This window comes from Perissodus microlepis, chromosome 12 (genome assembly GCF_051167445.1).
Source record: "Perissodus microlepis isolate ML-2025 ecotype Zambia chromosome 12, ASM5116744v1, whole genome shotgun sequence".
Classification (NCBI taxonomy): Eukaryota; Metazoa; Chordata; class Actinopteri; order Cichliformes; family Cichlidae; genus Perissodus; species Perissodus microlepis.
Genome location: NC_140472.1, coordinates 1,192,826 through 1,408,920, shown reverse-complemented (window position 1 = coordinate 1,408,920; position 216,095 = coordinate 1,192,826). Strand labels below are relative to the sequence as shown.

Below are 216,095 nucleotides of genomic sequence, written 5' to 3'. Positions count from 1 at the left end.
TATGTGAAAAACTATCAAAGCTAAAGGCTTCAGATATTCACGGGTCCTTCTCACCAACAAAAGAAATCAGGACATGTAATTTAGAACAGGTACATCTGAAATGTTGCAGTAACGACTTACTGAAATTTAAGAAAAAATCAAGCAGTCCTGTTAGGTCCCATATTTGAGCACATACTAGTACAAAATACTTTACACTGCAAAAGACAGCAAGTAACTTTGTCTTAGTTATTTCAGCTTTAAATATTATATTTATCAATAATGCAAAAATAAAACACGAACATGAAATTTTGCCACACTTTTAAAGAAAATGCTATTTACATTTAACTGTTTGTCTTTTTGTGTCGAATTGTAACACACCAAAAAAATGTGAAGATGCTTCTCTAATTATATCTCAGCTAGTTTACAGGTTCACTCACTTACTCACACTGTGCTACTGAACTGCAGAAAGAAGATCCCCTGGCCAGCCGTACTATCCTCTACCAGATGGTGGCCCTTTATGATTATGATGCTCAGGGGCCAGAAGACCTGGAGTTCAGTGAAGGTGACACTATTGACATCCTCGGTGAAGGTGAGGCTCCACGGCTCAAAGTGAAACTTCTAATTATTGTTTTTGTCTGCAATTTTGTATTAATTTCCTCTTTGTTTTTCTCTGTTACACTCGTTTGTAGTTAACCAGGAGTGGCTGGAGGGACACTGTGCAGGAAGTATTGGGATTTTCCCCAGCTGCTTCGCCTACAGGGAGAATAGCAATATCACTCTGAGCTCAGAGATTTTGTAATCAAAAGTTCATTGTTGCATTAATTTTTTAAAGCACCTATTATTCTATGAATTGTAACAGTGTACAGGCTTGGAACAAGCAAGCAGCTTACGAGGCTGTTAAGTGCACCAAGTGCTATCTTCACTATGCTTTGATATTTTTTTAATAAAAACTTTTGTTTAAGAACATTATACATGAAAACAATCATATTGGTGTATCCATCATTACCATATAATCTTTATTGCATGTTTGATAAATAATCCTTTGCATAATATTATTAATGTATATACTCTCAAGTGTGATATCAGACACTTCCTGGTTCATGAGCTTCTGTTCCCTCTGTTCCCGAGTCAGTCACGTCTCAGTGTGAAGCCTGTGTCTCCGAGTCTGTCTTTGCATATGTGTTGTGTTTCCTGTCCTATGTCCGTGTGTCCTGCTTTGCTTCCTTTGTCTCGTTATGTCGGACTAGCCCCCGCTGTGCTTCCTTCCTGTTTTCCATTACCTTCGCCCTTTGTGTTTGTCTCTGTTAGTTGTCGTGTCGTACCCTCGCAATGCTGTGGTTCGTCCTCTATGTTCCAAGTAACTTTAATTCTCAGGTCCTGGTTTTTTTTCTACTGTTTTAGTAAGTTTTCTGTTTCTAGTTTTGTTTTATACTGATAATAGTGAATCCAGCAATAAAGCTGCTGCTTTCAGTTAAATTTCCTGTGTTGGGGTCCTGCATCCTGCCCGCCATACAGCAAAGCATCACATGATTATTCACATATATACAGTATATATATGCATGCATACACATGTTCACAGACATATATGTAGATTTATATAAACAAGCCTGTGATGACATCATATTACCCCCTCTCCCCCCCCCCCCATTTTTTTTTCTACCAAACTTGGCAAAACCCAAAAGCTCTGTTATCTGTCTCTACAACAAACAGTTTATTAAAAAGAACTTCCCCTCCTGCATCTAACACTGATTTTAGAGGAAGATACACATTTACGATATTTGCAAACAATAACATGATACAAAAGCTGTGGATCACCCAGATGACCCCAAACTTACGATTTTTAACCCCAACTCTACATGGCACCGAGCATCAGTCCCTTTCAGATAGTGAATCTCAATGTTGACATTTTCCAGCGGTATAGACCAGCCCACAACATGCTGACTGTCGGTTTACAGCAGAGGCAGGAACACAAGGTGTAGTCAGTGTCTGCAACAGCTGGGGTGGAGCTGAAACCAACACACGCCTCAAAATGTTGCTGTGACAAACGTAACACAGGGTTTATTGTGGTTCATGTGGTGTTTTTTGGATTTCTGTGAAAAATAGCACACGGCCTTATCAAAGACACCTGCAAAACTACTGTGCTTGTACCATGAGCTTTGCTATCAGTCTCAAGCAAAATCAGGGGCGATCAGAGCCTCGGCTGATCTGAGTGAGTCCTGACACTCAGAAATACGCTCAAAAGATTAACATGATCTGACAAATCAGTCAGAGGAGTAATCACATTTCAAGAGTTCTTGTAGAACTCAACGTAATAACCATATATACCAAAAGCAGGCCTTGATCCAAATGTACACATACTGTATTTTGCCCTTATGCAGCTTTAGAAGATGCAGCATATATTTTCATTGCTATGTATATCAGTGAAGCCAGAGGAGATAAACCAGTTAAAGTTAAAGTACAGGAAAGTCTTAAAAATGCAAAAGCCTGAATAATCTCTAATTCCCTGTTTCTAAATTCAGATAAAACTTTGGTTATTGTATTCACCCCTATAAATATTAGAAACACGCTGTCTAACCATGTCTTTGTGTTAAAAGAGTGTTTTTCCTTCCCACTGTCACCAAGTGCTTGCTCATAGGAGGTCATCTGATTGTTCGGGTTGTCTCTATATTAGTGTAGGATCTTTACCTTACAGTGTAAATCACCTCGAGGCCACTGATGCTGTGATTTGGTGCAAATAAAATTTCATTGAATTGAAAATCTTCAGCTCTGCCAACTGCAGGTCGGTGTCTTTTTGTCAGTGCCATGTCTCAATCATACATCATAGCACGTCTCACACACACATACACACACACACACACACACACACACACACACACACACACACACACTCTCTCTCTCTCTCTCTTCATTGTGAATATGGTGAATGTGCTGGTTCTAATATGGGGCTTATCTGCTCTACGTGAACACTCACAGTGATTTATCCAACATGCCTCATTCACCCATTCACACCCATCCATACAGGTACTATGTTCTTTTCCCCACACCATGACAACACCCACTTATTCTTTAACTCACTTTTATACTTATTTAAGATAGTAAAAGCTACAAAAGCACATAAGCATTTCATTAGACTAAAATATATATGTCATGTTCTGCTTTGTTAATAAAAATGCACTGAGGTGCCTTTCATTTTTTCCCAGTTGTGTCTTAATGATAGATTAACGATAGTGATATTAGCTGGGTGGGAGACGTAGACTCAGAACCATGAAAAGTTCACTACTTTGTGCATTAATTGCGAGGAAAGGAAATGTCAGGTGCTTTTAGCCGTCATCACAAATGGTAGATGTAAAATACTGTCTGTGATGTGTGAGCAGACAGCTGTTGATGCAGCCATTCAGATGGCTTATCAAACAGAGACCTCTAATTACTGCAGTACTCTCTGAATGCACAGAATCAGCGCCCACATTCCCGTCACAGCAGAAAGGATGGGAATCGTATCAGCTTTACATAAGAGAGTGAAAGCAGTCAACAAATGACTGTTCTGTGTGTAGTGAGGAAACAGCCAGACTACCTTCTTAAGCAGGATAATGTAATAATTTTAGATTTCATTACACCCTAACCATCTGTATTAGTTAATTAGGAAGGGAACGAGTTACAACTCAGAGTACATCTTCAACAGTAATTGCAAACAACACAACTTATTGTAGGCAACACAGATGAAGGAGATAAACAACAATCTAGTGACCAGAGCTGGAGAACACAGCTTTGAGGATAATGCAACAACGAACAAGGGAAGACTGAGGGAGGAAATAAAGGGAGACATAACTTGTGGACACACACCTGGAGAGAAATAGTTTAATGAGACTGGAAGCAAGTTAAAGTGAACACAAGACACAACTACTAAAAATAAAACAGGAAGTACGACACAACTAAACAGAAGAGCTGATACAGGGGAAGACAGACGGACAACACTGGGGAGCACAGCAAAACAAAGACACAGAAGGAGGAACAGAATGGAAACACAATGGGAATAAACAGAAGGAAAACCCGACAGTAACACAACTAAGAACAGAAGACAAGATAAAACATAAAGGACCTAAATCATGAGGTAAAGCAGAAGATAAACGACATTTATAAACACATGACAATAACAGCAGAAATTCAATCATTTTATTGAAGAGTATATGTACCGTGGTATGAAAAAGTGTTTGCCCCTTTCCTATTTCCTTTTTTTTTGTATGTTTGTCACACTTTTGACACTTTAGACACTTTCAAAATTCAATTGAAAACCCACTTTTATTCCTTGGCTTCCAAACCTACATGGCCCTGTATGAACAAGTGACCCCGAATGATAACAAAATTAATTGTGGTGTGTCACATCTCTGAAAAACATAATTCAATTTCTCTTGCCACACCCAGGCCTGATTTCTGCCACAATCAAAAAAAACAAAACACTTAAATAGGACCTTTCGGTCTACACAAAGTGGAGCAGTAGAATTTCAGGAACAAATGAGAAACTAAGTAATTGAGATCTGTCTGTCTGGAAAAGGTTATTAAGCTGCTTCTAAAGCTGTGGGACTCCAGTGAACCACAGTCAGAGCCGTTATCCACAAATGGTGAAAATAGGAAACAGCGGTGAACCTCCCCCGGCTGGCTGACCACAATGACTCCAAGAGTGCAGGGACGATTTCTCACAAAAGACCCCAGAACAACATCTGAAGAACCGCAGGTGAGGGTCAGTGTTCATGACTCCACCATAAGTGCATGACAAGGATCCAAGACAAAGGCTTGTCTCAGTTTTGCCAGAAAACATATTGATGATCCCCCAAGACATTTGGGAAAATATTCTGACGAGACTGATGAGACAAAAGTTGAACTTTTTGGTAGGTGTGTGCCCTATGACATCTGGCGTAAAAGTACCACAACATTTCCGAAGAGCGACATCATTTGCTGCCTCAGGACCTGAAGTCTTGCCGTAGTAAAAGGAACCATGAATTATTCCATCTACCAAAGCTTGTGAAGGAGAATCTGTTTGTGGCCTCGGGCTTAAGCTCACTTGGGTTCTGCAGCAGGACAATGATCCAAACACAGCAGCAAGTCCACCTCTGAATGGCTTAAGAAACACAAAATGAAGACTTGGTTTTAATAAACCAAATTGGTTTATTCCCTCAGAATTCCCAATCCATAATTTTCCTCCCTTTTCTAGCATTATGATAATTGGGATGATACCTATGCCCTGTTCACTGTTCTTCCTTTTTGTCTCTCCTTCTCACCCTCTGTCGTCTCTCGGGTTCTCCCCTGGGAGGAGGCGGGTCTGGCTGGAGGCTCAGCGGGGTGGATATTTTTGGGGTCAGATGAGGTCGCCGCCCCTTTGTACTCAGCCATACTATGGCTCACAGACCTTGCTATCATCATGCTGTTGTCACTTCCCACCACCTTTTTCTACATGAGCTCCTTTCACCCTTTGGATTTGAGTCCATTCCCCGACCTCCCCCAGGGGGCGCCCCTGCAGTCATCCAGAGCTCTGACTACAGGAGGAGGACTCTGGTTGGTGTTCTTGGACCCCGTCACTGCAGGTTGATATTTTGGTGGTTTCCTAAAAAAGCCGACACATTAGAGTGAATGCCTTTAATTTGATTTAATGAATGCCTTTTGGTCCCGGTTCATTGCTTCTTTTGTGTATTATTGGACAAAATCCATATGGGAGGTTAGAGGCATAGCTTTCACCCTCCCAAGTCTCTCCCCCTCCCCCTGTCTTTGCTCTGGCGCAGGAAGGGAGGTTGAAGGGGGAAGAAGAGAAGTGAGAGGATGGGATGACGGTAAAGAAGGACTTAGAAGGACTTATGTGTAGCAGTTGTGGAGCCGGAGGGATCCGGAAGGAGTCCAGGTCTCCTGTAGCTGTCTGTTTACTATTTACAGGAACAATAGGAGAAATCGTACGGAGAGGGGGAATATCTCTCACCTCACTGAATTGCAGTGTCGGTAAGGGATGGTCTTCCAGAGGAGTGGATTGTGAGTTCCGGCTGGGGGGAAGAAGAGAGGTGGAAGGAGGTCCGCCTACTCCCAAACCCAGTTCCCTCCCTTCACTCAGGTCCATGCCTCTGGCTTCACTTTTCCTGGTACTTTGTATTTCGGGATACAATGTTGCACAGTTTGTTCTATTTGGTTTTACTAAAGATGGAAATTCCTCCCCCCTTTCTAGATTTCTCCTCCGTCGTCCCTTCCCCAAGAGACTCTGCAGAAGACAGCGGCGAGGGATCAGAAATACGTGAGGATTCGACATTTTCTGTAATCAAAGATCTGGCTGCTTCCAGCGTAGATTGAGCTAATCTAGCTTTATAGCGCTTTGTCATCCAACTTTCTGCCACTCAAAAAGCTGCATCATCCAACATCAGCTTTTAGTTACTGCCTCTGTAAGTTCCTCCATGGGGGATAATATGATGTAATGTATACTTTATTAATCCCCATAGGGAAACTAGTCCTCCGCATTTAACCCATTCACTCAGTGAAGCAGTGGGCAGCCACCAATCCAGCACCCGGGGAGCAGTGTGTTGGGACGGTGCCTTGCTCTGGGGTACCTTAGGGTAGCCATTCAGTGGATTCAAACACCCGACCTTCCGATCATGAGGCAACCACTCTACCTACTGAGCAATCCCTTCCGAGTCCTCTGTGGGGGAAGAGGGTTTAATGAACGCCGTGAGTTTTATTATTTGTTTCACCATCCCCCTGGCAGGATTCAGAGTCAAAACAGCTTTGTCCATGATGTTCTTGTGGTGTATTGCCTGCATCATTTTGAAATATCCCTTCGCTATGTGTCTGATGTTATCATTCAGTGGTTGATGTAATTAACTTGTGGGCCTGTCTGTCTCCCCCCTCCTCCTCCCCTCTCTCTAAAAGTATTCCTATTATACTTTCTGGCAGATGGATTTGCTCCACGTCCCACCAGGAGATTGAATTGTGCTGCCTTGGACCTGTAAGAAAAAGCTACGGTCAGTATTCTTGCCTACCTTTATTCAGACCTTGAGTCCGCCTCACCATGTTCATACATGTTAATAAAATGGGTTCAGTGACAATTACTGTTTGTTTCAATCAATTTATTGAGAACATAAGACTTTTAACTTACAACACAAATATCACAATGGAACAAAAAGATTCTAATAAAAGCATCTGCCATTTAGGCAGACTTCTCTCCCCGGCCTCCCTTTGATGCCACATATCCTCTTTGATGAGGTCGAGCAGCTCATCATCCCGATCCCTTCTCCACTTCCTCCCTGTTGTGATTGGCTGACTCCCTTCCTCCTCAGTGTCCGATTCCCTTTCATTTTGGTCACCCACTGCTGCACTCGGCCCTGGAGTGTCCTCGGGGAGAGAAGAAATTAAGACAGGAGGCCTAATGGAAGGCATCTGTCCTATCACCTCATCCATGAGGGCTTCCCACTGACTCCCTCTCCTGACGCTGGATACTTGGATCCTAAAGGCAGAGGAAATCAAAAATGACAGTAGACAAATAAAAACAACACAACAACTCTTAGTAAAAGTACATTTAATAACTTGTGTTTATAAGAAGTATCTTCTTCATAACAGCATACTTTGTATTTTGTCTTTACGTTATCCCATTTTTTCTGGCCTGCAAGGGGGCGACTTTCCCCTGCAGCCCATCTTCTCCAGAGTTGTCCTGATCACACCAGAAAAATAAGAGAAGACAGAAACCATGGCAACTATGTTAATCCCTAAATCCAAATGTTTTCAGAGCAGAACACCAGAGGAACACCGTCTGGACTTCACAGGTTCTGTACAGCATGAGGGTTACTAAACCATACTCATTTGAATATGATGTGTAAATTGATTTTGTCACGTCTGCAGTGGCAGACGAGTGAAGGTTGAAAGTAGGACACAAGATGCAAGCAGCGTCAGATGCAGGTAAACTTTAGTAAACCAGTAAGTGAAAGAAACAAAAATGTAGCAGGCGAGAAACAGAAGCTAAGGAACCTAAACTGGGAGAAACTAACAAAACACAGAACAGTGAAACTTCCCTTTCTCTCAATGTTAAATATTTAACTGTTACTCTACATCAGGAGTCTCCAACTCCAGGCCTCGAGGTCCTGCAGGTTTCAGATATAACCCTGGGTCAACACACCTGAGTCACATGATTAGTTTGTTACCAGGCCTCTGGAGAACTTCAGGACATGTTGAGGAGGTCATTTAGCCATTTGAATCAGCTGTGTTGGACCAAGGACACATCCAAAACCTGCAGGACACCAGCCCTCGAGGCCTGGAGTTGGAGACCCCTGCTACATGATAAAGAAAAAGCTGCTGTGACAAAGAAAGAAATCTGTTAGCACGACTCTTTGAACTTAAATTGCAAGAAATAAATGTGTAAAGTTACAGAAAAACTTCTGGTAGCTCATTGCCCAGACTGTCCACTTTTGTTGTTGTTTGTTTGCTTTTTACTGCAGCTGTAAAAAACCAGAAATGTCTATAGTAGAAACTGAAAAACAGAAATCTTATTATGTAAACCTTAATATTCACTTTAGTGGCTGTCCTGTTGTCACAAATCAAACCTGAGACATGTCTATACTGTCTCCGCTCCTTCTTTGCATGAAGCCATGCTGCTGCTCACACGTCACACTTTCACATTCTCCACAAACTCTTCACATGTCAGTACATTTACATCTCCGTCTTCCATCACACTAACCTGTCAATCATCCTTTCCAACTCAGTCTGTCTTTCTAGGCAACTGAGTGTAGGCTAGAATTGCATGTAGTGTCCATAGTGTCCTTTCATGGAAAATAACTGGATGCTAGGCAAGGTTAAGTCACCCCATAATAGGGCCCACATCCCGAAAAGTACAGAAAGTACAGTACAGTGAAATATTGGTTGTTTCTCCTGAAATTGCCATGAGATTATCCAGTACTTAAAATTGCTTACAACGTACTTAAAATGAGTAATTACTAAATCTTTTAGTACTATATACTTAGTATAATGTGCGTCTCCTTTCCTGTAAGATACCTGTTATTTTAAATAAAACACCTTGAAATGGCATTTAATTACAAGCTAATTACACTATTGTTGGCAGGTTGCATTATAAAGTGCTATAAATTGTTTCCTATCACTTGCACATGTATCACTTGTGATGCCTTTGTTGTCACTGGCTGTTAGGTACATGTTGTTGAGATGTTTTTTCATAGACTACATACAGATATACATGGATGCTCATGAGTTTAGAATGAATCCATTGACAAATAAAACGCAGACGCTGGTGTGTGGATGCCACCTTGTTGTCCTGCAATTTTAAATACAGTGGCCTCTGTTCCAGCTAATTGTGCTTTTAGGTATGTGGCTGGATAGTACAGAGCAGTATGGTCACAGTTAGTTATTATCAGCAGATTAGACCCTGCAGCCTCCATCACGTTGGTCAGCTAAGAAATGAGTCAGCTAAAGAAGTGCAAGGAATTTAGGAATCATTATTTTTACTGGTCAATTAAATATTTCACTGTAGTTTATTTCAGGAGGGAGGTGTTGATGTTTGTTAGAAATACAGAGAGAAACAGACACCAAGGAAGTTTCAGATTCAAGAGAGACATGGGACACTTTGTCACTGAGAGAACACCTCGCCTATTCATCTTGTTGACATAAAATGAAAAGAGTGTAATGGCCTAGTATTTACTTAAAAAATATTTCTGCTGACTTTGTCATTCTTCTCTCATACAAAAGTAAATGTAGTATGTAAATATGTTTTAACCAAGCACTGAGCCATTAACCTACGACCTCAGGTCGGAAAGAAAAGTATCAAATACTGTTGCAAGGATTATTAAAATGCAGAAGATTTATATACACAACTGCACTGGCCACTTCATTAGATATGAAAACAATACAATCTAATCACTGTATAGGAATTTCTTTTACTTATGTATTAATCACATTTTATTGTATGATGCTTTGGTGCCACTGGATTTTAACATGTGTGACACTCATGCAGTAGGACAAATGGTGGGGGTGTAGTAGGGAGGTTGGGGGAGGCAGACCACTCCGGACTCTGGGAGGTAGCAAGGGAGTGTGAACCTTAAGGTGTGAAACAGCTGTGTACTGCCTTTTGTTCCTGGAGAAGGTTTTTAACAGAGAGCCATGCTCGACTCAGGGAGACTCTGCTGACCGTCTGCCCCGCGGTCATGCAGGCTCTCCACAAGCTTGGTTTTCTGTTCTTTGTGTGTTTGGATTAAAGAATGTTAGCTACCGCTCACCGCTCGTCTGCAGGCTTTAAATGGAAAACTTCCACAACATCATGGCAACAACTCAGTGTGTTTGCATGCATGTAGACAAGGTCAAAACAGCCTATTGATATTCAAACCAAGAGTAAGAATGGGAAAGAAAAGTCACTTCAAGGACTCTGAGTATTGCATGATTGTTCAGATATACTGGCATTTCCCCCATAACCACCCTGAGGATGTGTGAAAATATTCTCTGTGTGAAAATATCTTGTTGGTGTGGATGTTTCTAGCAGGAGATGGTGATCACAAATCTTAAATGATCTCAAACTTGTTCTTTGAACATTTAGTATTCAAATGGCATCTCATGTCTTGTCTGAGGAATGTTTCCAGCTCCTTGTTGAATCTGACCTTCAAAGAATTAAGACAGCTCTGAAGAAAAAAGGGGTCCAGGCCCGTTTTCTTACTTGCTTGGTCACAGAAGGATCCTGTGCCAAACTCTAATTTCATGTTGTTATCTGTTGTCAGTTGTCCTTTGAGAAGGAGAAAGCTTCAGTGTGCTATCCTCGCTCACAAAGTTCAGTTTTTCAGTTTGATGTTTTTGTTTTTAATTAAAAAGGTTAATGAAACTCACCTTGTCTGTATTATTATATGCTCAGGTGAGTCCTGCAAAGGTTGATTGCATGTATCAATGTATAAAATCAAATAAGAGGGGGAGAAAAGTTCATCACAGTGTTATTTTGTATTTCATATAAAAAGACAGTTGATTAGTAGAATATTCATTATACACAAACGACTTCAGCAGTGTAAAATATCTGGATAACAAGATGAAGTTACTCCATAATATGGCCTGTGTCCTGAAAAGTGCAGCTTACTTACACTGTAAGATTTGAAAATATTGTTTGGTTTTCCTTAAGGCTGCAGACCCTGAATTGGGATACAGCCAAGGAGTGCAAACAAGGCAGAAGCACAGTGACAAAACTAAACTATAACTAAACTGGGAAAGTGATACCAGGATAAACTATGAAGACACAGGAAACCATAACTATGAATACAAAGGACTGGCTGTGACAACATGGAGGGTGGGAACACAGACGACATGAAACACAGAGACTAAATACACATGAGGGATGATCAGGGGAAGTGGCCACACATGGGAGCACAGCTGACACACATGAACCTAACGACAGGACAGGAGAGGTGAAACTAAATACACTGACATTGAATACAGACTTTCAAAGTAAAACAGGAAACATGGAGATCAGACATGACATGAACTAAACACAACCACGCAGACGTGACGCATGAACCAGGGAGACTTAGTACAGGGGGAGATGACATAAACAACTAAGGAACAAGACTAAACAGCAATCTAGAAATTAACTAGGTGAACTACGCTAGGCACAAATGAATACAAAAGATACATAAAACTCAAACACTGGGTCGCTCGACCCAGGACCATGACACCATCCTGCTACACATGAAACACATCAGAGTCATAATTGTTATTTTAGTCACGTGTTTGTTTATTATCCTTATTGTTTTATCTGGGACTGTTTGCAGACATCTCAGAGAGAGGAGACACCAGCATCTGAACAGAGACTCAAACCAGCAACCTGCAGCTCCCTGCTTGGCTGCTCCAGTTTTCTCCTCACTCATGTTGCCCACCAGTGATTTCTAGCTGCCCACCCACACAGCAGGCTAGAATATGCACTGAGCCTCAGCACCCAATACTTGGACATGTTTTCTTTATTAAACAATGAACCAGACCCCAAAAAGTAAACAGCTGTTATTGCTAGGCAACGGGAGCAGCATTTGGCGATGCAGCACCTGACATTCCTGACCATGTGGGCGGAGCATGCATGAAATGAAATGTTTAGTAGAACTGTGCAACACAAGCACTTAGTTACAGCATGTTTCATTGTATCCAGACACAGCTAGAGACACATCTACAGCAGCATCTCTGTGCAGGACAAACGACAGTTGACGAAGAAACATCGAAAACTTCACTTCACTCCTCTACAAAACGTTGGTTCCTTTGTTTAAAAGGCCAAAGTGAATCAAGGGAGAACGAGAAGAGGATCGGCGAGTGCTTCACCTCACAATTCAGTACAGCTGATTCATTTTAAATTTCAAATGATACAGGCTGAAAATGTCAAATTAAAAGAAGAGGCAGAAAAATCAACAGGAGAAGCTAAAAGTTTGAAACTGAAGTAGTATTGCAGGAATTACTGGATGTGGGTCTCAAACTTAAAGGAGAGAAGATGAGAAAACAACAGGCAGAAAACGAGAATGAAAACATGAAGAAAGAACTGTTGGAAGCTCAAAAAGCATTGGAGGAAGAGAAAAGCACAGCACAAGAAGCCAAAAATAAATATCAAACTGCAAAGAAGGAGGCAGGAAATGTGATGCAGGAATTACAGGAGGTGCAGGAAGCTCTTGAAGAGGAAAGAAGGAAAATGCAGTTGGCAACACAAGAAGCTGCAAATGTAACGGCTGAAGCTGAAACACTAAGGAAGGAATTACTGCACGTGAAGCAACAACTTGAAGAGGAGAAAAAACGTAAACACGAGGCAGAAAATGAGATTGAGAATATGAAGAAAGAATTGTTGGAAGCTCAAAAAGTGTTGGAGGAAGAGAAAATTAAAAAACAGGAAGCAAAGAAAGAAATGGAAGATACAAAGAGTTACACTCAAAACATGAAGAAGGAACTGATGAAAGTGCAAGAGGAACTTGCAGAAGAGAAAATTGAGGTGAAGGTATTCAGTGTGTGTGTGTGTGTGTGTGTGTGTGTGTGTGTGTGTGTGTGTGTGGGTGTGTGTGTGTGTGTGTGTGTGTGTGTGGGTGTGTGTGTGTGTGTGTGTGTACCTCCCCCACGCACGGCTGTGTATTCCCCCTGCTCTCGTACGCACCCCAGCAGACCCCTCAGTCTCAGTGGGAAATGGGGAGATCAGGTCCATAGTGAGCAGACAGAAGAGTACAGGAACAGTGAGACAGCAGGGGGTAGGGTCTCAGTAAACAACCAAGCATTCAAAGGGTAATGCGTTTTAAAATGAAAGCAGCAGATATCGTAGGAAACCCAGGTGCTGTCTGTGTATTTCCCTGTGGCTGTGTGGCTTCACTGACAGTAAATCTCTTTGCAAAAGACAAGTCTGCAAACACTTCACGAATTGAGTCCTTTCTTTCAGTAGAACCCTGTATTTTCACTCTGTGCTGACTTTCTAAGTACCTCCGTCCTTTGATTTGTGCCTGTTCTTTTTTCCATCATTTTCTAAGCTGTAATCACAGGGACACATCTGGCACATATGAGGTTACATCAAAGAGGAAGCACAGGGAGGGAGCTGAGAAAAGTTTGAGGTTGAAAGTTGAAGGAGGCTGCATGTATATTATGTCTGGAGGGTTCGACTGACTGAGCCCAGATCTGAATGGTTTCCAGCCTGACTCGCTCTAATGCCACAGGACTGCCAGGAATAGCAGCATTCCCTGTTTAACTGCTGATATACAAAGAGCAGGACGAGTGGCCTCTCATTATCCGCGTCCACAGCGTTTCATGGCCACTACGCTTTTCCACTATTTGAGGAGTTGTGTGTGTTTGGGGGGGGGTCACCTGCCCCAGGTGCAGTACTCTCTCACGCAAGGCGTGTTTCAACTCGCAGCCATAAAAACTGTGTGGTGTGCCCCATGCAGCGCTGCACTGCGTAAACACTTTGCTGTATTCCTGACTGCTGCTCCTTTTTCTTGCTCGTAGCAGCGGCACGCTGCCACGCAGCTCCATCCGTAAATCAGGAATCATTTATCCCAGTTTGAGCGATGCAGCAGATCCACTCTGTACTTGAGTTTTCGCTCTTGTCAGAGCAGATAGCAGCAGATTGGAGACACTGAACAGCTGAGAAGCACGGTCTCGTGCATTCCTGGCATTCCTCCAGACCCCCTTCCCCTCCAGATCAGCAGTGAGAGAGGGTCTTTGTGCTCAGTGGGCTGGCCTGGCTCAGGACTCTTCATATGATGGAGCCAACAGCTACTGGAAGTGCTTCCTCCTCCTTAGTATCTCTGTCTGCCGCTCCGCCAGGCTGTCTGCCTGCGGCTTGACCTCGGCTCCAGCTGCTCGTCTTAAAGGAGGGACTAGAGTTCATAACCAGGATTTATGACCTGACTTGACGTGTTTTGTCACAAGGAAGTCTTTGCTGAGGTGTCACAGTTACTGATCGATTCGTTTTGATCTGCCTCTGTCGCACTTCAGACTTTCAGGGTTTTCAGACACGAGTTATGATAGAATAACTGCATGACTAACCTCCCCTTCTGTTTTTGCCTCCTTCTGCAGGAACCCAGCAACAAGCGCGTCCGTTCTCTCAGGAGGGTGACGTCGCTAGCCAACCCCATTTCTCCGGTAAAGAATGGGGTCGTCCGGCGCTTCTTCCAAACCATCAAGGTAAGCGCTCACGGCATCCAATGGAAACACAGCGCATTGGGGGGACAGGGACATCCCTTTCAACATGTCTGACATGTGCTGTTCTTTCTTTCTGAAGGCCTCTTTCCGGGGCGATGGCAAGTTGCCGGGCGTGCCCCAGAAGCCTTGCAGCAAGGCAGCGGCCTCCACACCACCTAAAAGGAGGAACAGCACCTTATGGTCCGAGACGTTAGACATCCACCAGAAAGGAACTTTCTCCACCAAAGAGATCAAGCGGCAAGAGGTGAGTCCAGGAGTCCAGACAGGGATGAATTCTACATGCTTGCTAGACTAGTTCACATGTCTTTGTGTCAAATGGTTTAAATTGGACTAGAAGCCATTCAGCCATCTTGGCTAAGCTCACTATGGTTTAGGCTACGATGTAATGACAACCTGATTTACATGTTTACTAAAAAAGCATCTGTCTGTGCCTCCTCCCATTCCTCAGGCCATATTTGAGCTGTTTCGTGGAGAACAGCATCTGATTGAGGACCTGCAGCTTGCGCGCAAGGTTTGTACTTTTAAAAGCTCCGAGGCAGCGGGAGTACATATAAAGCAAACAGATTAAATCAGTCTGGCAGGCTTTGAATGCAGCGCAGCCAGGAGCTATAAAAAGACAGGGATTGTTCCTCTGTCTTTTTTTTTTGTACCCCTAAAGCTGTTGACCAAGATATTTTTAGTAGCCGCTCCCAAAGCTCTGCCCAGATATTACTGATCACTTTGCTCCATCCACAGGCGTACCACGACCCGATGCTGAAGCTGTCCATCATGTCGGAGGAGGAGCTTACTCGCATTTTCGGCAACTTGGATGCCTACATCCCACTGCACGAGGGCCTTCTGGCGCAGCTCTCCAAAGCCACGGGGCCAGACGGGACCGTGGGCCAGATTGGGCAAATTCTTATTAGCTGGGTAAGTGTCTTTGACTTTTTGAGCCATCAAAAGCTTTTACGCTAGTAAAACCGTATTTTGAATTAGCAGTTAGATAAAGAGTCCCTCCTTCCTTTGCAGCTGCCCAGGCTCAATGCCTACAAAGACTACTGCAGTAACCAGCTGGCAGCCAAGGCGCTGCTGGACTATAAGAAGAAGCAAGACCCACGTGTGCAGGACTTCCTGCAGCGGTGCCTCGAGTCACCTTTTAGTCGGAAACTGGACCTGTGGAGCTTCCTGGACATTCCCATATCCCGCCTGGTCAAGTACCCTCTACTGCTCAAGGAAATCCTGAGACACACTCCAGCAGAACACCCCGATGCTGCCAGCCTGCAGGAAGCTGTAAGTCCAGGAGACAAACTGGTTCAACACACTGATTCATCATAGTGCCTCTCCCATGTAATAATTAGGCTGCTTGTGTGTTCAGATCACTGTCATCCAGGGAGTTTTGTCTGACATCAACAAGAAGAAGGGGGAGTCCGAGTGCCAGTACTACATCGACAAGCTGGAGTATCTGGACGACAGGCAGAGGGACGCTCGCATCGAACGGTGCAAGAGTCTTCTGTGTCACGGGGAGCTGCGCAACAAGAGCGGCACGGTGAGCACAGCGCACACTTCCAAGTCGTCCTTCGGTGCTTCTCTTTGCATGTTAACACGAGGCTGCCGTCCCACATGAGGCGGGCTATGTGCTCAGACGATGCTCTGGTTTGAAAGTTTCTGTTTTTCCTGGAAATTCTTTCAGAAGCTGCACGTGTTCCTGTTCACCGACCTGCTGATCCTGACCCGCCCCGTCACCAGGAATGAGCGCCAGTGCTTCCAGGTGTACCGGCAGCCAATCGCAGTGCAGGATCTGGTGCTGGAGGATCTGCAAGATGGCGATGTCAGAATGGGCGGCTCTTTCAGACGAGCCTTCAGCAATGCAGACAAAGGTAAGGCTCGTCCCAGAAAGTGTCCGCTAGTAGCCTGAGCAGCACTTTGCCCCCGTTCCTAATGACGCTCTCAGCTTTCTCTGCAGCCAAGAACATTTTCCGGGTACGTTCCCAAGACCCGAGCCAGGCACAGTCACACACTCTGCAGGTCAACGACGTCTTCCACAAGCAGCAGTGGCTCAACTGCCTCCGTAGTGCCATTGCCGTCCACCGGCCTCTGAGCGAGCCCTCCAGCCCCAGCCCGCCTACAGGCAGCGTCCGTTCCAAGCGCCGCCCTTCCTCTGTTTCTGCCATCATCCACATGGAGGAAGCAGACGAGAACTACCCGCAGCCAGGCTCTCAGTCGGCCCCCGCCTCACTGAGCAACAGCCCCACCACGGCGTCTCCTTCGCCTCGCTCCCCGTCGTCGTCCACGACGTCCGTGTCATCGACGTCTTCCTCACCCACGACACATAAAACCAAAAAGGACAAGAAGGCTCTGTGTTCTTTAGGGAAGAGAAAAGAGACGATGGTGTGAGGTGGAGCGTTGGTAGAGAACGTGGATGGACCTCTTTGTTTTTCCTGTACATAAAACAGCACAGCACATTTATGAGTGTCTGCGTGTTATTACAGCAGTGTTCTGTTACTGTCCTCCTTGGCAGCTATTTACCTTACTCCTCCATCCAAGTGCATCCCATAGAGACACAGTATTCTGGAGGGGGGGTGCACGTGGTTCAGCTCTAAAAGGGAAGCATGACAAGAAGTAAACCCACGGTTCACACTCGGTGTGGCCAGTTTGCTGAGTTCTTGAAGAAAGAGTTGGTGCATCAGATCCTGTTTACTATAAAGTTCATATTTAAACATTCTTTTAGACCTTTCTTTGGGGGATAATACACTTTATATTTTCAAATCTATCCTAGTATTGTTTTAGGTACTGTAAAGCAGCAGAGTTTTAGCTGTTAGGGCAGGTTTTTGAACATTTGCCGATGTCAAGGTGAAAGACAAAAAGCCAACCCCCAAAAAGGTGAGGTGTACCACACAAACAGATTTCTGTCATAGTTGGGTTTTTAGACTGAGCAGAAGATGTCTTATTTTTATACATTCCTTAAATAACAGATGCTAGAAGCCAGACATTATTTTATTTTATTTACTACAGAGGCATTAATTTAATTCCAGAACAGATGAGATGTCAGCAAAAAACCGTGATGAAATCATATCGCAGACGAGATGATGAGTTTTGTTTAAGACAAAATTTTGAACTGAGCCACGTTGGTTTCTTAAAAAGCTGATGCCTGAGAATGAGGCGGATCACTTTTCAGTGTAGGATCTTGCATGGAGCTTTAGTTGTGGACGCCGCTTGCACCTGAAGAGGCGGCATGATGTATGCGTCTGTCCCGAGGGACGGGACTGAGCGACGATGAAAGTTGATGAAGGCAGAAGAGAACGAAGACGAGAACGTTTAGGAAGTGAAACGGTCAGTGTGACATGTGTAACTCCCATCAACAGTATTTCCTGCTTCCCATTTGAAACCTTCCTGAGTAAACTGAAAAAGATTGTGCGGAGGCCTCATAAACCTGTGGAACAAATTGTCAAGCGCGTCTATGAGACGCAAAGTATTCAGAAGAAAAGAAAAGAGAGGATGTCTGTTCCCTCTCCTCTTAAACAGCCTCATAACTCTGGACCAATAACAAGTGATCTTGGAACTTTTAAGCAGTACAGAAAATACACTGATGGACAGACATGTGTTTCTTGCTCCATGGGAGATAACTGTTTCAATGTAGGGGGAAAAATTCTTATTGTGGCAAACATTTTACAGGATTGCCAAGTTGTCAAAGCACTGTGTCAGGTCTTTGAAAACTGTAATGCCTTTTTCAGCTATCCATTGGACTCAACATGCCTTGGAATTTACTTTGTTTCAAATCTGTCTAAACAAATGAATCTTGTATTACTTGATGAATTAAAACAGAAAATGGTGCGTTTGCCACTGAAGTCTGGATATGTGGCATTGCCACTGCTGTACTAGTTGGCTTCTTTTTGCTTTCTCACCAGCATGCTACCATTTGCAGTTGTTGATTTTCTGGATGGTGGAAAATTTCCCTGTAATTTCACTAACAACATTTTGTTGATGTATGTCAAAAATTTACAGAAAACTATGAAAATGCCAGGGTGAAACTGTGGAGGTCTGAAGCAACCTCTGATCTGCAGACTGAGTCAGATTCTGGAAGCAGATTGGGAAAAGGGAAGCGGAAAAGGAGGTAATTATGTTTCTTAAAAACGCCTTAAAAGCAACAATTTACTGTGGTGATTATAAGAAAAACAAAAACAAGCTGACAGTATCTTTAGCAGACCATTGCTGCTCACCAGATTTAGATATGATCTTAAAATAGCACTTTGTAACTTTTTGACTTTTAAAAATCAGTTTTAGACTCCTTTTGATGCCGGACTATACATTAATGTTTTTAGTTTGTAGGACTAACCAGTAACTAAATTGTTTGTGGGGTTTTTTAATATTTTTTAAAATTCATTTTAAGGCCAGTGATCCAGTTAAGCTCGGATGAGGATTGGGACAACGCTGCGGAACAGCCAGAGACCTCATCACCATCAGCGATGGAGAATAGACATTCAAGTGAAACTCCCCACCAGAATGTCACTCATCCATTTGTTCAGCTACCACCACCCTCAACTCCTTCACCTGTGGTTTCACAACCAGTTCCAAGACAACTTGTACAAGCCACCAATACCAGCATGTTTGTACGTGTTCTAACCCTCCTGGAAGACATTAAGGAGACTCAGAGGATCCACAGTCGAATGCTACAGTCTCTCCTCAGTGCAATGAAGTAGTGGAAGGTGAGCTCCACAAAAGTTGCTGTTTTTGAAAATAAAATAGATAAAATAAAAGAAGTGACGTCATTTTTGCGGAAATGTCGTTTTTTTTTTTTTTTACCATCAGGGCCTCATGAGCCTATACTGGTGTTTTTAAAAGTTATCTTTGACTTTATGACTTTCTGTGTCGTTTCTGGGATGCTTAGGACTCATATTGCACTGCTGGAAATAGTTTATTTTGATGCATATGCTGCTTTTTTGCAAATTTGCAGTATAATATTTATTTTCGTTTTTCCTGCAGTATATAAAAATTGGTGTATTTCAAAAATAAAACTATGAAGACACTCAAAATAAATTTCCTGTGGTGGGAAACTATTTTGTGCAACTTTTTTGTATTTACAGTTTTGAGGGATAAGCCTCTTAAATTTCTCTAACTAAAAATATATGTTAAAAAAGCAAAAACGATTTTCAATTTTTTGGGAGTTTATTGCACTTTTTTGCAATTTATGTAATTACTATGCACTTAATGCAGACATATTATTAAAATCTGGGCTATAATGGTTGCATTGATGTATAGCAACTTGAAATGCTCCCAAAAATGGCTCTACAGCATGTAAAAATATAATATAAGCTCTGGCGGACTTGGTTCTATGGTAGGTCTTAAATACCTTCTCCAGGAACAAAAGGCAGTACACAGCTGTTTCACACCTTAACACTAGAATTACTGAGCCTTTTTTTTCCCTGGCGCGAGTCCCTACTACTAGATTTACTAGCCCTGCGCAAATTTGCGTAAATTCCACTGGCACTGCGTTGTCTTTACAGTCCCTGGCACAGCAGCTGCAGCAGCTTCAGCAGCCTGCGTCTGTGCTAATATTTCCTTGTGCTACATGAATCGGCATCCTCTCTGGTTACTCTGGTATGAATAACTCTGCATCACTTTATGGTAAATAACACACTATCTGCAAAAAACTGCAAAAAACTGTTTGTAGTTCAACATACAAGTGACGACCTTTGACCTTCATCAGGTTTTATTTAATTGTGTTAGAGAAACTCAAGCGTGCTCTTCATGCAGCTGAGTACATCAAGTGTTTAAAACGGAAGCTGTGCAGGTCTGAGATACAAACTGAGGTCCTGTTAATGCTGATATATAGTGACACAGTTACAGGGGTGATTAATCCTTTTGTTTTTTTGTCTTTAACTTTATCAATAAAACAGCTGCAGCTTTCACTACAGCACATGTGGTACTTTAACCTTTGTACTGCTTTCATCAGTTCATTTTGCAGTTAACATGTGAACATGTTGGATGATCTGTCTGCTGTCACTGGGTGGTGCTGAGGTCTGAATCTGAGGGCAGCTCCTGTAATCACAAAGACAACAGAACCATCAAACTCAAATATAAATTTTATCCCTCAAAATTGAAATAAAGCTGATTTTTCTGTCCTCACACACTCAGGATCTGAAGTTGTTCTCTTACATTTTTTTCAGTATTACAGTACACTACAGTACTTTAATCCATAGTTCCTGAGTAATGAGGAGCTACAAGGTACAAGCTTTTTTTTAAAAAGTTACTGTCTTTACAGATGTGGCAAGAGACTGAAAACATGCTGTTGTTTGCACATATTTAATATTCAGCTCTGCACAGGAGCTGAAGCAGGATGCAGCCTGTTGCTTTTACAGTATAATACTTGTAATAAAAGTACAGTAACAGTAACTAGAAAGTGCATTTTCTGAAGAAACTGCAGTGTGAATGCTTGAATCTGAATGTATGCACTGAAATGAATTAATTGCTGAATTTAAGTTAAAAATTTTGAATGAGATGAAAAAAACAGAATTTTTAATTTGAAAACAAAAGTGCTGAACTGCTAAAACCTGACGTTTACACAGAAGAAGTTGGAAAATAGCTGAAAATGTTTTAATTGTAAATTAGAAAAACCTAAGAAATGAGAAAAGAAAATTTAGAGTCAGAAAACATCTGAATGAATATTAAAAGTTGATATTCTTTGAATCACTGAATGACTAAAATGTGATCCCTCCACTTGGATCCACACAGTTTACCATGAAATTACTACTTAACATTATTTACACTATAGAATGACTTACACTGCAATTTGTGTCTCCTTCTCTGTAAAATGCCTGAATATTATACAAGGCTAACTGAACCCCCTCCTTTCCTATTAGTGGACGACCTTCTACTCCCTGAGCTACAGCCATCCTGCTGTTGTCCTTCTAGTCTCTCTGTTGTTCATTTCATTAACACAGAAGCAGCTGAAACCGATTTAACAACCCTTGCTGCTACTTAACGGACCAGATCAATATCCCAGAAGTTTAACTGACTTTTTCTTCTTTTTAAGTGTCAGCCAATGGAAGTTTCTATTCATGTCTTAAACGTTTATTGCTGTCTATTTTAATAAACAACTGTTCAACAAATAAATAAATTTACCGTGATCAGCCACTATGTGGAAAACAGTAGGCGGTACACATTTATTCTGTAGGATCACACAAGGAACCCGGGGCTGATTTCATGCCAAAGTGGCTTTTATGATCTGTTGTTTACCTGAACGGAGTCATGCTGTGCTGTCAGTGTCCCCTCAGCAGCACAATAGTGCAACACAAATGTTTTGTGAGACAGTCTTCCTCTCATGAGGAGGCTCCTATAAACTGCTGCTTAGAAAAAGCTTTAGTTATGCCTCTGAGAGATATTTGCTTTATCAGCTTAAAGACTGATAAGTCGACACCTACTATCATATGCATGTGGATGATCCAACCTACACGTTGTTTTTAAGTTGTCTAGATCAGTCTCGATTGGACAGAACAGGGATCTGTTTTTGTTCGTCAGATCGGCTCATCTACACTGTGGCCTAAAATATTAGGTAATGAATTGCCCAACATAATAATTTAAATAAGGGTGAATAGTGTTGTCAGTTTCTTAGCAACACACACACGCGCGCACCTGCGTCATTTCCTATATAAAGGGTCAGCGCGTTGAGTTCAGCGCTCCACTCTGCGCGCTGAGTTTGCTGGGAGGACTGATCGAGCTGCAGGGGAAATGAATCAAATGTTGGAATGAGGTGCAGTTAGGTTGTGTATATTGATAAGGAGAGCTTTCCGTGGACGGCGGTGGAGCTGGCGTTGTGCATGGAATAAAACACGCGGGGACATATTGCTTTGTTCAGAGCCAGATGAATACGGGCATCGGCTGTGGAAATGTTTTGTTTCGAGGTGACACATCGTGTGCGGGGCACTTGCTGAAACTGTCTGATGCGCGTTTCAAGTTTTACTTTTAAGGAGGAGTGCCGACTTGAGGTGAATTTGATCATATTCACGGTCAAACCTCGTATCTGTATGACGCTCTGTTATGTTGTAGGATGAGCGCTGACCTCGAGAGCGTTTCGCTCAACACGTCGTTGAACTCGATCGTCTTGGGCGGTCGTGCGCTCTCGACAAACGTCCGAAGGCTGCACAAAGCTCTCAATATTCTGCTCAATGACCGGGAGAGAGAGCAGTTCATCCACTGTCTCAATGTTTACCACGCCAAGCGCAACGTCTTCGACTTGGTTCAAACTCTTAAAGTGATTCTCAACACGCCAGACAAACGGCACCTCTTGCCCATGTTGCGCCTGGTCATCCCGAGGTCCGACCAGCTGCTGTTCGATCAGTACACGTCCGAGGGACTCTATCTGAAGTCGGACCTCATCCCCAGCAACGGCATCGCAGAGGACTTTGTGGGTGAGGTAGATTCAGCTGCCAGTTCCATCCCTGAGCAGGTCCTGTCGTCGTCGGGCTGCCCGGACGGTTTAAGCGCAGCTGCTGAACTCTCTGCGTGCGTGGTCCCACCGTTCTGCGTGGGCCCCTTCGGAGATACGCGCAAAGTGACCCTCACGCGCTCCAGGAGCCACGAGGGTCTGGGCTTCAGCGTTCGAGGTGGTTCAGAGCACGGCGTAGGCATCTATGTGTCCCTAGTGGAGCCAGGCTCATCGGCTGAGAGAGAAGGACTGAGAGTCGGGGACCAGATAGTGGCCGCTAATGACATCCTGTTTGACAATGTCACTCACATAGAGGCGGTGAAGGTAGGACTTCACGCAAACGCTGGCGTTTATGAGTGCGACTGTTTTGGTGTGTGCACTGCAGGTTTTGTGCAGATTCAAACCGTGTATGCTGTAGGCAGAGAAAGCACACATTACTAAGGAGGCACTGGGCCATGCACGGCTGTCCTAAAAACACACTCGTTGTTTCACTGCTGCTTTCTGTGCGAGCCCTCGGGTCCAATGCTAAACTACCTCTAGTTTAACTTTTTATTTTTATTTATTTTTTAATCTTCTACACCACTTGACATCTGGCTGCAGGCAGGGAACCAACATGAACTAAAATGTAAAGTAGACAGGCTGAAGTCCTTATTTCATGATCCATACAGCAGGAATCCTTGACGATGATTATTCTAAGGGAACAACATGGGAATACTACACTGCATGTGGAGATAATGTGCTTCACCACACAATTATCTAAAATTAGATACAGTACAAACAACACTTTGTGTGATCATTCACTGAAGCCTGATCAGGCAGGCTGACAAATTTAACCCCATTACCAAAGAATACAGCAAAAGATATTAGCTATAGATTTTGATTTCAATTTGCATAGATTTTTTTTATTAAACTAGTATGCAGTTTAGTGAAGCTTTTTAGTTTAGATTTTTTTTAAAATTCAAAACATTAAAAATATTTCTCACATCTAGTTTAGTTCAGTTTTAGGTCATTTTAACTTCAGATGGATATACCTCAGGCTTAGACCTACAAAACTGTTTGGGGTAAAAACCTTTTGGGTATGGTTGCTATTGTTCCCACGTAATGCAGTCAATAGTAAAAAAAAAATAAATAAATAAATAAATAAATATATATATATATATATATATGTGTGTGTGTGTGTGTGTGTGTGTATATATATATATATGTTATGAGCTTTTTTTTATCAATTTAAAAACACTTTAGCAGCCATTAGATTTTTTGCAATCAGCTGGTTTATAATAAACAAATCTCCATGGCAGTTTTGCATAAGCAAAGTGTTTCTATAATAAATGCAGACAAACAAGCACTGACCTTATTAGTTTTTTCTGTCTATGGCATTAGAACAAGTCAGGATGAAATAAGAGCAAAATGTAGCCAGCATAGAATGCGCTGGCTCATCTCTGACATCTCGAGTTGTTTCCATCTGTTTGACATTGGACTCTTTTAATTACGCCATCTCAGTTGCAGTCACTTATTCTGTAATGGGTTAACTGCTGGTCCAACTGACCCCAGTTTAACCAGCTCCTACTCCTATGGATGTGGATAGGGCTGCCACAAACGATTATTTTGATAGTCGACTAGTCACCGATTATTTTTGTGATTAGTCGACTAATCAGATCATCATCCATTGGACGTAACACGTACAGCTTATTGCACCAACTCTTATATAACTATCATTAGCTTACAGCTTTAAGTGTTTAAGGTATGTGCTAACTAAAAATAAAGACAAGATGATAGTTTATTAAATTTTAATGAAATTTGCAGATTGTTTCGGTGAAGTTTAATAAACTCCTTGCTATCTAAAATATAACAGGACACCGGAGTAAATTCTCGAGCATCTCATGCTTCTGATAATCAGCTGTCTGCTTGACGTTTATTCAGCTGTGTAAAAACTATAACTTTAATCTCAGCCAAACCGATTTACTCAGGAACAAATAAAATACTAAAAAAAGCCAAACAATAACATTTTTAAGTTATCTAAGTGACTCATATATCATGTTTAACCTGAGTAGCGAAAGACGGCAGTGGGTTTGAAAACGATTTGCCGGAAGTCCGGTGTTCTCACGGCTCTAGTGAGCCTTGCCCCCGGCTCGCTATCGAGCTAGTGGGTAACAGACGTCTCCGAAAACGTCGGAGCACTTTTGAAAGTATGTGGTGTCTTGATAAACTGAGCAGATATTTGAGGTTTACACAGCTACATTCTCGCCTGAAAATATGTTAAACGTTTATTTTGTGACCCAGAAAGAATAATAAGAGTAATATTAAAACTAACCAGCTGCCGCCATTGTTGGAAACTGAGCTGGGCCGCGCTATGAATTCTGGGACACAGCTTCTTCTTCTTCTTCTTCGGGGTTTAACGGCAGCTGGCATCCTTGTACATGCAGTGCTGCCATCTTCTGTTTCAGTCCGTTATTACACTCTTAAATCCTACTACTTATTCCTGCGTCTTTTGTGATCTTACAAAGCTTCAAATGACGCGTCGACTATTAAATCAGTCGTCGACGATTTTGATAGTCGACGTAATCGTGACTAGTCGACTAATCGTGGCAGCCCTAGATGTGGATGAAAATAATTTGTATATTATTGAAAACTAACTTAGTGGAAAGATGGACACAAATTACACCCAGACCCAAGTGCAAACTTTACAGCAAAAACATATTAAATAAATCTTTGCATCACTTAAAATACCATTGTACCTTTTAAAACTCTGTAGGTTGTAGTTGCCAGATTCTAAGATTTTGGTTCTTGCTTCACGCAGCAGAAACACATTGTGGAAGATGAAAAGATGTAGGAGGAAAGTTACTTAAGCTGAATGAACAAATATGGACTGTTAATGGACTGTTTAATTATTCTAGAAATACATGTTTTATGCGCTGATGATGATGAATGATTTTATGACCTTGCAAGTTTGAATTGCACTCTACTTTCAGATATCTCTTTTGTGTGGAGGTAAAATGGCTCAGGCCTTGGGTAACATGTTGTTTAACAGAAAAAAGGACACTTTTACCTGCCTGTGCAAGGATTAGTGAATCATTTCAGCAAGGCTGAACAGCTCAGACTTCCCAGAAGCAACGTGACAGTATACTGGTCCATTTAAAAACATGCCTCTTGCAAACTATTTGAAATATGAAGCTAAAATTTCACAAATCTGCATGTATGGCCAAATTAAGGACATATAATAATTTTATCTTGGAGTTTTCTGAATTGTTAACTAAGGCTACGTTCACACTGCAGGCGAAAGCTCATCAAATCCGACTTTTCTGACCCTCTGTGACCCATCTATCCGATCATGGTGGGACAGTGTGAACGGCACAAATCCGATATTTTCAAATCCGACCTGGGTCACTTTGGTATGTGGTCCTGAATCCGATACAAATCTGATGTTTTAGAAAGCGACTGCTGTTTGATGGTCATGTCGCATTAAATCCGTCTGTTACGTCACTGACACGAGACAGACGCCGATTATCAGCGCCGGAGAAGACATCGCGAACGCTTCCTGTCCATCCAGTGAAACTGTTGGGAAGACAGCGTTGGAGAACCGTGAACATTTTCTTTGTTCTGTATAATCTGCAGATTCTGACAGAAATCTGTAACTATCCTCTGAAGCACCGCTGCTCTAAAACAGCAATAAGGATCATTATTAGGCCAAATGTAGATAACACAATAACTTTATAACTTAAAGCAAAATTGGGAAACGTAAAGTCCGAAACAGTCAAACAACACTGTTGGTCTGGGTGTAAACAGAGCACGTTGTGTGTGACGTCTTCTTTTGCGCATGCGGCCGCTTTGAGCGTTCAAACTAGAGCGCGTTTGCTGTCACATTTTATTTGTAGTGTGAACAAGCAGACAGAAAAATCGGATTTGATCAAAAAATCTGAATTGAGCATTAAGACCTGCAGAGTGAACGTAGCCTAAAACTGCGACTAAATGTGACAGTATTTAATTCTTGATTATGTTAATATCACGGTTGCTGGATCCAATCACGAGCTGGGTCTTATGCTTGATCTAATCTTGTTGCTGTAGTGTTGAGGATGTGACTTCCTCTGACCAATGCCTGTCGTTTTTGAAGTTGATGTCACAGCCAGCACCCATGATCCATGCTCCAATCACATGTACAACTGCAGATCTGTTTGCTATAGCCAAGACTCTACACTGAACTGTCAAGATCCATTGTTTAATGGTACTTACACTGCAGTCCTGGACTCTGTTGTTCCATCGAGGTCATATTCCACTAAATTAAAACCACAAAGACAGGTTCAACTCTAGCGAAGGTTAAACCAGCCCAGAAGCACAGGAACAATTTGAAAACATTGTTGGTGCATTTGCTCCACTTTATTTTACCGACAGGTATTGTTGTCCTGGCAAAGACTCATGCAAGAAGCATGATTCATCACTGCAGACAACACATATCCACTGCTGTAGAGTCCAGTGGCTGCATGTTTTCCTTTGTGCTTGGTGATGTAAGGCTTTGATGCAGCCACTAGGCCATGGAAGCCCATTCCACGAAACTATTTATGCACTGTTCTTGAGCCAAGTTTGATATTTATATGAAGTTCGGAAGTCTGCAGCAATTGATTCTGCAGAAATGATAGTGTCTATTCCCTCGGCTCTATCGGTTAACGGCAGCTGTCCTCTAGATGCACTCGGTAACTAACTGGATTAAATTTAGTAGCTTGGTAGATGAGGCCCATCCTCTGACCGCCTGATGTACGATATCAAGACATGCAAAACAGTCTCTTGGAGCCACATGCTAAACCCAACAGGAAGTCAGACATTTTGATTTTAATGATAAATTGCGAAGGTTTTAAGGTTTTAAGGTTTTGTGAAACGGCATGTTCATGGCGGCACGTCAGCAGTTTTCATCATTCGCCAAGAAACTGCTGTAACTCAAAGACACAAAGGCCCAAACTTCAGTCCTAATGACAGTCCAGCACTGAACAGCTTGATATGCAGTTTGTCAGCAACAGTTTAGAATGACAGCTAGTGAGAACAGGTAGTTTATGAAAACTAACTCAATATTAAATAAAGTATGAAAATGAATGCTATGCCTTTCAAGTGTACTATATAGAAGTGTATATATACATGCTTCTCAAGGTATATTCTAAGCAAAATTGGTCCCAGCATCGAACCCTGTGCAATTCCTTATAATTAACCGTAGTGTATGAAGAGGACTCTCCATTTACATTAACAACTTTCAGTCTGTTAGATAGATATAATTCAAATCACTGCAGACCAGGGCCTTTAATACCTACTGCATCCTCTGATCTCTGTAATAAAATATTATGGTCAACAGTATTGAACGCTGCACTGAGGACAAGCACAGAGCGGAGTCCACTGTCAGAGGTCATAATAATATTATTTGAGTTCTGAAACCTGATGGAGAGTCAGTCATCAGTTAGCTGTTTACAACGACTCTTTCAAAAGTTTTTGAGTTTGTCCTACAAGTAGCTAAGACAGCTGGGCCAGCTGATGGTTGCTTACTGCCAGCTTGAAGGTCTGTGCTTTGTAGGCCATTAATAGAAACAGACTGATTATATTTAAGACTGAAACATTAATTAATGGTCGGTGTAGGTTTTTTTTATGAGAGAGAGAAGACAAATACACTCCAATTATAAGTTTTCTCAATTTATTATCAAAACAGAATTTGAAATTAATTTTACATAGCACCATGGACCTGCTGCTGCACCCAGGCAGTAAACACTTTTATTGCATGTCACAAACACATAATGTTAACATGATTGGTCGAGATAGTTTGTTCAGACGGCTGGACAGCAACGGGGCTCCAGGTAGATGATTGATCGCGCACAAAACAAAGGCCTGGAGTGTCTTTCTGACTAGCTTCTCAAGCGAGGACAGATGTTGGGTTTTTCTCTGTATGGATTATTGTAGGTCTACGTTACAATATAAAGCACCGTGAGGTTTGATTTGGCGCTATATAAATAAAATTGAATAGAATTGAAAGTTGAATTGTTTATGGCTACACAAACACCAGTGTTTCTGAACAGCATGCCTACTGCTGTTGTGGTAGCTTACAATTACTTTGCAGCCATGAAATTAATGAAGTTTTTTGTTGCCGAAAGTTTGGCAATTTATACATTTATGTTAATATTTGTCCAGGACATGCAGACAACGTAAGACATGTGGAGCATGTTCTGTGCTGCCTGTGTGTCCAAAGCAATTCAGGCAGAAAACCTAACACGCATGTAAACACAGTGTGCTTTTACAGGTGCACGAGAAGATTCTGGCTCACCCTCTCTGTCTTACACCACTACACATGCTTTCCTCCTCCCTGCCTCCCTTCCTTTACATAACTGCATCCTAGCCTGGAATTTCATCCTCATTAAATGACGTATGGAGGTCAGACTCTCCTGGATGCTGAGACATAAATGGCCTGTATTTGGTATGGCCTGTAAAGTGCTTTACCCAAAGCACTGTACTCACAAAACAGAAGTTGTCATATTTGGCACCTTCGTTAATAATCACATTGACAGCGCTCTTGGCCCTTTATCTTCCTATTGTAAGTCAAATGTTAAATCCTTGATGGTTCCTTTAAACTGTGTAAGCAGGTGAGCACAGTAGTTCAGTCAAGCTTTTTTCATTTAAAACAGCGAGCCAAGGTAAAGCCATAGCTTCCAGCTAACGTGTTTGAACATGTTATTCATGGTAAATGAATAGATTCTTATATAGCGCTTTTCTTCTCTCCCAGAGCACTCAAAGCGCTCTATACAACATGCCACATTCACACAAGCACTGCCTTCTATACTTTCTTTAAGTGCTTACTATCTATCATTCACACTCTGATGGCTGCATCAGAGTGTGAATGATAGTTAGTAAGTAACAACTTGGGGTTAATATCTTGCCCAAGGATATTTGGCATGCAGACTGGGGGGAGCCAGGGATCAAACCACCAACCATCTTAACATTAGATGACCTGCTCTATCTCCTGAGCTACACCCACCTACAGTATTCATCTGTTCATTAACTGCAGACTGGACTACTGCAATTCTCTGTGCTTTGGTTTGGACCAGGCCTCTATTTATCGTCTTTATCTGCTAACTGGCACTAAACAGAAGGAGCATATTACCCAGTTTTGGCTTCTCTACATTGGCTTCCTGTTCTGTACAGGGTCCAATTCAAAATGTTACTTTTTTTTAATCACTTAACGGCCGAGCCCTTTCTTACCTGTCTCAGCTCCTATTTATTTATGCTCCGGGTCAAAACTAACCTTAACTTTTCCACGGTCTAAACTGAAAGCTCGTGGTGACAGAGCCTTCTCTGTGGCAGGCCCTGGACTGTGGAATAGTCTTCCCCTTATTATTAGATCTGCACAACCACCTGACCATTTTAAATTGTTACGGAAGACACATTTTATGTTCTGGCTTTGGTAATAAAACATCTTGGTTTTAAAAGCCTTATTTGTTGTTGTTGTTTCAGTTGTTTATATTTATTTATTTTATTTATTTATCTATATTTTACTGCATCATTGTTGTGCATTTTATTTATTTTAGTGGCATTTTACATTGTTAAGCACTTTATGCAGCATAGACTGCTGGTAATGTGCTATATAAATAAACTCGACCTTGACCTATTAAGTGAGATTAATTTCAGAAAAGTATGTGACTAAGGCTTTGTTTTGTTTTTTATTATATAATTCAACATTTGCTTAGTGGTTTTAATGTGTGCAAACCCTTTATTTTATTTGACATTTATTACTGTTCTTCGCTGGTTTAAACATGCTGTGGTGATTTTGTATATCTCATAGTAAACATCAGAAGGAATCCATTTTTGTGGACTTTTAAGTTGAAAGTCTTCAAAACTATTATACGTTAACAGCAGATCAGATTTTGTGAAATCTGTGAAAAGCACTTTGAGTCTTTATTGCAGTATTTTCTGTGTGTTCAGCTTGTAGTGATCTTTGAGAGCAGCAGCATGTCTAACTTTGGCAAGTGTTTGAATTTATTTTTAAACAATGACTCTTTCATTCTACTTATATGTGGAGAAATAACATTACATAATCACAATCAGATGACTTCACAGGCACCGGCCTTCGATGAGCTCCCAAAATAGCAGCTTTTCAAATGGAGGAGGAGGAGGAGTAAGTTATCCTTCGCTGTCAGCTTGATAAGCCCAAAGTTATGTTACTGTCAAGGGCCCTTGAATGCAGCTCTCTATGCAAAGCACATATTCTAAGTAACAGACATCAGTGTGTGGGAGAAACCGAATTGATTCAGTTCCCTGAAGAGAGAGGCAGCAGTCTGACATCATGTTCTGCTGCTACAGGAGATCGGAGAGCAGGACTGTGGTCACAGTATTGCACGATTGTGTGATCAGCACAGGCGGAATGATCTCCAGGATCCAGTTGTTTTCTACAGAACATTTTTTGTAGGACTTATTCCAAATATTAGACATGGAAAAACTAAATATGTTTTTGTAGGTTTGAATTTTTATGGTCAAACTCATTACTTAAAAAACCAATCTATTGCAGATTTCTCTGTCACAGACCCACCATCTGACAACTTTATTGTAATATATATATATAGAAAAAATACTCCTCTCACTCCTGTAGTCTTTATCCCTCATGCTCGGATCCACTATCAGAGGCCTGGGAGCTTGAGGGTCCCGTGCAGTATCTTAGCTGTTCCAAGGACTGCGCTCTTCTGGACAGAGATCTCCGATGTTGTTCCCGGGGTCTGCTGGAGCCACTCGCCTACAGGGTGCTGAACTTGGGATGAAACCCTCCATGCATAGTCAGGAGTTTTCTGGTCTTGATGTCAGTAGCTTTGATCTCGTCCTCTGGCCTCCTTATTATCCCAGCAGGGTGCCTGATCACGGGCAGGGTGTAGGTGTTGATGGCCCGGATGTTGTTCTTATCATTCAGCGAACTCCTCAGGACTTGCCTGACCCTCTGCAGGTACTTGGTGGTTGCAGCTTTCCTAGCGGCCTCTTCATGGTTCCCATTTGCCTGTGGGATCTCCAGGTACTTGTAGCTGTCCTCTATGTCTGCAATGTTGCCTTCTGGTAGTTTGATCCCCTCAGTTCTGACTACCTTCCCTCTCTTTGTTACCATCCAACTACTCTTCTCCTAGTGCTGTTCGATATAACGATATATATCGTGTGACGATATAAAAACGTCTATCGTTTCATTTTACGCTGTCGTTTGTTTCGTGGTGTCGCAAAATAAACTGTTTACGGCGATATTTTTTCATGGTTCTGATGGTCACTGTAGTGGCTATATTAACTTCCTAAAGTTCTCTCTTTCTCTTATATTTAATATAACCACACTACAGACGGACAAGCGCCTGTTTTTATGCGTTGTCGTTAGCAACAACGACGGTAACAGCATCGTGTGTCCGCTTGTTTATGTTCCACATAAACCTTTCACAATAAAGCTCAAGATCCTGTTGAGACTTTTCAAAATAAACTGAATCACGTGACAGAGCAGATTATTTACGGATGAGAAGTAAAAAAGACGCCAGGTGCTAAAAAATAAACCTCAAACGTTAGAACAGGCTTTTCCCCGCAGCACGCCGTGTAATAAATACTCACAAAGAAAACGGCGGCCGTTACAACTTATGTCTAAAATGTATCGTTTCATGCATCGTTAAAACACTCGACTCCAGCTACATGACGCGCAGCTGGAAACACTTCACGCAAGTCGAGCTGCCCGAGATTCACAGAATTTACAGAAAATGTTACATTTTTGTGATTTATATCGTTATCGGACGATAGAATTCTGATATCGGGATATGAGATTTTGGTCATATCGCACAGCCCTATGTTCTCCAATCCAAACGACATTCCGATGTCATTGCTGTATATCCTGGTGGTGTGAATCAGTGAATCGATGCCTCGTTCACTCTTGGCATACAGCTTGATGTCATCCATGTACAGGAAGTGGCTGACAACTGCTCCATTACATAGTCAGTATCTGTAGCCAGGCTTGTCAAAGAGCTCACTTAGGGGATTCAAGCCTATGCAGAACAGCAGCAGGGACAAAGCATCTCCTTGGTAAATCCTGCACATAATTTCCTTAGGGATTAATACAGTATTCTGATTCTGATTGATGGTGATTTGTGCTATGGGCTTAAAGTTGGCCTCTAGTGTTGTATGCCACATCCCCCTTGGGTTCCTGATGAAGGGTCCGGTTGATCTTGTATAGTTCTACGCATTCCAGGAACCAGGTGTGGGGCATTGAGTCATAGGCCTTCTTGTAGTCAATCTAATCTGCATTCAACTAGGGCTGCCACAAACGATTATTTTGATAGTCGACTAGTCACCGATTATTTTTGCGATTAGTCGACTAATCAGATCATGCATCCTTACAGCTTATTGCACCAGCATGCATTTGCTCTTATATAACTATCATTAGCTTACAGCTTTAAGTGTTTAAGGTGCTAACTAAAAATAAAGACAAGATGATAGTTTATTAAATTTTAATGACATTTGCAGATTGTTTCGGTGAAGTTTAATAAACTCCTTGCTATCTAAAATATAACAGGACACCGGAGTAAATTCTCGAGCATCTCATGCGTCAGCTGTCTGCTTGACGTTTATTCAGCTGTGTAAAAACTATAACTTTAATCTCAACCAAACCGATTTACTCAGGAACAAATAAAATACTAAAAAAAGCCAAACAATAACATTTTCAAGTTATCTAAGTGACTTATATATCATATTTAACCTGAGTAGCGAAAGACGGTGGTGGTTTGAAAACGATTTGCCGGGAGTCCGGTGTTCTCACGGCTCTAGTGAGCCTTGCCCCCGGCTCGCTATCGAGCTAGTGGGTAACAGACGTCTCCGAAAACGTCGGAGCGCTTTTAAAAATATGTGGTGTCTTGATAAACTGAGCAGATATTTGAGGTTTACACAGCTACATTCTCGCCTGAAAATATGTTAAACGTTTATTTTGTGACCCAGAAAGAATAATAAGAGTAATATTAAAACTAACCAGCTGCCGCCATTGTTGGAAACTGAGCTGGGCTGCGCTATGAATTCTGGGACAGAGCTACTTCTTCTTCTTCGGGGTTTAACGGCAGCTGGCATCCTTGTACATGCAGTGCTGCCATCTTCTGTTTCAGTCCATTATTACACTCTTAAATCCTACTACTTATTCCTGCGTCTTTTGGGATCTTACAAAGCTTCAAACGACGCGTCGACTATTAAATTAGTCGTCGACGATTTTGATAGTCGACGTAATCGTGACTAGTCGACTAATCGTGGCAGCCCTACACTCAACCCACCTGGAGTGCAGAATAAACAAATTTTGGACAAACTGCTCAAAATGCGTTGAAAGAGACATTTCAGGGATTTTGACTCAGTCTGTGCTCTAGATGCGTTAATTGTAATTGCGTTAGTTGCGATGACGGTGCATTAACACTGACAGCACTAAAAGAAGTTGCCAATTTGGGATGAAAGACGTAAACCTAAGGATGTAACCAAAGCGGTGTGCCGCTTGTGCAGACATATAGTGCGAACAAAGTACTCAAACACGACTAACTTGATTGAGCATGTACATGTCCACCATCCGGCTGAGTATGCTAGGCTATCACCAGCTTCTGCAGCTCTATCAACAAGCATTTGGCGCACTTTCAGGAGGGTGCATTTGCTCGCAGATGAAAGAGGGTGCTGTTAAAACAGCGCTATTATTTTTTTTTCTGTTGACTGTTTCTATTAGCTCCATCATTATTAGCAAACTTACTCATGGGCAAATAAATAAATAAATCTCCCTTGTAAAAATGATTCTTTGGCATGCGAATGATGGTGGTGGCCTTGAGGCACATTGGGACGACAGCAGTGCTCAGGGAGAGGTTGAAGATGTTGGTGAGGGCGTCTGTCAGCTGGTCTGCACATTCTCTGAGCACTCTTCCAGGAATGTTATCTAGACCAGCAGCTTCCTGTGGGTTAACTTTACGAAGAGCTTTCCTCACATCAGGAGAGGTCAGACAGAACCTGGTCGTTGTGAGGGTGGGGTGGACGTCCTCACCAACAAGTCATTCTGAGCGTCAAATTGTGCATAGAAGTTGGTCAGTGCATCTGGTAGGGAGGCATAACCATCGCAGGCAGGCGTCATCTTCCTGTAGTTGGTGATGGCCTATATGCCCTGCCACATGCGCTCTCCTGGAAGTGGCTGTTAATTCTGCTGCCATGCACGCACTTCACTGTTCTGATGGCTCGAGACAGTTTGGGCCTCACTGTTCCCAGGGCCGCTTTGTCGCCTGCTCTGAAGACAAATTCTTGAGTCTTTAGCAGCACATGCACTTCTGCTGTCATCCACAGTTTCTGGTTGGAGCATATTATGATAGTCTTGGAGACAGTAACATCATCGATGCCGTGGTCTAGATCAGCTGATTAGTCTTGGTAATGGTCACAGTAGGTATTGTCCGTAGTGCTGCATTCACATCATCTAGTAGATCTTCAGAGGATACTTCTTGGTAACCGGTTATAGAGGGTCCATGTTTCAAGCTTTGCCATGATCCTACTCCTATACCTTGGAGTACACATTGACAATAAACTGGACTGGGCGAAAAACACCACAGCACTTTACAGGAAAGGCCAGAGTCGTCTCTATTTTTTGAGGCGACTGAGGTCCTTCCACATCTGCCGGACAATGCTCAGGATTTTCTACGAGTCTGTTGTGGCCAGTGCGATCCTCTATGCTGTTGCATGCTGGGGGAGCAGGTTGAGGGTCACTGATGCTAACAGACTCAATAAACTGATCCATAAGGCCAGTAATGTTGTGGGGATGGAGCTGGACTCCCTTAAGGTGGTGTCGGAGAGGCGGATGTTGTCCAAAATAAAGACAAAGTTGGATAACACCTCCCACCCACTCCATGACATGCTGGTCAGTCACAGGAGCTCGTTCAGTGACAGACTGAGATTATCGAAAAGCACCACTGAATGCCACAGGAAATCATTCCTGATGTGGCCTCTCCCTGTACAACTCATCCACTTAACACACTGTTTACTGCAATAGTTACAGCCTTTGCACACGCTCTCCTCTTATTCAGCTATTTATCAATAAGTGACTTATATGTATATAAGTCATGTATATATTGTATATATTGTGTCTATTTCTTACTTAGTGTATTGTCTGTCTTTGTTACTGTTTATACTGGAGCACTGTAACCAAAATAATTTCCCCTAATGATCAATAAATGTGGCGAATAAAGCTGATTGATAAGTATTCTGATTCTGATTCTGATTCAGGTCAGTTCCTCTCGCACTCAGCACTCCTTCTTCCGTTGCACTTGGGGCTTGGTACCCAAAGTCGGGTGGGGGTTATGATGATATCTCCCCCCTGACCTGTCGTCCTGGCCCCCCCTTGCCGTAACATTTGTGTTGTACCTCGTGAATCTCTCGCTGTGAAAGCAGTATTTTCTTCCAAATGTTGGAACACTGAGCTACTAGTTGTTTCGCCATCAATCTGGATGCCTCTTCTGCTGGGGTTACTTGCGAAGTAGCATTCCAACAGTGCCCTGTTCTCATCTCTTGCCCCCCTTGTACCTTTTTCTTCCATTAAGCCCACTTCTCATTAGTATGTCCTGGTTCCTCAATATCTGATGCAGCCAGTATGCCTTCACTTTTCTGTCTCTCACTCATATCTGAGGCAGGCTTGGTCAGCATGGGGGGTCTAGCCTAGGGACTCTTTCTGGATACAGATGTGCTGGATGGGAATTGAACCTCCGGCTCCCGTGCTCTCTAAGCTGCGCACTGCACAGAAAATCTGCGTTGCGCACAAAAAAAAATCTAACCTGAATTGAAATTAACATTAAAACTTTAACAATTCTGTTTTGCAGTGTTAGTGAGTGACCGGCTGCTCCCGTATGGGATCAGAACGATGTCACCTTATCCCACAGTCCAGCCAATGATGCGATTCACATTCGTATATACGCAGCTAATCAACGTGGTTGACAGTCTATGACAGCGTCCTTATGTGCCGACACCGGTGTTTTAGCAAAGCGGCTGATGTGGAGTGAAGCCACGTTAATGACGACGTGTACAACCATTGGAGGTGTGAGCAGGACAGACGGAACAACTGACAGGAAAAGTGTGGACTTTATACCAGTTTTTAAATTTTGTTGATCGGCCATGTAAAACCAGAGTGATGATAAAATATCTGCAATGTTTGGTTTTCTTCCTGAATACTGTCGTTGTTTATATTTACTGCGGGAAGAAACGGTAAAAACGGCGTTTATAAGGAAAACGCTCGAAAGCCTGTGAGCAAAACCAAACGCCCCAGCCTTTCCTATTGGTGGAAAAATGTACCATGTGGACCAATCAAAAAATGATATGGCAACATGGCATTTAGTTGTTAAGAAACGGGGGGAAGTTTTAGGAGTGACGGCGTGTTTGAGATGTGAGAGATTTGAGACGTTTAGTGCAAATCTTGTGTAGTTAGTGTGTAGTTAGTGTGTAGTTAGTGTGTAGTGTAGTCAATAGTTTTGTTGTGTGTGTCAGAACAATGAGGCGACTGCTGAATGTTACAGGTGTTACAGCAGTGATGCATCTGCTGCTGTCAGGCCTGCAGGTATCAGGCTGTTGTTCTCCTTCATCTCATAGTGGACAGAAATTATTTTTTGGAGCGGCACAAATAATTTGTGTGGCATCAGATTTGATGCAGAACAGCTGATTGTTCTGTAAATAGTTTGAAATGTTTGTTTAAAAAAAAAAAACGCCTTGGCTGCATTTTTAGGTAAACAGCTGCAAAAAACTTTGTTGTTTGCAAAACTCAGTAACTTTTTTGAAGAAGTAACTATATAATTAATTGCCCAACATTGGTCATTATATCCTGTATTTTGCAGACAGAGTTACAGACTCTCTCCCAGACCACAGACTCATAATACAAGTCAGAGCTTTATTAAAAAAAAAAGAGTAGTGTTTTCAAAATTGGAGTTCAAGTTATTTTTACTTCCAATAGTGTTAACATGCTACAGGTCAGGAACTAGATTTTTTACATTTTCATTGTAAGTGGGCTAAAGCAGTCAGCAATCCAGGAGACAGTAGAAGTGGTGACACCCATCCTGAGCACCTTGTGGTTGGATGGTATTAATGTCACTTTAATACTATATTTGGTATCAGTGCATCTTTACACTGGCTGCCTGTCCATTTTAGAATTCATTTTAAAATTGTAACATTTTATTGTTTGCTTTTAAAGTTTTAAATGGCTCCTTCTTACCTGTCAGACCTACACCGATACACTCCACAAGGTCTCTCAGATCAACTGACCAGTCACTCCTTGCTGTCCCCATGTTGAGACTGAAACACCGGGGGGACCAAGCTTTTGCTTTTGTGGCCCCCAAATTATGGAATAAACTGCCCCCCCATATTAGGCTGGCCCCAACACTTGAAATCACTTTTAAAAACACACCTTTTTTCAAAGGCTTTTTAGGAGTAGCACCAGAGTCAGCTTGTAGTCAGTTTTAGTCAGCTGTTGGTCCCCCCACCCCCCATGAAAAAAGCCTGTGAGCACCATAAAAGCACAGAAAAATTGACTTAGGTCCATAGTTTGTAAAAACCAACATTTAAAAAAAAAGTATCTACAACTATAAGAAACTATGTAGAAAAACACAAGAAACTGCAGGAGCTGCAGCAGCAAGCCGGCACTCTCACAGCAGACTAGGTGTGAATGCATATTTATTAGTTTATATATTATTTGTTATAGAAAACGTACCAAAGAAATATTTGTTTGGGAATGTCTGCATCTGCAGTCCAGGTAAACATACATGTCTGTGGGCTTCAGAGAGACTGAGGCAGCAAGAGAAAGAGAATTCAGATGCAGCAACTATGATAGATGAAGTGCAGGAAAACAGCTGGCATGGCAGATTTGAGATGACAGTCAACTACACACACACAGACACACAAACAGATAGTGCCACATAGCAGAAGAGAAAACCAAATCAAAGCAGCCGACTACAAATTTAGACTATTGAGAAAGATTTACATATGTGCGTGTATTGCTGTTGGTACACACAAACACACTACACAGGTTTTACTAATGTTCATTAAATTAAGCTTTAAATTTAACATGCAAGTAACAACTTGAGCTGAGCCAAAGAATAGATATAATTATGAATGAAATAATACTGGTATAGATTTTTTTTAAAATAATTAAATCCTGCAAGAATCAAGTTGTTTATTTGTTGTGTTTTGTTTTCTCCAGGCTAGCATGAAAAAACCATCAACCATGAAACCTGATGAAACTTGAAAGGATTTAAATGATTTGGACTTTTCTTGGACCGTTTCACATTTCTTATTCTGCAGAAAGAGTAGAAAACAAACCGACACTTAAGCATGAGCAATGCTTAGAGGCAGAAGTAGTGATTCAGTCACAATTAAGGGCCCTCACTGTGGCCCTTATAATCTGAGTGACCAGTGCTGACCTCTGCACTGTCATTTTGTCCTGTGAATCACCTCTCCTCCAGCATAAAAATAAATCCATTTTATCATAGCAACATTTCCCTTCTTTTTCTCTCTTTAACCACCTACCCATCCAGCCCCATGCAAGGGCTGCTAAGAGCTCCTCTTCCACCCACTCCCTCACAGTTGAAGCATTGTGGGGAAGCATATATAGCTCAAATTGCACTTGAGTGCCACTTGTCTCTGCTTGTTACAGCACCCATCTTTGATTCTTTCCTGCTCTGGATGGCTCTGAGCTTGCAGAAACACTGAGCTCAGAATAGAACAGCTACTTCTGCCTCAACACTGTTATGATGCAAGGCTGAACAAAGAAAAGTGACTTGCCCGCGGTGACATACTTTGTTATCCAGCATTTGCTGTCTGCCATTTGTTAGTGAAGCTCTAGTTGCAGACCACTATCAATCTCTGTAGCTTAACTGGGTCAGTTATTTTATTGTCTGTGGAGAAGTCTAATTGTCAGGGCTGGCTGTGTTGCTGGGAGAGTTGGACCCAGAAAGCAGGACTCGAGGAGTAACAAGAGGAGTAAAGTAAAAAGAGGTTTTATTATCGATGGGACATTGAGGCTCCTAAGCCTGTTTCACGCTTTTTAAGCTTTTTAAGCATCAAATTGTGATCATGTGACTGATAACGTTTGAGGCCTAATATGTCACAATGAAAAACTGGAAGTGAGGTGACTGATTCAAATCTTTACCACTGCTTCACTCATTACAAGGAGATGTGAGATGCTTCAAGCAGACTAATATAAATAGTAACAGGATAACACATTTAACACTAGCACTGCCAGAAGGTTTCATTCTGACCCGGACCTGTAACAAGTGCAGCAATGGCAAAGACACCATTTTTTGAAGAGGTTAAGTTTGTAATGATAAAACTAGTTTCACAGCTGGCTACAAAAACATAAGAAACACATTTTAAAGCCCTTTACTTCCTCCGCACTGCTTTTCAGGCCTTCACTTTTTATTTAATGTTTAGATGCGTTTTGAACCATCTGCCCAGTTCAGCTGCACAGTACAGCCAGTGATAACACACTCACCACTCCGATCTGCAATTTTGCCAAAAAGTTAATGTGTGCCAAAAATAATTTCAGATATTTCTATGTTTTTTTAATCTCTAATGTCTTTGCTTATGTTTCCTGTGCCTGTACTCAAACAGACGAAGGGCTTAGCTTATATAAAGGTTATGAAGAAAATGAAGCTATGAAGGGGTTCGCTTATAAAAAAATTACCTGTTTTGCAAATATTTTTATAACCCGTTAGTGCACCTACTTTTCTGTTCTGCATTATAGTCAATCCAGTAATTTTCGTCCATTTCAGATATTTGTATAGAACGGTTATCTTCTTCCCTCTTGCCCAGATCGCTCATGAAAAAGACATTTTTAATTTTTAAAAAGAACTCAACAGGGAAAACATACTGGGAGTGAGGACACAACCACACAGGAGAATGTGACAAAAAGCAAGGGAAGGCTGAGGCAATAGAGACACAAGATACAGGGAAGAACAGATACCAAAATAAAACGGGAAACTACTGACACTGAGATACAGACTAAGATACGACAGCAGAGAGTAATCACAGGAACAAGCTTTAAGCACAAGATTAATAGAGGCTGCACTACTACACCAGGCAAGACGCCAAGTTCAGGTTGTGCAGGTATGCCCCTGAGACAATCCAGCACATAAAAACAAGGTGCAAGATGCTAGCAGGGAGTTACATGGAACTAAGTGACTAGCATAGTACAGGAACATCTCTGCCAAATATGACCCGGAAGTCCCAAGGACCTCTAGGGTGTTTGAGAATGACCGAGCCAAAATCCTGAGGGACTTCCAGATACAGACAGAAAAACTGCTAATGGTTAAACAACAGGATGTAGTATTGGTGGACAAGCGGAGGACGAAGGCCGTAGCGACAGTTCTAGGTGATAGCAACATAAGGAAAAATGAACATAAGAAGAAACTGCAGGGGCTTAGAGAATACCCAGAGAAGATGTGGAATTTGAAGGCAACAGTGGTCCCTGTGGTACAAAGCCAACCTGAAGGGCATATTTACTGTCAACATTTAATATTATCCCTTCAATTTCCAGCTTCAAACTCATGAGCCTTTTGGACACTCTCGTCACCTCCACAATCCTGTTTATATACTCTTTCTTCTACCAACACCATGGTAGAACAGCTTGAATCTGCCTCCAGTGCTCCTGGCCTTACCTCCCGTTTATCTGGTTTTACACAGTATATTTAGTTTTCTTCTCTCCATCATGTAAGCCAACCCTTTCCCTTTATCATAGTCATAGTTCCTATCATCAGGGACTTTAAATGTCCTTTCCCACTTAACAAACCTTCCTCTTCCTTTGTCTTCAGCCAGTGGTGGCACAGTTTCCGCTGGCTGTTTTCCACTGGATCCTAATGGGAATATTAGCATGCCTGAAATAGTGTCCTTTCTCCTTTGGGCATTGATGTACTGTCCTGTTGACCTGGTCTCCTGTATGTCTATGAAAGTTTATAAAGAGAGAGGGTAAAAGGTCTTAGCGTTTGATCTTTTTAAGGGTCCACTGTGTTGCACAGCACACACTATATGGTTTAGGTTGTGCTTTGTCCTGGAGAGGAACGGGTTTCATCTGAGGGCTTTGCTGGTTCTGAACTTCACTGGGACGCTTGGAGAAAATTCTCGAGTTTATCTTATAAAGCTATCACATAAGGGAAAACAATGTTGTTCCTTTTGCCTCCCTGGTTAATTACTTTTTCTATCAGAAACTAAAGTTTCTGAAAACATATTCTTTTTTTGCTTTAAGAATACTTAATTACTCATCTAGTCAAGTTGAAAAACTGTTAAAGAAGTAGGCATATACTGTCAGTCTACAAGCAAGAGAACAGCTCCATGAACAGTTGATTGAAGGTAGTAGCATTTTTAGGACTAGCAGGACATTGCAAGGCATGAAACACCATATAACAGACAGACTGAAGCACCCATGGCTTACCTGTTATCGCACCTGAAAGAGACTAAAAGATCTTAACATCCAAGCTTGTTGTTGAAAGTGGTACAGAGTGCTAAAACAGAGTGCAGCATGTGCAAACACCAAGAAGCCACTAATCTAAAAGAATGTCTGACTTTAAAGTTATGATTTAATAAAATAAATTGCACTGAGTATATTCTGATCAGCAGACACGGAGTTCTGAAGAGAAAGGGTCAAAGAAAGCATTTCTGTGTAACTGGATTAAAACCGAATTATGTGGACATGGATGCTCATGTAAGAATGAAGTGAGGACAAATCTGAAGATAAACTGCATGAGCTGAATGAAACATTAAGTGTATTCATATGTGATAGATTCTGTTCATCTGGACGTCTGGAGTTTCATCACTTATCGAAGTGACTTCTTCTTCTTCTTGGTGCTCGCTCTGTGTTGTAGCGTCCTGATGACGCCCAGTTTGTGCTCCAGTGGATGATGAGAGTCAAACCTTAAATACTGATGCGTATGCGTAGGTTTACGGTACACATCAGCTTTGTGTCATGGGGGGCAGGGCTATGGTTCCCCCCACTGTTATTACCTTTTTTTGCTATGGTCTGCCCCGTTAGTATAACAGTTAGTATAACCTGTGTTGTGTTATTCAGTCATTTCTGTTAGTGTGTACATACTAATGCACAAGGAAAAAAGAAAAATAATTCTCTGTAACTTATTCAAAAAGGAAAGCTTTTATATAGCCCAGTCAGAGCAGATCAACAGTATAAATACCACATATCTCTCGCCTAGTTCAGTAAACACATCTGCAGTCACGGGGAAGTCTGCTAACTTGATAGCTATGCAGGTGACAAACATCAGCACCCTCCATCACCCACAGATGGTCACTGAATAGGCTGGCTGTTCACAGAGTGCTGTATCAAAACACATTAGTGGAAACTTGAATGAAGAGAAAAGGTGTGGTAAGAAAAGTTTCTGAGACAAAAAATTCACACGTTGGTTTGTTAAGAAGTCGCTGATTCAGGAGCAGGTGACAGGTGGTCCAGTTTGGTGGTATTATGGTGTTGGAAGCTGAGCTGTAGTCCACGAAGAGCATCCTCATGTAGATCTCCCTGTTCTCCAGATAGGTCAGCTCTCACTGAAGGATGATGGTCATGGCTAGGGCTGTTCGATATAACGATATATATCGGATGACGATATAAAAACGTCTATCGTTTCATTTTATGCTATCGTTTGTTTCGTGGTGTCACAAAATAAACTGTTTACGGCGATATTTTTTCATCGTTCTGATGGTCACTGTAGTGGCTGTATTAATTTCTTAAAGTTCTCTCTTTCTCTTATATTTAATATAGTCACACTACGTTGTCGTTGGCAACAACGATGGTAACAGCATTGCGTGTCCGCTTGTTTATGTTCCACATAAACCTTTCACAATAAAGCTCAAGATCCTGTTGAGACTTTTCAAAATAAACTGAATCACGTGAAAGATGCAGAGTGTTTACGGATGAGAATTAAAAAAGAGCCGCCAGGTGCTAAAAAATAAACCTTAGACTCAAACGTTAGAACAGGCTTTTCCCCGCAGCACGCCGTGTAATAAATACTCACAAAGACAACGCCGGCCGTTACAACTTATGTCTAAAAATGTATCGTTTCATGCATCGGTTAAAACACTCGACTCCAGCTACATGACGCCCAGCAGGAAACACTTCACGCAAGTCGAGCTGCCCGAGATTCACAGAATTTACAGAAAATGTTACATTTTTGTGATTTATATCATTGTCAGGACGATAGAATTCTTATATCGTTGTCGGGACGATAGAATTCTTATATCGGGATATGAGATTTTGGTCATATCGCACAGACCTAGTCATGGCATCCCCATTTGCTCTGTAAGCAAACTGATGTAAGCAAACAGTCTCTGATATGCTGAGACACTATCTGCTCAAAACAATTCCTGACTACAGACGTGAGGGCTATAGGTCTGTAGTTGAGGATGTCTATACCAGTCTGTATCAGCCTCAAACTGAGCAAAGAAGGTGTTGCACTCCTCTGTGAGTTTTAGGCTGCTGTCGGGGGTTGGGGGGCTCGGATGCCTCTCCACACCTGGTGGGGGTTGTTGTCTCTGAGGAAGCCCTCCTCAGGTTGGCTGTAGAGAGAACTGTCCCTCAGCCTGAAGGCTGAGTTCTGTGTTCTGATCAGAGCCAGGACTTTACTCGTCATCCAAGGTTTTCGTTTAAGAAAAACCTGGATGGTTTTAGTCACTGTCACATTCTCTACACAGCACTTAACGTAGAAGAGCACAGACTGAGTGAAAGTCTCCAGGTCAAGATGTTCAAAGATGGACCAGTCTGTCAGCTCAAACCAGTCCTGTAGCTGGAGCATCATCTGGTCATGTTTTAATTTGCTTGTAGGGGTTTGTTTCTTGAGGGGGTGGAGGCAGGGACGAGGAGTGGAGAGAGGTTGTAAGATTGTCCACGGTGGCAGAGGGATGTTGCACTGTAGGCATGGTTGATGCTACTGTACACACAGTCCAGTGTCCTGTCCCCACTGGTAGGACACTTAAACATGCTGGTGGAATTTGGTACAGATTTCAAACATGGCTTATTAAAGTTCCCAGCAACAACATGGACGCCCACAGGTCCCTCTCTGCTGTTCACTTATAATAAGTTGGAAGTGGTTGGGTGCTAACGTTAGCATTCGGACGAATGTAAACAATGGTAACTATGGTTAGTGTTAGCTCATGAGGTAGATAAAATCGCCTGCGCTGAATGGACATGGCCTGGTTTGGTTTCGCCGCTGGATTGGATAGACAGCTCTTCATCCTTGCTCTTGTTTCCTGTCCCTGCGCCGTTTGCATCACTTGCTGAAATAACAAATGGAGCGCCCGGTCGGTCCAATCTGAAGTAAAGTCTGGGTTCAGGCAAAGGACGATGCCTGTTAGTTCCTGATGACTGGAAGTGATCAGTGCGTTGCAGGAGGATGCAACGAAAAGGCAGAAGAAACATAAAAAGTGCACAGTAGTTTGGAGCTGCAGGGGACTTTGAATTCAGCTCAGTTTTATTTATATAAAGTTATATTGTTTATGTTTGTTTTGTAATGTTTATGTTTCCAAATCACAACAACAGTTGCTTCCCAGTGTTTCTCCTTCACTCACCCCTTCATGTTTATATATCACTTTGAATGGAATCATTGGCTATTATAAATCTCTGCTGTCTACGTCTCCTCACCTCCATCAGTCAGAGCAGATGGCTGCCTGGTTCTGCTAGAGCTTTCTTCCTGTTAAGAGAGTTCATTGGTAACATTAAGTTCATGTAGACATGTAGTCTCATGTATAGTTTTTAGTTGTGTAGGGGCCCCAGTAGCAAAAAGTAGCAAAAATATATTGAATAAAATAGTAATAATGCAAACTTTTGTCTGTATTTGTGTTGTTGGTGCTCAGCCACTGAAAATATATGACTCAGAAAATACAAAAGATTTCATTGTAGTGAAGATAAACAGAGTGTTAAAACAAGGAAAACTGGCCATAAAAGCCATTTTTTGTCATTCATGTACACGCATGTTTTGTTCTTTAATGTTTTTGCTTCCATATTTGGTCTTGTCCCGTTTCCTGTTCAAACATATACATAGTTTAACTGCCATCAGACCAAGCGCTGTTGAAATTTTGGACACAAAATATTCAAACAGCATCATGTTATTGTTTCTTTCACCTGCACACTGTGTATGAGAAGCTTGCCCTGTTCGCAAATGTGTTGTTCAGTTATACAAACTGTGTTCTTCCCCATGGAGTTTGAACTTCTTGTAGGTCTTATAAAAATGAACATTTAAATCCATTTTTTGGATCCATTTTTCTCCATCTCTGGTCTCAGCTCCTGTCAGTTGTCGGTGTTTTATAATGTCACCAAACAAAAGCTCATCTTGAACAGTCTGAACTTCTTCAACTGATGCTTCAAGGTCTCATTTGTCCTCTATCTGTCACTTTTTGCATAATCTACAGTAAAACAAACAAACAACAAAAAGCTAACAGTATGTCATTGTTTACATGCAAATCAAATAGCTGATTAGTCAATTATCAATTTTCTTTTGTCTTACTTGACTCCAAATGTTTTCAGAGATGTCAAATTCCTTAAAATGTATTTTTCCGGTGACTAGTGGAATTGGACGGGTGAAATAAGAGCATACGGAGCCCTGATTAATCGGAGGCCAAAATTCTCTGCAATAAAATATTACATTTAGGGTCGCTGTTTATTGAGCGTCAAAATAACATGAAATAACACATATGTGAGGGTATAAAGTCTGCTGTTGCACGTTAATGGAATCTGCAACGTCACTGTCCTTGGAATACAGGTGCTAAAAGGATGCAAGACGCTGAACATATCTGTGTGCTCCATGGGACCGACTCCTGGCGGCTACATCACCAACAATCTGTACAGCTGGGTGGACCCACAGGGCCGGAGTGTCTCCCCGCCACCTGATAGCCAGGAAGACAGCCAAAGGCACGGGCACAGGATGGAAGAGCGAATGGTAAGAACAAAGTGGAATTGTGTATTGGCGGTGAAATATGGAGGACCAGCAGATAGAAGTATACAAACACTTGAGACTGTTGTCACTGGAAACAAAGATGTTGCGAGAGTTCTTTTAAAGCAGCATCTGTCAGATTCAGAACTATTTATTATCAAGGATTTATTACCAGGTTTTTGCAATTGTCCTCCTCCCGCGTCTGACAGCAGTCAGCTTGGGACTGCAGTATATTCCTCTAAGGTCCTCATGACCTTTGCTACCGACATTTTGAAAGACAGACTCATCCTAAAATAAAATCACCCAGCACAGGCCTTTTATCCAGTGACTGCTGGCAAAGAAAAGGTTTGCTCAAAATGACTCACCAAAAAATCAATCCTGTTACTTTGCATTGTAACTCTACATTGTCATTTGCTGTTCCCATAGTAGACCAAATTTGAGAGGATGTCACTTTTATATGAGTGTAATTATGTGCACAGTCTGGAACACTTTATAAAACAGAAAGAAAACCAGTGAAATTACTGAAAGATGTTAAATGTTTGTCAAAGCTCTCACTTATAGAGAACACCATTGTTGAAGATGCTTTCTCGGGGAAAACACAGACATTCATGTTTGAAAGTCTTTAAACTGAATCTTTCAGAACTCTTGTCTGTGCCGTCACGCAGTGTCTTCAGGTCTACACACATGCAGGCAGCATGTGGGTGATGACAGGCATGTTTGCAGAAGTAGCACTGAAAATCAACTACATATAGACAAATTATAGTAAATGGCCTGTATTTGTATAGCACTTTACTTAGTCCCTTAGGACCCCAAAGCACGTTACACGTTCAGTCATCCACACATTCACACACACATTCACACACTGGTATACTTTATCCAAAAGTTCATCAATCAGTATAAATATAAGAAAATGTAATAAATGAAAGGAGAAATAAATTACCGTATTTCCCGGACTACAAAGCGCACCTGAATATTAGCCGCACAAGCTAAAATCAGGGGGAAATCCTGTTTTGTACATACATTAGCTGCACCTGACTAAAAGCCGCAAGTGTTTCAATGTTGACTTATCATATGTAAGAGAATATGCACAAAGGGAATTGTCAGGAAAGAGATGGCTGTTTGGAGACACGCCTCTTTTATTAATATTTTGAAAACAAGTTATGGGTACATATTTGCATAACTTTTTAGGTATATGTACAAGTAGCAGTAATTACAAGTACGAAACATGTACTGTGCTGTACTGACCGTTGGTGATCGTGGATGTTTTCACACTTTTCCACGCTGTCAGATTCCACCGGTGGAGTTGAGCATAACTTGCTTTTCGCAAGTTTATCGCCGCTCGTCATCCACGCCTCCCGCTGAACGCGTAGCGCTACTTTGAAGTTTGTTTTTTGCGCTACTTCGTACGGCACTACGTTGCCTGGCGGACGGACATGTGACCAACATACCACTCTTGAACCCCGATACCGTGTGTCTGATCACATGCCCTTCCGCCAGGCAACGTAGTGCCGTACAGCAGCGGAACAAACAAAACAAATCCTCTTACGATATGACAAAAATCATGGACAATCCATAGAAAAGCCGCACCTGACTAAAAGCCGCAGGGTTCAAAGCTTGTGCAAAAAGTAGCGGCTTATAGCCCGACAATTATGGTACTTTATGTTGTTTAAAGATGAGTAAAGATGTACATACTTGGACTAACCTTGGATTACATGATATTCAAAGTCTTACATTGGAGCCACAGAGTCACAAAGTTCAAATTTTGCTATTTTAAAGCATCCAGCCTGCAGCAGAGAGTGAAAGACGATCTCGTGTCTGAATTCAAAACAAATCTAAAGATGTATTGAGAGCACAAAGTAAACTCATCAGGTGAGTGTTTTCACAGTCAAGTTACTCATCCTAGGTATGAGTAAGTGTATATGTGTAAGAACAACCTGTACTGTCACCAGCTGTATTTATCCTGCAATATTACATTTATTACATTTAGAGGAGCAGGACTTGTGGGTGATGGGAGTCCTCTCAGGGCTGACGTGCCTGAAACGCTTCAGCAGAAGAACTGAAGTTGTGAGGATCAGTAGATATCCAAGGCTGGATTTTTCTCAGCTATAAGGTCTAGCTCTAAGACAGCTGGGATAGGCTCCAGTGCCCCCAGTGCCACCCTGAAAAGGATAACTGGAAGTGGATGGATGGATGGATAACGCCTGGCAAGAAAATTTGTCAAGAAAGTTGCTTTGACAGCAGGCTGTCTACAGTCCTACTGATCATCAGAGACCAGCTCAAAATGGACAGGTTTCAGATTATGGTCTGTTTCCTTTTGATGAAGACCCTAGAAAAGGCCTTCGGTTGGAGTCTGGAAGGATCCTGGACTATTACATTCTCCACAATGGGAATTATTCGTGAATACAAGAAATGCAGAGACCACAGAAAATTAAAATGCTGGATGGAGCTTTTAACACCATTATGGTGAAAGACAGTAGAAGAGCTGCTTGTGATAATTTTGCTCCGTCCTCATGAGTGAGTGCACGCAGTGTCCTCTGTGAAACTTTGTGAAAAGTGCAAGAGTGCACCTCCTACAGAAGCGAATCACGGCCCAAACACCAACTCATACCAGTGTGATGAAAAAACTGCACTGCATTGGACAAACACCGGAAATGGACTCTCAGTGATGTAAGAGGCATCTGTAGTATTCAAACCTTTCAGAGAGTATCTGTCATTCAGTTTTCTTTTGTTTAAATCAGTGAGGATGAATAGATATCACCTTCACATAGAGCTGTTCGATATAACGATATATATCGGATGACGATATAAAAACGTCTATCGTTTCATTTTACGCTGTCGTTTGTTTCGTGGTGTCGCAAAATAAACTGTTTACGGCGATATTTTTTCATGGTTCTGATGGTCACTGTAGTGGCTATATTAACTTCCTAAAGTTCTCTCTTTCTCTTATATTTAATATAACCACACTACGGACGGACAAGCGCCTGTTTTTATGCGTTGTGGTTAGCAACAGCGACGGTAACAGCATCGCGTGTCCGCTTGTTTATGTTCCACATAAACCTTTCACAATAAAGCTCAAGATCCTGTTGAGACTTTTCAAAATAGTCACTTGGATGAGTGACGAAACGTTTCTCCCACAAAACGCTACGTCCAGATGAACAGAATCAACTTTTGGAGATTTACTTTTCTGGGTGATTGCACATGCATCAAGACTTTTCAAAATAAACTGAATCACGTGAAAGATTATTTACGGATGAGAAGTAAAAAAGAGTAAAAAAGAGCCGCCAGGTGCTAATAAATCAACCTTAGACTCAAACGTTAGAACAGGCTTTTCCCCGCAGCACGCCGTGTAATAAATACTCACAAAGAAAACGGCGGCCGTTACAACTTATGTCTAAAAATGTATCGTTTCATGCATCGGTTAAAACACTCGACTCCAGCTACATGACGCCCAGCAGGAAACACTTCACGCAAGTCGAGCTGCCCGAGATTCACAGAATTTACAGAAAATGTTACATTTTTGTGATTTATATCGTTATCGGGACGATAGATGTCTTATATCGGGATATGAGATTTTGGTCATATCGCACAGCCCTACCTTCACAATTACTATGTAAGTAATTAAAATCAACACGTTGATATTCTTAAATAAAGTTGCTGGGGCAAAATATGAATCACAAATCTCAAAATGTATAGTTTCTCTTCCCATCTTCATTTTTCCTCCATGGATAGATGACTCAAATAGTTTTGGGTCAACACGGGTGCAAAAAAGAAAAAGCAACTCTTTTTGTCCTGTAGTACTACAGACTGTCCAGTATTGGCGTCTTTATGGAGTAATCTTTTGCCCTCCAGCAGTAGTATTAGTAGTAGCAGGAAGCACAGCGGTGCAGTGTGGCTGTGAGCTTTTTGTCACAAGTTTTGATGTTCAATTTGACCTGTTCAGCCTTTATACTCGAGATGGCACCATACCACTTTTTTATGGTAAATGGCCTGTATTTGTATAGCGCTTTACTAGTCCCCAAGGACCCCAAAGCGCTTTACACATTCAGTCATTCACCCAGTCACACACTGGTGATGGCAGCTACATTGTAGCCACAGCCACCCTGGGGCGCACTGACAGAGGCGAGGCTGCCGGACACTGGCACCACCGAGCCCCGGGCACCATACCACTTTTTTATGTTTGATACCGATACTGTATATCAGATTGGTCCACCTTTACTATAACCCCACTTTTTATCTTGTGTCAGCTTGCATGGTCTCCCTTCCTTAGTGGCAGACTGTTGAATTGGGTGGTCTTTATGGTCTCTAAAATTATATTGGTTTGCAGAATAAACTGATCACTTACTATATGCCCAACCATTGTAAACTGAACACCTAATGAAAACAAAATCTAATACATACACAAGACAGTTCACTCAGTGAATAGTTTGCTATTAGAGTAGACACAGATTAGTATGCAGACCAGGGGCTGGCTGCCAGCCAGTCTGTTTGTCCACCTCTAGTCACTGAGTTTCAGAGCTACTATTTCTGCTTCTCTGATGGATGGATATTCAGATCGGTGTCTTTCCAGAAATAATGTTTAAATTCACTTTGGTTAACTGACTGAAATGAGATCAAGACTAGTTAAAAAAAATATTCAAATAGAGACCCATTGCTGCATCATGTTGCACATATATGAATTTCAAATCTATAAATGATGTTTTGATTTAATGATTACTTGTTTAAACATTGTAACAAGTGTGAAAGATAAATGGACTGGCATTTAAATAAAGCTTTTCTACCTGAGCACTCAAACTATCCACTGCCAGTAAAACAGGTGTCTCACCAGCAGGGGGCAAAATGGAGGAAAGATAATGTCATCTGAATTATTTAATATAGTTTTAGCTTGTATTGAAGTGATGGGTGGGAAAGTTGTTGTTTCTAATATTGCAGAGTCTGTACAACATTAAGTTCTTGGAGGTGACTGCTATGAATTGGTGCTATATATATTTTGCTAAAATAAAAGAACACTTTTTAATCAAAGTAAAGCATAAAGTGAATTAAACTTCCAGGATAGTGACCCAGTCAGATAAGTAGCAGAGGGAACTGTTCACCAGTTTCAGCTGCTTTGGAGTTAATGAAATTAGCAACAGGTGCACTACAGAGGCAACAGTGATACAACCTCAAAACCTGAAATAGTTTTGCAGGTTGCAGCCACTGACATTTTACCCACCTTTCTATTTTCTGACTCTTTTTTTCATGCTTGGTTAGGGTCAGTGTCCCTACTCGTAGTATGAGGTGATACCTGAACCCTACAGAACCTAAACCGTCCTTGTGCAAGGAACAACAGGATGAGCATTGCCACAGCCCTGCAGAATGACCTCTCGCAGGCCACTGGTGTGAATAACTCAGAAACAGAATCCATGGTAAATGGACTGATTCTTATAGAGCGCTTTTCTACTCTCCCGGAGTACTCAAAGCGCTCTATACAACAGGTTCCCATCAGTCCAGTGAACAAATCCTTACTTTTTAGCCAAATAAAGATCTTAACACTGCGATTACTGTTTGGGTTTTGTCTGCCTTTGAGTCCTCCATCCAGCTTTGATGGCCACGGCTCATAAAGGCTGACCACAAACCAGCTGTTCATGTGTTGATTCCAAGGAAAGAACGTTTCTTTAAACTCAGTTTATTATTCTGACTATTCTTCCTCCAAACTTTTGTTCTGTAAATCTTTGTTTACTAACAAAACAGATTGATCTGAATATCCTGTCTTTCCTAAAGGTGAACCTGAACATGGAAGGAGGTCGATCTCTGGGTCTAATGATCAGGGGTGGTGCTGAGTATGGACTGGGCATATACATTACTGGAGTGGACCCTGGATCTGCTGCAGACATTGGTGGACTAAAGGTAGCCTGTCTCATCTGTCCTTCATAGCATTGCTGTATTACACAATACACAATACAAACCCACACTGCACTCCCACTACTGCAGGTATACAGGGAGTGCAGAATTATTAGGCAAGTTGTATTTTTGAGGAATAATTTTATTATTGAACAACAACCATGTTCTCAATGAACCCAAAAAACTCATTAATATCAAAGCTGAATGTTTCTGGAAGTAGTTTTCAGTTTGTTTTTAGTTTGAGCTATTTTAGGGGGATATCTGTGTGTGCAGGTGACTATTACTGTGCAGAATTATTAGGCAACTTAACAAAAAACAAATATATACCCATTTCAATTATTTATTTTTACCAGTGAAACCAATATAACATCTCCACATTCACAAATATACATTTCTGACATTCAAAAACAAAACAAAAACAAATCAGCGACCAATATAGCCACCTTTCTTTGCAAGGACACTCAAAAGCCTGCCATCCATGGATTCTGTCAGTGTTTTGATCTGTTCACCATCAACATTGCGTGCAGCAGCAACCACAGCCTCCCAGACACTGTTCAGAGAGGTGTACTGTTTTCCCTCCTTGTAAATCTCACATTTGATGATGGACCACAGGTTCTCAATGGGGTCCAGATCAGGTGAACAAGGAGGCCATGTCATTAGTTTTTCTTCTTTTATACCCTTTCTTGCCAGCCACGCTGTGGAGTACTTGGACGCGTGTGATGGAGCATTGTCCTGCATGAAAATCATGTTTTTCTTGAAGGATGCAGACTTCTTCCTGTACCACTGCTTGAAGAAGGTGTCTTCCAGAAACTGGCAGTAGGACTGGGAGTTGAGCTTGACTCCATCCTCAACCCGAAAAGGCCCCACAAGCTCATCTTTGATGATACCAGCCCAAACCAGTACTCCACCTCCACCTTGCTGGCGTCTGAGTCGGACTGGAGCTCTCTGCCCTTTACCAATCCAGCCACGGGCCCATCCATCTGGCCCATCAAGACTCACTCTCATTTCATCAGTCCATAAAACCTTAGAAAAATCAGTCTTGAGATATTTCTTGGCCCAGTCTTGACGTTTCAGCTTGTGTGTCTTGTTCAGTGGTGGTCGTCTTTCAGCCTTTCTTACCTTGGCCATGTCTCTGAGTATTGCACACCTTGTGCTTTTGGGCACTCCAGTGATGTTGCAGCTCTGAAATATGGCCAAACTGGTGGCAAGTGGCATCTTGGCAGCTGCACGCTTGACTTTTCTCAGTTCATGGGCAGTTATTTTGCGCCTTGGTTGTTCCACACGCTTCTTGCGACCCTGTTGACTATTTTGAATGAAACGCTTGATTGTTCGATGATCACGCTTCAGAAGCTTTGCAATTTTGAGACTGCTGCATCCCTCTGCAAGATATCTCACTATTTTTGACTTTTCTGAGCCTGTCAAGTCCTTCTTTTGACCCATTTTGCCAAAGGAAAGGACGTTGCCTAATAATTATGCACACCTGATATAGGGTGTTGATGTCATTAGACCACACCCCTTCTCATTACAGAGATGCACATCACCTAATATGCTTAATTGGTAGTAGGCTTTCGAGCCTATACAGCTTGGAGTAAGACAACATGCATGAAGAGGATGATGTGGACAAAATACTCATTTGCCTAATAATTCTGCACTCCCTGTATAAAAATCAAGCACCGAGCCTTTCAGTCTGCTTTACAAACATCTGTGAAAGAGTTTAGTGAATGTGATGCAGTAAGATGGTGTCTGTAAACTCCCTCTGTAAGCAGTGGGATCAGTATCATCTCTGGATGTTATGTTAGTGGTAACTGTTCATTCACTGCTGCCGCGTCCTCATTTGAGGAGCTTGTAGAACTGGGGGAACATGTATAGATGAGAACCAAAAGGAGCATGTTTGGAGGCGTGGTCCCGCTCCTGAGATTCAGGTACTTTATCTTCGAATATGTGCGCTACAGAAATGTGCCGTAATTTGTTGGTAGTTAAAGCAGAAAGCCGTCTGCCCCTTTCCTTACTTACTCTTTCTACTCCACTTTCTACTCCTTAGAAATTATACACTAAATATCATACACACACACACACACATACATATATGTATATATGGTTAGACTACACGCCTTTGGAGCAGAGGATCGTGTTCAATTCCCGCCTGGGGCGTCTGTATCCAGTAAGGGTCCTAAGGCTAGACCCCCTATGCTAAGCAAGCGAGACAGATAAATATGAAGGCATGCCGGCTTGGACGTCGCCCGGATCAACAAGGTCCGCGTCAGGTGTTGAGGAACCAGGGCACCCTGACGAGAAGTGGGCTACTGGAACAAGAAGGCATCGGTGGGCAAGAGACGAAAACAGGGCGTTGTTGCTACTACGCAAGTAACGCTGGCGGAAGGGGTTACATGAATAGGATGAGGGACCTATGGATTCTTCGATACCCAACATCCACAATGACGGCGAAACAACTAGTAGCTCAGTGTTCCAACATCCGAAAGAAGGGACTGCTCTCACAGCTAGAGATTGACGAGGTACAACATAAATGCTACGGTATGGGGGAGCCAAGAATACCAGAGGCGCAAAACACCAGCTACTGGCAGACCAAGCAGTCAGCCGAGACTGCAGGACCAGACTGGCAAAATGGGAGACGCCCCCAAGGGTGATGGAGAATGACCGAGCTAAGATCCTGTGGGACTTCCCGATACAGACGGACAAACTGGTGGTGGCTAACCAACCGGACATAGTGGTGGTAGACAAACATGAGAAGACGGCCGTAGTGATCGATGTAGCGGTTCCGAATGACAGCAACATCAGGAAGAAGGAACACGAGAAGCTGGAGAAATACCAAGGGCTCAGAGAAGAGCTCGAGAGGATGTGGAGGGTGAAGGTGACGGTGGTCCCCGTGGTAATCGGAGCACTAGGTGCGGTGACCCCCAAGCTAGGCGAGTGGCTCCAGCAGATCCCGGGAACAACAGCGGAGATCTCTGTCCAGAAGAGCGCAGTCCTGGGAACAGCTAAGATACTGCAGGACCCTCAAGCTCCCAGGCCTCTGGTAGAGGACCCGAGCTTGAAGCATAGACGCCCACAGGGGCGAGTGGGGAATTTTGCTTTATTTTTATATATATGTTCCAGGTCGCTGTGTGCTTTCAGGTCAGTCTTCTGACTCAGGCCTTTTCAACCTGCCTGAGGGGAGGAGAACAGAAACTGCTTCCTGCCTGTGAACAACATGGCTTTCTTGATGTTGTCACGCCACGTCTGACTTGGAGATAAAAATAAAGCAGCATTCTAGATTATGTGTTGAAATAATTGGGACAGCTAAAAACAAGAGAAAAAGCCAAATTTAAAACTAAGCTTTTCAAAGAAGCATGGTGGGAGATATTGCTGCACTACTTTAACAGAGAGAGACAAAGAGCTATTTTTGGGACTGGCATACTTTACACACTATGAAAAAAAAGTGTTAAAGCCACAACAACAGAGAAGATGTCGATAAAGGTATGAAGAAGCTCCGTCCTCACTGTCGAGATAAGGCTCATTCATTGATACTCTGCAGTGATTCATTGATTGTGTAATAAGCTGCTAGTGTGTGTGGATCTGTGTGTGTCTGCTGTGCTGGTCACGCAGCAGCCGACCGAGTGATCCTGCAGTTATAGTGGGATCAGCAGCTGGACCAAGAGGCTGGATTATGGCGCTGGCACAGCTGGCAGCCTTAACCCAATTTCCCTCAGGATGAATAAAGTATGATCAATCAATCAATCAATCGATAACCTTTCCTTCCTCCTCTTTGTGCATCCATCCTTCATCCCTGTCAGAAATTGTTTTTGCAGTTAATAAGATGGAGGCTTGGCTAGTGAACTGGATCACATGGCATATACAGCTAATCGCCAACAGAGGCAGCGTAGCCTCGGATACTGTTTAAACTTGTGGTTTTCAGACTAGCAGAGTCATCATCACAGCTCCATATGAAAGGACCTGGCTCACTTATATGTGTGGTGACCGACTGCGTCGCCTGTTCGTTATTTTACATATGCATTAGAAAGTGATAGAAATCTACTTAACCCTTGTATGGTGTTCGGGTCTGTGAGACCCATGCCATGTAGAGGCCGCTGCCCCTTTAGGCAGTATATACCATCAAAACCTGCAAAATATGGTATAAAGATATTTACACTTGATTATAACTGATTTTATTTTATTTTTTATAACATTTTATTTTAAAAAATGAGAAGCACATTAATTCATAAATGTGATCGAACAAAGGTGAAGGGAAAAAATTAACCATGTTTGCTGTTCACATGGCTCGTAATTGGGATGAAGTAAACATCTGTTGAGTAATTTAACATAAAATTGTTTGATAGTGTTAATTGGAAAGCCAAAACTTTAGCGCAGGGGTAGGCAACTCCAGGCCTCGAGTGCCGGTGTCCTGCAGGTTTTAGATGTGTCCTTGGTCCAACACAGCTGATTCAAATGGCCAAATGACCTCCTCAACATGTCTTGAAGTTCTCCAGAGGCCTGGTAATGAACTAATCATTTGATTCAGGTGTGTTGACCCAGGGTGAGATCTAAAACCTGCGGGACACCGGCACTCGAGGCCTGGCGTTGCCTACCCCTGCTCTGGCGGGTCCGCCAGACCCATGAACACTGGCTGAGTAACAAAAACACCACACAAGGGTTAAATTCATTCAGTTAGAGTCACTTTTCTAACCCTGGAAAAGAAATATTAAAAGACAATTCAAAATGTAAGTATTTGTATTGTTAAATAAATGAACAGCTTTTATAATTTCAAATTTGCATCAGAATAATGAAACATAACGTTTTCTAGTCTCTTTGCTCAAACATCTAATGCCATGACTTCATCTTCACCCTTTGTCTTGCAGGAGGTCTGATTGTGTTTGTGGACAGAATAACTGACTGTTGTACTCAAAACTACTAGCAGTGTATGGACAGAAGTACATGTTGCAAAGCTGTTGTTGGTATTTGTTTTGTTTCGCCTCCAGTACAGATACAGTGTAGATGTCACTGTGGGTGCCTAACATCACTCAGTGAATATTATGTGTAAATTCAAACCATTAGCAACTGTTGGACAGTCACAAAGTGCTTCTCTGTAACGTTTTGCCAACTCATTCAACAGTGATGGAAACTATTAGTGATTTGAATTCTGGCTCTTTTAATAAGAGAGCTGCTTCTTATGGCTCACCACAGTGAGTCGGCTCTGTTGGCTCCCAAGCAGCTCTTTAGATCAATTTATTACAAAAGATTTAAGTAAATGTTCGTATAAAATAAATGACTAATGTACAAACCACATATTATAACGAATGTTATTATTTATATGAGTTATGACACTAAACATGGAACAGAGTGCTGGGAAAAAGAAATAGTACAAAACAAATACCCATCTCAAAGTGACAAAAAGATTCAGTCTCTGATTGTATCTTTAATATTTATACGCTTTTAACTATTTACAGTAAAACAGAATCACATTAGAAAATATGCATTTAAATCTGTAAAACAAATAAAACAGCAGGTAACAGATTTAGCTTTTAGTGACGATTGGCATTAAGAAAAGCCGTGCGCCTCAGCTTTGAGGGGTTAATCGTGGTTCTTCTCTGTGTTTTAAAGAAGATAAAACAGAGGGGACTGATACCACGCACAGTCTTCATGTCAGTGTGGATAGATTGTAGCCTTGGGCTCAGCGGGTCAGTGGAATAGAAGCTCCTCACGTGTTGCATCAGCTGAGGGATTCCTTCTCTTAGTGTCTCCAGTTGAACCTCCAAACATTAGAAGCTTGTGACTCCTCTTGCTCCTCTGTTGCCTCCTCTCCTCCTCGGCCCTGGCAGTGGAGTTGGCTGGTTGTATTTGACTGTTGCTGCAGTTCTTCTCAGAAAACTTTCATCAGCTGCTCTGTTTTCATTAAAGGTCACATTTTTTCCCCTTTCTTGGGTCAAGCATGGTGGTTGTTGTTATATTCTCTTAAAAACTTATTTCCACTCATGTCTGCTCTGCCTTTCATACCAATGATGCAACAAAAACAAATAGAAGTTGTCTAATAATAACAATAATAAAACATTTGTACACCTGTCTGCACTGCTGTGTTCAAATGGCTCCAAACAGGGCATGGCTGCAGTGTCTCCCAAAGATCATCAGGTGCATTCATAACAGCCAGCGCAGAGATGAGTGGATCCATGTTTGAGAATATGAAACGTTGAGTTCCTGCTTGTAATACACTCCTGTTTGAGTGACTGAGGCATGCCCATGTGTTCCCCTGTGACTGTTGTGCTCCCACAGTGGGCTTCATCACCGTCAGAATGTCTCTTACAAAAAGATGAAGGATGTACAAGTAATGCATGGTGGGTCCATTTCAGGATGTTTGTTGCTTAAGGTATCCCACTCTGCCTCAGCCCACTCTGCCATTTGAGCAGCAGCTCTGCTAAGTTCTCAGAAATGTGTCTCTCACTGGACTCAAAACAGTCCACAGGACACGACACCATTTTGTAATTTTCAACAAAGTGGGATGTAACTGACATGAGTGTTGGTTCATGTCCAACACTCAGCTGCAGGGAAACTGATGTGGCTTTTCTAACTCTGTCATGCAGTGAAGTATGTTCCCAGTTATACAGGCTCGGGATCATTTTACTGTTCCATCCTGTGAGGCTGTGGGAGTGTGTGGGTGCTGCTCTCTCTCAGTCTCCTGGACCTGCTCAGCCCTCATGTGTTATGTAGGTTAGGGGAGAACTGTGTGGTGTGGGTTGTCTGTCTCTTTGTCCTTGCACTGCTGTCCAGGGAGGGGAGGTCCTGTGGTGTGACTCTGTGTGCTGCAGTTTGGAGTTCTGGGATCGGGGGGTTGTTGTTGCCTTAGTGTGGGCTTGTGGGCCTCATCAGCAGTGAGGGTGGCAGTAGTAGGCCGCAGGACTGTATTTGTTCTTGTTGTTTGTTCTTTCGTCTGCCTCACTGCAAAAACTCAAGTATATTTGTCTAATTTCTAGTCAAACGTATCTCATCACACTTAAAATACACAGTCAGCTACATAGTAACGTTTCAGTATATGAGCTTGTTTTTGGACGGTGCATCTTGGATCTGGAGAATTTTCACTTGTTCCATTGGCAGATTTTTTTCACTTAATACAAGATATTTTTGCTTGAAATGAGTAAAAAAAAATCTGCCATTACTTCTGTAATAGACTGTAATTCATTATTATCAGGATCTTGCTGACCTTATAGTAACATATCAGCCCATTAGAGCACTTCACTCTCACACTCCAGGCTGACTTGTTGTTCCTAAGATCAGGCTTCAAACTTCCCTTTTTGCTAAAGCATATAGTCAGTGCTGGACCAGGTGACCCTGAATCCTCCCTTAGTTATGCTGCAATAGGTGTAGGCTGCCGGGGGATTCCCATGATGCACTGGGTGTTTCTTCTTCACTCACTATGTGTTAATATTAATAATGATAATAATGGATTGGATTTATATAGCGCTTTTCAAGGCACCCAAAGCGCTTTACAATGCCACTATTCATTCACTCTCACAGTCACACACTGGTGGAGGCAGCTACAGTTGTAGCCACAGCTGCCCTGGGGCAGACTGACAGAGGCGAGGCTGCCATATCGCGCCATCGGCCCCTCTGGCCATCACCAGTAGGCGGTAGGGTAAAGTGTCTTGCCCAAGGACACAACGACCAGGACAGAGAGCCCGGGGATCGAACCGGCGACCTTCCGGTTACAGATGCGCTTCCCACCCCCCTGAAATTCGCCCATAGATAGAGTCCTCTCTGCGCTGAATCATTACTTATTATTAATCAGCACTGTGGCTCTCTTCCACAGCATGTCTTTGATCCTGTCTTCTTCCCCTCAGAGGGGGTCATATGATTGTTGGGTTTTCTCTGTATGTATTATTGTAGGGTCGACCTTACAATATAAAGCGCCGTGAGGCGACTGTTGTTGTGATTTGGTGCTGTATAAATAAAACTGAATTGAATTGAAAAAATAGAATCACACAGCGACGTCCACATGGTGGTACATACATGTGTTTTGTTTTTGCTGCTGTTACAACCAAATTTCCCCTTGTTTATTCTATTCTATAAAATATATTCATTGTGTCAGTTTGTACTAGCAAAGTACCCACTAGGCCTTTTCTATCGTGGGTCCTAAATGATGGAATAATTTGCCCGTGCACGTTAGAGAGCCCTCTCCACTTTTAAATCGCGTCTTAAAACCCATTTTTATTTGTGGGCTTTTAACCTCAGTGAGACTTAGTTTCTCTTGTAATGAAATTAGTTATTTAATTAATTATTTTACTTTTTCTTTTCTTTTGCTTTTATTTATATCTTATGTACTTTTATTATATAGTTCCTATGTACGGCACTTTGTGTCAGCTGTGGTTGTTTTAAAGTGCTTTATAAATAAAGGTGATGATGATGAAGAACAGAGAACCTTGTCTCAGATGCCTTTTTCCAAACCTTTTACTGACAGGTGGCCACCTCTATGAAGATTCCTGAGGGTCCCAACTTTGTTCCATTTATGGACGTCTGTGAATACTTTTCTACATGTTTTTTGTTTTTTGAAGAAATTTGCAAGAATTTCAGGCAAATTTCTTCACTTTGTAATTATGGCAAAAATGTTACACACATTATGTTGTGTGTAGAAAATTTGAGGTGAAAAATGAATTACATTTATTTTGGGTTGTAAAATGACAAAATGTGGAACAGGTGAAGCGCTGTGAATACTTCCCAGATGCAGGCGTGTAGGAACTATGTACAGAAGGTGTTATAAGACATAGATAAGCATGTAGTGCATAACCAAAGTTCTGTGTTGCAGGTGGGTGATCAGATATTGGAAGTCAACGGTCAGAGCTTTGTGACCATCTCCCACGATGAGGCGGTTCATATCCTAAAAACAGGGTACAACTTGCTGATGAATGTGAGGGATGTTGCCCGTCTACCTCACGCATGCACAGTGGTGGATGAGCCCAAATGTATCAGCAGTCGGGGAATAATCGAGTCCAGGGCGCCTGCTAACCCCAGTTCTGTCCCCAACACCACTATCAGCAGTGGCATCCATGGTAGTGGCAGTTCCAGTAACTGTTGTACAAGGTAAGTGTATGAGAGCGATTGAGAATGATTATTATAAATGTGAATACTTGTCCCTGTGTGGAATTAGAATCTTTTTAATTGATAACCAGTTTGTTCTTATTTCATCATCTGAATAGTTCCTCTTAATTGTACTGAGCGCTGGTTTGTGTTAGCGTGTTTGTTTATCCACCTCGAGGAACCAGCAGCCAAAACACTTCTTCTGTTGATACATTTATTTACAAGGCCTTGACTGATTATAAAGCATCATGTACAGAAAACCACATGCTGTAAAACAGCTGCAGTCAAGCGAGTACCCTGCTCAGCAGAATACAAAGTTTTATATGAGAATGTGCGTCTGTCTGATTTGTTCAAACTGATGAGGAGAGAGCGTAGTTTACACTTCGCTGGTCCCAACCCAGCCTAATGTTGTTGTCTTAGTGACCATGGAGGCAACAATGGCTGAGATACTGCATATTATTTTTGTCTCACATGGTCCTCATTACCCACCTTATCATAGGACTTAATGCCCCTCCACCTTGAAGCTTCTACACTATCGCCATTTCTAATTAAACTGACAACTAACTTCTTAAGCTGTTATTCACTGTAATGCCTAATATTAGTAACATCACAACCTGCTCCCAGCAGGTAACTACTGTAAAATCTATACAATGTTAAAAATCATGAATGAGCCTTGAGAAATGGAAAGGTTGATTTACCCTTGAAAGTATATATTCCAGCTATGGCGGTGCCACAAGCCATACTCCTAATGCCAGGCCCAGGTTTACACGACTGTGGCAAAGTCCTGTAACATACAACATTTGTATGTATCCAGTATAAAATCTTTGCCAAATCAGACATGCGATCATAGGTGAGATTTCCTAACAGATCAGTCAGATGGAAACTGTGCTGCTGATGGCTGAAGACACAGGAACAGGGTGCACGTGGAGGCAGCTAGAAAGAAGAAAAGGCAGAAGTGTGGAGGTGATTGTGGGGACTTTTTACCCAATTAACTTGATTAATTGGGCTTTTTTATACTAATGGCTAATACTTTTCATGCAATAGTAATACGTCACAGTTTGAACATTATGTGTAAAAACATTTAAAAACTTGTTTTACATGTTCTGATGGGGTTAGATTTGCACATCATTGCATATTTACATTTTCCACAGTGTTCCAATTTTTATGAATTTGGGGTGGTAATAGATGTGACGAGACATTTTTAGTTAATATGTGGTTAACATTATGGAAGTGCATGTAACCCAAACCACAAACCAACCTGAGCTCTCACTATAGTTCTTCATGGCAAACACATGAGGAAGTGCACAGTCACGACAGAGAAGAAGATTACGGAGACTCTCAGCTCGTCAGTTCATGATGATGTTGTGATGTTGTTGATGTTGTGGTTTTTAACAAGTTGACTGTGTTGGTCTCAGTCCAATTATAAGCATAACTAATCATTTGTGTGTTTACTTTTTAAATATGCTAAGCATTGTTTTTGTTTTCTTTCTTGCAGACCGTCTTCAGCCAGAGCTACACCTGTATTAGGAAAGGTAAGAATGGCAGCTATGCATTACTGCCTATTGTAAACACGGTCTACCTGAAATTGTACACTGCTTCATTGAAGCATTGCGTACGCATACATCCTATTTCTCCATCCAAACAAGAAAAATGGCACACTGGAAATGCTACCAACATTTCAAGATGTCCCAGCCAGAAGTAGAAAGATCACAACAATGTTTTTCATATTCTCTAAGGTCTTTTGTTTCACTCATTTATGAATTTTCTGTAAAATTATTTTACTGCAAAAGTGGTTAAATGAACATGTACTGTAGAAAAGCTGTCTTAAATTAAAAACAAACAAACTGCAGAATAAAGCCAAGCCAAATAGAACAAATACAACTGAGCTTGTATAATTTCATAACTGAAGCTCTGATTCATCCCGAGTTGAGTGTGACAGTCGAAGATTTTGCTGGAATTTCCTGGACACACCAACCAGGGTTTGTTGGAACAGTCTTACTGCTCTGTTCACTGGCCTCATCAGGAAGTTTGATCTCAGGCTCGTCTTTCCAGAACATGTTATTGATTATATTATCATCTCGCAGTTTAGTGGAGTGAAGCAGTGTGCTTCACTCACTGAAACAGTCCCTACTGTATTAACCGGAGCTGCTTTGCCATTGCCAATTAATATGGCTGCGTCTAACCGTCACTCGATTTCAAACAAGTCATTTCATCCATTCTTCAGGAACTCTTTAGAAATTCCTTCACTTCCTGACACCTGGCAGAGCCCCCATTGCACAATGAAGAGGTCCAAGTCAGCTAACCCACAGAGCCACCAAGTGCCCAAGTCCCATGGGAGGGGGGACAACAACTAGTCGGGAGCAGCATAGAGGGAGTCCCCCCATCCTCAATAACAGTGTCCTAGAGGGACCAAGGCTCAATGAGCTCCAGATGCAGAATCAGAATCAAATTTATTGGCTGGTTCTTGAGAGGTGCAGGTCCTGGATGGAGGGCAGGGGGGCGCCTATATTCTTTTCTGCTGCCCGTACAGTCCACTGCAGTCTGCTCCTGTCCTGTTCAGTGGCTGCTCCATACCAGACTGTGATGGAGGAGCACAGGACAGACTCAATGACTGCAGTGCAGAACTGGATCAGCAGCTCCTGTGGAAGACTGTACCTCCCCAGTTGTCTCAGGAAGTACATCCTCTGCTGGGTCTTTTTGAGCTGTTGGTCTCCCGCTTCAGGTCCTGGGAGATGGTGGTACCCAGGAACTTGAAGATCTCCACAGTCGACACAGGGCTGTCTGATATATTTTGAGAGGGAGCAGTGTTGAGGGATGTCTCCTGAAGTCCATTGTCATCTCTACAGTCTTAAGCATGTTCAGCTCCAGGTTGTGTTGACTCCACCAGAGTACCAGCACCACCACTTCCTGTCGATATGCAGACTCCTCACCATCCTCATGGAGTTGTTTTAGTTATGTGAGCCTAATGCTGATGTGGACCATTCCTTCATTAGTTTGTTTTATGTCCTAAGTAAGTGAAATAAAATGCTCCTAAGTTTCATTTTCATACCATAAAACAGTTATGCAGTGGGCCCATGTATTCAAAACCATTTACTGTTAGATCATCAGTATTACCAAAATGTTTGGAGGTTTCTGTGTTTCATGTTGCTAGTGCTGGTCCATTTGAACCTGGAGCTCCGGCGCATGTGTCAAAAAAACAGCACACTACTTCAGAAGCACTGTGGTCTGGTTCATCTAACCAGATTCACATGATCAGGGACAAAGCTTCATTCAGTACGTCACTGATTCAGTACCTGATTCAATGTTTATAAGGAAGTGAATCATTGGCAGGATTTGTGGTGTAGTGTGAGAAAGAGAGGAAGGCCTTGCATGGTTTGTTCTTGGGGAGGGGTTCAAGCTTTAAAAGCAGAGTTAATGCTGAGTTCAAGGTGGTGCTGTAAGACTAAAGGCTGGGTAGCATCCCAGTAGGCATGAGCCTAGCGTTTGGAACTGCTTTAAGTTTGGTTGTACAAGTTTTGTTTTTGTTGTTCGTACCCCCAGCTCGGCTTTTTTGTAAATAAATTGCACATCGGGTGAAGAGAAAAGATGAAGAGCCTCCAAGTGTGCTTCCCCTACAGCATCTGCGGCCCCCCTGGGGTCCCTCGTTATTTTCAGTGTACATTATCCAGTTAAGTCACATTATGAGTAGTTTAAAACCATTTCTTTCTTTCTTTCGATCAGTCCTTGACTTCAAGTCTCCAGCCAGCTTTTGATTTTTTCATTTAAGAAATATTGCTAAACTCAAGAGCATCATCTCAAAAAATGAACTTAGTGCATTACTTTAATCCAACTAGGAGGAAATCAGGGCATTATTTTCATATTGTCTGTCTGTAGGAGCTGCAAATCCCTCAATCTGTTCAAAATGCTGCTACAAGATTTTAATCCATTCATAAATTTTCTCATCTCATGTCATTGTTAAAGCACCTGCACTGCCTCCCAGTGAGGTTTAAGTTACAATTTGTAAGTTAAAAAAACACTTAAAATTAGTGTATTAAGACATGTTTGGAGTTTCTTTGTTTAAAATGGTTTATGTGGGTTCAATTTGATCTTGTATTAGCACATCACGAAGTGTACGGCACGGTCCAACTAAAATAAACAGCCATAGAAGGCCCTGACATTTAACTTTTACCCAAGAAAAATATTCTTTACTCTTAGGTTTGTATAGGTTGTCAATATTGGCACAACATATTTTACCAAGCTAGATATGATCAGTACTTCTTTTAGTTGCATCCTTTAGAGGTTGCCAAAGTGGATCATCTTCCTCCATCTCACCCTTTTCTGTCTTCCTTCACTAAAACCATGAACTTCCACTCTAACCTGCCACTTCACCTTTCTTGTGTATTGTCCATTGCTTTGAATACTCCTTCCATCCTCACCTTTCTGTCTCCCTCTATCCACACACGTGTAATCTGTCCACAGACTTTCATTCCTCTTATCTTCATTTTATACCTCCAATACTCCTCCCTACTCTCGTCACAGATCACAATGTCGTCTGGAAACATCACAGTGCATGGAGGCTCCAACCTGACCTTAACTGTCCGTCTGTCCATCACCATTGCAAACAAGACAGGGCTCAGAGCTGATGTCTGGTGTAATCCTACCCACACCTCAAACCCATCTGTCCCTCTTTCTGCACACTTCACCACTGTCTTCATATTCTCATGTTCCTAGATCCACACTTAACATAAACGTCTTGCACCATCCTCACGCGAACTGTATGTAGTGCTAAGTCGTGACTTATGGTAGATATTGGTCACTTGTATGACTTCATCTAATAGGAAATGACACTGATCATCACGCTAATTGTCTTTGTTTTCATCACCTATTAGATTTTTACCCCTCTGTTGGGGTGGACACCTAAATTGCGAACGCAGTAACTCAAGGAGATTCAAATTGATACCATAATTATATATATTTAAAAATCTTGGATAAGTTTGACTCTCATTTACCTCAATCTCAAAGTCAGAGGCCAAGTTTTCTGAAAATCTTGTGAATGCAGAGAGGAAGTCAATCAGGGTGCAGATACTGAAAAGTTCAAATCTCAGTGACTTCGACCTGAAGTCTGTCTGCATATAGATTAGATCTGTTAAAATTACAATTTCCCCAAAATCAATTTTTGAATTATAAGCAAATTACTGATATAATTTATATTTAGCCAAATCACAATTGTCACGATTAGAACATTACAATTACTAATACAAAGAAACATCTGATAGGGAACTTCCATATCATTTTTGAAAAATTTTTTGTTCTATCGCTGATGTATTTTTTATTATAGATCATGAAGTTATATTTTTGAAAACTGATAGTGGCCTAATTCAACTGAAACCATTTGAAAATCAATTACACAGCCTATGGAGTCGGCAGAAATGCCCCTTCCCTTGCCTTCTTGGGTGAGTCGGATTAAACTTGGGGTTTCCTAACTCAACTCCACCAGACCTACTATTAAAACTGAGCTCACCTGCCGCTCAACGAGCATAACAGAAGAATCATGGTAGGTGAGTGTTTGTATTGTCGAGAGATACAACACTTTATGGACACTTGTTATGGCAACCAAGCTTGCAAGTTGAAGTAGGAACCCTGATAGGCGAATTTACTAGTGAATCCTGACTTCCAAATTTGATGTCTTCCAAGAATTGTGGTGATTATAAATCAGTTTCTCTCGTAGCTGTAGTGGACTCTGGATCTAAAATAACTCAGCCCAAACACAAAAACAGCAGTTGAGGAGGCCAAGGTGACTGCGCCGAAACAGTTATGAGGGCCGACCACATGGGAAGCAGTGGCAGCACAGGAAAAACAGGGCTGGAGGTTGATCGCGTAGGAAGCAGCGGCGACGAATGAGCTCAGGAGGATCTTTGGCCAACAGATCTGGAGGGCGACAGTGGCGAAGAAGGGCTGTTGTTGGTGTGGTTTGGTGGATGTATGAGGGCATGCAGGCTGTGGACAGGCAGGCGGTGCAGGCTGTGGACAGGCAGGCGGTGCAGGCCGTGGACAGGCAGGACGTGCGGTTGTGACGACCTCTGGCATAGAGGACCAAATGGTGGTGTGGCAGCCGCAGGCGCTTGATCAGGTGGCTGAGCAGGTGGCAGCATGGCAGCCGCAGACAGTTGAGCTTGGAAATCCCAAAAAGAAAGTGAAGCACTGCAGCAGAGTAAGCCTGCAGAATTCAGCCACACAATCCTTATTCTCCTGCCACGCACCCCAGAGCTGGAGACCTCGGGACTTGTTGCCAGTGAAAGAGAAAACAAAGGAACGGCTGTAGCACTCCCAGTTTGGACGCGGCAAGGCCCTCACAGAGACAAACGAGACTCATAAAAGGGTTACTTGTGCTCCCATCACACCAAGTCTCTTGCCTCACCTCCACAGAGACGAAGTCTGAAACCGCACACTGCAGATTCCATGCAGAGTCTGCTGGCTCCATTCTGGTCAGTTTGTACTGTCATGATCTGCCATGGTAGACTGCGTGGAGGTTGTGTTGTGCGTACCCAAATGCAGACGAACGAGGTGGAGCTAAACTTTAAAGAAAAGTGAGCCTTTATTCCTTTATATGTTGCTGGTTGTTCAGGCTGTGCAGGCCTCTGCTTCTCCCTCGGCAACGCACTGATCAAGCGTCACACCTCAGCCCTGTGAGGTATGCTTAGACACTTAAACTTAGACACTTAGACTCCTTAAACCGAGGATCCAGAGCTGTCGCAACCCTGAGCCGTATGATGTTAGTTTTTTCCTTGCTCTTCTTCATTTCTGCTTTGAAGGTCTCCTCGAGTTTAACCATGTAAGCTGGGCTTACACTGTGCGATTTTTGGCCCATTTTGAGCCGACCGTCGTGAGGGTGTCACCGCAGCTTCTCACACTGCGCACGCGCAAACACATAAACGTCGGTGAAAAAGACGGAGCAGCACGGCAGTGCAGCGTGTGATCTGGACACAAGCGATGGAGGCACTTGTAGAACTTTGGAAAGCTCATCCGAGCCTTTTCGATGTGGCCTCACAAAATCATCACGACCACAACAACGTAAAAATAGTTGGATCTACACTGCTGCTCAATCACAGCTGCCTGATCATGTTTTTCATTAGCAATTTAGCAAAGTTGGTGGTGGTGGTGTGTCTGTGTGAGTGAAAGACAGAGAGGGAGAGTGAGCGACAGATTACCTTCATTTTTATGGACGCACAGTGTGATCACTCGGGTCGCATCAGAGCATCGGGCCGTATAGTGTGAGACCTGCATCGTGACCTACGAACTTCTAACCCCTGCGAGTCAATCGTACAGTTTGAGCAGAAGCTGAATAACGCGACTTAAAAAATTGCACAGTGTCTGCCCAGCTTATGCTGGGTCATCCTCAGAGACCTCCATCACTCGCGACAGGTGACACAAAGTTGGCAGCACCACTGAGCAGGAGACAAACTTCTCCCCTCCCAAAAGTTCAGTTATATACCTGCAGTTACAGAGAAATAGACTTCATAAAGAATTTGTTACATTCACTCACATAAGGTTAAAATACTTTATACACACACACATTAATAAATTACCTGTTCCAGCACAGAAAAATAATGCGCTGTTACCCCAAGGTAACTGTGATTATTTAGAGAAGTCCAATGGTCTCCAGTGAGTGCAACCGTGTTGGTCTGCCCCAAAGCCTCCTCGACTTTGGCTTTCTCATCTTCATACAAGTTATGTATCTTGGTTACAGTGGTAGCTATTGAAGGCAATTCATGCGTGGATTTGTTGGATGCTATGCGAGTAGCCCCTCATCCTCCACAATGTTAATCAGCCTACCAGCTGTAGCAACCCATTTTGCTATGGCTGTTGAAAGTTTGTTATTTGTAGAATTGTCCAGACGTCTCCTTTGAAAGCTATCCAGCGTGGTCTGCCTTTGGCGAGAGGGAGGAGGGCTCTCTGCGTTAGCTGTGTGCTTGGCTAGCAAGCGGTATTTGAGACTGGACGTACTGCGGTGATAACACAGTTCACATCAACAGTAAATACAAATGACTTTGGTCTTGTCAAGACAACCATATGGCATTGCTTTAAAATTGAACTTGCTGTTCAAAAGACCTTTTTCTTTATCCATTTCTGCTCACATCTACAACTGCTGCATGCGTCGCTTCCTGATTCCCAAAAAAAAAACTGGGCGGGCCAAAGGTCACAGGCCGCAAGTGTGTGAGTGCGTTAATTCCACGTCAAAAAAAAAAGGTGTTAACATTTTTTGCACTAACACATTGTTATCGCGTTAACTTTGACAGCCCATATTATATTATATTATATTATATTATATTATATTATATTATATTATATTATATTATATTATATTATATTATACTATATTATATTATATTATGCAAGGTTCAGTTAGCTTTACACAAAAATAAGTGGTAGAAATGGCCTTCAAAGAGTTACGTTTTAGGTGACTAATCTCAAGATCAAGAGTTCCAGTATTGACTATATTAGAAATGAGCATATCAGAGGGACAGCTCAGTTTCAGTGGTTTGGAGACAGTTAGAGAAGCATACTGACATGATTTGGACATGTCTAGAGGAGGAAAAGTGGATATGTTGGACAAAGGAATTTGAAAATAGAGTCGCCAGTCAATATTAAAAGAAAAAGACGTCAGAGGAGGTTCATGGATCTAGTAAAGGAGGATATGTAGAGGGTTGGTGTAACAGAAGAAGATGCTCTGGATAGGGTGAGATGGAAGCAGATCATCCTATCTGCTTCCTTTCATTTTCAGCTGGATTCTTATTCTTCTGTCAGCTAGGGTTGCTGACAGAAGAATAAGAAGAAAGTGGATAAAAAAAGAGTTAAATACCTTCTCCTATATTTTATTCCCTCTATAAAGGAATGCACTTTTACTCTTTTCACTAATATAGTGATGTTGTGTATTCTGCCATATTTGCCTTTTGAGAAACCACTTCCATGTCAGCAGCCCTTGGAGGACAATAATTGCAGGCAGAATCCAGCAATGATTGGGTGCTTCTTTAACCTCCTAGGACCTGGCGTCCACATATGTGGACATCACATTTTGGGTTGTCTAGACCAAAATACTAAATTTTGCTCTACAAGGGCCTGATATTATACCACTACTGTATTATTGAAATTTAAAACGAATGCCCTCATATGTGCATCTCATTTTTAAAAATAAGGTAATCTGGTAATTTCTTTTATTTATATTCTTCAGGTCCAGATCAGCCCAAATAGCAAAGAGAAATTAAAAATGCCATGAAAGAGTTCGGGTCTTAGGAGGTTAAGAAATCATTGTAATTATGACCTAATAATGACCTAATATCATCTAAAAGATATTAGGTCATGACAAGTACTGATGACTGGTCACAACAAATCCTTCAATCTATAGAGCCTTAGAAAATAACCCCTGTGAGGCATATGTTGGTATACTGTTGTGCTGTATAAATCAAATCAACTTGAATTGAGGTGAACTGAACTTATCAATCAATCAATTTATTTATAAGCACATTTGGTCAACCTGTGTTGTTTTTAAAGTAAAATAGTAAAAAAGTAAAAAGTAGATCAAACACACACACAAAGAACAAAACAAAAATCAGTCACAATTAAAAGCTAGAGAGTAAAAATGTGTTTTCAAACGGGTTTTAAAAATGTCAAGTGTTGGAGAGATCCTAATTTCAAGAGGCAGACTGTTTCAAAGTTTGGGTGCAGCAATCGCAAAGGCCCGATCTCCTCTGTGTTTTAGCCTGCTGCCAGGGACAGCTAGAAGCAACTTACCAGCTGACCTGAGAGTTCTGTTTGGAGTATTTTTAGTTACCAGATCAGAGAGGTATGATGGAGCTAATCCATTTAGAGATTTAAAAACAAGCAATAAAATCTTAAAATCAATTCTACAACGTACTGGAAGCCAGTGTCAACGAGGCAAGACCGGGGAAATGTGGTTGTGTTTACGAGCGCCTGTCAAGAGTCGGGCTGCAGCGTTCTGAACCAGCTGAAGACGAGAGCAGAGCCTGGCTGATACCAAAATAAAGACTATTCAGTCATCAAGCCTGGATGAAGTAAATGCATGGATCAGTTTCTCAAAGTCAGCAAATGACAAAATGTTCTACACAGGCTTTACTGTTTATAATGTCTTTTACAATATTTCATGGACATTTTGAGGTCTATATTTTACATAGGGTTCTTCTGGTTTATGTTTGCATGATTTCCAAGACAAGCTGCTTTTATAATTGCTGCAGTCTTACATTTTATAGGAGCTATTTATTTATTTGTTTGGTTTTGCTGGTAGATGCCAACTATCCTTGGGCAAGACACTAACCTCAAGTTGTTCTCCAATTCATCGATGAGAGTGTGAATGGGTGAATGAAGCATGTTGTATAAAATGCTCAAGCTATTCAAGCTACACTCCTGAAGTAGAGTAGAAATTGCCATATAAGGAACAGTCCGTTTACCATCCTTGTCTCAGCATTGGAATGCTTGTATACATCTGAAGAATTTCCATTGCATGTCACAGTCCTTGTAGTATTAGACACAATGACAACATGTTTCATCTCTCCTATATTTGATTCCATCATTTTTCACTTGTCAAACTATTGCTCCATCCAGCCAGCAGGATACAGAGGTGTGGGCCCACCCAGTGCTCAGGTGTCACTGGAACAGCAGGCCTACATGTTGCTGACAGATCCAGAGAGGCAAACCATGGCCTACTACCTGCAGGAGTACCAAGAAGGACATATAGGAGTAGAGTCTCTGACCATGGCTCTGTTTGAGCTTTTCAATACACATGCAAAGGTACATCGCTACACAGCACCTGACTCCATATCTGTATAATCCTTTCTTCACTGTACTATAATCATATCTTATTTTTTTTTGTTTTGTCTTCTTCTTTCTGCCAGTTGTCCATGTTGTCTGAGATGAGGAGACTGGTGGCGCCACAGGATCTGGACGTGTATGATAGACTGGTGTTGCAACATGGAAGGGAGTCTCACCAGTCCTGGTGTGGAGGCCTAGAAGTGTGGCAGTCTCAGGGCCATTGTAGCCATATAGCCCCTGTGATCCATGATGCAGAGCAAACCATCCCTGCTATGGTTGGTCCTTTATTTATTTAAGTACATTGTGTGGTGTAATGCCTTTAATCTTTTGACTTGTCTTGAAGTGAAGTGACGTAATCGCTACCTTATCATGGTGAAGGGGTTTGTGTGTCCCAGGAATCCCAGGGGCTATGTTGATAGGGGGCTTTTGCCCCTCGGTAGGGTCTCTCCCATGGCAAATTGGTCTTGGATGAGGAACCACACAAAGGGGGATTCACTAGACCCGTATGTGCACACAATCAAGGGAACAGTTCACCCGAGATAGGATTACCTGGGTACCCCCCTGGAGCCAGGCCTGGGGAGGGTGCCCAAGGAAGAGCACCTACTGGCTGGGCCTTAGTCAATGGGTCCTGGCCTGGTGTGGCCCAAATAAGGGACATGGGCCAACTTTCCAATAGGCCCACCACCCACAGGATGCGCCGTAGGGGTTGAGTGCAGTGTGGGCCGGGTGGCGGCCAAGGGCAGAGGCCCTGGTGGACAGATCCCTGGCTACCAAGGCTGGCAATTAGGACATGGAACATCACCTCTCTGGTGGGGAAGGAGCCTGAGCAGGTGCGTGAGGTTGAGAGGTGCCCCAGACAAAGGTGAAGAGTCTGGATATTGTAGGGCTGTCTTATTTGATATGCCTCTACAAAGTTGTGTGGACATCAGGGCCAGTACCTCTGAATTGGCAGACAGGGGTGGTGGTTCCCAAGAAGGACTGGAGGCAGGCTCCTACTAGCCTCCCCGGGAAAGTTTATGTCAGGGTGCTGAAAAGTCAGTCTGTTAGTTGAACCTTGGATGCAGGAGGAACAACAGTTTTTGTCCCGGTCCCAGAAGACTGGACCAGCTTTTTATCCTCTCAAGGATATTTGAGGTTGCATTGGAGTTCGTGCAGTCAGTTAGATGTGATCTATGGACCCAGAGAAGGCATTTGACTGTGTCGCTTGGAGTATACTGTGGGAAGCGCTTCAGGAGATCAACAAACGGATTGGTGCTGCAGTTGCAGTAATGCAGACGCTCTATCGCTCTATTGTGGTGAAAAGAGAGCTGAGTGTAAAAGCAAAGCTCTCAATTTACTGGTCACTCTACATCCCTACCCTCACTGATGGTCACTAGCTCTGGGTAGTGACTGAAAGAGCAAGACTGCATATATCGGCAATGGAAATTAGCTTTCTCCAAAGTGTGGCTGGCCTCTCCCTTAGGTGAGGAACTCATCCATCTGGCAGGTTCAGAGTTAGAACCACTACTCCTAGACATCGAAAGAATCCAGTTGAGATGGTTTGGCCAGTTGATTAGGATTGTCTCTTGGCATGTCCCACCAGGAAGAGCCCCTGGGGACCCAGGACATGCTGGAGAGCTTATATATCTTGGGTGGCCTAGGAACATCTTTGTTCCCCCAGTTACGATGGAGGTGCTGCTGCCCCCGCGACCCGACCCCGGATAATCGGAAGACAATGGATGGATGAATGAATTTCTTATTGGTTAACTCATGCTGGTGGACAGTTCTTTTTGTGTATGCCTGCATTTCAAATGCATCCTTTAATGTGAAGATTTCATCCATATATAAAGTGTAGTGTGATGGTCTGTGTCTGTTTTGATGCCCCAGGAAGACTTGCTGTGGTAAATGGAACCATGAATTCTGCTGTCTACCAAAATATCCTAAAGGAAAATGTCCAGCCATCTGTTTATGACCTTAAGCTGCAGCGCACTTGGGCTCTGCAGCAGGACTATAACCCAAAACACACCAGCAAGTCCACCTATGAATGGCTTAAGAAAAACAAAATAAATACTTTGGAGTGGCCAGTCAAAGTCCTGACCTGAATCTGATTGAGATGTTGTGTCATGACCTTAAAAATGCAGGTCAGGTTGAAAACCCTCCAGTGTGGCTGCATTACAACAATTCTGCAAAGATGAGTGTACCAAGATTCCTCCATAGGACTGATCCAATATCAGTTATTGCGAACGCTTGACTGCAGTCGTTGCCGCTAAGGTTGTTGCAGTTATTAGGTTTAGGGGGAAATCAGTTTTTCCTTTTTTTAGTTTCAATTTCACTACATAGGTTTGGATATTTTTCCCCTTTATAATAAACACCTTCATTTAGAAACTGCAATTTGTGTTTACTTGTGTTATGTTTGTCTACTGTTTAAATTTGTTTGATGATCTGGAGCATTTAAGTGTGACAAACATACAAAAAAAACCAGGAAATCAAGAAGGGGCCAAACACTTTTTCACATCGCTGCATTTGCTTGTACAAATATCTAACAATTTATCCATAGGGTAAATGCGCCTTTACATAATTAACAGTTCTTAAATACATGTTTTTCTGTCTTTATGTTAATCTAACCTTGTTCTGACTCTCTGTACTCTACATGCACCATGTGATGGCTACAGATGTTCTTGTTTTATTTTTCTGAAAAAGTCATTAGTCCGTGACAAGCTGTGTTTCTAAATATACAAGATCTAAAATCTTAAAGATAATGATTAAAGAGGCAACATTCACTATTGATGTTGGATTTTTGTATGTCACTGCCTTTTTCTGAATGACAGGATGAAATGCAGGCTTCAAGTGAACCTCTTCCACCCTTCAGAGCTGCTTCTGTCCAGGCCCAAAGAAGAAAATTCCCGGAGAAAGAGTTCAATTGCAAGCCTTCAGCCAAAGTGGTGCAGCCCATTTCTTGCCTGGTCGTCACTGGTCCCACCCATTTACTCCAGGACTGTCCCCACAAGCCTATCAAATCCCTTCCCACCAGCCAACACCAGCCAAAACCAGCCTCCCCCCACCATGCATGCCCTGGTCCCACCCACTACACTTCCCTTAATTCCCTTCAACACACCTGCCAGAATTCCTTCCAACTCTCTGATTCTGAACACCACAATAATCCCCATTTTGATTACCATGTCCACCATCATAGCCAGCCCATTTCAGGTCACCACACCTGCCCAGGTTTCCTGCATTACCGGGACTTGCCCAGCTCTGCTAAACCAGAGGCATCTATCAAGTTTTCTTCTAGATCCAGCTCCTACGAAAAGTCTTCCGTCTTGTCAATGTCTGCATCCTCTTCAAAAGCAGCAACTCCCATGCCATCCCCTCAACCATCTCATCATCCCTCACCATGTCCGTCCCCGTGCCCCTCTCTCATCACGCCTGCTGCTCCAACCTTTAGCACTGACCAACGCTGCTCACCTGCTCTCACACAGAAAGTCATTGTAACAGAAATGAACCGGCTATCAGCAGATGCCAGACCACAGCAAAGAGGTAAATGGTGTGTATGTAATACTTTTCTGCTGTATTTGAGCACACAAATGTTCTTAAAGCATGTCTCACTCACCCATTCAGACACACTTTTGTTTAAAAGCTTTTGTCTATGCCCAAGCACTTTCACCCAACATTCTCTGATGGATCCATTGGGGGTAACTTGGAGTTAAGTAGGTACACAGTCTGTGTCTCTGTGTGTTTGTGTTGTTTCTCAGTACAGAGAAACACTCAACTTGTAAGGTAAAATGTATTAGTAATAACCAGAACAACACATGTTTTGTGACTAGAAACATGTAGGCGGTTGCCCTGCTTATATCTTGATGCATGCTCAATCATCCAGGGGAGGAAATCCCCAAAAGTTGGTTCTGTTCATCTGGACATTTTCAGTGGGAGAAACATTTCATCATCATCCAAGTGACTTCTTCAGTCTCAGCTGACTGCAGGTTTACACAACCTTATAAACAGTGCATTTGCACAATGTACCTCTGATCAATGGCCATGAGTCCCATTCACAGAGAGTTGGGGAATGGCTGCAATCACAGCATTGTAAGATGGTGACAGATGTACCCTTAGGCCCCTCCTCGATTCAGAGATGGTCTTTCCCTTTTCACGTAAATGGCCTCCTTGACTCCGCCCTCAAACCAGCGTTCCTCCCTGTCCAGCATGTTACATCCTCATCCTTGAAAGAGTGTCCACTGGCCTGTAGGTGTAAATAGACTGCAGAGTCCTGGCCTGACGAGGTGGCTCTTCTGTGTTGTAGCCAGAGGTTGTTTGGTTTCCTCGATGTATAAATCCTGCCAATCCTCCTGCACTTATCAGCGTACACTATGTTACTCTGTTTGTGTCGGGGGACCCGATCCTTGGGGTGGACCAGTTTTTGGCGCAGCGTGTTTTGGGGTTTAAAAGCTACAGAGACCCATGGTTTAGAAAAAATGCGTCTCAGCTGCTCCGATACTCCTGACACGTACGGGATGACTACAGGTTTTCACTTGGGCAGCGGTTGTCCTTCTCTCCTGGATCGGCTGGAGCTTTATTTAGGAGCCTTTCCAGCTTTGACAAAAGTCCAGCTGGGATAACCACATTTACTCAGGGCCTTCCTGATGTTCTTCTGCTTCCCTGGCTGCAAGGTCTTAAATAATCAGGCCCCATCTTATCTTAATGACCTTGTAGTACCATATCACCCTATTAGAGCACTTTGCTCTCACACTGCAGGCCTACTTGTTGTTCCTAGAGTATTTAAAAGTAGAATGGGAGGCAGAGCAATGGTGAGGGAAATTCCACACACACTCCTCTTCTGCCACGCCACACTTGTAATTCACACACACTCACGCGCAGGTAGTCCAGGGATGGGAAACACAAACAAACCAGGGAATCTAGTCATGGAGACAGACGAGAGAATCAACACTGGCAAAGCCACGAAGGAAACACTGGAGATAATTTTACAGCCGGGCAACACTAGGATAGTTGCTTAACGTTCCAGTGACGAGAAACACCGAGCCACCGTCTTAAATGCTGGCCGGGAGAAGCAGGAATAATGAGCCACAAGTGAGCAATCGCTTGGAGGTGTGTTGGCCAAGAGTGGAGCCAAGAGTGGAGCCCACAGTGAGCTCCGCCCAGGCTAGAGAGAGCGAGGGAGAAAAACAACAACAAATACCTGTAGCCTGTTTGAGCCAGCCGGGAGACACAGGGACCATGACAATTAGGCTTAAGACATTCCTGTTTGATAAAGCACAGAGTTTAGGTTGGATCTGGTGATCCTCAATGCTCCATTAGTTCTGCTGGAATTGGTGTAGGTTACTGGGGGATTCCCATGATGCAGTGAGTGTTTCTTCTTCAGTCACCTTTTTCACTCACTGTGTGTTTAGAAACCTCTCTGCATATAAACATTAGTTACTATTAATGTCTGGCTGTCTTCCACGGTGTGTCCTTGTCCTGTCTTTGTCCTGACCCCAACAATTGTGGCAGATGGCCGCCCCTCCCCGAGCTTGGTTCTGCTGGAGGTTTCTTCCTGTGGAGTTTTTCTTTCCCACTGTCGCCAAAGCGCTTTTTTTCTATATAATTAAAGTTGAATTAAATTCAGTGTATGCTAGCTAACTCCTCCCCCCAGGGGCCACCCTGTCACAGTTGTCAGACAGCGGCCAGACTCTGAGTGAGGACAGCGGGGTGGATATAGCAGAGGCAGGAGGCTTCAGTAAGGATGGCAGCCCACGACCTAGCAAAAATCACCGGACGCATCTGGAACAGCCAGGATTTCATGCACTTTCTCCAAGGATTGGCAGACAAGTGAGGGTTTTCATTACTAAGCAATCTTTCAGTAGCATATCTTTTAGTGTGTTCAAAACAAGCAAATTAGTGCTGGTGTAAACCCAGTTTTAGTTTGTGATTTCAGAATTCACTGGATCACCTCTTTTGTTGCTTTAATTTCTATTTTAATCGGTCAAGTTTGCAAACTAAAACCACAAGTTCTTACCAACAAAATGACAGCAGATATAACGATGTGATTCATTGTGGAGTATCCCATGAGATGACATGTCATACTGATATATCACTGTGTGCAAGCCAGTGTTAATTTCATTGACCAAAACATTTTTATCATAGTTTTTGGCAAAAACCTTTTGTTGACAAAAAGAAGATGATAAAAACTATGAAGAGCCGCATTAGCAACAAATACAAATAAGATGAAAATATTCTGGAGAGATGAGATACAATCAGAGCTAATTTAGTTGTGTAGAAGAAAGGCTTCGGCAAAACTGAAATAGCAGAGGGAGATCGTTTATACAACGGTCTATGATTGTGATCTTAAGACCTGAAGTTACTTTGTGGGCACCTAAACAAAACTCTTAAAAGCTTTATTTAATTCAAAGGAAATCTTGTTATTAGCATTAGGCTAGAACACGCGAGGGAAAAAAGGGAACACAGTAACATTAGACTCAGGCTCATTGACATGTAAATAAGGCTCCATCACCTGAAGAAAATGAAATGTTTACTATATTGAGATTTTCAGGTGTTCACCTACAAGCTAGTGGCTAAATTGCATGCAGTAAGATGTTACTTCTTGCTCACAAATATATTTTTCTTAGCTCTCCTTGCTTTGTTTCCCAGCAGTCTCCCTCACCTGTACCAGTGCCTACTGCTGTGCTGGTACGAGTGTTGAAAAATTCAAACACCTTGGGCATCGCAATAGAGGGTGGAGGAAGTACACGCCAACCTTTGCCTCGCATAGTCTCCATTCAGGTAAGAAAGCATTAGAAGGTTTCAAGTAAGTCACTGTTTAAAGTCTTCCAAGCAACAAAATGTACTGAAACTGCAAAAAACAGTAAAACATTAAAGAAAATCCCCTCTCGCCCTTGTGGGTGATCCATCCTTCAAGCTTGAATTTCAGATGTTGTTCCTGGGATCTGCTGGAGCCCCTCACCTAGTGTCACTGCACTGAGTGCTCCGATTACCACTGGGACCACTGTTACCTCCACCCTCTTATCTTCTCTGAGCCCTTGATGCTTTTCAAGCTTCTTGTGTTCCTTCTTCCTGATGTTGCTGTCATTCGGTATTGCTATGTACCCTCAGAAGATCTAGTAGATGATGTGAATGCAGCACTATGGAAGATATCTACCATCACCATTACTGAGACTAACAAGCTGATCTACATCATGGCAGCAGCAATCAGTGAGAAGCTTAGCTACAAGTTGAACAAGGAGCAGTACCCTGCATGCAGAAGGAGACTAGAGGCCAAGATCAAGGTAGAACGGGGGGGGGGGGTTAGCCAACTATCGGAGCTGCCGAAAGGTGCAACAAAGGAGGTGCCCAAGAAGTACAGCAAGCTGTCCATAACTGAGGCCTTGGAAACTGCAAAGCAAAGTCTCACAGCCTTGGCCAGCCGCTTGAAGACATACACCAGAAAAATAGAAGGCAGCAGAATAAACCAGCTGTTCTTCACAGAAGCAGCCAAGGTGTCCTCTCAGTGGCAGGTAACAATATGAGAACAGCACCACCAAGGCTGGAGACCAGGGGTTGGCAACCCTGGGCACGTGTGCCACAGCTGACACGTAAAGGGTTAACTGATGGCACAACCATAGCTGGACTGGCAATCGGCCCACCGGGATGTGATTTTTTGTTTTTATGGGCCGATGATTGAAGGTAAAACGTGGTGGATTGGGCAGATGCTGGCCGGTGTGTAAAAATAAGTCCGTTGTTTGGTGGTGGCTGTGGCGGAGCTTCCACAGAGGCCAGCGGGTGGATGAGGGAAAGGGGAGGCAGGAGGAGCAGAGACCCGAGGCGGCTGCCGGTCCGAGTGTGAACTGAACTTCAGGTAAGAAGTTATGACCTGCAGTCTATCTGGGTCAGATATAAACCAAGTTTAGGGGGAGTTTATTTTCATTGTGCTAGTACTGCGTGCTAGCTAGCATGACGGAGTTTCTATACAGCTGGGTGGTGCTATGATGTTACTGATAGTGAACTTTATTTTATTCATAAGGTTAGTTAGTAGAGTTGCCAACCATCCCGTAAAAAGACGGAATCGTCTCGTATTCAGAGAAAATATTAAAGGAACAGTTTGTCCCGGACTTCAGCTCGAATGGAAAAAGACACAAAGCTGGATTTATTCTGTGTGTTTGCTGCAGCTGCCTCTTCTCCTCTCATTCTCTCCCCTCCCTCTCCTGTTGCTACTTCAATCATGAAACTGATCAATGATCAGCTGATCGGCTTTTCTCTCTTGTTTGTTTGTCACTTTGCGCCAGAAAGAGGAAACCAGCGGATGTCGCGCTAAACAACAGCAGCACATTTAAGCTTGATCAGCTGTTGTTAGAATTTATTTAATATTAATTTCTAGTATCAGCTGATGTTTGCTGGAGCCACAGCTGTAAAGCTGCTGGTCATGATGTCGGTTTGGATATGTGGTGAGAGGGAAACATGAAGATGAAACCAGGAGATGTCCTTACTGGATCATCAGAGCTGAGCAGGTGATGGAGGAACAGGTTTACCTTTTAGGTGACATGAATGAGTTGAAGTTATGAACTGTTTCTGAGAGACAAATAACACCAGGATCCTTTTCCAAGTAGCTGACAGCTGGTAACTGTGCAGGGGCGGGTCTAGGAAAGTGTTGCCAGGGGGCCAGGTAGGGCATTAACAGGGAGAGGGGGGCACAAAGAAATACTTTTCTTTCTTATTCTCATTTAAAATTTCTCACTTTTAACAAATAATTATCTGAATCTTACAACCCAAGTTTTTATCTGATGTAAAATGTATAGAAATCATACATATACCAACAAGACTGTACATCACTGTCACAACAGCGTTTGTTTTCATTCAAAGGCTTTATGGCTTTAATACCTGGGGGGCCGGTCTCTAGTCAAAATGCCCGGGCCAATGTTTTGTCCCAGTGCAGCCCTGGACACGACACGCAGTGAATTAATCTGAGAAGGTGCTTTAAAAAATAAATGGCCGGGCCAGCGGTGCACATCGCAAATTAGCTCGCATAGACACATTAGTTGTGCCGCTTCTTAATGACGGTATCTTAGCTAACAACCCCAACTACCAGATTCAACTTCTAATTGGCTAAAAATAACTTCGCCTACCAGTGAGAGGGACGTTGCTAGCTGGCGGTTTTTTCAAGCGATGTTGAAATTTCCACATTCCAACACTTCAAATGCTTCAGCAGCTGTCCGCTCACCAAGCCTGCAGGTTTCCCCAATCTTATAAACAAACTTTTCACTGGCAATTAATGTCCCGTCACAGCAGAATGGAATTCCAGCAGTGATAGGAATGAGCGCAGGAAACCCTGGAGTCTAGATGCAGGTGGTGGAGATCAAGATGGAGGCTTGAATGGAGCCTGAGACATCTTCAAGGTAGACTAACAGATGAACAGTGAGATTTAAAGTGCGCAGACTGGAGGCTGAAGAAGGCAAGCTGAAAGATGATTTGACTGGACCAGTGATGTCAGCAATGAGTTTGAAAGCATGGGAAAGTGGAAGCGTGACGCATGAATTAGTCACCAGACACGAGGGAAGCAGGCAGATGTGTGATTACACATCTGCCTTATTGAACTTATGCATAAACTTTTATTTATATTTTAAATTCAGTCCAAGTGTGTTTCCAGCTGTAGTTGCCTTGGACTGTACTGTAACTTCAAGAACAACAAACAGAAGTTCTGTCCATGAGCGCCTTAATCCTGCTAACATGATTGTCTTTCTATTCTTCTCTCATGTTCCCGCTGACAGAAAGGAGGCTCGGCTCATAACTGCGGCCAGCTGAAAACTGGCCAGGTCATTCTGGAGGTTGATGGCATCCCCTTGCAAGGCCGGGAACACAAAGATGCTGCCAGGATCATTGCTGAAGCCTTCAAGACAAAAGAAAAGGGACACATTGACTTCCTGGTAGTTGAGCCAGGGCTCTAGTATTGGAACTTTGCACTTTATGCAGCTTGGTTTAAGAAAACACTGTTTTACGTGAAAGATGCTAAACTCCATATGGTGTTGTCCTATAATCAAGGCTCATATTTTATTTTCAGGGAAAGGATTATTGGACTGATGTATCAGGTACTTGTTGATTGCACTCTACAGAAATTTGCACAATTTAAAGTAGGTAGTATGATAATAATTGTTATAAATACCTGTGCTATTTGCAGTTGTTTAGTTTTTTCATTTTATTTAATTGCGTTTCACTAGAAGAGCTATTAGCACTAATTGATGCTACAGCAAGTAATACAGCCAATCATGCCAAAGTGAGTGAACTTGGTCTTTAAGGATTTGTATGCTTTTCATTATTTAGAGAATCCAGAGAAACAGAACTGTTTACAGTCTCTTATGGCAAAGAGCAACAGTATTATTGCACTTGCCAACTTAGCAAGTAGAACTTCAATACAAGCATACAGTTAAGTCAGATTAATTGCTTAATTAGAAGATCCATTATATGGACTAAAATGTTGGGCCACCTACACACTTTATCTTCAGTAGCTTTTAATACAACTCATTCCACAGTTATAGGCATTGATATGGAGTTGGTCTGTCCTTTGAGCTTCCACAGCTTCCACTTTTCTGGGAAACCTCTCTGCAAGGTTTTTCAGCGTGTCTGTGTGAAGTTTTGCCCATTCGTCTAGAATAGCAATGCTGAGCTCAGCCACTGATGGTGGAAGAGAGGACCTGTGTCACAATCTCCATTCTAGTTCACCCCAACAGTGTTTGATGGGGTTGAGGTTGGGGTTCTGCACACTGTATGTCAACCAACCATGCATTTCTGTACTTTGCATTACGGTAAATGGTGAATGAACTGATTCCTATATAGCGAGCTGTTGTTTAGTGAGTGAAAGCTTACTGAGCTGTCAGTCAGACTGGAAAAATGCTTCAGTCCATTTTGGTCCGTTCTAAGATTGCCAGTAATAAACATAATGAGTACCATGTGATCACAACTGACAGGATTTAGTGATAAAAGCCAATTTACAATTAAAGCTGCAGGTGGGGAAAAGATGACCAAGCAACTCAAGCAGACTAATAAGTAATAAGTGTTTTTTCTTTTTTTAGTGACACTAGTTTTATAGTATTTAATAGCTCCACACAAATACAAATGGAATACTATCTTGTACATATTACATGAATAACTAAAAACAGTTTAATTCTAATAAATATTATAATAACAACACTTTATTATATTATTATAATGCTACTCCACCTTTAATGCAACTCTTTTTTTTTCACCCAGCTGTATATGTTTGTGCCATCCTCACCATGAAGCCATGTCCAAACACATATACTGTAGATATCAGTGAGAGTCTGACATGAATCGCCATATATGATTATGATATTCATGTTTATACAGAAAGCAGTTTGACCAAGTACTTACTGAATGGAGGAACTCACAGTTTGCCCATACAGCTGTTGCTGAAAAATACATCATATAAAAATGATATCAAATCACTGGACGTCATCATCAACAGTGAACTGCATCACTCCTAATTAGAGTTTACAAGGATTTATTGCAAAACTGTTAAAATAAAGTGCTTTGGCTTTACTGGGGATACTAACAAAGCTGATTAATATTTATAAAAGATAAAATCATTCCTGTTCTTATCATTGATAAATACTATTAAATATTGAATGATTGTATAATGAAATAGCTACAGAAAAGAGTGATGCTTCTGAAAAAGTAAAAATCATTTCAATGTCTTAGTCTTAAAATGGTTGTGAAAGGTTTTCAATCATTCATCAGTTGAAGGGACTGACTGACTTTTCATGTTTTGACATATATGGTGAAGCTTTCGATTGTTGCTGTGTCTTTTGCACAGTTGAGTCTGTGAGTTGCAGAGAAAACTGCAATATGAGTGATTTTTCTGCTATGAGAATTGTACCAAAATGATTGAGTCCATAAATGTCTGGGAACATAGGAAACTAGTTGCTGGACTTTTGGGAGAGAAAACCTGTTCAGGCAGCCAATACACAGACGTCTTTTATTATAAAGCCTTGCTGTTTTAATAGACACAGCGTGCCACTTAGCATTGTCTTGCTGAAACATGTACGCCCTTCCATAACAAAAGGTCAGTGGCAGCTTGTCTTGCACACTCATCTCCCATCAGTTTACCATCAAAGACCGGAGGTTTATCCACAATGTGCATGCACAAACAACCAGAAAAAGCCTTCTCAGCTTGACAGGTTCCAGTGTTTGTTAAGGAGACACTTACACACCTGTGAAATCAAGAAACACTTTATTTTAAAAATGGGATCCAAGGCAAGAGCAGCTTTCAGCAACAACAGCCAGTCTCAGCTAGAAAATGGTAGTAATGCGAACAATGGAAGCAAACAGACAAGAAGCAATTGTGAAACACGAAAGGTTTCGCTTTCACTTTGGTACATGGTTAATGGATGCCTTTTCTTCAGATCTGGTCTGGTCCTGATCGAAAGCCATTGTTTTAAAGATTGAAAAATATGGGTTTTTGAGATTTGCACATCTTTGCAAAATCATGACCTAATTTTCAAACTTGCCAGACACAAAATGACTTTATGTTATGTCCTGAGCTAATAAAAAATTAAATCGGAAAGAGTTAAGAAAAGGTAACTCGTAGATTCTTCAAACAAGCACCACATATCCCAGTTGCTTTGTTGGCTTGGTTTGGTTTTGCTGCCGTCACGGATGTCATGAATGTGTGTGTGTGTGTGTGTGTGTGTGTTGAAACCAAAATGAACTGAGAGCAAACTGTCTCAGTTCAAGTATATTGACTTTATACTGTTTTTAAAGACATTTTACACAGTGTTCAACCTTTTTAGAAAAAGGTGATTGTGGCTGATTTTCCTGTAAAAGATCTGCCATTTACTATTGTTACTTGACCTTAGGGGAGCAGGAGTGCTTGACATGAAAATGTCCATATCATTATTATTATTATTATTATTATTATTGCCAAAGGTGAGAAAAGAGGATAAATGGCCTATACAGTAGTGGCATTCAGACAGCATTCAAATAGGAAAGCTTTCATATTGGTTACATTCTTACCTTTTATAGTCTCTCAGTTACAAAAATGATTCAACCAATTGATTGATGATTCAACAGGAACTTCCAGTTTTTATAAATTTAGCTGACACTAACAATACACCGTAGTTGGTATAGTTTTGGTGCAGTGGTTGTAAACCCCGGTTGTAGAAAAAAGTAGAGGACTCAGTCAGATCTGGGATTTTGCTATGTTCTATTTAAAGTGTTTATTAATTCCATAAGACATGGTGGTCTTGGCCAGTGCTATTTATTATGGCTTTATTGTATTTTTGTAATCTTATAATCCCATCACAGTAGTATAGTGATAAGATCTGCTGCGAATGTAGGGTTTGAATGTCTGGATTTATCAATGAAGTGTTGATTAGAATACTGTGCAATTTGAATAACGTATAAAAATCGTGTTTTTGTTTGCTTGTTTTTAATCATGAGCGCAAACTATTCAGACAACATATATATATATATATATATATATATATATATATGTTGTCATAAAAGACTTCACATATATTTATAAAGGTGTATATGGAGTAAGTGATGAAAGGATAAAGGAGTTATATACACAATTATGTAATTACTTTGTGGCTGATGTAACTGCTAACATCCCTTCTAAGTTTCTTGCCCTTGTCCAATCACAGCTGTTACACCATCAATAACTATTTAAAACAATTCACTTGTTTTTGTCTATAAGGGATCTCGCAGTATTCTTTGTGAAAATGATTGAAATAATCTTAAATTATCTTGAAGACTTAATAAATAAGCACTGTAATAAAATATACACCCTATTTACTTAATAAAATTAAGGTAACAGATTAAAAGCTGTCATGGTCCTGGTTTATGTTCTACTTGGTGTCTCTTGACCTCAGTCTTCCATAGTCACATCTCTGCGTCTTTCAGCCTTCCCAGTCATGTACCCATGTCTGTCTGTGTTCTCCCCAGCTCCTGTGTCAAGCCCATGTATCTTGATCTTGGTCTCTGTGTTTGTACTTCCTGTTTTATTCTGATAGTCTTCTATTTCATGTGTATTATGTTCAGTTTTCTGATTAGTGTCAGCTACGTTTCCCTCTGCTCTGTCACGCTCTCCCTGATTGTAGGTGGTGTCTCTGTTTGTCTGTTTTCCTTCACATCAGTGAGTCACTTTACTTACTTACTTACTTTAAAACGAAATATGTTCTCTAAAACGGTGGACAGACCCACAGACCCATGACGCCCTTACCCAGTTAGCTAGCAGCTAATGACCAGCACACTTCAGTAGTGCCTAGTGGGTCTAAGAGCAGCCATCACATCACAATCATCACAACAGCAGACAGTTGGACAGCACCAGGCCCTAACATGGTTCACTCCTACTAGCTGAAGAAGCTGACTGCACTCCATGAACATCTGGCAGCACAAACTAACCAACTGCTAATCGACAGACACCCAGAATGGCTAGCTGAAGGCCAGACAGTCCTGATCCCCAAGAATCCCCAGAAGATACAGGTCCCATCCAGCTACCAGCCCATAACCTGCCTCAGTACCATATGCAAGCTCCTGTCAGGCATCATAGCACCTAAGATGAACAGGCACATGGCGAAATTCACGGAAAATGAATTGGCAAAAATACCAGATGAGCAAAATGCCAGCTACTGGTAGACAGAGCAGTCGCCTAAGACTCACCAACCTGCACACCACCTGGATTGAGTACAAGAAAGCCCCACATATGGATCCTGGAATGCCTAGAACTGTACAAGGAGAAGTATAGTCAGCTGGTACCAAAGAGAGGGAAGGGAGTCAGAACTCAGGGGATCACAGTACCAAAAGGCAACATTGCAGACACTGAGGACAGCTATAATTACCTGGGAATCCCACAGGCAAATAGGAACAACAAAAAGGCCACTAAGAAAGCTACAACCACCAAATACCTGCAGAGGGTCAGGTAAGTCCTTAGGAGTCAGCTTAATGGAGAGAACTAAATCTGGGCAATCAATACCTACGCCCTGCCCGCTGGATAATACGCTGGGTGAAGGAGGGGATAGAAGCCACTGACATCAAGACAAGAAAGCTCCTGACCATGGATGGAGGGTTTCACTCAAGCTTTAGCTCCCAGAGACTGTACATTAAACGGAAGGAAGGAGGCCGTGGACTAGTGAGTGTCAGAACCACAGTCCAGGATGAGACAACTAACCTCCAAGAGTACATCAGGAAGATGGCCACAACCAACCATGTGTTTAGTGAATACCGCAGGCAGCAGAAACCCAAGAAAGAGGAGGAATAGGAGGAACCATCATGGAAGGACAGGCCCCTACACGGTATGTACCACCGGCAGACCGGCAGACGGTGGTACATACAGCAGACGTTGGTAGGACTTCTGGATGTCAGCCAGAAGTCCTACCAGTGAAAGACAGCACAGAGGCACTAATCATGGCAGCACAGGAAAAAACTCTCAGCACAAGATCCAGGAGGATGGGGTCTATCACACCAGGCAAGATCCCAGGTGCAGGCTGTGTAAAGATTCCCCATGAGACAATCCAGCACATAACAGCAGGGTGCAAGATGCTACTAGGCAGTACATACATGAACGCCATAACCAAATAACCAGCATAGTATACAGGAACATCTGTGCCAAGGATGGCCTGGAAGTCCTGAGGTCAAAATGGGTGGTTGAGAATGACCGAGCCAAGATCCTGTGGGACTTCCAGATACAGACAGCCAAACTGATGATGGCTTACTAACTGGACATAGTAGTGGCAGAGAAGCAGAGGAAGATGACCATAGTGATAGATGTAACTGTGCTGAATGACAGCAACATCAGGAAGAAGGAACAAGAGAAGCTGGAGAAGTACCAAGGGCTGAGAGAGGAACTTGAGAAGATGTGGAGGGTGAAGGTAACAGTGGTCCCAGTGGTAACTGGAGCACTCGGTGCAGTGACTGCAAATTAGGAGAGTGGCTCCAGCAAATCCCAGGAACAACATTCGAGATCTATGTTCAGAAGAGCGCAGTCCTAGGAGGGAGCAGTGTAGAAATGCTGAATATTTACTGCTTGACTTCCTCATTAACAGGGTGAGGTGAAAGTTGTAAACAGAATAGAAAATGTAGTGTCTGTGTCCTTCAGTAAAACAGTACTAATTTAGCCTAATAACTTTCTACAAAACAAAATATCTTGACTGCATCTAATTATCAGCACTACATTCAACTTACATTCAGTATAAACAGCCAGACACAAACCAACAGCTATAAATTTCAAATTGACCACTTTTACCAAAATAACTTTTGATACATCTTTAATAGCATGTCTAGCACCTTATAATCAACTTACGGCATTATTTGATTCACCTTTGCTTTTGTTGTTTATTTTATTTCATTTTCACTTACTACACACGGGACAGACATGACTGGGCAAAAGAAAAGGGAGAAAGAAAGAGGGAAAGAAAAACAGCGGGGAAGAGGGACGGAGATAAAGGGCAAAAAACAAAAACCAACAAAACAAACAGACAAAAAATACAAATGTCAATCACCTGGATCACCTGTTGAGAAAGAAAAAAGAGAAAACAAGCAAAAAAAAAGAGCAATACAATAAACAACATCACGATGATCTATGGGAATATAACAGTAAATACTAAATATTAAATATTATTATTGTGCAGCACGTAAGATCGACAGCGCACAGTGTGCTTTGAGGTAGGAGCCAAAAAGGGTGTAGTTTGTGTGTGTGAGCACCCGTGTGTACACCTGTGAGCATGGACGCGCTTGTATTTAAAAGGTTCCTTCATGTAATGATCTGCTAGAGGGTGTGGGGGGCCCACAGCCCCGTCCTCCAGGGCATGAAGCAGGTATGGAGGAGATCAAGACTCCAGACATCCAGAGGCCCTCAGAGCAAAGGAGACCAAGGAAGACCAACAGAGGGGCAGCCGCACCACTGTCCCAGAAAGAGCTGAGGAGAGCCCCAGATGAGGGGTCACCCAGCAGCCACGGAGCAGAAGCCAGAGGGGGTTGCAGTGACGTGCCCGTGAGCTCCGCCGGCAGCGAGCTGCGCCAGAGTGACCGAGCCCCAGGCCGAGAGGCCGAGGGCACCCCACCCCCGAAGGGGCCCGAGCGAGCCCCAGGCTCCAGGACCGACAAGCAGCCACCAGGAGTGAGCCGGTGTGTACCTGGGCGCCCATCCCCGGACACAAAGAACCACCAACGCACCGATGTCTGAGGGCGTCCGCCACCGGCAGGGGAAGTGGTGGTGGGGGGAGATAGGCCTCCAAACCTTGGAGGGCCTGAGATGTCCCCAGAGAGGTGGCGTCTGATACCCAACCTGACATATAGACACAGACATACAGGCACACACAGATACAAACATCCATTCCCACCCTCATGCTCTCATATGCAATTACTCAACACTCAACCAACGTGGAGACAGACATAGAGAGACGCTGTACACACAATCACACTCCCCAAGCGTACTCTACGAACCGGGTCTAGGTACCCTTGCCCCTGGAGGGGAAACTGCACCCAGGTAGTGTTACCCTTTTCCCTGGGGTGGGGAGAAGCAGACCGCCCTGACTCGGCAGCAGCAGGGAGGCCCCACACTCCAGACCACAATCGGACGGCCAACTCCTCCTCCTCCTCCTCCTGTGTGTGATTACACACGAACACTTGATTGTTGAGAGCTCTGGCTGGAATGGGCGGTTTAAGTGGCACAAGAGGGAATGTGTAACTGTTCAGCTTTATGTCTAGAAGATTCTGTTCTGGACCTGAGTCCATGAGAGCCCGAACGAAATGAGCAATCTGATCGTTCTGAACTGACACAGGTAGCAAAAGATGGGGTTTGGTAAGGAATCCACCCACCCATAACCCCAGGGCCTTTTGGCCATTTGGGACAATTAGCCAGGAAATGGCCGGAGGACCCACAATAAAATCACTCAAATGCGTGAAAATGTTCAGGTGTCTCGCAAGTGAGCCAGGAGCAGCCAATCTGCATGGGTTCTGGTGTGACTGAGGACCAACTGAGTGGATAAATAAGCTTTGGCCCACGTCAATGCCCTCCCCCTCAACTTGCCCACCAGGTAAGATAATTTTGCGTCATTGCTGGGAAATGAGCGTGGAGAAAAAACCAAAAAAGAAAAACCCATAGCGACTCTGTAGAATTGGATAACTGAGGGGGATCAAGACAGGAGGGACAATGGTGCGGAAGGAATGGCATTAGGGACAGAAACGGGTTGAAGGCTTTGTTATGAAGTGAGAATTTTCTCTTGACCATCGCTAATAACTTTAACCTGAGTCATTAGAAACTGAATAGACTGTTCATGGGCGCCCAGAGCAGAGTCCTGTTTTGAGATGGCTGCTCGGGCTGGATGTAGATCTGGGTGCATTCTGCACTTCTTGGCAAGTTCGCACTGTCAATGGTAGGCCTGGAAGCCTGTTCTTAAATTCAACAAGACTTTATTACAGAACACAATAAGAGTCACGGGGGATACTCAAGTGTGGAACTACACACTTAGGGGAAGCGTGTGGTGCGTGAGGTTCAAGCGTGGTTTTCTGAAACAGAGGGAGAGGATTGTTAGTGGTGGCACTGGAAATAGGAGACGAAAGAGAGTCTTAACAATCTGATCTGGTATGGCTTAGTGTTGCTTCTGTTTTGAAATATAGATCCTTGGTCACTGAAGCTGTCCTCCAGAGAAAACTCTTTTGTAACTGACTGTCTATTCAACACAAAGTTGTGTAGACAGATGTTTGAATCAGCAAGTGAGTTCTTTGTTCACTGCAAGTGGTCAGCTGCATCATCTTTAGATGGTACAGACACTAAACCATCATCCACAACGTTAACTGTATCAACACCATGCCTCTGTGCTACTTCTCTGATGGCTCATCGTAGGCTGTATATAGCCACGGCAGGAGACAGACAAAAATGCCAAAATGTGAACCTTCATTCTGTACTCCACTACTTCTTTACTGACGTCACTATCCTTGTGCCAGAAGAAGTGGAGAAAGTTGACAGTGGGACCTGTGCGTGGCAACCATTTGTTTCTTGGTATCTCAGCAGCAAATTCTTCCGTGTTTTGGTGGGAGAAAACCAAACAGCTTAATCTGAGTAGACACAAGCTGCTCCTGATTGGTGAATTCAAATTCAGTAGATTCAGACCAATGACTGTATAAAACAGAGGTTCCCAAAGGGTGGGGCCCGCCCGCTAGGGGGAGGGCGCAGAGCCATTGCAGGGGGGGCGCGGTATGAAAAGAAAAAAAAAGAACTCTTGGACACTGCTAGCATAACGGACATGTTTTTGACGGGGCGCCCACAGAAATGCAAAGCAGGAGATGAAGCATCGCTGAATATGTTTCCAAACCAACTTCCTTCCACACCAAAGACTAGAAAATATGGTGAAGCAAATCTGCCCTTTGGCTTCACCTGCACAAGTGCCGAGGTAGGTCTCCCTGCAGGGTTGGTTTTCCCTTCGTCGGGAGCAGCGCTGGGCTGTTTAAATCACAGACAAACAGGATCCCACATTCTTGATTTTTAGTTCAAACACTTCTTGTAATGACTAACTACTCCTGACATGTTGGAGATGTTTGCTCTTTATACAGTAAAGTTACAGCGGGATACAAATAACATCAGGCTGATCCTGCCACGATTTGTTCCCTCGGTTCAAATCACGGACAAACAGGATCCCACAGCTGTTTATGTTTTTAAACCCATTTTGCACAGAGAGACATTTTTTGAAAAATGTATTGATGCAATGTTGAATATTATTACACAGGAACAAAACAACTACACGTAAAATAATCACACTGTGACGCCTCTGCCTTTGTAAATGGAGGGACAGTAACTGCGTGTAAAACCTGCAGATAGTCAGATTAACAGTATTTCGTCTCTATCTGCCATTCTGCAGTTCATCTCATGTAAACAATAACGTGGCGCACAGCGTGACGTGAAAAAAGGCACGTACCTTTGATGCTGCGTGATGAACTCTGTATTCCTCGTCCACACGTAAACGCAAAAAAAGGAGTTTTTGAAAATCTCAGTTTTCAGTGATTCGAAACGCCGTTTACGTGGAAGAAAGGTCCAAACGCATGGAAACAGCTGCGTTTTCAAAAATTTTGAGTCCTTTTTGCCGCCCTCCAGTGTTTTAGTGAAAATATCTACTCTGCTGCTCTGGCAGAAAGAAACAATCCAATTTGCTTCTTCTAAACAGCTTCTAAACAGCTGGAAGCCAAGGCCTTCCCTGTGCAGTTTGCTACTGGCCAAAACACACTGGATGAAAAAAGCCTGATTACCCAGTGGTTTTTCAAATCAAGACTTTTCTGTATTTGTAACTGTTGTGTGAAAGACACACATTTTCTATTCTTTGCACAGTTAGTGGTTGAAATACACTTGGCAACTTCAAGCATGACAGTTCATTTAAAGAAACCAAAACCCAGGAAAAACCTGACACATGTTAAACATGAGGCTGAGAAACTGGTATGAAGTCAAGATGCAGTGAGATCATGCAGCCATGATCAGATGGTTGTCAACTCCCATGTTTGTTTGCACATTTCCAGCTGCTGAAATGCTGAAAACAGAAGCATCTAAGATGCTGAGCAAAGTCCTGAGACAGGCACAGGAAGCTGACATATCAACCCCCACAGTGCTGTAAACTGCTTAACTGCAGCATTTAACATTCTCTTCTCAAGCTGCCTGGAAGCTTCAAACCTCCCATTCAGGGACTTGGCAATGAGCGGGATGAAGTCAGATCAGAACTTCTAAGTGCTGAAATAATCGTCACTGATAAAGTGTCCATGGTGTCAACACACCTCTTTGCCTTTGTAGATGCAAAACTCAAACAGTGCAAAGGGACTGACCTTCAGTTCTTAACGATTGACTGTCTCTTTATTTTGCTGATTGCTTCTTGCCATAATATGAGTTGTTAAATACGCTGTCAGCTGTGCACCAACATGACAGTTTTTTCTTTGCTATATAATTCCACATATCTTCAGTGTGTATATGCAAACTAGAAAGTGGTAAAAATAAAGAAAAAGCACTGAATGAGAAGGCGTGTCCACACTTTGTCTGGTAGTGTAAATAATATGATGTTTCTGTGTGGAAATAAAAAAAAGGAATAAATAAGAGTTTGCTATTGCAAAAAATACAAATTTGCATTTTCTCAAAATTTTCAAGGTAGATTTTCAAATATTAGTATCAAAGTGTCACATTGCCAAAGCATTTGGTCCTTATGGTCAACACCAAACTTGAAGACCATAATGTATGTGAGCATCAAAATACAGGTTCACTCCTTCTTCACACCTCTCGATTTGTCAAGTGACAGAATAAGTACAGTGCTTAACATATTTATTAGACCACCTCTTATAAAAACAAGAAAAAACAAGCATTTGAGGACTCAACAAAAAACAATGTTTCATACAATTTTTATTAGAAATTAACAAACTGAATTCACTAAAACTGAGTTTTCTGTTTAGCAGCATTTGGTATTTTGATGAAAAAAAACTATAACGTGCTTTACTATTGTTTTCTGAATTTTACAAAAGTACAATATAACAATCATAATTTCATTATCACATTAGGATTGTCTGTGCACATTGCTGGATCAACCATTACAGAAGCTTAAAAACTTTGGTGATTAGCAGTACTGTGGCAGCTGTGGCATACACCTCACACTGGGTGGGGGTCTAATAAATGTATTCAGCACTGTGTATTTACACTACTGTGCAAAGGTTTTATGCATGTGTGAAAAATTACTGTGAACAGAGAATGCTTTCAAAATAAAATTGTTGATCATTTATTTTCATCCATCAACAAAATGCAGCGAATGAACAAACAGAAATCTAAATCATATCAACGTTTGGTGTGACCACCCTTTGTCTTCTTCTAGGTGCACGTGCACAGTTTTTGAAGGAGCTCGGCTGGTTGTTCCAAACATCTCGGAGAACTAAGCACAGACCTTCCTCACATCCTTCTGGGTCTTCATGTAATCCCAGACACACTCCATGATGTTGAGATCAGGGCTCTGTAGGGGCTGGACCATCACTTCCAGTACTTCTTATTTTCACTGAAGATTGTTCTTAATGATTTTTGCTGTGTGTTTGGGGTCGTTGTCCTGCTGCACAATACATTTAGGGCCAATAAACAATCATTTATATTTCTGAAAGCGTTCTTTGTTTACAGGATGTTTCACACCTGCCTAAAACATTTGCACAGTACTGTATATGTGCAGTATATGTACATATACAGTATATGTGCAGTATATGTACATATACAGTATATGTACTGTATATGTACATATACAGTTCATGTTCTGTCTTTTAACCTCTGAAACTCACAGAGAGAGGAGAGATTAATGGAAGTCGCTTTATTAGTTGAACACACAACCTGTAGCAAGTACTGTTTATTGATGAGGACAAAAAAGTACAAATGTGTGATAACACTGCGATCGCTTTTCAAACAACAGTTGATAACTAGTCATACAGAACCACTATAAAATAAAAACTAAGCATTATGGTCAAATAAAAGGAAAAATGATACTCAGTGTACAACAAACAATCACTATCACATCTACTTATCTAGTAAATGATGGCGCTACAGCTACATTTATGTTGGCGGCTTCCAGGTCAGACATTATTATAAAGCTAATGATTTTTACAGTATGCCATGGTAACCACTACATGAAAAGCACTACTTTAGATGAGAAGTGCCAGATTTTGCTCCATTATGACTGTGAAGCAAATAAAAAATAATGCTGAATCTCATACAGCTGTTATTGTTTAGATGGATAAATATAATCCCACAATACAGAGTTAACAACAACAAAGACTCCAGCTTTCCCAGCAAGTCGTGATTAGCAGTTTCCATGTTTGGAGTTTTAACAACTGATTTGTATACAACACAAAGTTTGGCTCTGACACGTGAGTGGGTGGGGAACCTAGAGGAAGAGTTTATGGAGTACTACAGGCAGTGCTCTGTTCTTCTTTCTCCAAGTCTTTGAGGGTTTTTACAAGGTGAGAAGGGGTAAAGGTTTCAGTTGACCCTGAAAGACACAAGATGCTGTATGACCAGTCTGTTTGCTCAAGTCTTCACGGAAAAGAAAGAACTTTTTCTTTTTCTTCAGTGGCTCATTGTTAAATTCAGAATTTCATCTAAAATCTCCTCACAAACATGAAATTTCCCACTCGTGGGACTAATAAAGGTATCTTATCTTATCAAACAAAACTCTGATTGATCTATCAACCTCTAAAGCAGAGACATCCTCTCTGCTTTTAACAGTTAAAGGATGTCTTCTGGGTAGGCCAAGGCTAAAAAATGATGAATATGCAATTATGATGAACTGGAAATATTGATTTAGCATATCCGCCTGTTCAAAAGTAATAGCTGTGAATATAAATATGTTACAGAGCAAATAAAATAAAATGTTATTTTTACCTGCTGCACTTCACCATGGCAACAAATGTGTGAATTACTTTGTCAGTTTTTGCTTCAGCTTCTCTTTTTGTTTCAGTTTATTACATGTTGCAGGATAAATGGTGACACCAAGCTGATTAAATAGTTAAACACTGATTGCATTTGTTCTGTTAACCACCAGACGTCATCTCCCACCACCTCACATCATCATCTTCTCATTAGAGTTGTTGTCTATGTAATTACTTCCTCAGAGGATGTTAACTTTCTGTTTTGTTTTGTATAGGTGGTGCAATGTGCAGACAATTCTACTTGATGGTTTTTTATTTTCATATTTACAAGAGTCTAACATTGAAGGTTTTTTATCTAGCAAAGCATCTAACTGGCAAGGTGCACCTAATAACATGTCCAGTGAGTGTAACTACTTACACAGCCTGCTATGATTGAGGTACTTTTTGTATTTTTAGACTTTGCTATGTGGCTGCTGTAGCTTTCATCGAGCTTATATAATCCTGTATAATGGTGGATTCAGAGAACACGTGATACACAGTATAATCACCTGCCTTGGAAGGATATGCAGTGTGTATATATATAAATTTAAAAGTGTAAAATGTGTAGTGATAAAAGTACTCATGGAGGAAATGTAAATGTATTAACTTCATTTCTCACCTTAAAATAATGCCTCACCCCATAATAACAAAGTAAAAGAGGTTTGCTTGAAACTTTAAACAATTACAACCTAAAGTCTATGAGCTTGATGCTACAAACTTGGATCACCTATTTTCTTTTTTGCAGATTCTTTTCACTTTCATCGGATTGGAGGAGGTTCGTCCATTTTTAGATCAGACGTTCAATCAGATTCAAGTTTGTGCTCTGGGACATTCAAGACCATTCAAACACAAATGTTATTTGTCACTTCACCCCAATCTCTGCAGAAGGCTACCATCAGAATGTCTCTGTACATTCCTGCATTCATCTCTCCCTTGACCACGACCAGTCTCCCAGTTCCTGCTGCCAAAAAGATCTCCACAGCATAATGTGGGCCCCACCATGCTGCACTATAGTAATGGTATTGGCATTCAGGCCAGAGAGTTAAATCTTTGTTTCATCAGATCAGATAATTTTGTTTCCTGTGGTCTTAGTCTTTGGTTGCCTTTTTGCGAGCTCTATGAGCGCTGTCGGGCCATTTTCCTGAAGAGTGGCTTAAAACTGGACACTATCATAAAAGCCTGATTAATGGAGTGCTGCAGAAATGGTTGTCCTTCTGAAAGGTTCTCCTCTCTCCACAGGGCAATGCTGGAGCTCAGGCTGGGAGGTGACCAAGAACTGATGATCACTCTGACAAAGGCCCTTCTACCGACTGGCTGGGTGTCCAGCTCTACGAAGAGTCCAGGTGTTTCAAACTTCTTCCATTTATGGATTATTGAGGCTGTTGTGCTCACTGGGATCTCCAAAGCTGCAGAAACGTTTCCGTACGCTTCCCCAGATCTGCGCCTCGATACAATCCAGTCTTGGAGGTCTACAGACAACTCCTTGAACTTCATGGTGCGGTTTGTGCTCTGCACTCTCAACTGTGGGATCTTATACAGACCAGTGTTGGTGGTGTCCAGTCAACTGAGTTTACCACAGTTAGACTCCAAACAAGCTGTAGAAACATCTGACAGATGACTGGAGGAAACCAGATGCACCTGAGCCCAGTTCTGTGTGTCATGATAAAGGCTGTAAATACTTAATTAGATGTTATATTTTTGTTTATTTTTTAATACATTTGCAAACATTTCAAGCAAACCACTGTCCTTCGTCGTTATAGGATTGTGTGTAAAATTTTGAGGTGAAAATGAATTGAATCCATTTTAGAATAAGGTCGTAACATTATGAAATCTGGAACAAGTGAAGGATGCACCGTAAGTTGTTGTTACTCGATCAAGAGCGAAAGGATAATTCAGCATCGTGTCATACTGTAGTCTATGGTTTTTATAGAGGTGAGGATGCAAAATGATCAGAATAAAATAAAAAAAAGTCAAATGAAGAGAGCAGCCCTACATATTTGTCTAATATGCACACAACAGGATTCCTCACAGTGTCACTGGAGGTGTTGGGTCCTTGTATGTGTTATCTAGAAGATCACTTTGTTGTGCTATGAATTTAAAATGTATAAATGTTTTTCAACAATGTTACGTTATCGCTAGAACAAAATGCAGGTTTCAAAGATTACATGGTATGAAATGTTGCAGGTAACCTGTGCCATTTTACAACCAGAACACAGTCCTGCCTCAGACAGCTGTCAAACACAAGGGATGGTAGAAATCCAGCAGGAACAGGGAGGATTTCTGTTCACCTGCAGGACGATTTATTAAAACACTGACAAACACAGATTCTGACTGTTTGTGAAAACCACTGGCATCAAATGATGTGGGGGACAGGGCTACAGCAGCAAACACAGAGGTACACAAAGAACAAAATGACATTCAGTATTTACTTCCAGATGTTCTTTTATTGTACAGGAGGCTCCTCGGCGCCCTCTGGTGAGGCATTGGGGTCCAAGAAGTCTGGGTGCTGTAGTTCCTTTAAATATTTTGGCGGGGTGAGGATGTGGGTGGCGCCTACAGGAAACAAAATTCTCAAAGCTCAGCAAGTGCTGGGTGAAAGCTTGTTAATAACGTGAGACACAAACAAATACTCTGCAAAGGTTTTACTGAAAAGTTACAAATGCTCGACTGTCCACAGAGGTCAGTGTTTCTACACCAAACAACCAGGTGATTTTTCAGATTCAGAGGACACAGCAGAGCCTGGATCTGATCACAGCGCTTTTGATAAAAAGGAGTTGCAAGAGTTTCAAAAAAGTGTATTTTGTCCAGTGTTAGCTGTCAGCCTCATAGTATGGTACGGATTTCAAAATCCTAAATTACTTCTTAACATTCACAAGATTCTGAGAAAACTTGACCTCTGACCTTGAGGTGGAGATTAGTGCGATTCAAACTAATCTAAGATTTCTAGAAGATGCAGCTGTGGCATGAATTTCAAAATCACCTCGTTCTAAGTTCAGTTATAGGGATGCTAAAGTTGAGTAGTACTCTCTGTGTTGAGCAAACCAATTCGCCTGTGTAAAACATGTGCATTGCCCCTTAACAGATGACCCAATAAGTATTCTCAGTCAAATTAACTCACCAATCAAAGCCTCCCACTTGCCATTGGCCTGGGTGACCTCATACACGCAGCGCATCTCACTGTATGTCATGCCTCCAATGATGAAGACGATTATCCGGGGCCCTGTCTTCACCTCTGTGGGGCCCCTGTTCTTGTGCCAGTTACCATAGCGAGCACTGTATGATGAGCAACAGACAAACATTTATGCCAAAGTCCTGGGAGTTTTACACATGTGTACGTAGACCCTTTGAAACAACGATAGTGGCAATCATCTTCTTATTTTGTATCACCTGAAATCTGTATTTAGCTACACACCTTGATGGAGCACTGGCTTTGGCAGATGCTTGTCGCTGGGAAATATACGGGTATTGCTTGGGATCAAGTTTGTCTTCAATTGCATCCTGTGGGAAGACATGCAAGTAGCAACAATTTGTAACTGTACCGATTGTAACCCAAAATACTGCTTAACACATTTGTTTCCTAAATACTCCTACAAACTCTGAGTGCTCTCCTAGTCATGATCAATACTGTTATTTTTAATATAATAATTATTGTCTTTATTATCATTATTATTATGCTTTTATAAGATGAGTATATTTCTGATATTTAGAGATATGTGTCTAATAACACTAACCCACAATATTAGCTTGTAGTTATATGACACAAAGCAACAGCAGATGGAAAGTACCTCCATGAGATCCTTGACAAAAGGGGTCCACCTGGAGAGCTGGTAGGTTTGCTCACTGATCCGTTCCTTGCGATCAGGTTTCTTGGTTTTCTTGGTGGTGCCCTGTGAACAAATGCTCTTTTTAACTAAAGTGTTTTTACTGTTGACACATGAGCACCAAAAATGACTTTTGTTCAGCCCAAAAACATTACTATTCTTTAAAATGTTCATACTTTTTAAGGTACTCTTAATAAACGGCTATCAAAGTTTACCTATTTCTCCTTAATTAAAAAAAAAGTCATTCTGCAGACCGTCCTGTAGGCCCACCACCTGCAGGAGGTGTCATAGGGGTCGGGTGCAATGTGCGCCCTGGTGATCCAAACCTCAGCTACCTGAGTCGGCTATCGGGACATGGACCGTCACGCCTCTGGTGGGGAAGGAACCTGAGTGACTTTGTACAATAAATGTGGCCACAGACCTGATGTGATATGATTACACTCAGATAAAGAGAGTAGCTGAGGTGTCAATTGACCAGATGAATCAGGTGGCGGGGAAGGATGCTGAACAGACCCGACACACCCAAACATGATCTCTGGAACATCTGACCCTGTTCCCGAGATCTTCAACTTCCACCTCCAGCAGAACTTTGGCAGCTTTCCGAGGGAGGCTGGGAACCATGTTCTCCACCTTCATTGCCGAGGCAGCTGCAAGGAGCTTCATGCTTGTCCCTGAACCACATGGTGGATACTGGAGGTGAAGGAAGCACCAAGCTGAAGATCATAAGCTGATTGCGTCGCTCAGTGCACTAGGCCAGATGAGGAAAAATCAGTTTCTAACTCCAGCTTGTCGCTGCAGTGAACCACCTGTAAACGGAGTCAAACAGGCTCTTGTCCACACCGTCCTCATTCATAAAGTCCTTTACAAAACCGAACATTACAGCAAACAGCTGGATTTTCCCATTTGAGTGCAGCCGAACAAACAATGAAGGGCCAAAAAAGTGGACAGCATATCCTTGGTTTTAACACAAAGCTCATTGTTGCAGCCAGGGGCAGCACAAAAGTGATCCTTTTAAACATATTTTCAGTCCCCTTGATTTCCACTGAGTTAGCAGTTCTGTCACTAGTTAGCCAACATAAACTAATGCAAATCCAATCCGGTGACGTAACATTATGTACTGACATCATTCTGATGTAAATTAACCTTTATATGTGTAGTGTTTCATGTCCTCTTTAAACATCTCCTTGGTAGCCAGGCCTAAGGGGTGGACGAGGTTTACCCCGACTTCCTAAAAGCTCTGGATGTTGTAGGGCATTGTTGGTTCCCACACCTCTGACATGTCATGTGGAGATCTGAAGCAGTGCCACTGGATTGGCAGACTGAGATGGTGGTTTTCATTTTTAACAAGGGGGGACCAGTGGGTGAGCTTCAACTACCAGAGGATCACGATACTCAGACACTATGCCAGGGTGCCGGAGAGTTCATCCTGCGGGGGATGCTTTGGGAATGTAGGGTGTCTGGCTCATTGCTCTGGGCCATTCAGTCCCTGCATAACCATTCCTGGAGCTCGGTCCACATTGCCAGCAGTAAGTTGGACTCGTTCCTGGTGCGTGTTGGACTTTGCCAGCAGTTTTATTCATACTTTTTATGGATCGAATTTCTTTGCCAGGTGGTGGACGGTTGCACTTTGGTGGCCTCAGAAGCTCATCACTGTTTTGTGCAGATGATGTGGCTTTGTTGACTTCACTGGATAGTTCGCAGTCGAGTGTGAAGTGGTGGGAAGGAGAATCAGCACTTCCAAGTCTGAGGCCATGGTCCTTAGCTGCAAAAAAGTGGAGTGCCTTTTGCGAGTTGGGGTCCAAATGGGAACACAGCTGCAGTGATCTGGGCACCGCATTGGTCCATCGTGGTAAAGAGAGAGCTGAGCACAAAAGCAAAGCTCTTGATTTACCAGTCGAGTTACGTCCCTACCATCATGAGTTCTGGGTAGTGACCAAAAGAATGAGACTGTAGTTACAAATGTCAGAAACTGTTGGCCTCTTTGTTAGCGATAGGGTGAGGAATTCAGCCATCCGAGATTGGCAGTCAGAGTAGTTCAGGGATCTGGCAAGGATGCCTCCTTGGAGAGGTGTTTTAGGTATGTCCCACTAGAAGGGGGCCCCAAGGGCAGACCCAGGCCATGGGAAAAACCTCTGTGTTCCCCTGGATAGGCTGGAAGAATTGGCTAGGGAGATGGAGATTCAGATTCTTTTGACTAAATAAATTAATATTCAGTGGTGGTCTTATCTTAGCAGCATTGAGACATTTTTTGCAGGAAGCTGCAGTAGTAACATTTCCAAATGCTTTTATTTGTTTGTTATTTATTTGGGGGGGTTTTCATGTTGAATGAGCTGATGAGGTTGCTGGCAGATTTGCTCACCTCAGAGATAATGGGAACACCCATGTGGGCCATGTTGGAAATGATGTCACTGTCCTCTGGTGGGATGTTAGCATGCTGAAGGAGCTTACACAGGTTCTCCTCAGTCACACCTGACACACACAGTGAGACACACAAATGCATGCAGTACAAATGCCCAGTCCAAACATGCAATTCACACGCATGGGAACATGCATGTTTAGAAAAAAAGAATGAATTGACAAAAGAAAATAAATCAAAACCTGAGAATACACGTATGAAAAATTAAACTGTAGCAATAGGACACTGTCTAAGGATAAAACTGAAAGACTGGTAGTGGGCTGCCCGTCTTTCATTTGCAGGTGATCAGATAGATAAAAACGATGGTTTTCAGCTGACATGAAAAACAGGATGACGGTGGATATCTGACCATTCTTAAGGAAGATGTAGAGCAGGATGATGCGGATCTTGTCGGACACACTGACATTGGCATCCAGCAGAATGGGGACAATGAGCCTCATGGGATCCTTGATCTTCTCACCTTCTGCATCTGTTCCCATCGCGAGATCCTTCAAAATAATGGAGAACATTATTAGAGTCGTTTCTTGCTGCAATTAATGCCAGTCACTGGTTAACACAGTAACAGGAGACTAAGGTCACAATTCTAAGCTGTATTTCATTTGTAGTCTACTAAAAGTGATGTCACAGGAGATGTTAGAGAATTAAAATTTTTAAAAGTGATTCAATGATAAACAGGAGATGAGTCTAATGAGTTTAAACGGGCCTTATCTTTAATTATGCTAACATACCTGAAAATAGAGTGTTAAAAAAGTTACACTGAGTGGACAGGGCAGAAATGAATGAATAAACGGATGCAGCATAAACTAAGAACAATAATACTATGGAAAACAAAAATAAAAAATGTCACTATACAGGGTAGAAGAGACAGATAGACCCAGCATCTAGTAGCCATCCAGTAACCATTACAGTGCCGACATCCAAAAAAGAATCTCAAGCATAAAGAGTCGAACACCACCGGGCCCTGACGTGATTCATGTCTGGCTAAAGAAGCTAACTGCACTGCATGAGCATCTGGTAGCGCATCTGGCTTACCAAGGAGCTACAGTGCAGAAGCCACAGGGATCCTCGGCGACAAGGCAGCAGGCTGTGCTGGCAGCTGGCTGCACCAGAGCAGACTGAGCCCCGGGCCCAGAGACCCGAGATCCAAGGGGCCTCCACACCCTGGAAGGGGACTGACTGAGCCAAGGTCCCGCCAAGCAGCCGCCAAGAGTGAACCAGTACAGCACCCAACCCCGGACACCAAGAACCACCAACGCACCAGTGGGTGGGGGCATCAGACACTGGCAGGGAGTGTGGTGGGGGAAAATAGGCCCCCCACCTGGGAGGGCCTGAGATGTTCTCAGAGGTGGAGTCTAACCCCTGACCTGACACATAAACTTAGACAAACAGACACACACAGACACAAACATCCATTCCCACATGCACACATATAGAAATACTCAGCACTCACCCAACATGGAGACACAGACATGAACACTGTACACACACTCACACTCCTCCAAACATACTCTGTACTCCCAGATCCAGGCACCATCACCCCCAGAGGGGCGATCTGTGCCAGACCCAGGAGATGCTTCCCTGTCCTCTGGGGTGGAGATGAGCAGACCGCCCCCGGGCCTGCAGCAGCAGGGAAGCCCAGCAGCCCAGACCCGGGATATCTTAATAGATTATTTATCAGAGTTACTCTCAGAGAATAACAAAATAGTAACCAAGTTTTTTTAGTTTGGCGGCCCAACAGAAGTGTGTAACATCCGGTGTCTTCTGGAAGACATATAAGTCTTTTATACTCTGACAACATAGTTAGTAATTTGTAAATACCTAAAAAAAATGTGTTGATGGAGCAGAAAACATAACACAAAGCCAGAGTGTTAATGAAACTGGACCAGCTGCTGCAGAGGCCACACCTATGGTTCTGCTTCTGCATCCCTGCTGATTAATGAACTCACCTCATCAAAGACACAAGACAGAAAGAAACTACACTGAAGCAAGTCCAGGAGCATTTAGCAGTTAAACAGAGAGAAACTGACCAACTGGAACAACAGTTGGAAGACGAGGCGATCCAAAGAGTGAAAATGTGTCAAAGACTGGATCAATATTGCAAGAAAATGGAAAAATTGACAGAAGAAATGCTGGAACATCAGGTAGCAGAGAAGAACAGAGAAACCACCAAGACCAAGGTGAGGTCTGGACAAATATTGGTAAGATCTATGGATCTGGAGGCTGAGATACAGCAAGCAGTAGCAGAAGCAACAGCAGCCAAACCCCCCTGATCCAGCAACGTGGGGGAACGCCTCCAAACCAGCGCAATGTGCATCGACGACAAATATCATGGCGAGATATACGGACCCAAAAGAGATCAAGGGGCCCACCTGTTCTACAGAGCATGTATACTAACAGTAATACATGTGGAGAAAGAGGACATTAGCAGAGGGAGTGTCCAAAAACACGAAGAGGTGCCCAGTACTAGTGATGGTAAATTCGATTCTTTTTACTGAATCGAGTTTGAATGAGTCACCAAAGTGAATCGGCTTTTTTGAGTCACTGAGTCAGTCGACCAGAGAGTGCAACAAATGTACATTTTCACTCAAACTTAATTTGTTTCTCTTTTCATGTAAATCCTACTGTTAAGATGAGTGATTGGAAAAGAAAAACAACTATTTTATAGAGCAAAAAAGAGCAAAAAAAATTAAGATTTCTAAAGGGAACATTTCTTTTATTTTCCTATTTTCTCATCTAAATGTCCACTGAGCTGTGAGCCAGGGGGCGGTAATGCTCCTTAACACTGGTTGCCAACCAAGAAGAAGCTTCGAGCCAGGAGGGAGGGGGTGAGTAACTCAAATGTGCTGTTAGCATGTTAGCAGAGCGGTGCTACTGTGAACTGAGGAGCTATTGTCTTGATGTGAGCTTCTGCTCAGGGTTTTTTCTTCCAGTTCAGAGCAGAAATGTTTCTGTTACGAAACTGTCTGTTGTTTTTTTCCACAATTTTAATTATAAGCTAGATATATTTGTACTAATGAAATTAGTTTGCTAACAGCCACAGGGATGAGTCAGTGAGTCAGTTGGGCTTGTGAATCGTGATTCACGAGTCAGTAAAGTGATTCTCGAGCATTGAACGATTCGTTCATGATTCGCACATCACTACCCAGTACTGGATGGGACAACGTACAACATGGCAGCTGGAACAACCTTCAGAGAACATGTTTGTGCTGTTTTGTTGTTTTTGCATTGAACAGCGTGCAAATGTTGGAGAGTGACAGTGATAACCTTCACACTGAACATTAATTCTGGTTAACATTGTGCAGCTTTAGGAAATGCAGAAATCCTCTTTTTTAATTTGTTCCATTTCATTTGTTTTTCTCTTTTCCTTTTTTAAACCAAGTGATTGTGATTTTGTGTAAAAAGAAGTGGATTTCAATTCGTGGAGAATAAATGAATGAGAGTCATTTGTGTTAAATATCAGCCTATTTATTAGTTCTGATCTTGTCATAATGTTTTTACCTCAATCATTCATAACTTTAACTGATACTGATTTCCCAGGATTAATAAAGATGTATTGCATACTTCTCCCATATTACTCCAGCCTTGCTGTTCTGTTCTCATGTTGTTCCCCTGCCACCTTGGATGGTTAAGTGGAGAATATCTGGTTTAAACTCCTGGCTTACTTGACAATGCCCAGAGAGACGATGGGCGAAAGATCGCCTCCAAGTTTCAGAAGAAAGAATACTCGCGTGTCACAGAGCTGTTAAAGCTGAAAACCCTTTTTTTCAACCCTCATGTCCAATAATAGCGACAAACCACACTTTCTTTTTAGTTAACATTTTGGCTAACATTAGAATTTGTTTGATGATGTAATACATTTAAGTGTGAGAAATATACAAAGAAATGAGGAAGGGGACAAATATTTTGTCATGGCACTCTAAATGCTCCCAGCGGTCACACTGAAACAAGACCCTGAGGCCTGTTTCCTCAGTGTTGACAGATCCAACAGAGAAGTTTAAGTTTTGATGATTTACCTGTTCCACACGGCAAAGTTTGTCCACGGTGCCCTGGTAGCGGTTCATACAGTCCTCAGCCAGGTGGAGGTGGGTTGAATACTGAGCAGGGAGAGAGAGAGAGGCTGACAAAGTGACCACCATCAGATCTAAACTTTATTAAATTTTAATAATAATCTTAATATTTTCTACATTACGGAGCCCCGCAGGGGACATGGGAGAAAAAAAAATTAAGACGGACTTTTGCGAGATCTCGCAAAACAAAGTCGGGATCTCGCAAAAGTTTTAGCCGCATTCTTCGGAGGCCGCCAGCTCGAAGCCGACCGGGAGGTCGAGGCACGATGTGCCGGGAAAGCGGTGTTCCCGGCACGATGTGCCGGGAAAGCGGTGTTCCTCCCGGCTGTAGTAGGTCTCGACCTCCCGTTAGCTTCGAGATGGTGGGTGTCAGATCTCCGAAAACGTCGGAGCACTTTTGCAAATATGTGATGTCTTGTAAACCGAACAGGTATCTGACGTTTACACAACTACATTCACGCCTCAAAATATCTTAAAAGTGTATTTTGTGACCCAGAAAGAGTAATATTACAACTAAGTAGCTGCCGCCATTGTTGGAATTCAACTTTTGCGAGATCCCGAGTTTATTTTGCGAGATCTCGCAAAAGTCCGTCTTAATGTTTTTTTTTCTCCCATGTCCCCTGCGGGGCTCCGTACTACATAACGCTTCTAAATGTGCTTGTTTCCTCGTGCTGTTTGTCATGAAGTGTCAGAACCAAATGTGTTGTGGATTATCCACACATCTCTACATCTATATAGTTCACAGCTATAAACAAATTCAACACATTAAACAAAATATTCTCATATGGACTGAGAATAAAAAGACAAAAACTTTATAATAATTTATGCTTATGCTGAGGGAAAAGCAGCACTTTGTATGTACTTCATAGTAGCAGAAGAAGCTGCTGCTATGTTTTCTTTTGGCTTCTGTCATGTCTGCAGTATAATTCTACAACATCATGATTTCATATTAAATGTGACCACAATTTTGAATAATGAGGTAAACATATACGCAGATTCAGTATTCCATGAACGCTGTTGTGTGTTGTGACTTTAGCTCCTACCTTGCTGAGCTCTTTCTGATACTGAGGCATTTTCTTCAGCATCTGCGAGAGTTCCTTCATGGTGGTCTGAAAGACAATGAGACACCTGCAGTGAATAAAATGTCTTCATTCATTGGCTCATTTGGTATGAAAGATTCCTTCAACAACAACATCAGCTACAAATGATGCTACACAACTAAAACAATAAACCAACTGATTTTACTATTTTATTCTCCACTGACTGAACAATGTTTTGAATACATTTAGCTGCTTTTTACCTTCATAAGGATCAGGATCATGTTTTTATTCACTTATATGACTTATTATCTGCACCTTCATTTAAATGTCTTCCATAAAGGAGTACAAAGCCTTTCATATCCCAAATATCAATATTTAATTGATTGTAATATTAATATATAATTTTATCATATTTACTGTAATGTTATATTAATAGAATAATTTTGAAGAACTTCAGTTTGATGAGTTTTTGAGGTTTTGTATGTCCTGTAGGCTGAGCAGATGTTTAAAGGAGTCGTCTGTAGAATTCTGTATATTTAAAAAGAGAAAAAACATTTTTTTAAGGCAGCCAGTGATTGAAACACCAAAGATTTGTACAGTAGTATCAGCCAAAACAGGCAATATCCCACTACAGGCAAGACAGGCTATTCAATTTTATTTTTATAGGACCAAATCAAGCACCTCAAGGTGATTTATACTGTAAGATAAAGAACTTACAATAATGCAAAGCAAACAGAGAAAACCGCACCAATCACATGACCCCCTCTGAGCAAGCATTTGGGTAACAGTGAGGAAAAGCCTCCACCAGAACCAGGCCACGGGAGGGGAGGCCACCAGTGCATCATGTGAAGGTGACGCAGTGCTATAAGGTCACCAAGATAAGGTGGGGCGTGGTAGCTTTTATGTGATGAGAAGGATCTGAAGTTTGAGTCTGGATTTGACAGGGAGCCGATGAAGAGGAGCTAATATGGGAGAAACATACAGTCTCTTTCTAGTCCCTGTCACTATTCTTACTGGAATCAATGCAGACACTGGAAATCCCTCATTCCTTGCTACATAAGCACAACTGAGAGTGAACGATCATTTTGGCTGTTGGCAACAACAGGGCTGGACTGGTAACTGGGACACAGTGCAGAAGAGCTTGTGGGTCAATATTAGAGATGGCACGATACCACTTTTTTATGTCCGATACCGATATCATAAATTTGGATATCTGCCGATACCGATATGAATCCGATATAGTGTGTTTTAATCAATAAAACGTTTTTTTAATATCTTGCTGCTTTTTGTATAAGTTCAAACTCAAGTTTAAATAAACAACAACACTAAAGCTATTCTGTTACACCTGTATGTAAAAAATACACTGCGCCCAAAATATTTCATAGTTCAGCAACACTGATCAATCTAATAAACTTAAACCTGCTCCATCCTCCCTATTCTGGTATTTTAAAGAGTACTTAGCAGAAATATTAAGCAACCTAACTAATAGGGTTGCAAACTCCCAGCAAAAAAGAAAATAGGGAACCACCCTCCACCTCATGATGCTTAATCGATGTAATCAAATTTAATTTGATGCAGTGTGGAAAAGAAAATGCACAGAAATAAATTATTTTTCAAGAATAATTAAATAGATTCAACATCTTTCTTCAACAGAACTGCACAGATGGTATCTTCCCAAAGGAAAAAGTACTATAGCTTACTATATTAGACTTAACAGTTACTATATACAGTAATGGACTTCTATATATTTTACATCAGATTAAAACTTTGGGTGTAAGATTCAGATAATTATTTATTAAAAGCTCGACATTTTAAATGAGAATAAGAAAGAAAAGTATGTCTTTGTGCCCCCTTCTCCCTGTTCATGCCCTATCGGCCCCCCTGGCTAAACTTTGCTAGATCCGCCCCTGCACAGTTACCAGCCGTCAGCTGCGTAGAAAAAGATCCTGGTGTAGAAAGTAATATTAAATAAATTCTAACAACAGCTTATCAAGCTTAAACGTGCTGCTGTTGTTCAGCCGCTGGTTTCCACTTTCTGGTGCAAAGTGGACCAAAAACAAACAAGAGAGACGATCAGCTGATCATTGATCAGTTTCATGATTGAAGTAGCAGCAGGAGAGGGAGGGGGAGAGAGAGGCAGTCGCTCCATATATCGGTTGTTAAGCTTAACGTGGGAATGCTTTACAAACATTCAGAGATGAACTTACACACTTGCTTTACTTCTCTCTGGGAAAACTTCCTCGGAGATGAAATGCAGGTTTGGTAGCGAGGCTACAAACACACACAGCCACTCTATCACGTGACCACACTGCTCGAACGTGCTACGGTTATGAGCCGAGTTACGCCGTGTAGCAAGTTTTGTGAGGTGCTTTTTTGATATTTAATGGATCGATTACATTTTTTATTTCTCTCCGATATCCGATCCAGTAATTTGGGTCAGTATCGGACCGATACCGATACGTAATATCGGATCGGTCCATCTCTAGTCAATATCATTTTTGTTTTCTTTTTTGATATAGCCTACATGCCGGCTGGAAGAGCGCACTGGCACCATGGGTGCATGAAGCAAGAACGTACTGAGGAAGACTAGTTTTGCGTCATTTAAAGTGGAATGTCCTGATGTCCCTGAGTCCTGTGGTTGAGAGCGAGGGCTCAGCTGACTGCCCTCTTTTGCTGCTAACAATGAGCCAAACTGCAGAACACACTGATGTGACACTAATGTCACAGCACCATACTGATCAGTGTTATTTATGCTGGAGAGCTAGTTAGCTAACATTATTACTGATAGCCAAAATGCTTGTTCACCCTCATTTTTGCTACTGGACCTAATGAGGAATGACGGGATTCAGGTATCTGCACAAGAAGTGTTGCAAAAGCCAAAGCACGCAAATTCATGAATTTGTCAGTAGAGAGGTTGCAATCAAGCAGGTGTAAATCCACAATGGATTAGGAAAGAAGTGCATTGTTCATTTTGACAGTAATGTTGAAACAGTTTGAGGATAAAGCTGAACTTGTCATTTTAAGTCAACTCCCACTGCAGCTACACACTCTGCAAATGCCTCGTGTTGTTGGGTCAGAGAGACAGCTCCTGAGACAGACCTGTCTTATTGTGTCTTTTGATGTAACATGCATCTTAGCCATCGCCATGACTACACCCACTGCCTTCTGATTGAATGCATGTTTCTGCAACATCCTTGTACCACACAACCCTAACCTTTACACCACACTCGTGTTTAGTAGTAGTAGAAGTACAATTTCACCAACTAACTTACACAAGGCAGCCATTGGAGCTGAATTGCAATAACAACTCCTTTTATCTCCACATAGACTTAATATAAATATTATTTCACGTTTGATCTACAAAATTTTGAGTTTATTTGCAAAATAAACCATAACTTTTTTTTCTGAATGTGTCTAATACTCCTTAGTAGAGTAATAGTTGTGAGTAAAGTACAAGTTTACAGCTCAGTTTATTGCGTACACATCGATATATGTTTGTGAATATTTTTCCAGTAACTGAAAATCCTATTTGAAGCGGCAGGCAGGAGCTGCAGGACTGAGAGGAGGCAGAGTAAAGTGGCTTTAATGCTGATTTCAAAGAACAAAAGTTTCCAATTATGGATAAAAAATGAAGATTTTGTGCACATCGACAGTGGCTTCTTAGTGTGTCGTGCTTCTTACAGAGACACACAGAACAAATACCTTTCATCGACAAAGACAAGAGACTCACTAGTGTGAATGAAAGGTTATTAGTCAAATTAATAATGCTGACTTTTGATGACTAGCTCGATAACTCGACATATGAACTGTCTGAGAATCTTTGAGAATTCAGTGATTGGTGGTAGGAAGTGACTGAGATGAGTGAACAAATGTATGGTCATGTTGTTTTCACTGTAACTATGTGAAGGACAAACAGCGGATCCAGAAAGCCGAACACAGAGACACGCCGTGGCCTTTACCTTTTCTCCAGTGTTCATCTTTTTGCTGGCAGAGAATTCCTTGAGTGAGCGAGTCACAGCTCTGTGCGCAGTGAGACACAAAGAGGACACGTAAAAGAAAAAGTTCTCAGTATCCTGAGCAAGCACTGTAGTGACAGCAGGGACTGGTCCTTTGTTTGACTGCATTTGTGAGCAGGAGGTGAAAGCCACTTACGTCGACACCTCAGCGATGTGCTTATGTCTCAGACTCAGCCACAGATCGTCATCCTCGTCCAGCACTACCTCCTTCATCCTGGTTTCTCCCATCCCGCTGGTCTCAAACCTAACAGACACGTGTTAACAGACACGTGTTAACAGACTGCTTGATTTTCACATTGTCGCTATTATTTCTATTTGTGTGACCCAAACTTTCAGTCATAACATTAAAAAATACATGTGGCAGGTGTCAGACCTCCTTTAGTAGCATCTCTACCTGTAAACATCATCCTCGACACCCAGTAAGTCGTAGGCCATGGCTTGCAGTGTGAGCTCATGCAGGAGAGGTGACACGGGGTCAAAGCCTCGGTCCAGAATGAGCAGCTGAGTGCGAGACTTGTCGGGACCCTGGAGGCACCAGAGCATATACAAAACGCTGCTTTAACATGTAACACGCGTCTTTTTTCCAACAGCAATCAGTTTAACCTTTGGAAGAACTGAAGCAGCTTAGTTATCGCCCCAAGAACAATGACGTCTGTTTCATCCTCTGTGGATGGTTACCCACTCAACAGCGATGTAGTCGATGCTTGAGTCATGGGAGCAGTCCAGCTGATCTCCCCCAACACAGAAAACTAAAACTACACTGAGTGAAAATCTATTTACTATGTGAGTTTATTCTTTTCTTACTTAACTCTAATTAACACGTAATAGCTGTACAGTTCTTAATGCAGCTTGTAAAAGAACTAATGATCAATAAAAGCAACCTGGATGTTATGGCAGATTAGAGCTGGGTACGATTTATTAGAAATTCCATTGTGTGTAATTTCCTCTGTTTTTCGCTTGTTTCAGAAATGTCCACATATTTACCTTAATCTGGTTCTTCCATTCATTATCTAGTCATTTCACTTCATTACCTCTCCCAAGGTGGGGTCATCAGCTTTGTAGCCATCCAACTTCTCCTGAAGCATCTGAGCCAGAACTGCACAGTCTTTGTAGTCCCTAATCCAAACACACACAGGTATTCATTTATCCAGGTATTAGTTCATGCGCATTTTAAAAATCAAACAGCATGGAAGCGACAGCCAGGAAGAAAACATTTGGCTTATTTAGAAATAAGAGAAATCATCCAGAAATCAGATTCTAATAAAACAGTGTTGGCAAGAAGACGGTCATCCAAATTCAAGCTGTTAGAAAGCAAGATAGAGGAGGGGGCTGGGCATCTCAGACAGGAACCACAAGAAATACACAAAAACCCACAGTGTGATTCCTCCAGGAGGTAGGACAGCTCAGTGGGATGGAATAAGGATATCCTTGACAGGAATATCAACACATATCCCAGTCAGCAGATACTCAACTGAAATAATAGGCTGACAACAGGAGGATATTGATGTCACTTTCTCCACAATGCATGGAGGGTTCCACCCAAAATTACAGCATCACGTGGCTTTACAAGCAATGGAAAGACGCCAGCCTAAAGGACAACACAGAAGCTCTGATCAAGGCAGCACAAGAACAGATCCAGATAGAGACAGGAGTCTATCACAGGCACCAAGACCCAACCTGCAGGCTGCAGGCGTCCTGCAGACAGCCTGGTACATGATAGCAGGACGGGACGATGCAAGCTGAGTCAGCACTTGGATCAAGCAAGTGGACTACGAGAACATTTGTGCTGCATACATCCAAACTGGAAGAGTAGCTCCAGCATTTTCCAGGAACAAAAAGACCTATGTCCAGAAGAGTACAGTGTCAGTGCTCTTCTGCTAAACTGCTAAACCTCAGAACAACGCAAAGCCCTCAGGCCTCTTTGTCTTCTGGTAGAGTTTGCTTTGAGAAGGATGTGCACACCACCCTGTCCAGAAAGCAGAGGCAGCGACTGAAGTCCGATGGTTCACCTCCGATCATGTCTGAGGGGAAAAGGCCTTAACATCCAGCCTGTTATGTTAAAAGTCTAAATGTGCTTTTGCTAATAATGAAACATCTTCATTCTTGATCAGAGATGTAATCAAAGTACAAGTGTGATTAATGTGTTAGAATAGAAATGAGTGTGTGCGTAGACATGATCTAGACTTAAACGTGTGTGTGTGGAGGCAGGGAGTGAGTGAGAAAAACTGTATTGAGCATATTATGACTGACACACACACACACACACAGAAAAATCTTGTAAAGTGCATCATACAAAGACAGAAAATGAAATGAAGTGATATTAAAGTTTAGATTTTAAACTTTGTTTCAAATCATGTTTGTTGAAAAGTCAGAGAGAGGATGCTGAGGAGCTGCAGGACATCAGGATATCAGGTCATTATGTGTCAACAACAGTGAACGGATGTCACAGAGGGACTAAGGCCATCTCGAATGATGTAATGTTCAGAAGGACAAAAGTGCTGTGCAGAGGAGATAAGTCGTTCTTCCCATTCTTTTCTACAATATAAGTCAGGTCAGAAGATTGGAAATAAGAAGTTCACAGCTGGAATGTGAAGCACAGACCACACCAGAGGGATCAACCAGCTGCAAATTGGTTTTGATGGTTTTACTCTATTTTTCTCTGCTCATTTGTGCCGTGTTAGATTACAGATTCAAGAGACTTTGGATTTCCACTGTATTCCTGGGGGATTGAATTTCCGAGGAATGCTGCTAGATAAGGGAATCTTTAGATCTGGTTGTGCTCATGCTCTCCAAGCATTTTCCTCACAAAGATCAGAACAAAGTCAGCATCAGCTTGTAGCAGGCTGATAAGTATAATCCAAGTGCTTTGCTGCTGCTAAAGCCACAGTCTGCCACATTCTCCATTCTCCAGTTGTATTCCACCAGCACTGAGGGAACGGTCAGAACAGCACTGAGTCTGCTCAGGGCTCCTGATTTTTAATCAGAGGAGACAGGGTAGACACCCGGAGGAGAGAGGCAGTTAGTACTGGATGAATCCCCGTTGGCTCCATCCAAACTCTGCAGACCTACTGGGGCAGACCCACAGGATCAGAGATCACCACTTTTTAAATAGAGAGCCAGTTCAGTCTTTAAAAAAATCAAAAGGAGCTCACCCTCTGTATCGAACTCCTGGATACTCTTTCAGCGTGGCGCAGAGGGTGGCAATCTGTTCAGCACAACGCTCCAACATGTTATTCTTCACGTCAGCCTTGAAGGGGCTGTAGAAGTCCTGGAAAGCATCCACTTTATCCAGGGAGAAGACCTGACAACAGAAAACAGTACAAAGACGACACACAGTTGTAGAGTTTCCCATCTGCACCACAACACTGGATTTTAGACTCAGCAATACTCGATTGAAGTGCAGGGGTTCAGCTTTAATCGAACTGAATTTCAGCATTAAGCAATTAAAGCCATTTCTTTACATAGTGCCCAGTTTTCACAGGCTCAGAAATAACTGCACAATAACTGGGCTGACTATTTGATTGAATATTTAATATTGTATAGTGGTATACAGAGGCAAAACTACAGGATACATCCTCAACACCTCCCATGTGCACAGTGTTTCAGTGTTACAGCAGTTCCCAGTTTAATGCAGGCCTGAGTCTGGGTGGTTACTGGTGGTCTTATATAATCCTGAAATCAAACTGGTACCTTGTGAACCTTGTGCAAAGCTGATTCATCTCCTTCTACTCATTAATAATGCAACGTTCTTAAATCTGGTCATAAAGGTGTTACATGGTTTCAGCACAATCAGTTTTCTCTTCACTTTCTTGCAACATGAAAAGTCAACTTGTAGTTCAGTTCAATAAATCGTGGAAAGACAGCTGAGATTTTACTGACTATTCATTCATCTGTATTCAAATTATACAAACACAAAGATCTCAAAACACTCAATAAGAATATTGTTACCCATCAGTCATGACTGATGGTGGCCAGGATCTTACCTGAGACTCATAGGGCAGGAAGGCTATGTGGATCTCAGTCAAGGCCTTCATCGCTTTAGAAGCGCGAGATTTGGTCAAGAGTCCAAACAAAGAGTCTGGGATTGCTGCAAGCAATTGGAGACAAACATATTGGTTTACTTAGAGAAACTGTAGGTTTTACAAAGTAAGAATTAAATGTTTCATTTATTTTATCTGCTTGGCTCAACATGGTGTTTATGGTTCTGGATTCTGTTTCCTTTTCTGTCCAAAATACACATTTGAACAAAGGAGTGATTTTTTTTTTTTGAGTGAAGATTGTAAATAACCTCAGCCGCATTAAATCAGTCTTGGTGAAAGTATAATTAAGCACATGTAGTTTTTCTGTCCATATTTACAGTAATAATGGGCAGCTTATCAAAGTCAAACAGAGGAATACAAATATAGAAATTATTTTAAAAAATACAGCCAAAGATAAAAACACGTCATATTAATATGGATTAGGAAAGAGATGTCTCTCACGTTCAGACGAGTGAATACTTTGAATACTTTTTGGTTTCGGGGCTTGACTTCTGTCAAACATGTGACATTTGGAGCTCGTGTGTCTTTGAGTTACAGTAAACATTGTGCAAAGTTCACCCTGCTGTCAGGGTCACGTCCTTAATAAAGTGGCAATAAAAAGAAACACTTAACCCTTTAAGGCTTTCATGACCACATTGTAGATGGCTCTGTTCAGTCAGATGGAACTGGGACCCGCCTGCTCCCCGTTCTCACTAACTGGTGCTATGACTAATATGAAACATTACCAATGGATGTGTTCAGTCACAAAGATTAATCACAGCCACGTTTGGTCCATGGCAAATTAATAAAATTTGCTTGACACCACAGACAGATTTAATGGAAATGGTCAGTAGTTCAGACTGACCAGTTCTTAAGTTCCAAACAATGATTCCAATAAAATCCCGAGGAGGAGTTTGGAACGGTCTAATGCCTGGAAATGGTCAAATCAGCCCCATAAAATTGTAAATTTAATTCAGTTCAACTTTGGATCATCGAGCCAAAAGACTTTTTTTCCATATTTGGAATGTAACGTGTGTCATTCACCATAAACGATGCTAAAGACCTACTTCATTAATTAGGTGTTGCTATGGAGCCATGTTGCAATGACCATGTCTGAGTTTAATAAAACACACACATTTCCACCAGACCTGTGTCTGTGCGTGCAAACTGTCATGAAATTTGGAGAATGTGTCTGCCTTTAAAAACATAATTCACTTTGTAAAATAGCACTGAAGCAGATAAAGGGAAGAAAAGCCTGCACTGCTGTGGAGGTGTTTTATTCATTCAGCTTTCACAGGGGAGAAAAAACAACATGCTGCTGTGGAAGCTGGGAAGACATTACACATGCACAAAAACCAAAACACTCCAAAGGAATGGAAAAAAAGACATTCCTGCACATTTAACATAGTGAAATACTGTGATAGAGACATGTGTGGAGCATCTGTAGCTGTTTGGGGACCAGGATGTGTTCAGGGCCCCTGTTGTTGTCGTCTCACTCTGACTGTAACCACTCTGACCAAGCATGCAGTTTGGATAAAGACTCTTTTCCTGGTTTTTTTCAAATTAAATTCCTTTTTTGAAAAGGAAATGCAGGCGTACTAAATTCACGTGGATTTGCACGAGTTAAATGACTGTGACTTTGCCCACTTGTGTACAAAGCACAGCTGCAGTGTGGCGTGTTGGACTTTATTAAAATGTGTTTTCAGTATTGTATGATCTACTATTTTGGACTAGCAGAGGTGTTTATTAGTCATAGTGACTCCTCAAAGAGCCATTTGCACTATTAAAAGCTGCTAATTATTTTACATTTTGTAAAACATAAAATTTTAGGATATTTTACTTTCAGTTACATTTATTCAGTTGTATTTATCTCCCAATGGAAAAAAAAAGACAAAACAGCATCATCCAGCCAGTAACAGCTGCAAAACTACACTGACAGATGAAAAAATACAGAAACCAAAGACACCTGTGAAGATTTTTAAATACAGTAAACGTGCTTCGAGTTAAAGAGAGTAGTGTTGGATATCCTGATATGGTCTTAACCTCGTTATATAAAGTGTCCTGAGACCACATGTGTTATGACTTGGAATTATATAAATAAAACTAAATCGTGTATGTTGTGGGTGTGATTTTGGTCTACTCACTGTCAGTGAAGAAGACGTGGGCGGCTTTGTACCTCGGAGTCCGAGGGTCTCTGAAGTCCTCAATCACACCCTCGACAGACTGAAAGAGCAAAGACGAACTGAATAATAATTCATTGCTACATTGTTGAGTGAGTTACATATCACTGAAAGCAAACATCAAACTAAATGTATTGTAGTAAAGGATTCAAATCAAAGGAAAGTGTCATTTCTAATTTGATGGACAAACATTTGCAATGAAGAAAATCACATAATGAGGCTGTAGAGCAGAGGTGTCCAGCTCCAGTCCTCGAGAGCTGCCGTCCTGCAACTTTTAGATGCATCGCTGCTCCAACCAGCTGAATCAACGGTTATCAAGTTTGACAAAGGCCTGGTAACAAGCCACCCATTTGATTCAGGTGTGTCGGAGCAAGGATGCGTCTAAAAGCTGCAGGACAGCAGCCCTCGAGGACTGCAGTTGGACGCCCCTGCTGTAGAGGAACTGCTTTATTTACCTCGTCTGAGGGTGTGATCAGGTAGATGGCCTCCATGCTGGGCAGAGGTTCACGCCGCTTTGTTATATCTTCGACAACTGAAGTGGATAAAGAGCAAGGTCAGTGCGTTCATCAGGCTGGTTAAAGTCTGAGATTTTGGTATGATCTCATATCCCAATATAAGACATTTATCATCCCAACAACGATATATAATCACAAATCAAAAAATGATATAGCAACATGACATTTGGTTGTTTAGGAAGAGGGGGAAGATTTAGGAGTGACGTGTTGTCTTGTGTAGTTAGTGTGTAGTGTTGTGGATAGTTTTGTGTTGTGTGTCAGAACAATGAGGCGACTGCTGTCTCCAGGTAGAAACAGGAGTGATACACCTGCTGCTGTCAGACCTGCAGGTATCAGGCTGTGATGTTGTACATATAATTTTAAAATTGTCAATTTATTTTTGCATTTAAAGTTATGAAACATGATTCATTAAACATGTTTGTGGTTGTTACAGTAAAAAATATCACTTTTTCTACTCGGATTTTATGTTTTTTGTCTGATTTTAGATCAGTTGTGTTAATACAGTATGTAAAAATGAAAACATAACTGTAAATTCAGACACGTGAGGTTGTGCTGAAAAGAATGATACCAAACAAGGCAAATAAATAGTTTGTAAAGGTGAAATGTAGAGGAAACATCAAAAGTGGTCAAAAACAGCCAATTATACCCTGGACCCCAGAGGGTTAAACATTTTTTTTATTTTTTAAGTAACGCAATAGTTACTTTTCAAGTAATTAATTACTTTTAGAATCTTGTAACTCAGTTACTAACTCAGTTCCTTTTTTTTGAAGAAGTAACTAGTAGCTATAATTAATTACTTTTTCAAAGTAACTTGCCCAACACTGCTGACTCGTGTGATTAAAGGATCCCCTCTTGGGGACACTCCCCCAGGACTTAAATCTGGGACTCTCCACCACTGGACATTAGAACTGACGAAGCTTGAAACGTCTTCAAGAAACTTAAAGAAGTGCAGACGCTTTTCTTTCCAAGCTCGTTAGTCTAATCTTATTGTTAACACTGTTAGAGTGAAATCGCGGATACAAGTGGCGGAAATTAGCTTTCTCCAAAACACCTCTGATATAAGTTTTGACGTTTTCCATTAAATGGATGGTTCTCAAATTTAACTTAATAACTGAGTTTTTCTTAATTTTAGACTAGTTGTTAGTGGAACGTTTGGTATGTAGCCCACATGCATCATCACAGCAGTACTCCCAAATGAGCTTCGTGTGATCTGCCTTTTGGCAAAGCAATTGGCTGGAAAAAGTCGACACATTCAAGGGATTTCATCACACCATCACTACCTGGTGCCATGTTTCTCACAGTCAAAGTACTATTTATTCAGCAATGTTCTGGTGGGAACGGATACCAAAGCCTGTCTTTAATCTGACATTTTTATTCAAAATGGTGAACTCATAAAAGACAGCTTTTTTTATTGGAACTTGCAAAAGTAAAAAACAATACTGGAACACACCTGTTGGTAGAATGCAACAAGGAACTGAAGAAAACAGAAGGCTTAAATACACACATGAGGACAATGAACAGGTGAACAGAATCTAACGAAAGACAAAGGGGGAAGTAAAACTGGCACATGACTGAGGGATTGGAAAGTAAGACAGGAAACAACAAAACACGTGAACACGTACACCGGGCATGGGATACTTAGGGAAGACTGAACAGCCAGTATTCAACAGACTGCTAAAAGAAACATGAACTCAAACTCTGGGACTGGATCACAACTACGAACATTGAACTCCAGCATGTAATTCACAACATAATTACAAGAACACTGGAAATCAATAAGAAACTTTAAACTGAGAACAGAGGAAAATAAACTAAACACTGGATCAACGACCGAGGAACCACACAGCTGATCTTATCCTTTTCTAATATTTCAATTACCTTGCAAAAAAATAAATTAATATAGAAATATTGTCACACTGTAAACACTGTTGGATACATTTAACTTAATTAGAAATTAGAGTTAAATTTGATTTATTTAAAACAGATTAAACTAACTACACAGCTACAGGTCAAGTGAGCTGGGCGTGGCTGGGTTGGTAGTACTTACTAGTGATTCCCTCAGACATGATGTCTGTCATCTTACAGCAGGAGGACACCATCCTCATGCTCAGCTTGTCCACCACCAAAACCTATAATAAAATCACACATAGCAAAGGAAACTACTATATCTGATATTTAATGAATGTCTTTGTTTATCTTTGAATCACAGATATCCAACTTCGTATGAATAATGATGTTAATGACAATTACCTTCCATTTTCCTTTTTCTCTTGCCTTCTTGATGACGTTGTTCATTACCTCTGTAAACAAAATATTTTGTGTATATTGTACAGTTCAATCAAGAGTTAGAGCATTTTCACACATCAGGTCATAAATCTGCCAGTTGCCCATTTTTGATATTCCAGTCTTAATAACTAACAGACTAGTTTGTGCAAACCTAGAAAATCTGCTGCCTCATCCAGTCTATTAAGTGTTCGGCTGTTGTTGCTAAATAAAAAAAAAACAGCTGAACTGAAATTGAAATTTTCCAACCTACAGTTCCATTGTGCTGGGCCATATTATACCGTTCACGGTAATGCCGGTACAATGTTAGGCAACGATAAGAAAATGAAATATGGCGATAGAATATGGGTAAAACCCGCATGTGCAGTGCCTTTGTTTTCATACGCACATGGCCGAAAAAGCATGGCAGCAACGGAGAATGAGAATGGAGAAAGCAGATCGTTGAGTGAAACGGATGAACCAGAATAGGTTTGTAAAAATGGTGCCACTTCAGTGATGTGGAACTGGTTTGGTGTTTGTCCGTCAGATCGTTCAGGTCCCAAAGTCAAACGAACACTGCAGCGTCACTGAGAGTTAAAAACTGTCTAAATTCTTTCATCTTTAAAAAAACGATCAGCATTGCTGCTTTACCAGGTGTAACTATGAAGTTTAGCATCCAGGCATCCATGAAAACAGAATTTATTACATTTAACGGAGTTAGAAGTTAGCAGGAGGTTAACGGAAGTTAGCTCGCTAGTTTCGCTAGTTACCTAAGCATGATATAGCATGTTCTGACTGAGAGATTTCTGAAAAAATTCAAATGTACAGCTCTGCTATCACTTCCAACATAAATGAAGACAGAAAACTAAACAGCAGTGTGTCATGGTCCTGGGTCGAGCGACCCAGTGTTTGAGTTTTATGTATCTTTTGTATTCATTTGTGCCTAGCTTAGTTCACCTAGTTAATTTCTAGATTGCTGTTTAGTCTTGTTCCTTAGTTGTTTATGTCATCTCCCCCTGTACTAAGTCTCCCTGGTTCATGCGTCACGTCTGCGTGGTTGTGTTTAGTTCATGTCATGTCTGATCTCCATGTTTCCTGTTTTACTTTGAAAGTCTGTATTCAATGTCAGTGTATTTAGTTTCACCTCTCCTGTCGTTAGGTTCATGTGTGTCAGCTGTGCTCCCATGTGTGGCCACTTCCCCTGATCATCCCTCATGTGTATTTAGTCTCTGTGTTTCATGTCGTCTGTGTTCCCACCCTCCATGTTGTCACAGCCAGTCCTTTGTATTCATAGTTATGGTTTCCTGTGTCTTCATAGTTTATCCTGGTATCACTTTCCCAGTTTAGTTATAGTTTAGTTTTGTCACTGTGCTTCTGCCTTGTTTGCACTCCTTGTCTTCAGCCACAATAAAGGCTCGCTTTTTGTTCGAACTCAGTTTCGTGTCCACGCCTGTGTCTGCACCTGAGTCCTCCACACACTCTCCACACGGTCTGCCATTGCGACCGTGACAGCAGTGATGTTTGTAAAGTTACTGAAGTTGGGCTAGCTGGTATATAACGATGTGCTACGTGATCGCTAGCGACACCGCTATGTTAGCATAACATAAACAGTGAAGCTGCAGGATTTAAGCTAACACTTTTCCACTCGATAAAATTAAACGTGAGGGTTCCTGATGGTTAGAGACAAATACAGTCGCATGGCAGGATGCTGTAAACGGACCAAACTTCAGTCAGGAGAACAACTGAGATAATCCATCCACAATACCAGGTTAGTCATTCATATACTGCAACAACATGGGAACAGAGCAGCTGTGATAGAATACAGCATTAATGAATCAATGGTACAGAAGTGGAGGAAGCAAGAAGAATGAGTTGAATAAAGTTTGATTTATCTGACTGCTTTGTTTCGCTTAATGTGTCTTATAATCCCGTGCAGCTTATGGTCCGAAAAATACGCATTTGACTTTTTTATTTGGCACACTGCAGTTTAATGTTGCAAAGCACCTCTTTTTAACTTCAGTGGATATGATACATGGTTATGCTCAGGATACGTCAGCCCATTTCTACTCGAAATGCCTTTTGGTTAAACTTTCAGCAAGGATTTTGCATTTGCACTGTTAAATTTTTATATAGGTTTAATGCACATAAAACAGCTGCTTGTTTAAGTGAAAATAAATGGATGGGGTTTTTTTTGCGCTGGCAAAGTTGTGGAGTTGCATTTTGTCTCGCATCAATTATATCGTCAGTTATATCGTTATCGCAAATTTTCAAATCTATATTGTGATAAATATTTTTGGCCATATCGCCCTGCTCTAATTGTGACTTCTGTCCACCTTGGCTAAGTTTGGTCTTATAACAGAAATGTAAAATAAAATCTGGAGAGTGCGGTGTAGTTACAGTTTTGAGCGTCTTCAGAGAAGCGGCGACCACTGAACATCACATAGACATAAACGAGTATGCTGAGACAGTGACATATGCATTGGAGATGCCACCATCATCAAAACTGTCACAACATGCGCTAACCAGAAGCCATGCTTTACTGCAGGCGTTCAAGAACTGCTGAAAACACAGGTTGGTGCCTTCAAGGCCAACGACGAGGCAGCGCTCAGACTGACAAGACCCGATCTGTGCCGGGGCATCAAGCGAACAAAGCCTGAGTGCTCAAAGAAAGTCAGTGATTACTTCGCCTGCTCAAGAGATTCTCAGCGAATGTGTCAAGACATCCAAGCCATCATTACAAGGCCCCACCTCTCTGCCAGAAGCACTTAATTCATTCTACGCCAGGTTTGAGACTCAAAACAAGGAGCCAGCACAGAAAACCACCCCTCGGCAGACAAACGAGTGCTGTCCCTGTCCACGATGTGAGAAGGAGTCTCGCTAAAGTCACCCCACAAGCTGCTGCACCAGACAATACACTGTCCTCACAGCCTGTGCTGATCAGCTGACTGACGTCCGAGCAGACGTCTTCAACATCTCCCTGAACCAGTGGTTCTCAGTCTTTTTACATCATTCCTCACATGGCAGAAATATTATCCCCCCGAAGGATTCAATGAATCCGTCAGTAATTTTTGTTTTAAACAAACAACTTTCATTTCAAGCAACTATTTGTAACTTTTGTCACTCGACTGCTTCATTCGTCTGCAGCACTTCTTCAAAAAAGCAACAAGTTAAACAGAACGTGAACATCGCCAAACATGGAAAAATAAAGTTCAGTCTTAGTCTTATAAAAACAAAAGATCCAGAAACTGGTGAGCAGAGATGAAAAATCTATAATTTAGTGAGAGTTTAATACTACTCATTGTTAGTGGCTGCAGGGAGCCTGTTTTTGACTGCAGAGCTGCGGCAGGGCGTGATGGTGTGGAACAAATGGGTCTGCCTAAAAAACCAAAATACAGCCCGATAACTTTCACTTACAGAGGTCGTGCGAAACAAATCAATCAAGTCCAACTTCACGTCCATATCGTCCAGCTTTTTGATCAGTTGTCTCCTTTCAATATCAAACAATTCAATAAAACGTGTTCTATTGCTTCCTGTTCCCTGCTGCAGCCACACTCCCCTGTACAGTGTTTACCTGTTAAAAACAATGTGCTATTTAAACCAGTGTGTCCGAATCTCAGTCGAGATATAATCGTCTCCTCTCTCCTGTTTCGGCCTGTACTTCTCATTTCCCCCACCTTTCTTTGGATTTTATACAACCATCGCCTTTCCTCTCCTCCTCCCACTGCTTCTGCCACCTTTCCTTCATTTTGTATCGTATTCTACTCTTGAGCTCCGTCCTACTCACACTAATATCCATATCTACCATCGGTCTCCTCGTTGCGACTTTTGCTGTCCTATCTGTTTCATTCCCTTTAACTCCATCATGCGCTGGTACCCATAAGAATGTGACCATAAGCCCCATCATAACAAGTCTGAACAATGTTTGCTGGATCTCTATCAGAATGTCAGTCTGCAGTCTGAGTGACTGTCTTGCAGACTGGCCAGTGATGAGCTCGAGTCTGAACTTATCACAGATCTTAGTGGTTTTGTTTCTTCAACCCACTGGACTGCTAACAATATTGAAACCATTTCTCCTGTGTACACTGATAAATCGTCACTGATCCTTTTCCCTACCTTGATATTAAATTCAGGAACTATAAATGCTATCCCGCTTTGGTTGGCTGTATTCTTTGATGCATCTGTGTAGATTTTGACTATAATGCTGATTAATATATTCCTGTGCTGTATGTGAATGTAAGATAAACCCCTCTCCTTGGTCTTTTTGTTTAACAATGTGAAATCTGCTACTGCGTCAGGGAGCATCCATGGTGGTATTGTAGGCAACGGTGCTGTTTGACATGTTGATCTTGTCCAGGTTAAGTTCAGCTGCTTTCTGTCCCACTGTCCACCCAAAGCTCTTCAATTGCGTTTTCTCTTTTTCTCAGCACGGTTGGAAAACAGTTTTTGTCGGATGATCCTGACCATGTCCTTGTAAACTTGCCCAGTAATTCAATGTCAGTTGCTCTCTTCTTATTTGTAATGGCATTTCCCCCATTTCTACCTGTAGTGCTGCTGCAGATGTTGTTTTGAATGCACCTGAGCAAAGTCTTAGCGCCTGATATTAGATACTATCCAACTTACGAAGACTTGTTCTGGCAGCAGAATTATATACTACACACCCATAATCCAATACTGACCTAATCAACCCAGTATATAAAGCTTTTAAAGATTTCCTATCAGCCCCACAGTCAGTTCCCACTAAGCACCTCATTATATTTAACACTTTCTTGCATCTGTCTATTATTTTCTGAATATGTACAGTCCATGTCACCCTTTCATCAAACCACAACCCCAAAAACTTAAATTGTTTTACCCTTTCTAATGCTTGTCCATATAATCTGACCCTGATTTCAACACCAACTCTTTTTCTTGTAAAAACCATTATTTAGTCTTATCAGCTGAGAATTTAAACCCCCATTTATATGATCTGTGATTGCCGCCTGTACTTTCTTTACCAAAAAGTCTAACCGTCGTCCTCTTGCCCACTTCGCCCCATCGTCTGCAGAAAGTGAAAACCCCATCCCACCCTCTGTGTTCTTAAACACATCATTTATCAGCAGTGAAAACAATAACGGGCTAACTATGCTTCCTTGTGGCGTTTCCATTTTCTATTGGCAAACTCTCCGAATAACTCCTCCCAATCCTCACGATAACTTGCGCCCCACCTGTCAGAACTCTTTAGGAACCGCTGCCCTGAGCCAAGCTGCTGTGTCACAGACAGCTGCAGCCTCGGAGCTCAAAGGCTGCCGCCCACTAACACTTACTCCAATCATCATGAAGCGCTTCGAGCGACTAGTCCTGACTTACATCAAGAACCAGCTACAGTTTGCATACCAGTCAAAGCAAATCAACAGACGATGCGATCTCACTGGCACTCCACCTGGCCCTGTCACACCTGGATAACGCCCACGTAAGAATGCTGTTCACTGATTTCAGCTCAGCATTCAACACCATCATTCACCAACAGCTGATCAGCAAGCCTGCCCTGCTCGACACATCCACTGCAACTGGATCCTGGACCTCACTGATAGACCCCAGAGAGCACAGGTTGGAATCCGACACATCACACTGAGCACAGCCCCCTCCCACCCTGCAGGCACGTGTGCTGAGACGCTGCTGACCCACAAATGCACCTCCAGCTCCAACAAAAACTACATTATCAAGTTTGCAGATGACACCAGAGCGCTGGGACGATGAAGCTGCTGCTTACAGAGAGGAGGTGCAACAGCTGGCACTTTGGTGCAAGGACAATAATCTATCTCTGCATGTTGGCAAAACAAAAGCATTGCTGGTGTCACAGCAGACAGACCGCTGTTACTGACACCATCTGTTTGTTGTTTTCTTACCTTCTTTTTTTCGTTTAAGTAATCCAAGCACTTTATAAAGCACTTATTTATAAAGTGCTTTATTTATGAAGTGCTTTAAAATAGCCAGCACAGGATGAAAGTGCTGTACAGTAAATAAGACAATAGAATAAAATAAAACAACAAAAAAATAAAACACATAATGAATTAAAATTAAAACAGCCCAACATAGAATCAACTAAACTAAACACCAACATCTCACGTGGTGTCAAAGGTCAGGGTGAAGAGCTGGGCTTTCAGGAGTGATTTAAAAACAGGCAGAGAAGAAGCCGTCTGATCTCTAAAGGCAGCTCGTTCCACAGTTTGGGAGCTGCTACAGCAAAAGCACGATTTACGCCCAGTCCTGGGTACATGCAGGAGCAGCTGATCAGCTGACCTGACGGAGCGGGTGTATAAGGCTGTAGCAGCTCAGAGAGATAAGATGGGCCGAGGCCATGGAGAGCTTTAAAAGCAAATAAATGAAATAGGAGAAATGTGCTCAAACTTTCGAGTTCCAGTTAAAAGACGAGCTGCAGCATTTTGCCTCCTCTGTAGACGAGTAACCTATGAAGCACTGACCCCTTTATAAAGTACAGTAATCCAGCTGAGTGCTAACAAAGGCCTGGATCACTGTCTCAAAGTGCTGCTGTGACAGAATTGGTTTTATTTTAGCAGCTGCCAACGTGATTGAGCAGCTGGGGATTTTAATCTTAATGTTGACACTCGGAATGATTTGTCTCACAGTTCCTCAGTATAATAAATTAACATGATTTTATAAAGCATGTTACTGGGCTTACACATAACTGTGGACATTCTTCAGTGTTAATGAGTTCATATTAAATGTATTTATTTGCATCAGAACAATTAGGTATTTTATTTGATATCATGTTTCCAAGTAAACAAGCAGGAGCTTTCCTTCTATCTCAGACAGGAAAAACTAGAGAATAATTTTAACCTTCTTTGCATGTCCACTCTAGGTTCCTGCAGCTTTTAAGGTAAAGAAGAAATGTGGTGCTTGTTGGTGGCCTGGATCAATAAAGACATTCACATTATTAAAAGACAATCCTGCAGACTAGAACGGAGATGGATGAAGATGAATCATCATCACATACATCACCAAGAGATGAAAGCTTTGATGATCACATCAAGATTAAAGTTTCTAAACTTTTTTAAAGAATAAAATGAATCAAATCAAATGAAAAATTCTAACTCTTGATTGTTTTATTGATAATATTTTCCCATAACTTCTGTGTGATGTTTTCATCCTTGACTGCTATGATTACAGTCCACATTGCTATAAAAGTGACTTCTTTGTAGTTGTATTTTTACTCAGTTGTATATAGAATTTGTATTCTATTTTTATCCTATTGTATATTTTATTCTATTTTATTCTACTGTATATAGTATTTTATTTTATTCTATTCTCTTCTGTACAGTTGTGTACAGTCTATTATTCGTATTGTATTCTAATTTTTGCTATATAACTTTTGCACTGTCCACTTCCTGCTGTGACAAAACAAATTTCCCACGTGTGGGACTAATAAAGCTTATCTTATCTTATCTTATCTTATCTGTTATAGCTGTCTTCAGCCTTCTGAAACATGCAGTCAGAACAACATCTCAGTCAGGGTTTGGACAGTCCTGAGACTGTGCTTGTTAGGGTGATATCATAGCTCACTGTGTTGGAGCAATACTGATGAATGTTCTGTTCTTGTACTATGTGACCCAAGTGTAGCATTTAATATAGTGGATCATTACAGTTTCATAGAGAGGCTGTAGCACTGGGTCGGTATATCTACGACAGCTCTGCAGTTGTTTAAATCATATTTTGTATGTTTTTCCATATTCTGCAGCGGAGTCCCCCAAAGGTCTACATTGTATATGCTACCACTAGGTCACATTATACTGGCATATGACATTTAATAAGACTGCTGTACTGATGGCAGCTCTGCATTCCAGTGAGAGCCACTGATTGAGCTAACCTTTCCCACTTTATACACTGTCTAACAGATGTGTGCAAAGGTCCTGAAGTTAAACTAAGATGAAACAAAAACTGTTATTATTGGTTCAGAAAAGCTACATCGGGCATCAAGTCCTCTACAGGTCTTTTATGTATACATGTAAAATCAGTTGGGGGTAATTTTCCACTCTGATCATCTTTGAGAAACACACAAACATGGTCACAGACGTGCTGCTGCCACCTCAGGAATAATGCGAGGAGCCATTCAGTGCTGAATTTTAGTTACATTCAGGCATCACAGATGCTTTTATTTTGCTCTCGGTCAGAATATTTTTAATACTCTTGTAGCAGGTATAAATCAGAAACTATTCATTTGACATCACACTTTGCCAAATTGCAGCAAAGCTTATTATTTCACTGCATTCACTACGAGGATGCTGCTGACGTGTGTGCAGCCACCTGTCCCCTCACCTGATTGGTTAATGTACTTTGGATACTTTTATTGGACTTTTCAACTCTGAGCAGTCAAAGCACGTTTTGCTCTAAGCCATATTCACACATATTCAAACAGCATTTTGATTATCATGCAAACACTTACGCCGATAGATGCATAACAGCGAATCTTCTGTTTGAATCAGGTTTGATACTTGAACTTTCAAAATGGTCACAGCTCAGGAGATCTCCCACAGAAATGTAAGCACTGAACTGACCTCAGTGATTTTACGTGTTTGGCTGTGTGGATGTCAAATTTGTAACAGAAATCCTTTTTCAGAGCTTGTGTCTAATTTTAATTACAAATTATAACAATTTAACCACAAAATAGAAAATAATAGCACTGCAACGTGTATGAACAATACACTGATTAGACTTCAAAGTTATTTCCATATTTGCAGACCAATGATACGGGCGGTCCAACTTCACAAGCTGAAGAACGACTGTGGTTACATTTGGTGAATCATAAGCGTCCAAGCTTCTGGCACAGCTGTCGTGGTCCCCGGGTTTGAGTTCAATAGTCTTTCTAGTTTTGTATGTTTGTTAATCTTTGGATTCAGGTTCTGTTAAAGTTTAGTTTTCTTCTTTTCCCAGTTTGTTTTTGTCTGATATTAAAATCTAATGTTTGGCAATTTAAAACATTTCGTTATGAAGAATTTGTAAAAAACTAGAGCAGCGGTCTCCAACCTTTTTTGCGCCACGGACCAGTTTATGCCCGACAATATTTTCACGGACCGGCCTTTAAGGTGTCGCGGATAAATACAACAAAATAAAACTAGTACCGGTACCGAAAAAAAGAAGATTTATTCATAACACACGTGAAAAGACCCAGGAAAACCGAGTAAACGATAAAAACGATAACAAAATAACGCTGAAAACCGATAAAAACCCTGAAAACCATACATTTCACACCTGAGCCTCAACTCTCGCGGCCCGGTACCAAACGACTCACGGACCGGTACCGGGGGTTGGGGACCGCTGAACTAGAGAACTAGGAAGGGAAAAAAATACTGTTTACACAGAGACAGTAACACAAAGAGACATTTCTAAAAGATATTAGTTCATTCTTTTTTCTTTTCTTGTTTTTTAAGAAGAGCAAATCTAGTATAGATTTAACAGTATAGATTCTGTTAAAATGTGTCAAGGTTTCCCTTATTGGGGATTTAAGCACATGTCCAGGATGTGAGAATGAGCACAGAGAGACAGAGAGACAGGCCCATGCACTGCAATTGTTGCCTCTAATCTGCTCCCAATCCTCTTACCCCATCCACTACTCCCTACTGCCCACAGCTATTTCTAGGTTCTGTGTCAGCGGACGTGACATCACAGGAAAGCAGCATACATGGCTGCATCAGTGCACACACACACACACACACACACACACACACTGATAAACACAAACACTTGCTCTCCAAAATAAGTCTACATATCATGTTCCTCCCAAAGGTATCATTAAGCTTGAAGAGCTGCTGTTCAGCTGACATAAGCACATTGCAGTGACATGACAGTCACACAGTGAGGCCAGCCATCTCATGCAGGAATTTACAATAACTGTAAATGATCGATTTAGGCACATTATTTGTTACACAACACCTCAATGAGCCGATACACCTTTGTCAGGTAGACCAAGCTACATGACGAGGAAAGCTATTGTCAGAGATACACTACAGTGAAGTCAGTGAATAGTCCTGTTTATCCAATTAGTCCGCTGGATTAGGTGTAAGTGCCTGTGGAAGAACGGAGCACCGCCTGACGGGCAGCAGGCACAGTCGGCTGTTGCTTCAGTTCTTGCTCTCCTATCCACATGGATTCGCTGGATTTTAACCTCCTCTTTCCTGACAAACACTGTCATCATGTTGTACAGTGTGTTCATGAGAGACAAAGTTTTGATGTTTGGGCAACATAAACTAAATCCCTCATCTATGGTCATGACTTTGGTCTGCAGACAGAATAAGACAGATAACCTGTTGGGCACTCCCTCTGACATCACAGTCTCACTATCATTCATTCTGATGTGACCCTTCACTGCTCAGATTCACCTGGAAGTTTCTGGACTCCCAGACAGTCTCTCTGATCACGACACATTCTCAGATGAGAGCATGAATGCACTGTAATGTGAATACTTTGTTTTCTTCTGTTGAAGCATGTGTACATTAACCATCAACTGAAATCAACAATATTTATGCAGCTCAATATTACCATTAATTTCTCTGAGGATCCTCAACCAAGGCAGCTGTGAGCGTTACATGCTTACAGCTGTCTAATTCTCTGCATAGATTTCAAGGTTTAAAACATGAAATAAGCACCCAATGAAACTCGACATAGACGATTTTCAGGAGATGCTCATGAGAGCAGGGGACGAGTCTTTGTGTCGTAAATATTGTGACGCCTACACCTGTGCTTTCATCCTACGACTTTTCTTAGCAATTAAGTACTTTACAGTATTGCATTAGTATTTTTCTGAGCACTTCTTGCAGTGATTGTTACCTTGTGATTTTGTTTTTAAATAACACTTGATATTCGGTTGTTTTCCAGCATAGCTGTCTCATTTCCATCACAATCTAAACAATACGACTGTTTGACAGCAACTGTCTGATTTGTTTTTTGATTTTGTTTGATGAATTTCTTCAACATCCTTTAATTAGCCTAAATCTCTGCCTTTAAATGGAAATATGATCTGCATAGAGCTGTTATACTGGTCTAGAGTAAATATCAGACCTTTCCGTGTTCGTGTACTGCCATGTCACTGCTAACATGTATTTAGATTGTGACACTATTTCAATAACTTGCACAGTCACTATCCAAAGGCTTGATAGGTTGTAACTAGTTTTATTAATATGGTTACTCAATGAGTTAGTAAAGGCGCATCACTGCCAAGTTCACTGAACCTCCCTTTAGCCGTTTGGGTGCGTGCTGTTTTTGGAAGTCTAAAGATGCGCTGGTGCGATTTATTAAGCTCAACTAACACAAATCGAAAATCCGTTGTGAGTACAGTTTGGAATTACCAAACTGTACTCACAACTACCGTGGAATCAATGCACGAGGGGAAAAACAGGTCTGGGATAGTAAAGGCAGTATAAACTAAGGCTTCTTCGGTTATTGAGGCAGCCAGAGTCGGGTCTGTCCTCCTCCACCTCTGGTCTTCCCCAGAGAATTATGTCAAAGCATTTAATCCGCACAAAGATTAGCGCGACCGGATTTACGTCGGACCTGGGCTCCATGCTTTTACACTGACAACACAATAACGGGCAATAACGGCAGAATTTAGCAGAACACCAGCGAATAGTGCAATTAATTCACTGCCTGCGACACTTCGCGGCAGATGCTTTGCTCCAGTGATCCCGTGCGTCTTAGCGCACCAACATTTCATTAATAAAAAGTAAGGAGCAGCTCGGCCCCACGTTACAACAACAATCAGAATAAAAATAAGAATTAAATAAGAATAAAAAAATCTTACTTTCTCCAACAATGGCTTTTAGTCCCAGCGGTGCCATGATGCTCCCGTCAGTGCGCGTCCTGCTCTCCAAAGACAACCGAGTGGAGCTATTACTACTGTAAAGCTCATCATAGTAAGTAACACCCAGTCGTTCCAGTTAAATTCAAAATAAAAGCCTCCAGTTAGGCGAGCATAGCAAAACAGGCTAAACGGGAGAGAGAGAACCTCTCCGGAGGTTTCAAGTCAAATCATGCAGGCGAGCTGGTTTCCTGGTTTCCCTTTAACAAAATACTGAATAGCAAGTGCTCTAAAGTAAGTCAACTAATACATATCGACAACTCGTCCTTCATTCTAGATTTTGGAATAGGTAGAATAAAGTAAACTGAAAATGTGATATCCTGTAAGCTCTAGTTTGCCCCACCAAATAGCTTACAGGAGTGAAACTAACATGAAAATAGTCAAAAAGATGTGATGAGCAGAAAACGCTGAACTTCGCTGCACTGAACTGCAACATAAGTGTAATCTGTTTGGACACTTTTGACTTAAAGGGGCTATATTGCACACCAGGCAATATATTATTATAATTATTGTAATTATAATAATAATAATAATAATTATTATTATTATTATTATTATTATTGTTGTTGTTGTTATCATCATCATCATCATCATCATCATCATCATTATTATTATTATTATTATTATTATTATGAAAAATGTAAAGTAGGTGTTTTACTTGTGGATGTAAAAAATCTAGATTATCAGGTCAAGTTTTGTCCCTAAATTGTCATTTTCCCACAGACTGAAATTTAAGTACTTTTATTTTGAAACTCTGGAAAGCCGTTCGATTATGAGCCCTTACATGAAAATGAAATAATGGATCGGGGATAATAAATCAGTATTAGGTATATATAATGTGAGTTTATATCTAATGTACATCAAGAGTTACTGAGATGATTAAGGTATGATGGCGCACTTCGACACTTCTAGAAAACGGTGACTTTTCAGTTTGGTGTCCACGCGAGGGCAGTAGAAGACAAGTCAACGCTCTCACGCGTACTCAGTGCAGAGTTACGCGGAATAGTAGAGATGCTGCAGAATATACATTTAACTTGCGAGTTCAAATATCCACAAATGTGAGCCAGAAGGACAGATGAGAGTTTAATGTTTTATTTTGAAAAACAAATCATTTTACGACACTCTTTATTATTTATTTGTTTTATTTTTATTCGTAAAAATGCAATTTTCTACTGTGCTAACCAACCTTAACCAAATGTTTCACTCACCTTCAGTAATGTAGCTATTCCAGTATTGCTGTTGTGTTGTTTCAGATTTTTCGAAACGTGTTTATACTTATCAATTGTTGGTGTAGTGAAAAAATATAGTCTAAAATCAGGGGTCTCAAATGAGCTGTGGGCCGCTGCTGGCACTGTCGTCTCATTGGAGGGCCACTTTAGTGTTCAAGTAACACAAACAAACAAACAAACACCCACAAATATTTCTGAAAATGTTTTGTTTGTTTTTTAAAATTCAAATGTTGAACGTGAACACAGATTCTTTTCCTTCCCTCTTAACTGAAGCCTCTCTGTCTGTGCAGACACTTGGCAGCGCTTCTGCCATCATTTTGTTCGTATTTAACAAAATATGAATGCAGACACAAGTGTACACATTAGTTTGTGCATCGGCGTAACTTTGTGCTGAATATTGGGGGGGGGGGTCAAGATCGCTGTCTAAATAAATAAATAAATCTGGGTAAATTCCAAGATGATTAAACATGCAACTGTTTTACTGCTAATACCTGAAATGAGTAAAGAAAATCAACAGCCAACTTATTCAAGATAATTCATAATTTTATTTTTTTTTTTTGGGGGGGGGGGGGGGGGGGGCGTTTTGTGTGTGATTTTCTTGGGGGATGAAAACTGGTGTTTATGGGAGCAGTGTCAATCAGCAGAAGTTATGCTCAGGGGACGTTTATGTGGTTTCTTTGAGAGTGTGAGTCCATGAGATTGGTGAGTTACAAGACATTTCTTGTGTAAGAAGGAAAGAAGGATAGCCTGTCTGTTTTATCGCTGCACATCTTCCTTTTACACGTTTTATCAATTTGGTTTTTTTGCCTGTCCCGTTTGGTTCTTTAGCCATCAGAATTATTGTCTGGAGGCCAAGAAAGATGCCCAACTGATTTACTTTACCAAGTGGATCATCACAGCCTTGCCATATTGGTCCATTTGGTTGACCTTTGTTATTATTATTATTATTTATTTTATTTTATTTCAAGTTGTTACAGACGGGACAGACATGACTGGGGGATAAGAAAGGGAGAGAGAAAGAAAAACAGAGGGGAAGAAGGACCGTAAGAGAAGACACTAAAAAAAACAAGCAAAAAGGAAAACAAGCAAAAAGAGAGCAACACAATTAACACAATAAACATGACACCACAGCAATAACCTAGATAACTGTAACTAACAGTAAATACTAAATATTGAATGTTATTGTGTAGTACGCAACACAGACAAGTAAGAAATACGTATTTATGTCCATGTGCGTAATGTGCCACGGGTCACCCCAAGTCCAGCACCCTGAGGCTGTACGCTAAGTGAAAGGAAGGAGGCCGGGGACGCGTGAGTGTCAGCACCACAGTCCAGGATGAGACAACGAACATCCACGAATACATCAGGAAGATGAGCCCAACCGGCCGCGTGCTCAGTGAATACCTCAGGCAGCAGAAGCCCAGGAATGAGGAGGAAGAGGAGGAACCATCATGGAAGGACAGGCCCCTGCACGGTATGTACCACCGGCAGATAAAGGAGGTGGCTGATATCCAGAAATCCTACCAGGCTGGACAAAGCTGGACTGAAAGCCAGCACAGAGGCACTAATCATGGCAGCACAGGAACTGGAACGCCATAACCAAGTGTCCAGCATAGTATACAGAAACATCTGTGCCGAATATGGAGGGGATATGGGAATATGGGAGTCCTGAGGTCAAAATAGGAGACGCCCTCCAGCGTGGTGAAGAGTGACCGAGCTAAGATCCTGTGGGCCGAAATGATATTTAACGACAGTAATTTTAATATAGTTTTAGAGGCAGTAACATGAATTCTTCAAACTCATTTTGTAATAAAACTGTATTTTAACATTTTACTGTTTTCCTTCTTCTTCCATCTTCCATCAAACATTAATGATGGAAACAGTTGTTAATCAACAAAAACAGTGTAAAATTACAGAAACAATTATCCTTCAAAGCTTTTCTTGATCTTATGATCTTTTCCATCGAGGTCAAGGAAAAGGAAAATAATAATGGTGATTGTGTTGGCCTCAGGATTTCTTTGTATCATGGCTACAGCCCTGTGGTCGCGATTTGCTGCGGTTGGCGAACAGGGTGCATTACCGCCACCTTCTGGACTGGAGTGTGGCTCAGGCAGTTTATACGTCTATATTCTCATATAAACACCACTTGCTCTTAAAAACCCAAATATCGCCCTGCGTTCCTTTGTAATATTTCTTGCACCCTTAACTGAACTCTGTTTTTCTGTAATGTGAGTATTTGCCTGTATTTAGCGCATTCTAACATCACACGTTCAAATGTCTCTTTTTTCAACCTGTATGACCAAATCTCTCTCTTGCCATTGTATCTTCTTCTTTTTTACTCCTTTGACTTCTTCTCCATTGTCCAGCTGCTCTATAATAACCTTCTCTGTCCCACAGCGCTGGGTCTGCTGTTTCCCAACGAGACTTTAACGTAACGTGGCTGCACGGCAGAAGTTCTCCTCCTACTTCAGAGGAGGGTGTGTCTGTCCGAGAGAAAACGCACAGTTCTTACACAGTTTGAACTTCCTTTCGACAGCTTCGACTTGAGTGTTTGGTACCACCCGTTATTACTGACGCTGCAGTCATTTCATGAGCGGACAGGGCTGCTGTGGCAGGAGACACGTCTCTATAGATTTTATTGTTTGTCTTAAAAAGTAGTTGTCGGTCTGACGCAGCGTTAGCGTGGGACGCTTCACTGATCATGGGGGATGTGATTTCTAGTCACCTGGATGAAGGCAAGCGGGAGATTATCACAGGTAAGGAGCGCCGCGGGGGGATTAGTTTGATGAGTGCTGGTTTGGCGTGTTTTCCATTTTGCGTAATTGGGACAATAAGAGGTGCGTTGCCACAGTGTCAGCGTGAGTCCAGCACCTCTTTGTTTTCTAACTAAACGGGCTTTTTATCTGCTTCGTTAATAAACCACAAATATCCACGTAGCGCATTGGGCACCGCACCGCTCTCTTTCCTTGGCTGGACCAAAAAGCTCTCTGTCTTTAGGGTTAGGGTTTGTTCTTTGTCGTACTGAAGCACTTCCACGACACCAAAAGGTTAGGAAAAACTGTGGAAACGTAATAGGAAATGATGTGACCCGTTAAAGTTTGTTACAAATGGGGAGTGCAGCAGATGAAGTTCTGCTGATCGTTAGTGGCCCTGCCTCGGACATGTCACAGCCTATCAGGTTTTCTCTAATATGGAATCCTTGCTGTTGAGTCTGAAGCAAATAAGCTTAGCTGCTGACATTTTTACACGTGTACAGTTGTATCTATTGGACTTAAGTGTCACAGTACTCGTGCCTGGTCCACACAGATGTGTCTCATATACGGGATAAAAGGCATCACTGATGATCTCCTGATGTTCCACTCATCTTCTGCCCAAGACTGGACGGAAGGTTCCGTTGGACTTTGCAGTTTGTGTGTTAGGAGTGGAAAGTTCAGGTTTAGCAATTCCTTATTTTTGCCTTGTTTTACCTCAGTTCTCTTTATTTGTGAGGATTACAGCTGACAGAAGAATGCACAAGTATGTTGTAACTTTTGGTGGTGGTGGTGGTGGTGGGTGGGGTGTTGTTACAATTTCTCCTGAACTGGGCCAGATTTCAGGAACTTCAGTGACTTTTATTACACTCACAAAAAAGTGTTCATGTTACTGTTGCATTGCTTAGTTGTTGGGATGTTTAATTTTCAAAACAACTGACACACATATTTTTGTAGGGTTAGTCCTGACCAGTCCTGACCTGATAGACCAGTGACCTGGACGGGGTTAGGGTTTCTAGTAGGCTCTTTATCTTTTTTTCATTTAGAAAATGAAGCAACGTACATAAAATAAAGAAGACCGCACATTAAGGTAGATATTTGGGCTCAGTTTTCTAGTACTGGATTAAAATAGACATGAAACACATCATGTATAATGACTGATTGACGTCATGGAGCCCTACATAGATGTAACTCTGCCTGTGAAGCTCGATTTATTAAGAGCGTGCTTAAAGTGTTAGAAACGTGTTTAGCGCCATCTCCTGTCAGTACAGAACATTACATCTAAGTAACGTTTGGTTGGCTGGTTGGTTGCTGCTGATAGACTTTAATTAGTTGACATAAACTAATTAATAACTGAACCAATATAATGAGACTTAAACTAAAAATCCATTAAAGGGTTTCACTTTGTACTAACTTTGGCTGCAACAGTGACATTTATGTTCAAATGAAGGATGCACTGTTCACGTTCAGTCTCTGGTGAGCTCAGGGAGAGTTAAAGAAAATGTGTTTCTAGAGTTCAGAACAGCAGCGTCTGTTCCTGTCACCACAATTAAAACCTTTACTGGGAAAAAGCTGGTGGGAGTCTTTCATCAAAGCACCAACAAACTCTGACATGAAGAAAAACAAACTTTGTAGCTGCTCCAACCAGTAAGCCTCCAGAAGTATTCAAATATGCAGATGAACTGTTAACTTAGTCTGATACATGTTTCAGTTATATCGTTTGCTGAAGATATTTTACATCGAAGCAAATACCTGCAGCAAACAGGGGTGCAACTAAAGGGGGGCATGGGGTGTACTAGACCATATTTATTTCAAGGTTGTCGTAACATTTTTCAGATTGAAGGAGAAATAATATAAAGTCTTAATTAAATTGCTTTAATATTTAAAAATATAGAAGACAGAGTCAAGGCACATTTCTTATACATCTTATTTAGCTGAGTTTGACCTTTAACTGTACTTGAGATGTTTACTTTAAAAACATTGAATTTCAGTTTGACATATAAATCCAATCAAAGGGTTGTTTTTGTTTTTCTGACAGATTAAAGTTAAACTTTTAAACATTGATGTGAAAAAAGTGTGGCGTCTCTTCCTTGGACTGTCTTGGGGGGTTTTGTTTCCTCCCCGTTGCGCACACACGACCTATTTTCCCTGCAGACGTTCTGATGGGATTCCTGATCGGTAAACTGTTTACAGCATCACAGACAAGGAAAACGTGGAGTTTCTGACTCCAGCATGTGGGTGAACCACTTGTCAGCTAACTCAAACAGGCCCTTCTCCACATTTTTCTCATTTCTAAAGTGCTTTACAAACCTGAATTTTCCCGCATCAGTGCAACTAGCTACACAACAAAAACACTTACTGGTTAAGAGAGAGTGAAAGTGGACAGTATGTCCTTGGTGTTAATATGAAAATGTTGCAGCAAAGTAAGCCCCTTACATGAATCTTTAATTTTCCTTCCCCTGAGCTACTGGGTCGGTTACATTAGTTTATGTAACCTAACTGGTAATGACCGAAACCAACCAACCCAGTGATGTAACACTGTGTACTGAAAGAAGATGGCGCTGAACAGATTTAATACATTTTAACTTTAAGCACTGTAAAATCCAGCTTCACAGTTTTTGTGTGTGTGAAGCTGACAATGCTCGCTTCCACAGGTTTGTTTTTGGTTTTAAAGTCTTTTCTTTTCTTTTTACTAAAAAATGCTTTGAGGTTTGATGACTCGTCTGAAGAATTAATTGCAAGTTTTGGCCACAGATTCCCAGAAAGACCAAAGAAAATTTGAGTAATACTAGACTTGGATTTAGCTATAATACAAATAGAATCTACAGAGAATGGAGGAAGTTGAAATGTGGGATAAACCTCATTGGTATAGACCTACAAACATTCAGTGACCTTTCTATTTTACACTGACTTCCACGCTTGATTTCTGCTTAAAGTTTAGATGGATTACCTAAAGCTCAGGAAACGTAGTGAATGCCATGATTGAGGCTAAAGATAATTTTTTCCTTCACTGTCATTACAACTCAGAGTGTAGCACGTACACGTATCAGATGTGGAATTTGAGGAATGCATGAAAAAACATGTTTCTGTGTGGCTGGATGGAAACCTTAGCACACTGAGAAGCTGAGTCCTGTTATTGGAAACTGAGGAGTGGCCTCTGATACCACACGGTTTAAAAGCAAGACTGGATTAGTAACAGATTATTTACGTTTATATTTTGGAGTGAGCATGCATGTAAAAAGAAAGTCTGTGTGAATATGGCCAGTTACTTATGTGTTTTGGGTTTTTGTGAGCAAAACACTGAAACTGACTGTAACAATTAGAGAAATTAAACTCATCACTTAGTGTCCTGGTTACCTCTTTGTTTTAACATTTAGTCAGGATGCATGAAGATACTGACTGTTATTATTGGGCACTGAGTTGTCAGCACTTAATCGGTATTATGACATGTGAAAATGAGAATGACATAGCTGCTAACAGACTGTAGTTAGAGAAAACTGAACTATTGTTGACTGAGTGGGTTGTCTGGGGTGGGTTATGGACACATGAAGAACCAGGCAGCAGGAGAATCATAGTTTCACTGAGCAGAGTCTCCAGAATATGGATTACTAATCCAAGATGTCTCTCATGATGTCATCCCACACCTCAGTTCATTGACTAAACCCAATCCTGGGCTTCTCTGTTATTGCCTTCCAACCTACTTCTGCATGGGGGAACCTTAATCTGGAAGTCCCGAGGTGAAAATGGGAGAAGCCCCCTAGGCTGGTGGAGAATGGCCGACCTAAGGTCCTGTGGGACATCCAGATACAGATGGCTAACCAACCTGACATTGTAGTGTTGGACAAGCAGAAGAAAACGGCCGTAGTGATTGATATAGCGATACTGAATGACAACAACATCAGGAAGAAGGAACACGAGAAGCTTGAGAAATACCAAGGGCTCAGAGAAGAGCTCGAGAAGATGTGGAGGGTGAAGGTGACGGTGGTCCCCGTGGTAATCGGAGCACTCGGTGCAGTGACTCCCAAGCTAGGCGAGTGGCTCCAGCAGATCCCGGGAACAACATCGGAGATCTCTGTCTAGGAGAGCGCAGTCCTAGGAACAGCTAAGATACTGCGCAGGCCTCTGGTAGAAGACCCGAGCTTGAAGGATAAACCGCCCGCAGGGGCGAGAAGGGGACATTTTTTTAATATTTACACATATATGTATGTCAAAGTGGGTTTGAGAGAGACGTTCATTTTCACTTCACTTGTGAAAACTCTCTAACTGTACCGGTCAGTATCTTCGCTGAAGATAAAATGAGCTTCTTGTTTAAAACCAAGAAGACTGAAGAATGGACACTATTGGTTGGGTTTATTTGCTCCAGTTGTCACAGTCAGTGTTTCAGTGTTTTGCTTAATGAAGACTTTGTTTTTACACGGATGAATGTAGAACTTTGCTTGGTCTATGAGTGAGTGAAACAGGAAATCCCCCCCTCCCTCCCCTTATCCCTGGCTCTGTGAAATCTCTAACCTTTGACCTGTATCTTCCTGTTGCCTGGTGACATGTGGTCCTCTCACCTTCAGCATATACCCAACTGATCGCACAGGTGATTGTTTAAACAGGTTTGATAAAATGAGAAATACTTATTTCAAAGTTAACTTCTCCTCAATAGAAATATATGACATGGTCAGTAAGAAGTCGACAGAACTCATTCTATCCATGTTTTGACAGACGCCAACAAAATTATGACATTTAAAGCAGCAATGAAAGGGCCCTCGCACCCTGGGAACAGCCAGGGTGCTGCAGGGTGAGTCACACAGTCACATGGCTGATTCAGTGTCACATCACTTCCTCACTAACTGCTCTTTGAGTGCTTGGAGCAGAAAAGCGCTAACATAAGAGACCGTCTGTTTACAACTGACCATTTACCTTCTGTGCCCACTAGGTGGCAATATAGAATACCCACTAACTATATGACATACTGATACATATCGAGTGGAACCATCAATTAAAATGTTGCATAGATTGGATCATGATTATAACCTACTGTGTTTCTTTTTGACAGTAGGTGGAACTATAAACACGACCTAATGTTGGCACATAGATATCTCCAGTCTCTGTCTTCCATCAGGAATTTGGGAGTCTGGGATAGATTCCCAAAAGTTGAATCTGGATGTAACATTTTCTCAGTTGACATATACAAGTGACTTCTTGGATGAGTGATGAAAAGTTTCTCCCCATGAAAATGCTACATCCAGATGAACGGACTTAACTTTTTTGAGGTTTTCTTAACTGGATGATTCAGCGTGCCACTGGGGCAGATTGAACAATGTTCAGTTGAGATATGCGATATCTTCTCCTGTGGCGAATTATTTCACGAAAATTCAAAAGCTTCACAATTTAACATCACCAAGGTCTTTAGACTGTACTCATCAAAGATCATGTTGATCTGATGAAATCCCCGTGAGTCTGTCCAAGTACAATTTGAAAATTACTGCCAAAACTATACTTTAAATTCAAAATAGCTGCCTTTCTTCTGGGTTTGGAGTTTAGCTCCAAGAGATGTTTTGTACATCTTGAGACATTACATGAAGCTGCAAGATTTCACAGTTGAAACGTAGATCCATTTTGTAATATTCAATGACCAGAGCCATAAAACCTGAGAGCCTTTAACACGCTGCACGTTTCTGCCAAATTTCATGACTTTTCAAGCTTCCCAAACCCCTCAAAAACTGCTTCCTGTTTCATGGCGAATCCCCAGCCACCAGAGCACGCCAGCATCATCAAGTTCAGATGTGTATTCAGACTGCTTCTGAGGTGGACGTGCTCAACCTGGAAGGAGCAGTAGGTCACAGCTTCCTGTTGTCACCATGTGGTGCTTCATCTGTTCATGGCCGGATTCCCATCACACCGGAGAATGTTGGGAGGATCGGACAATGTGTCTTTGAGTTACAGCTGTTTCGTGCTTACTGGCAAAGTTTCTCCAGTAAGCACGCCAATAAATCGCCATTCTGCCCGGGTCGCGCCCTTTGGCGAAAAGTTTTGAACATAAAGTAAGACATTCTCTTGGAGGCTTTTTTGACCACATTTTAGGCTGCTCATCCCAACCACCTTAAAACTGTTCCTTAACATGTAAAAAGACTTTGCTGTTCCCATCAGGTGCTACTGATGTCAAATACTGCAGTTAGATGTGTTCAGGGATGGACTCTATCACACTTTTGGTTCAAATTGGACAATAAATGTGTTAGGGATGCAACCATTCAACTAATTTAATTGACACAAATTCTTTGCTTGGACGCTTTGTGTACTGCAGCGGTCTATAGTGCGCCATTGTCACCATGGAAATGCGAGCGATTCACCCACGTTTGTGACTAAACTAGACCTGCAGTACAAACGTATTCAGCAGTCATGTGTAAAAGTCTGACAGGCTGAGCTCAGGTAGAGCTTTTTCCAAAAGCTTTCATAACATTTTTCAGATTGAAAGTGAAATAATATAAAATATTGTGTTAATTAAAGTGCGTTAATATTTAAAAATATAAAAATAAAAGCTTTTCATGAGTTGATAACAACAAACATGGGCTGGTAAAACTCTGAGCCAGTGACCTGAGGCTTGTTAGGTAACACACTGGATTATTATTAATATTAATTCAAATCTGAACCATCATAATTACCCGTTTTCAGCAGTACAAAAATGTTTCATCGGCGCTGAGGCCAAACTTTAAAATGCTGATGTTCTCGCTTTTCTTCATCGCAGGCTTACAGACACAAACTCCTCACTCGTTCACTCTCACACACAAACATGCACAAACACTCATGAACACACACCAAACCAAAACACTGCATGAACGCTTTTCGTCTCCTGTTAATGTCAGAAAGCCTTCCAAGAACACAGAGTAAAGGTACAGTTTCTGTACCTTAGTTTAGATCGCACACATCTTCTTTTATTTGACTTTGACCTTTCACTGTATATGAGAGTATTTCGATATTTTTGTAGTTAAGAAAATGTTTTCCAGGTTTCCTCTGGTTCTTCATTCAACCAGCTGTTCTAAAAACTGCCTGAAAAGCCTCCAGCATGCTGCAGCAAGAAGCCCCATCTGATTTCAAAGACTGTTTCAGTACCGTACTTGGTTCTCAGACTATGTGCTTAATTGTGGTTCCTGGGCCGTTTAAAAGTGGAGTGGAAGGCAGAGCCTTCAGCTTTCTTCTGTGGAACCAGCAAACAGACTCACTCTGTGTCTGTGACGGCTGTAGCTCAGGGAGTAGAGCACGTCATTTTGTTATGGCCACTCCCCTTTTTGTATACTCAGTAGGGTTACCCCCTGCAGAGGTTCAGTGATGGAGAGGGTAGTTAATTTGATTGGCTTACACCAGGGTAGAGGCTGCGGGATGGTTTAAATAGGCCTGCACTCTCCCTCCAGGAGGGCATCTCCAGGTTTGTTTGTTTTCTAGTTGCACTACTGGTAACGTATAGTTTTGGCTGGATCAGATGAACCTGAACCTTTAGTGATGATGAAGGGGCCTTTCTCAGATCATGTGACTCATGTGACTGCAGAAAATGATCTCTATGATTTTTTTGGGGCTTTCTGTGCAACATTTAAGGGTCTTTACACTCTAAATCTGCTGCGTAGAGGTCGCCAACTTTGGCCTATGAGCTTCATCCAAATTGTAAAGCACGCTTCCACTGGACTCTAGAGCAGTGGCGACATTTCTCTGGAGTGAGGAGTCTAACTTCTCCGTCTGGCAACTTGATGGACGAGTCTAGGTTTAGCGGTTGCCGGGGGAACAGTACTTGTCTAACTGCACTGTGCCAAGTGTAACGTTTGGAGGGGGGTTGTTTGTGAGGAGTTGCTACTTAGTTTCATTGAAAGGAACTTGTAACGCTTCAGCATAGCAAAACATTTTAAACAATTTCACGCTCCCAAATTTGTGGAACTAGTTTGATGATGGGCTCTTTTTGTTCCAACATGGCTGTGCGCTGGTGCACAAACTCCATGACGACATGAGTGCGTGACTTTGGTGTGGAAGTGGAGTCCTATTCTTAACCCAGTAGAAAACCTTTGGAATAAATTGGGTCAGAGATTGCCAACCAGGCGTTCTCATCAAACAAGAGTGTCCAGCTTTACAAATGCGCCTCGTGAAAGTTTATTCAAAATTCCCGTATTCGCACTTCTAAACCTTGAGGAAAGTTATACGGTTCAAATTCCTTGAGCCCCTGCTGATTCTGTAAGTTTGCCCAATAACAAAGAAATGTTCAGTTCATAATTTCAATGGTGGGTTTATTTGAACCGTGAGAGACAGAACCATAACAAAAAATCCAGAAAATGCATTTCAATTTACACATTCATTTGCATTTTAATGAAGGAAATAAGTATTTGACCCCTTTGAAAACGTGCTTTAGTACTAGGTGCCAACAAAGGTTTTGCCAATACCAGAGGTCAGACTTGTCTTGTAGTTGGCCAAAACTTTTGCACACATCTCAGGGTGGATTTTGTCCCACTCCTCTCTGCAGATCTCCAAGTCATTAATGATTTCACTGAGTCAGAACATTAACGCTATCTGAATGTGCCCAGCACCGCAAGTATGCCGTCATAAATCAGGTTTTATATGTTAAATATTTCTTCCCAGAATCTCGCGAGAGCAGGACCAGAAAAGGTGGCCGACAGTTCCTTCCTTTCTTTGTATTTATCACACAATGAAGACGTAGACAGAGAAATACTGTCTAGCTTTGTGTTAGAGAAATACAAACAACGAAGGACTTTGTAAATGCATTTAAGATAAGGATATGGCATTAGTCGTTTGGTTTAATGTGCTGTAGAGGTTTGGTCATCGCTGGCGTCCTGCGTGTGTCTTTCTGGTGTTGATGGGAGCTCATCACTGTCGGTGTACAGTGTGTAGCTTATTTGTGCACACCAGTGTAAAGCAGTGCTCTCATTATTTACAGGCAGTAAATTATTTTTCCTTTCTTGTCAGAGGTACTCTCTTCAATCGTTATAGGATTGTCGTGTCTTGCATGACGTTGGTGCTGGTGGTCCATTTATCTGGGACCGATTCAGCCATGTCATCTGTAACTGCTGCAGTATCTGTGTCCAGCCGCCGCCGCAGTCATTGATATTCATAGTTTATGTGAAAAACAGTGAGACAAATGTTTACAGGAACCGTTGCAGTTTTGACTGCAGCTACAACTTCAATATGTTACTTAAATTCAATGTTATTCATATAACGCCAACAGTCAAAGCCTCTTGGCTGCTCTGTTGCAGGCATTGTAACATTTGCTATGACTCCTCCACTGAAAACAGACCTGCAATACAAGCAGCATCTGAATAAAAGGTGACAGCATTAAGCCCACACAGCCCCCAGTTTCAAACAGAAACACTGATAACACGGCAGCAGCGGTGAAGACGCTGCACAGTTTTAACGAGAGACTGGAATCTGGGCCGCATGTGTGTGTAAAATGAGTTGGACACCCCAAAATTCAGATCTTTAGCCATTCACACGGGTCCAGCCCAGTTTATCTGCCCCCACCCAGGTGGGGACGATGATTCAGGCTTCTGGGTGGGAGTTGGGGTGGTGGCTGGGGACGGATGGATGACAGAATGAGAGAGGTGAATGAATACATATAGTATGTGTATAATTATTTATTATCTGAAAGAGTTTGTATACATGTAAAAGTTTCTTCTTTGGTTTGGTTTGGTGCTGCTTTCTTCAGACGTTTCGTTTTTGGCTGTTCCAGATGCTCACCTGAGGCAGGTCGAGTATAAAAGGAGGCCAGTCGCTTTCAGCGGGGCGAATTCCTGTTCCAGTAATAAAGGCCAGAGGATGAGTTTGATTCAGCCTCAGGCCGCTTTGTTTGAACCTGACAGTGAGACCATCTGTGTGACTGATCATACAACAGAAGACTGGGCTTCATTTACCTGTGTGTGTGGAAATGTTCTCATCATGTGCAAAAAAAAAATCCATTTCACCGTTAGACTCATGACACGTGCATGTCGGCCAGTTTGTTCTTACCACTGTGCACATGTTAGTCAGTTTGCCTCCAAATCCACAGGCTTGTGCTTACATCTTGTAGTCTTACTATCTGCATACCGACACGCCCCAATTTCTCTATATGAGGAGACAAGGGTAGCTGGAGGGGAAGTGGAGAGAAAGCTGTGACTGTTTTTAAAGAAGGCAGCACCAGTAAGGCAAGAACGCAGGAACAAATCGGCCTGAAGAAACTTTAACAAGGTCCAGAAGGAAGACAGGAATGGTTCCACTGTCTGTGGGCCGGGGCCAAGACATTAGACTGAGCAGTAAGATCCAGGCTGTGTGCGATAACACAGGCCCATTTGTCATTTCATTTTCTTTAGATGTTGGTCAATTTAAAAAAAAAAAAAAAAAAAAAAAAAATGTAATTTTAATCCTGAGCTTCTTGTTAGATTATGATAATTTGGTAAACTGCTTTGCTGTAAATAATAACCAAAGGGAAATAAGTGTCGTTGTTAACAGTAGTGCTTGTAAAGAAAGACAGGCCCTTATAATTTGTTTTGTAACCCAAATTCAGGTACAAAATTCTGATTACTGATTTTTTTCTTTTTTTTCATCATGAAACATTTGCGCAGATTTAATTGTATCGTGTGTGTGTGTGTGTGTGTGTGTGTGTGTGTGTGTGTGTGTGTGTGTGTGTGTGTGTGTGTGTGTGTGTGTGTGTGTTTGCAGCTCGGACCGGAAAGGTGATTGCTGAGTTTGGGCGTTTGTATGAGCAGCAGTACGCAGTAGCTCTGTTCAACAAAGTTCGCTTTGACGTAGAGGGAGGAGGAACCCTGCAACCTCAGCTGCTTCACCGCAAGGTACAAAATCCTCTCTGAAAGCTCTGCTTTTATTCCAAACAGCAGCGAGTGACCATTGCAGTGAGGATGTCTCACATGGCTCATTGTTTTGAGTGTCACACCGATGCTGCTCACAGATTAGTGAGCTATGCTCCAAAGTCTTTGTCTGTTAATCATTTGGATTATGACCATAGTGAGTCCTCTTGGCTCTGAATGGACAGAGAGAGACTTTCATGACTCAAAGGTTTCTCTTCGGTTGTGAAATGTGTCACAGATTCCTCTGGAGAACAAGGCCATTTTTTCAGGCTCCCTCTTCCAGTACTTGGAGGAAAACAAGAAATGGAGGAACCACTTCCTTTTCATCCCAGACTCCCATGACATCACGTACTACGACAGCAAGGCGGTGAGACGGGTGCAGTGTTCTCTGTACATGAGCAAGTTTTACTCACTGTCTAATGCATCAACTCTGTTCTTCTTTGGCTTCACCACAGTCCCATGACAGACTCCTCCATCCCAAAGGAACCATCAGCTGTGCCGGGTATAAAGTCCTGACATCTATGGAGCAATACCTGAATCTGATCAGCAACAGCTTGCCAGGTGAGGAGCGGGTAGGTAAGGAGAGTGTACTTTATGGTTGGTAAATTGGTAATAACTGTTTTATTACAGTAGGAAGGAGGAAAAACTCGAATCAACAGGAAACTCAGTTCATCAAATGCAATGATTTATTGTGGCAACTTAAGACATGCAGTCAGTGGGGTCAGCTTAACTGGTCACTGTAAACGTGTGACTGTGAGAGCCCTGTCCAGGGTGTACCCTGCCTCTATGGTAGATATAAGCTGCCCTATCCTGACCCCTGTTATTCAGTAGAAGACCACAGCGGGGTGAAGCTGGGGTGGATAGTGTGCATCCAAAGTGTTCATTTGTCACCACAGGTTCCAGGACTTCAGCCTTACTGGTTGAATGATGTTGCTGAAGGCACTGAGCTCTCTCTGTGGTGAAGCAGACCAACATTTCTCTTAACTGTTCGTTGAGAGCTGCCATTGTCTTAGCTGTAAGAGGCTGATGGGGTAAAGCACACGCAAATTTGATAATGCGGTAACTGGAGAGCGAGGATGCAGGAGTTTAACACTGAGACTGCAGATGTGTCTTCTTGGGGGGGGGGGGGTCGCACTGGCAGCCACGGTGTTTCTGAATGTTGCTGTATTCAAGAAAAGGAAATGTTGACTGCAAAATCAGAAATGTTTGCACACTATCAGTGAGCACGGACAACATGATGAAGTCTTTTTGTTACAGTTTAACTCTACAGAGAAACTTCAGTGAGGTTTTCAGTGTATTATTAATGCAACGATTTTATTCTTAGGTGTTAAAGCCAAGGTGGGAAGTTCCCCCTTTCTAAAGTGTGCCACTCCGTACCCTCTGATAATGTGGCACCCTTATGCCCGCCACTACTATTTCTGTGTGACGACAGAGAAAGAGCAGCAGAAGTGGTATATGGTACTCCAAGACTGTGTCAGGCACTCCAACAATGGTGAGTCATGCTAATGTAATGATAGAATAACCCTTTATTGTCATTGTGCGTGTACAATGAAATGGTGGGTGCTCCACACCAACTGTGCGTGGTGTAAAACTATAACAGTAGGACAGAGAGAATAAATAAGAAACTAGAGGAATCCATGCAAAGCAGGAGGAAGGCACACGTTAGACAGGCTGCAAACAAAGAGCTGCTGCTTTCAGTCCTCAACAGTTTCATTCATGTTTGTCAGAGCTCTGGATTCTTCTGTGCTGTAAACAAAAACTAGATCTGCACGTTGCTTTTCTTTCTTCTGCGCTCCTGCTCTCTTTTCCTTCTCTGCTTTACTGACTGTTAAGTCTGTTACTGTGATTGAGACTTGCCAATAAAGATGTCAGCCCCTGACTGGAGCTATAACAGTAACTACAGACGGGCCATAAAGTCCCAGATAGTCTGACCACAGTGAACGAAATAAAGTTGTTTTCATTAAATACCCTGTGAAATAGTTTAGTCCTCGTACTGACACACACACACACACACACACACACACACACACACACACTCGTTTTTATGCACATCTAATTGACGTCGTGCTTACAACCATCAGAAGTGAAACTAAAACAAATACCTGAATCCCAAATATACTGAGATAATTTAAATTTAACACTAAATGTGATTCAGAACATTTTTGCTTTTGTCTGTAATTTTTTGACATTGTATTTATAAATAAATAAATAACAGTGCCAAATCACTACAACAGTTGCCTGAAAGCAGTTTATATTGTAAGGTAAAGACTACAATACAGCAGCACAGAGGAGACGGAGGAAACCCCAACGATCGGATCTGCACTCTGGGAAGGAGAAACGTTTAACAGGAATCACAACAGGGGGTGTCTGTCGCCTGAGTCTGAGGAAGCTGAAGGCTCTGCCTCTCTTTGCACTTTTAGACACCATAGGTGCTACAAGTAAACCAGCAGCCTGACAGTACAGTGCTCTACTGGGATAATACGCTTCTATGATAAGGGTTTTTTTTTTGCTTTTGTTTTGTCTTTTCAGAATGGGCATAATCTGCTCTCTCCTTCTAGTCCCTGTCAGGACTCTTGCTGCAGCATTTTGGATTAGCTGAAGGCTTTTCAGGGAGTTTTTAGTACATCTGATAATAATGAATTACAGTCGTCCAGCCTGGAAGTAATAAATGCATGAACTAGTTTTTCAGCGTCACTCTGAGACAGGATATTTCTAACTTTAGAGACAGATATGCAGACTGAAGGGCAAACATGACTCCACGAACCCTCAGTCTCACTGGAGGCCAAAGTAAGACCATGCAGAGTAAGAATCTGGATAGATGCTGCATTTCTACGATTTTGAAGGCCAAGTACAAGAACCTGTGTTTTATCTGAGTTTAGAGCAGGGGTGGCTCAGAGGCCACATTGACTTTTAAAATGTGACGGGCCAGCACCAGATGCATGCATATCAAACATAAACATTAAGATCACACTTTTTTGTCAGTGAATCAGAATCTCCTGTTAGTTTTGTTGTGGCAAGAACAGATCTGAGGTGTTCATCACTCAGCTGGGATCTGTGGGTGCTGCTTTGTCTGTTCACACACATACGTGGAGCCAAACAACACCAGCATCCTCTGTGACATCATCTGGATGCTTGGTCCCCTCATTCTGATAAAGTGCATGTTACACTGCATCTTCACTGTGTGATCGAGGTGCAGCACAGACTTACACAGGGCTTCCTGGTGGATTATGCAGTGTAAAAAAACAACCTCCTGCTCAGGGTTGTCCTCTTTCACCCTGCCCTGGATTCTTTTGAGCAACCCGACTTTTGTTCCAGTCAGATTTGGCGATCCATCTGTGGTGGCCTGACGAGTGTACCCCGAGGTAGCTTGTACCTCTTGATGACCTCTGCCGCGTGTCATACAAGTCGTCTCCCCACGTTTCCCCCTTTATGGATTGCATGGCCAAAAACTCCTCTGTTATCTTAAAATTGTCATTAATCCCTCTGATCCAAATTAAAAGCTGAGCGGTGTCCTTACACAACTAACCTATAATCACATGGCAAAACAATTACCTTACCAAGGTACATACATTTGTTTTTACTACATAATTAAAACTAACTTGCAGATATATCCTAAATATTGTTCAGACAGAGTTATGAAATCTAATAATTTTTACTTACATTTCTCATGTAAAACACTGAATATGAAGCCAACAAAATTCATTCATTGTAAAAAGTCATCTGGGCTCCTGCACCCAACCAACCCCCAGTTTAATAAGTCATCTGTTCATTCAGCAGGTCCCTGCTCGTGAACGCAGTGTTTTCTTCAGCAGGATAAAATGATGACCCTGTTTGTGTGTTATGTGTTTAAACTGCAGCTTGATTGGTTGGAGGCGTACAACTAAAAACAGTTAACTGTAATTTATCCATCCATTAGTTTATATTTACATTCAAGTGAAGCGTGGATCATTGGAGTTGTGTGATTGATGATCAAAGTATAAAAAAAGTCAAATTAATTGTGGTAAAACAGATATGTTCCACTTTTGTTCTTGTTTGAAATCGCCTGGTACCATCTGAAGCCAGGAGAGAAAACTAGATTATTTGAAAGGGTCTCCTTAATCTCACGATGCTGCATTCTGTCATCAGCCCTGCTTTTCCTCCTGTTTTACCTTCATAATTTCTCTAATAGAAGACCTGCAGGTATCAGTTAAAAGTTCACTGACGGCTGCTTCTTCAATTCCAGGTTTGTCAGATGAGAAAAAAGTTCAGACACCAGCCTTCACTAATGCAGTGCGACTCTACCGTCAAGCTCAAGGCCAGTATGGCACCTGGGAAATGATGTGTGGTGCACCATCACAGGTAGCTTTGGCAGAAATGTTCTTCTGTGGCCTCAATCGGACTTGGGGGGGGGGGGTTGGAAGCTGGGATGAATCAGGTGCTATGTCATAAAATGTAACATGGTGCATATAAACTTGATTTAACAAAAAACAGTTTTTTCAATGTCCTCCATCAACCTGATTTTTCGTTGAATTGCAAGACGAGGTTATTCAAAGTTTTCACCAAACACCTCAGTTTTGGTGTTTTCTGACCTCTGATGGTCAGAAGATTAAATGCTTTATGCACATGTTGCATCACGGTCAGGCCCTGCTGTCCATGCTTCAGTGCTGAACAGGTTTTTCTAGATGCTTCTTCAAACCCAAATCACATTTATGTCATTTAAATTAAGTTATAGTCTAATGCTGTGTTTTTAAATCATTCTTTACTGTTTGTCTGATTATGCTTTAAAAAGGCGCCCACAAATAAAATGTATTATTATTAATTATGTGGTAACAGACTTACTTGCACACGCTGTAGTTCATCTCACATGGCCTGTGTGAGTCCCTCTGTTATATTCTGCTTCCTTACATGTGGCAACATGGAAAACGTACAGAGAGAGGTTACCATGACGATCACATGAGCGACTGTAAAAATGCAGAGTTGTGCTCGTGGTCCTCTTATTTGTATGTGGGAATTGTTTTCCTCGTAGATCTTGTCTAACCTGGTGATGGAGGGCCTCCTCTCGGAGCTGAGAGACCTCATCTCCCCCCGCCTCAAAGGCAAACTCCATGAGAGACAAAGGAACTGGATACTGGTGAGAAACTACTCTGTGATTATTAGACTCAGTCTTTAGCAAAATAAGTGTTAACCTGCAAGTTTGGTGGATACTGCACCAGTGATTGGGGGACTTGTAAATGTTGACATCACCTGTTTGAAATGCTCCTTGTTCTTCTGGGTCTTTTTAGCACTTTTGTTTCAAACATTGTGCTATTTTGCCAGAATAACAGGAACTTTAATGACAAAGGTGTTGTGTGATTTATTCAGATATACACTACCAGTCAAAAGTTTTAGAACACCCCAATTTGTCCAGTTTGTCATTGAAAGTTATGCAGTTGATTGTCTGATTGCACTCTGAAATAAACAAAAGCACGTGGAGTTAAAAAAAAGAATTGAATCAGCTTATAGACTAAAATGTATTCTAAACTTTGACTCATCAAAGTAGCACCTTTGGCAGATATAGCTGCTGAACAAACCCGTGCCATTCATTCTACAATAGAAATCAAATATTCCCCATAAATGTGGACCTTGTAGCTGCTTTGCTTTCACTCTTCTGTCCAGTTCAAACCAGGTCGATGGGGTTTAGGTCTGCAGACTGTGCTGCACACTCCATGTTTCCAAGCTCACCATCTTGTTCTTTGTTCCTGAGGTAGTTCTGACAGAGCTTGGACTTACGTTTGGGTCATTATCTTGCTGTAGGATGAACCCCTGACCAACTGCATACCAGAGGGTCCTGCATAGATTGCTGTGGTAGCTGTTTTGGTTCAGGGAGCCTCTCACTCTGTACAAGTCACCGACCCTGGATCCAGCAAACAGCCCCAGACCACACTTCCTGCTCCATGTTTGACAGTTGATGCCACACACTGTGGATCCATCCTTTCACCTACTCGACAGCAAAGATCCTGCGTGATGAACCGAAGATTTCAAGCGTTGATTCATTAGTCCATAATACCTTCGTCCAGTCTTCAGTAGTCCCGTGTCGATGTTTCATGGCCCAGACAAGCCTATTTGTCTTATTCTGACATCTTATCAATGGCTTACTTGCTGCAGCTGACGAGCGTATGGCACCACAGTGTGTTCAACACTGCTTTTATGCAGACAGAGGGGCAAGTAATCCAGAAAAGTTGGAACACCTGCAGGAATTAGTAGCAGCAGCTTTCAAGGCTTGATCAACCTCCATTGCTGCAGAACAGATTTAACCTGTTAACCCTTGTTGTCCCTGAAAAAGGCTTTTTGTATAATTCTGAATTCTTTTTTTTACCTGGCAGTTCACCCTCACCTTTGTACCATTTCAAGCTGTTCATTGGACTGAATGGCTTGAATTGCAGTAAATAACTGGAAAGATTAGGGTGTTCTAACTTGTGACTGGTAGTGTATGTATACGCTTTGAGCTTATTTTAGTAATGTGAATGCAACAGAAAAACAGCTGAACTACATTTCTTCAAAGGTCTGTAGTTCCACAGGACCTCTCCAGCAGGTACAGCCCAACTGCTTCCAAATTCACCTGTAAACTCAATAGTCTGTGTTATGCAGATAAACAAATATATTCACTACATGCATATTCCAGACCATTTACGCTACTATGTGAAACTTAAACAGACGATGTACTGCACAGGTGTGAGTTTGGCAACATCAGCTTCAGGCTTCTGCTGTGTGTTTTGTGTTTGTAGATCAGTGATGCTGTGTACAGCCTGGTGCAGGCGCAGTGCCAGACGCAGTACGAAGCAGTGTTGCAGAAGTGTGAGGCTAACCGCTCTTCTTTAGAGGCCTCCATACGAACAGACATGGACCAGATCATCACATCCAAGGAACACGTGACCAACAAGATCAGAGGTTGGATAAGAGCAACACTAGCAGCACATTTTTCAGACCATTTTTCATCTTTGGTTAGTTATAAGCCCGTCATCGATAGAATACTCATGGAAGTAGAAGTCGTAATAATAACTGTAAATGTTAAAGCAGTGTTGTTCTAAATATCTACAGGGCTTAAAATTCTTTAGTGTGGGTTCAGTTTTAGCTGTAAATGTGGATTCATATCTTAATAGGAATGTTTATTGCTTGTTTTTAAAACTGCACCATGGCAAGAATATCAGTGAGAATGCTTGTATATAAACCTGTGAAACCTATATTTGACCTGCTTTTGGAACACTGGAACAAAGGAATGACGATGCATCCATCCATGACATCAAGCTGAAGACATGCATCCATGCAGTTAGATGATTGGTTCTAAATGTAGCTGTGAGAGAGAGACTAGCCAGAGAGAAGTCAAGCAAGCACAAGGAAACCAGACAAACTAACAAAAAGGCCAAATCAGCAACCAACTTACTGTTACATATTTGTAAAAATACATAACATATATACTGTTGTGTGTGTGGAGATGGATGGAGATATGTAGATGTTACATTGTCTTGGTTTAAAAAAAAAAAAAGATAATAAAAATATAGCAATATCTTACAGTTTGATATTTTAACATCACTGTTGATCAGTAGAAAGCAGGGAGACCGTTTCAGAAGGTTTCAGCTGCAGATAGGAGACATTAAACCAAACAAAGTTACTGAAGGGTAACTTTTTAAATTGTATGATATCTAATCTAAGTGTGCTTCTACTTGTTTCCAGCCAATTAACTCAGTTTAATTCAGTTTTATTTTTTATATCTCCAAATCACAACGTTCACCTCAACAATCAGACAAAACCTCTGAGCAGCACTTTGGCGACAGTGGGAAGGAAAAACTCCCTTTTAACAGGAAGAAACCTCCAGCAGAACCAGGCTCAGGGAGGGGCGGGGCCATCTGCTGTGATTGGTTGGAGTGAGAGAAGGAAGACAGGATAAAGACATGCTGTGGAAGAGAGACAGAGGTTAATAACAGATATGATTCAATGCAGAGAGGTCTGTTAACACATAGTGAGTGAAGAAGAAACACCCAGTGCATCATGGGAATCCCCCGGCAGCCTACGTCTATTGCAGCATAACTAAGGGAGGATTCAGGGTCACCTGGTCCAGCCCTAACTATATGCTTTAGCAAAAAGGAAAGTTTGAAGCCTAATCTTAAAAGTAGAGATAGTGTCTGTCTCCCGAATCCAAACTGGAAGCTGGTTCCACAGAAGAGGGGCCTGAAAACTGAAGGCTCTGCCTCCCATTCTACTTTTAAATACTCTAGGAACAACAAGTAGGCCTGCAGTGTGAGAGCGAAGTGCTCTAATAGGGTGATATGGTACTACAAGGTCATTAAGATAAGATGGGGCCTGATTATTTAAGACCTTGTATGTGAGGAGCAGGATTTTGAATTCTGGATTTAACAGGAAGCCAAAACAGGAGAAATCTGCTCTCTCTTTCTCGTCCCTGTCAGGACTCTTGCTGCAGCATTTTGGATTAACTTTTTTTAATTTATTTATTTTATTTCACCTTTATTTATGTAGGTAAACCTCATTGAGACACAGTCTCATTTTGAATAGCAACCTGTTTTAAATATCCTTACAAAACTACAGCTTGATAAACATACTGTAGTCATTATAATTCATATAACAACTAATTAACTGAAAAAAACAGCTAAAAATAAAATAAAAGACAGTAACAATAAAACATGAAGAACAGGAGCAGCCCTGATGCTTCCTCCATTGTCCTTAGGATTTGTTTAAAACCCTTCAGCTCAGCAGTGTAAGAAAATGCCTTTTCCCCACCTTCTGTACGTACTGAAGGAACAGTGACTGATAGAAGCTTGTGAGTGGAGGTGTTAGTTACTCTGTTTAGGTGACACACAGGAAGGTAGATGCACCGCTAGCAGACAAATTACTGATGTATAACTGATCAGCTGGAGGCTTTTCCAGTCTACTGTGTAATCAGTGATTGTAAATGTTATCAGGAAATGATCAGACAGGAGAGGGTTTTCAGGAAACACTGTTACATGTTCAGTTTCTATGCCATGTGTTAAAACAAGATCTCGAGTGTGATTAAAGTGGTGGGTGGGTTCTGTCATTCTTAGCATCTACGTGGATGTTAAAATCACCCACAATAATTATTTTATCTGAGCTGAGAACTAAATCAGATAAAAAGTCAGCAACCTGACCAAGGTTATGTCAACATGTTTCTACATCCCAGAAGCCAGGCATGCTTTATTTACAGGTTGTCACATTTCTAATCTGACATAACGATCCCAGACGTTTGCCTGAAACTGCAAACCTGCTTTCCTCTCTTGTTTTGCAGCCGTGGTTCTTCCTAAAGCAGAGAAGCTGCTGAAGGTGAGCATTCAGCCCTACATCAGCTCCATCCTAGAGGCCCTGCTGGAGCCCACCAGCCGAGGGTTCTTCGAGGTCCGCGAGGTTTTCTTCCGAGAGCTGGTGGACATGAGCAAAAACGTCCTGAATGAGGGCACTAAGGAGATGGTGGCACAGGTGAGCACGTAGAAGAGGTCCTCCTAGAGACAGTAAAGGAGATGCTCCCTCTGCGTCCATTGAACTCAGAAACATTTAGTGACATTCAGTGCTTGTAATCTATTCCTTGTCCTCAGCACATGGGGAAGATCTCAATGCTTGCCTTCCATCCAGTGAAGATGTGCAGCTGCTATGAAAAGGTGATGCAGCTGAGTCTGGAAGGTCTGGATCAGAGATTTGACATCTCGAGCCCCTCAGTGTTCATCCAGAGGGTCCAGATCCTCATGAGAGAGGTGATGATCACTTACTGGCAGCTGGCTTTTCAAAGCAGTGCAGCTTTAACATATTGCTGGAGGTCTAAATGATGTATTAATTACAATCGTAATTTACTGTACGAATGGTTTTCTGATCAAATGTATTTTTAAAAATCTGCATTTTATTTGTTGAAAAGAGGGAGGAGGTTACAATCAGCACTTACTGGTAAATAAACATCACATACTTTGAAAAACAAACTCCCCGCTGTATTAGGAACTTTCCGTTCTCAGATCCCTGAATGTGTAACAAATACAGGCAACGTAAATCAAAATGAATACAGTGAAACAAGTGATTCACCTTCACAAACCCCAGAACAGAATACAGTTGGGAAGGAAAACAATGACTCGAGAAACAAGTAACACACAAACTCATATCAGCTGACTTCCATGAAAAGGTGAATGCATTAGAATCACTGCTGTGTGCTCTGAAGAAGCTTAGACAGGACACTAGCAGACACGGCTAAAACATAAAACACCACAGAGAGATGCTCCAGTCTGGATTTAAACTGAGCAGCTTCTTTGTGTGAGGCACTGAGCATCTCTTATGTAAATATACTCCATTCCTGTGCATTAAATCACATACAAAGTGCATTATGTTGTCGCCTTCATCTCTTAGAATTGAGATGTTCACTGATTGCTGTAAATTTGTCAGGGATTGAATGAGATGAGAAAGTTTTATTTCTAAAGACAATAGTTGAGTTATTATTGAATTATGAAATACTTTGTGGTTTGTTAGTCTCACTGTCCGTGTTTGAACTCGAAACATTTCCTGCCTCCTTTTCTGAGGTCAACATTACACTGCTTATGTCTGCTTTAATTTTGTGTGAGCATCTCTCTACTCTCAGTGTTGTAAGAATAAATTAAACTTGAATAGTTGCTGCTCAGTTTGCAGAGGAATTGAGTACCATGAACACAACAGGACTGCAGGAAGGCAGCACTTTTGAATGAAAGTGTATTTTCTTAGGAGAAGGGGAAGTATGACTAGGTGGAGGCACATCATGGAGCATCGAGTTTTGGATCAGTTAATAGATCTTCTTTCATATCATATTTATGTGATAATTATCAAAGTCAAGATATAATAAAATATACTGATACATTTGAATGCACTCGTGATAGTGTCCCCATCTCTGTGTCCGTTTACAGCAAATGGACAATGCTGTTTATACATTTGAGCAGATCCTTCACCAGAGTCTGGAGGCTCAGGGCGGTGAGGATCTCTGCAAGACTATCCAGCGCTGCCAGGACAGAGTTATCAAGGTAAAACACATGATCAGTAAAAACCTGTTAGATCACCATTTTATCCTAAACCAGAAACACATGGGAAGAGGAGGACTGTGGGTGGTAGATTTGAAAGTTGGTGGTTGGATTCGCTCCACTTTACAACATCCATATAGAGTGTGAGCATATTAATCCATCCATCTTCTTCTGCTTATCCTGGGCCGGGCCCAGAACACCTCACCCAGGACGCTCCCAGGATCCATCCTTGTCAGATGCCCGAACCACCTCAGCTGGCTCCTTTCGATGTGGAGGAGCAGCGGCTCCACTCTGAGCCCCTCCCGGATGGCTGAACTCCTCACCCTATCTCTAAGGGAGAGGCCAGCCACCCTTCAGAGGAAGCTCATTTCCGCCGTTTCTTTCCGCGATCTCGTTCTTTCGGTCACTACCCACAGCTCGTGACCATAGGCGAGGGTAGGGACGTAGATCGACCGCTCAGCTCTCTTCACAGACCGGTACAGTATCCACATCAGTGCAGCCGCAGCACCAATCCATCTGTCAATCTCCTGCTCCCTTCACCCATTACTCGTGTACAAGACTCCAAGATACTTGAACTCCTCCACTTCGGGGCAGGAACTCGTGGCCTGTTGCGCTATCAGGGTCGAAGTGCCTTAGTCAGGGAGGTCACCACGAACCTGATGGTCTCTCTGAGCTCCGTCGCGGCCCCGTGGAGAGAGAAGAACCTTCCAGAAGGACAACAATTTCTGCCGCAAAAATGCTTCAGCAAGGGGGAGGAAGACTGGAGATGGAGCAATACTGGAAGAGCATATGGGAGAAGGACGTAACACATAACGGCAGTGCTCGGTGCCTATTGGGTCTAAGAGCAGAGCACAGCAACCTCCCTGAACTGGGACCAGTAACCATCACACTAGCAGACATCCAAGAAAGGGCCAATAACCTTCCTCTGTACCACATGGAAGCTCCTGTCAGGCATCATAGCGTTGTGAATACTTTCCACATATACTGCATGTGTTCAAAATGAAGTTACAACTTATAGTTGCCATCTGACACACACACACACACACACACACACACACACACACACACACACACACACACACACACACACACACAGTAAAGCTGTCCTTTTCCTTCTTTCCTGTGGTTCAGAAATTTGACTATGACAGCAGCACAGTGAGGAAGTGCTTCTTCCGCGAGGCTCTCTTGCAGATCTTCATCCCCTACATTCTAAAGCAGCTCAACCCTTGCTTTGTATCTGTGAGTACATCACCTTTTCTCTTCCCAAGAACCTGGAAAATTAATAATGCACAGTTAGGTTTTTGTTTCTGCAACAAAGAAAAGCGTTGTGACTGGTTTATTGTTGTGTGTATTTGTTCTTGGTTTCATTCTTCTTTGAAACACCAGGAGTTGCCACGCTTTGAGGAGCTCATCTTCGAGGACTTTTCCCACTTCATCCTGGTAGAAAACATCTTTGAAGAGGTTGTGCTGCAGTCAGTCATGAAGGACATTATAATGGGTCAGTCTTCTTTGGTGGTATATCGATGAAGAAAGACCGAGTGAAAGTAGTCAGAACTGAGGGTGTTATACTACCAGGAGGCAACATTGCAGGCAGTGCAATGGGAACCATTGAGAGGAAAGCCTGCATGGACTCACAAAGACATGATGAATGTTGAACAAGACAAAAAGGTTTCAAAGCAAAATATCCTGCCATCCAGAGAAAGCCAAAACACATTCTGCAAGTATTCAAACGACACAGTTCCCCACAAAGGTGCAGGTGCTAAGCAGCACTCCTCGAGTCCAGACGGGTCATCCACCAATTCATCTGATTCCTACTTTTGGTACATTATGAAGAATAGGCCTTGAATTGTGCAACAGATCAAAGTGATGCAACACAGATGCTGGTATCAAATTCTAAAGAAGCATTTAGTGTTTAACAAATGTCTCAGTGTAGTGGTCACAGCTGCTTTCACTATGATAAGATTCAGATTAAATATGATATAAAAGCGGCATCTTGGATCCATTTAACCTGGGAGATCAGCATCATTCATATTGGTCCCTGCTGTACTCTGTGCACATAACATAAGTCATTGAATTTATTGTGAGAATCCACATTTGAACCCTTTTCTCTCTGTCTGCAGCTGTAAAGGAGGCGGCAGTCCAAAGGAGACACAATCTGTACAGGGACAGTATTGTTCTGAGCAACAGTGACCCCAACCTGCATCTGCTTGGAGATAATCCCTCCATCGACTGGGCGGGACAGTACGGAGGCGACCAGGAGGAGGTGGATGGGGCAGAGGATGATGCCGAGTACGATGGCGAGGTGGAAAGTGTGACGTCCCGGAAGAAGAAGAAAAGAGTGAAGCAGGTGGTGTCCTTGATCCAGATGGAAGGCACCACTGTCCTGCCTAGCGAGTCATGCCTGGAGGTGCCTGGTGTTGAAGACATACCAGAGGAAGATGGAGAGGGGCAGAAAGAGAATGGAGCTGGGGAGGAGAACTCTGAAAACAAACCTTTGTGTGACCAGAATGGATTTGCAAGTCTCAAAGCCTCCACAGAAAAGCCAGAAGACGACAACGAACCCGAGGAGCAGCAGAAAGAGGAATTCCAGGCGATCGAGTCTGCTGTAGAGGGAGAGGAAAGTCAGGCTGTGGCAGAAGAGCAGCCATCATCCGAGCAGGAGGAGTCAGAGGTTTTACTCCTGCCACCTGCTCCAGCAGCACAAAAGGAGTCTGAGATTCAGGAGACGAGCGTAGCTGCAGGAGCCCAGTGACTAAAGTGAATCCTGCCCGCTTCCTTTTGCTTTTCCCGTTTATACCAAGTTTAAGACACTAAATATCTTTTTTAACCACAACAACCCAAACTTTGTCTTCACGTGGTAGAAACATGAGCACCGTCTGTGCGCTGTGTATAAATGTGACAAGCTGCAAGAGCACCAGGATTGAGGTGCCTTTAAGAAGCTGGATGTTTTCTGTGGTTTGACCTTCAATCTGACTTTTCTAACTGCGTGTGATTCAAACTGTAAGCATTAAACTGTCACTGAGTAATGAACAGCTTAAAGAACGTGTGACAAAAGAATGAATCCTGAGTGCAGACGATCGTGTCCATGTCAGCACGAGTTTGTTTTGTGTGGTGGGAACGGCACCGTTTTACATCAGTAACAAGAAAGATTTTATTAACTGTAATTTTACATCATTTTCTATCATTTCCACACTTTTTATTTTTAGATTGAAGTTTCTGAAGCAAATGATTTATTGATAATAAATTATCGATCAAAAATATATTTGTCATCGTTTCTGTTGCCACATGTGCACACCAAGGTTAGTATAGGGAACTAAACAAAACGTAAAACTATAATGAGAATTTTATTTCAGTTAGTAAAATGTAAACAGCGAGAGGCGTACAGACTGCTCATGGACCAATAAGAAACACAAGCGTATTCACGCTACTAAACGTCACCACACATAAGCTGTTCCAGGTGATCCAGGACGTTTCTCAAGTCCTTTCCACCTAAGAACTACATCACGGCAGGATGGAGGTGTATCTGTGTACGTGCATAGAATAAGGTCACAGGTAATGGGTGTGAATGTGTAACCCATATTTCTAATGATCCACACTCTTAAAATCACACCTTATGTAAAGATGATGACCTGAATCCTGAAGAACGTCCCTGTAGAGACGAGCAGAATGTAAACTGTTCGTTTTACAACAGAAAACTTTCTGTTCAACTTGGAAATGAGCAAAATCTTTGAGGCTGTGATTTTCTCTAATATTTGACATTTAGGTGTTTTTACAGAGCAGTTCTGTATCTGCGTCGTCCTCCATCCTTTGCTCTGGTTTGTATCTCTGTCACCTTTACTCATCTATTGATCACACAAATGTTCCACTTCTTCTTTTTGTGTGTTACACTTATTATAAACACATCCCCGCGTCACTGTTGGTAGAAAATTAAAGACTTTAAACTGTATTTGCCTTTGCAGTTTGCACTTTCTGAACAATATTCCCTGGATTCAAATCAACTGTGGAGAATCTTTTACTGCATAAAGTGTTTTTAGGTTATGATCACATCTGCTTTAAACTGTAGATTTTATGAGGTTGACTTGAACAATCCTCTGTGCACTTTTCCACTGTGTGCTGTATTTAAACTCTGAGCACAAATAAACTGAGGACATTTTTCTCCAGTGAGTATTTTTCCTTATGTGCCATTCTTATACTTAGTTGCAGTGAAGTTGCATGAGTATTTATAAAGTTTTTTTTAATCTAGTACTAGCATATTTCCAGAAGAATCTGAACAGTTCCTCTGACGCTGCTGTAAATCCAGAGTTGCTCCTTGACCTTTGTAGTCAGACGTTACTTGTTTCCTTCTGTGAGCTGCAGAGCAAGATCACTGACCTGGTGCTGGGCAGGTTCATGGACTCGCGTAGAGATTCAGAAACAATCCACTATATCAAACCTAAACATTATTAAGACCATCTGAAGGAGACGGAGCCTTTTGATCGCTCTGTCTGCCTGCGTCACACAGTGCAGCAGTTTTGTAATTAAAGAGCAACAAGCTTTACAGGAACAGTGAAGCTGTTATTGCTGGATACTGGTCCAGGCTGATTTGTGATTGGATGCTCGTTTCTTCACGCCTCTGTTGCTTTGAGGTGCCAAGTTTGTCATCTTTACAAACCAAAGTAATTTGGCCTGAGCTTTGAATATGTGAGTCGTATGTCTGTTTATTACGAGTACACACACGTATAAAAGAAAATCATGATTTTTTGCTGTGGACTGTGAAGACTCGTGCAGGATATCCATCCACCTAAATACCAGAATCCAAAGTGTAAATAAGGCTGGACGACAGTACCAGCCAACGCGTCGTATTTGATCACGTTTCTAAACAAGATTGGGAAAAGGATGCTGGGTGAGCGCCACTAACTTCTACCAACAGAGAGAGCAGCACACTGCACTGCAAATTCATTAAAGCACCTCCACAGAAACCAGCTGTGCTTCCAAAGAGAAAAACAGGAAGACTTTTTCAGCTGTAAGTCAAGTCTCTTCTTTTTCTCTACATTTAACAGAAAGTCTATTCAGGCATCAGGTGAATTCATCCTCAGTCTAACCAAAGAGACGTTTCTGGTCGGCTATTCGCCCCAAAATTGATTTTCCATATTTGAACTATTGTGAATCACTTAATGTAAAATCATTTCCAGACGTGTCTCTAATGAATACTTGAAGATGAGTCAGAAAGAACAGGCAAGGTCAAAGGTCGAAGCTGCTACCACTTTTTCACTTGAAAAAAAAAAATGTAATCGACATTAAAAATGTATTTTTCAAAATAGATGAAAGGAAACGTCACAGTACTATCAAGAGATTTAAAAAGCACAGGAATAACTGAAAGTCAGAAAGTCACAAAGATAATTAGTAATAAGTAATTTCTTTTTTTAAATATATATAAACCCTTCAAATTCCCTCTGTGAGCAAAGGTACACAGAAAAACTGAGAATCACTTTTTAGCACATCAGCAGAACATCCATTAATGTATTAGCAATTATTGAGACAAATGAGATTTATTTTCCCATTTCCATGTCTGGTGGAAATATCTCATAAACAGCAGAAAGGCGTGCAGGCTCAGTGGAAACAGAACCTGAGAGTCAAACAGCTCACATCACAAGATCCCAGCAGCGTATGTTACAAACAAGCTTCATGGTCCACTAAACGTCTGAACCTCGACTATTTCAGATCTAAGTGTGAAAGGGTGAAATGTTGCAGTTAGTCACAGTTAGTGTACAATAATTTAATGAAAGTCTTTTAGGTGGAAACACATTTAATCTTGTTTATTTATAAATGTCACAGCAGCTTCTAGCTTGTGCAGAACAAACACTGATTCTGTGACAGCTGCAAGTCTGGGGAGATAACTCGCATTTAATAATCTGCTCTTGCTCTTTCAAGCACAGCAAAGCAGACGAATTAATCTTCAACAAGTGACAGGTGTTCTGTCTCCCCGTTAAGAATGCCGACAGGTGTTGAGCTTGTCGGGCGTTTGTATAACTGAGTCACTGTTGTAACTAACAGGAAAAGTGTCTGTTTCCTTTAAAAGCCTGCAGTAACCTGCAGGAGTTGTTCATCCTAATGAATAATAACACTCAGGTTTTTGTCTTTACTGTTTCACAAAGTGAAATAATCAAATCCCTTGAATTATATTTATCTAATTAAACTCTGAGCTAATGCTGATTTGACTCTACTCTTTGGAAGAAGCGAGATCAAAGAGGAGAACGAGCACATCGAGGCCTGAAGATGCACTTATTTCTTCTCTGTAGATACAATCCAACAGGAAAGGAGGCAGCAGGAAACAATAAAATCCAAATTCATACTGTAACACACGAAAAATGAGCAGAGAGAGGGTCCACAGTGTTCAGGTGGTGCTGGCTCCTTTGTTGTTACTTGCTGCAGTTTCTAACTGTGGAGGCCTACGACTCAATCTTCAGATGATGTCTTCTGCTCATCATCTTCATCATCATCTTCCTTTCTGAGGAACATAGGTCGTTCTCCTCCTCTTGGTCGTGACAGCTGCTCAAATGCAGGAGAAAGACCATGGGAGGAGTCCTGAAATATGGGCAGCCAGGTCGGGAACACTGATGCAGATATCAGGGAGCAGGAAGTAAGTCCAGTCATTTTTGGGTTTAAGAACCATGACTTTTAACAAAAGTCTTCTGAGTAATGACCCCAACACTGATCACAACAAAGAGGGCAAACACCTCCAACATGCACCAACATGTGACCACACAGCCTGAAGTTCATTTGCATTCAATTCAATTCAATTCAATTCAATTTTATTTATATAGCGCCAAATCACAACAAAAGTCACCTCAAGGCGCTTCATAGATACAGAGAAAAACCCAACAATCATATGACCCCCTATGAGCAAGCACTTTGGCGACAGTGGGAAGGAAAAACTCCCTTTTAACAGGAAGAAACCTCCGGCAGAACCAGGCTCAGGGAGGGGCGGGGCCATCTGCTGTGATTGGTTGGGGTGAGAGAAGGAAGACAGGATAAAGACATGCTGTGGAAGAGAGACAGAGGTTAATAACAGATATGATTCAATGCAGAGAGGTCTATTAATACATAGTGAGTGAGAAAGGTGACTGGAAAGGAAAAACTCAATGCATCTTGGGAATCCCCCGGCAGCCTACGTCTATTGCAGCATAACTAAGGGAGGATTCAGGGTCACCTGGTCCAGCCCTAACTATATGCTTTAGCAAAAAGGAAAGTTTTAAGCCTAATCTTAAAAGTAGAGATAGTGTCTGTCTCCCAAATCCAAACTGGAAGCTGGTTCCACAGAAGAGGGGCCTGAAAACTGAAGGCTCTGCCTCCCATTCTACTTTTAAATACTCTAGGAACAACAAGTAGGCCTGCAGAGCGAGAGCGAAGTGCTCTAATAGGGTGATATGGTACTACAAGGTCATTAAGATAAGATGGGGCCTGATTATTTAAGACCTTGTATGTGAGGAGCAGGATTTTGAATTCAATTCTGGATTTAACAGGAAGCCAATGAAGGGAAGCCAAAACAGGAGAAATCTGCTCTCTTTCTAGTCCCTGTCAGGACTCTTGCTGCAGCATTTTGGATTAGCTGAAGGCTTTTCAGTGAGTTTTTAGGACATCCTGATAATAATGAATTACAGTCGTCCAGCCTGGAAGTAATAAATGCATGAACTAGTTTTTCAGCGTCACTCTGAGACAGGATATTTCTAACTTTAGAGATGTTGCGCAAATGGAAGAAAGCAGTCTTACATATTTGTTTAATATGTGCGTTGAAGGACATGTCCTGGTCAAAAATGACTCCAAGGTTCCACACAGCGTTACTGGAGGCCAAGGTAATGCCATCCAGAGGAAGAATCTGCTTAGATACCATATTTCTAAGATTTTCAGGGCCGAGTACAATAACCTCAGTTTTATCTGAATTAAGAAGCAGAAAGTTAGCGGCCATCCAGGTCTTTATGTCTTTAAGACATTCCTGCAGTTTAACTCATTGGTGTGTGTTATCTGGCTTCATGGACAGATAGAGCTGGGTGTCATCTGCATAGCAGTGTAAATGTATGCTATGTCTTCTAATGATGCTGCCTAAGGGAAGCATGTATAATGTAAACAGAATTGGTCCTAGCACTGAACCCTGTGGAACTCCATAATTGTAATGAGTCATGTCATCATGAATGTAATGATGGTGATCAGCATCATCGGGGTGTTAGACCACACATAACCTGATTATGAACTGAATCGATAAGTGATATCAATAATAATAATATTAATAATATTAATAATAATAATAATAATAAATAATAATAAATTCTTATCTGTACCCATACCTAATCACAGTACTTTGTGTGCTGTACACTCATAATTCAAAACTCCCATTGCTGAAAAAAGAGCATTTTATTCGACATATTAAAAACAAAAAACAAACCACAGAATAAAACAAAAGTTAACATAATAATAATAATAATAATAATAATAATATATAAACCAAGTGCAGAGGACACCTTATGGCACTAACTTCATGAACTCTTCGTGGAGATGATCCTCTGCAGTGTCCTGGCAGCCACCCTGAGAGCAGCGAGAGTGGAGACTTGGTGTTGTGGGTGGAGTTGAGGGCAGTCCACGTCCCTCCTTTTGTACCCAGTGATGTGTTTCCACCCTTCCACATGTTTCCTTACGGGTTGTGCATTTCCTTGTTGCTTTCATTCCCACCGGATCTCCGGATGTAAAGATTAAGTCGACTGTGTTTCCTTCTTAAGCAATTCCTCTATTTCTTTGTATTTGACGGAGATGTTTTAAGAAATTTGTTGAGTGGACATAATGCCCCACATGTCCAATCGCACATTGCTCACCTGGTTACACCAGGTTAGCTACAGACCATACAGAGTAGTAGGGCCACATTAAGAAAAAACAATATCATTTTAAGATAAAACTCGAAATTATTTAAAAGAAAAAAGATATAGTTAGGGTTAGGGTTAGTGACATCATGCTTCAGGCTCGGTTTTAGTAACAAGGGATTAAAGGATTTCTCTTTTTGCACACAAACATTGTGACGATGAGTATAAAAACATGTGATTCTGTATAAAGTCTAAGTTATATCGGACTTTAGACGCGTTTGATCTCAGCGGCAGGTGAAGGCAGTGCAGCGTGCTTACGTCATAGCCTGGCGTTGTTCTGCCACAGCTGAGCCTCAGCAGCAGCAGCAGGGACTGCTGTCCGGTAGGAGCAGAGCTGGAGGAAAAATGCAGACATCCTGCGGAAAACACGCAGAGCAGCGTCCCGACGACACTCGCTGATCCTCGTGTCTTCGCCGTTTTTCGTTATTCCTTTGTCTCCTTGCGTCCCTCTCCTCTCTAAACACCGGAGGATGGGGGAATGATCAGTGCCGCCACCATCTCCCCGTCCTCCGCCTTCGTCTGGTGTCTGTGCCCAGGATGAGGGCTCGGCTGCTCGGACACACGGTGGTGTTCGTTGCCCTTTTGGCGCTGAGAAGCTGCCTGGCAGGTAAGGAGACACATTTGGAGGCTTTATGAAACCGCGCCGGGCCTCCGGCACTGCGCACCATCACCCTGGGAACAGTTATTATTGTGGAGGTGCTCTCTACAGAAATCCGTCTATGAGGATGATATCTAATGGGCATCGGTTATATGTTAGCCCAGTGAATATATGAAGCCAATTACTGTTTGTTCCATTCAGTGTGTAGAGCATATTGCTGTGTATATTATGGGATTTCAGTCTAAAGTGATTTGATGTTGTCAGCATGCAGGGACAGAGTGTTTATCCTAACGGGGATAGTCTGTTTTTGCCTGCATATACTGATTTATTTGAAGATGACTCAGATGACACTGAGTCAGTAACAGCTGCCATATGAAAAAGAAGTTAAAGGTGATGCTACAGCATAGCTTGTAATGGTTGCATCATGCTGGTCGTCACTGAGTCTTTTGTTTCGAGGGTTAAGATGTGCATATATGTTTGCTGGGCTGTAGTGCATGCATGTCAGCGCAGTGCAGACAGTGGGGGTGGTACTACAGTAGTTCTGGGGTATTCTCACCCTGTGATGTGTCGTGTTGTGTCAGGCTGGAAGACCACAACAGCACAAATCCTATTAGGCAGCGAAGAGCAAGAATATGTTTTCCAGGTGTTGTTCCACATGCATTTGTTAGCAAATCTGTTATCTAAACAGAGTTTGTTTGCTGTGGCCTGGAGCTTCTCAGGAGCACATTCCTGATGTCACAGCTGAAGAGCTCCCTGTCACAGACGTCAGCGGCCACGTAGAGTCATGCTGATGATACAGGTCTGAAGTTCCAGTTCCTTTTATAGCTCATATCTATAGATCTGTGATGCTTTTAAAAACAATATACATCATTTAAAAAAACAGCTGTTTCTGTTTCCAGTGGTGGATTAACCCACATTTGGTGCTTTAGTTTTAACGAGTGTTTGTCAGATGAATGAACTGTTAAGAATCTCGGTTCGTTCAGTTTAGACACGTCAGGCCCGTAGCAATGACTGTTGATGAGCTAAATCTAGACTCCTGTTCGGGGTGTTCGACCACAACCTGATTATGGACCATGCTGTGTGATGGAGACCACAGCTGCTGTCTTATTTCTGTGCAATGTGCTTGGGTAACATATGGTACTCTGCCTAATGAGTGGGCATTTAAAAAGTGATTTTTGAATAATTAAAGGTTTTCAAGTAAATGTTTAAGTCTCCGTAGCAGTTAATATTCCTAAAGAGGGATGTTTTTGCTGTACTGGAAATAAAAATGATAGAAATGTATTCATTTGCTTTTCATTGCCTGATTTATTTTAGCTTTGTTTTTGTTCGTTTGTTTTTTAGGTATAACGTGTAAATCCACTAGACTGTGTTATGTTTAGCAAACTGTAACAGTCAGAAAACAAAATGCGAACTACCTTTGCACAACTTTATAGAAAGTATGGCGATCCAATCTCATTATACACATGTGGAGCTGTTAATGCTTAATTAGGTCAATGCCAGTTTGATGCAAGCTATTATAGTTAAAGACTGTTAAAGTAACGAGGAAATACACCAAGTATGCTCATCCCTCTAAAAAAAACCCCAAAGAAACAAAAAATCCCTAAAATATTTTGGTGTGCTGTTTCTTTACTACCCATTTGAGATTTGTACGATTTTTATCAGAAAAATTCTTATTATATTTTTGTTTTATTTGTAACATATCACATTTTATTATATGTGTTTATTTCTATGTGTGTGTGATTATTAAATGGCTGCATACTCACATACATATTTATGTAAATGAGGGAAGGTAGTCAGGACTAATCTGATTACACTACCAGAAGGCAAGATTGTAGACAGGAGTACAGCTACAAGGAATACAAAGAATTCCACAGGGAAATGGGAACCAACAGGCCAGGAAAGCCACAACCACCAAACACCTGCACAGGGTCACACAAGTCCTTAGGAACTGGTTCAGTGGGAAGAACCAGGATCGGACAGAGGCTCAGGCAAGTCCCGAGGAGTCAGCTGAATGCTAAAAACAAGATCCGGGCTGTCAACACTGACGCCCCGCCTGTCGTCAGATACCCTTCATAACCAAGAGGCACCATCATGGAAGGGCTGGTCCCTGCACAGCATGTCCCACAGGCAGATAGAAGAAGTTATACTGAGAAATCCTACCAGTGGCTGGACTGAAAGACAGCACAGAGGCACTAATCATGGCAGCACAAGCTCTGAGCACAAGATCCATAGAGGCTGACGTCTATCACACCAGGCAAGACCCCAGGTGCAGGCTGTGTATAGATGAGACAATCCAGCAGGGTGCATGGCATACATGGAGAGCCATAACATTACTGACTGGCATAGTAATACAGGAACATTTGTGCCGAGTATAGTCCTGGGATCAATTAGCCAGTGACTGACTAAGCCCCATGCCACCCTAAAATCATGGTTGTAAGTGTTAAGCTGACCATCTGTCTGTCCATCTGGCCTAGATACAGCAGGCATGCCCTGACCGGCTTTGGGTGCCCACAAAGTTTATTATGGTAGGTAACAGTTGGTGCTGTTCTCTGATCCCTGTTGGTCTGCAGGTGCACATTAAAAAAATGGTAAATGGCCTGTATTTGTAAAGCGCTTTCCTGGTCCCTAAGGACCCCAAAACGCTTTACACATCCAGTCATCCACCCATTCACACACACATTCACACACTGGTGATGGCAGCTACATTGTAGCCACAGTCACCCTGGGGTGCACTGACAGAGGCGAGGCTGCCGGACACTGGCGCCACCGGGCCCTCTGACCACCACCAGTAGGCAACGGGTGAAGTGTCTTGCCCAAGGACACAACGACCGAGACTGTTGGAGCCGGGGCTCGAACCGGCAACCTTCCGATTACAAGGCGAACTCCCAACTCTTTTTTTTTTGTTTTTTGTTTTTTTTGTGTCCCGTTTGGATCTTTAGCCATCAGAATTGTTGTCTTAAGGCCAAGAAAGATGCCAGGCGGATTTATTTTACCAAGTGGATCATCATGGCCTTGCCATATTGGTCCATTTGATTGACCTTTATTATAATTATGTATTTATTTTATTTTCGGTTGCTCCCAACTCTTGAGTCAAGATCGTTTAAGTGTCTAAACGATCTTTGGGGACTCGGAATTCAGGAATAGAAACCAATATTATTGGCAAACAGATCTGAAGTTCCTTTGTCTTTTAAGGAGACACACTTAATTATATTCATCTACGGTGTGTGAAGGTTTGTGGATTCATCACTGACGTCTGAACCTTAGACAAATAGTCAACAGTCAGAACTTGGTATGTGGGACATCCACCCTTCCATTAAGGCCCTTTCTAAAACAGTAAATGTATCAACAGAGGTTCCAGATGTGTCTCTCAGGTCCTATGTAATGTCTTTGCCAGATTTTTTTCCTACTTCTCTAGAATGTTACATTCAGATATAGTTCATCAGCTGCAGATAGCTGTTTAGGCTTGCCACTTTTTTCCATCTATTTATCCAATGTCCTCAGAATACTTAAGCGACTCCATGCCAAGATCTGGCAAATGTTAAGCTAGTGGATATGGAATACCTGACTTTAAAGTGCAATTCTTTTTATTTATACAGAGAACAGCAACGTAACATTTCGAGTGTTGTGTACATTCCCACCTCTGCAAAGGATGCACCACATGATCAGTAAGCACAAAAACACATATTTGGACAGTGTTCTCATCATTCTAGGAGAATGTAATCCCTGGAACGTTTGAAAAAGCACGCCAAAACTGTTACAGTAACATCAGGAAGGCATGCACTGCTGAACCAAGCCTTTGGTAAATCTGACCATGTGACATGTCTGCTAAGATCTGCCTACATCAAACAGCTAAAGGCTAGCCTAGTCACAGTGAAAACTATTAATACCAGGACAGAAAGTGCACTGGTGCCACTGGTACTCATGTACTGGCCTGCAGTACCTGGATAGCAATAGAACCTATGCTTTTCCTGGATTACAGTTCTGTCTTCAACACAATCAGACCAGGAAAGTTGGACTTTCTAACCTCCAGAGCAGAGGTGTTCAGGATGGGAGGCAGGGTCTCCTCTGAGCTCACCGTCAGTCACCACAGGGCTGCTGTCTCAGCCCTAAACTCTTCACCCTGTGCATCCATGACTGTGTTGCCACCTAGCTTGACACTGGCAGGATCGAGTATGCTGATGACACGAGCATCCTGGGCCTCATAAAGCTGCCGGAGGAGTCCACTTACAGGCACGTCATCAAAAACATCACGGCCCAAACAGAGGAGAATGACCTCTTCAACACAGACAAAACATCTGAAATAAGCATAAGATTTCAGGAAAAACGCAACTAAATAAATAACTAACTAAAATAAGGAATAAACTGAACTCTGATCGTAGAAAATAATAGCTGAAGTAAAACAAGTGCTTATGTGAAGCGGTGGTACAGGAGTGGACTGACACACGGCTTTGGGGGTCCCTGTGGTACCAACTCTATCATCAGAGACAGTTATCATCCAGGTCACAGCCTCCTCTGAACATCCAGCCTGAGCCGAGCAGAGTCTGATGATATACACACAGCACGCTTCCACAACAGCTTCTTTCCTGCCACAGTATTCCTGAAGGGAGAAACAAAATAAGGACAGACACACACACAATCTAATTTAGTTGGTGCAATACACATTTCAACATGCAATACATCTCTAAATGACAAAGGTTTTCTCATACCACAGCGCTATCTGAAACTACTTGACATGTTTTTTTTCTATCTATGTTTATCTGACTCTGACTCTCAGCCCTGCACAGTATTTTGTACCCACATCTAGTGTATGTGTACAAATGACAAATAAAACACTTTATGTGTATCTTTAAAGGCTATTTGGGAATCATCTTGTTAATACAAAAATTAGTTTTACACATGTTAAACTGTGTGTGTAGACACAACAGCCCTTCATAGGTGGCTTTTTGATGCTTGAATAATTTATATGTCACCATTAACTCTGTTAACTGACTTAACACACACAAAAACTGTTTGTTTGGGTAAACAGCTACAAAGATTAGACTGAAAACGGTTGAAAAAGCAGCCAGTGCCCATAACAACGACATTCCAAAGCCTGGAGAGCTATTGCTTGGGCAGATGTTCCAAAGACAGGAAGTGCAGTGGTACAGACCAGAACATCTGGTTTAACAAGCTGTACAACCACATCTGTTGTATCTGTTTGCTTGTTCATTACACACCACTGTACAGTTGTGTACAATGTTGCTGTTTTTTCCCCTAAAAAATGACCTCTGACAAGAAAGCCTAATTTCTGCTATTGGACACCAAAGAAATGTCAACTTCCACAAATTATGCAAACATGCAAAACACTTAGCTGTGTCTCAAATCAAAGACATTTCTTCTGGCTTTTTTAAACTACAAAACAAACAACTGGACAGTCTGGGCAATGAGCTATTTTATACATTTAGTTCTTACAGTTTAAGTCCAAAGAGTTGTGCTGACAGACTTCCTTCTTTGTCACAGCAGCTTTTTCTTCATCTCGTAGAAAAACAGTTAAACATGTGTCTTTCACTGAAGATCAAAGTAGGCTGTATGTGGCCCACAGTGTAAAACGACTCCAACACCACTGGCTTAAAGCTCCTTTAAAACTTATAAGGCTAATTGTTAATTGGAAGGAATACACAAAGAGATGAAAGAGCTTCATTAAGACTTTGCTCAGTACTTTATATTTTTTATAAATATTTAGAAAATTAGCACCAAACTGAAGAGAATATCTTGTTTGATATATTTGTCCCTTAAAGACTTTTTCAAAAATATTAATAAAATGCTACAAACAGTAGCTTAGCCTCGCACATAGAATATCTCAGAGTACTTTAGCCCGGCTCGTTCAGCTCCTGTGTGGGTTTGTGATGCATAAAGAAAAAAAGTTAGCAGCTTGTTTCCTGAGCTGAAAGAAACTTGTTCATTTGCAAACACACGTGTAGTTTCTATAGAAGTCTGTCAGGAAAAGACACGTTTTTGGGCTCATTTGCTAATTTCATTTTCTATTGAACACGATGAGATGAGCGTTTTGTAAGGTCCTCATTAGCATTCAGAAGTGTATAAAACTGGCTTCAGGACGGTCCTGCTTAATCACCTGTTTGACAAGTTGGTACCATTGAGGGTCCAGTGTCACTTTGTTGGTTTCACTTACGGATCTCTGCTTGTCTGAGGAGACTTTCTGTCTTTCTTTGTTTTTACACTCAGTGTAATGTAGCACGGCCCAGTTACCGTCACCGCACAAGTCTGTCAGAGTAGCTGTTCTCTGTTTCGACTAAGTGAATATGTGTTAGAAATTCAAGCTGCTGGAGAAGAATATCATGTGTTTTTATGCCTCCATACTGGTGCTAACCAACAGAGGAGGCGTCACTCTGTTGGCATGTTAACAAATATCTAAGATCTAAAACATACATAATGAATTGTGTGCTGTTGTAATGATTCTGTCACTAATGGCCTGAGAGAGCATTTCACTGTAAATCCAGGGAGCAAAATGTGACCACTGAGATGCTGAAATAAAAATGTAATTAAAGTAAAATAAAAATTCAAAGTGTAAAATGAAAATAGAAACGTGAGACATCTTCACTTCAGAGTATTTTGAAAAATAGTGCTGTGCTGTGTCGTATGTTCATGTACAGGCTCTCCTCTGTGCCCTCGGAGTTTAGAATGTGCCCTGGCAGGAAGACACTTCTGCCGGCCTGGCAGCTCCCACTGTGGGCCTTGTCTGCGCCCCCTGGTGGAAAACTCCCGTGGACGCTGCGTGGTCAAGAGGAGACATGCTCCTCACACTCATTCTGTTAAAGGTAGGTGCTCCTACCTCATATTACTCCGACTCTTCACAGGATGACCAGAATGTTCTGTATTCACGCAATTAGATTCTGTCTTCCAACTTTTAGTGCGTATTAGTTCATGCAGAACATGCATTAACTTTTTGTACAAGATCTTCCAACAGGTAACCTGAGAAATAGTAAATATGTGAGAAGTCATGGGAGTCATTTTGACCAGGACATGTCCTTCAACGCACATATTAAACAAATATGTAAGACTGCTTTCTTCCATTTGTGCAACATCTCTAAAGTTAGAAATATCCTGTCTCAGAGTGACGCTGAAAAACTAGTTCATGCATTTATTACTTCCAGGCTGGACGACTGTAATTCATTATTATCAGGAAGTCCTAAAAACTCCCTGAAAAGCCTTCAGCTAATCCAAAATGCTGCAGCAAGAGTCCTGACAGGGACTAGAAGGAGAGAGCAGATTTCTCCTGTTTTGGCTTCCTGTTAAATCCAGAATTCAAAATCCTGCTCCTCACATACAAGGTCTTAAATAATCAGGCCCCATCTTATCTTAATGACCTTGTAGTACCATATCACCCTATTAGAGCACTTCGCTCTCGCTCTGCAGGCCTACTTGTTGTTCCTAGAGTATTTAAAAGTAGAATGGGAGGCAGAGCCTTCAGTTTTCAGGCCCCTCTTCTGTGGAACCAGCTTCCAGTTTGGATTCAGGAGACAGAAACTATCTCTACTTTCAAGATCAGGCTTCAAACTTTCCTGTTTGCTAAAGCATATAGTTAGGGCTGGATCTGGTGACCCTGAATCCTCCCTTAGTTATGCTGCAATAGGCTGCCGGGGATTCCCATGATGCACTGGGTGTTTCTTCTTCACTCACTATGTGTTAATAGACCTCATACAATTCTGAAGAATTTCTCAGGTTTCGAACATTGAAACCAGTTTTTCCAGTAACAAAGTATTAAATCTCCAGTTCCTAATTGGTGGTGTGACTGGTGCACTGATGGTGATAGAGGGAATCTGAGTGTCTGTAACATCCATCATAATGGAGCTGCTAACTAAACGAGAGTGTGAGTGGTGTACTGAGGAAGAGATGAAATCCCTGAGAGTGGGATGATGACCAAACACTGCACAGACCAAAGTCACTCAGACTGTGTAGACGTGCAGGTTCGTTCACTCACTGCTGGACTGAGAATGGCAGTTTCTGGGTTGAAAGCTGAAGTCCGTATTAGAGCTGGAGAAGATGTGGGTGAAGGTAACAGTGGTCCCAGTGGTAACTGGAGTACTTGGTACAGTGACCCCCAATCAGAGATCTCTGTCCAGAAGAGCGCAGTCCTAGGAACAGCTAAGATACTGCTCGGTGGTGGACCTGAGCTTTAGCAAACAAATGTTTAGATGAAGCTGGTAAGAATCCTGGTGTTGTGTTCCTCCAGATAAAGTGAGCCCATACCCTGAACTCGATGAGGAGATTGACTTTCTCTCTGCAATCATCAGGGAACAGAGACCCGAGTCCTACAGCTCAGGTATTACACTCTTCTTCTTATCCATATTTGCTATGTGACAAAATTCCCTAATGAAGTAATAAATCCACACTCTTTACTTTCTGGTTTTAGCCCCATCCTCCCAGGAGATCACATCCAAGCAGTTTGAAGAGCATGGCTACACTCACAGAGCATCTTCTGTGGAACAGCCTCCTACTCAGAGTGTCCTGTTAACTAGCATCGCTTCACCCACCCCTAGAAACCACACTGCCGCTCTGAGCAGTCCCATCATCCTCCACTACCCTCCTGATGACCACGTCTTCATCAGTAAGTCTTTCTGTCCTTGAGTTAGGACCCAGCTTAATTTCAAGAGAACTATAGAGTCGTTTTGAATAATAGAACAGAAGACGTCACCTTACAGAGGCTGCTGTGAGGATTCAACTTAAACTACTTTTCACCACATGTGTGAAAAAAGTAATTGTGCAGTAAAATGGATAAAGCCGACGCCTCCTGATCTCGCTGTATTTCAGTCTACCAACATTGTCCTGAGTGCTGTGGTGTGTACTTAACACACACACACACACACACACACACACACACACACACACACACACACACTACAGGAGGTATCGTTTAACTAAACGAAATCAAGTTCGGGTTTATGTTCTGCTGCAAGAGGCCATGGTGTAAATCAGCGGTCCCCAACCCCCGTTCCATGGACTGGTACCGGTCCGTGAGTCGTTTGGTACCGGGCTGCGAGAGCTGAGGCTCAGGAGGACGTTACTCTCAATGTTGTTGGCGCATTTCAGGAAGACGCTGCTGATACAGTTACACAATCACACGTTTATTATTATATTTACAAAACACCACAGTTTTTGTCTTGGTCGTTGTCATTTTGTTGTGTTTCTCTGCGACACCTTAAAGGTGTCCGTGAAAATATTGTCTGATTAAACCGTCTGTGGAGCAAAAACAGTTGTGACTGCTGGTGTAAAAGTCTTAATCCAGTTGGACCATCATCAACCAGTAGAGCTCCAGAGAAGTAGTTCTTGTCCCCTCCTCAAACTGACTTCCCTCTAGAATCGTGTAGCAAAAATGTACACCCGCATTAAAACCACAATCCTCAGACATACACTTTCTAAATAAATCACTTTATCAACGTGAGACCTCATCAAAATGATCAAATATGCAATCATTTTCAGGATTTTAATCCTTTAAGTGCCAATTTAAATTTGAATTATAAGTTATTCATTAAAAAAACACATAAAAAAAACCCTAATTATTTCCCATATACTGAGCATTAAGGGGATGGGCCACAGGTGGGGCTTGGATATGTCAAATATAAGCAACACAGCTCATTTGATTGCATTAGTATCTTGGTGTCAGATTTTAATTTTTGCACCCTCTGGACACCATTGTGCCAAAAATGGACACGCACAGTATTTGCAATAAAATCTTCAAACAAGTGCATGCGTCATTGGTACCAACAGACATAATCATGTGACAAAAATACATAAAACCAGAGGGGATGATGAGAATTTCCCAAAAGAGATGCTGACTTGGATTTGCTATGGTCAGTGTGGGAGGCACATGCACTCCAGCACACATAATCAACAATTCAGCCTGCAGCCAAGTTCATGGGACCAAAGGTTGTCAAATACACAGTTGTCAATAACTCGTCAGTAACTCGTCCTGATGTTATCATGGCATGTGTATCGAGTCAAACGAAATCTAAGCCCCGCCTACTTTAAAATCTTGGGACTGAACCTGAGTTTAATGCAGGACACGACAGGACTCAGAAGTTGCTGTGATTAGTTCTGCCACACTGCATTACTGTTATCAATGTTGTTGTCTGTGCTGCTGCAGGAAACAGGCCTGACTCACTTACATCTACTTATTTTCAGCTGCTGTCCTTTCAGCTCTTCCCTCATTTCTCCAAGCTTTCACTTAAGGATCATGTCTTACTCTGATGTCTGCAGACCAGCAAACACTTCTATCATTCATGCTGTCTGTTGGTTTCTCCTCTCAGTCATGAGCAGCGTCGTCATTGTGGCAGGTTCCCTGGCACTGGTGGTAGCGTTGGCTTGTTGGGTCAGGTAAGCTTATTATTTTCTCTCTAAGGTGCTGCATAAACCAAAAAGTCCCCACTATCCCTCTCAGGAGTGGACAGGATGGCCTGCAGTTGCACTGTAGACGTATCCATCATCATCATAGTCATTCTGTTAGAGATGCTAAATTGATTGGAACCATTTGATTTACAGTATTTCCATGTAATTTATTGTTTTTCTTATAAATCTTAAAAAGGGATGACAAAGAAACAGAGCAGTTCAATGTGCTCATAGAGAGAACAGGAAACTGCTGTACGGACAAAAGTATTTGCCAAACATCTTAATCTTTAAACTCAAGTGTTTTCCTTCCCTTTACATTCAGACACCGACTGAGCCCTCCAGGCTTACACACACACGTCCTTAACCCAGTGTTTTTGTTTTTTTAGCTGTAAACTTTGCCCCACCCTGAGATCCTAAGCACTCTAGAACAGCGGTCCCCAACCCCCGGGCCTCGGACCGGTACCGGTCCGTGAGTCGTTTGGTACCGGGCCGCTAGAGTTGAGGCTCAGGTGTGAAATGTATGGTTTTCAGGGTTTTTATCGGTTTTCAGCGTTATTTTGTTATCGTTTTTATCGTTAACTCTGTTTTCCTGGGTCTTTTCACGTGTGTTATGAATAAATCTTCTTTTTTTCGGTACCGGTACTAGTTTTATTTTGTTGTATTTATCCGCGACACCTTAAAGGCCGGTCCGTGAAAATAATGTCAGGCATAAACCGGTCCGTGGCGCAAAAAAGGTTGGAGACCGCTGCTCTGGAAGAGGCAGTCACATAGAAGCACGCGTTTTTATATTTTTCTGAATTGACTTTCCCTCACTAGTCTACCCATCCCTGCCAGTTCCAGGTTTCCCGGGAGTACGTTGTTGGTTGCAGACCTGCAATGTACTCTGTGGTTTCTTAAGTCTTCTTCTTAGCTTGTTTGCATGTAAGTCACAGAGAGCTGAGCTGTTCCAACCATACTGGGAACAACAGAGTCAAGAGCTGCCTCTTGTTGTGAAATTCATAAGATAATGTGTTTTGAACGTTAACTGTCACTGTTAATGTGTTATAATACAACTCATCAGCTCTTTACAGTCAGCTCCAAATGTTTCACTATGTGTGTTTTGTTGTGTTTATTTTGTTTTATTGTTGCAGGTTTCAGAAATGTGTTCATATAAATCAGAAAGTGGACTACCCTTCATCTGGACTGATGAGCGCTCAGGCATTCGAGAATTTGGTGAGGAAACAATGCGACTAAATGTTTGGGAGAAAACACACTGAAAATACTTTTTTCAGAGTCTTTATTTGTCTCAGATCACCACTGCCTTCAATGCTGAGCGACGCAAGGATCTAAACTCGACCACCAATGCTCCACATGCAGTACATAATCTGAGTGCTGTTTAGTGAGCATAAATGTAAACAATGTAAACCAAACGCCCGAAACGCCTTAAACAAAAATCTTAACCTGATGAACAGTATAGAAATAGGAAACACAGGATCTGAGATATTTGGCCCTTCAGTTTCCACCTGCTGCTCACAGGAGCCTCGTCAGAAATGGCCCCGGTGAAAGAATTGTTTGCCAGAAGCAGCTCTTAACCCTTCAAAGTCCAACATTGAAGTAATCGCTGGAAAATTCAATTTCTGGAAAATGCTGTAATTATTTGAAGTTTATATTTTTATCATATTTGCTACATCAGACTTTTTTTTGCAATGTATCAAATTTATTCTAAAACAAATCCAGTAAACCGATGATGTAGAAGCCTCGAAAACTCAAATATATTGCACTTGGCTTTAATGATTTAAATAAGGGAGAAAACAGTAAGGTAACAGTAACTACATAAAAACTAGGCTGAAAAGCAGTGAATTCTAAAATGACGACTCTAAATGTAACACTTGTGGTTTAAGTTATCACCAGTGTGTGAGAGATACTGAGATCAGGAGAGGCACCTTCTGTGGGCATCTGTAAAAAGTCATGATGGAGGCTCTGGGATGGATTGGGGAAAACTGATGGAATTATGAATTCAGAAAAGTGCCATCAGATTTTTTCACTGTTAAAGAGACTCCCTGGTGGATGTCTGCCTTTGGTTCTTATTCCTGGAAGCTGCTGTGCTCTGCTGTAGGTCCACTTGCCCTTCTTCTTCTTCTTTTTCCTCCTTTCCTTCTAAGATTGTTCAGTCTCGAGTCTGCCATCGTATAATTGCTCCCTGGTAGTTGACAGTACACACACCGGGTGGATCTTGGAGTACAGACGATCCCAGTGCATTCTTCTTTGGCAAATCTCTCAAGCTCCTCTAGATTCGGTACTCTCCTGGTATGGATCGTGATCTTCATTTAATCCCACAGATGTTCAGTGTGATTAAAGTAAAATCTTTGTGCAGGCTAGTCAGGAATGTCCACTTTGGTTCTTCATCCGTTTTGGACTGTGTGGGAAGACAAAGTCATGATCCAGACCCATTTTTTGCTGATGAATGATAAAGGTGTTCTTTAAAAATCTTTATAAATATATCCTTCTTTCTTCATGATTCCTTCTACCTTGACAATATTCCAGTTCCAGCAGAGTATCTGACAGCTAGGATGGTGTAGGTGTTGATTTCCGGGTTATGTTCTTCCCATTCAGCAGGTTTCCTAGTGGCCTCTTCCTGGTTTCCATTTGCCTGAGTAGCCGTCCTCAATGTCTATATGTTGCTTTCTGGTAGTTCGATCCCCTCAGTTCTGTCTACCTTTCCTCTCTTTGTTACCATCCGACTATAATACTCTAGTTCGAATGACACGTCATTGTTGTACATTCTAGTGGTGTGGATCAGTGAGTCGATGTCTGGTTCACTCCTGCCATACAGCTTGATGTCATCCATGTACAGGAGGTGGCTGACAACTGCTCCATTCTGTAGTCGGTACCCATAGGCAGTCTTGCTAATGATCTGGCTGAGGCCCATACAGAACAGTAGTGGGAGATTTACCAAGCCCCCTGAGCTTGGTAAATCTTGTGCTATTGGCTAAAGGTTGGCCTCTAGTGTTTTACGCCACATTCCTCTTGATTTCCTGATGAAAATTCTTAAGGTTCTGTTTCTTTCTGCAGTTGTAGGCATTCCAGGATCCATGTTTGGGGCACTGAGGGGATTACTTGTAGTCAACCCATAGTTAAGGTTTTGTCCCTCTGGTGTTTCTGCCAGTTCCTTCCTGGCACCCACTCATGTGTTGAGCCATGTGCCTGTTAATCTTAGCCGCTATGATGGAGCTTCCATGTGGTGCTGAGCCAAGTTATGGCCAGTAGTTGGACGGGACTGGTTCCTTCTGAGGGTCCTTGGAATCAGGACTGTCATGCCTTCAGTTATTGTGGGTGTGTCTCATCCATGGACACTCATGGAGTGCAGTTAGCTTCTATAGCCGGTAGGCGAGAATCATGTCAGCGTCTGGTTGCTGTCCAACTCTTCGGGCTTGAGACTCTTTCTTGCATGTCCACTACTGTGATGGTTACTTGTTCAGGAAGGAACCTTCTCATCTCCCCTCTACCCCTTGTTTACTTCCAGCTTGGGGACAAGAAGCTGGCCCACAGTGCCCAAATGTACCACTACCAGCACCAGAAGCAACAGATGCTCTCCCTGAAAAAGTGAGTCACCCTCCCTGCACAGACATGTTCATCCTACCCTGGCATGTGTATCTCTATCCTGTCTCGCTGTTATCCTTGCAGACACAGGGTTGAGCCAAAAGTTCCTGACTCCGCAGCCTCAACAGATGAGGAGAATGAGGATGGAGATTTCACAGTGTATGAGTGTCCTGGACTTGCACCAGTGAGTAAACGCTGCATTATTATCTCCACATTCAGTAAAAGTTCAACTGTGTCCACTGTGTCATTGTGATGGTGTAATGCTGAGTCAGTGGAATTCATCAACAAGAAATAAGGATAACATTAAGGCATAATGTGGGTACAGATACAGCCACTGGACTGACAGAACAGTTGTGAGTGTGTGACAGATTCCTGACTGATTACAGCTGATGTTTGGCGGTAATGATATTCCCCGCCTGTGGTGTGAACGATGCAACCATGAGTAGTAACGCCCCTAAACAGCATTTAGGAAAACTGTTGGTGTGTATCCAAAAGCAGTGTGATGGTGCATTCATTTACATGCTGGCTCCACTGTATGTTTATATATTTTAAATTGGTTCAAGGATTCAGTAAACTCTGACACAACCGGCAGTTCTCACCATTTACGCTTTCCCAGTAAGTTGTCAGTCACAGTGGAAACGATCACAGTCATATCTGCTTATTTAAGTCGTCTGCCGCTAATCTTAGCGCATCGCTTTTGTGATGTTAATACTCTGGTTCAAAAATGTTGTGCTGTGAAAGGGACGCTCCGAATCCAGGTACATTCAATTCAATTCAATTCAATTTTATTTATATAGCGCCAAATCACAACAAAAGTCGCCTCAAGGCGCTTCATAGATACAGAGAAAAACCCAACAATCATATGACCCCCTATGAGCAGCACTTTGGCGACAGTGGGAAGGAAAAACTCCCTTTTAACAGGAAGAAACCTCCAGCAGAACCAGGCTCAGGGAGGGGCGGGGCCATCTGCTGTGATTGGTTGGGGTGAGAGAAGGAAGACAGGATAAAGACATGCTGTGGAAGAGAGACGGAGGTTAATAACAGATATGATTCAATGCAGAGAGGTCTATTAATACATAGTGAGTGAGAAAGGTGACTGGACATGTCCTGCAAATAAGTGTCCAACCTGCAGTATTTAACTAGTTAGCTAGTTAGGCAGCTATGGGTGTAAAAACTCCATGTGCTGACAGGTAAGAGAGAATTAGAAGTTATTAGCGTTCAACCTGGTCCTAATGAGCGACTATGCAAACAGCACCCACAGCCAACACTTTAAGATATGAACATGGGAGATTATTTACAGCTGATACTGATTTTATACATTTTCTGTATCATTTCCTGGGATTGTGCAATCAAACCACCATCATCATCATCATCATCATCATTGTCATACCCGTCAACCTGAATTTAAGGAATAAATCACACAAAAGTTATGGGAAACTACAGGAACTGTCTGAATAATGACAATGAATAAATAAACACTTTAATAAGTATTTAAAAAATTATTATGTAGAATTCATTTTTATGTAGATTATGTCATTATTATGTTTTCATTATTATGTAGCTGTCTTAACAGTAGTTTTACTAATAATGTATGGATTGCATAATACACAGCGTGTAATCCAGAAGATTACAGAAAGAAGAAAGATAATTGAGCACTCACTGTGGCCGGGTTTGTATTGTCTCCAACGCTGTTTCTGTGTGAAGAGCAGGAAGGTTTCTCAGAGATTCTCTATGCAACACTCGACCCTTTCAGCTGCTCTTTCAATCTTTCTGAACTCTGCAGAGTCAGAACAAAGACTTAGAGTCATGAGACGGAAAAGATGGAACACAAAACAAAAAATAAGAGCAAAGTAAGCGCAAAGATATATGAGAAGCATAAGCAAACTAAGGAATAAACTGATGACATTTAACAATAACTGAACTTCCCAGGGCCAAGACAGGAAGTGTGTTAATCTAAAATCTTCCCCTCTGTCTCTTTCTTCTCCTTCAGACGGGGGAAATGGAGGTGAAGAACCCATTGTTTGACGACTCCACCCTCTACCTGCAGAGATTCCACAAATGAACCTGGACACAGAGACGTTTCATGCTCTAAATGCAGCACCTGTATGTACAAATATTTACACGTCAGTTTAATTATTTCAGTGGACAGATCTGACACATACCCTAAACAGCCAAACTACATTTGGTTTTTCCCGTTTTGTTAACACATTTCTTTACTGTTTATTACACACATATTCAACCATACATGCTCAGTATTTATGAGCTCACTGATAGAACAGGCTTTGCTTTTATTTCAGCATTTTAAATAGATGTAATGTTGATATGAACACAACTCAGCTCAGCGACTTCTCTTATGTGTTATGTACACATTGTTTTTCAGTTGATTTCCGTCTTGCTGACACCATGTCTACATGCATCTGCATTCTTACAGTTCATCCAAGAAATTTAAATATTAGACAAAGATAACACAAGTAAATTAAATGTATAACTGAAGGTGTTTATGATTAAGAGGGGAAAAATCCATACCTGCATAGCCCTGTGTGATGAAGCGAGTGGGAATGTGGACTAACGAGACAAAGGTTGAACTTTCTGGAAGATGTGTGTCCCATTGCATCTGGTGTAAAAGTAACACAGCATTTCAGAAATGGGACATCATACCAGCAGTGATATATGGTGCTGCTGGTGTGACAGTCTGGGCTGTTTTGCTGTCTCAGGACCAGAAGACTTGCTGTGGTAAATGCAAACATGAATTCTGCCAACGACCAAAACATCCTGAAGGAGAATGTCCGACTATCTGTTTGTGACCTCGAGCTGAAGCACATTTGGGTTCTGCAGCAGGACAATGATCCAAAACACACCAGCAGGTCCTCCTCTGAATGGGTTAAGAAACACAAAATGAAGACTTTGGAGTGGCCGAGTCAAAGTCAAGACCTGAATCTGATTGAGATACTGTGGCATGACCTAAAAATGTGGTTCATCCTCGGAAGCTGTTCTGTGTGACTGAATTACAAGAATTGTGCAAAGAGGAGTGAGACAAAACTCCCCGACAGAACTGCAGAAGACTGCCAGTTATCACAAACTTCGGATTGCAGTGGCTTAACCAGTTGCGCGCACACACACACACACACACACACACACACATATATAATTTGAAAATTCTGTATGAACTCAGATGGTCTTGTATATTTGGTCTACAGCTGACATTGTGTTTTCATGGTTTTGTGAGCTGTAAATAGTGGCTGATATGTACAGGAGCTATCTTACCTCTCAGTCAGTCAGTGTGGCAGGAGATCCTGAGTACTGTGTCAAATACACATCTGTTATTCGATTTCTTAATGTGAATTTGTATTTGTTGGGAAAGGACAATGTCATGTATAACACGTTAAACTTGATGCATTCGACTGTTGTACCCATTGTGACGAAAGCAGCGAGGAGCCACACCTTCATGTTCAACATCCCCGCCCAGTTTTACTTTGAAGAGGTCCCGATCTGCTGAGACGTCAACAAAAATATGGAAAAAAGGAAAATTACATGTAGCTGTGGACACGTCGCCATAAAAGAAACTTAAAATCAAAGAATCCGAACGAAAGAAACGACTGAGAATATTTTAAAAACGGCGCCGACCACAGTCCCCAGAAATATACAACTTAAAGCGTCGCAGAAACAGCGTTCCCTTTATGCATCAACAGTTGCAGTGTGGGATTGCAGCCTTTTCCAACATTGAACTGATTCCAAAGCTTTTAAATTTACTCCCTGGGAGATGGGGACATTTTTAAATGTATTCTAGATGCAGAGAAAGCAGAACATGTGTTGGCACACATTGGATCAGGTTTTCTTTCCTTTGTCAAATCTATGTTTGTGCATTTTACTTTGTCCTGCATAATAATCACTCAAATAACATGAAGTTTGATTTATGATTTTATTTAAATATTATGGATTGAATATTACACTCACTGTTACAATATTTCCATGGATGCATCTAAAACAACAAATGCAAACTTGCAACAAATCCTCCCTTTATGATCGTTCAAACTGTTTACCTGCACTGTACAGAATGTTTCTGTCATTTATCATCATGTAAAAAGGCCATCCATATAATTCAGCTGCCCGTGTTCCAGGGCTTTTATATTACACTGCATTAGTTTTATCCAATAACCTGCCTACTGAAGGTACAGTATGTAGTCCATGTAGTGGGCTCTGCCTAATAAAGTGCACCGTTATAATCAATGCAAAAATCTCCTTTTCTTTGCAGACTTCATAACGGTCTCTGTCACTAACAGTAGAAACTCTGGATTTTTATGTTGACTGGGCGTTCTCTGCTTTTCCTGTACTAGAGCTGTCTGACCTGACCTGGTTAGGACTTAATATGCACAACTGCCTTTCTATATATCCTCATATCGCCCCACATAGCTCATAGATATTCTTCATACATGTAGAATGAGTGTCCAGCTGCAAACAGTGAAACAGTCCAGGAAACCTGGATGTAACCGCGTCTCTCAGGAAAGTCGCTGTCTGCGGCTCCTTTCTTCATCCTGCTGCCGTCCTCCTCAGCCTGTCAGCACTTCCATACTGGAGGAACACATTAATCTGCACTGGAGCTGCTCATGTGCTGTACGAGTGTCCACGTCCAAACTCACATATGTACCAGGGAATATTAACACGGAAGCCCTTTACTATGTTAAACAGACTGTTGAATCCAAACCTCTTAAGCTTGTGCAGCAAAATGAGTCGTTGGATGAGGAATTACAAGAAGAGATGTAATTCTCATGTTGTTTGCCTTTTTAAAGACGTTCTGCAGCTCTGCTTCACCAGTGCTGAGCAAAAGCCCAGCAGGTTGTCTTTATTTGCTCCTTCTTTCTGTGTACAACAAGTCATTCTCTACATGAGCTACATGTGAGACTGTTTGAAGGCTAAGTGTTATGATTCTGTACATTTAGGACAACTTCATTACTTCATGTTTAGCATGCTTGTGGATATACCAGAGCTGAAAGAAATAAATATTTATATAATCGCTAAAGAAACCTGAGTAGTTGTAAAGTGTTTGTTTTCCTTTTTTTGTTAGTTTTTTTGCATCATCTTAATCCAATATTTCATAGGTTAGGGAAATATTTCTGTCCAATCTTAATTCAAGGAGGAATGTTTCTCTGGTATGAAACTGAACCCTGCTGTTTCACAAACCTGTGCATATGCAGTAAACATGCACTGCATCGACATCAGCACTGTGACAACTATATATTATCTTTTTGTTTTTGTTAATAAAACATTGTATAAAATTTGAAATATGATGGTTATGATTAAGACCTGAGCGCTCTGAAAGCCTTATTGTATCTGCTCTGATTATTGATATTATTCAGGCAAATGCATGGTCTTCCTAAGGGCCTAAACATACTGTGAAACTCGTGAAATTCTACACATGCTTCAGGTCTTTTGAGGATTTGGAGAATATAAAAAGGCTCCACAGCGCCACGTCTGAAAGTATTCCCAGCGTACAGCTGACCATATGGTCCACACCTGTAACAACCCAACACATAAAAAAACACTGTGTGGGTCCGTGGTGCGTCACACATGTCTTACTCTATCTGGTACAGCTTCAAGGTGGTTGATCAGAGCCATCTCAAATTTTGTCAGAAAAATGTAAAGGTGTTACTTTATGTTCAAAGTTGTGAGTTTTAATCCGAGGACATGACCCTAGCATCATGAGAACTTTTGATATGTTGCCATGAAGCATGCAATTTCAGACTAAAAAAACACCGTGTCCAGTCTGTACAGGGACTGAAAGTTTCTCCCACCGAGAGTAAATCGAGACTTTACAGAGTCCGGGCCCTCTCCACGAGACTGCTTCAAGAGTCAGAGCTGTGTGTTGAGGCGAGCCTGACTAAATTAGCCAGTATCTCTCAACCTCACACACTAGCTCAAGCTTCTTCCATGTCCCAGTAGCCCAATAGATTGGATTGCCAGGGCCTCTGCCGTTGGCCGCCACCCAACACACATTGAATCCAAACCCTATGGTGTCTCCTGAAGGGGGTCGGCCTATCGCAGAGCAGACCCCATGGGGAAAGCCTCAGCCACCAGGTCCTCTCCGTTGAGCTCCTTCCCCAGGCCTGGCTTCAAGTTGGGGCCCTGGTAAACCTATCCTGGGCAGGATACGGTAGCTCTTGCTTATTCTTCTTTTGTAAGTGTTAACTGAATTGTTTTTGGTCTGCCCCCTTCACCCAGAACCAATTTGCCTACCAGACCCTACCAGAGGGTAAAGCCTGACAACATAGGTCCTGGACTCATAGGGTCACACAAACCCCTCCACCATGGTAAGGTGGTGGCATTACTATTATTACTATTCTCATTATTATTATTCTTAAAAACATTTTTCTAATACATTGAGCTGCCAAAACAGCTCTGGCTCGTTAGGCCATGCACTCTCATAGGTCGTTGCTTCAAGCCTACGATCACACTCCGAAATCCTAAATATTGGGACGTGGGTGCGTTCTGGGTATTGCCATATGTGATGGAGTTCATTATGCTTCCTACTGTCCAAGAATGCTGTTGACATGCTGACGTTGCATCAACACCAGGTCTCAGGGTTTCAGAATATTGCATTTCAGATTGTTGCAATCATCTCTGTGCTGCAGCATAAGTGCACCAGGCTCCAATTACGTGGTCATGATTGACATTGTGCCTGCAGACAGCTTCAAGTACAAGTGGAAAAAGGTTTCAGAAACCACTGAGCTCCAGGCTCCGTGGTACACATACATGCACCCTGTCAGTCCCACAGCTACAGTGTATTTATCTTACAGACATTCTCTGACAATCTGAATGGGAGCAGTTTGTGTGTTTGGGGATATTTGTAGAGCTGTTTGAAGTTATTACTGAGCACAGTTCCACATCGTTCCAGCTTTCACATATGTGCGCTATATAAATATGCACCACATATATTAACTAAGTACAACTATACTGTATGGTGTTTCCTTTCAGCACATTTGACTGACATGCAGTTAATAAATAATAAAGGTCACACTTTAACAACACTAACACGTGGCACTTTTTCTCACGTTTCTTATTTTAATCAGTTAAATTATAAAATGGATGTAAAAGGATCATAAAATAAATTTTACATTTACTTAGCTTGTATTTACATTTCATGAAACATTTGAATATAATACACCAAAATAAACCAGAAAGGAAAAAATAAGTTACACTAAAAATGAATATAGTTTATATTCTGAGAAGTTCTGTCAAGTAAAACAAATTCGATGCCATTTACTGGATAGACGAGATCATGAGTTGAACAGAGAAAACTGAAGTATCCTCTGTTTCCTGTGACAAATTCACTTTCATCTTCATGCATACAGTTTACTGCATGTAGCTCCTGTTTTGTAAAATAAATCCGTATCATCAGATGTTTTAAGTCATACAGCACAGTTCAATACACCTGATGTCGTATTTGATGCCTTTTAAACTTTTTTCTTTGGAGCGACCAGAAGAAAAACAACAATCTTGTAAATCATTAATTTTTAATCTTTATAAATAAAATTCAAATGTGACGATTTCTGCAGTTATGTCTGTTTCTTTACATTGGCTCTATGATACAGAAATGCATTAGGAAGATCAACTATAAAGGACAAGGCACGAAGATTTCAGTGATTTATTGTCACAAAAACCATATTGATAATTTTCCCCGAGCACCACGTTTAGCATGTTTATGGCTCAGTTTGTCCTCTGTATACCTTTTTCCTTTTTTTTTGCTTTCTTCCGACCACTACTCCTGCTACGGCCTTCATCTGGGTCGGAGTTTTCTCCAGGACTCAGGTCAGACTTTATCTTTTCAAAGATTTATCTATTGCTATTACGTGATGTGTGGTCTTGGAGACACAGACAACCATTCACACTCACATTCACTCACAGATTCACACCTATGGGCAATTTAGATTAACCAGTTAACCTATCCCCACAAACTGCATGTCTGTGGACTGTGGGAGGAAGCCGGAGCACACGGGGAGAACATGCAAACTCCAAAAGAAAGACCCCGGCCTGATGGTGGAATTAAACTCAGGACCTTCTTGCTGTGCGGCAACAGTGCTAACCACCGTGCTGCCCAATGATGATAATAATAATAATAATAATAATAATAAATAACAACAATAATAATAATAATAATAATAATAATAACAATAATAATAATAGTAATAACAACATTTTATTTATAGGTGGCTTTATACCCTCAAGGTCACCTCACCTCTGCTAACTCCTAACTGCTAAATTTATTAAATTCGGTTTTTGTGGATGCCTGGATGTTAAACTTAATTGTTACTAGAGATGGACCGATCTGATATTACCTATCGGTGTCTGTCCGATAATGACCTAAATTACTGGATCGGATATCGGAGAGAAATAAAAAATGTAATCGATCCGTTAAATATCACGAAAGCACCTCACAAAACTTGCGACACGGCGTAACTCGGCTCATAACCTTAGCAGTTGGAGCAGTGTGCTCACGTGATAGAGCGGCTGTGGCGTGCAAGACCTGTCCTGGAGCCTCGCTACCAAACCAGCATTTCATCTCCCAGAACGTTACCCCAGAGAAGTAAAGCAAGTGTGTAAGTTCATCTCTGAATGTTTGTAAAGCATTCCAGCGTTAAGCTAAACAACCGATATATGGAGCGACTGCCTCTCTCTCTCTCTCTCCTGTTGCTGCCTCAATCATGAAACTGATCAATGATCAGCTGATCGGCTTTTCTCTCTTGTTTGTTTTTGGCCCACTTCTCACCAGAAAGAGGAAACCAGCGGCTGAACAACAGCAGCACGTTTAACCTTGATAAGCTGTTGTTAGAATTTATTTAATATTACTTTCTACACCAGGATCTTTTTCTACGCAGCTGACGGCTGGTAACTGTGCAGGGGCGGATCTAGCAAAGTTTAGCCAGGGGGGCCGATAGGGCATGAACAGGGAGAAGGGGGCACAAAGACATACTTTTCTTTCTAATTTTCATGTTTAGTTTTTAATAAATAGATATCTGAATCTTACAACTAAAGTTTTTACCTGATGTAAAATGTATAGAAGTCCATTATAATATAATATTATTGTATAGGAACTATTACGTCAAATATATACTCTAGTAAGCTATAGTACTTTTTCCTTTGGGAAGGTACCATCTGTGCAGTCTGCAATTCTGTTGAAGAAAGATGTTGAATCTATTTAATTATTGTGGAAAAATAAATAATTTATTGTGATTTTCATTTTTTTTTTTTTTTTACACGTGCATTAAATTAAAGTTGATTACATCAATTAAGCATCACGAGGTGGGGGGTGGGGGGTGGTTCCCTATTTTGCTCTGCTGGTAGTTGACAACCCTATTAGTTAGGTTGTTTAACCCTTTAAGACCTACCATAGAACCAAGTCCGCCAGATCTTATATTATATTTTTACAGGCTGTAGTGTCATTTTTGGGAGCATTTCAAGTTGCTATACATCAATACAACCATTATAGCCCAAATGTTAATAATATGTATGCATTAAGTGCATAGTAATTACATAAATTGCAAAAAAGTGCAATAAACTACGAAAAAATTGAAAATCGTTTTTGTTTTTTTAACATATATTTCTAGTTAGAGAAATTTCAGAGGCTTATCCCTCAAAACTGTAAATACAAAAAAGTTGCACAAAATAGTTTCCCACCCCAGGAAAGTTTGAGTGTCTTCATAGTTTTGTTTTTGAAATACACCAATTTTTATATACTGCAGGAAAAACGAAAATAAATATTGTAATGCAAATTTGCAAAAAAAAACAGCATATGCATCAAAATAAACTATTTCCAGCAGTGCAATATGAGTTCTAAGCATCCCAGAAACGACACAGAAAGTCAGAAAGTCAAACATAACTTTTAAAAACACCAGTATAGGCTCATGAGGCCCTGAAGTTAAAAAAAACTACATTTCCGCGAAAATGACGTCACTCCCAGTTTCGGGCAGGTAATGGCGGACATGCGATAGTTCGCGCTGACGTCTATTCCAACGTAGGAAGTGTTACGAACAGCTGATCGGATCGGCAAAGCCTGTTTCTGGAATGTTATGTTTTTTGCTGCTGCAAGCGCTTTTTATGCAATTTTTGCAAAGCTATATGTGGAAGGAAACTGTGACCGAGGACAAGCTGATGGCATAAGATGTAAGTACAACTCCTCTGTTTTCATATGCAAAAAACATTATTGCGCTAGCTTACGTGGTTGCAGTTCTACCAGGATTTAAAAATAGTTACGCAAAACGGAGCGTGCCCGCTCCGACCGGCTTTAAAGGGTTAATATTTCCACTAAGGACTCTTTAAAATACCAGAATAGGGAGGATGGAGTAGGTTTAAATTTATTAGATTGATCAGTGTTGCTGAACTATGAAATATTTGGGGTGCAGTGTATTTTTTGCATACAAGTATAACAGAATAGCTTTAGTGGGGTTTTTAAAAAAAAAAAAAAAAAAAAACTTGAGTATGAACTTATACAAAATGCAGTAAGATATTAAAAAAAAAAAGTTTTATTGATTAAAAAACACACTATATCGGATTCATATCGGTATCGGCAGATATCCAAATTTATGATATCGGTATCGTTATCGAACATAAAAAAGTGGTATCGTGCCATCTCTAGGCTTGACTACTGTAACAGCATCTTTACAGGTCTACCTAAAAAATCAGTCAGACAACTACAGCTCATTCAGAACTCTGCTGCATGAGGATGATCTTGAGAGCAGGACTTCAACAGGGCCGCCCACAGGACAACTCAAGGGGGTTCCCAGCCACTTCGATAATGAACTATGTATTTGGACATATCTCCAGAATTGATTACGCTGCAACTTATATAACTCCACAATTTTATCAAAGCTTAAAAAACATTTGGTCCCACAGTCAAATAAATCTGATACATAAAGGATGCCTGCTTTACGCCACTGTAACCAGTCAACCGATGTCCCTCCAATTAAAATTCTTTTATTCCCCCATAAGGTTGCTGAAGGAGATTTAATAAAGTTCCAGCGACCTGCCCTATGTAATTTGCAATTATAGGATGGGTAGTTTTATGACTGGTATCAAACAGCTCCCTCCAAGGAGAAATACCGCCATTAACTTCCGTCTCTATATGGGACCAGATGGGTTTAACTGGTGCAGTAGGTAACCAAGCTCTAAGTTGTTTCACGTTCATCACCCAATAATACCATTGGAAATTAGGCAATGAAAAACCTCCTTGTTTTGCACTTGCTTGAAGTCTCTTAATACTTAAACGATGCGGTGAGCTACCCCAAAGAAACTGCCGGATCAAAAAGTCTAGATCTTTGAAATACTTATCTGGAATGTGTAATGGAATATTGGATAAAATATAAAAGATCATGGGTGCAGTCATCATCTTAATACAACTAATTTTACCCCATATTGTGAGACGTACTCTGGACCATCTATCAAATTCCATTTTTATTCTTTCAAACATTGGCTCCATATTTGCTCGAACCATCTTAGTGTAATCCGAGGTAATTTGTATCCCCAAATACCTCAAACCATTCACGGACCACCGAAACTCCCACTGTTTAAATAAAGTATGGGGGCAGTGTCCTGACTTAGGCATTGCCTCTGATTTATCCCAGTTGATGCGATACCCTGAAAGCAGCGTAAAGCTTTCCCAGGCTGGGTCATAAGTAACAACATATCATCTGCATATAATAGAAGCTTATGTTGATTATTACCCATCAAAATTCCAAATATATTTACATTATTTCTCAGTTTTTGTGCCAGAGGCTGTATAGCAATTACAAAAAGCCCGGGGCTAAGGGGACAGCCCCGTCTTGTGGATCTCTGTAAAAGGAATAGGTCTGATATGAGCCCATTCGTCAATACTCGCGCTGAAGGCGAATCATATAATATCTTTATCCACCTGACAAAATTGTCACCAAAACCAAACTTTTATAATGTCTTAAACAGATAATCCCACTCAACACAATCAAAAGCTTTTGCAGCATCCAGCGATAGGGCCACTGTTGGATATACTGAATCATATACATAATTTTGCAAATTAACCAACCGCCTAATATTATCTGAACCATAGCGGTTTGGAACAAAACCAGATTGGTCTGCATGAATTATTTTCACCATTACTGCTTTTAATCGTCAGAATTCAGCAAAGATATGGGGCGGTAACCACTTGGGTCTAAAGGGTCTTTCCCAGTTTTAGGAATAAATGTTATAAGTCCAGAGTGCATTGACTGAGGTAATGAGCCTACTTTGAACGCCTCATTATAAACATCGAGCAACAGGGGACTTAACATATCCTCAAATGCTCTATAGAAATCCAATGGTAACCCATCTAATCCTGGAGCTTTATTAAGTGGCATACTGTTAATTGCACGGGTAATCTCCTCCACTGCAATTGGAGCATCTATAATCTGCTGGTCAGTAGCAGAAAGCTGTGGCAGGTTTAAATCAGTAAAGAATGCTTTGAATTTCTGTTCATCTAAACTACCTTGTGTAGAATAAAGATTATTGTAAAAGGCCCTGAATCCATCATTTATATGTCTAACAGAAGTTGAAATAACCCCATCTGATTGTCGTATGCCTGGGATATGGTTCATACTGTCTTTCTGTTTAAGACGGTGTGCTAATAAACGACTCGGCTTTTCTCCCATTTCCCAATATGCTTGATTAATGCAAAATAAAGCATATTCTGCCTTTCTGTTGTACAGTACATTCAACTTATATTTAACTTTAACAATTTTATTCAACGTAACTCTGTCTTTTGTATGGGAATGTACTGCCTCAAGTGCCTTTAATTTGGCTTCTAACGTAATGATATTCTTGTTAGCTGCCTTCTTTTTAAAGGGAGCGTAAGAAATTATCCTCCCCCTTAAGTATGCCTTCATAGCATCCCACCAAGTAGCCAATGTAGTGTCCTCTCGATTATTTGTCTGTTTGTAAAATTGTATTTCATCTCTTATCAATTTAATAAACCCAGAGTCTTTAATTAAGGACACATTTAAACGCCATCTGCGGCTTTGAGGAATCTGTAAAATATTTCCAAGACATAGAAACATTGGCGCATGGTCCGAGATTACTATATTACCAACACTTGAATCTATAGAGTTATTCACTAAGGCTTCAGAAATAAGAAAGTAGTCGATTCTAGTATAAACATTATGAGGCGGAGAGTAAAAGGAGTATTCCCTGCCTTCTGGATGCATTGTCCGCCAAATATCATTCAGACCTAAATCTGAGGTCATCTGCCTTATGGCAACTACAGATCTACTCTCTGTGCCTCTCCTAGGAAGTGATCTATCTAGGTCTTGATCCAGTATTTGATTAAAATCTCCTCCTACCACTATTTGCGCACCTTCTAATTCCAAAAGATACTGTGACAGGTTATGAAAAAAGGCGAGTATGTCCGCATTAGGTGCATAGATATTACATAAAATTATTGGTGTGTCCAGTAGTTGTCCATAAACCAATATAAATCTACCTTCCTTATCTGTTATTACTTTTGTTTCAGTAAAGCTAACTGCTTTATGAATCAGAACCGACACTGCCCTACTTTTACCAGTTCCAGGACTGGAAAAGACTTTTCTTACCCAGGAACATTTAAGTTTTAAGGCTTCTGACTTACACATGTGCGTTTCTTGAATAAAGGCTATATCAACTCTTGATAACTTTAGATATGTTAATATTTTCTTCCTCTTAATCCCGTTATTCAACCCTTTAACATTCCAGCTGGCTATTTTGAAATCTGTCTGTCTATCCATGTTACAATGTGGAATTCCATATAATACTCCAATTCATAAGTATATCCATTGTAGAGGGTGGTTTTATGTGAAGATAAACCAATTTATAAATACAAGCATTCAAACTAAATAGAAACAAACTGAAAACAGCTCCAGCAAAACTCCAAACAAAAAACAGGACTCAGTCTTGCTAACACTGGAAAACCCAGGGTTGGTGGTCACCGGTGCCCGGCTAGCAACCCACCACATAACTACTAGTTTATAGGAATATTAAAATTAGTCGAGTAAAAAAAAAAAAAAAAAAAGAAAATCCCTGCACCAAACCCATCTAACAACCACAAACAAAATAAACCTTTAAGATATTTTGAGGCAGAAATGTAGCTGTGTAAACTTCAAATAACTACTTGGTTTATCAAGACATCACATATTTGCAAATATGCTCCAACGTTTTCGGAGACGTCTGTTACCCACCAGCTCGAAGCTAATGGGAGGTCGAAGCCCACTACAGCCAGGGGGAACACCGCACTCTCGGCACATCGTTCCTCGACCTCCCGGTCGGCTTCGGGCTGGAGGCCTCCAAAGAATGCCGCCAAAACATTTGTGAGATCTCGCAAAACTTAAGCTTTATTTTTTTTCTCCCATGTCCCTCCGTAGATACCATACCTGTTCCAAGCAGTGACATAAAAAGATGCAATTATTGGCTCACTTAAGGCAAAATGTAGTGATGCCACTGCTTCCAATCTTCATGCCAAGAAAACCAACTTATTTAAAGCCTATCAAATAACAATAACAATACACACTGGAGTAATCAGGGAATGGGAGACAGGATGGGAGAAATCAGACTTAACAGCACAAGGGAAGCAAAACCAGAAGCACTGACACGAGACATAGACTTTCAAAGTAAAACAGGAAACATAACACAGAGGCGCTGACTTCACAAGGGGATGCAGCTGACAGGATAGACCGCAACCATGGACCACAGAGACAGAACCAGAAGACTAAGAACTGTAACATTGTAACAAAAGACTAGAAATGATAAATGATGACAAAATCAAAGTCCAATAATAATGTAAAACTCAAAACACTGGGGCACTGACATATATATTATACTATAAGACTCTTACCAGCTGCTCTTGGCAATTTTATTTGAACTGTATTGTTTATTTGTGTATACCTCACCCATGATGTTGATGGGCCATTTGTATTAGTTGTAGTCATTTTAAAATATCATCACATTAAAAACAGAAACTCAGACACTCATAGAAGATGAAACCACAGGGGGTGAAACATGCCCACAGTCGTGGTATAATGAAGTCTCGACTCTGAGGTTTTTGTCCCAACCTCCACACAGAGAGTTTGAATTAGTGAGGGGTGGATCTGAGTGTGAAACCACATGCTTATATCTCAGTCATCGACGCACCCATCACATCTATCGCTGAAATAACACACACCACATTTTCATTGTTTGTTATTCTCTTTATTCATCCAATAACTAACAATCACTGGCTGACTTGACTTGTGACAAACCGGCATTTCACAAAGAAAAGGCCGAGCACCAAGTTTTTGCTGAGGTAGAGATTTGGACACTGAATCAACTCCACCCTCATCAGGAGGAAGTGGCACTTTATGCTTCACATTCTGCTTTGCATCAGAGCAAATGCACCAAACCATGTGTAAACCCTGCATATCATAGCATGTTTTAGAAACATTCAATACAACTTTAAACGGAAGCTCCAACCAGCACCAAATTAGTCCATGTCATCCTCTGTCTCTCAGCAAATCGTGTCTGTGTCAGTGGAACGGTGGTGAAAATGAGAGTTTAAAAAACAGATGCAGCTAAAAGTACAGAGAGCAAGTCAGCTAAAACACAAAAAATAGACACAGCCTATTTGTATCTATGTTCTGTTTCATTCTGATATTTCCACATATATACACATATACTCTGGCTGATTGGATGGTGGCCTTCACCAGTGTTGGTCAAGTTACTTGAAAAAAGTAATCAGTAACTAATTACTGATTACTTCCCCAAAAAAGTAATCCCGTTACTTTACTGATTACTTATTTTCAAAAGTAATTAATTACTTAGTTACTTAGTTACTTTTTAAAAACACGATTTACAACCTGAATAGGTGATAAAGTGATAGATCTTTCAGCCCAGTTCCACTTTTTCTGCATAATCCATCATACAAAATGTAATCAAATGGAAAAGTCTCTTTTTAAAACTTGTTTTATTAGTTTTAATCTTTTAACTTTATGCATCAAGCAAAAATTAAATTATATGCACCATTCTCTGACTTGAAGAAATTCGTTTAACATTTAAACCTATTTTCTGCACATTCCAGCACATAAAATAAAATATTTTTTGTGTTTACACTCAGTCTTTCAAATAGATGCAAGTAAAACACAGCAGAAAATAAATAAAGTCAAAGACTAGCGGTCCTGTTGCTCTATTTTCACCTGTAAAGCAGGCGGAGGTTTACCCTGGTGCAGGTGAGCCGCAGCGGTCAGTGGAAGAATCCGCGAGTTTCTCTGTGAATTTCCCATTACGTGGTTGCGCACTCGGAGCTTGTTTAGGGGTTTTTTCGCTGTAAAAAGAAGTTTTCTTCCCACGCACAACGGACACTAATGTTTTTGTCACTTTTTATGGAATCAAACTCAAAGTAAGGTCAGTACTTCCACGCTTTAAACGCTGCACGCTCATACTCTCTCCGCACTCGATATATGATCCATTGTTGATCTGCACACAGCTGTTGTCACGAACGTCGCACTCGCTTACGTCACTGTCATGAGACATTCTCGCAAAGAAATCACAGTTTTAGTAACGCGGTAACGCAGCGTTCCTACGGGAAAGTAACGATAATCTAATTACCGTTTTTGCAATAGTAATCCCTTACTTTACTCGTTACCTGAAAAAAGTAATCAGATTACAGTAACGCGCCCATCTCTGGCCTTCACACACCTTTAAAACTCTGTGTTAAGACAGACTCGTCTATCAGACACACACATCATTTTCAGTATTTCAAACTGGAAATTATCACGTTAATAACAACATATGTTAAAAATGTCCGGTTGTTCTGCCCGTGCATCTTTTGTACAGGTATAAACAGCGACACTCTCCAGCTCCATTTGCCATTAAAATTGTCATCAAATGCCAAAAAGACGAAAAATGCATATTTAACTGATAGCACTCTCATTTTATTATTACATAGCAGACATCCAATAATACCATTAAGGTGAATTCTTTTAAACCACACAATCAATCAATCAATTTATTTATAAGCACATTTGAAAACAACACAGGTTGACCAAAGTGCTGTACATAGTAAAAAAGTGAAAAGTAGATCAAACACACACAAAGAACAAAACAACACTCAGTAAAAATGTGTTTTCAGAAAGGTTTTAAAAATGTCAAGTGTTGGAGAGATCCTGATATGAAGATGATCCAAAGTTTGGGTGCAGTGATCGCAAAGGCCCGATCTCCTCTGTGTTTTAGCCTGCTGCCAGGGACAGCTAGAAGCAACTTATCAGCTGGCCTGAGAGTTCTGTTTGGAGTATTTTTAGTTACCAGATCAGAGAGGTATGATGGAGCTAATCCATTTAGAGATTTAAAAACAAAGCAATAAAATCTTAAAATCAATTCTACAACGTACTGGAAGCCAGTGTCAACGAGGCAAGACCGGGGAAATGTGGTTGTGTTTACGAGCGCCTGTCAAGAGTCGGGCTGCAGCCTTCTGAACCAGCTGAAGACGAGAGAGCAGAGCCTGGCTGATACCAAAATAAAGACTATTCAGTCATCAAGCCTGGATGAAGTAAATGCATGGATCAGTTTCTCAAAGTCAGCAAATGATAAAATGTTCAGAATTTATTTGTTTCTCAAATGAAAAACTGTCATCAGAGAACACTCGAAGATTCTTTGCAAAGGGACCTCTGGACTTTCCAGAGGACCAAGGTCAACCTTAAGAGAAAAGTGAGGGTCAGAAGGTCCAAATAGTTCAATCTCAGTTTTTTGATCATTTACATTCAAAAGATTTAATGCAAACCATGATTTAATGTCATCAAGGCCGTCTAGCAAAACCTTTAGAGCCTTCATCATGAGGATGAAGAGGCACCAAACCTGACAGAAAAACTTATACCAGTTAAATAAGATCTGAACCATGCAGTTCCTTTAATACCCACACAGCTCTGCAGTCATGATAAGAGAATCCCATGATCCACTGTATCAAATGCCGCACTTAGATCTAAAAGCACTAAAATGGCAGAGTTACCAGAGTCAGCAATTAATAAAAGATCATTAAAAACGTTTAAAAGCACAAGCTCAGTGCTATGTAGCGCTTTAAAACCAGGCTGAAATGTTTCTGAGATGTCATTAATTTTCAGAAATTCCTGGAGCTTTTTCCAGGATTTTGGACAGGAAGGGGAGTTTAGAGACAGAACTGAGGGTTGACAACAGAATTACTGATGTTGAATAAGACACAGGGCGTGTAGCTGTAGTTAGAGATGATATCTGATAAATACTTAGTTTTGCTTTTCGAACAGCATCCTGATAAAGAAACAGGGCTCCTCCTAACATATGAAAGGAAATCTGGAGTTTATCTTTTTTCCATTTTCTTTCCGCTTTCCTGCACGTCCTTCTGAGGCCCGAGTGACATCGTGTAACCAGCGATCAGTTTTAGGTCTAGTGCACTAAGGAACACCAAGAACATTTGAACAAGTGGCATTGAACAAAGTGAGCAAATGTTAATGCGCCTTCCAAGGAAGGGGCACCAATATTCTGATAAACAGCAGAGAAATGTCCAGCAGTGGCAGGAGAATATCTGCTACTGCTCACAAAGAATAGCCCTAAATAAAACACAGTGGCCCAGCATGGAGCCCTGAATTATTATTTCAGTCTGGTACCATGTAATGAAATGTATCTGTAGTGTATATCTGCCATCGCTCATGTCCTTTGAGACGATACTACACACCAGCAATCAGTACTAACAAAAACTGTGCTTCTTGTTCAGTGGCACATGTTTGCCAGTAGTTCGAACATGTGTAACGTGATTATTAGCAACCTACCCACCTGCTTCAGATCTGCTTTTGCAACTTGCAGTTTCTCACCGTTTACCAAAATTAACTGACTGTGCAGCAAGTTCTCTTCCCCTGTACTTCAAGTGTTCTGCGTTTTACATTTGCATGTGGAAACTCAGCAGAATCCGCAGTCTGAAAGCTTTGGTGAAGAAATCAGACACTAGCTGTTCACCCAGCTGTCCAGGTCGTGGTAGACTTTCCTGGCTGGTAAACTGGGATACCTGACACAGATCTGACACAGCCTTTCTCTCCAGTCACTGTAGGTTTTAATTCGGTAGGTGTTGTGCCACTCCAAGTATTTCTCATAGGCCTGCCTGTCTGCAGACAAAACCTTCAGATATGTTGCCAGATCAGCTGGGCTATTGAAATCAGCTACATGGATAAAGGAATGTGGGGGGGTCATGGCTTCGTAGGTGGCCTTGTTGGGGCCGAGAACCACTGGTACAGCCCCTGCTTGAAAAGCGTTCCTCCAGAGTTTCTCACTGATGTAGTCTTTTTTCTCAGAGTTCTCAAAAGAAAGGTAGAACAGACAGTTTGAAATGGTGGGCAAAAGCTTCTTGTCTGGCAAGGGTTTCTTGTTCCACCTGCCATACACCTCTATGGGGATATGCTTCTTTAGTCTTTGATAAAAAGCAGCCCGAGTCTGTTGAGGCTTGTATTTGCTGACCACCCAGCTGGCAAAGCAGGAGCGATTTGGAGCAGCTGGAAAACTTAGATTATCACCTCCCAGCATTGTTTGCCCATAAGGAATGGATATGTCTGCATCACGCCTGTAGCTCATCGTCCAGTTAAAGAGGCCGTTGAAATGTGTGAGGTTCACATTATTGACAGGAGGTTCCAAGGACATCCACACCCAGTGCTGAGACGTAGGTCGATCCAGGTGTAGGGGCACAGATGAAAGACCTCTGCTCAGCTCATAGTGGTGGAACACAACCACGTCGGCAGCAGAGAAGTCAGCTCTGTCATCAGTGAGTAAACAGCGGCTGATGTTATACATCTTGAGGCATTTGTTCCCGTCCAGACTGTAGGAGCGGCCAAACGGCCAGTGCCACACCAGAATCCTGATGTCTCCATGAGCACCGTTGGGGTAACTCTGCAGCTCGCGGTGGGTCAAGAAGCTGTTGTAGAACAGCAGTGAGAGAAAAATGACGACATGCAAGGTGAGAATAAAGCAGGCCCTGGGACCAGATGTTGTCATGGCTGCTGGGTGTATTCCAGGTCAAAAGGCCACCGATCAATGGTATGGAACACTAAAAGGGAAGGAAGGGTAGATCAGAAATATTACTTTCACACACTCTCATCAGTGCAGGAACTGCACATGGGCAAGATGTAATCAACCAAGACAGAAACTGTGGCAGGCATGTAGCAACAGTTTCATTTTATTTTATTTTAGATCTAATATGGAAAATTGCTGTTCAATTCAATTCAATTTTATTTATATAGCGCCAAATCACAACAAAAGTCGCCTCAAGGCGCTTCATAGATACAGAGAAAAACCCAACAATCATATGACCCCCTATGAGCAAGCACTTTGGCGACAGTGAGAAGGAAAAACTCCCTTTTAACAGGAAGAAACCTCCAGCAGAACCAGGCTCAGAGAGGGGCGGGGCCATCTGCTGCTATTGGTTGGGGTGAGAGAAGGAAAAAAGGATAAAGACATGCTGTGGAAGAGAGACAGAGATTAATAACAGATATGATTCAATGCAGAGAGGTCTGTTAACACATAGTGAGTGAGAAAGGTGACTGGAAAGGAAAAACTCAATGCATCATGGGAATCCCCAGCAGCCTACGTCTATTGCAGCATAACTAAGGGAGGATTCAGGGTCACCTGGTCCAGCCCTAACTATATGCTTTAGCAAAAAGGAAAGTTTTAAGCCTAATCTTAAAAGTAGAGATAGTGTCTGTCTCCTGAATCCAAACTGGAAGCTGGTTCCACAGAAGAGGGGCCTGAAAACTGAAGGCTCTGCCTCCCATTCTACTTTTAAATACTCTAGGAACAACAAGTAGGCCTGCAGAGCGAGAGCGAAGTGCTCTAATAGGGTGATATGGTACTACAAGGTCATTAAGATAAGATGGGGCCTGATTATTTAAGACCTTGTATGTGAGGAGCAGGATTTTGATTTAACAGGAAGCCAATGAAGGGAAGCCAATACAGGAGAAATCTGCTCTCTCTTTCTAGTCCCTGTCAGGACTCTTGCTGCAGGATTTTGGATTAACTGAAGGCTTTTCAGGGAGTTTTTAGGACTTCCTGATAATAATGAATTACAGTCGTCCAGCCTGGAAGTAATAAATGCATGAACTAGTTTTTCAGCGTCACTCTGAGACAGGATATTTCTAACTTTAGAGATGTTGCGCAAATGGAAGAAAGCAGTCTTACATATTTGTTTAATATGTGCGTTGAAGGACATGTCCTGGTCAAAATGACTCCAAGGTTCCTCACAGCGTTACAGAAGGTCAAAGTCAAGCCTGAAAATTAGAGGTCATTGTGGTCTTTATGCCTTTAAGACATTCCTGCCTAATTGGTGTGTGTTATCTAGCTTAGAGAAAGTTGGGTATCATCAGCAGTGTAAATGTATACTATGCCTTCTAATGATGCTGCCTAAAGGAAGCATGTATAATGTAAACAGAATTGGTCCTAGCACTGAACCCTGTGGAACTCCATAATTAACCTCAGTGTGTGAAGAGGACTCTCCATTTACATGCACAAACTGGAGTCTATTAGATAGATATGATACAAACCACTGCAGCACAGTACCTGTAATACCTGCAGCATGTTCTAATCGCTCTAATAGGATATTATGGTCGACAGTATCAAACGCTGCACCTGTGTGTACACAACCCCTGTCATTGTTCTGCTCCTGCAGTATGTTCATTACACACACTGTAGCTGCTACAGAAATGATTTAGGTTTCATTTTTTTAAATGCCAGCATTTCTTTTAATAATAATCAAATATTCATCGAATAATTACAACGTCAAGGTAATTATTTCTGACTATATTTCATTCCTTTTCTGATCACTTTCATATATTTGTTAAACAGCAGTCTACTGAAATGAAAGTGGCACAGTGACAGCTGGGAACACCACAAACATGCGTCTAAGAACAGAACAGTTTCAAGAGAGAGAAAAGGGAAACCTTTTTCCCCATTTTTCATGCATCTGAAGACACAAACAGCCGTATTTCATGATTATAATAAGCAAAGACAGCCTAGCAGCTGAAAACAAATCAAAACAAGTTTGTGCTGCTTACCTGGGTACCATACCAAGCAGTCTGCTGCTGGTGAAGCTTTTTCCTGCTCAATCTAAAGAACATAAAGGAAACCCTGCCTATGCCAAATCCTGTGACTCATTTCTTGAATCACACACAGAGTGTGGGCGAGGGGTGTGGCTCTTAATCTACATGATTAATTGATCAGCCATCAGCAGAAACAAACACTATCATTTATCATGAAGTAATTTCAGATGAACACATGAGGGCAGAGCCGATGATTTATTGTATTAACATTCACCTGACTCTCAGTGTGGTGTGTTTACGCTCACACTCAGCTGGTTTTAGAGTTACCACAGACATCTGCCACCAATACCACCCAGTTTTACACTCATTTAGTTATCTCTTAAATCACTCATGCATTCTGTTTTGCAGAACTAGCACAGCCACCAGTGGAGTCAAAAACATTGCCATTGCTGATTTTCGATTCGTAAACCACAAGCTGGTCTTCCTGTTCCTGTTCCCGTATCTCTGCAGAGAAAAGGGGCATTGGGTTACACCGCTCAATGAATGTGCCAACCACAATGTAACCGTTTCAGCCTTTTAGTGTGGCCTCCCACCAGTGCCTCTGCAGCCTCAGCTTTAACTTACACATTTAACATTGTTTATGAAGTTGTAGTTATCAGAACATGGTAGACTGTGCAAAAACTTCCCACAGAAGCCCAGCATTCATGTTCAGTGATACTTTTGATCAGCTTAATTCTCTAACCCTTGCCTTGAGATTCACCTTAATGCTCATATCTGCTCATGCTAAGTGATGCACAGTGTTGGGAGGTGTACACACCAAGCTCTAAATGTATTGTGTACTTTGAGTGCTGATGTGAGGCACTGCATAGGGGGCAAACAACAGGGTCCCACTGATATCATAAAAGTATCTGGAGGCTGTATGAAACAATAACTGTTTGGATTAATGTTAGAGATGTGCTAATAGTATAGAAGTTGTAATTCTACATTCAATTCTTCATTCAAATACACTAAGGCACCAGTTGAAAAATAAACCAGTTGAAAAAAAATAAAAGAAGTCAACCAGACACCATTTTTGCGACCCCTTTTTCAAATCACCTTAGGAGAGGGTGAGGCATGTTTCTCATGCACATGGTAAAGGAAGACCAGAGAGTCATTAGTGAATTAGTGTGGTGGAGTGAATTAAGGGTATTGGGGTGGTTTTTGAAGTTTCTTTTTAAGTTTTCTTGCTAAATTAAACAACAATGCAGACTGTATTCGTTCTTTAGAGGAAAAATAACGGTTGCACAGGCATTCAAACGAGTCTCGCCTTGTTGTCTAATATATACATATATATATATATATATATATATATATGTATAAAATATATATGTCAAGGCCACCGAGGAAAGCAAAACTCAAAGACAGGGCTCCTAACTAAAAGTTCAACAGAAAAAACGCACGGTGCAAAGAGGAATAGTGATCCAGAGGTCCAGATAGGAAGGGAATCCACACATCTGGAATCCAAACAACACTCTCAAACTCAGGGCAACATCTCTGCACACCCAAGGAAGGAATCCAGAGGAATCTGTGCAGAGAAAAACACACAGTAAGTTGTACTGTGAGTGCTCAGGTAGTATAGAAAAGCACTGTCTCTCTACAAGCAATTAAAGCACAAGAACTACAAACAGAGTATGTTGATATATTTTCTCTTTAACACATGTTAGTGTTAATTGGCTGAATGAGATGTGTTAAAAGTTTCACAGTCCTTTATTTACACATTGCCTTTTTCAGGCTGACACTGCCCACTAGCTCACGATGTTCCACTGTCACAACTGATCCTTGCACAGCCGTCTGCTCTGGGCTCCTTTCCTCTGCAGGTCCCACCATGTGACTCAAATAGGGGAGCCATGACCTGCAGATGATCCCCTCACACCTGAACCCACTACGCCTTGCAGTTGAGCCATAAACCACACCCACCACACCTCTTATTTTGGAATTCATTTGAGAAAGAAACCAAAAGCAAATAGTAACTCACACACACACACACACACACACACACGCACACACACACACACACACACACACACACACACACACTCTTATATATCAATATATAACCCCAACCCAAGAAAAAAGAAAAAGAACAATAAGCACATAAATAATCTAAACTTTTTAAAGAAAGAAAGGGTCAATGAACACAGGATTAACAAAAAAATGCGAGGGCAAGGAATAGGCTTACTTTATGAGATTATGTGGAGTTATAATAAACTAAAATACATCACTAGGCCTAGAGCTTGGAGCCACTGTGTTAAAGGGAGCATCGCTGGACTTCCAGAAGAAGATCAGGTGTCATCTTGCCAAACTTTATGAAAATGCTAAGACCTGCAGCTGATTAATAGAGAATCAGTCGTGTTCTACTGTGAGACCAAAGACAGCAAAGTGGGATGACTGTGTCAGGTGTTGAGAAAATATTTTGGAAATTGTGTCATGATAATGTTCCCAAAACTTGTAAGCAAGGAAATAGTGGTAAAGTATATGAGTGGTTGGAATGTAAAATTTGACATTTATTGCAGTGGTCAATGACACTGGTAAACTTTTTTTGATAGGTGAATGCTACTGAAAACCTTGACTTGTGCAAGAGTGAACTGAGTGCATATGAAGGCATTGAAAGACAAGAGCTGCCTTGTACCAGTCATGGCTGAGTCTAGCGCCCCCCATGCAGATTTAACCTTAGATGTTGAGGAATAAATAACAGGAAGGAGTCTGCCGTGCACATTAGAAGCAAATGACTTTTGATGCACATCAGAGCAAAGGAGTTTTCTCCACATCTGCTTAGGGGCTATAGCAGGGAACATGGGAAACAGGGATCTTGCACAGTCTGTAATCTGAAAGTAACAAAAGAGGTATGTGGGCAGTGGGGAGAACTTGAAGGATAAAACAGTGAAGTTGCAAAACACACTATCTTTATAAAGATCCTTAAAAGATTTCACACCAAACAGTAAAGGATGAGCCTAATTCCTAATGTTCATCTTCACAACATTGATTCTACTTATTAGTGAGAGTGGGAGACTTGCCCATCTTTGGAAGTCCTGCTTCATTTTGGAAATAGCAGCCAAATAATTTGGAGGAAAGTGAGGGTAGCGTCATGGTAACGAATCCCCTAAATCTGACTGTTGTAACCTCAAGGCCTTAAACTGAATTTTTGGAGAGTTGATAGGATTGCTGGGGTTTAGTTGTTTGGATCAGGGACATATAGGAGTAGATAATCTGCATAAAGAGATTTAAATTTGGTGCCAGAGGGGAAATTCCAGCAAAAGAGAGGGATTTTTGCCAGTGGTACCACAGCAAAGCAAAAACTAATGGGGATAACCTTGTTCAGTGCCCCAGGAGTTTAAAAGATTAGTGTGTAGTTTGTAGACATGAAGGCCAGTGGGGATGTGTATAGAAGACATACCTCATTGCCAGACCTGGCCCACATCTGGTTGACATACACTCTGTCATGACACCAGTCAGTCAGAAGTGCCAGCTTGATGCCGGATCCGGGCCAGACCTGTTTTCTATGAGCCTGGGCCACATAAACCCAACCATAATCGAGTCAAATATGGCATGCCATCACATAGACAGTGGCATCGTTGCCAGCCCTGGCCCGTATCTGGATGACATATGTCTTATCATGCCAGAAGTCAACCAGCAGTGACGGCTTGATACCAGATCCGGGCCAGACCTGCTTGCTGTGTGGGAGTTGTGCATTGGTCGAGTAAATTAGATGAAGGACAGCTAACAATCCGCTGATCTAATGTGGCAATGTGAGTAAATAATCTTTTAAATTAAGCTTTTATTCAGATGGGCAAAGAAGGAAATGATCACCTCACAGAGATGGGCCTTTAATCATTCCCAGCATGGAGTATGAAAATGGCTATTTCTCTGTTTGATTCATTGTGTCAAAGGCATTTTGAAAATACAAGTTTGGTGAAGTTGTCATTGAGCAACAGCAGTGGATTGCAGCTCCATGGGGAGGGAACGAGGCTGTGGATGGGATGAGACTTGTGTGTGATATTCAGGAGGGTGGTTCTATTGAGACCCGAGTAATGCTTTGGGGAGAGTTGTTAAAGGGATTTACAGGGCATCTGTCAGGTGTTCCCAGCGCACCCTCACTTACATTTAGGAGCGCCAGGTCTGTCCAGCATCCTCCCCCGCAACCTGATCCACCATCAGGTGGTGATCAGTTGCTCAACCCGCGAGATTGAGACACAGGAATTAGAGCCTCTTAATGTGTGTTTTGTTTGGGTTTCCACCAGCGTGGAATTACCAAAAATAGAGAGAGCATAGCCTAATATATGAAACAGGAAAAGACCGCCGTGCAATCCATGTATTTCAACAAAGTAACTGTATTCTGAATACCACCCTTTTAAACGGTAACGGTAACAGTATACAGTTACTCATATTTTGTTTTGTTGAGAAAAAAAGAAAACAAGCAGAAGAAGACGAGAGCAATACAATAAACAACATCACGATGATCTATGGGAATATAACAGTAAATACTAAATATTAAACATTATTGTGCAGCACGTAAGATCGACAGCGCACAGTGTGCTTTGAGGTAGGAGCCAAAAAGGGTGTAGTTTGTGTGTGTGAGCACCCGTGTGTACACCTGTGAGCATGGACGCGCTTGTATTTAAAGGTTCCTTCATGTACTGATCTGTTAGAGGGTGTGGGGGGGCCACAGCCCGTCCTCCAGGGCATGAAGCAGGTATGGAGGAGATCAAAACTCCAGACATCCAGAGGCCCTCAGAACACAAGAGACCAAGGAAGACCAACAGAGGGGCAGCCGCGCCACTGTCCCAGAAAGAGCTGAGGAGAGTCCCAGATGAGGGGTCACCCAGCAGCCACGGAGGAGAAGCCAGGGGGGGTTGCAGTGACGTGCCCGTGAGCTCCGCCGGCAGCCAGCTGCGCCAGAGTGACCGAGCCCCAGGCCGAGAGGCCGAGGGCACCCCACCCCCGAAGTGGCCCGAGCGAGCCCCAGGCTCCAGGCCCCGACAAGCGGCCGCCAAGGAGTGAGCCGGTGTGTACCTGGACGCCCACCCCCGGACACAAAGAACCACCAACGCACCGATGTCTGAGGGAGTCCGCCACTGGCAGGGGAAGTGGTGGTGGGGGGAGATAGGCCTCCAAACCTTGGAGGGCCTGAGATGTCCCCAGAGAGGTGGCGTCTGATACCCAACCTGACATATAGACACAGACAAACAGGCACACACAGATACAGACATCCATTCCCACCCTCATGCTCTCATATGCAATTACTCAACACTCAACCAACGTGGAGACAGACATAGAGAGACACTGTACACACAATCACACTCCCCAAGCGTACTCTAAGAACCGGGTCTAGGTACCCTTGCCCCTGGAGGGGGGAACTGCACCCAGACCCAGGTGGTGTTACCCTTTTCCCTGCGGTGGAGAGAAGCAGACCGCCCCAACTCCGCAGCAGCAGGGAGGCTCCACATTCCAGACCCCAGTCGGACGGCCAACTCCTCCTCCCGGCCCCCCGCTCCAGCAGGTCGCAGAGAACGGGGGTGTGAGAAGACTCCAAACCTCCCTCCGTAGTGTTGATATGTAGTGTTGATGCATGTGTGTTCTAAGGTGCATTTAAAACCCAGGAGGGCATGGAGCTACCTGCCAGAGAGCAGCAGGTAAGCGCATAGATCCTCCTGATAGCCCTCAGTGTCTACGTGTATTTATAATTGAGAGGTGGGCAACGACGCCAGGGGTGAGGTGTACACCCTGATGGTCTTTTGGAAACCAAGGTCCTATATGTATGTGTTATGAGAGTGTGAGTAATGTGAATGTCTAAGTTGTGGGATAAAATTGAGGCAGCCATATTTTGTATTTTAAACATGTAACGTCGGTACATGTATTCTGTTACTCCCCAACACTGCTCTCACCAAGGGCAACTCCAGACTTAGAGTCCAGCCCCTTTCCAGGAGACTGGTTCCAGAGTCCAAGCCATGCGTTGAGGCAAGCCCGAGTATACCTAGCTGGTACCTGTCAACCTCATGCACAAGCTCAGGCTCCTTCCCCATGTGAGATTATTATACTATCCTATGCCACCTTATACTTCTAATCAAATAACTGTTGAATCATTATACGGCTATAGTCCACATTATGCCTTGGATTAAAGATTGTGAAATCACTACACTGTTTTATGATGCATTATACTGCTGAGTTATAAGAAATGCTGTTTGTGTAGAATCATGGCCTTCCTTTTCGGATTACAAAGAGAACAGAACATACCGTAGAGGTTTTCTGCACCATCTCATCAGGCGAAGATAAAACAGGAAGCCAAGGCCGTCACTTAGGCGCCGTAAGAGAGAAAGAATGTGAATGATTAGTGTGGAGGGGGACTGAAGCTATAAGAATGTGAGAAACTGTCAGACACTAGACAAAAGAGATTGTTGATTGAACATTTATACACCGAGTGTTGTTCTTCCTTCAGCCCAAAGATCAAAGAACTGGGATATTTAACACCCATCAGAAAGGTGGCATTCCATGTCCCAGTCGCTGGCCTTGGTAGCCGGGGATCAGTCCACCAGGGCCTTCACTCTGGCACACATTGCACCAAACCCTTTATGGTGCCTCCTGCAGGTGGTGGGCCTACAGCAGGATGGGCCCATGTCCCTTTTACAGCCTGTGCCTGGCTGGGCCCCATGAGCTAAGGCCCGGCCACCCGGCACTCGCTCTTGCAGACCCTCCCCGGGCTTGGCTTCCAGGCCGGCCACAGTAGCCAGGATGTTTTTTAAAATCTGCTGATGTATCACGTAAAGCCAGGGGCCCAGGGTTAGGCTGAATATCAGACGACAATAAAAGCATCATTTACTGGTAACTAAACACTAAAGAACTACTATTATTGCCAACAACACGTGTAGAGTTTAAGTTAACACAAAGACAATAACGTTTTTCTAAAACCTATAAACAATAAAAACAAATAAAAACAAAGACAGATTTAGCCACAGTATTACACCAAGGCCTACCAGGAGATCATATGTCCAGTGCAGATGTCACACAACCTATTGCCACTCGTGTGAGTGTAAATCTCTAGTTTACAGTTAGCATGTCCTCCAGAACCTAATCCCGAGTTCAAACACAGGGCCAGGAGCCAGTAAGGGAGAGAGAGCATAGACTCAGACCTGGTCCAAGACCATTGCAGGACCGCAGCAACCACAAGAAACAACAAGAATTCCCCCATTACGGCAACAAAGCTATCCATCTGTCACAGGCAGGAACAGTCTTTCATTCAAATGCAGCATTCAAGGTTTTTGTAAGAATGCCATCTTCAGCTGTAACAAATGCAGATCTTGGAAGCAGAAGAATTAGTGTAACCCAAATGTGACAGAGCCAAGAGATGATGGAAAATTGCTAATAGCGCTTGTGGCCTCTTTCAGCAGTCTTCAGTCTTCAGCTGTGAAACTACTTTGTCTACTGCAATAAACCAATAAAACTGTAGCAAAGCTGCAACTTCAAGTTCATTTTGCTGGCTGGTGCAAGAACATGTAGGTGTCGGCAGGGAACAGGTGAGAATGGAGGAAGATGAAACCCCAACCTGTCACCTACATTGCAGACTTTGTTTTTCACTCCAACATGTCCATGGGTGGTGAAAGACGGTTTGACTTTCAGTGACAGGATATAAAAAGAAGGGAATCTGTTTTGTGCAGATAAAGTGTTTCTCTGTTGTGGAAAATCTTTCTTTAAACTGTGAATGGAAAGTAGAAATAAACGGATACTGACTTGCAAACCAAGGTTATGCATTTTGCTGCCTGACAAACTCACCTGCTGGCCTCTACCACTCATCCCTCCCCAGCTTTCTGGAAACTCAAAGGTCAGCTTGCCATCCTGCTTTCCGCAACTGCTCAAAGTCAGACCTCTTGTTTCCTCCACTCTGTGACTCTCTCTGACACTCACCCGGAAACATCCTCCCATCTGGGACCTTGGATCTTAGCCGTGTCTAAGTAAGCAACCACTTCTGTCAGTTAATAGACTCACCTTGACTCTCTCTGTTGCAGTGGGCTCCACTCCTGTCGCGTCTGTCCAATAAAGCTTTGCACTTGTTGCCTATTGTGTCTGCTTTTGAGTCCCAACTTTGTACTGGTCGTTCCAGCCTTGACAAATTTTACTTTTGTATAGCACTAAAACAGCTACTTCCCCGTCTGAAGTCACGACTGTACAGTGTCAAAGTTTTTACTTTGTTTTTAGAAGAAATTGTGGAACATTGAGGTAACTGTTGTTATGATATGGTGCTGTATAAATAAAGCTGAATTGAGTCAGATAACTCCTATTTCAAACAGGGGTTTAATATCTGCACATACAAATGAGCTTATTTATTTTAAAGTCATGTTTTTACACTTTGAGGGACAGCATGTGGCAGTATGCACCGAGATCTGTAGCAATAGGGAGCCATTTCTGGGCTGTGTCTACTGTGCTATGAATCTCAGTGTTTAACACAAACTCGTTCAGTGGCGATGCCCAGCATATAGGATTTTATTTCTCTATTTACACAATATCAACATTAATAACGATTCTGGAAACTCATGCTGACAAACTTAGTTGTGCTTAGCTTATAGCTAACTAGCTGTAACCCAAAGGTTGGCGGTCTAAGCTAGCATTACACTCAGTGAAAATGTGTAATGAAGAAAAAATGAGCTTCACGTCACCAAATATAATCCCTGTGTCATTTTACCTCATTTTAGTAAATTTAGTTTGAAGTATAAACATATTTACCCCTGTTTTCCTTCTCTGTAGAAACTGCAGAAATAGTTACCAGTCCATTTTTACAAAGAAATATGTTAATTACTCAATCTGGGCAGCCTTCCTGTACTCATTTGTTGCCCCTGGATGCCAAACACCTGGTGACTTTTTTCATTTAGAAATACTATATTTTTTTCTCTCCTCAGTACCAAGAGGCACAGGTGTACGAGTATCCTGCAGCAAACCTATAAAGGCTTGGCTGTATGCACCTAAATGACACCAATATATCAGGTATTGTTGTACCCCAGTTGCTTTGCACACAACAAACACTTCACCTTGAAATAGAAAACCCAGACTTGAATATTAAAGTAGTAACACTTTTCATGATTTACAGGAACCCCAAATAACGTTTTCAGGGGGAGAAATGTTTCGTCAGGGGCGGATCTAGAGTGGGGGCGGATCTAGAGGGGTGGCATGTGCAACCTGAAAATGAACTCTTGCCACCCCTAGGGCCTTCCTAGGTTTGCATGTGAGAGTGTTGTTTATTAATAGTATTTACACTTTGAGGCCAGCTACAGCTAACAGTGAATATATTGCATATAAATCCCCCCCCAACCACACAGGTGGTTGGTTGTTACACTCTGGAAATGAAATGAAGGTGAGTGTTATTAACCCTCACGCTGCACCTCCAAATCACATGACTGATTTAAGCTAACACAGCAACAAGCTGCAGCGACGCTGAGTCGCTATTTCAGTGTGTTGAAAGTATACACCAGTTTTCACATTTTAATGCCAGGCCACTAAATCTAGAGTTATGATTAAAAAATATATAAGCCATCCTTTTTTCTGAACACTATTATCACGTTTAGTGTGAAATGGTTAAAAGAAAAAAGGACAGCCATCTCTTTCCTATTGGTGGAAAAATGTACCGTATCGACCAATAACAAATAAAGGCAACATGTGGGATTTGGTTGTGTAGGAAGGTTGCCGGTTCGATCCCCCACCTCTCTGTCCTGGTTGTTGTGTCCTTGGGCAAGACACTTTACCCTAAACAGAAGCGAGGCTGCCATATCGCACCATTGGCCCCTCTGGGGTACTGGTGGCCTACTGGTGTTGGTCCTCTGGTGGCCTACTGGTGTTGGCCAGAGGGGCCGATAGCACGATATGGCAGCCTCGCCTCTGTCAGTCTGTCCCAGGGCAGCTGTGGTTTGCCTCCACCAGTGTGTGAATGTGAGAGTGAATGAATAGTGGAATTGTAAAGCACTTTGGGTGCCTAGAAAAGTGCCATATAAATGCAATCCATTATTATTATTATCTTATTGTGACACCTGATTGTTCTCTCATTTTAGTTATAGTGTTATTTTTAAATAATAAATATAATATAAATTCTCTGCTTAGGCTGCTGCCCCCACGACCCGGCCCCGGATAAAGCGGAAGAAGATGGATGGATGTTATTTTTAAATGGTTGTACAAAAACACCCGCCAGATGCATTGGCTCCATTTTTAGACAAATAGTTGTTTATAACTTCATTGTTTACAAAACTGGTGTCAAATTTGTGTCACACATAGTTTTCAAAATGTACAATTTATATTTGCATTTCAAGTTATAAAAAATCACGCACGAAACATGTCTGTGGTTTTTACAGTAAGACAAATATAACTCCTGGTAGGATTTTATGTTTTTGTGTGATTTCAGATCTGTTGTGTTACTACAGTACGGCAGTGAAAAACTATCTGTAGATTCAGACACGTGAGGTTGTGCTGAAAAGAATGATACCAAGCAAGGCAAGGAAAAAAAATGAAATGAAACAATTTGAAGATGAAATACAAATGTAAACTCAAATGGACGGTTATATTTCAAGTATATTTTGGACCTCAGAGGGTGAAGACAACAAATCAGATTCAGTAAAAGGACTCGATGTTACAGTCCCTGATAATGCATTGCTTTAGATGGAGAGACTCTTGAGGGACGGCTGTTATGAGGAAAGCCCAGAAACGTTACCAGCAGCACACATCGTTGTGTGCCTCAACTTTCGGTCTTTTACCCAGGCTGATCTGCCATTTTTCTTCCTTGGTTAGGTTTAGGGATTAGAGATCTGATCTAGATTATGTTATTATGATTTGGACACATCGTCAGTTGTGGACCTTGGATTCATCGGGTGTTTCGGCCATAATCACTAGACACCCTCATCCAAGGAGGCCCTGCCAGGGTTGATCAGGCCCTGGAGTGTCACTGGTTTATGTTTAATTGTTATTTCTCTTCTTCTTTCTGCTGTTTAGTTTCCTGCAGTTTATTTTCTATTCACTGCAACTGAGGAATACTTGCCTCTTCAACATTTATTGAGCCTCACTTCTTCAAAGGGACAGAAAAGGTGATCGAGAGAAGTAAGAGAAAAGGGACAAGATAGGAGAGAGCAGAGAGGAGAGCCGGAAGGGGGGCGCCCGATCTGGGTTCCCACGCCTCCCCGCCAGATCGGGCTGTACGCTCTACCTCCTCACTGCCTCCCAGAAAAGGGAAGAAGAGCAGAGGGGAACATTTTTCTTTCCTATTCTTTCATTCCTCCTTTTAGTTTCAGTACCATGAGGTTAACTGCACAGTCCCCAGGAGGCCCTGAGACAGCTGTAAAACCATGTTTTACCCCTGTTGAGGCTAGAGATGGCACGATACCACTTTTTTATGTCCGATACCGATATCATAAATTTGGATATCTGCCGATACCGATATGAATGAATGAATGAATATATGAATCCAATATAGTGTTTTTTTAATCAATAAAACTGTTTTTTTTTTTAATATCTTGCTGCATTTTGTATAAGTTCAAACTCAAGTTTAAATAAACAACAACACTAAAGCTATTCTGTTATACATGTATGTGAAAAATACACTGCACCCAAAATATTTCATAGATCAGCAACACTGATCAATCTAATAAACTTAAACCTGCACCATCCTCCCTATTCTGGTATTTTAAAGAGTACTTAGCAGAAATATTAAACAACCTAACTAATAGGGTTGCAAACTCCCAGCAAAAAAAAAAAAATAGGGAACCACCCCCCACCCTCCACCTCATGATCCTTAATCGACGTAATCAACTTTAATTTGATGCAGTGTGAAAAAATGCACAGAAATCAATTATCTTTCAAAAATAATTAAATAGATTCAACATCTTTCTTCAACAGAACTGCACAGATGGTATCTTCCCAAAGGAAAAAGTACTATAGCTTACTATATTAGACTTAACAGTTACTATATACAGTAATGGACTTCTATATATTTTACATCAGATTAAAACTTTGGGTGTAAGATTCAGATAATTATTTATTAAAAGCTCGACATTTTAAATGAGAATAAGAAAGAAAAGTATGTCTTTGTGCCCCCTTCTCCCTGTTCATGCCCTATCGGCCCCCCTGGCTAAACTTTGCTAGATCCGCCCCTGCACAGTTACCAGCCGTCAGCTGTAGAAAAAGATCCTGGTGTAGAAAGTAATATTAAATAAATTCTAACAACAGCTTATCAAGCTTAAACGTGCTGCTGTTGTTCAGCCGCTGGTTTCCTCTTTCTGGTGCAAAGTGGGCCAAAAACAAAGAAGAGAGACGATCAGCTGATCATTGATCAGTTTCATGATTGAAGTAGCAGCAGGAGAGAGAGAGAGAGAGAGAGGCAGTCGCTCCATATATCGGTTGTTAAGCTTAACGTGGGAATGCTTTACAAACACTCAGAGATGAACTTACACACTTGCTTTACTTCTCTCTGGGAGAACTTCCTCGGAGATGAAATGCAGGTTTGGTAGCAAGGCTACAAATACTCAACCAGACCGCTGACAGGTCTATCAT

General features: G+C 41.9%; 7 protein-coding genes across 10 annotated transcripts in view; 5 read left to right on the top strand and 2 right to left on the bottom strand.

The window, feature by feature from the left end:
- The window catches only part of LOC146375555 (neutrophil cytosol factor 2-like), a 20,795-nt gene extending 19,364 nt beyond the window's left edge, over positions 1 to 1,431 (top strand). Inside the window, exons 16-17 of the mRNA XM_084947209.1 lie at positions 445 to 568; positions 669 to 1,431. Coding sequence (XP_084803335.1) covers positions 445 to 568; positions 669 to 778 — 234 coding nt within the window. The 3' untranslated portion in view covers positions 779 to 1,431. The remainder of the gene's footprint in view (positions 1 to 444; positions 569 to 668) is intronic.
- A 12,782-nt stretch (positions 1,432 to 14,213) lies between these two features.
- Positions 14,214 to 17,848, top strand: LOC146375554 (neuroepithelial cell-transforming gene 1 protein-like). The gene is made up of 8 exons (XM_084947407.1): positions 14,214 to 14,613; positions 14,711 to 14,875; positions 15,080 to 15,142; positions 15,367 to 15,540; positions 15,640 to 15,900; positions 15,986 to 16,156; positions 16,301 to 16,487; positions 16,574 to 17,848. The coding sequence occupies exons 1-8, from the start codon at positions 14,467 to 14,469 to the stop codon at positions 17,002 to 17,004; spliced, it is 1,599 nt and encodes a 532-aa protein (XP_084803533.1). The 5' UTR covers positions 14,214 to 14,466; the 3' UTR covers positions 17,005 to 17,848.
- A 4,418-nt stretch (positions 17,849 to 22,266) lies between these two features.
- On the top strand, positions 22,267 to 85,807 carry LOC146375553 (whirlin-like). 2 transcript variants are annotated; one of them, XM_084947544.1, is made up of 11 exons: positions 22,267 to 23,356; positions 46,780 to 46,956; positions 52,708 to 52,833; positions 61,613 to 61,887; positions 63,380 to 63,416; positions 72,481 to 72,666; positions 72,771 to 72,962; positions 75,495 to 76,203; positions 78,311 to 78,486; positions 79,309 to 79,437; positions 82,416 to 85,807. In XM_084947544.1, exons 1-11 carry the CDS (start codon positions 22,655 to 22,657, stop codon positions 82,590 to 82,592), a joined length of 2,886 nt encoding a protein of 961 aa, XP_084803670.1. In that variant the 5' UTR covers positions 22,267 to 22,654; the 3' UTR covers positions 82,593 to 85,807. The 2 variants fall into 2 exon arrangements, with proteins under 2 accessions (XP_084803670.1, XP_084803669.1); XM_084947543.1 differs by having other exon boundaries at positions 79,306 to 79,437.
- A 9,151-nt stretch (positions 85,808 to 94,958) lies between these two features.
- On the bottom strand, positions 94,959 to 132,290 carry stxbp1b (syntaxin binding protein 1b). 2 transcript variants are annotated; one of them, XM_084947546.1, is made up of 20 exons: positions 132,194 to 132,290; positions 120,391 to 120,440; positions 120,188 to 120,269; positions 118,081 to 118,157; positions 117,590 to 117,668; positions 115,410 to 115,513; positions 114,579 to 114,727; positions 112,458 to 112,542; positions 111,821 to 111,951; positions 111,563 to 111,670; positions 111,370 to 111,430; positions 107,414 to 107,479; positions 106,317 to 106,397; positions 102,653 to 102,791; positions 102,247 to 102,356; positions 99,852 to 99,953; positions 99,479 to 99,564; positions 99,185 to 99,339; positions 98,496 to 98,619; positions 94,959 to 95,648 (listed from the first exon to the last, which is right to left on the bottom strand). In XM_084947546.1, the coding sequence occupies exons 1-19, from the start codon at positions 132,228 to 132,230 to the stop codon at positions 98,510 to 98,512; spliced, it is 1,812 nt and encodes a 603-aa protein (XP_084803672.1). In that variant the 5' UTR covers positions 132,231 to 132,290; the 3' UTR covers positions 94,959 to 95,648; positions 98,496 to 98,509. The 2 variants fall into 2 exon arrangements, with proteins under 2 accessions (XP_084803672.1, XP_084803671.1); XM_084947545.1 differs by having other exon boundaries at positions 94,959 to 98,619.
- A 3,645-nt stretch (positions 132,291 to 135,935) lies between these two features.
- niban2b (niban apoptosis regulator 2b) lies at positions 135,936 to 162,222 on the top strand. Its single transcript, XM_084946726.1, has 14 exons — positions 135,936 to 136,235; positions 146,904 to 147,034; positions 147,288 to 147,416; positions 147,505 to 147,610; positions 148,374 to 148,541; positions 151,272 to 151,387; positions 152,055 to 152,159; positions 153,793 to 153,955; positions 156,324 to 156,511; positions 156,628 to 156,783; positions 157,948 to 158,061; positions 159,190 to 159,297; positions 159,445 to 159,556; positions 160,179 to 162,222. The coding sequence occupies exons 1-14, from the start codon at positions 136,181 to 136,183 to the stop codon at positions 160,808 to 160,810; spliced, it is 2,283 nt and encodes a 760-aa protein (XP_084802852.1). The 5' UTR covers positions 135,936 to 136,180; the 3' UTR covers positions 160,811 to 162,222.
- Positions 162,223 to 167,205: 4,983 nt separating this feature from the next.
- Positions 167,206 to 184,311, top strand: npdc1b (neural proliferation, differentiation and control, 1b). 2 transcript variants are annotated; one of them, XM_084946266.1, is made up of 10 exons: positions 167,206 to 167,553; positions 174,195 to 174,359; positions 175,775 to 175,864; positions 175,955 to 176,149; positions 177,849 to 177,915; positions 179,058 to 179,139; positions 181,430 to 181,509; positions 181,591 to 181,690; positions 183,497 to 183,609; positions 184,221 to 184,311. In XM_084946266.1, the coding sequence occupies exons 1-9, from the start codon at positions 167,484 to 167,486 to the stop codon at positions 183,566 to 183,568; spliced, it is 921 nt and encodes a 306-aa protein (XP_084802392.1). In that variant the 5' UTR covers positions 167,206 to 167,483; the 3' UTR covers positions 183,569 to 183,609; positions 184,221 to 184,311. The 2 variants fall into 2 exon arrangements, with proteins under 2 accessions (XP_084802392.1, XP_084802391.1); XM_084946265.1 differs by having other exon boundaries at positions 183,497 to 184,254.
- Positions 184,312 to 198,429: 14,118 nt separating this feature from the next.
- Positions 198,430 to 204,860, bottom strand: LOC146375549 (alpha-(1,3)-fucosyltransferase 7). Its single transcript, XM_084947266.1, has 2 exons — positions 202,687 to 204,860; positions 198,430 to 201,559 (listed from the first exon to the last, which is right to left on the bottom strand). The coding sequence occupies exon 2, from the start codon at positions 201,505 to 201,507 to the stop codon at positions 200,470 to 200,472; it is 1,038 nt and encodes a 345-aa protein (XP_084803392.1). The 5' UTR covers positions 201,508 to 201,559; positions 202,687 to 204,860; the 3' UTR covers positions 198,430 to 200,469.
- Between the last annotated feature and the right edge of the window lie 11,235 nt (positions 204,861 to 216,095).

Coding starts and splice junctions, on each gene's coding strand:
- stxbp1b (XM_084947545.1), bottom strand. CDS start 132,230: ATGGCACCGCTGGGACTAAAAGCCATTGTTGGAGAAA. Junction 117,669..118,080: donor TGATCACACCCTCAGACGAG/GTAAATAAAGCA, acceptor TTGCTCTTTCAG/TCTGTCGAGGGTGTGATTGA. Junction 98,620..99,184: donor CAAGTGGGAGGCTTTGATTG/GTGAGTTAATTT, acceptor TGTTTCCTGTAG/GCGCCACCCACATCCTCACC.
- LOC146375554 (XM_084947407.1), top strand. CDS start 14,467: ATGACTAACCTCCCCTTCTGTTTTTGCCTCCTTCTGCAGGAACCCAGC. Junction 14,614..14,710: donor GCTTCTTCCAAACCATCAAG/GTAAGCGCTCAC, acceptor TTCTTTCTGAAG/GCCTCTTTCCGGGGCGATGG. Junction 15,901..15,985: donor CTGCCAGCCTGCAGGAAGCT/GTAAGTCCAGGA, acceptor TTGTGTGTTCAG/ATCACTGTCATCCAGGGAGT.
- npdc1b (XM_084946266.1), top strand. CDS start 167,484: ATGAGGGCTCGGCTGCTCGGACACACGGTGGTGTTCGTTGCCCTTTTG. Junction 167,554..174,194: donor GCTGAGAAGCTGCCTGGCAG/GTAAGGAGACAC, acceptor GTTCATGTACAG/GCTCTCCTCTGTGCCCTCGG. Junction 174,360..175,774: donor TCACACTCATTCTGTTAAAG/GTAGGTGCTCCT, acceptor GTGTTCCTCCAG/ATAAAGTGAGCCCATACCCT.
- LOC146375553 (XM_084947543.1), top strand. CDS start 22,655: ATGAGCGCTGACCTCGAGAGCGTTTCGCTCAACACGTCGTTGAACTCG. Junction 46,957..52,707: donor ACAGGATGGAAGAGCGAATG/GTAAGAACAAAG, acceptor TCTTTCCTAAAG/GTGAACCTGAACATGGAAGG. Junction 72,667..72,770: donor TTTTCAATACACATGCAAAG/GTACATCGCTAC, acceptor TCTTTCTGCCAG/TTGTCCATGTTGTCTGAGAT.
- niban2b (XM_084946726.1), top strand. CDS start 136,181: ATGGGGGATGTGATTTCTAGTCACCTGGATGAAGGCAAGCGGGAGATT. Junction 147,417..147,504: donor CGTACTACGACAGCAAGGCG/GTGAGACGGGTG, acceptor GCTTCACCACAG/TCCCATGACAGACTCCTCCA. Junction 153,956..156,323: donor CGTGACCAACAAGATCAGAG/GTTGGATAAGAG, acceptor CTTGTTTTGCAG/CCGTGGTTCTTCCTAAAGCA.
- LOC146375549 (XM_084947266.1), bottom strand. CDS start 201,507: ATGACAACATCTGGTCCCAGGGCCTGCTTTATTCTCACCTTGCATGTC.